This window comes from Suncus etruscus, chromosome 13 (genome assembly GCF_024139225.1).
Source record: "Suncus etruscus isolate mSunEtr1 chromosome 13, mSunEtr1.pri.cur, whole genome shotgun sequence".
NCBI lineage: Eukaryota > Metazoa > Chordata > Mammalia > Eulipotyphla > Soricidae > Suncus > Suncus etruscus.
The window spans coordinates 32,229,719-32,518,076 of record NC_064860.1 but is presented as its reverse complement, the minus strand read 5'-3'; the positions used below and the strand labels follow the sequence as shown (position 1 = coordinate 32,518,076).

The 288,358-nt window shown below is 41.3% G+C and overlaps 3 protein-coding genes and 1 pseudogene across 3 annotated transcripts; 2 read left to right on the top strand and 2 right to left on the bottom strand.

Annotated features, from left to right (window-relative positions):
- Nucleotides 1–54,769: 54,769 nt before the first annotated feature.
- Nucleotides 54,770–203,834, top strand: ARHGAP31 (Rho GTPase activating protein 31). The gene is made up of 12 exons (XM_049785946.1): nucleotides 54,770–54,869; nucleotides 149,991–150,093; nucleotides 153,960–154,104; nucleotides 166,460–166,542; nucleotides 168,123–168,230; nucleotides 168,837–168,979; nucleotides 175,123–175,321; nucleotides 177,557–177,681; nucleotides 188,240–188,302; nucleotides 190,571–191,146; nucleotides 196,128–196,405; nucleotides 201,178–203,834. Exons 1-12 carry the CDS (start codon nucleotides 54,770–54,772, stop codon nucleotides 203,551–203,553), a joined length of 4,299 nt encoding a protein of 1,432 aa, XP_049641903.1. The 3' UTR covers nucleotides 203,554–203,834.
- LOC126026269 (ras-related C3 botulinum toxin substrate 1-like) lies at nucleotides 65,487–69,677 on the bottom strand (annotated as a pseudogene).
- Nucleotides 203,835–211,533: 7,699 nt separating the features above from the next.
- TMEM39A (transmembrane protein 39A) lies at nucleotides 211,534–246,926 on the bottom strand. The gene is made up of 9 exons (XM_049785949.1): nucleotides 246,668–246,926; nucleotides 245,314–245,455; nucleotides 234,969–235,191; nucleotides 230,511–230,594; nucleotides 225,053–225,207; nucleotides 218,706–219,054; nucleotides 217,758–217,945; nucleotides 215,785–215,905; nucleotides 211,534–212,010 (listed from the first exon to the last, which is right to left on the bottom strand). The coding sequence occupies exons 1-9, from the start codon at nucleotides 246,669–246,671 to the stop codon at nucleotides 211,777–211,779; spliced, it is 1,500 nt and encodes a 499-aa protein (XP_049641906.1). The 5' UTR covers nucleotides 246,672–246,926; the 3' UTR covers nucleotides 211,534–211,776.
- A 4,603-nt stretch (nucleotides 246,927–251,529) lies between these two features.
- Nucleotides 251,530–283,896, top strand: POGLUT1 (protein O-glucosyltransferase 1). The gene is made up of 11 exons (XM_049785921.1): nucleotides 251,530–251,757; nucleotides 252,298–252,388; nucleotides 254,159–254,302; nucleotides 257,051–257,186; nucleotides 262,473–262,594; nucleotides 271,571–271,630; nucleotides 274,489–274,588; nucleotides 276,117–276,175; nucleotides 278,816–278,983; nucleotides 281,978–282,034; nucleotides 282,687–283,896. The coding sequence occupies exons 1-11, from the start codon at nucleotides 251,673–251,675 to the stop codon at nucleotides 282,841–282,843; spliced, it is 1,179 nt and encodes a 392-aa protein (XP_049641878.1). The 5' UTR covers nucleotides 251,530–251,672; the 3' UTR covers nucleotides 282,844–283,896.
- The last annotated feature ends 4,462 nt before the right edge of the window (nucleotides 283,897–288,358 follow it).

The following is a 288,358-nucleotide window of genomic DNA, read 5'->3' as shown; positions in this document are numbered from 1 at the left end:
ATCGGGGGACTTGTGGACAAAGTAATTGTACATGGGTTCTTATTTTTCTTAATGTTCTTTGACTGTAAGTTCAATATTTAGGCATCAGCAAGGGGATTTCTTTTGAGAACTCTGTTTATGGGCGATTGTCCTTCCACAGTAACTTTACCTTCTCCTCTTTGCATCATTGTTCTCATAATTAAAAATAAAAATAATTAAAAAAAGAATAGTATTCCAAAGTTTAGCTCTATATTAGTTTGCGAAAACCATAGAAAGCATTTCCCGCTGGATACTTACATATGAGATTTGGTTATGGGTCAGACCTGAGAAGACAGACAGGTTTTTTTGCTTTGTTTTGTTTTGTTTTTAAGAAGAGGGAGGAGGAGGAAGAGGAGGAAAAAGAGAAGGAGGAAGAAAAGAAGAGGGAGGAAGAGGAGAGGAAGAGGAGGAAGAAGGAGGAGGGGAGGAGGGGGAAAGAAGAGGGACAAGGAAGAGGAGAGGGAGAAAGAGGAGAGAGTAGGAAGAAGAGGAGGAGGAAGAAGAAAAGGAGGAGGGAGGAGGAAGAAGAGGAGGGGGAGGGAGAGGAAGAGGAGAAAAAGTCGAAGGGAGGAGGAGGAGGGAGAGGAAGTGGAGGAGGAAGAGAAGAAAAAAAGACAGGTTTTCAACTCAGGAATAATTATACAGTAGCATTGTATTTCAACTTCTATGAATATATCATAGACAGCTGATAGTGAAAGTCTAATAGCAGCTAATAAAGCAATTTATCTGTGTTCTTACTCTGTGCTGTGCTCTAGGATCCAAGTACATGAATTCACTTACTTAACCAGGATCTCAAACTTGAGGCAAAAAAATTATTTTTATTTTATAGATAAGAAAAATTCAGTGATATTATTGTTAGTGATATTAAGTAACATGCTATTATTATATTAATGATTGTTATTAGTATATACATGCCATATTATTATTAGTGATATTAAGTAACATGCTAAGATCACACAGCTAATTTTTGTTTTTGGTTTTTGGTTTTAGTTTTTTTTTTTTGTTTTTTTTGGTTTTAGGGTCACACCCGGCAGTGCTCAGGGGTTGGTACTACTGACTCTATGTTCAGAAATCGCTCCTGGCAGGCTCGGGGGACCATATGGGATGCTGGGATTTGAACCACCAACCTTCTGCATGCAAGGCAAATGCCTTACCTCCATGCTATCTTTCTGGCCCCTAATTTTTGTTTTGTTTTGAGAGGGTGCTGCGCCATACTTGGTAATGCTCAGGGCTTACTCCTGGGTCTTCACTCAGGGATCACTCATAATGGGGTTCAGGAGACCATATGTCCAGGGATCAAACCTGGGTCAGCTGCATGCATAGAAAACATCTCCACAATATTATCTATCCAACCCAGACCACATGGTTGGCTCCAAAGCCTGACTTCTGTCATAAACTCCACATAGGGATATCTCCATCATTTTCCTTCATGCCTAGATGTACCTAACATAAACTCTTGAAATAGTGTTCCTACTGATGGCCTGCCTCTGAGTCTACCTGTACAAATAAATAGCTTCCTGGAGCTTTGAATTATTCCCTCCATGTAACAATAAGTAGACAACGGGGCTCTTGTGGCCACATGCTAAGCTAGACAATAATTTTGATTAAAAACAATCTTGGAAAACTATGCCTGGGGAACACTGTTTTTCGAAGAGCTGCTAAAGGCAGCCAAATTCCCCGAAAAGGAGAATCACGAAACTGAAGGCACTGTGACAACAGTCCTGCAGTGTTAGAAACAGAAAGTACACAGCCACTCCCCTTGTTTCACATAGGAAGTGTGGTTTGGGGGAAGATTTTAAAAACTAACCACTGTCTGCCAGGGAGGTGAACAGGAGGGAGAGCAGTGGAGAGGAAGGGAAGCAAAAGGGGCCATTGGTAGCAGGAAATAAACACTGATGAAGGGCTGGGTATTTAACATTACATGACTGAAAATCATGAACAACTTTATGAACTGTATCTCAGTGATTCAATTAAAAATTATTAAAAAAAAAAACCTTGGGGCTGGAGCAGTGGTGCAAGCGGTAGGGCATTTGCCTTGCATATGCTAACCTAGAACAGACTGTGGTTCTATCCCCTGGCGTCCCATATGGTCCCCAAACCAGGAGTGATTTCTGATCACATAGCCAGGAGTAAGCCCTGAGTGTCACTGGTTGTAGGCCAAAAACCAATAGGAAAAAAAAAAAAAGCCTATGGAGTTTGTCTACTGATAAGAAGCATAATATTAAAGGGTGTATTCTAGTGATCAGTAAATGATTAATCCTTTATTGCTAACTGTTTAAGACCATTCGAGATCTAATTTTTTTTTTGTAATTTTTATTTTTAATTATGAGAACAAGGGTGCAAAGAAAGAGGACAAGGTAAAGTTACAGTGGAAGGACAATCAACCATAACATAATTCTCAGAAGTCCCCTTGCTGATATCTTAACTTTGAAATTTCAGCCAAAGAACATTAAGATAAATAAGACAGAATACATGTACAATTACTTTGTCCCTCAAGTCCCCAGATTGTAACACATTATAATATTTCTTAACAGTACACAAGGCAATCTAAAGCCATAAAACTTACGTAACTCCTTAAACATTACAGGCATAGTATTTTCTTACATTTCCATATACATGCATATTAGCTTAAGTTAACCTCAAATTTTAAGTGAGTTCTTTTTAAGGATTAGAGTCAAAGGAGCACGGTAAAAATGGTGTTAGAGTGGCAATTGTTGTTTGCATAGGCCCACCAAAATATGAGGGACATGGAAAGAAATAACCTTGGCCTAAGTACAAAGCGACTAGACCCCTGAAGTTTCCTGGCACAAGACCAAGTCTAGGCTCCAGGCAAGCTAGATCGTCCAATCCAATACATTGTCTGTAGTGCCAACACACTTTTATTTTTCACACAGTCTCTGTTGCTGGTATCATGTTTCTGTATTAAAGATCCTGGAATCTGCATATCTTACATTGAAGTCAGGATGTGGAGCATCCTCTCCTTTCACCTCACAATCAAAGGGCAATGCAGGTAGCCCTGTCCTGTAAGCAGGTCGTTGTTGTTGTTAAGTCTTCTCAGTGTTAAGGGAAGTCTCTTTTGAGCAGGTCGAAGTCTGAGCAGTGTAGGTCTTCCGTGGTAGAGGATTGCTTCCAGGTGATGTTATAGACCAGTATCATGAAACAGTTTGGGGTTGTCACACACAATGCACAGCTTTGGACTGTGATTAGGATTGTACACTACTGAAGTTAAAAAGAGTAAACTAGGTTAGTGATGTTTGAGAGGGGGTTAGAGAGTTAAGGAGTAAAAAAGAGCTTTGTAGGGGTGTGGGAAAGGGGAGAATACAAAATAAACATTCTGTATACGGAAAACATAACATAAGAATAAGGAATATTCTGAATACATGAAGTACATGAAGTACGCGCGGGGGCGTTCCGTAGTTTTTGGATACCTAGGGAGGAATTTCTCACCCCAGGGGTCAGTCCAGGGGTCCTATGGCTAGCTGTCCTGCCCAGAGCCCCCAACATACCAGGCAAACACACCAAGAAATCCTGGCATTCGGAGTGTTCTGAGCCCAGCCAAGCCTCTGTAGTTTTTGGATACCTAGGGAGGAATTTCTCACCCCCTCCCCCCAGGGCCTGATTAACCAGGTGTGGCCCTGAAGACCCGCCTGGTGTGGGGGGAATCTTGTTCCCCTGGACTAAGTGGTCAGCCCAGGGGTCCTATGGCTAGCTGTCCTGCCCAGAGCCCCCAACATACCAGGCAAACACATCAAGAAATCCTGGCATTCGGAGTGTTCTGAGCCCAGCCAAGCCTCTATAGTTTTGGGATACCTAGGAAGGAATTTCTCACCCCCACCCCCCAGGGCCTGATTAACCAGGCGTGGCCCTGAAGACCCGCCTGGTGTGGGGGGAATCTTGTTCCCCTGGACTAAGTGGTCAGCCCAGGGGTCCTATCGCTAGCTGTCCTGCCCAGAGCCCCCAACATACCAGGCAAACACATAAAGAAATCCTGGCATTCGGAGTGTTCTGAGCCCAGCCAAGCCTCTGTAGTTTTTGGATACCTAGGGAGGAATTTCTCACCCCCTCCCCCCAGGGTTTGATTAACCACGCGTGGCCCTGAAGACGCGCCTGGTGTGGGGGGAATCTTGTTCCCCTAGACTAAGTGGTCAGCCCAGGGGTCCTATGGCTAGCTGTCATACCCAGAGCCCTCATCATACCAGTCAAAAGCCCACGAAATCCTGGCATGTGGAGTGTTCTGAGCCCAGCCAAGCCTCTGTAGTTTTTGGATGCCTAGGGAGGAATTTCTCACCCCCTCCCCCCAGGGCCTGATTAACCAGGCGTGGCCCTGAAGACCCGCCTGGTGTGGGGGGAATCTTGTTCCCCTGGACTAAGTGGTCAGCCCAGGGGTCCTATGGCTAGCTGTCCTGCCCAGAGCCCCCAACATACCAGGCAAACACACCAAGAAATCCTGGCATTCGGAGTGTTCTGAGCCCAGCCAAGCCTCTGTAGTTTTGGGATGCCTAGGGAGGAATTTCTCACCCCCTCCCCCCAGGGCCCGATTAACCAGGCGTGGCCCTGAAGACCCGCCTGGTGTGGGGGGAATCTTGTTCCCCTGGACTAAGTGGTCAGCCCAGGGGTCCTATGGCTAGCTGTCCTGCCCAGAGCCCCCAACATACCAGGCAAACACACCAAGAAATCCTGGCATTCGGAGTGTTGTGGGTCCAGCCGAGCCTCTGTAGGTTTTGGATGCCTAGGGAGGAATTTCTCACCCCCTCCCCCCAGGGCCTGATTAACCAGGCGTGGCCCTGAAGACCCGCCTGGTGTGGGGGGAATCTTGTTCCCCTGGACTAAGTGGTCAGCCCAGGGGTCCTATGGCTAGCTGTCCTGCCCAGAGCCCCCAACATACCAGGCAAACACACCAAGAAATCCTGGCATTCGGAGTGTTCTGAGCCCAGCCAAGCCTCTGTAGTTTTGGGATGCCTAGGGAGGAATTTCTCACCCCCTCCCCCCAGGGCCTGATTAACCAGGCGTGGCCCTGAAGACCCGCCTGGTGTGGGGGGAATCTTGGTCCCCTGGACTAAGTGGTCAACCCAGGGGTCCTATGGCTAGCTGTCCTGCCCAGAGCCCCCAACATACCAGGCAAACACACCAAGAAATCCTGGCATTCGGAGTGTTCTGAGCCCAGCCAAGCCTCTGTAGTTTTGGGATGCCTAGGGAGGAATTTCTCACCCCCTCCCCCCAGGGCCCGATTAACCAGGCGTGGCCCTGAAGACCCGCCTGGTGTGGGGGGAATCTTGTTCCCCTGGACTAAGTGGTCAGCCCAGGGGTCCTATAGCTAGCTGTCCTGCCCAGAGCCCTCATCATACCAGTCAAAAGCCCACGAAATCCTGGCATGTGGAGTGTTCTGAGCCCAGCCAAGCCTCTGTAGTTTTTGGATGCCTAGGGAGGAATTTCTCACCCCCTCCCCCCAGGGCCTGATTAACCAGGCGTGGCCCTGAAGACCCGCCTGGTGTGGGGGGAATCTTGTTCCCCTGGACTAAGTGGTCAGCCCAGGGGTCCTATGGCTAGCTGTCCTGCCCAGAGCCCCCAACATACCAGGCAAACACACCAAGAAATCCTGGCATTCGGAGTGTTCTGATCCAAGCCAAGCCTCTGTAGTTTTGGGATGCCTAGGGAGGAATTTCTCACCCCCTCCCCCCAGGGCCCGATTAACCAGGTGTGGCCCTGAAGACCCGCCTGGTGTGGGGGAAATCATGCTCGCCTGGACTAAGTGGTCAGCCCAGGGGTCCTATGGCTAGCTGTCCTGCCCAGAGCCCTCATCATACCAGTCAAAAGCCCACGAAATCCTGGCATGTGGAGTGTTCTGAGCCCAGCCAAGCCTCTGTAGTTTTGGGATGCCTAGGGAGGAATTTCTCACCCCCTCCCCCCAGGGCCTGATTAACCAGGCGTGGCCCTGAAGACCCGCCTGGTGTGGGGGGAATCTTGTTTCCCTGGACTAAGTGATCAGCCCAGGGGTCCTATGGCTAGCTGTCCTGCCCAGAGCCCCCAACATACCAGGCAAACACACCAAGAAATCCTGGCATTGGGAGTGTTCTGAGCCCAGCCAAGCCTCTGTAGTTTTGGGATGCCTAGGGACGATTTCTCACCCCCTCCCCCCAGGGCTCGATTAACCAGGCGTGGCCCTGAAGACCCGCCTGGTGTGGGGGAAATCATGCTCGCCTGGACTAAGTGGTCAGCCCAGGGGTCCTATGGCTAGCTGTCCTGCCCAGAGCCCTCATCATACCAGTCAAAAGCCCACGAAATCCTGGCATGTGGAGTGTCTCGAGATCTAATTTTAAGAAAAAAAAAAACATTCCGCCTTCTTCTAAGCCTTAGTGTTCGCCTTAAAATAGTAACTTCAAACATGAAGTTAGCCTCAGTGTGACTTAATCTTGGTTTCTGCTCTTTTCGCTGGAGAAAATAGGGGAGTGGGGCAATAGCCAGTGTTATGTGGGGATTCTCCTCGCTCAGTGTTTAGGATCACTCTTGGCTGTGCTCAAGTATACATGCAGTGCTAGGGACTCAAATGGGGGTACCTACATGTAGAGCTTGAACTTAATCCTTTGCACTCTCTCTAGTCTCTCACTGTGATTTCTTTTTTTCTTTTTCTTTTTTTGGTTTTTGGGCCACACCTGGTGATGATCCAGGGTTACTCCTGGCTATGCACTCAGAAATCGCTCCAGGCATTATAAATATCCATTTAGAAGAAGGAAGGGAAAAAAAGAAGAAAAGGGTAGTAAAACAAGACCAGACATGAACACCAAATCCAAAGTCAATGACAACAGAATCGATACCCAATCTACAACAAGCTGAGCTGTTTAAGGGGAGAACAGTTGCACTAGTATTATGGAGGTAAAGGAAGAAGATGTGGGATGCATGCTGGGAACAGGGGTAGAGGGAGGACAACACTTTTGGTGGAAATGGCCTTCACTCATTGTCACTATGTGCCTCAAATATTACTGTGAGAAAATAATAATTCACTTCAATCACAATAAAAAGTAAAAAAAAAAATCACTCCTGGCTTGGGAGACCATATGGGACACCAGCGGGATAAAACCTAGGTAGATGCACCACCGCTCTGGCCCCTCTCACTGTGATTTCTATGTATAAACACCCAAGGTGTGTCTTCCAAGGACAGTTCTAAGAATTTGACCTGCTATAAAAACCTTGACAAGATTAAGTACCAAGAACATTTATATAGTTCCCAGGAAAGTTATTGATAAACCAGCAAAATCCATGTTCAACTTTATCAAATAATTTCCCAAGCTAATGGTATCTCTAGAGCTACATTGTGAAGTAGAGGGCTTTTATTTTCTATTTCTCTGTATTGTGCTGCTTTTCTTCAAGAGAACACATAGCATATAGCCTTGTTAAGGGTTGCCAAACACCAAAGTGTTTAGAGGATTGCTCTTGCTCTGTGTTGCTCCTGACAGTGCTCAGGGAGCCAGGATGAAATAAGGGTCAGCCACATATAAGGCAAGCACCTTAGCTCCTAGTACTTTCTTTCCAGTTCTTGCTTTTATAATTTTTAACAATAATTATTATTTCAAAAACAAAGTTCTTTCTAGGGCAGGTGACTCATATTTGGTGTTTGGGAAAATGTCATCTGTGGGACATACTCAAGTAACACTGAGAAATCCTGAATTCTCTTGAAAAGAAATTTCTTTTGGGTTGTAGAGATAGTACAGCTGGTACAGAACTTGCTTTACATGCAGCAGAGCCCGATTTAGTTCCTGGCTCTACATATGGCTCCCTAAGCATCAGTAAGAGTGACACATAAGCACAGAACCAAGATAAAGTCTTGAGCACAGTCAAATCAAAGCAATTTTGAAGGGATAGGGAAATCGTGACTGTAGAGAAAAAAATATTATGGCAAGACTCACCATTCTTTCCCTTTTTAGATATATGGGTTAGAATTAAATCAAAATGACATGGTTGTTTTATATATATTATATATAATTACTTTTTTTCCTTCTCAATCCATCATTCCTCGGTACCTACTATTTTCAGGCATAGTGCTAGGCAGCAAAGGGTTCTTAAGGGAGCTGAAGAGTAATCCTCACTCAGGACTTATTTTTATCCCTTATTACATTTTAAAATCCACAACTTATTTTCAAATATGCAAAGCCCAGCCCCCAAATAGAGGAAAAAATAAATAAGAGTAGGGGCCGGGCGGTGGCGCTGGAGGTAAGGTGCCTGCCTTGCCTGCGCTAGCCTAGGACGGACTGCGGTTCGATCCCCCGGTGTCCCATATGGTCCCCCAAGAAGCCAGGAGCAACTTCTGAGCGCATAGCCAGGAGTAACCCCTGAGCGGCACAGGGTGTGGCCCAAAAACAAAAAAAAAAAAAAAAAAAAAAAAAAAAAGAGTAGAAAAATATTGAAGTTAGTAGATAAATCTGATTTTTCTTTTTTCTTCCACTTTTGTATATTCTTTTTTTTTTTTTTTTTTTTGGTTTTTGGGCCACACCCTGTGACGCTCAGGGTTACTCCTGGCTATGTGCTCAGAAGTTGCTCCTGGCTTCTTGGGGGACCATATGGGACGCCGGGGGATCGAACCGCGGTCCGTCCTAGGCTAGCGCAGGCAAGGCAGGCACCTTACCTCCAGCGCCACCGCCCGGCCCCTGTATATTCTTGAATGAATTTTTTTCATTAAAATAAACAGCAAAGGGGGTTAGAAGGGTACTTCAGGGATAAAGTTCATGCTTTGCACATGTGCAAGTTGGAATGCCATACTACATGCATGGCCAGCCAAGCACTACTGGGTATGGTTCTGGTAGCCCAGAGACATCTACTGGATATGAATAGCATTATGATACCAGTCAGCCAGGTATATCACCAGAAGTGCATCCCTCCAGAGTCCCCTGATGTTGTTTCCTGCCAAAACAAAACAAAAAAGCCAGCAGGAGAGAATGCTAAGAAACACCCCTCAAACTCTGCATCACGCATTTGACACCACAATGGGTGAGGGGTGAGGAAGATGATACCAACTGTCAATCCATAACTATTTACTAAGCACCTATGCATCAAGGAGAATGAGATAAGCACAAACAAGAGCATTCAAAATTAGCATTCTAAAATCTCTAATACCATAATTCTGACAAACACCAAGCATCTGAGAGTAGACATAATGCAGCTTCAAGCAGCAGGTGCTACCCCCTACTGAGTTTTAGACCTCTGAGTCATATTCCCAGACCCAATGACAGTATTTTTATCAGTTTTCTAAGTGATCACTGCTCAAATCCTAATAAAGTAGTGGTTCTCTGTGCAAGCGTAACAGATGGACTAGAAATGGCAGCCATTTACAAGGAAAAGTCATTTATATGCAAGGACTGAGCTCTTAATATTCCAAACTGAAAGCATTTGAGCAAAGAAATAATTATGGCAGGGCTGAGAGAGAGTAGAGTGGGTAAGGCATCAGTCTTGTATTGTGTACCCAAATAAAATTCCTGGTACTTCAAATGTCCCAAGTACTTCCTAGACTGATCCCTGAATGAAAAGCCAGGAATAAGCCCTGAGCACTAACTAGGTATAGGAAGGAAGGAAGGAAGGAAGGAAGGAAGGAAGGAAGGAAGGAAGGAAGGAAGGAAGGAAGGAAGGAAGGAAGGGAGGGAGGGAGGGAGGGAGGGAGGGAGGGAGGGAGGGAGGGAGGGAGGGAGGGAGGGAGGGAGGGAGGGAGGGAGGAAGGGAGGGAGGGAGGGAGGGATTGTATTTTTACCTATAGAATAAAACAAATATCCATGAGACTATATTGATGTAAGCGATCAAGTTAATAGATGGAGAAAGAATAAACTAGTGAACAGTGACAAACAGATAACCAGAGAAAAAGATGATGGATGGTAGAAGGTCTTGTTTATGGGAGAGAAGTGAGATGCACATTTTGGGGGGGCTGTTTTTGGGTTTTTGCTTTTTCTTTTTTTGGGGGGTGTTGGTTTTTGGGCCACATCCAGCAGTGCTCAGGGGTTACTCCTGGCTGTCTGCTCAGAAATAGCTCCTGGCAGGCACGGGGGACCATATGGGACACCGGGATTCGAACCAACCACCTTTGGTCCTGGATTAGCTGCTTGCAAGGCAAATGCCGCTGTGCTATCTCTCCGGGCTCCGTTTTTTGCCTTTTCTATAACAACTAAATGGAAAAAAGAAGGGAACTCTTTCCATTTTTGTTCATTTGTTTGGGGAGCCACATCTGTCTGCTTAGGGCTTGCTCCTGGCCTATGCCAGGAATCTCTCCCAGTAGATCTCAGTAGTGCTAGTTTGACCCAGAGTTGGCTGATGCATGGCAAACACCCTATCTATTGTACTAACACTCTAGACCGACTTTGCATAATTCTATAATTCAAAAGTATCTTCTCCGACATAAATATTAACTCCAAACAGAAATAGAGTAACTTAAGAGTAAAGAAACCACAACAAATCTCACTATGGGATCAAGGTAAGTATTACCAGTGAAGGGAATTCATGAATCATTAATCTCCTGCAGGAAGATATAGTATCACTTACAAGCACTCCTGCCAAAGATCTGTATCTCCATGTCAAGCATGAGAAAATGCCAAATTCACTTTAAAAAATAATAATCTCCAAAAGTGTCAAAGTTATATAGGACTAGGATCTTTCAGACTAGAGGAGACTACAGCAAAAACACTAATTGCAGTACATAGTCCTAAGCAGTAATAATCGAACAAGAATAAAGGTGTACTAGCAGAAAAAAGGGTGACATATACAAAGCAAATCTGTGGTTTAGTACTATTATTCATTGAACAAGGATCATGTATGGGCAAGTTTCCTAACGAATAAATTCTCAGCAAAATTTTTATACGTTTTACCAAATCTAAAATGAGCTAAAAATGTTGGGGCTGCAGTGACAACACAGCGGTAGGCTATTTGCCTTGCATGTAGCCAACTGGGGACTGACCTGAGTTGGATCCCCGGCATCCCATATGGTCCCCCGAGCCTGCCACGAGCGATTTCTGAGTGCAGAGCCAGGAGTAACCCCTGAGCATCAATGGGTGTGCCCCCCTCAAAAAATGAGACACTGAGTAAAAACCAAGTCAGTATAAGCAATAATATTAACTTAGTTAATAACAACTAAGTTATTAATAAGTTATTAATAATTATTGAAATTGTATTAATAAGTAATGTTCTTGATAATTAGTTATTAATAATTAATAATGACTAAGTTAATAATACTAACTTAGTTCTCAGACAGTTGCTTTTTTTGTTTACCAATGCCTTAAATTGACCCATAGCATTTGCTTGTTTCGGTAAACAACAGAGAAAGTCTATGAGGAATTGTTTAGTCATCAAGCAGGGGAGATTTTTTGTAATAAAATAATATTTTTAGACAGTAAGGTAAAAGAAGAAATGAAATTTTAATATGCGCTAATGAAGCTAAACAAAAGTGGTGGGTGAAGGAAAGTGGGAGCTAAGGCAGAATCTTTGTTTTGGGTAAAGAAGGGTGATGTTTATGTATATATGTATAGCAATATACATCTTTCTTAATTTTAGATAAAGCAGACAACTAGATTTATTAACAAGTGATAAAATCTAGATCAAGAAATATTCGAAATTATATAGCATAACCATCACAGAAATACAGGACTTACTTGGTATCATCTCAGTTATGGATATTTAATAAAATTATAGAGTATAGAAAAAGGTCTACTCTATGCTAAACAAACTCTATTTTCTTTCTCTTTTTTTTTGATTTACTGTATGAGTTAAAAAAAAAAAAAGGTTGTGAGCATGGAGATGAGGGCCAGGAGGACCAGTACATGGTAGAAATCTTGCCACAAGTAGTGGAGCAGTGCAATCAGGGTAAAGAAGGGACCACTATGGCAATGATAGTTGGAACTGATCATTCTGGACAATAACTGGGTGTTGAACAAAGATAAAGTCATATGCGCAGTATCCCTTCTTTAACAATAGGGCAAACCACAGTGCCTAAAAGGAAAAAAGAGTGAGAGAGTGAGAATGTGTGTGTGTGTGTGTGTGTGTGTGTGTGTGTGTGTGAGAGAGAGAGAGAGAGAGAGAGAGAGAGAAGGAAGGGGGGAGGAAGGGAGGGAGGGAGGGAGGGAGGGAGAGGAAGAGGAAGAGTAAAATTCCAGAGGCAGAAAGAGGGGCGGGGGAGAAAACTGGGAATATTGGTGGCGGGAAATGTTCATGGGTGAAAGGTGATGTACATTGTAAGACTGAAACACAATCATGAACAACTCTGCAAACAGTGTTTAAATAAAAGGGAAAAAAAGGTTGTGGGTATGATAGACTCTTGCATCTGTCATTTTTTATGTTGGTGTACAATAAGCTGTAAAGTGAGCTAAGTGGTTTCTTGTATTTAATATTCATTAAAATATTATAGATTGGGGGGGGAGAAACCAGAGAGAGAATGCAATTGGTATAGATTTTGCCTTATACATGGCCTAATTCAATCCCTGACTCAAATCCTGGCACTTCATTAGTAATCCCAGAGTGCAGAGCCAGGATTAAATCCTAATCACTACTGCGTGCTCCAAAGCAATCAGAAATAAAATAGTGTAGTTTTTCCACAAAGACTTTCTAGAATATAATAATTGAAATACATAAAAGAACACACTAATACCAGACAACTGATATAGAAATACAAGGACAAGAGGGAAACATTCAGGGCAATATGAAAAGATAATGGTTCCAGAGGGGGTAAATGCTTGAGAAATGTGTATAAGAAAATGTTATGACTTCATTTTTTCCTAACAGCTATTATTCCTAATAATAATATTCCATTGTGTAGATGTACCACAGGTTTTTAGACACTCATAAAATTTTGGATCCTCGGGTCATTTCCAAATTCTGGCTATTGTAAATAGAGCTGTGACAAAAATTGGACTGCAGAGGGTTTTATTGCATGGTATTTTTGAGTTCCTAGGGAATATCCCTAGGAGTGATATTGCTGGATCAAATAGAAGCTGAATTTTCAGTTTTTTGAGGAATATCCATATTGTTTTCCAGAAAGGCTGAACCAGTCCTCAGCAATGAATGAGAGTTCTTTTCTCCCCACATCCAGCACAATACCAGCATTGGTTGTTCTTGTTCTTTGTGACGTATGCCAGTCTTTATGGTGTGAGATGATTCCTCAATGTTGTTTTGACTTGCCTGATGATTAGTGATATGGAGCAATTTTTCATGTGCCTTTTGGCCATCTGGATTTCTTCTTTGAGGAAATGTCTGTTCATTCCTTCTCCCCATTTTTTGATGGGGTTAGATGCTATTTGTTTGTTTGTTTATTTATTTATTTTTGGTTTTTGAGTCACACCCGGCAGTGCTCAGGGGTTACTTCTGGCTCTACACTCAAAAATCGCTCCTGGCAGGCTTGGGGGACCATATGGGATGCCAGGATTCGAACCACCGTCCTTCTGCATGCAAGGCAAAAGCCCTGCCTCCATGCTATCTCTCTGGCCCCTAGATGCTATTTCTTGTAAAGTTCAAACAGTGCCTTGTACATCTTAGATATTAATCCCTTATATGATGAGTATTGGGTAAATTGTTTCTCCCATTATCAGGGTAATCTTTGTATTCTAGTCTCCATTTCCTTTGAAGTTCAGAAGATTCTCAGTTTAATGTAGTCCGATTTATTTATCTTTGCTTCCACTTGCTTGGCCAGTGGTGTTTCATCTTTAAAGATGACTTTAACTTCAATATCATAGAGTTGACCACCTCAATTAAACAGGATGGATAGTTAACAACAAGAGCTTACTAAACCTTCTGCCATTGTATTAATGACTTCATTGGAGATATAGTAATTTTCTCAAATGTGCTTGCTACTCTAGTTTATATTTTTTCTTTTTTTTTCTTTTCTTCCATTTTTTCCCCAATAACTTTGCTTTCACTTATCTGGAAACAAATGTCTTATGATCAACTATGTGATGCATTTTCTTTAATTTAAAAATATGTAGGGGGCTGGAGAAATAACATGGAGGTAGGGTGTTTGACTTTCATGCAGAAGGATGGTGGTTCAAATCCTGGCATCCCATATGGTCCCCCGAGCCTGCCAGGAGTGATTTCTCAGCATAGAGCCAAGAGTAACCCCTGAGCACTGCCGGGTGTGACCCAAAAACCCAAAAACCAAAAAGAAAAAAAAAAGTAAAACAAGAAAAAAAAAAGCAGTTGACAGCAGAGTGTGAGGGTTGAAAACTGTATGGTCCCAATTGGATGACAGGGCTCCATTTGCCCTGGGACTGCCCTCTTGTCCCTTTTTTTTTTTCTTTTGGTTTATGGGCCATAACCGTTGATATTCAGGAGTTGCTCCTGGTGCTCAAGGGTTATTCCTGACTCTGCACTCAGAAATTACTCCCGACAGGCTCAGGAACCATATGGGATGCTGCTGATCAAGCCGAGTAACTACTGGCAAATGCCCTATCCACTATGCTATCGCTCTGGACCCCCACCTCTTTTTGTTTATTATTTTTGTTTGTTGGGGGGGTTGGGTCATACCCGGTGGCTCTCAGGGGTACTCCTGACTCTTACACTCAGAAATTGCTCCTAGCTGGCTTGGGGGAACATATGGAATGCCGAGATTCGAATCACCATCCGTTCTGGGTCAGCTGCGTGCAACGCAAACACCCTACTGTTGTGCTATCTCTCCGGCCCCTAGACCCCCACCTCTTGTCACTCTTTTTTTTTTTTTTTTTTTTTTTGGTTTTTTGGTCCACACCCGTTTGATGCTCAGGGGTTACTCCTGGCTAAAGGCTCAGAAATTGCCCCTGGCTTGGGGGGACCATATGGGACGACAGGGGATGGAACTGCGGTCCTTCCTTGGCTAGCACTTGCAAGGCAGACACCTTACCTCTAGCGCTACCTCACCAGCCCTCTTGTCACTCTTAAAGAAATAGCAAACTGATCAAATGGTCTTGTATGTGGGTGATCTGTTAACTCAAACTTCCACTGATATGTAAATTATGGTCCAACTAGAAACAATATACTTAGCAATGGAGTAAGAAAGTTGGGGTTTTTTTCCCCTCTTGGTTTTTGGGTCACAACCCTTGATCCTTGATCTAGGATCATTTCTGGTGATTCTGAGAGGATTTTATGTGATACCAGGGATGGTACCTAGGTCAGCTGCATGTAAGACAAGCACCCTGACTGCTGTACTATTGTGTCAATCCCAGAAAGGCAAGAGACTTTTTATATAATTCTTTGTGGTCTTACATTAATACCTATGTGTATGACTACCATTATTATAGTTCTGTTGCATTGTTATATAAGCAAACAATTACCAACAAGAGATGAAGGAGCAGGGGCACTTCATGGAATTGGTAGAACTTCAACCCCATAAAGCTGGAAACTGGAATACCACTAAAATTTAGATCCATGAGGAGACTAGAATTTTAATCTTTTTACTGATAATTTATTGCAACATTAAGAGCCTGTACCAGATTCAGATGTGGCACAACTACCATCCCTCCTACATGATGGGACCACTCCCAGAAACCAACATCATCATGAAGAAAAACTGAACTCATGACCCTAATAATTGCTTTTAAAAAGGCAGAACAGAGCAATAGCACAGTGGGTAGAACACTTGCCTTGCACACAACCAACAGGGTTGAATGCCCAGTTTCCAATATGGTCCTCCAAACCCTCCAGAAGTGATTACTGAGTGCAGAATTAAGAGTAATCCTTGACCATTGCCAAATAAATAAATAAATAAATAAACCAAAATAAATAAACAAATAAACTGGAAGAACCTGTATCAAACACATGCAGGAATTTGTTAAAATTGCAGATTCCCAAGTCCTCCCCCAGAGGTAAGGATTACAAGAACTTGGCCTTGGACTCAGAAAATGAACCTTTAACAAGCCCTCCATACGATTTTCCCACAAATTCAAGTTTGACAACCAATGAAATAAGAGAAAGGACCTAGAATACAATAGGTCTTTCAGAAACATTCTTTTTCCTTTTAAGGGGAAAGAATTTGATATGTGAAATTGTAATCATAAAAATGTATTTGATGGGCCAGAGTGATAGTACAGTGGTAAGGTTTTTACCTTGCAAGCAGATGACCTGGACAGACTTGGGTTCAATCTCCGGCACCCCATATGGTCCCCAAAGCCTGCCAGGGGCAATTTCTGATTGCAGAGCTAGGAGTAACTCCTGAGTGACACCGAGAGTGATCCAAAAACAAAACAAAAAAAATGTAATTGAAGGGCCAGAGAGATGGTACGTGGATAAGGTACACTGCTGACTGTGGCTCGATCTCTGACATCATATGGTTTCCTGAGCATGGCCATCAATAATCCCGGAGAACAGAGACAGGAAAAAAACCTGAGTATGGACATCAGGCTACCTGAATAAACCAGGTGTGGCTTAAAATAAACACAATGCATTTGAATAGCTTCTTGATGCCTTTGAGAAAAAATATATCTTTTAGAGTATTTATTTGAAGGAGGTAATCAGAGAGGTAAAATACTATATTCAAACTGACACTACTGAAATAACCAGAAAGGAAAAAACTAAAAATGTTAACAACAAAGACCTTATTATAGTATTTACATGTTATAGAACAAATGCTCTCATTAAAATATTTACAGGAGCTGGAGCTATAGCACAGCATGTAGGGTGTTTGCCTTGCACATGGCTGACCGGGGACTGACTCAGTTTCGATCCCCAGCATCCCATATGGTCCCCAAGCCTGCCAGGAGCAATTTTCTGAGTGCAGAGCCAAGAGTAATATCTGAGTGTCACCAGGCGTGGCCTAATAAACAAAAATAATTTTTAAAAAAATTATATTTACAGAATCATACAGATAATTCAACAGGTATGATGCCTACCTTGCATAGTGTCAACCCAGGATTGACATAAAGTCCCCAGAATTATAAGGCCCTGTAAGCACCACTTGGGAGTGACTCCTGGGTGTAAAACCACAAGATATGAGCACAAGTGGGGGGAGCACAAAAACAACACCCAAAAAATAACACTTATAAAACTGCACTAGAATGTCCTGTTATATAACTGATAATACAAAAATGTACAAGATATGATCCCAATAGTGCTATAAATGTATATGTATATGTGACTTTTATACATGAAGTGACCGAGAAAAAACACTAACTCTTCAAGAACCAAGGAATTTTGTTTCTTCATATCTTTTAATTTTTCTAAGATGAAAATTTTAAGATTTGAAACAATGTTGTTTTTCTAATACAATTAGTAAATTACTTTCTTTTAAAAAATACATTAAAACGAGGGGGCCAGAGTAATAGTTCAATGGGTAGGGCACTTGCCTTGTATGTGGCCAACCTGGATATGATCCCAAATGGTCCTAAGCTCACAAAGAGTGATCCTAACACAGAGCTAGGAATAAGCCCTGGGCACTGCCAGGTATAGCCCCCCAAATATATATATTATATATAATAAAATACATAATTAAGGTTTAGAGATGGTACAACAGACTTACTACAACTTTAGTTATATAAAAATACATTATTTTAGAAAGACTATTTATTTGAAGGTCATAAGGTATATCAGAGGTACACCACAATATTCAAACTAACTCTAGTGAAATAACCATAAAAAGTTATTTTCAGTTACATAATTTTGCAGCTATTCATTAAATGTTTAATGAAATACGTACTAAATAAGCCCCAAGAACATGGTGTTAACTAGATATTATGGTGCTCATTTTGTAATATGTATTATTGTTTTTCATAATAAATTAATAGATAAGCTCAAATCTCAAAGGAAAAAGGTTATCAGTAAATTTCAATATCAGAGCATCCTAATCTGAAAATCCTATTCTTAGGCTCTATGCAAAGATTACTTCAATTCCTAAATTAGATTCAGGGTGTCCATATTTCAAAGAATCTCAGAAGTTTGAGAAGTCATTATTTATTGATGACTTAAAATGTTAAGGAAGGGAGCCCAGAGAGATAGCACAGCGGCGTTTGCCTTGCAAGCAGCCGATCCAGGACCAAAGGTGGTTGGTTCGAATCCTGGTGTCCCATATGGTCCCCCGTGCCTGCCAGGAGCTAGTTCTGAGCAGACAACCAGGAGTAACCCCTGAGCACCGCAGGGTGTGACCCAAAAACAAACAAACAAACAAAAAAAGTTAAGGAGGAAGAGGGACTGGAAACATAGTATACAGCAAGTAGAGCACTTTCTTTCACATGGTCAATCTGGGTTTGATTCCTCAGAGCCTTTCTAGGAGCTATCCCTAAGAGCAGAGCCAAGATTAAGTTGAGTACTGTTGAACATGGCTTAAAAGAACTCCAAAAGTAATAATAATATGTGAGGAATAAAAAAAAAAGGATAGTCAACTTGCTTTCAGTGTTCCCATTTTGAATAAATATCTTCAAGATCTTCAAGATTAGTTGGTCAAATTTGAGATGATCAAACTACTTGCAAGCATCTCTGGAAAACGTATGTATTATTATTATTAGCTTAAAATAGAGACCAAGGGGGTGGAGAGAAGATCCAATGAACTAGATCACAAGCTTTGCATGCAGATGGTCTGGATTCCGATTCCTCCAAGCAACAAACACCAGGAACTATCCCCCCAAACAGCAAGGGGCAGGGAAAGCAGCCACTGGACATCAATGAGTATGTCCCTCAAACAAAATTTAAAATCTAGAAACTTCTAATATCATCTAGCATACAAGATATAAAATATCTCCTCTTGGGGCCAGAGTGATAGCACAATGGGCACAGCAGGGAGGGCGTTTGCCTTGCACATCACCGACCTGAGTTTGATCCCTGGCATCCCATATGGTCCCCTGAAGTTGCCAGGAGGAACTACTGAGTGCAGAGCCGGAAGTAACCTCTGAACTCTACCTGGTATGGCCTGAAAACAAAACAAAGCTACTCTTATTACCACATAGATTATGTGGTGAAGAGTTCAGTATTTCTTTTTTTAACAGATGACTATAATCTGATCAGGACCCATATTTTCTCTCAAAAATGAAGAGACAACTATAGAAATGTCAGCAGCTTCATAGGGTGTAAAGGTCAACTTTGGTCTCAATTAGAATTACCAAAAATAGAAAAATCAATTATGATCCCTCAAAACATTTCCTCTTTCTAGAATCACATTCCAGCACTTCCAGTACAGTTGCTTCTAACAGCCCTCGACCTCTTTTTTTTTTTTGGGGGGGGGGTCAGACCACCCCGAAATGTTCGGTAGTTACTCCTAACTCTGCACTCAGGAATTACTCCTGGCGGTGCTGGGGGGACCAAATGGGATGCAGGATATCAAACACACAGGTTGGCTGCCTGTAAAGCAAGTGCCTACAGGCTGTTCTTGGACTCTGACTCCCTTGACCTTTTTTGTGAAGCCTAATTTATCACCCTGGGCCTGTCTTCTTTTCCTTCCTTATAGAGACTTCTTTGCTTTCTTTGGATTGCGATATGTTTTCCTTCCTTAACACACACACACACACACACACACACACACACACACACACACACCAAGAAATTTTGATTATGAAAAAATGAAAGGGGATAATAGTAAAATATGCAATTTTTCCTCTCCAATGATTGTCTTCCTCCTCCTTTCTTCCCCAATGTTCTAAAAATCTCCCAGTGGCCTAGCCGCCTGCACATCTTCATCTCAGTCCTGAACACTCTTAACACCTGCGTGCAAACTAGCCACAGAGCATCTCACTTATTAGCTGGGTCCAACCAAGCAAGGGCTGAGCCAGAGAGGCCTTTCTAGGTCCAGCTCCTCGGAACTTTGCTTTTGCAGCAAGCTGATATGATGGGTGAACAGAGGAAGAGATCACTGGCACTGCATGGACAGCAAGCCCGGCTCTGACCAGGAGCCTGTCAAGTTCTGAAAAACCCCAGCTGATTCTCACAACTCCTTGGCCCCTGCAGACCCGTACGATTGGACTCAGCTGATTGCATGTTCGAAACCCCGGGTGCCAAGAAGGAGAGTGCTAGGAAAAAAAGTGTATTTTGCACATCCCCAATCCGGGAGACGAAGAAGAAGCTTGCTGATGGGAGGATGATGGGAGAAGAGCGCGATGCACAACCCCAGAATCCTGACGCAGGACTTTGGGAAGGGGTGGTGCCCAAACAGGCAGCCTTCTTTCTCTTTGGCTCCTCCACCCTCCAAGGGAGCACAGCCGCAGAGTCCACCCCTGAACCATTGTCTCACAGCAGGCCCGGCCTCCGCAGACCCTCTCTGCACGGCCCCGGGGCTGGGGTGCAGGAAGGATCGATGCCCCGAGGCCGATGCGCGCAGGGCATCCAAGCCCGGGCCCCGGGGAAAAGCCGGGCCCACTGCTAAACTAGGCCCAGCGCCTCGTCCGCCCGGAGCAGCACATCTGGAGCATCTGGGGCACCGCAGATTTCTAGTCACACTTGAGCACTGCAGGAAAGCAGAGCCAGGACTACTCACCCGGGTCCCCGAGATGTTCCTCACCATCAGGCCCGTTGCAAGTGGGGACTCCCGTGCCCGGCCTTGGGGTCCGCCCCCGCCGCCGCCGAGAAGGAGGCGCTGAGCGCAGGCTCCACCCCAGCCTGCCCGCCCCTAGAATGGCTTTGGCTGAGCTAGGAGCGGGTGGGCGGTGCATTTAGTCTTTTTTTTTATTATTATTATTTAAATGTCTTTTTTTTAATAATTTCTTCGTGTTCACAGAAGTTTCACTGACCATTTTTATATGTTTAGGGTCCAGATGCAATGCACAGTATATAAAAGAGAGCACTTATTGTTTACCTTGCATGAATATAACCTATGTACCTTTAACTCTACAAACTTCTGCATAATATTTAGACAAAGCTCAGACACACAGCATGCCTAGCCCTCAAAAAAAAAAATATATATATATATACATATATACACACACATCTCTAATCACAGGTATAGAGGGTGTCAAAAATACTATAATAACCTCCATGTAAGGTTTGAAATTTGGTAACAAAATAAGAAAAACAAAATATTATTTTACGTGTTCTAAAATATCTCTCTTTTTTGTGCTAACGTCAAATGTTAGCTCAACAGGAAAAGGACTTTTATATAATGCAGCAATTTTGACTCTGAAGCCTTGGACCCCTCGAGGAAGGAAGTGGAAGAGCAGAAAGAATGGAAGGACTCCTTCCTCTTGAAGCCCGGTGCCACCACTGTTAGGGGGTTGAGCAATTTCCAAATTCTAACTCTCCATAAAATGATCCTGAGCTTGGGAAGAAATGAGAAATCTTCAGATTTCTATAGGAAACTGAGGCTTTAAAAAAAATTTTTTGTCGGGCCCGGAGAGATGGCACAGCGGTGTTTGCCTTGCAAGCAGCCGATTCAGGACCAAAGGTGGTTGGTTCGAATCCTGGTGTCTCATATGGTTCCCCGTGCCTGCCAGGAGCTATTTCTGAGCAGACAGCCAGGAGTAACCCCTGAGCAACGCTGGGTGTGGCCCAAAAACAACAACAACAACAAAAAAAATGTCAACTTGGGGCTGGAGAGATAGCACAGAGGTAGGGCTTTTTTTTTCTTTTCTTTTTTTTTTTTTTTTTTTTGCCTTGCATGCACCCAGGAGGGACCCGGTTTGATTCCTCGCATTCCATATGGTCCCCCAACCTGCCAGGGGCGGTTTCTGAGTGCAGAGCTAGGAGTAACCCCTGAGCAAGCTGGGTGTGACCCAAAAACCAATCAACCAATCAATAAAATAAAGTTTAAAATAAAATCTGTCAATTTACCTTACTCCCTTGACAAGCTTCAGCTGTTAATTTAGCGCATTCCCTTGACTGGCTTCAGCTTTAGCAATGGCATAATGTACATATGGTACATACATATTGTACCATTTTGCAGGACTGTTGAGACTAAATAACTTGTAAGAAATTCTAAATAAATAAATTCACTAAATAAAATAAATTCACTAAATAACTTGTAAGAAATTCTAATTTCTTGCTACCGCAGAAAGTCAAGAGCAAATCATATTTATAATAAAGATGTATGTGAAAAAGAAACGTGAGGAGGACAGGGGCAAAGGCTCAAGGGTTCTACATACAGGAAGCATGCCAAAGCACCAACGTGGGAATAATCTCTGAGCACTACTTGGTGTCGAGGAGGCAGGGAAAGTAGGAAAGAAGAAAGGAATGAACGGAAGGACAGAAGAGAGAAGGAAAGGACAAATTAAAGAGAAACTAGATTACAGTATTTATAAAGGTTATTAATTTTGTTTGTTGTACTATACTTGGTGAAACTTAGAAGTTATGTGCTGGGGAGGACACATAGAATCCAAGTTTTAAATATGTAAATATTTAAATATGCAAATGCCTGATCTATTTTCCATCCCAGTTATCAGGAAATGGTTTTTTTGTTTACTTGTTTTATTTACCTGTAAACTCAGGGTCACATAAAATGTCTTGGATTAAAAGGAATCAGAAGCGGGACCAGTGAGGTGGCGCTAGAGGTAAGGTGTCTGCCTTGCAAGCTCTAGCCAAGGAAGGACTGCGGTTCAATCCCCCGGCGTCCCATATGGTCCCCCCAAGCCAGGGGCAGTTTCTGAGCACTTAGCCAGGAGTAACCCCTGAGCGTCACAGGGTGTGGCCCAAAAACCAAAAAAAAAAAAAAAAGAAAAGAAAAAGAAAAAGTGAAGTACTTTGCATACACTCATATGACTGTTTATCAGCCATACTTGGCCCTTCTGAGTCCTGTTTTCTGAATTCACCTTATGATGCATCCTAAATCAGACCAATTCTGACCTGAGTTATGATAATAGTGAAGAACTGAGACTGGCCATACTTAATAAAATGGTTATTTTTCTTCATCTAGAATATGTTAAGGAATATGTAAATAAGGAGAACTGTGTCTGTATTTATGGTCAGAGAAAAATGTATGCCAAAACTAAAATTAATCAGAAATTTAGCAGCAACTCTGAAGAAGAGGCAGAAGAACTGCCAGACTGAAAGGAGTCAGTCCTCGCCAAGAAAGAAAGCTCATCAAGGAGCAACAACTACCATAGGGAAGAGATTTCTAAGGACTTTGCCTTAAGGAACATGTGGAGGGGGTTGGAAGAGAAGGCATATACAGATCTCAAAAGCCACAATCCTGGGTCCAGAGCAATAGCACATTGGCTAGGGCGTTTACCTTGACCGTGACCAACTCGGGTTTGATCCCTGATATCCCATATCATCCCCAAGCACCGCCAGGAATAACCCCTGAGCACTGCCGGGTGTGGCCCCCAAAACCAAAATACAACAAAAATCTACAATTCTACCCTAAAAAGGGAGGCAAGAAATTAAGATATAAACAGAGATAGGGGCTAAGAAAATAGCTCCATGCTTAAAGCACTTACCTAGAAAATTCAAGACACAAAATTCAAACCTAGGTACTTATCAAAGAGATCTTGTGTCTCCTCAAAGAGAAAGGTCCGGGAAGACAGCTTATAAGTTTAAACTGTACCAAGGACAGTATAAGCCATGAACTGAATCCCCAGTGCCACGGCAATAAGAGGTGATCCTGAAGTCCATGATCTGAAATCCCAGGTAAGAAAAAATAGTAATTAGAGAGGCTAGAAAGACTGTACAGAGAATAATGCACTTGCCTTGCATGCAATCGACTGGGGTTCGATCTCCAGCATTATATATGGTCCTCTAAACACTACCAGTAGTGATCCCTGAGCATAGAACTGAGAATAAGTCCTAAGCACAGTTTCCAGCCATACACACTTCCCCCCAAAAATTGAGAGATGAGGTTTTTGGGAGGGTACAGAGAATGAAAGCAACAGAAAGGTCTTATTTTTTTTCTATTATCTAGAAGGTAATCAAGAATTGTACCCAACATTCATAGAAAAAATAATTTTAAGCATAAATATTTAAATGTATATGATGACAACTAAAAGAACAGACAAAGCACATAAGGGTCTGGAACAATAATATATATAGCAGGTAATGCACTTGCAAAAAGTAACCAACCTAGGGGCAGGAGAAATAGACAGTGATAGGGCATTTTGCATGCAGCTGATCCAGGACAGACTGTGGTTCAAATCCCGGCATCCTATATGGTCCCCTGTGCCTGCCAAGAGTGATTTCTGAGCACAGAGCCAGGAGTAATCCCTGAGAGCCACTGAGTGTGACCCACTCCCCCCCAAAAAAGTAACCAACCTAAATTTAATGTCTAGTATCCTATATGGTCACCAAAGCACTGCCAGTAGTAACAGAGTCAGGAGTAGTCCCTGAGCACCACCAAGTGAGCCCTCAAATAAAACCTAAAGAAGTACACAAAAGGGAAAGAATGGAGAGATTATCTCATAAAAGTCCCAATGTGTTTCATCATTCACAAATCGGCAGAGAGCCAGAGAGATATTATAGCAGTTAAAGCACTTGTTTTGCAGGCAGCTAACCCCAGTTCAATTCTCAGCACCACATATGATCACCTGAACATTGTTAAGAAAGATCCCTCAGCAAAGAGCCAGTAGTGAGCACTGAGCACAGCTGAATGTTGGCTCAAAAATAAAAAGCAGCAATAAATAAGTAGGTGAGTAAACTAGATCAACCAGTTCAATCAAATAAAATACATAAATCTGCAAATGCAACAAGGAAGGTAAGTCAAGGAAGTGTGGTGTCAAAACCTCTTGAAAGTTTATCTTTGCAAAGGAGAGGCGAATTGAAAATGAAATAGTAAACATTTTCTATTTCCAACTATTACCTTTTGAAGTTTTTAACCAAGTACAAAGACTACTTTTATATCTATTCCTTATACAATTTTTATTACAACGTTGTGATTTACCAAATTGTTTATAATATAGTTGTTTCAGACAACTGACCCTTAGTTGATGTTAAACTCTGGCTAATAAAAGAAACTGGGAAGGGGCCAGAGAGATAGCACGGAGGTAGGGTGTTTGCCTTGCATGCAGAAGGTCGGCGGTTCAAAGCCCGGCATCCCATATGGGATGCTCCTGCCAGGAGCAATTTCTGAGCATAGAGCCGGGAGTAACCCCTGAAGGCTACAGGGTGTGACCCAAAAGAGGGGGGGGGAAGGAGAGAAAGGGAGAGAAGGAGGGAGACGAGGAGAGAGAGAGAGAGAGAGAGAGAGAGAGAGAGAGAGAGAGAGAGAGAGAGAGAGAGAGAGAGAGAGAGAGAGAGAGAGAGAGAGAGAGAGAGAGAGAGAGAGAGAAAGCAGCAGTGAGCTAGAAGTTTGACTCAGTAAGATCCTAGACGCTGCTAAACACCCCCTGAGGGTCAGGGTTGATGTAATTAAGATTACGTGTGCTGGGGCCGGGCGGTGGCGCTGGAGGTAAGGTGCCTGCCTTACCTGCGCTAGCCTAGGAGACGGACCGCGGTTCGATCCCCCGGCGTCCCATATGGTCCCCCAAGCCAGGAGCGACCTCTGAGCGCATAGCCAGGAGTAACCCCTGAGCGTTACCGGGTGTGGCCCAAAAACCAAAAAAAAAAAAAAAAAAAAAAAAAAAGATTACGTGTGCTAATCAGCCCAGTAAAGGTGAAAGTATACATTAAAAAGTGATTTTAGGGGCCGGGCGGTGGCGCTCGAGGTAAGGTGCCTGCCTTACCTGTGCTAGCCTAGGAGACGGACCGCGGTTCGATCCCCCGGCGTCCCATATGGTCCCCCAAGCCAGGAGCGACTTCTGAGCGCATAGCCAGGAGTAACCCCTGAGCGTCACCGGGTGTGGCCCAAAAACCAAAAAAAAATAAAAATAAAAAATAAAAAAATAAAAAGTGATTTTACAGGTGAATAACAACAGTGTTTGAATATTAATGTCTGAAACAACTGTTGGAGGGAAGGTGCACCTTTTCCCGTGACTGTCTAGTTTCTTCTGTGCTGCTTCTTGCTGCTGACCCATTCATTCCAGGGTCAATATGAACACAGTGAATACCACGAACTGCAGGTGGCTGAAACAAACTACATGCAGTTCAAGCAGCCTTGAACTCCCTGGAAACCAACCAGCAAGCCACAGAATTTTCCCCATTAGACACGATCCCACAACCAGTGTGACCTTCCCTATACCTGTGTCCCTATCTTCCTACCCACCACCCTACCCTGCCCCCTTTCGGGCACAAACAAATATACTTCATATTGTTTATTACAACACAAAGGCAAATGGAATTACCACAACTTTAATCAATAAAGGTCAGTCTGAAATAATTTGCTTTTATCTCTCATTGATGTTACTAAAGTCACTGTCAAAAGATTTATGGAACTGTTTGGTGCCAATTGAACCTTCAGTGTTGCTATTTAGGCTCACTGAACTTGGTGGTATTCAATGGAACTTTTCTGTCAGATTTGCTGTGATCCTAATGGTCTAACATTACTATGAAATTTTGAGCAGCCCAGGATCTGTAGGTCTGAAACAAATTTGAAGCTTAGCAGTTTGATAAGGTTAAGTTGTGGAGCTGGGCTGTTTTGACAGAAGGTGTCAGGTACTGCAGTGGACTGCTGTGCCCTCAGGCAGAAAGGGCATCTGCTCCACCCATACTGAGAAGGCCAAGAGTTGTCAGTCCAGATCAGACTACCTGGGAAGATTCAGTGACCATCATTTTATTTTGAGGCTTACTAGAGGAACTGGACTGTTTTTCCGTCTGGATGATGGCAGTCCTCATATAAATTTTTATCATTTTAATTTAGTTTAATTTTACATCCAAGGCACATGAGGAAAATATAAGATATCTATTTTTAAAGTTTTATGGTCTGAACATTTACATTTTCCAAATAAAGCTAAGCTTCTTCACATCTTGTCTCTCTGCATGTATTATCTTCCAAACGAATATGAACCCCCATCCAAAAATAACAGAAAAGGTACTTAAATCGTTACTGCAGTGTTATGAAAATATAAAAAGAGGGCCGGAGAGATAGTATGGAGGTGGGGCATTTGCCTTGCATACAGAAGGACAGTGGTTTGAATCCCAGCATCCCTATGGACCCCTGAGCTTGCCAGGAGTGATTTCTGAGCTTAGAGCCAGGAGTAACCCGAGAGCTGCCGAGTGTGACCCAAAAAACAAAATATATATAAGGGGATTCTACTCATGATGCATAACAAGATCTTTTAAAATCTTCTTTCCCTGACTCTCAATATTTTATAGGATTTGATAGCTATTCCCAAATTTCTCTCCTCCCTGTCTTCAGACTTATAGAAAATAAAATGGGAATTTATTCAATCTCCATATATCACTTCCTTTTCAGTCTTAGTTTCTTCTCAAGCTCTACCTACTTAAATATAAATCAAGATTCACTGACTGAGGGGCCAGAGATATAGCATGGAGGTAGGGCATTTACCTTGCATGCAGAAGAATGGTGGTTCAAATCTCACATCCCATATGGTCCCCCGAGCCTGTCGGGAGCGATTTCTAAGCGTAGAGCCAAGAGTAACCCCTGAGCGCTGCTGGGTGTGACACCCCCCCCAATAAAAAATTCACTGATTGCTGTCTAATCCCTTACTGCAGGTTTGTTAGTTTGTTGATTAGTTCCATCACTGCCCAACTGCTGGCACTAACCTGAGAAAAATAGTCTTGTAATGCTATTTCTAAAAGAAAACAAAATTTGAATTTCTAAAAAGTCTATCCTACATATTTGAGACATATTTAGTTCCAAAGATATGAGAATAAATCTCAACTTAAAGATAAGAACCAGGTTTTGTTCTTTGTATTTACTGAGTCAAGAACTTGCATCACACTTTGTTTTGTTTTGTTTTGTTTTGTTTTGGGGCTACACCCAGTGACGCTCAGGGATAACTCCTGGCTATGCGTTCAGAAATTGCTCCTGGCTTGATATGGGACACCGTGGGGATTGAACTGCGGTCCGTCCTAGGCTAGTGCAGGCAAGGCAGATACCTTACCCCTTGCGCCACCACACAGGCCCCTTGCATCACCCTTAGTAATGCTTCACACATTCATGCACATGATATTCACATTTTGTTGTTCAGATGTAATTGGAATAGCTTTTATGAGAAAGAGTGGGGAGTAAAGAAAGGGAACAAATGTTTCTTAATTTCCCAGGTATCTACGATGAAGTAGGCACTACTTATGATGATAACAGATATTTCTACCTTTTTTGCTGGGGAAGGTCCTCAGGGCTTACTCCTCCAGGTTCTTGCACAAGGATCACTGCAGGGGAGTGTTCATAAGACTTACGTAGTGCCGTAGTGCCGGGGGACTGTATCCAGGTTAGCTGCCTGCAAGTCAAGTGCCTAACCCACTGTCCTATCTCTCTGGCCCTAATCAGTAATTCTTTTTTTGTTTTTGTTTCTGTTTTTGTTTGTGGTTTTTTTTAATCAGTAATTCTTAAATGAGATAATAAAAACAGATCTGGAGGAATACAGAAATAAACACATTTTATTTATTTATTTATTTATTTATTTATTTTGTTTTTTTGGGTCACACCCAGCAGCGCTCTGGGGTTACTCCTGGCTCTATGCTCAGAAATCGCTCCTGGCAGGCTTGGAGGACCATATGAGATGCCGGGATTCAAACCACTGTCCTTCTGCATGGAAGGCAAATGCTTTACCTCCATGCTATCTCGCTAGTCCCCAGAACACATTTTATTTTTTATTTGGGGACCATATGGTGTGCCTGGGGCACTCCCACCTAAAGATACATCCTAGAGGTTCCAGTATCTGAAACATGTGCTTTAGTTTTGACAATCTTCTAACCCTCTGAGAAATACATTTTAAAAAAAATGTTCCATGTGATGCATTTCCAACTGTATGCACAAGAATGAATATCACAAGATATTCTCAGACTCCTGCCACATATTACAAAATGAAAAGTACTATTTTTCCTTTTCAGTGTTGAGAATTGAAGAGAAAGATTAATGTAAACTCTGTGTGTGTATACACTGTATCTACAGTGTATACACATTCAAAGATGCCCACTAGATGGCAAACCCACATCTCAAATGCAAATGATTACAAGGATCTCTTTCTGGAAACTCAGAGCATTTTAATAACTTAAGTCAAAATTCTCTAGGGTCAAAATATTAAATAGTATTTAAGGAGTATACAAGTTAAATCTGTATTGATGGCCTTACAAAATCACTTCTAGGGACAGTGCTAAAATAATGCCATGGTTTCTAGAAACTATTATCACTTATTTTCATACAAAAGAGAGCATTATGCACATAATTGAAGCTGCCAAAGTCAATGAGAAGACTAGGATTTGGGTTTTTGTTCATTGGTTGGTTTTGTAATTAAACATGGTAATTATCAAAAGCTAATTATTCCTGGACTCTTAACTTCAGTGCATTCCCCTTGGTAGTCATGGGACCATGCAGTGCAGGGGATTCCTGCATATATAAAATGTGTTCCTCCTGTTGAGCTATCTCTCCTGATGAGAATGCCAAGTAAATTAACTCTAGAAGCTATGCATTTGCCAGGATCTATCTGCACCTAATAAAGGATCTAAGGAGGATTGATGGTGCCCTTCTTCCTTCTGTGTTGCTTCCTTTGCACCACCAACAACCACCACCCCATATCACTGCTGGCCTTAATAGACACTGACCTACTCAAAGCTCTCCTTTGGCTTTCCAGGCCTGCATAAATCCCTGCCAAGTCAGAAATGCCAATTACTTCTTGACACAACCACAATAAATGAAATGTCTTTGTGTCCTCCATGCTGTGTTTTCTCTGTAAAAAAAAGTGTGTGTTGTGTTATGCGCCTTGAATATGTATCTTTGTATAGCTTGATTTGCAAGTCTGGTACTTTTACTCTCCTAGATACATGCAGGCCAACGAGCAGTGAGAGAGGGGTCTTAAACACTGGACAATTCTCAAAATGGATGTCAGGACTTAAATTTGTCCTGGAGAAGTCTGGTTTTTCTGATCAATCTTACACTGCTTTCTTGCCATTCTTAGGTGGGAGGACAGAGAATGATCAATTGAAGTTATCTCTGAAGTTATATATGGCAAGCTGAGGGAGGGTGCAAGTTGAGGTGCTGAAGTGAGCCTGGAATGCAGGCAGAAGAGCCATAGGGCACAGGCACCATTGCTGCATGCCCCAAGGGAAAAGCATGACTCTACACCCCTTCTCCTCCTTCTATGCATGCTGCAGGGCTGTGAGTTTTGTTTGTTTTGTTTTGTTTTGGGGGGTCACACCTGGTAGCTCTCTGGGGTTACTCCTGACTCTACGCTCAAAAATCGTTCCTGGCAGGCTCAGAGGACCATATGGGATGCCGGGATTCGAACCACCATCCTTCTGCATGCAAGGCAAATGACCTACCTCAATGCTATTTCTCCAGCCCCCAGGTCTATGAGTTTTTCCATGGAAACAAGGGCAGCAGGAGGGCCTGTGTGGAGCCAAGAAGTCCGGACTGGAGGGGGCAGGTGGTAGACAAGAGCCGAGATGGGGACACCAGCCTTGCCTCCTTCCAACTGTGGGAGTTAGCTGGAGAAGAGCAGGAGAGAAGTTAGAAGAGACCAATTTTATTAATGAGACCAGCCAAGGGGTGCTCTGGGTAAAAAGGAATTATTAAGACATTGGGCATTGGAAGGCTTTGGAAATTCAGGCCTGAAGAAGTTAAAATCCTCCGGAGAAGAGGTTGAGAAAATCCAAGGTTGGTCTGTCTCTTTCTGTCTGTCTGTCTATCTGTCTCTGTCTCTCTGTCTCTCTCTCAGCTTTAGGAATTTCTTGAATCTTTGTTAAGGAGTCATCTATAAATAACAGACTATCAAAAAAGGAAAATAAATTAGCTGCTTTGAAACCCAAACCAAGAGGGCTAGAGTAATTAATTCTATCAGTAATCAGTAACACCCCCCCAGGCAACCTAGGGGGCTTATTGTCTATAAGCTAAAATTTCAACTGGAAAAAATTTCTCTGACTTTAGAGGTTTCTAAGAATGAAGAATTGGGCAGAAAATGTTGCAAATTATTGTGATCATCTTTTTTCAACAATACCATTAATTTGGGGAATGCATGCTATTGTTAAGGCAACTCAACAGCTTTTTGTGGGCGGCACACCCAGTTATGCTCAGCTGTTATTCCTTGCTCTGCACTCAAAAACTGCTCCTGGCTTGGGGGACCAATGGGACACCCTGGGATCAAACCACAGTTCATCCTAGGTCAGCTGCGTGCAAGGTAAACGCCTTACTGTTGAGCCACTGCTTCCTTACTGTTGAGCCACTGCTTCAGCCCCAGTAATTCAATAGTTTTAAGTGTGAAAATTTCAATAGTTCATAGTAAAACTTAGTGAATGTTTGTTTCTGAATGTAATGGTTCTTGATTAAAAATATCTAAAAGATGGGAAATCCGTCTTTAATAAGTACTATAATAGACAATTTGATCCTATTAGGTGTAAGAATGTAGCAATTCGGTTCCCAAATTTTCAGAGGGCAGTTTCACATTTCCCTCCTAGAGCTGCAGTGCTGGTTTCTAGCTTATTAACTTGGGAAGCTGTCATGCCCAGGGGGAGAAGGAGAATAGTGTTTCTTGAATGATGGGAGGGGGGGAAGGAAGAGAATTTTGTGAAAGTGTGACCAGTTAGTTACAAATTGGAATAAAGAAAAGTTATAGAATGGATGTAAAGGATTGTGTAACAGGGGTCCTCAAACTTTTTAAACAGGAGGCCAGTTCACTGTCCCTCAGACCATTGGAGGGTCTGACTATAGTAAAAACAAAACTTATGAACAAATTCTTATGCACACTGCATATATCTTATTTTGCAATGAAGAAACAAAACAGATACAAATACAATATGTGGCCCACGGGCCATAGTTTGAGGACCACTGGTGTAGAAGGTTTGATGTATGTGAACTAGGAAAAATGCATAGTTAAACAGGATTGTTTATTAGTGTGTCCCTAAATTAGAAATTATCTAATGTTTTTATAGAGAGAATTCTATGGAAAAGAAGCCTAAACTAACTCATTCTCTAAACTCATTTTATAGTATCCTTAGAAAAGTGGACCTATAGAAATAATAGGAAATCAAGATTCTCCAAGTGAGATTTAAAAGTACATGCATAGTGGTTATTGTTCTGTGTGTAATTCTGTAAATTAAGAAGCATTGCCTTTTCTCTTTTCTTGGCTCCTTCATTTTTTTTTTGATGCTTCATGGCATTATGTTGTTTTACATAAATACAGGTAGAAAGTTTTCCTCTCTGTAGTGGGGATTACTCTTCGTGCAGACAGGAAATCTTAAAAGTCAGCTAGGGGACCCAGAGCCCTCTTTGAGGAAAACAGAGTTGAAAAGGGTTGAGGTTAAGTGACAAGTGTTGCAAGTCAACACTTGTAGGGGCTGACTGATGGAGGGATGGAGAATGAAGTCTTTCTCCTCCAGCTCGGAGCATGTGTCTGCCACCCTGTTCAGCCGGCAGTTCTGAGGTGAATGTGGCGGGTATAAAACTAACAGGTAGTTAGGCTTCAGAAGATATCAACTTTATTCAGTGGACAAGGCTGAAGCGAAAAGCCCCAGAATCAGTCCTCCCCAAAAAAGCCCTTGCTTTCTACAGACCCTTGCTTTTATACATCAGAATCAGCTACCACCCTAGGGTGGGAGCAGAATGCCAGGTCACACCCTAGGGTAGGGCACAATCACCAATCAGGGTAGGGTCAGTAACATAATAATCCCATGGAAATGTTTGCATACACAACAACAAGAAGGTATAGTTCTGTTACAAGTATTGTGCTGATCTCAGGGAGGCCATAGAGGCAGATTGGCCTAGGGAAATTGGAGATCACCTAGGAATTTATGGATCTGCACTGACTTGCCACAGCCTGGCCTCTGTTCTCACCATCAAGAAAAGTTCTGAAGATCAGAATATCTCCCAACTCTGCAGAGGGTTGGGACAGGCTTCCTCCAGGACAATCCTACAGAGAGTGAGAGGCCCAAGGCCATTCTCGGCTCACCTGACCTTTGCATCTTTACATTGGCCAAGCCTGAGTAACCCTGACGTGACATGAAAAGTATTGATGTCTTTATCAGTAAACCACCTGTTCTGTCCTTTACAAATCCCCAGAAATCCTCTGTAAATAATGGGATGCCAAATGGAGATTTCTACTGTCTTGCTGAGTTTATACAAAGGAACAAGCCAAGTTTATTCAGTCATCTGGCAAGGTTCAATGTGAAGGAGAGAAAACTATTTTTCTGTAACTGATTGAATTAAATGCGTGTTTTTTTTTGTTCTTTTGGGCCACACCCAGCGGTGCTCAGGGGTGACTCCTGGCTGTCTGCTCAGAAATAGCTCCTGGCAGGCACGGGAGTCCATATGGGACACCAGGATTTGAACCAACCACCTTTGGTCCTGGATCGGCTGCTTGCAAGGCAAACGCCACTGTGCTCTCTCCCCAGGCCCTAAATGCATTCTTAACTTAAAGACACTTCTCTTGGGCTGGAGAGATAGCATGGAGGTAGGGTGTTTGCCTTGCTTGTAGAAGGATGGTGGTTCAAATCCCAGCATCCTATATGGTCCCCCGAACCTGCCAGGAGCTATTTCTGAGGATAGAGCCAGGAGTTATCCCTGAGCACTGCCGGGTGTGACCCCAAAACAACAATAACAACAAAAGACAGTCCTCTTGGGAAACCTATATGAAAGCGAACTGACTGGTTGTAATAGATGGTCATAAGGAACTGAAAGCTCTACATGCGATGACTAGTCTGACTAAATAGGACAATAGAAGTAACTCAGGGCTGTATTTTATTTGCTGTCACTAAACCTAGAGGGAGGCTTGTGTCTCCTCTCCAGGCAATACCTGTAACATGAAAGAACATATCTTGAGGAAGACATCACACAAATGCCTAAATGCAAAGGGAACAGGTATAATGCTATGATGTGTTGGTTTCTGTTGTTTAACTTCTGTGTTATCATTCCAGAGGGAGCTCTGTCCTCCCAAGGATAGAAAGGAACATTTTTTTTATATTCTTTTTTTTTTACTTTTTTTATTTAAACAACTTTATTACATACATGATTGTGTTTGGGTTTCAGTCATGTAAAGAACACCACCCATCACCAGTGCAACATTCCCATCACCAATGTCCCAAGTCTCCCTCCTCCCCACCCGACCCCCGCCTGTACTCTAAACAGGCTCTCCATTTCCCTCATACATTCTCATTATTAGGACAGTTCAAAATGTAGTTATTTCTCTCACTAAACTCATCACTCTTTGTGGTGAGCTTCCTGAGGTGAGCTGGAACTTCCAGCTCTTTCTCTTTTGTGTCTGAAAATTATTATTGCAAGAATGTCCTTCATTTTTCTTAAAACCCATAGATGAGTGAGACCATTCTGCGTTTTTTTTTTCTCTCTCTCTGGCTTATTTCACTCAGCATAATAGATTCCGTGTACATCCATGTATAGGAAAATTTTATGACTTCATCTCTTCTGACAGCTACATAATATTCCATTGTGTATATGTACCACAGTTTCTTTAGCCATTCGTCTGTTGAAGGGCATCTTGGTTGTTTCCAGAGTCTTGCTATGGTAAATAGTGCTGCAATGAATATAGGTGTAAGGAAGGGATTTTTGTATTGTATTTTTGTGTTGCTAGGGTATATTCCTAGGAGTGGTATAGCTGGATCGTATGGGAGCTCGATTTCCAGTTTTTGGAGGAATCTCCATATCGCTTTCCATAAAGGTTGAACTAGACGGCATTCCCACCAGCAGTGGATAAGAGTTCCAGAAAGGAACATTTACTGTTGCAGGGCCTGATCTGTTTAAGTAATATTCCCCTGCATAATTGATCTGATCTTTTTCAGGACCAAACCAGTCAATTGTTTCATTAAGAGTTAAAGCAGCATGAGATTTCACCTCTTTTTATAGATACAGCATACAGTCATTTGCCAACCTGAAGAAATTACAAAAGATGAAACATTGCCCACACTCCCCTTTAATGATTTTTAAGGAGGTGAAATCTCAAGTGAAAGAATGAAACACACTAGAAAAGATGGACGGTGGAATGAAAGAAGGAGCAAAGATTGTGATGTCCCTGGTAATGCTACAAGTAAAAGAATTAGCACCAAGTGTAGGAGGCATTTCTTTCGAACCCAGAGCAGGAAAGGCAACAACCCTCACAGCTCTCTCCAGGCTACTGGATTCTAGGACCCAATATTGTTCTCTCTCTCTCTCTCTCTCTCTCTCTCTCTCTCTCTCTCTCTCTCTCTCTCTCTCTCTCTCTCTCTCTCCACCAACAGCTGTTTAGGTAGCAGGATTGAAAAAGACGCAAGAACCTGCTTTCTACTCAAAGTGGAGAGTCACAGCATCAATGAAAAAAGGACCCCCTGCGGATTCAGCTGACTGAGTTCCCTGGATCAAGACCAAATGCAGATCATCCTGATGCTCCTGCTGATGGCAGTGACTGCTGAATGACCAGCAAGAATGAACACCAGATTTGCTTGTGAACTATACTTGGACTCTTATCCAGACTATGAATGGAGGGTTTGTTGGTCAAACTGTCACCCTGGGAATCCCTCCCCAAAACTTTGACTGTAATATGTTTGGGATTTCTGCTTGTGCTCCACAAGATCTCCCATTACTAAAGTGTAAGTGTGGGTCCTGGGATAAGGAAGTAGTCCTGAGAGCATTTTCATTTTATGCTTGTTCAGAAGGGAGGCCCCAGAAGTGTGAAGGAGAGGTAAGCTTTCTCTGCAGGGTATGAGAATGTGTCAGGAAAAAAAACCTGCACACAAGACCAAGATCAAATTACTGGAGGGGGCTAGACCTCATTTTTCTGTAGTAGGGTGGGCTCTGCTCCACTTTCTGTGAAGAATGCTGTTTCTAGGGTGATCATTCAGAAGTAGTTAAGGAATCCTTAGCAAAGGTTAGAGAAGGGCTCGGTAAGAGAAAATCGAGAGTGTGAAGAGCAGGAGTCAGAATTCGAGTCTTGGTTCAATGCTTCCCCACTGACAACTCTCCTCTCATCCATAATGGAGTCTCTGCTCTTACTTATCCTGATGTTAACCCTTGGCGCTTGCATATTGAACAAGCTAGTAAGTTTTGTTGAAGACAGAATCAATACAGTACAACTGCTGGTCTTAGGGCAGCAGTACCATCCTCTAAAAGAAACAACCATATGAGGTCAGGACTGACCACATGTACAAATAGGGGAATGTTAGAATGTAAGTTTAGAACTAAATTTGGTTTAGAATTAACTGCTTGTTTGACTTCTGTAACCTAGCATTGCTATAACCATAGTCATGACAGGCCTCAGACACATAGCAGAAGAAACTAGGCCCAGAACAGTCATTTCCAGGAACTTCAAGGGCACATACCAGGACAGCTAGATAAACTGAAAACACCAGGAACCTGTGGATAATAAACTATAACTGCACCTGAAGGTTGGTGGGTGTCTGTTGGGCTCCTGAGTCCCTTCTCTACTACTTCAGCCAACCAGTTTAACCTGGCTGATGCAACCTGTACTAAGAACCTATAGTTTTAACCTAACTTGAAGCCCTAGTGACCCTATAAAATTACTTGTAAGCTTGCTTCAGGGTCACCACTTACAAGAATGGTAATTGAATAAAATGCTAGTAATTGAATAAGTTCTCTTGTTCATTACATTACTGCCATCTCTGCTGGTCTTTGTGGGTCAAATTTCAAGTCTGAAGTTAACATAGTTTGTTGGGTTCCTATAACAAAGTACATGGCTTAAACAACAGAATTTTTTTTAATTCTCTCACAGTTCTAGAAGCTGAAGTAGAAGGTCTCAGCAGGACTGGTTCTATCAGAATCTGTTCAATGGCTCTCTCATAGCTTCTGGTAATTTACTAGATATTCTTGGTTTATCTTAGAAGTGTCACTCCAATCTCTACGTTTATTTTCTTTTTTTTTTTTTTTTTTTTTTTTGTGGTTTTTGGGTCATACCCGGCAGTTCTCAGGGGTTTTTCCTGGCTCTGTGCTCAGAAATTGCTCCTGGCATGCACGGGGGACCATATGGGACGCCAGGATTCTAACTGATGACCTTCTGCATGAAAGGTAAATGCCTTACCTCCATGCTATCTCTCCGGCCCCTCTACGTTTATTTTCATGTGGTGGTATCTCCATGTGTTTGTCTATGCCAAATGTGTTCCTTTTATAAGACAAAGGACATGTCTTTTATAATAACCCAGGACTATTCTATTCCAATTTGACTACATATTATTTAATTACATTCCAGTCACCTTATTTACAAAGATAGTTCACATTCTGAGGTACTTAGGCATAGAATTTCAACATATAAATGGGGACAGGGAATATATATAATTCAACATATAATATAGCTTTTTTTTCATTAGCAAGTATATTTGTGAAAATTATTGTATCACCAATAAAGTCGTTAATACAATAGCAGAAGGTTTAGTAAACTCCCTTTCCTTTTTTTTTTTAAGATAGGAGATATACTGAAAAATGATGTGTGCGTGGCAATTGTTTATTTGCTTAAGCACAGCAAAATATGGGAGAAATCAAAAGGAAAAGCCTTTGGTCTAAAAACAGGAGGACTGTACCCATCAAGTATTCTGGCATAATCCCAACTCCAGGCTCCAGACATACTAGGTTTCCAACCCCAAAGTCATTCTCTGTGGTCCCAACAACAGCTCTTCACCATCATAGCCATGTTTTTTAGAAGAAAAATAGGACAGATGATGAGGGAAGGTTACATTGGTAGTGGGATTAGCGTTTGCACACTGACTATCTGAAACAACTGTATTATGAGCAACCTTATAAAAACCTTTATAATGTTTAAATAAAGTTAAAGCAAATTGAACAATGTTAATGTAATAGTAATTGGACTTGTACACACACCCTGGACATGCCCTTAGAATTGGAATTGAAAAGGCCACCCCTGTAGCTGATGACAATCTGGGTACATAAAAGAAAAAAGTTTGACAGTTGATCGGGGTCCCAGGGGAAAGACCAGAACAGAACCTGTTAGCTCATAGGGGGTCAAGCCTGAGCTTGAGATAAAGCATAAACAAAATGCTGCCTGTTCTGCCTCTATCCCCTATCTCCCATTGTCTATATTCTCTCTCTCTCTCTCTCTCTCTCTCTCTCTCTCTCTCTCTCTCTCTCTCTCTCACACTCACACACACACACACTCACTCACTAGGTGGAATATGTTGTACTATTTCACTATTTCTGTGTTCTAGCTCTCTCCAGCACCACAAACAAACTGGTATTACTTATTTTTTCCATCATTCCTTCTCCCCACAATAATGTAAATATATATCAAAAAATATAATGAAGGACAACAGGGTGTATTTTCCAATTTACAAAAGTTCACAATTTTAGAGACACAATTATAGATTGAGGATAATATATTCAAACTTATCCCAAAAATAATTTCTGCATATTTTGTTTTCAAAACAGTTAAAAGAGGCTCCAGGAGGGTGCCAGAGAGATAGCATGAAGGTAGGGTGTTTGTCTTGCATGCAGAAGGACGGTGGTTCGAATCCCAGCATCCCATATGGTCCCTCAAGCCTGCTGGAAGCGATTTCTGAGCTTGAGCTAGGAGTAACCCCTGGGCGCTGCTGGGTGTGACCCAACTCCCCACCCCCCCAAAAAAGAGGCTTCAGGATACCTTACAGACACGTAAGAAAAGTTTGAGTCTCTATAAAGACTATTTCATGAGCAGTGTACAAAAAGCAACGTGACTTCCAATTTAGAAAATGATATTAACAAGTTAAATTATATTTAACGATATTTCTTTTCTTTTCTTTTCTTTTTTTTTTTGGCGGGGGGGGGGGGAGGTCACACCAGTTGCATTCAGAAATCTTGGCTCTGCAGTCAGAAATCACTCCTGGTAGGCGGGGGGAGGACCATATGGGATGCCGTGATTTGAGGCACCATCTGTCCTGGGTTGGCTGCATGCAAGGCAAACGCCCTACTGCGATGCTATCTCTCTGGTCCCCTATATTTTTATTCTTACAAAATATTCTAGGTACTAAGTGCTTAATATTAAAGCATATCAAATCAAGTTGGAGCTAACCAAGATATGAATAAATAAAATAAAATAGCATAGAGTCAGAGAGACACTCAAAAAGCTGAAGGCATGCACGTTTGATTCCTGGCAACACAAGATCTACTGAGCTCTACCCAGGATATACCTCTGAGCACAGAAAGAGGTGTGGCTCAAACACCCACCAAAAATCTTTATAAATATTTTTATATGCAATAACAGATCAAAATAGGAAAAGTAGAGTAAAAGAATAACCTAGATTGGAAAATAATGGAAGAAACAGAACAATAACTCAGTCAGAAGACAATAAAAAACACTGTGTGTGTATGTATGTATGTATGTATATATAGTAGTAGAGCACAGTGGATAGAGCAGTTGCTTTGCATGAGGCCAACCCAGTTCGATCTCCAGCATCCCATCCCATATGGTCCTCTGAACCTGCAAGGAGTAATCTCTAAGTGCCTCCAGGCATGATCCAAAAACAAAAACAAAAGCAAATCCCACTATATATATGTATATATAGAGATATAGATAGATAGATAGATAGATATTTTTGTTTATGTGAGGCCGCCACGATTAGTAACTAGCAATAGTAAGCTCTCATCATCCAACCACTTCTGATACATAAGAGTCCACTTCTACACATAAGAGTCATAGATGTGGCCTTTTTCCTGCTAAGCCAGCCTAGAGACACCAAGGACCATAATCTCTCCAGGACCCACACCTGGTAAGATGTCCCCACTCGGCCCGGCGGTGGCGCTGGAGGTAAGGTGCCTGCCTTGCCTGCGCTAGCCTAGGACGGACCGAGGTTCGATCCCCCGGCGTCCCATATGGTCCCCCAAGAAGCCAGGAGCAACTTCTGAGCGCATAGCCAGGAGTAACCCCTGAGCGTCACAGGGTGTGGCCCAAAAACCAAAAAAAAAAAAAAAAGATGTCCCCACTCAACGAATGTGGGGCCGATTCCTGCCATGTGATTGGGCACCCAGAGACTTAAAAGCAGCCATGCTCTCTGCCCTTTTCCTGCTGAGCCAGCCTAGAGACACCAAAGACCATAATCTCTTCAGGACCCACACCCGGTAAGATGTCCCCACCCAATGAATGTGGGGCCAATTCCTGCCATGTCATTGGGCACCCAGAGACTTAAAAGGAACGGTGGCCATGCTCTCTGCCTTTTTTCCTGCTGAGCCAGCCTAGAGACACCAAGGACAATAATCTCTCCAGGACCCACACCCAAGAGGTGCGGCCACGGAGAGAGCTCCATGGCCGTGTTCATCTTTTAACCCCTAAATTCCATTTCTCCACATTGTAAGAAGCAGTCTACAGGCTTACCAATGGAGAAATTTTGCAGAACACCCCCATGTATAAAGAAATCAAGATGGCTGCTCTGATAATCTAAAAAGTAGGAAATAGCTAGGTATCCTCTCAAATAAGTTTAGATTAAAATTATGGAAGATGTTCAGGGAGCTCTAAAAAAGCATTGATAGACTTGACTGGAGCACAGTTAAGCATCAATAGGATTTAACGACTGAAATTAGAAATTTTCACACTGAAATAACAGGTCTGAAAAATTGAGCTTATGCAACTCTTGCCAGCATGGGGTTTGGGGAGACCCCATGCCAGAGGCTTTCTCCCTAGCCTGTGGAGTGCTGGGTGGCTTGGCAGGCCCCAGCCATCCCCCTCTTTTTCCCCTGGACTCTAGGCCCTTTCTGGGTGCCAGCTCAGATGGCCAGAAGTGGGTTCAGGTGGACTTTTTGGGGTCCTCAGGCTTCCCACCTCCTTCCGTACTCCAGGAGGGAGGTGTATGGGGAGGAGGTTGGGCAGATATATGGCTTCCAGTTTTCACTTTGATGCTGGAGGCCAGCTCTTGCCAGGTATGGGGTTTGGGGAGGCCCCATGCCGGAGGCCCTCTCCCTAGCCTGGGGAGTGCTGGGAGACTTGGCATGCCCCCAGCCATCCTTGTCTTTTTCCCCTGACTCCAGGCCTTCCCTGGGAGCCACTCAGATGACCAAAAGTGGGTTCAGGTGGACTCTTTGGGGTCCTCAGGCTTCCCCCCTCTCTCTGTACTCTGGGGAGGTGCATAGGGAGGAGGGTGGCCAGATATCTGGATTCTGGTTTCCTCTTTGATTCTGGAGGCCAGCTCTTGCCAGGTATGGGGTTTGGGGAGGCCCCATGCCAGAGGCCTTCTCCCTGGCCTGGGGAATGCTGGGAGGCTTGGCAGGCCCCAGCCATCCCCCTCTTTTTCCCCTGGACTCCAGGCTTTCCCTGGGTGCCAGCTCAGATGGCCAGAAGTGGGTTCAGGTGGACTCTTTGGGGTCCTCAGGCTTTCCCCCTCCTTCTGTACTCCAGGGGGGAGGTACATGGGGAGGAGGTTGTGCAGATATCTGGCTTCCGATTTCCTCTTTGATTCTGGAGGGCAGCTCTTGCTAGGTATGAGGTTTGGGGAAGCCCTATGCTGGAGGCCCTCTCCCTAGCCTGGGGAGTGCTGGGAGGCTTGGCAGGCCCCCAGCTGTCCTTGTCTTTTTCCCCTGACTCCAGGCTTTCCCTGGGTGCCAACTCAGATGGCCAGAAGTGGGTGCAGGTGGTCTCTTTTGGGTTCTCAGGCTTCCCCCTCCCTCCGTACTCCAGGGGGGAGGTGAATGGGGAGGAGGGTGGCCAGATATCTGGCTTCCGGTTTCCTCTTTGATTTTGGAGGCCAGCTCTTGCCAGGTATGGGGTTTGGGGAAGCCCTATACTGGAGGCCTTCTCTCTAGCCTGGGGAGTGCTGGGAGGCTTGGCAGGCCCCCTCCATCCCTCTCTTTTTCCCCTGGACTCCAGGCCTTCCCTGGGCGCTGGTTCAGGTGGGCTCTATAGGGGTCATCAGGCTTTCCCCCTACATCTCCCTATAGAAATGAGAATGCCCTTTGGGAGGAGGGTGGGTTGTTCTAGCACTGGTTTATGTTGGGACAGGCACTGGAAATTTTTTCTCCTTGGTCTCCTATTGACAGTATTGTATGCATATAGTTTATATATGCATAATATCCAACTTGTACTGTGACCTTGATACTGCCCTACAAAGCTCATATCTAATCTTTTACTGCCTCAGTCCCAATCCTTATTTCCCCCCATCTTCCCATGTAGGTGCATCATAACATGAAGCTCAACACATAGAGTGATGAGTGCAGTTGGAGAGATAACTACACTAAAAACTATCATAACAATGTGAATGAATGAGGGAAATAGAAAGCCTGTCTTGAGTACAGGTGTGGGTGGGGTGGGGAGAGGGAGATCTGGGAAATTGGTGATGGGATTCTTCCACTGGTGAAGGGGGGTGTTCTTTATATGACTGTTATCATACAACTATAATCATATTTGTAATCACGGTGTTTAAATAAAGATAATTAAAACAAAGAAAAAAGAAAAATGGATTTTAAAAGAAAGAGTCATAGATGTAAAGTAGATAGAATGAGAGAAAAGTAAAGATAGCAGAAAACTTGCCCAGAACCTGACTTGACTTTATTGTAAATGATGGTTAAAAAAAAATTGCCATAAACTATCCTCCATCATACACCTCAACTCATTATAGCTATAAACAGGCCATAAATGGTATAGAAACAGAAAGGTGGAGTGACAGGCTCAGAGGACAGCTCACTTGGCTAAGCACTTGTTTTTCATGCATATTTAATCCCAAACATCACATGGTCTCCTGAGCACCACAGGGAGTGAAATCTCTGAGCAGAAAGCTAGGAGTAGTCTCTGAACACTGCCAGGTTTATCCCCCACTAACAAACCAATAAATAAGGTGGGAAATGGGCCTAACACCAATCTATTCAGAAAACCAACTATTAACTATTCTTGGAAAAGCCCACCCTTTTTTCATAAGTATCCATTAGAGAAGCACCTTAAAACACCCACATCTCGGGGGTTGGGGGGGGGGAAGAAAAGAAAAAAAAAACACCCACATCTCATATTGGGGGACACCTTTTTTTTCAGGGGGTAGCAATGGTAGAACCACATTCACCAGTGCTCAGAGCTTACTCCTAGCTCTGTGCTCAGGAATCACTCCCAGTGATGGATAAGTGACCATATGAATTCTTAAGGATAGAACAGGAAATATCTGAGAGCAAGGCAAGTGCCTTAACCTCTATATTAACTCACCCATTTGTTTGCAGCTCTTAACTTTGTGTATGTACAGATCTCTCTTAGCACTTGTACTAAAGTCTCTAGTAAAATTGTTCTTTTCTTTACTGTTTGTCTTCTGAAATTGTTTTCTTTTGTGGGGGGAGTCACACCCGGCAGTGCTCAGGGGCTACTCCTGGCTCTACTCTCAGAAATCGCCCCCAGCAGGCTCGGGGGACCATATGGGATGCTGGGATTTGAACCACCGTCCTTCTGCATGCAAGGCAAATGCCTTACCACTGTGCTAGCTCTCTGGCCCCTGAAATTGTTTTCTTTCTTAACGAATAAGAAGCCTGGATCCTGAGCAGAGGAGGGGACCAACTGTTTCCTTTTCCTGTAAAAAGGATAAGTCACCTCAGTTTGAAAATCACAGCTCCTTGGAATCTTGGTGGTAGGGGTGACTTCCCAAGCATGTAAATCAAGCAGAACTCATTGCAACTTGACAGCTGTCCAGTGGGCCCATAGGACAGTCTGGCAAGAGTTAGGGGGGCTTTTGGATCCCTGAATTTCCTAGGCATTCATATCACCTAGGCTCAAGAAGACATCCAATAAATAAATAGGTTTAGCTAAAGAGTTGATAGTCCGTGGAAAGTAGCAGAAAGAGATGATCTAAGGATTCTTAACTTGAATTACCTGAAAGCAGGCTTTGCTGATGAGGGTCCAGTATTCATTCTTTTGTCAGCCATCTCTCCTGGAAAGAAGACAATCCACAGAGACTGCCCTAGTTTCCTCTTCCCTTCACATCCCCTTTGAGAAATAAAGACCCATGTGGGGTATACTTGATTGGCATTAGATAGGTATCTGCACTTCCACCCATGTTGATTGTTCCCAAACAATAAATACTGTACATGAAGGATAATCAGGGCACTCAGTCCAGAGGCTGGAAGCCCCCTGATCTCATGCTTTTCTCTATTATGTCTATCTTGTTTTCTTAATCCTCATGACACCCCTGGTTTGGATTTGGGCAACAAGTATAGATAAAGCTATAGACATTTTTCCTTCAGTTTATCCTTCAACAAAGCTCCTTCTCACCTCCATTTGACAGATAGAAAACTGAAGTTCAGAACAGTTAAGTAGTTTGTCCAATCCAGGTGGTGAAGGCCAATTCCAGGTAGCCATCCAGTGCTGGAGAGGAGACTGGAAAACTGGGGAAGCAACCGGCACCCATCCTTGTGAGAGGCAAGACCAGGGGAAGCTGGAAGGGCTAGAAAGGAGACTGGGGAGGTAGATTACCCGGCCTCAAGGCCTAACAACAAATGCTATTGGGAAAACAATTTTGTTCAAGTGGGCTATTTATAGGGATGTTTTTCCTCAGCACTCCCTCCCCCCATCTCCTCCCTTTTGTGTTAAAAGGCGCCTGGCAGATTGGTAAAGAGTTACAGGCAAGGCACAGGAAACTCTGGAACACAATGAACGGGGCGGGATCGCTCTCCACCCACCCAAGAAAAATCACTTACTTCTGTATTCAGAGACCCTGGACGGGGTGGGGAGGAGGGATCGGAAGTCCCTGTTCCTTTCACCATGGGCTTTCTTAGAGCCAGAAAAGAAGGCAACCTGCCCAAAGGGCTGCGGAACCAAGAGTCAGACAGGAAGCGGAGGCCTAGTAAGCAGCCACTGAACCAAACCAAACCAAACCAAACCAACCAAACCAACCAAACCAAATCAGATGACTGAACTCAGATTGGGAAGTGATTCCCTGTCCTTAACACACCCGGATTCTAGGAGAAATGTACAATCACTGTTCATCTTGGGAATCACAGAGACTTTTCTGAGATGGTACGGGATGGAGAGGATACCCCAGAAACTATCTTTTACCTCGTGGTTCTCAGGATACAACCAGCCAGGTCCTGAGAGCTGCTTTTGGCAGGAACAGGAAGAGAGCATTTTTCTCTGGGAAACCCATTAGATTCAAGTTCAGAAGTAGGTGCTCAGATCGGACCCTATGTATGGGGAGGAGGAAAATTTAAGAAAAAATAAAAATAAAAAGGAAGATCAGACCCTATGCAGCTTCCAGTCCAAATGTCAGGCTCTTCCTCTCACCTGACCTTATGAAGTCACTTCTTATGTGACTCTAGAAAGGTAGTTTCCTGCTGCTTGCCAGCCCCCATTCCAGGGCCCCATGGTGGAGTGGGACAAGGGATCATTATTATTGCATGGCTTTGTTTACCATTTTTGAAATAACTAAAAAATTTAGTTAATGATGGATCTAAGTTATGATTTTTTTTTTTTTTTTTGGTTTTTGGGTCACACCCGGCAGGGCTCAGGGGTTACTCCTGGCTCTACACTCAGAAAGCACTCCTGGCAGGCTCAGGGGACCATATGGGATGCTGGGATTTGAACCACTGTCATGCCTTGAATGCAAGGCAAACACCATACCTCCATGCCATCTCTCCAGCCTCCTAAGTTATGATTTTTAAAGTACTACAGAATACAAAATTTCTCCTACCCCCATCCGGTTTTTTGGTTAATTTTGTTGTTATTGTTTTATTTTTTTTAACAAAACATAGTACAAGGCCAAGAAATTTTAACTAAAATATAGCTGTGGAAATATTTATTTCTGAAATAATTAAAATTTTTGCATGTCCCTATTAGGTGTCTTTTCTTCTAAGTGCCTCAGCTAATAATTTTAATAGCTCTTATTCCAGCCATCTCTTATTTTCCAGACAATATTTTTTAAACTGTTAATCTAATTGTATCTGGTTCAATATAAAGTTTCTCTGAAAGCTAGAAAGATAGCCCAGAAAGGCCAAGGGCATGTCTTATATGTGCAGGGCTCAAACCCCACATAATCTGTTGAGCACCACTGTGTTCCCAGTAACCTCCTGCAATGATGACAAAGGGACACTACATTGCTGGACTTGAGGATGGTTTCTTCAAATATGTTGGGAGGGAGTGAAGGAGGAAAGGAAAAAGGGAAGAAAGAAAGGAGAGAGGGAAGAATGAAGGGAGGGAGGGAGAGAAGGAAGAAGGGAAGGAGTGAGGAAGGAAGGAAGGAAGGAAGGAAGGAAGGAAGGAAGGAAGGAAGGAAGGAAGGAAGGAAGGAAGGAAGGAAGGAAGGAAGGAAGGATTAAATTCACCAACTTAAAATTGTCTTCTCAAGAAACCAATAAAAGCTCTTAAATAAACACAGAATGGCCTCACTCATTTATGAGTTTTGAGAAAAATAAAAGACATATGTGATAAAAGACATATGATTCTCAGAGACAAAATAGAGGAGGACTGGAAGGTCCAGCTCACAACATGAAACCACCACAGAGAGTGATGGGTGCAGTCACAGAAATGATTACACTGAGAACCATCATAACAAAATTTGACTGAATGAGGGAAGTAGAAAGCCTGTCTAGAGTACAGGCTGGTGTGGGGTGGGGAGGAGGGACACTAAAAGTAAGTAAGTAAGTAAGTAAATAAATAAATAAGTAAAATGCCTTTAATGTTCTGATGTAAAAAAAAACCAGCTCTCTTAAAAAAAAAAAGGCTTCAAAAGTTTACTCAAGAGTTCCCTTGCCTTTTACTCCTTTACCCTTTTTACCTCAAAGTGACTAGTAGATGGTGTGGCAGTTGAATCACATTCTTAGGAAGTGAGGCTATAAAGCAGTGTTTCCCAATAATGCAGTTTTGCAACTCTAGGAGCTGAAAAGGAACTAAAATACATAACACTTCAGGAGGAGAGAGGAAAAGAGAGCAGGGGGTAGAAGGAATGAGAAGAACAGAGGAGGGAGGAAGAGAGCAGATGGGAAGGCAGAGAGAGCATCTAGTAAAACAAGAACTATGTTAGTAGGTCCTTTGACTTTAAAGCTAAGAAAAAGCCCATTTAAAATCTTCTCTTTCACCATTCTTGTATGCTCTTGAAGCACATGCAGAAGCAAAAACTGCTTTCATGGTTGTAGTGGTGATGGAGCAATGGAAGTTCAGCTGGTGTACTTCAGGCTGTACTGTAAGTGTCCTAAATCTAAGATTGGGTGATAGATTCTGGTTTTCTTTCCTTCTCTCCAATCAAGTTGACCTCTCCATGCTGTTGTTGGATCATAAAATGGCAATATGGACCTACAGCCATGCAAAACTGCTTATTCATTTGGATACTTAAAAGTAACAATTTGAGCACAACCTAAATCTAGGAAATCATGACTCAGGGAAATTCAGTGCAGAAGGTTAGGATACTGAAATTCCTAGAAGCCCTTTTACTCTGGCCAGTCTCTTGACCTGGCACCTGGGCCCATGATAGGCAGATTCCTCTCTCAGAAAAGAGTTTTACCCAATAAATTAGTCAGCTAGTCAGCCATGATAAAATACATAATGAAGCAAAAATGACAATTTTTCTATTATTTGGAGGTTCAGAGTTTTTTTGTTTGTTTGTTTTGGTTTTTGGACCACACCTGGCGGTGCTCAGGGGTTACTCCTGGCTGTCTGCTCAGAAATAGCTCCTGGCAGGCATGGGGGACCATATGGGACACCAGGAGTCGAACCAACCACCTTTGGTCCTGGATCGGCTGCTTGCAAGGCAAATGCTGCTGTGCTATCTCTCTGGGCCCTGAGGTTCAGAGTTTAAAAGAAAGCCATCCTAAGACATTTTTCCTTGTTTTATTTTGTTTGTTTGTTTTTTGCAGGGGGGGGGGCATCTTTTGGGACACACCTGGTGGTTTTCACGACTTAATCCTGGCTCTGTACTCGAAATTCATTCCTGATGGGACTTAAGAGACTTTTTGGAAAGTTGAGGAATGAACCTGGGTCAGTTGCATGCAAGACAAGTACCTTAAAAGTCATGAAAAATTATGGTACACCACCATACAGCTGAAAGCTGGCAATCATAGGAGGGGAGGCAATTTCCCTCCCTTGGCAAAGCCACACCTGCTGTATCCATCACCCACAAATACCACTGTGCCAATGATCCCGGTTAACCACTAATGAATGGCTTTCTGGAGAGACAGAAATCTGGCCAAGATTACAGGTATGCCGGTATTTGGAATGATATCACCGGGACTTTTTTGGAGTGAGTACTTCTCATACTTCCAGATGCCCTGCCCTATCTCTGAAGCCACCTAATGTTCAGAAACAAATGAAGGAACAGAATGGTCAACTAGCAACAAGAGTTTACCAAATCTTCTGATGACTTAATGACCTCATTGCAAGATACAATAATTTTCACAAATTTTCTTGTTGTTGTACTCTTTTTTTTCCTTCCTTCTTTTTTTCCTGTTTTTTTTCTTTAATAATTTCTTGCCCCGGAGCCGAAGTGGTGATGCAAGTTATAGGGCATCTACGCTGCACATGCTAACATAGGACAAACCATGGTTCAATCCCCTGGTGTTCCATATAGTCCCCCAAGCCAGGAGCCATTTCTGAGAGCATAGCCAGGAGTAACCCCGAGAGTCACCGAGTGTGCCCCCCCCCAAAAAAAAAACAAAAAAAAAACAAAATCTCTCCTACTTACCTGCAAACAAATATATTATTATTAACTATGTCAACTATCTGATATGTGCTCTTTGTTTTTTTTTCTTTTTTTGGTTTTTGGGCCACACCCGGCAGTGCTCAGGGGTTACTCCTGGCTGTCTGCTCATAAATAGCTCCTGGCAGGCACGGGGGACCATATGGGACACCGGGATTCGAACCAACCACCTTTGGTCCTGGATTGGCTGCTTGCAAGGCAAACGCCACTGTGCTATCTCTCCGGGCCCGATATGTGCTCTTTAAATAAAGTAAATAAAATTTAAAAAAGACAAGTGCCTTAACTCCTGTTCTATCATTCCATATTTTCTTGCCTTTCACTGTCCTCTGGTCATGTATTTTGGTGACTATTTGTTAGTCCTATCGCTTCTTTTCACACAGACACCAGTTACATTGGATTAGATTCTTTCTATCTAATATCCTCATTTTCACAAGAGCATTACTTTAATATTCTGATTGCCAGATACATTGATACAGGTATTAAGGGGTGAAAGTTACATCAAATTAATATGAAAAGACACAATTTAGCCCACAAATACCCACCAAATACTGATAAGACTAATATCTTTAAATCAGTGTTTAAACTAGGGGCAGAGGATAAAAGGATGAGAAAAGGGAGAGAGAAAACGTCTACAGTAGAGATTGCACTAACACTCTAGTGTTCTAGTTTGTATAACTCAGAAACTAGAAACCACAATCCAGGTATAAGAAATCATATGAAAGTACTTAGTAAGCAGGGCACTTGGTAAAGGAGAAGTCTAAAAATGCTGATTTTGGGGTCAGAGTGATAGTAGAGCAGGTAGGACACTTGTCTTGCATACAGCCAACCTGGGTTTGATCTCTGGCATCAACTATGGTCCCATACACCCATCAGGAGTGATTCCTGAGTGAAGAACCAGAACTAATCCCTGAGCACTACCTGGTGTGGTCTCCAAACCAAAGTAACTTAATTAATATGCTAATTTCTACTCTTAGTTTATAGACAAAATGGGTAAAATAAAAAATTAGAGACCAAGACTGATCCCTGATCAATCCCTGAAAATAACCAGTATGGCCCAAATCACAAAACATTAAAGAAAACTAGGAATATGTAAGGCCCTGGGTTTAACTCTCTCTGTCTCTGTCTCTGTCTCTGTCTCTCTCTCTTTCTCTCTCTCTCTCTCTCTCTCTCTCTCTCTCTCACACACACACACACACACACACAGAAACACACACTCTGTCTCTCTCTCTCTCTCTCTCTCTCTCTCTTTCACACACACAAACACGCACAAACAAACAACTAGGTCATGGGTGACATTAAAATCTCCCATTAGTAAACTCTGTCTTCCCTTTCTATTTATCTATGGCAGAGAAAATTGCTCCATCCTTGTGAGTCAGGAGTCATATGGCATATTTCCAAGGGCCTCAGTTTAAACAATTGAAGCAGATAAGACAGATGGTAAGAACCAAATTCAAAGCCAACGACAACAGAATCTATACCCAATCTACAACAAGCTAGGCACAGAGTGAACCACTTATACTATCAGTCCCGAGGTTCAAAAGAGGGGGATATGGGATGCATGCTGGGAACAGGATTGAAGGGAGAACATCACTGGTGGTGGGAATGCCCCAGGTTTAATGCTGCTATGTACCTAAAATATTATGTGAAAGACTTGTAATCTACTTTGATCACAATAAAATTATTAATAAAAATACTAAAACAACAACAACAACAAAAAAGATAGATGATAAGAACAACAGAACTCTTGTCTTGTAGTTGGGCACAAAGTCCTCTTTTGGAAAATTTGCACCATGACAATTTGCAACAGAACATGATTTACACCAACAATAAACAGCTTAGCTTATACTCATTTCAACATTTCTGTACTATATCCACATGACCTGGCTTTGAGGCCGTTTGAAAATACTCAAGGCTTATTCCTGGCTCTGTGCTCAGGGATCACTCCTGATGAGGTTGGGTACCATATTGCAATGCTGGGGATTAAAACCAGATCAGCAGCATGCAAGACAAAATTCTTTTGTATTTATTGTGCTTTCCAATCTGAACTACTACAAGAGCACTAGATCAATTGATCCACCTAGAACCCTTGTTTGTAACAACTTGCATCTGATGAGTTGGATGGTAATTACAGGGCCCTATTACAGAGCTAATGTTAAACATTAATCTGACACATTTTGAGAATTATTTGTTAAAAAATGTAAAAAATATTTCTAAAAATTTGTAAATTGCTATATCCTTTTATTGTTTGTTTGTTTTTTTTATATCACACCTGGCCATGTTCAAGGGATACTCCTGGCTCTGCACTCAGAAGTTGCTCCTGGCAGGCTCTAGGTACCATATGGAATGCCAGGAATTGAACTGGAGTCTACCCAGAGTTGGCCGCATGCAAGGCAAACACCCTATCATTGTGCTATAGCTCTAGCCACTATTTCCATGTTTAGTTGATGAACTTGATTGTGAGAAAGATCACATTTAATTTTAAAAATAAATAAATTTGAATATTTAACCATTCAAATATTTAAATTTGGTTTGCTAATTAGTTAATATTATTATGTACTTTCCTAAATTTGATTATTATATATTTCTGGTTATATGTGAGATTAAGATTTGTGAAAGTTGGGGCTGGAGAGATAGCACAGCAGCCTTTGCCTTGCAAGCAGTCGCCCCAGGACCTAAGGAAGTTGGTTTGAATCCCGGCATCCCATATAGTCCCCCGTGCCTGCCAGGAGTGATTTCTGAGCAGATAGCCAGGAGTACCCCTGAGCACCGCCAGGTGTGGCCCAAAAACCAAAAGAAAAAAAAAAAAGATTTTTGAAAGTTGAGTAAAAGATAAATAGGAATAAAATATAAATAGGAATTGTCTTTTTCACAATTAAAGAAAAAGCCCTAATAAGTCAACACAAGAAGTTAAAAGAATGTCTTCTCAAAAAAAAAAAAAAAAAGGGGGGCGGGGAAGGTGGCGCTAGAGGTAAGGTATCTGCCTTGCAAGCGCTAGCGTAGGACGGACTGCGGTTCGATCCCCCGGCGTCCCATATGGTCCCCCCAAGCCAGGGGCGATTTCTGAGTGCATAGCCAGGAATAACCCCTGAGCGTCAAACGGGTGTGGCCCAAAAAAAAACAACAAAAAAAAAAAGAATGTCTTCTGGGGCCCGGAGAGATAGCACAGTGGCATTTGCCTTGCAAACAGCTGATCCAGGACCAAAGGTGGTTGGTTCGAATCCCAATGTCCCATATGGTCCCCCGTGCCTGCCAGGAGCTATTTCTGAGCAGATAGCCAGGAGTAACCCCTGAGCACCGCTGGGTGTGGCCCCCAAAAACAAAACAAAACAAAACAAAAAAAAAAAGAATGTCTTCCAATGCAACTCACAGGACCAGAGTGGTGGCACAAGCTGTACAGCATTTGCCTTACATGTGCTAACCTAGGACGAATCATGGTTCAATCCCCTGGCATCCTATATGGTCCCCCAAGCCAGGAGCAACTTCTGAGTAACCCCTGAGTGTCACTGATGTGGCCAAAAAAAAAAATGGGGGGCAACTCACATGGCCTAACAATTTAACCTTAATTTTGTGACCACAGGGTCTGGAGAGAGAAAGAAAGTACACTTGTTTGTTGTATTTTCTTGCTTTTGCACCTTTAAAAGAGGATGGTGCTTTCATTTTGCACTCTAATTTAAGAGTAGTTTATATACTTTATTTATTAATACTAATTACAATTTTTAAAATACATATATAAAAAAGAAAGTACACCTTTAGACTCCTTGGCTCTCAAAATGATGAATTACACTATGGTTCAGATGAAACAACAAATAGGAACGTTCTGGCTGACCTAATCTCACAAACAAATGTTAATAGTGATAAGTGTCATTTCAGACAGATGTTTCTGCATAAATAGAAGAACAAGCCATTACATTAATGTACTGCTCTGTGTTCTAGTAGCCTAACAGATGCTCAGAAACTTTGATAAATTTTGAGCAAAGCAGTCAAAAAATAGCAAGATTTCAGAAAGATTCATCATAGGAGGGATGAGGCAGGAAGAGACTGGACTCTGCAATGCTACTAGGAGTTATTCTAAAAATTAAAGAATGAATGGTCCTTAGTAAAAGAAAGCAAGACAGGGAGAAGCTCAGCAGAGAGGCATTTTGAAGGACTAGTAAGTCTGAAATGACTATTCTGAGGTTTGGGAGGAAAGAGAGAAATGAGTCAGTGGTTAGCTGAAGATGTCTCATCAAGCTAAGTGGGACAACACTGGTGTCACCCAGAAACAAACAGAATATGGAAGGAAGAAGAGTACACAGAGTGTTGTCCTGGGACTCTTATGATTCCAGAAGCCAGGCCAGTCAATATAATGCAGAGAGGGCAGACATGTAAACTGGAAATCATTGGAGGATGCTGTCATGGCTTGGCTCAGCAACCTTTGCATGGGGGGAAACATGTCAGGGTTACTGGGTCTTCATTTCTGTAAGAGAAGTCAGAAGTTGTGATGACTTAGTACAAAACTCTTACATCTTTAATTTCAAGAGGTTTGAAAACTTAAAAACAACTTAAAGCGTGGTGTGTGGTATACCAAACACATCTGTGAACCAGACTGAACAGGCCAACATTTACTTATGACCTCTTCAAAGAAAAAAGGTCGAGGTTCCTAAATCATCATTATACATAGGGCAATAAGTGACTATAAAGGGACTCTATGAGGAAAATCTTATGCATAAAGTTTTGTCAGCAATCTAAACTGTGTGCATGTTCTTATCTTTCAAACCTATATAAGGATTATACAGGAAGCTTAATCCTCTAGTGGTTAAATCACAAGAATTTGAGTGCTTACAGTGTGCTGAGTACACAGAAACCAGAAATTTCAGATCTAACAGAAAAGAAAAAAAACAGAGAAGAAAAAAAAGCAAAGCCTTCTGATAATCTGAGACAAAAACATGAGACAGCCTGGGAAACTACTGTCTCCACAGCATTAGAATACAATCATTTAAAATTGTGGACCCCCAGTCTCAATGACTTTCATTTAGCAAGACGCTTGTGTGTGTGTGTGTGTGTGTGTGTGTGTGTGTGTGTGTGTGTGTGTGTGCAGGTAAGTGTGCACTTGACTTTGTAATCAGAAATCTGATTTCCTGGACAGCAGAAACAGAGCCTCTAACCTCTTGTTGTGGGTACCCGGCCCCCAGAGATTAGGAAAGAGTGTGGCTGGAGGCCAATCCGAGTTCTCCTCAGAATCCCATTCTTTGTTTCTGCCACTCCTCTTAAGTGTTTATGTCAGAGAAGGCAGGCACAGAAATAGAAAGTGTCAAAGAAATGATGACAATGAAGATAAAAGCCACGTCAGGACTGTAGGGACCCAGGATTTCTGTTCAAGTCCCACCTAGCGCCCTCCACCCTGTGGCTTCTACCAGGATCCATGGTGGGGCTGGAAGGCTGCAATGGGGCTGTGGGTCCCCGAATCCGAATCCGCTTGGTGATCATCTACTGGGCGCTTCTTTTCACCCCGGCCGCGCCCCTACATCTACCAAACTCCTTCGTCCGGCTCCGTGGGCAGCCCCTCACACGTACACACATAGACATTGACATGTAAACAGGCCAAGTAAATGCATGTCACATACAAACATAAACATAGGTACACACAAATGCAAACACACATATATAGGCACACACACACACACACACACACACACACACACACAGACACACACATACGCGCACGCAGAGGCGCAGAGCTGCCAAAAATTTCCACCCTCCGCCCCCCTCCCTAGCGAACTTCCTTCCAGCATTTCCTGAGCTGGATGATCCTAGGATTTGTAAGACAGGAAAAAAGGCAGGCGTGAGGGCGGGCGGGCTGGAGAGACAGGATGCTGCTGGCTGCTCGTCTGGCCGGAGCCGTCTGAAGGAGGAAGGCGAGAGCGAGCGAGCGAGCGAGCGCGGGCGCAAAGCCCCACCGGGAACCAAAGCCCAAGACGCCCCTTCCAAGGCTGTCCCCGCGCCCAGGGAGCGCCTCCCGCGCAAGCAGAAAGCAGAACTCGCCCTCCGGACAAGCCCGATCGCCCCGGGAAGCCCCAGAAGACGCCGCCCAAGGGGGCCCGAGAAAGCCCCTGCCACTCCATTTGGAGCGAGGAAGTGACACTGCCCGGCGCGCCCGCCACGGCCTTTGGCACCGCGGCCCTGGACCAGCGCGCATTGGAGAGGAGGCTGAGCGCACCGCGGGGGCCCGCGCGCACCGCCCGGGACCCAGTCCTGGGGGGACGCCCATGCGGCCCCCCTGAGTCTCGCGGCGGCAGCCAGTGAGCTAACCCGGGACACCATCCCCGGAGCTGTGCCAAGCCAAGCAGAGGGGAGGGAGGGCCACACGGAGGGGCGACCTCTTTGGGACTAACTCATGAAGAACAAGGGTGCCAAGCAGAAGCAGAAACGTAAGGGAGCCGCCAGCGCCTTTGGCTGCGACCTGACCGAGTATCTGGAAAGCTCCGGACAGGATGGTGAGTGCCCAAGTCTCTTGCACCCCCACACTACCGCGCCCCACCCCACCTCATCCTAGCTCTCCGCTCCCTCTGCTTTTTGTTGGAGGGCGAGGTGAACCCCCTTTAGGGGTGCTGGGGGAGATTGGATGCCCCAGTGAACGCACTCCAGGCCTGTGAGCTCATTTGTAGTTTTGGGGAGAGGACCTATGTGGTCGTTAAGGCGCAAGGCGTGGACACCCCGACGTGCAGAGTTGGTGCCAGTGCCAGCGAACGGGGCTGGGGGTGGCTCGGCTCTAGTTTTACACCTCTACTTCTGTGGGAGTTCATGGGGGCACACCCCTAAAGTGGGCTCCTAGAGGGGAGGGATCCTGGGTATTGACTGGATCTGAGTAGTGAGTGGGTGGAGATCGGTGGACTTTTCCTGGACCCAAAAATTCTCACCGCCTTGGGCGTCCCTCCAGGCCTCTCCCGTTTCATCTGCTTAGATCTTTTTTTTTTTTTTTTTAAGTTATTGTGCTGGAAGGCAGCGGGTGCGGTGGATCCCGGCTGGGGGAGTGGTTGCACAAACATTTTCTGAATTTCTGAACGAATGCCAAATATATAGTACTTCCCTCCCTCCCCTTCCCAGCCCCCAGACCCTTGACTACCTCCTCCTTTTGACTTTCAGATTAGCTTTTGCCTTGTTAGTCCAAGGTCCTGGTTTTAAAGGGTCAGAAGGCTTCGATTTTTTGGATTTTGAGTTTAGGGTACGTGAAAAAAAACAACACGAAGTATGTCTCTGGTTTCAAAGTCAGATGTTGGGGAGAGGGGCGGGGGTTAATCTGCAAAGAAGACAAAATTTAAACACTTGTTGGGGGAGAGTGACAGAAAACAACCTAGAAAATAAAAATCGCATGTGACTTTAGGAGTTTTTAATTGAAGAAAGTTGGGGAAATTGAGCGTTAAATGACTCCTTTTGTAAGGTTGACTGGCCTTGCATTTACCCCTGACAAAAAGGCCTTGTCTTTAGGAAATTTAGCAAGAGAGAAAGTAGTCCACTATATGGTCTCTGTGTTTATATAGAGATAGAACAGAGAGAAAAATTGAAAGACTATTTAACTGTGTAGAATGTCTGCCCCCTAGCTCAAATAATCTTAAAAACTATTTGATTACCTCGTATCAAATGTACATCTCAAAAACTGAGTAGTGTTTTTGTTTCAGTTCCGCTTCCTACAGACTCTGGCACCACCTAGTAATTTTCAGCGGTGTGATATTCTTGCCATAAGCTAAAGTTTTGAGCTCTCTGTGTCATTAGGACAAATGGTTTAGTATTTTCCTCGCTAAAGGGTGTGTGTGAGTGTGTGTGTGTGTGTGTGTGTGTGTGTGTGTGTGTGTGTGTGTGTGTTTTAAACTGCCCCTTTAAAATAGAACCATAACTCAGTCAATCCATTTTATCCCGTCAAATGTCTTGGAGAGGTAACTTAGAAATAAGAATCACTTGGACTGAGTTTCTGGTATGGAGAGAGAACCTCAAATATTCATCTTAATCACTCACCTCAAAAATGAAGAATGATAGGTTTCCCTCTACCATTTTTTTTTAATTGCAAGAACTTCAGATTAACTTTCAGGTCAATGAAAAATGCTCTTGGATATCACTTTCTATATCTTGGATTTATCCTGGGCCCTCCCACCAAGACAGTGAAAGTTGCCTGGGGCTGTTTTTTTGCAGGCCTTTTGCAATATCCTTGATCATAGCATGAGTCCAAGTATCAAGGTTCTGCCTGAAAGGCAGCCTCAGGCAGTTCTTTTTTCACTTGTTTTGCATTTTGAGCTTCATATATTTTGAGCTTTTAGTTTGGGGTTTGGGAAACGTACCCGCTGGTGTGCAAGGCTGAATCTGGCTCTTTGCTTTGGTTTTACTTCCGGTGTTCTGGCGACCACTGGGTGCTAGGAATGGAACCCAGGCCTCCTGCAGTTGGAACATTCATTCAGGCTGTTCAATTATCTCTCTGGTCTGCATTCATTTTGATTGCAGTAACACTGACTTAACAATATTACACGTTTCATTATAATTTGGAGAGGAATTGGGCCACAACTAGCAGTCCACAGGGTTTACTCTTGACTCTGCACTCAAGGATCACTCATTGCAGGGCTTAGACTACCCATATGGGTGTCAGAGATAGAACCCAGCGCAATAGACTTTACTATCTCTTCAGTTCCCTGTTTGATTGTAATTTGACAGCTATATATTTCATGTCATGAGCAACCCAAAAAGTACAGTTTCCTATTCATTTTCATACCATTGATGGTTTTATTTGTTTCATCCCTCTTGTTCCTTCCATAAATGTTGCATTTGATAGGGGGTGGTCGTTGGGGATGTTCCTGTTTAGAGAAAACCAGAGAGGTAAATAAACCTGCCTAAGGTCATAAATTAATCATGAAAACCAAACAGGGTCCTGGCCTATTTGGTTCCTTTCTTTATCAATCTCCTCTAATGGGTTTTTTTCCCCTAAATTGAAAGCAGATAGTTTCAGCATAGGACAACAAACATTCAAGACTGACATATTTAAGTCACTTCAGAATAATCAAATAATGATGATGATAATAATGGAATATATAGTAGATACTAACATTATAGCTTGAGGGAATTAGGCATCCTATAGTCAGCAGCTCCTATAAAGGTGGCTGGAATATCTTTGATTTTTTTGTGTCAGAATTCCAGAGATGTTTTTATTTCTCCTGTATCAAAATAGACAGTTGTCTTTTATTTTGGTTATTTTGTAGCATCCACAAAGTTAGTGCTGGTGGATTTTGTCTAAAGTCTTGCTCATGGATTTTCTGAAATATTTGTTGATTAGTAGATAATGACAGGCTTCCATTTCTAAATGCTGAGAGCTGGCCTGGTTTGGCCCCTGTGCCCTTTCTAATATTTAATCCAGAATCCAGAAAGTGACAAATCAGGCTGGCAATAAAGAACCAGAAAACTGTGGAGGGTCTCACCAGATGTAGCAGGTTATTGAATTGGGAAACTTAAGACTAAAAGTCCTGGACGTATTTGCAGAGAAAAGAGTAGATTCCCATCTGGAAGGCCAGGATAGGAAGGTGAAGAGATATTTAGGGAAGCCCAAAGTGCCCCTTGGTCTGAACAAGGACAAGAGGCCCTGGTGGGTGAGGGTGACTACTGTGACTGATACAGGCTGTGCCTAGTCCACCTGAGACAGAACCCAGAGGATGTGATCCATGCACTTCAGTAATCTGTTTGCAGTGGGATTGTTCTCTCAAGGCAGGGTGTGGGTTGGGTGTGACAAGTATCTATTTCTGTTAGAACTGACATGCTCAGGGCCAATTGTCATCCTTAATCTTAGGAATTTGACAAAATGTCTTCACTTAGAAAACAACTAACAAATACAAACTGGGCACACAGATTTCTGGAAGCATTCTCATAGATGCTGTGTCCAAACCTGCCCTTCTTCTTGCCAGGCCTAATGTGAAGGCCCAGGTTGCATCTTTCGCTTCCTTGTCCACTACTCCCTAGCTTGGTTAAGAGTATCCTGAAGTAGCATGAAGTCATCCCTGGCCAACTTGGCCAGAGCTTCTTTCACTTCTCTTCCAGTGCAACCACGGACTGCAGTGCCTGCCTTTACCCCCACAACCCCTATCCCCTGCTTTCTCTGGGATCCAGACAACTTCTCTTAGAATAGAGACAAAAGATCATCCCTTCCTCATTGCTAATGCTAAACATAACATCATTTTCTTTATATTCATTTGACCACTCAATATAGAGGCCTTTGCTTGCAACTACATAATGAACACCATATTGTTTTGTCATCTGTAGTTGGGACTCTGTGGCTGGAACTCTACCAGGCCCACTCTACCATACCTCTGAGTGTTTCCCATCTCACTGCCCTGAGCCTGATACTCTGGCTCTTCCCCCTGGGCTTAGAGAGTCTATCTCAAAAGTCCAGAACTTCTTTTTGTTTTGTTTTGGTTTTTTGGCCACACCCATTTGATGCTCAGGTGTTACTCCTGGCTAAGCCTCAGAAATCGCCCCTGGCTTGGGGGAACCATATGGGACGCCGGGGGATCGAACCAAGGTCCTTCCTTGGCTAGCGCTTGCAAGGAAGACACCTTACCTCTAGCGCCACCTCGCCGGCCTCTACTAAAGTCATGACAGTTTTGAGAAGTAAAAATTTTTTAGGGGGGGTTCATACCCGGCAGCGCTCAGGGGTTCCTCCTGGCTCTGTGGTCAGAAATCGCCCCTAGCAGGAACAGGGGACCATATGGGATGCCGGGATTCAAACCACCGTCCTTCTGCAAGAAAGGCAAACGCCTTACCTCCATGCTATCTCTCTGGCCCCAAAAGTCCAGAACTTCTAACAGCTGCATGCAGCAAGCTCTATCTGCCTGTGAGCCAAAGTCACTCTAAGAGCCAGTCTTCTCCTTTCTGAATAATCTTCCTTGTTTTACTCATGTTTTACTCCTGGTCACAGTGAACAAAATTGCTTGGCCTAACTGGATATCCATGATTGAACTGAAATGACCTGGGTTCAATAATGAAAAAATGTTGGTGCCCCAGACCCTGTCATACTAATCACACCAAGTGTGGTCATGATTTATTACTTGTTGGCCCCGAGCATGTCCCTTCTAAGAGGAGTTCGTCACACCCCACATATTCTGCCTTGAGAAAACAATCCCACTGTAGGTAGATTACGGAAGTGCATGGGTCACATCCGCTGGGTTCTGTCTCAGGTGGACTGGGCACTGATGGGTCACACTCTTGAGTTTGGTGCTGGCACATACTTAGGTGTGGCACATTAGAGATTTCACACATGGCTATATTTCTGGAAATCCCAGAGGGCAGAACCACTGGGATTTCACAGGCACATGCATGTCAGTATCAGGACCCAAATCCTGGCCTCCTAGCCAGGTGCTTTACCTCTGAACCATCTTGGTCAGGCATGGATATATATGTGTGTGTGTATATATATATATATTTATACATATACATATATATAATTCAAATGATCCATTAAGAAGACTGGAGAAGTACTGGGGGCTTTATAGATTATTTCTCTCTCTGGTTAAATAGACATAACCATTCAAATTACATCTTCTGAATGTTTGATAGGAACTGTGAATCTTTTATTCTTGGCGATATTTTTTGTAATTTTTAATGTTTTCATTAAGAAATTTCTGTCATTTCAAAGACTATGTATATGGCAATGAAATTTTTAAGTGTAACTGACTAAGACTTTAAGACCTGTGAAGTTAATTTTTTCTACTTATTTATTTAGAAATATGTAATAAAGCATTGTGCTAGGTGCTGTGGGAGCGAATAAAGCATTATCCTGACTCAAGAAATTTAGTATAAAGAATGTAAACAAATTTTTAGAAACCAAGGATTCTGCTAAGCTTTGAAGTTAGCTATTACTGAAGAGGAACCTGAAGGCTTTTTATCTACAGTTAAATAGAAGAGATATGCAAATGTAAACAGAAGCTAATATCTTAGTAAGGAAGGTAAATATTTTTCTCTTCAAGATAAGAGTTGACACTGAATAGAACTGGTGCTCTGTAGCCTAGTGATTTTCTTCCCAACATTTCAGGATGGCTAATGTAAAGAAAGAGTACTTTCCCCAGCTAATACTTCATCTTTTGGCTCACAGCTATTTCTAGAGACCTTCCCTGATCCTCCCAAGTAGGTGCCTTGGCTGGAGCTTCCATTGGGAATCCTAGATAATACTGCCTGGAAAGAATCCCAACTTAATTTGCTCTCAGAAGCTGGATCAAGTTACTTTACTTCTCTGAGCCTTGGTTTCCTCATTTATGGGGTGAAGAGAAAAGGACTGATGAATATATTAGTGTGGGCAGAAGGCTCATCAGAGAACATATGTATGGAAAGCACTGAATATAGCTATTATCAGAACACCCTAGACCTGCTCTAGCACATCCACAAGTCCTTTAAGCTCATATGAAGAGAAATCCCAGTGAAGCAATGGAGATGGTTACACATGTCATGAGTCCAGAATAAGAAGGAGAGTAGATTAGTTGCCCAAGCTTAGAGGGGTTTCCAGTAGCCCTGATCAATGGGATTTTTCTCCACAAGGAGGTGTGTATCCATTTGGCATAAAAGGAAGATCTGAGGAAGGTTCTCAGCCACTCCTGGAGCTTTGGGCACTGAAAGAGAAGTGAGTGGGTTCTGAAGGGGGAAGGGGTTTGTGGAAACATGACAGCCACTTCCTAGACTTAAGTTTTAAGGGCTACACCCCTTCCTGGGCTTCTAGAGTGAAATGAAAAGGAACGAAAAGTTTAACCAGGAGCAAACAAACTAGAGAACTTGAAGCCAAACTAACTTACTCTGCATAGACTGGCTCTGACAAATTATACATGGAAAATAGAGACCTGTAGACTAAAGACTATTACTTTAACCAACCTGAAGCCCTCCATCTGCCCAGTTCAAGACCTCTGCCAGGTGCCCTTTGATCTCAGGCAGAGCCTCAGCTTTCTCTGTCCCTCTCCACCTATGGATGCCTTACAGTCTAGTATCCATTCCCTGTTGCAAAGTGAACCATCTTTGGGGGCAAGAGGAGCTGGAAGTCTGGCCTGAAGGTGGAGGCAGCAGGTAAACATTATCCTTATAGACAATGCTCTGCAGAAATGGATAAGTCCCCAGTGCCATTAGAGCTGGAGTTCTGGTGCATTCTTTATATTTTCTTTCTTCTTGCATTAGCATCTATGGGCTAACCTAGAAAAAGTTTTCTGTGATGGAGAGACGGGGAAGAGAGCACATTCAAAATTCAAGAAGCCATTAGCACAGACATGTCAATGAAGTCCTTACTAGGGACTTGTGCTCCTGTGAATCTCCTTTCTACAGCAAGTTTTGTGGATGATATAGCTATTAATGTGGGGGTTCAGCCACAGGGAGAGATTGAGGTGAGGCAGAGAGGGCCATGGTATGGCCGAGGGATAGGAAGCATCTTTTTGTTTTGTTTTTGTTTTTGTTTTTGGGTCACATCCGGCAGCCCTCAGGGGTTACTCCTGGCTCTATGCTCAGAAATCACCCCCAGCAGGCTCAGGGGACCATATGGGATGCCAGGATTTGAACCACCGTCCTTCTGCAGGCAAGGCAAATGCCTTACTACTGTGATATCTCTCATGAGATAGTCCCACTAGCTAAAAATGCCTGGAAAAAGCAGTGGCAAACTCTCTTGCAGAGCTCCCTAGTATACATTCTAGAAACTCCTGATCAAACTGAGTTGCCAACTACCCCCTTTACCACAGTCTCAGAGCTCTACTTCCCTTCATTAATTCCTTCACACCAGTCTGGAGCTGCTTTCTTTTCTCACCCCAAGACATGTACACACATGTACACACAAATGTGCACACACAGGCATGTGCACTCTCATGGGTTGCCATGTGTTTAAGCTTATGTGTGATTTGACACTTCTTTTCCCTTTCTTGTCCCCTCCCTTCCCTTCTTGTCTCCTCTCCTTTTTTTCTCCTTTCCGCTCCTCTCTTATTCCTTCCCCTTTCCTTCTCCTCTCTCCTCACACTTTATGTCCCCCTTCCCCCTCCTTTTCTCCTTCTCTCTCTTACCCCCCTTTCTTAAGCTTTTCCACACTTTTGGCTTGTGGGGTAAAGACTGTATGGTATGTTGGATAGAATTTGGGCTTCCTGGGCCCGGAGAGATAGCACAGTGGTGTTTGCCTTGCAAGCAGCCGATCCAGGACCTAAGGTGATTGGTTCAAATCCCGGTGTCCCATATGGTCCCCCATGCCTGCCAGGAGCTATTTCTGAGCAGACAAAAAAAAAAAAAAAAGAATTTGGGCTTCCTGCATGCAAAGCATGTTCATTAGCAATTTGAGCATCTGCCCAACCCCACTTTACTTACAGTCTGCTCATAAATGAAATGACACACTATCTATCCTTCTTTTTCTGATTACTTTCACATAGCAAAATTCCCTCAAGGCCCATCTATTTTGTGGCAAAATGCAAGATCTTGTCTTTTTACATAGCTGAAGTTCACCTTTATCTACTTATCTGTCATCCTCACACATTTGGGTTCTTTCCAGACCTCGGCTATTATTAAGGATGATGTCATGAACATAGGTACACATGTCATTTCAAATTAGTGTTTTAGTGTTTTGTGGGTCAATATCTAAATGCAGAATTGCTGAGTCATATATATTATCTCTATTTTTAACTTTTTGAGACATCTCCACTTAGTTATCCACACAAGGTGAGCCTTTTATATTCCTATGCACAGTAAATGCAGGTTAATTTTCTCCACAGCCCACCAACACTTATTGTTTCTTGATATTTTGACAATAGCCATTGAAGAACTGATGTAATGTGAAATTTCAGGGGCAGAGAGATAGTAACAGTATAAGATTAGTATGCAACTGCTCCTAGTTTGATCACATATAGTACTCTTACCCAAAAGCACAGAGCCAGGACTAAGCCCTTAGCATCATGAAGTATGGCCCAAAACCAAAAGGAAAAAAAAGGATGAAATTTTTTGTGCCTTTCTTTTGCTTTATTTAAAGAAAATGCAGCACATACTTGACATAGTTGAACATAATACATTTGTTTTCAGATAAGTGACGGCAAAGTTATTATTAAAAAAAAATAGAGAGACCAAAGCGATAGCACGGGGGTAGGGCATTGCCTTGCACATGGCTGACCCAGGACCAATCTGGGATCGATCCCAGGTATCCCATATAGTTCCCCGAGCCAGGAGCAAGTTTTGAGCACATAGCCAGGAGTAACCCCTGAGCATCACACGGTGTGGCTTCAAAACAAAAATAAACAAAGAGAATAGAAAAAAAAAAAAGAAAAATGAAAAAGGAATAGAAGAAAGAAAACTTAAAAAGTAAAAAAGAAGTACAACAGTAAACACATTTGTGAAAATTCTTATATCCCAATCAAGTTGTTAATAGTGGCAGAAGGCTTAGTAAGCTCTTTTTTTACCTGTCCATTCTGTTAAGTTGGTGTTCCTATAGAAATGATAGCATCAAAAAGCAATGGAAATTGTCTAGAAATTCAAAGCACTATTACTAATACTGCCATTCTTAGGGGAGTATTCAGTTGCCAGACCTCCTGGAAGAAGATAGAGGGTTAGGGAGCCCACACTCCCTCCATAAACCCCTGGTGATATCAGCCCAAATACCGGGTACCTGAAGTTTGGTCAAATTGGTATCCCTAAAGAAAATTGTAGAGAGGTAATGAAGCAGGGATATCAGCAAAACTGATTCTGGGTGATGGAAGTAGCAGGTGTGGCTTTGGCAGGGCATTGTGCCTTAATTTGTTTTTCTTTTTTCTTTTTTTGTTTTTTTTTTGTTTTTTTTTTTTTTTGTTTTGTTTTGTTTTTGGGCCACACCCGGCGGTGCTCAGGGTTTACTCCTGGCTGTCTGCTCAGAAATAGTTCCTGGCAGGCACGGGGGACCATATGGGACACTGGGATTCGAACCAACCACCTTTGGTCCTGGATCGGCTGCTTGCAAGGCAAACACCGCTGTGCTATCTCTCTGGGCCCTTAATTTGTTTTTCTCTGATCAGAATATAGGCTTTCTTTTTTTTGTTTGTTTTGTTTGCTTGTTTGTTTTTTGGGGTTACACCCGGTGACGCTCAGGGGTTACTGAAGGCTATGTGCTCAGATATCACTCCTGGCTTGGGGGACCATATGGGACACTGGGGGATGGAACCACAATCCATCCTAGGCTAGCCCGGACAAGGCAGATGCCTTACCACTTGTGCCACCGCTTCGGCTCCAAGGACTATAGGATTTCTTGGTTGTTTTGTTTGTTTTGAATTTTGGAACATTCCCAGCTGTGTTAAAGGCTTACTCCTGAGCTCTTTGCTCAGGGATTACTTCTGGTAGTGCTCAGGGAACCATATTGTGTACCAAGGATTCAACAATATAGAAGTGCCAACGTACTTTGATGAAATGCCCATTTACATCCTTTTCTAATTCTATAATGAGGATGTATATTTTGTTGTTAGTGTTGCATTGTATGAGTAATTTATATACTTTATCTATTAAATGATTTGTAAATATTTTTATTTTATTTTATTTTATTTTTTCCTTTTCGGGCTCAGTTTTAATAGGTGAAAAGTTTTGTGTTGGTGTGGTGTAGAGTTACATCCCTTAGGATGGGCTTGGATGGTGGTGGACACATGGAGGGACCTTTCTCTGCCATCCCAGGCCACGTGGCTCTGCAAACCCCTTCAGCCAACGGGTATCTGGGTCCAGGAAAGTGGTGGGTAGAAATCTCACTCACAAGCAGGCTTCAGGAAGTATCAGCTTTATTCATGCCCTATCCACCACATGTGTGATCAATCTTAACCATTTACGCATGCTATCCTTAGCTTGCCTTGCGTCTTAGCTTTTCCAGCCATGTCTCCTCCTGTTACCTCTCCATGCTGTCCAAGTCCTTAATCCCTTCCGTCAAAGGCCTTATCTAACCTTCCCAAGACCCCTCCCAGGAATGGGCGGGTCTTGCAGGTAGTTACACATAAATCCGGGGTGGAGTCACAGTGTGGTTTTTTTTTTTTTTTTTTAACTCTTACACTTGAAACAAAGCCTTAAAATGAATGATTGGTTCAAAAAGGTTTGTGGGAAAACAATCTGTAACAAAAACTTGGAATTGAGTGGGTGGGCTGCACGCAGGGTGAAGGTTGGGCCCTTCACAGCAGTAGGCAAGACTTCCACTTCTGCTTCTTGACTGGCGGTGGGCAGAGCACAGCCCAGATGGCTTCGATGAACGTGGTCTTGAGGCCCCATTGGGTGAGTGCCAAGCACTCCAGGTACTTTACGATCTCCTTGGCCATAGCCAGGCCCTGTGGGTAGGTGATGGGCTTCAGCTTCTTCTCCTTCAGCTTCTCAATTGTGTCTTTGTAGTCCCAGAGATCCAGCTTGTTGCCCATTAGAATGATGGGGGTGTTGGGGCAGTGATGTCTTACCTCAGGTTACCACTTCGCATGCACGTTGTCAAAGGACGCAGGACTCATGAGAGAGAAGCAGATGAGGAACACATCCATCTGTGGGTAGGACAGGGGTCACAGCCTGACATAGTCCTCCTGGCCTGCTGTGTCCCATACACCCAGATTCACTGGCTTCCCATCGACCATGACATTGGCCGAGTAGTTGTTGAAGATGGTAGGCATATACTTGCCAGGCCTGTTTTATCTCCATTTATTTGTGGAGGAGTAAACTTAGACTTAAAAGGTCAAATAATTTATAAAGAATATAAAGGTAGGAGAGGCAAGACTTAATTCCTAGATCTTACTCATAAACCTAAGATCTTAGTCACAGTCACAATCTCATTGATAGTATGTTGATAGTATGTATAAGATTATTATTATATTTATTTATTATTATACAATTATTTTACCTTAAAAAAGTGAGAGTGGGTGAGAGAGAAAAGAACTTGAAAATCCAACCTTTTTGTCTTAATTTTAGTCCTTCGTCTAACCTGGTCATTCCCATAGCACTAAGAAAATCAACTCCCATTTCCCCTAGTGCCTTTGTGAGGCACTTTTCACATATTCAGTTTTGCCAAAGCCCCACTTTTTCCTCCAAGAGCCCTCCCCACCCACTGCAGCACAGCCCTCTTTCTTTCTTGGACCACCCACTGCCTTAAAGTCAGAAGCCCACATTTCATCTTCCTTTTGCCATAGACTTCATTCCCTAGTTCCCTAACTGGCTGAGAATATACTTGTAGTTGCTGAGCCTTTCTCAAGGCAGCGTGCGTTCATTATGTGACTCTCTAGGATTTAGTAGCTCACTGCCTCTGTTATGAGTGAGCTTGTGTCCAAAATGCAGCATTTGGTGGCTTGACCCTATTGGCTCCTGGGGAAAAGAGTTTAGAGCCCTTGTGAGATCTGAGGGACAAGTTCATTGTGGATATCCAGAAGTATCAGGAATCCCAGCTTGTTTAACTCTACAGACACTGACCCTGACTTTGCATAGGACACTCAGAAATCCTGACTTTCTCAAAGCCTCACCAATCACTTCTTGGTATGAACCACATTCTTGGCGGGGCCCCAGAACCAACTGACTTTCTGGGATCGAGTCTTCAGGCACTCTTTGTTCTAGTTCAAGCTTGGCTGATGCATACCAGGCCCTGGTACCACACCCATGCTCTGATGTCTGCCCAGAATGCCTTTGGGGACCCCCCTTTCCACAATCCTCTCTCAGAGACAATGGTGAATATCACCAACCCTCACAAAAGTAACATAGAACTAATAGTTTTCACTGTTAACAGACACCAGAAAAGGGTTTGAATATAAACTAGGATTCTGGCAAATTATATATAGAGAGAGAGTGGGGGGAGGGAGAGAAGGAGAGTGGGATAGAGTCTTTCATGAAAAGCAATGTTAATTTGTATAATTATGCACATTTCTTTCACTGACTCTTTTCATATTTTTATTCCAAAACCATCTTGTTTGGGTCTTTTAATTCAATGCCAGGAGTATTTAATGAAATTCCAGTGTGCTGGACACTATTGGGTTTTTAAAGGTTTATAATTTGCTTTCAAGGTAAGAAGATAGAAAATAACTAAATGAAACACAAAGAATGAAGGAATGAGGGTTGAAAAGGATGTACAGACAGGCAGTGAAGGAGAGAAAACCAAAAGAAGGAGGGATTTTTTTTTTTGAAAGTGGGAAAATTCTGGGCCGGAGAGATAGCATGGAGGTAAAGCGTTTGCCTTTCATGCAGGAGGTCATCGGTTCAAATCCCGGCGTCCCATATGGTCTCCCGTGCCTGCCAGGAGCAATTTCTGAGCCTGGAGCCAGGAATAACCCCTGAGCACTGCCGGGTGTGACCCAAAAAAAAAAAAAAAAAAAAAAAAAAGAAAGTGGGAAAATTCAATAAGACCCACATCATCTGACCATGAGAAATGAGGGTAATATGGGCTGGAAGGAGTTTCCAGGAAACCACAGGACTTTGCCTGGCATTTGTAATTGGTCACACTTTCTTGTATCAGGGAGGAGAGTACACTGAAATTATGGGAAAGGTAGTTGGGAGTGACTTATAAGTGGCCAGGCTTGGAATTCTGGTGTGGTAATGAGAAGGGTGGGTGGGTCAGTGACTCTGGCTAGTGTAAAAGTAGTGTCAACCTACCTTTTAAAGAAGGCAGGACAATGGATTATAACAAAGATGACTGTTGCTCTGTCTGTGTCTGTGCCAAGATCAGAAGAATGAAAAATTCTATGACAATGTTAACGATGATGATGTTCAGACAGGAGAAATAACTCAAAGAAGTGGAGTACCAGTGGCAGGCATGGGTTCAATAATTCTTTGATCATGGAGTAGCTCCTGAGCACCACCAGTTATGATTGAAATTTCTCCATGCCTCCTACATAATAATATTGGTTACCTAATTTTGTTTGATTAATTATCATTGAATGGCAATAATGTGCCAAAAACTTCAACCATGGCCTACCAGATATAGAAAGTTTGGTTTTGCTCCCTCATTTGTTGTCTGATGATCAATCCAAAGAGGTTAAGTAATTTACCTAAGGTCATTCAACCAGGAATTGGGAAAAAGGGAATTCAAAGCATATCTATATGTCATTAAATTAGCCTTCCATGGCTTTGTCTTCTCAAAACCCAAACAGCCACACCTCTGCTGGCAGTAAATCCAGACCTGATAAGCAGAACTCCATTCACTAGGCCTTGCCAAGGTGATAAGTTCACTAGCATTTGCTTGGACTTTAATAAAACTTTTGGCAATGGTGTTCTATCCAAAGATTTTCAAAGTACTAAAACATCTCTGTTCCAAATGACAAGGTTCTAAACAGAGAGCATGCCCTGTTACCATAAGTAGCCCCTTCCACCACTTCTTTCCCATCTGTTTCCTGCATACTAAGTATTATTGGGAAACAATGATGTCAACTCTTCCATATAAATCTACACCTCTCTGCTTACCCCTCCTCCACAACACATATTTTTGTTCTTCTCTCTGGCTTTTGTCTTGCTGTTCTGCTCTTTTAGAACTCACGCTTTTGGCATCACTTGTTTGCTTTCTTTTTAATAAGTTTTAGCTATGTAAGCTTCTTTGGGACCTTCAGAGTAAGTACAGTTACATTTTTGGAGGTCCGTATTTGAGAAGTTCTTCGTTCTGCTAATAGCTAGAAAAGGGGCCTGCTGTGAATGAGGGAGCCATTTTGATTTCTGGAAAAACTGTTTCGGAGATTTGCTCAGAATCAGGTTCAGAGTTGAGAACACAAGACTGATGCAGAGGCCACAAGGGGCTGCTACCAGTCTGGGTCCAGATGCACAGAGCCCAGAGCTGAAGGTCAGAAAAGTAATCTGTTTTTCCTACCCCAACCCTGACTTTTAGGTAGGGGTTTGGTTTCCTCAGGTCTCTTTCTTTCTTCCTTCCTTCCTTCCTTCCTTCCTTCCTTCCTTCCTTCCTTCCTTCCTTCCTTCCTTCCTTCCTTCCTTCCTTCTTTCTTTCTTTCTTTCCTTCCTTCCTTCCTTCTCCTTCCTTCCTTCCTTCCTTTCCTCCTTCCTTCCTTCCTTCCTTCCTTCCTTCCTTCCTTCCTTCCTTCCTTCCTTCCTTCCTTCCTTTTCCTTCCTTCCTTCCTTTTCCTTCCTTCCTTCCTTCCTTCCTTCCTTCCTTCCTTCCTTCCTTCCTTCCTTCCTTCCTTCCTTCCTTCGTGTGTGTGTGTGGGGGGATGGGGCCTCACCCAGTGACACTCAGGAGTGACTCCTGACTCTGCGCTCAGAAATCTGAGCAGGCTCAGGAACCATATGGGATGCGGGGATTGAACCCAGGTCTGTCCAGGGTTGTCTGAGTGAAAGACAACCCCCCTACCGCTGTGCTACCTCTCTAGCCCCATGTTCCCTTTCTTCTTCACCCTCCAAGACCATTTGGTTTTAGAAAGGAAGTAAGGATAAAAAAGAGGAGTCAGGTGCAATAGAAAGTTTTGACTAGGCCTTCTTTGGGCCTCTCTTTTTAAGCCTCTGGCAAAAATTTACAGAGTTAACTGGGCAATAATAATAAGGAAAGTACTTATTTCTTACAATAATAGTAAAAAGAAAAATACTTATTTTTATAATAAGAAAAATACTTATTAACTATGAAATACTTAAAAGTACTTCTTAAATTACATTTTTAAAGGTAGTTTTTACATTAAAGTACTCATTTGAAGTTTAATTTTGAAATAATTAAAAATTGTGTACTATTACAAACTTCCTCCTTCTCTCTCTCTCTCTCTCTCTCTCTTTTCCTTTTTGGACCACACCAGGTGACGCTCAGGGATTACTCCTGGCTATGCGCTCAGAAATCGCCTCTGGCTTGGGGGACCATATGGGACGCCAGGGATTGAACCAAGGTTCATCCTGGATCGGCTGTGTGCAAGGCAAACAAATCTCCAATGCTGTGCTATCACTCCGGCCCCTCTTTCTCTATTTTTATCCCTTTCTCTTCCTTCCTTCCTTCCTTCCTTCCTTCCTTCCTTCCTTCCTTCCTTCCTTCCTTCCTTCCTTCCTTCCTTCCTTCCTTCCTTCCTTCCTTCCTTATTATTCCTGGGTGGAGGCTCCCAAGTGCTGAGAATGTGCTGCTAATGCTTAGACCCTGCAGTGTCAGGGATGCCCAGGCCACCCTGATAGAGCTGAGGGACTTCAGGGCCACATCTAGCAGTACATGGAAGTCCCCTGGGCTTTTACCCAAGTGGAAGATCGTCTGATGCTGACAGGGCATAGGCCAAACATGCACTTTAATGCTGTAATAGCTTTTGCTTCAAAAAGTATTTTTTGGTTCTGGGCTACACCTAACAGTGATCAGGGCTTACTCCTAGCTCTGTGCTTAAGGATCACTCCTGGCAGGCTAGGGGAGACTGTATGGGGATCAAACTTGCATGCCAGGCAAGTGTCCTACTTGCTATACATTTACTATCTTTTCTGCCCTTAAAAGTATTTCTTGGGCCCGGAGAGATAGCACAGCGGTGTTTGCCTTGCAAGCAGCCGATCCAGGACCAAAGGTGGTTGGTTCGAATCCCGGTGTCCCGTATGGTCCCCTGTGCCTGCCAGGAGCTATTTCTGAGCAGATAGCCAGGAGTAACCCCTGAGCACTGCCGGGTGTGGCCCAAAAACCAAAAAAAAAAAAAAAAAGTATTTCTTAAATTATATTCTTAACACATGGGATAAAAGAAACTATATAATAAAATAGTCTGTTGGACACCTTACAGGTCATCTGGTGCCTGGGTGAGTTCCAAAGGTGGGACACCATCTTGCTCTACAATTTAGAAGGCTACAAACTATAATGTAAAATAACATGCAGTATTCTGAGGTCAGTCCTGTAGAGATGTACTTTGAGAGGCTGAGGTGGGGCCCCAAATCCACATTTTTAAGAAATGCTCTGCAGCATTCTGATATCTTTGGCCTTCTGGTGTCACTTCGAAAAACACTGACTTGGTCTATAGAAAAAAAGAATTAAATGAAACCATATGAATTTTATTTTTATCTTTTTACTTTTATATTGCACACACTTCAACTTAGAACAGTATTTTTACTATTTAAATTGGAACAAAGCCTTTTGAAATTATGATGGGAATGTGATATCTTGATGCATTGAATTTTTCATGAAGCCTTTTGTCTTCATCCTTCTTTTAGGGAGAAAAATCTTCATCAAATCTGGTTATTAACTTTTCTGCTTTAATATGTACTGTGTAGTGAAATCGGTTAATTTCTCTGTGAAGCAGTCTCACAAGGGGATGGGTGCACTGTTTTGGGAATTGAAGGGATGCTTATAGCTTGTCTGCATTCAAATCCCTTCTCTATTAGGAGTTAGTTTTGGCCCAAGGACAAACTCCTAAACCTTTCCTCCTCCTTAAGGTGGGGATTATGAAAACTATCTCTTTTGCATTGGAGCACTATTAGATTCTAAAGAACTAGAGCACTCTGAAATAGTCAAGTGTGAACTTGGTGATTTCCTCAGTGACTGGAAATCCCATCCTGTTTCAGTCTCATTACTCAGCATGTGGTTCCTGAGTAATGCTAGATGTGGAAGTCAGAGAACTGAGAACTAATATTCCAAGGCTTCCACATATCCCTAGGGCTCCTTCTTTTAAAAACATTCTCATATATACACACAATTGTTTGTTTTCTTCAGTCGAATGCATTAAAATGCTAGTTTTCAGATGCTTGTCTTTTGATGAGTATTACTGGGTGGGATTGCAGCAGACTTTCCACATTTTAAAATTTTTTTAGTAATCAAAATAATAAAATGATCTAACAGCAAAAATGAGCATTATTTTTTTTTAAGAAAAGGATTATGGTGTGGTTGATAATCATAGGGATAGTCACTCACTCTTCTGGTTTTCATCTGTATTTCAGAAGAGTTATAAATCTGGGAAATGAATCTGTTTCCATCACTAATGAAACAGAGCAGGCCAAGGATTTAACTGGCCCTTAAAGAAATAGGCACATTTTACATATTCCTATTTTCTTTGTCAAACCATTATCAGAATTTACTGAATTAACTGAATGAAGTAGATTTGGCTCAAACTTGCCTGTGTGAGTAGATTCTTAGGCTATGTGAGCAGAACCTCAGACTGTGTGAGTAGAAACATAGGATGAGATAACAGAATCTTGGGCTGCCTAAGAAGAATCTTAGGTTGTAGAAGGGAAGTTCAGGAATAAACTCTGCACTCATAATAGGAAGAATGAACATTCATCTGTTAATTGGCTAGTGCCTCCTTTAAAGATGTACACTTGTACACAGAAATATAGTTAGACTTATAACCACGAGGGGCTGGAGCGATAGCACAGCGATAGGACATTTGCCTCACACGTGGCTGACCCAGGATGGACCTGGGTTCGATCCCCAGCTTCTCATATAGTCCCTCAAGCCAGGAGTGATTTCTGAGCATATAGCCAGGAGTAACCCCTGAGCGTCATCAGGTGTGGTCCAATATCAAAAAAAAAAAAAGAGAGGGAGGGAAGGGAGGGAGGGAGGGAGGGAGGGAGGGAGGGAGGGAGGGAGGGAGGGAGGGAGGGAGGAAGGAAGGAAGGAAGGAAGGAAGGAAGGAAGGAAGGAAGGAAGGAAGGAAGGAAGGAAGGAAGGAAGGAAGGAAACATAGCCATGATAGTGAAGTCAAACTTCACTAACCTTTAACCTGGTATCCTACCTAGCCTCTTAAATTGTCTCCCCACTTTAGTAGAAAGAAAACAAATTTCTTGGGCCAGAGCAGTGGTGCAGAGCGTTAAGGCATCTGCCTTGCTGGCGATAGCCTAGGATGGACCACAGTCCCCCAAGCCAGGAGCGATTTCTGAGTACATAGCCAGGAGTAACCCCTGAGCGTCACCGGTATAGCCCAAGAAACCAAAAAACAAAGAAAATAAAACAAAATAAAACAAATTTCTTGAACACTAAAGCTGTTCTTGGTTTGTTAGTGTTTTGGATGTCTGCAAAGCTGGTTCTTCTGGGATTTGGGGGACAATTTATATTTTCCATGTTCTCTTCCTTCCCTGATTCATAGCCACTCAGCACATGGCATTTGCTCCCTGCTTCCATCTTCATATAGCTTTCTGTCATCTCCAGCCTCTTCTGGTCCCTCCTGGGTCCTTACAGGTTCCTATTTCCTAGGACACTTTATGAGATGAGCCTCCCTATCAGTGTCCACGTCACCCATGCCAGAGTCCTGAACTCAAAAACTGAAAATACTTTTGACTCTCTCATGCTGGTAGATGTTCAGACTGATCCTATTCCAAGAGACTGAAAAGCAGAAGCCCAAAAAAAGGCAAGACATGGTTGTCAGCCACTGCCTGAAAACTCCTAGACTTGTATTCATTTTGAGACACTAGTTCTCTCCATTATACCCTTGCCAGAATAGTTACTCTGGCAAAGCTCTGCATCCTTTTGTCCTGAGGGAAAGAGCAGGAATTCTGTGAAAACATTCAGGGTCTGATTTTAAGGAGAAATAAATACCTGTTACAGGTGTACAAGTCATTTATTTTTCTTTTTCTTACATATATGTGAATATATATATGGGGTACCCACACCTATTGTACTCAGGGCTTATTCCTGACTCTTTGTTCAGAGATCACTCCTGGTGGGTTTGGGGGACCACATGTGGTGACAGGCATAGAACCATGGTTGGCAATTTAGCCAACCAATATGTTGCTATGACCCAGTATGCTATAACACTGGCTCCTCTTTTTCCTTTTTCTTTTAATGAAAAAGTATTGGGGCAATATCCAGAAAAGATAAGGGGATACTCTCAGCTTTGTGATCAGGGGGTCACACTTGTCAATGCTTCTGGTGCCAGGGATCAAACCTAGGCATGCATAGCATAGTTTTACTGGTGTTCAGACCATTGAGCCAGACTATAAGACATTTTCTTACCTTATAAATCTTTACTAAAAATTTAATAGTACAAATCTTTATGAAGTATAAAGCCCTGCCTCATAACCTCACAGCCCTATTCATCAGTTAACAGTTCTATTCAGGTTAATTCATTTAGATCAATATAATCCAGCATAACTTTCTGTGATGAAGAAAATTTGTTTTCTCTTTACTTCCAACCTGGGGTATTGTAGTGGTAATTAAATTAATATGATTCCTGGATGGCGGTGGATGATGGTGGGTGGAGGGAGAGGCCTTTCTCAGCCAGCCTGGGTGCCTGCATCCCCTTCCTTATATATGTAAACACTTATCTATTATTTTTATTTTTAAAAGAACATGATTTATTTAATCATTTTTTTTATAAAGAACATTTTTACAGGTTTCTGTAAGGTTTCTCTCATTGCCCTCCTGGAGATCAGTTGATTTGACATTTATGGACTATGTTGCTTGAGCCATTTGTCATTTTCATTGGTCATTTCTGTTGTCTACAATTTATTGAATATTGACACTGCTTCTCCTTTCTTATGGTGAAGGTAAAATGTGCTAAATCACATACTTCTAATTACACTTTAACCTTGTTTCACTGTATTTCTGAGGAATGTTGACTGGTCAATCTATACTGACAGCTGAAGTTGTTAACGTTGAGACTGGGAGCAGAAATAGTAAGAATAGGGGCCAGAGAGAAAGCACAGTGGTAGGGCATTTGCCTTGCAAGCGGCAGACCCAGGACCGATGTTGTTTCGGCATCCCATATGGTCCCCATGCCTGCCAAGAGCAATTTCTGAGTACAGAGCCAGGACTAACCCCTGAGCACCACCAGGTGTGGCCCAAAAACAAAACCAAAAAAGAAGAAGAAGAAGAAGAAGAAGAAGAAGAAGAAGAAGAAGAAGAAGAGGAGGAGGAGGAGGAGGAGGAGGAGGAGGAGGAGGAGGAGGAGGAGGAGGAGGAGGAGGAGGAGGAGAAAAGAAAGGAAGGAAGGAAGGAAGAAAGAAAGAAAGAAAGAAAGAAAGAAAGAAAGAAAGAAAGAAAGAAAGAAAGAAAGAAAGAAAGAAAAGAGAGAAAGAAGGAAGGAAGGAAGGAAGGAAGGAAAGAAAGAAAGAAAAGAAAGAAAGAAAGAGGGAGGGAGAGAGAGAAAGAGAGAGAGAGAAAGAAAGAAAGAAAGAAAGAAAGAAAGAAAGAAGGAAGGAAGGAAGGAAGGAAGAAAGAGAAAGAAAGAAAGAGAAAGAAAGAAAGAAAGAAGAAAGAAAGAAAGACAGACAGAAAGAAAGAAAGAAAGAAAGAAAGAAAGAAAGAAAGAAAGAAAGAGAGAGAGAGAGAGAGAGAGAGAAAGAAAGAAAGAAAGAAAGAAAGAAAGAAAGAAAGAAAGAAAGAAAGAAAGAAAGAAAGAAAGAAAGAAAGAAAGAAAGAAAGAAAAAGAGAAAGAAAGAAAGAGAAAGAAAGAAAGAAAGAAGAAAGACAGACAGAAAGAAAGAAAGAAAGAAAGAAAGAGAGAGAGAGAGAGAGAGAGAGAGAGAGAAAGAAAGAAAGAAAGAAAGAAAGAAAGAAAGAAAGAAAGAAAGAAAGAAAGAAAGAAAGAAAGAAAGAAAGAAAGAAAGAAAGAAAGAAAGAAAGAAAGAGAATAATCTGACAGACATATGGGCATACCTGGATCATCATGATCACAATGTTCTGATAACTTGATCAACCTGACACTAATCACAGAAGCCTAGGGAAAATGGCAAAAGCAGCTGAAATGGAGGATTGCCTAAATTGGAAATTTATCCTAAACTTATATATTTTATATTGGAGAAAACTCTTGGTGGTGCTTTAGGTGTTACTTCTGGTTCTGCATTTAGGAATAACTCATAATGGGCTCAGGGGACTATATGGGATGCCAGGGATTGAATCGGATTAGCTGTGTGCAAGTCAAGTGCCTTACTCACTGCACTATCACTCCAGCCTTGATTATTTATATTTTTGCAGCAATTACATCCAGAGTCTATCTTACAAGAGATTGTAAATCAGCTAAAAATTCTTATAGCAGAGTTGGAGAGGTAGTACAGTGGGTGAGGTGCTTGCTTTTCATGAGGCTGACCTGGATTCATCCCCCAACCTAACAACCTGCATATGGTTCTCTCAGCATCACCAGGACTGTTTCATGAACACATAGCCAGAAGTTAGCCCTGTACACAATGGGGTGTGACCCCAAACAAAATCAAAGAAATTCTTACTGTGAAAAAATGGAAAATATTTCGACAAGAACTTGTCAATAATGTCATTCACTAAGCCATTGACTGCCTTGCCAGACCCCTTTTGACACACAGCTCTATAGATATAACAAGTTTCATGAGCCTGTTTTGCTCAGATTTGTTTTTCCAGCATCCTTGTGGGCCAACACCTCACCTGACATTTTCTCTTACACTCTGTGTTACCCAAGTTTGATCCCTGATCTCCTATTTAGTTCCCCAAGGAGTAATTCCTGAGTACAACAGTCAGGAGTAACCCCTGAGCTTTGCTGGCTGTGGCTCCCAAACAAAACAAAAGAAAAAGTGCTGGATTTCTCTTGCCTTCACTCCTTTGCTCATCTCATCCTACTTAGATCATTCCCTCTTTCTTTTTTTTTAGTTCCACTTCAGCTTCCCAACAGCAACCCATCTTCTGGTCTTAGCCTAGAATGCCTTATCCTCAGACTGCTTTCCTTGATTCTTCCAAAGAGTTCAGTGCTTCTCCTGTGTGCATCCATGCTAACCTGTACTGTTAAGATCTTGCTCTTCTCACTCTGAATGCAATATACTCGCCCCTGTTCTATTCCTGCCTCATTCTAGACTCAAGTTGACTCTGGACCAACTATTAAGCCCAGAAATAGGGCTCCTGGTTCATTTCATTATAAGCAAAATACTCATAAATTATGTTGAATGATTTAGAGATGGACAAGGGGTCATGTATGGGTCTGAGTGATTGTGAGGAATGGGGATGGAGGAGCTTGGTCTGCATGAATATTTTGCCCATGTATGTCTTGTCATGTGTCTGTAAGTTTCCAATATGAAAGCCAAGGATGAATCTCCTTATAGAACATAGACTTGTATCTTCTTTCTATAAAGAACCATTATTGGGTCCTAGGCAGATTATCAGAGTTTTTGAATCTGTTTTTCCAACTGAAATACATAATTGATATTTAAAAGAGAATATATATGCCACAGGGATTTTAAACTAGAAAACAGATCTGTAATGATTCTGCGGTTAAGACACTTGTGTTGAGATAGAGTTGAGCATTTTCAAAGGCTATTTATTGTTATGCTCTGAATTTGGTTCGATTTTATTTGTTTTAATTTTAAGCCATACCAAGTACTGCTCAAGCTATCTCCTAACTCTGTGTTCAGAATTCACTTTTTGCGAGGCTTAGGGGATATTCTCGGTGACAGGTTTTGGACCAATTGATGTCAGCCATGTAGAGAGCAAACACTTTAAACTTGGTCCCTAGCTGTGAATTTGATGCCTCCTTTTGACATTACTCACTGTTGTTTTAAAGGGAACTCAGGAGCACTATTTCCAAGGCTTACATTCCCATCTACAAACTACCAGCCTCAGCTATCTGCCACCAGCAGAACATCTGCAGAGTCCCTGAGTATGTTATGCAGGTGCAGGATCCTCACTCTGAACCCCTTCTCAGTTTCAGAACAGAGATCCATGAACTGGAAGATAAAATGTCATTTTTCAAACTGAAAGAATCTTAGAAAATGATTAACCAAAACTTTCATTTAGTAAACTGAAAACTGGAACTTTGGAGAGTATAGTAATTTGCCTGAGAAAGCACAGCTGGCCTGGTAGCATTTTCTGCCTGCTGGTTTGTATTGAGCAGAAATAACGATTGGTGTGGTTCTCAGAATCCTCCAACATCAAAGTTCTCTAAGAAAGGAGTCGTTAAGATGATGGTGAAGTGAAGAGGAGAGAAGTATTTATAAGACAATTTCATAGCTTAGGTAAAATATCATTTATAACACAGCTGGCTCAAAGGATGACATGTATTTACTGAATAGCAAATGTACAAGATGTCTAAGTTAAACGTTTACAAAACAGTGTATACAATATAATATACAATATAATTTTGGCAACTGTAGACGTAAGAAAAAAGGCTGGAAGAATATTCTCTAAACATTAACAATGACTCTCTTTTTCTTTACCTTTTTTTGTGAGAAGCAAGAAAGTTTTTATTGAAACTTATTTTGCAAGATGTGAGAGAAGAGAAAGGGAGAAATACTTGTTCAATAGAGGATATAGGCTTCTCCAGAGTGGAAACAGGCAAGCCAAAGAAACAGAGACAAGCAAGCAAGATATGTTCAGTGGAGAACATATGTTTGAAGAGCAAGCCTCTTTGTTGTTGTTGTTGTTGTTGTTGTTCATACTTTGCCCTTTTCTGTGTTGTCTGAATTTTTGTTTTTAATGATAAGCATATAAAATTTTATCCTTTGGAAAAAATCACAGAATTTTTATTTTGTAAAAGCAAACATATTCCTTAAATTATTCCATGTTTATTTATACTGATTTTGGAGGGGGGTCAGTTTTTTTGTTTGTTTGTTTTTGTTTTTGGGCCACACCCGTTTGACGCTCAGGGGTTACTCCTGGCTATGCGCTCAGAAATCGCCCCGGCTTGGGGGGACCATATGGGACGCCGGGGGGATCGAACGGCGGTCCGTCCTATGCTAGCGCTTGCAAGGCAGACAGACACCTTACCTCTAGCGCCACCTTCCCAGCTCCAGGGGTCAGTTTTGTCAGCTGCAACTTGCTGTCCAAAGTGAAGGCCCCATCTTTAAAATGCCCAATCCCAACTGTGAATTTTTATAAGGTCCATAGTTTCTTAGACTATAAGTCACACCCCACTTAGGGTCACAATTCTGAATGAGGGTGTTACAAAAAATTGTCTTTACATAATTTTTCTATGTGATGTATTATTAGGAAATGTTCGGGTTTTTTGTTTGTTTTTGTTGAGGCCACAATTGGCTTCGTTCAGGGCTTACTCTTGACTGCTCAGAAAACATTCAGCTGGTTTCAGGGGACACCATATTCAGTACTTGGGATTAAACCCTCATGGTTGCATGCAAATGCCTGATCTATTTCCCATCCCAGTTATCAGGAAATGGTTTTTTTGTTTACTTGTTTTATATACCTGTAAGCTCAGGGTCACATAAAATGTCTTGGATTAAAAGGAATCAGAAGCGGGACCAGTGAGGTGGTGCTAGAGGTAAGGTGTCTGCCTTGCAAGCTCTAGCCAAGGAAGGACTGCGGTTCGATCCCCCGGTGTCCCATAATGGTCCCCCCAAGCCAGGGCAATTTCTGAGCGCTTAACCAGGAGTAACCCCTGAGCATCAAACAGGTGTCACACACACACACACACACACACACACACACACACACACACACACACACACACACACACAAAACCAAAACAAACAAACAAACAAACAAACAAACAAAAAAAGGACTCAGAAGTGGTAAAAGTTGAAGAAGCCCTGGTGTAGTGTACATTTTCTATCTCTCCCCCTTTTCAGGGAAAATTTTTTTTCAGGGCCCTTTTTTTCAGCATCCCCTGGCAATCTACCTTCACAAGTCAAGAAACAGAAAGCCCTCACCTTTGGGCCAGAGCTGTATAGCACTTGGGTTTGATCCCTGTCATCCCATACAGACCCCTGAAGCCAGGAGTAATCTCTCAGCATCACTGGTTGTGGCCCAAAAACAAAAACAGAAAAGAAAAGAAAAAAGTAAATCCCCCACCTTCACTTGAGGCTACTGCCATCCCTTATGAGTATGAATTGCTAAAGGAGTATGAAGTCTGATTTTCAATTACTCTTACAATTAATTTAATTTTAATTTTAATCGTAAATTTTACAATTAATTTAGTTACAATTAATTAATAATTAATTACAATTAATTTAATTGTAATGGTAAATTTTACCATGGATTTAATTGTAAATTTTTAATTGTAAATTTACAATAATTCTAGCGCTGTACTAAGAGACTTGTATTTGAGAAAACCTTCTAAACCAACCTTTTAATATCTGTGGACTAGCACCTGCCCTGCATACTAGTCACTGAACTAGAATTTATAACCAAGGTAGTAGACAGTGGTTTGGGCCTTTTCTTTTCTTTTGTTTGGGGGTTTGGTGGTATTTGGACCACATCTTCCAATGCTCAGGGCTTACTCTTGGTTCTGCAATCAGGAATCACTCTAGGCAGGGCAAGGAGGACCATATGGAGTGCTAGGGATTTAATCCAGGTCTGTGATGTGGTGCACAAGGCAAGTACTTTACTTGCTGTATTATCTCTCTGGCTCCTAGACCAATGATTTTTAACTTTTCTACACTATTGGACTTGAACTGGTCTGTATAGTTTAGACCACTGCTCTAAATGAAACTGTTAGTTTAGTTCACAACAGTCCAATAATCCACAGGCAGTTTCCTCGAATCCCCAAACTCCTATTTTTACACCCCTCATCCTGTTTTGGGTAAGTTCCCAGCTTGGAAGATAAGTCATTGTCATTTGGTTCCAGGAAACTGTCTTTGCCCAATTGCCTCTTCTCTGAATCCAAACTAGATTTCTTAGGACCCTTACTGTCAATATAAGGAATTAATTGTATGCATTTGCTTATTTTGAGGGATATTTAAGTATGACTTTAACTTCAACCTGTGCTATTATTTTTTTTACATACGTGGGGTCCCCTACACTGCTTATGCTAGCACACTCTTCTTCAGTACTGTTTTATGCTTCAGATGAACTGTATCTTCACAATGCACTTCATGTTTTGAAAAAGCAAGCTTGCAAACCATTGCTTCTTCTGCCATTGCAACTCAGTTTCACATTGGAATTGTAAGGCAGCCACTCAATGAGCCAGTTATCTCCAATGTTTTCTCAGGACTTCACTAATAACTTTTTTCTCTCTTTCTCTTTTTCTTTTCTTTCTTCCTCTTCCTCTTCCTTTTCCTCCTTCTCCTTCCCTCTTCTCATTCCCCTCCCCATTCTCCTTTCTTCTTTTGGTAGAAAGTGGTTAGAGGTACCCAGCAATGCTTAGATGGTGACAGTGATTAAACTAGAGGTTCCCTCTTGCAATAGTATGCTCCAGCCCTTTAAATTTTATCCTGGCCCTGGATTAGTGGTTTCCAACTGACAATCTGCAGACCAGTGCTGTAGTCCCAGGTACAAAAAGATTAAAATCACTGCCCTGGGCAGCCTAGATTGATTGATTGATTGATTGATTGATTGAGTGTGTGTGTGTGTGTGTGTGTTATTTAGGTGTTTGTTGTTGGTGTTTTGTGTTTGCTTGTTTTGCTGGGGGAATGAAGGTATTTTACAAAGTTTCTGCAGAATACACATCCAAAATAAATTCTTTGGAGAAACAAAATGAAATGGGTCATCACTGATACAAAAAGTGCTATTTATGGTTTTATATTATGAATTTCATTTTAACAAAAATTATAAAGGCAGAGATGTATATTTAGCTCCTCTAGATTGCTTTTTTTTTTACCATGGTGGGTATGTTTCTTATATGAATATTTAACGAATAGAATAATTTCTGATAGTATGAATTGCATGGCAATTAAAGTGGGAGGAAGAGGAAAGAAGAAAAAGGAAGGAATGAGCAGATAGAAAGAAAGAATGAAGTCCTGCCTTTGTTAATGATGTTTCATGTGGTATGGAGAAAAAAAGCCTTGGTTTATTTATCTGAGAATGAAAATATTTGCAGGCTGGAAAGAGAGTTCAGGAATTAAGTGCTTGCCTTGCACACAGCAGACCCAGGTTTAATTGCCTGAGCACTGCCAGGAGTAATCCCTGAAAACTGAGCCAAGAGTAAGCCCTGAACACAGCCAGGTGTGGCCCAAAAGACAAACAGAAAAATGTCTGTAGGCATGACTCCTCTGAGTGCCCATGCCCACATCTCAAGAGTATATGATTCTTTAACAAATCTCTAGCAGGGGTCTCAAACTCGTGGCCCGCGGGCCGTTTGGGGCCCTCCGTACAACATTTTGTGCCCTGCCCTAGAGGAATCTTTTGTTTTGTTTTAGTTGTTTGGGTCACACTCCATAATGTTCAAGGTTTACTACTGACTTTGCACTCAAAGATCACCCCGACTTTGCCTCCTGTGGCCCCCAGGTAAATTGAGTTTGAGATGGGAATGTTTTTCCCCACTCCTGCCAACCAGCTGCCAACCAGCTCCCAAAAATGAAAAGAGAGATTCCCAGCCTGCCTCAGCATGAGAAGAAACTGCCACTGACACTGCTGATGATTTGCTCTGTGGGACCCCTTTTCTCGCACTTCCCTTCGCTGAGGTTTGTTGTTCAAAACCTGATTTGGTTTTTGAGAAACACCCCCAGCTTGAGGACATTTCCTATTTTTGTGATTCCTGGGAGCTATTTTTCAGACTCCACAAGACCATGTCACAGGCTGAAGCTATGATCTGGATTTTATCCCGCACCAGATTATTTCTTTTTTGTTTGTTTGTTTGTTTGTTTGGGGGTCACATCCAGTGGCTCTCAGGGGTTACTCCTGGCTTTACGCTCAGAAATTGCTCCTGGCAGACTTGGGAGATCATATGGGATGCTGGGATTCAAACCACTGTCCTTCTGCATGCAAGGCAATACCTCCATGCTATCTCTCCAGGCCCCCACCCAAATTATTTCAAAAGAAAAAGGTTATGTATATTTCCTTCATATATTTCTTTAGATGTAGTTCCTTAATAGGTATAGTTTTTATGTTTATTTCCTTAAGTAAAGGTAGTTTACTCCATTCCTTTTTTTTGGATCTGTTTAGTAGGAAATTCTACTAGATAAGTTTTTGTTGGGTTCTGAGTTCCTGTTAGATCAGGTTATAGGGATTGTTTAGCTTGTTATTTTTACCACCATATGCAACAGTAGTATCATGTGGCATTGTTACATGTGGGAATATCTTACGTATGGAAACAAGTTCTTATCTAATAGGGATAGGAACTCATAAATTTTATATTGCATTGGGACCATTCACCCTGAATATTTGTCATAGTGACTTGGCATAGGCTTCAGATGATCAGACAATGGTCATTCATTCACCCTGGAACCTTGGATCCCATCCTTGGAACCAGCATGGTTTTCTGCACCAGCACCAGGAATAGAACTTCTACTGAGGGAGGCCTTAAAGTTGTCCTGGCACCAACTTGCTCCAGAGTGGGTTCATATGACATTCTGATGACTTGGAAACAGCAACAACTTGTTTTCATGGCAGAATTCCCTGCATTGCTACCTAACAGTGAGATGACACTTTGATTTTGACATAGGATCTGTGCAAAAACCAGGATCTCTTAATTACAGAAACCTGACTGTGACAACTGTGATTGAGAAGAAAAGAACTTTTACTGGGACCACAAAGAAAGACTTTAGGCATAGATAACTTAGTATGCCTGGTACCTATAGTTGGTCTTCTGGCAGGATACTTCATGAGTAGAGTCTTCCTCTTTTTAGACCAAGGTTTTTCCTTTTTATTTTCCCCAACTTTTGCTGTGCCTATGAAACCCCTCCCCAAAAAAACCCCAGAAGGCACACACACACACACACACACACACACACACACACACACACACACACACACACACACACAACCTTTTTATCTTTTGTTTTCTTTTCTCTTTTAGTCTTTCTTTTATTATTATTATTTCTTATCTTTTAAATAGGAGCTCCTGCCTTTTTCATAGAACTTTGGGACACAGATTACTTTGTTTTACCACATATTTCTTCATTTTTCTATAAAACTAAAAAGAAAGAAAAAAAGAAATGGTGGGAGCCAGGGGCCAAGTGGTCTCAGATGCATTGGTGGAGAAAAAAATAAGAACAGAACTAAATATCCAAGCCAAAGTCAATGACAATAGAATCAAGAGACCCAAACTTCAACAATCTAAACTTAAATGGGCCTGTTATATTGGGGGAAGTATAACAGTATAACAGGACAGGGGGCACAGGGTGGTTGTAAAAATGCCTTCTGGGATCACTGATAGAAAGAGGTTGACTCTGATGGTGGGAATGGCTCTCACTCACTATATGTTTGAAATTCAGCTATGAAGGACTTTGTAGATCACACTTATTTTAATAAAATAATAATTGATAATAAATAATACTCTGGTGGGAATGGCTCTCACTCACTGTATGTTTGAAATTCAGCTATGAAGGACTTTGTAGATCACACTTATTTTAATAAAATAATAATTAATAATAATTATTAATAATTATCATTAATAATAAAATTATTAAGAGGCCGGGTAGGTGGCTCAAATGTCTGTGCATGATTTTTCCAAGTTCCATTAGGTGTGGCCCACAAACAAGAATAGAAATACATAAAAAAATAGATCTCTCTACTATTATCTAAATATACATACATATGTACACACATATGTTTGCATATATATTTGCTTTATAGAACTCACACAAGTAATGTGAGGATCATTTGAAACAGTGAAGAGACTGAAACTAAAGATTTCATTGTTATTCCTTTAGCCAAAGGCTGTCATTTTTTTCACTGTTCTTTGAACAGATGGTCTGAAGGATTAGGATCTTTCCCCTTTCAATTTAATTTTGGAGCTTTGAAACTAAACCCAGCTGTTTCTACTACATAATTCTCAAATGGTAGGTCCCAGTGGTTTTTCTCTGGATAAAATTCAAAATCAATATAAATCATGTCCATTGGAACCAAGCGACTCTTGTCATTAAAGTAAGAATAAACAAGATAGCACTAATGACAAATGGTTTGTACTTTAATTTAAAAAGAAAATACTAAGGCTGGAGAGATAGCATGGAGGTAGGGTGTTTGCCTTGCATGCAGAAGGACGGTGGTTCGAATCCTGGCATCCCATATGGTCCCCCGAGCCTGCCAGAGCGATTTCTGAGCACAAAGCCAAGTCACACACCGGGTGTGACCCCAAAACAAAAAAGAAAAGAAAGTACTAATCTGACCATTTGAAAAATTGTCTTAAATGTAACTACTCCACTAGGTAATTAATTGTAGGTACATTTTATCTATACCTACCACCCTCACAGCTTTAGTGCTAAGAATCTAACCCAGCACCTGATACATGCAAATCACTCCCATCCTAATGTGTCTTTCCTGAATCACGTGTTATTGAATAAATTCAGATCAACCACTGATTAACTAATGAAACCTATTCACAGAACTTGAAGAAATACTTTTCTCTTTCTTAGCTAAAGTAACAAACTTCCAAATGATATGTGTGTGTGTATATATATATATATACGTATATATATATATATATACGTATATATATACATATATACGTATATATATATATATATATATTTTTTTTTTTTTTTTGGTTTTTGGGCCACACCCGGCAGTGCTCAGGGGTTTCTCTTGGCTGTCTGCTCAGAAAATAGCTCCTGGCAGGCACGGGGGACCATATGGGACACCGGGATTCGAACCAACCACCTTTGGTCCTGGATCGGCTGCTTGCAAGGCAAACACCGCTGTGCTATCTCTTCGGGCCCAAATGATGTATATTTTATTTAAGCTTTCTACGACAAACTTTTTAGACTTGTATGCTCATAATTAAATTATTAAAATCAGTCTCACTTATGATTATATTGTGTTAATCATTTGAAGCTATCTAAAACTTTTTAAGTACAGCACAACTAATGTGGAATATATTAATGATTTAATGAGTATACATATATGTAATTTATCTGGAGGGCTACACCAAAATTATGTACATATAATTCATTTTTGTGTTTTGTGTTTACTCCTGCATCTGTGCTCCAAGATCACTCCTGACTGTCTTGGGGGGGGTGCATATAGGGTACCAGGGACTGAACCCGTCAGCTACTTACACAATAAACACATATTTTTGTGAAAAATATTTAAGAAGTGGTGAAAACAAACTAAACTACATTCCAGTATTAGATGGACATCCATCTCTTTGTCTAATGACCTGACCTCCCTTTTTAATACAGGACAGATTGCCCCCTCAAAAAAATTCCTTTCCAAAATAAGCAATGCTTCAGATCTAGTCTATCTTGGGACTCATTGTTAAAAATTCTTCCCTTTGCTGTCTTCTTTTGGGCAATACTAAACAAACATTAACAACTGTGGAACAGATGTTCTAATTGGAGAAGATTCCAAAGCTGGACTCAAACATGTATCCCCAATCAGAATAAGACACTGACTATAGAGATTAATCTCCTGGTATGGGTGTATGAGATGAAAGTACATTTTGGATTTCATCACATTTTTATGATAAAATTGTCTCCAGAAATTATTGTTGTAATTGTGCTTTTAAATGTATTGCTATTATTAATAATTTTTATAGTGTTGAGATCAAATCTATGTAAGACAAGTGCTTCGTTACTGAACTATATTCCCAGCCATGCTGTATTTGGTTTTTTGTTTGTTTGTTTATTTGTTTTTGTTTTGGGACCACACTTGGTGATACTCCTGGCTCTGCTCTCAGGAATTACTTTAACCAGTGCTCAGAGGACTATATGCTATGCCAAATCAAACCCAGGTTGACTTCATACAAGACAAATGCCCTATTTATGCTGTACTATTGCTTCAGCCTCCTGTTGTAACTTTTAAGGGCAGGATCAAAAAGTTTTTCAATTTTGTGAATCCTATCCAAGTGTCAGAAATGCTCAGGTTTGATCTTTGGGTTTTAGGCGAGCAGAAACTCTTCTTTTTGTTTGTTTTGGGGGCCATATCTGGCTGTATTCAGGGATTATTCCTTGCAGTGCCCAGGAGACCTATGGGGTTCTGCTGATTGAATTGAGGTTGGGCTAGCTGTGTGTAAGGCAAGTGCCTTAACCTGCTACACTAACTCTTCAGTCAATACTTCTGTTATTATGGTTGTTAATGATTGTTATTATAATGGTTAATTATTCTTCTACCACTTTCTTTTATTTTGATGGAAGATACTAAAGCACACTGTAGCATAAGAAGATTTAAGAAGGGGATTGGAGCGATAACACAATGGGTAGGGCATTTGCTTTGCATGCAACCATCTAAAGTTGGATCCCTGACATCTCACATGATCCCCCTCGCCTGCCAGGAGTGAGTTCTGAGCACAGAGCCAGAAGTAACTCCTGAGTGCTGTCAAGTGTGCCCCACCCCTAGAAAGGAAGATTTAAGAATATAACAGTTGGAGCTAGAAAGATAATACAAAGATAAAGCATTCCCCTTACAGGTTGCTAACCCTGGTTCTGTCTCTAGCATATGATCCTCAAGCACTGTCAGGATGATACCTAGTACAGAACTAGAAATATGTTCTGAGCACTTTTAAGCATGACTCAGCCCACTACTTCCTCATCATCACCAAAAGAAGATAACATAACATTCTGCTATATTCCATTAGTTGTGGAACATTGAGAACGACAGTCCCCAACTTTCATCTAGAATCTATACAAAGCCAAGTGTACTCTTTTTTTTACATTTAACCACTGAGTACATGTAGAAGTCCTAACATTACCCTAGTATTAAAAACTCTTATCTCCTGGCTCTATATAATCTTAATTTAAAATTCTGTAAAGAAGTATGAATGATCACCTGGTGCTTGAATAGTATAATTTAGCCATTTATGAGATGAGGAGACTGGAAAGTGATGATTTGGGAAATTTGGGAGACCAAAGTGTTTTGTTTGGGAAAGACAGTTGATCCATGAAGGTCGACAGTCTAGCACTCAACCTAGTGTGTTCTCCCCACACCTTTTTGTACAGCTTTTTGTAGGCAGGGATGGGGGAAAATATGAGAAAACACACAAGCGTGCGCAGCGCACACACACACACACATACACACACACACACACACACACAATGACATCAGCAAAGGATTTCCCCTATAATTAGGGAAGGGAACAGAAACTACCAAAAATAACGTAAGCGCAGGACAGTAATGGGATTTTCTGTGGACAGTTTGGTAAATTCCTCAACCACCATTCAAAGAATCCTAGATTCCAATCTCAGAACTAGAGCTATATAGCTTAAATATATAATACATTTGCCTACAATATTATAAATTCTTATAGCTTATGCTTCACCAGTTTTTTTTTTTTTATTGTATCTAGACTTACCTTCCTCCCTTCCTTAAAAGATTCTACTACATTCATTCTACCAAGTTCTCATACAAGACTGTATTGGGTTCAACTTTAGAGAACTCAGTTTTGTGATTAGAATATCTTCTATTGTTCAATAAGATCTCTTGGAACACAACAAGTAGATTTAAGTCTTTCTTCATATTCTTTCTTTTCCTTCTTTTTTTTCTTTCTTATATTCTCTTGTGAGCCACACAAGTGGTGTTCAACTCATACTCTGGGATCACTAGGGAGCCATATGGATGTCTGTGATAAACCTGATTTGATTGCATGCAAGTTAAGTACCTTGCCCACTGTACCTCTCTCCTTACCTTTGTATAGAATAGGAATGGGTCCCAAGTGAAGGGCTATTTCATGGCTAAAGCATTTTCCAACCCCAAATGAACAGAATTATTACCAGCTTGGGTTGAAATTTAAAGAAATAAATATAGCATCAGTAAGTAAAATGTGAATATGTTCATTTGTTTTGTACACTTTCTCTTCATGAACTTACCCATGACTTCCTTACCATGACTTCCTCCTTTGTTTCCTAAGAAATGTGCCTACAGAGTTTACTTGCTTTGTATGCAGCTGACTTAGATTCTATCCTTTGTACTACATATGGTCTCCTGAGCACCTCAAGGATTAATCCTTGAGTACAGATTGAGCACAGAGCTAGAAGTAAGACCTATGAACAGCCAGGTGAGCCCCAACCCCAAACAAGAAAGAAAGTATGCTTATGAATGTAGTCCTTCCTTTGACATTAAAAGCTCCATTCCAGTCTTCTTCCATTCCACCCATGACTGATTAGAAATCAGTAAGAATATATGTGTGTGGGCCCGGAGAGATAGCACAGCGGCGTTTGCCTTGCAAGCAGCCGATCCAGGACCAAAGGTGGTTGGTTTGAATCCCGGTGTCCCATATGGTCCCCTGTGCCTGCCAGGAGCTATTTCTGAGCAGATAGCCAGGAGTTAACCCCTGAGCACCACCGGTGTGACCCAAAAACCAAAAAAAAAAAAAAAAGAATATATGTGTGTATTCTAAAACTCAGAGATATTTTCCCCATCTGGCCCTCTGTGGTTCTTCCTTTTCCACTAACATCTTGTGGATATAAATACTGCTTCTCCCTTTAATTGCCTTTTGACATTTTAAATTATGGAAAATATTTTAATTACTGGAAAATTGCTCATATCCATCTTATCTTCCTTGAGCCAGTAAGGTGGCGCTAGAGGTAAGGTGTCTGCCTTGAAAGCGCTAGTCAAGGAAGGACCATGGTTCGATCCCCCAGCATCCCATATGGTCCACCAAAGCCAGGGGCAATTTCTGAACGCTTAGCCAGGAGTAACTCCTGAGCATCAAACGGGTGTGACCGAAAAGAAAAAAAAGAATCTTATCATCTTTTATTCAGGCCTGATGATTTTCCCCTTAGCAATATATTGTGCTAAGTTTTTAAAATAAATACTTTCATATTTTACATAGACATAAAGTTTTTATTTAGGGGGAAGGGCACACCCAGCTGTACTATACTCTTTCCTACCGCTGCACCCAAGGCTGTCCACTAAGCAAACTCAGGTCAGCCACTTGCAAGTCAAGCACATTACTGGATGTACTATCTCTCTGGCCCTGGTTTAATCAATACTGTATTATTGGAACTGGAGAGAAAGTACAGGATTTAAGGTATATGACGGAGTTTGAACCCTGGTACCGCATAGTTCCCTGAACATCATTGAAGATCCAGCCCCGGAGGCTCCTAGAGGCCCCACTGCCTGGGTCACCCTCAGCACTGAAACAGATTCAGGAACATCATACTGCTCTGAATCCTCAGATCAAGAAAAAAATACTTTAGGGTCTGAAGTGAGGGATAAAAAACAAAACACTTGGACTAAATTTTACCAACAAAGGTTTTTTTCTCATATATTTTAATGTATGCTTTGCATCTATATTTGTATCTATATGTGGTTTCATTTTACTTTCCCACTTAACTGTCTTTGTTCAAATTAATCAAACCTTACATATAGAATCATTTTAAGATTCTATTATATTTTGTTTTATATTTGTACCAATTTATTCCCCACATTATTGAACATCTAATTTGTTTATAGTTTTGTATTATAAATAAGGCAATATTTAATACTTAGAGATGTATGACCTTTGGTTATTTTATTTCTTTGGATTAGAGTCTCAGAAGCAAAATTCCTGGATTAAAAAATGATTAGTCAGTTAAGAATTAAAGGAGTGGAAGTGATGAGTGGTTACTGATTTATATATAAAAGCAACGAGGCTGGAGCTGTCTCTAGGGAACTGGACCCACGGATTGAACATTTAGCTTGCTTTTTCCTCGTCTCCAGAACAGAGTCGTAGTCATTTATCTCACAAAGATAAATGAAAATAGAATGCAGACCAAGTCCCTAACCCTCAGTGAAACCCTGCACCACCATCCATCTGTTTTCAGAGCCAAGAGTTTGTTTATGAGTTGGACTCCCCGGGGGAAGAACTTTTCAGGGCCTTCCTTCTTGTGGCACCTTTTCTCATTCTGACTAAGCTAGGCTTCCAGCTGGGTTTGTCTTGGGTCCTCCACCCCCAACCCTGCTGCTTCCCCTTCTCTGTCTCGCACATAGCCCACAACCCCGTCCTCCTTTGCACCCCTACCGCAGCCTCCAACCAGGCGCTGCGAGGCCAACGTGGGAAACCAAGGAATGTCTGGTGGAGATGGCGAGGTGGCAGGGACTTGGCAGGGGTGCCAAGCCTGCTAACACGCTGTCATTTGCTGGCTGCCCTGGACTGGGGCGCCAAGATCTGGGATTGGGTGTTGGGGATGGGGGTCAGGGGAGGGATGGAAACCAGGCCAAGACCTACCCACGTTGAGAGGTCCCCTAACACTCCTTCCCTCCACTTTCTCTTCTTCCCCATCCCTTGGGCGGGCTTTGCCTCCTCCCGAGCTGGGAGACGGGGATCCGAACCCCCACCCTGGCTAGTTGGGTGCGCCCTGGCCTCAACCCAAGGTGACAGCCTCTGCGCCTTGGAGTTTCGGATCCCCACCTTGGAGTTTTGGAAACTCGACACTTCTTCGCAGCGGGGAAACCCCTGCGCCCGTCTAGCTCAGCTTCCCCAGCCCTCGGGCTGAGTCACTCCAGCCTGGAGGAGCCCTGGGTGTGGCCTGGACCCCGAAAGGCTTAATGGGGAGAAATCCCAGGGGCACCCGCAGGCTCAGACCTCCCACAGAGACTCGGAGAAAGTGAGGTCCTCATTCCACCGGGGAGACTGTCTGCGCAGGCCTGGCTGGACCCTGGGCGAGATGAAAGAAAGGGAGACCCTAAAGAATCAACTTGAAGGGGCTGGGAAGTGGTTATTTTTGGGGTGTGTGTTTAAAAAAAAAAGCATGTAGGAAGGGGCACCCGAATGTTGAGGTGTGTTTGTAATGGCCTTGTATAACAGAGAGCTAGCCAGAGAACTGGGCAGCCCTGGACACACCACACCAAGTCAGGCTGATGCCAGACCAGGGTTTGGCCGCAGGCCCTGGCAGAGACCTGGAGCTCCTCCTTGGTTTGGTTGGTCCTGGACAGACAGGTCCAAGTCCTTTAGAAACTCAGGCAAAACAGAGCTAACCTTTAACGGAAAATGATTCCAATTTCTTTCTTTGGTGAGCTGGAAGGGGAAGTACACCCTGGGAGTTTCAGGGACCTCATATTTGGTGCTAGTCCATGAATGGTGCAGGAAGCTCCTTGGGCTGCACTTCCAGCAGGTGGTATTCTATAGATAGGGAGAGAGATTCCTTTGGTTATAAAGGTTGAGAAAGGGAGAGCGATTCCGTTGGTTTTAAAAGACCTTATTACCAATGAGGATTCCCTTTGTTCTCATATTTTGCGTTTCCAGTTAGGTTCTAGTTTGTGTTATGTTAATACGTTCATCCTTTCCATCCCAGAGTAGTTAGGTTCTGCCTAGGATTAAAAAGGTAGCTTTTGGGCCCGGAGAGATAGCACAGTGGCGTTTGCCTTGCAAGCAGCCGATCCAGGACCAAAGGTGGTTGGTTCGAATCCCGGTGTCCCATATGGTCCCCCGTGCCTGCCAGGAGCTATTTCTGAGCAGACAGCCAGGAGTAACCCCTGAGCAATGCCAGGTGTGGCCCAAAAACCAAAAAAAAAAAAAAAGGTAGCTTTTATCTCTACTATGAATGCTTTTTTCTGGTGTTTTCCTGCGCTGTCCCTGCTTTGTACTCACCAAAGAAGATCCTTGCAGATGGTGGGGTTTATTATAGGGATCTATGGAGCATCCCAGACATACTTATTCATGTAGAATTTACCTTTCTGTCCTCTCTCTTTGCAATCCCTCTGTTTAGCATGTATCATCTTCAGTTCCACCCCCCCATCATGACCAGCTCATGAAACTTTAAAATCCTCCAACCTATCAAAAAAACAAAAACAAAAACAAAAAATAGCTCACAAAACCATAAAAAACGAATGGGTCATGCAAGATATCAGCATAAAGCATTGCAACTTCTAACTTATAATTGCCTTATTATGATGGGACAAGAGTTCTTTATTTCATTATGCTATTTTGACTTTATTTTGAACTATTATGAAGTAATAGTTAATACTGTTGTATGAGAAGATTAGTAATTTTCTGCGAGTTCCCCATATCTTTTAGGGTGATTTTTTTTTTGGGGGGGAAAGGGATCACTCTCAGCAGAGCTCAGGGCTTACTTCTGGCTCAGTGCACAGGAATAAGTCCTGGTAAAGCTCCAGCAACCATATGGTGTACCCAAGATCAAGCCAGCCCCACCCCAATTCTTATTAAAGTGATTTATGGAATCCCCAAATTTTGGGTCTCATTGCTCTAATCAGCATGTAATTTATGCCCCAGAGGTGCCAGGGCCTTCTGCCAGTGCACTTGTGTCTTCAAAACCTGTCAGAAAAGAACCTTAAGGTATTTCTACAAGAGATGAGAGGAAAATATATTTAGGGAAGAACACTACTTTCTTAGCACCTGGCACTTGTCCTCAATAAAGATTCCACAGCTCATGTAATGTCTTTTGGGATTTTTTATGGTTGGGGAAGGAGCGTTCAAGTTGTGCTCAGGAGGCCTTCCAGGGGTCTCAAACTCAATTTACCTGGGGGCCGCAGGAGGCAAAGTCAGGGTGATCCTTGAGTGCAAAGTCAGTAGTAAGCCTTGAACATGGGGGGTGTGACCCAAACAACTAAAACAAAACAAAACAAAAAAAGATTCCTCTAGGGCAGGGCCACAAAATGTTGTATGGAGGGCCGCAAATGGCCCGTGGGCCGTGAATTTGAGACCCCTGCGACCCTTCCAGCAAGCCTGGTCAGACTGAGGATATGATGCTGCTTAGGCCCATCTGGCTGCTGCATACAAAGCAGCTCCTTAACCTCTTATCATGTTGACTCTACTTATATCTGTTCTTTACTTTTGGTGTTCAGCATTTAGAGAGCCTTTTTTTGTGAGGGGGGTGGATTGGGGGACACCCAGTGATGTTCAGGGTTTACTCTCTGCACTCAGAAATCACTCCTGGTAGCCTGGGTTCCGGTTTGGGGGTGAATCATACGGGATGCTACAGATCAAACCCTGCTTGACCCCTTGTAAGGCAGGTGCCCTACCCACTGAGTTTTCTTTCTGCCTGATAAGCCTTGCAATTGATTAATCCTTTAATGAAACTGAGGACCTAGACTGAGTAAGCCAGGTCTCTTGGCCTTTCAGTATATTGATCAATAGAATGGCTAAATGACTTTCCTTAAAAGATAAAAACTAGGGGGCCAGAGAGATAGCACAGTGGTAGAGCTTTTGCCCTGCATGCAACCAATCCAGGACAAATGGTGGTTCGAATCCAGGCATCCCATATGGTCACCTGTGCCTTCTAGGAGCGATTTCTGAGCACAGAGCCAGGAATAACACCTGAGTGCTGTCAGGAATGATCCCCTCCCAAAAAAAGATAAAAACTAGATCAATCATATAGGTAATTAATTGATAAGCAGTCATTTTTACCTCATAAGAGCACAATGTAGCCTCAGATGATACCATCTTTTTTGATGTCAGGGATTGAATGCAGGTCTGCTCCTTGCAAGGCAAGTGCCAGTACAATTATACTATCTCTCTGGCCCACTCACATGGTGCCATCTTAAATTTAATATATACTATTGGTTAACATATATTGCACATGCTCACAGTAGTTGGTGATAAACAAATTATCTTTAAGTCACAAAATCACTATTTTTTTGTGACTTGAATCATACCAACACATGTCGATACAGATATTACACACACTCATCCTTTTTAGTGCCTAAAATAACATTTTACACAGAATTCTTATTTAGGCTTGAGAGGTAAAGGAAAGCAGATGTTTAATTTTAAAATGTATATTAAGGCCAAAGATATATTGCAGGAGTGACATACTTACCTTGCATGCATATAGCCCTGAGTTGATATCTGGCACTACATATGGTCCCATAAGCACTGCCAGGAGTGATCCTGGAGCATCACTGAGTATAGTCCAAAAGCCCTTTAAAAATAAGTAAAGATAATTTTAAAATAAATAAAATTAATATTATAGTAGCACTAAATCGAAAGCTGTGCCAGTTCTGTGCATATTAATATATTCTATTTTATTTGGCCTCCATCCCAGTGTTTTGCTTCCCTCCAAGCAATGTTTTGATAAGTTAATCTCATTGATCAATGCTTGGGCCCAACAAGACAGAAGTGCTTGGGGAGACTCTGAAGTTACTCCTAGTGGTGCTCAGGAAGACATCCAGTGCAGGGATGGACTGGAACTTGGTCCTTGTTCATGCAAGGTGTGCATTTGTCACTGTCACCTCTCAGTTATCTTCCTGTCTTACTTGACTAGTTTAAAAATATTTTCTTTTTTTTTTTTTTTTTTTGGTTTTTTGGGCCACACCCAGCGGTGCTCAGGGGTTACTCCTGGCTGTCTGCTCAGAAATAGCTCCTGGCAGGCATGGGGGACCATATGGGACACTGGGATTCGAACCAACCACCTTTGGTCCTGGATCGGCTGCTTGCAAGGCAAACGCCGCTATGCTATCTCTCTGGGCCCTTAAAAATACTTTCACACTGAGCTGGAGAGATAGCATAGCGGTAGGGCATTTGCCTTGCAAGCAGCCGACCCAGGACTGACGGTGATTCAAATCCTGGCATCCCATATAGTCCCCGTGCCTGCCAGGAGCGATTTCTGAGTGTAGAGCCAGGAGTAACCCCTGAGCGCTGCCGGGTGTGACCCCCCCCCAAAATAAATAAAATACTTTCACACTTGACCTCTAAGACCCTGTGATTTTTCTCTAAGACCTTATGACCCTGTGAGGCAGATTGGGCTATATTTGCTTTGTTTACAAAGAAGGAATTTAAGATTTGCCCAAGGTGACTTACTGGGAGCCCCTCTTGTTGGGAAGGGAGATAGATCCCAGTCCATCCATCTCTTCTAGAAGCTTTGTTGTTGCTTTTTTTCTATGCACATTCTTTCTTGGTGCAGGCTTCCAGGAGCCTGGATCAAGGGAGGAAGGTTGGGGAGGAAGCCTCTTCTGCTGCCACAAGCCTAATAATCTTCCTCAGAAATGGAAGAATCAATGCAGAGAGCAGATTATTAGAGTGAGGACGAAACAGGAAAATGAAAGAGGGGCTACCAGTAATTCTCCAATTTTGTTCCTGTTCAAATCACCAGAGCAGGGGGAGGGAGAGTGTGTTTTAAACTCTCAATGCCCAGTCTTACTCACACTGATTAAAACAGAGCCTCAGAGATGGTGTGTGTGTGTGTGTGTGTGTGTGTGTGTGTGTGTGTGTGTGTGTGTGTGTGTGTGTGTGTGTGTGTGTGTGTGTGTGTGTGTGTGTGATTTAAAAAAGGAATCTTCAGGGTTGGTAAGGGAGTGAGCTCATGTGATAGAACACAGCCTAGCACATTCAGGTATTGAGTTTGATTCCTGGTATTTCATTCCTCTCTTAACTCTCCACCCCCAGAAATGCTAGGTGAGGCCTTGAGACTCCAAGCACTACCTGTCCATTCAAGAGTATTCCCTATTAAAAATATATATATATATATAAAGGCCAGAGAGATATTACAAGGATTAAGAGACTTGACTTGCCTGCAAGTTATATCCCCGATGTTGCATGTTTCCTGAAAACTGCTGATAAGAGAATCTTGAGCACAGAGCTAGGAATAGCTCCTTAGCACTTACTGGTGGACCCTCAAAACCCAAAAAGAGACGCTAAAAGAGTGCAGGGGTATGTACTCAATTCACAGCACCACAAGGTCTATCTACTGTATACACTCCTGGATCCCCCAAAATGCCAAAGTGTTCCTAGTATTCATGGTACTGCAGAGCCTGAGCAACATTGAATTCTTAGGCCCTTGCATTGAACTAACAGTTCAGTTGGTAAAGAATTACCAGTGGGCTCCCAGGTTTCCTGAGCATTACTGGAGTATCCTCTCTACCAAGAAAAGGGGGAAAGGACCAAAAATGGGGTCAAGTGATAGCACAGCAAGTCAAACAAACCGAGTTCAATCTCCAGTACCCTATATGGTCCTCTGAAGCTTCCTCAGGAGTGATCCTTGGGTGTTGAGCCAAGGATCAGCCCTGAGCACAACTGGGAGGGACTGGGAGGGAAGTAAAGAGGGAGGAAGGAAAGAGCAACAGAGGGAGAACTACCCAGAGGGAGGGAGAGAGGGAGAACTCCCCAGAATTTTCCAGTATGCAGCTACATATGAGGAGGAGTAAGTGAGCCTTAAACTTTACTACGCAGACCTACCTCCTGCAGATCTTGTTCAGATACAGTTTCTGATGCAGCAGCTGAGAGTGAGTGAGGGTGGTTGGGGATAGCTCTGTGGAGGAAATGTTATGGCTGGCCAATGGAAGTTGTATCAGACCTATTGCAGAGAAGTTATGGGAAGAACATTCCAGGCTGCCGGAGTCTGGAGATTAGACCTTGTAAGGAGCGTCTGGGGCCATGGTGGGTCCCTGTCACTATAAAGGGTGGAAGCATTTTAGTGATCTACAGTATTGGCTCTCCGTGGAGCACTCAGCAACAGCCTGCCTTCTGTTCTCATGCAGATGAGAATCATTTTAAAATCCTTTCAAGATCTTGCCTCATTCAAATTTGATGTGCGCACTCAGGTGCTCAGAGCATGATTGGGAGTGTATGTTTTCACTTGCTCTTCTCTCTACCAGGAATATTATTCTGAGAGATATTTGGTTTGTGTATTCAGTTCCTTTGAGATTTGATGCTCAACTGTGAACTTGCTAGTGGGATTTCCACTGGTAAATAAATAAAATATAAAGGGATTTGGCCATCTATTTAAATAGAAACGTCCTCCTTCTTTTGTGCAATTCCTACTTTTTCCTTTTCTATTTCTCTCTTCTACATTTTGCCATTTAATATATATTGTTTATTCAATATACACACAACTTTTAAAAGTCTTGTCCTCAATCTGCTCCATTAAAAAGCACCTCTGCAGCAACAGAGAATTGCAGTTATTCCCAGAGTGTTTCTTGGTACCTGGAACAATATTGGGCATACTATAAATATTATTGTGTGAAGGAGTGAGTAAATTGAATTGGATGTATAAACAGTACTGTATTAACACTAGGAGAGGCCGGAGAGATAGCATGGGGGTAAGGCATTTGCCTTGCATGCAGAAGGATGATGGTTCAAATCCTGGCATCCCATATGGTCCCCCAAGCCTGCCAGGAGCGATTTCTGAGTGTAGAGCCAGGAGTAACCCCTGAGCGCTGCTGGGTTGACCCAAAAAAACAAACAAAAAACAAAACAAAATCCAGTAAGATGTGGCTCATAAATTAAAAATCAAACAAAGCATATAAAATTTTTTTTCTTTAGGAAAATGTCATAAAATCAATAGGTGACCAGAGTGATAGTATAGTAGATAAGGTACTTGCCATGTACATAGCAATGTGCTATCTCCAATATTGCTTATAGTGATACAGAAGTGACCCCTGAGCACAGATCCAGGAATAAGCCCTTAACACCGCTAGGTGTTAAACAAAACCACAAACACACCCCAAAACTAGTAAAAAAGTTAAAAATAAATGATTGGGGGACCCAAGTGATAGCACAATGGGGTAGGGCATTTGCCTTGCATGTAGCTGACCCAGATTCAATCCCATGTGGTGCCCAGAGCAGAATCAGGAGTAATTTCTGAGCAGAGCCAGGAGTAACCCCGAGTACCACTGGATGTGACCCAAAAACAAAACAAAACAAAAAAAATTAATGATTGGGACAAAGAGATAACTCGGGTTTAGATGCCTACATTGCATGCCAGCTACCCCAGTTCAATGCCCTGGAACCATATATGATCCCCTGAGCCTGTCAAGGAGGGATCCTTGAGCTCAGAACCCTGAACACAGCTAGTTATGGCCCAAACCTTCTCCCTCTTCCTCCCCTTCCAAAAAAAAAAATCAGTGATTAACTCTATATTTTGAAATATTTAAAAATACATTTTAAAGTGACAGGAAAGAGAGTTTCAATACAAATAAAATGGGAAGAAAGGAGAGAGAAATATACAACCTGATAGGTCATTTACAAAAGCGAATTTACAGGTAAACGTGAAATTTGGGGCTAGGAAGGGACTCTGAAGGGTAGGTTGTTTTGATATTGATTCCCTTCACAATAGACACCTGGCCCTGTCTCTGCTTCAGTATTTCCCAGAGGTAGGAAATTTCTCATGGCAGATGTTTCTGTGTTAAACCAGTCCCTCATGATGGAAAGCTCTCTCCCTGTGAAACCATTAGCAATGAGTTTTTTTATTGTGTATGTGTGGGGGGGCACACCTGGTGGTGCTCAAGGGTTACACCTGACTCTGTGCTCAGAAATCACTCCTGACTCAGTGGACCATAGGAGATGCCAGGGGTCGAACCTGTGTCCATCCTGTGTCAGCCACGTGCAAGGCAAATGCCCTAATGCTGTGCTATCACTCCAGCCTCTTAGCAACGAGTTCTTCAAGTATATGCCAACACACTGGTGAATTGCATTCTTTTACTGAACAACATTTCAAACTTTGGAGATACTTATTATCTCTACTCTCTCCTCACCCACCCAGCTCTTACTTGTCACCAGAAACTCCAGCTCTTTGCCAAATCAAACAGCCTCAGCTCTTCAGTTGGTCTGCATAGGACATTGTGTAGCGTTCACTTGCCTTTTAGGTCAGATGCTTATGAATATGGCCCTGTTTGTGCCTTCTTAAACTGTGTCCCCAAAAATGGAACATTGTGTTCCAGATGTTGACTAAGGCAGAAAGAAGCTCTCCTGCTTCTTTCCAGACACTGTACTTCTTGTGTTATAGCCTGATTTACGGTAGTATCTTTGCCAGCTATATCATGTTAGAAATAATGTACTTCCTGATAGGTATAATCAATAAGACCATGATTTGTAATCTTAGAAATGAAAAAAAGGGGCCAGAGAGATAGCATGGAGGTAAGGCATTTGCCTTGCATGCACAAGGACGGTGGTTCGAATCCTGGCATCCCATATGGTCCCACGAGCCTGCCAGGAGCAATTTCTAAGCATAGAGCCAGGAGTAACCCCTGAGTTAATGCCAGGTGTGACCCAAAAACCAATATATGTACACACACACACACACACACACACACAATTACATGGCAATTAAAAAACTACAAAATAAGGCATGCCATACTGTGCATGTTTACTACTTTCTCATTTTTACTCTATGTATAAACCTTAAGACCAGAGAGATATCACAGGGGTTAAGATGCATGCACATAACCCCAATTTAATCCCTGGAACCACATGTTCTTTTGATCCTCATTGGATAATAATAATATCTGGGACATGATTTTGGAGACCTCCAAGCACTGCTGCAGTGGCTCAGGTAACCTTGGCAACACAGAGTGAGAATAGTTTGGCATCCTCAGGTCACACACACTGAACCACCATCTGGATAACTGAAAATCCCTAGGAAAGGCCCCTGGATCTCCAGAGCCCTGCAGATATATACGTACACTCTTCCCAAATATACATATAGATACAGACTTTGGGATCAGACATACCTAGGTTTGAAGGCTACTTCTGCCACAACTAGTTGTGTAGCTTAATCTCTAAACCTGTGTTTATTTCTTACTTATTAAAGGAAACAATAATTCCCACTTGCAGAATTGTTTGGAGACAGGAAATGAAATCATGTAAGATGTCTGGCGTATAATAGATGTTTCAAAGACTGGCTCCTGAAAATATAATAGTCATTATTATTTCAACTGGCCAGTGAAATCACTCATGATGGCACTTGTTGACTCCCATCACATAGGCTTTTCCATGTGCATGGAAGGAACGTGCAAACCCTTTGGCAAGGCAGTCTGTCAGAGAACATCAGTGAGTCTAGCATGCAGAATCTGCCCCCTCACTGCCTTTTAGGTCACAGTGGCAGAAGATCACCATGGTTCTCTTTCTCCACTGCTTACTATACAAACCACATAGCAGCATAGCATGGGAGTTTTATGATGGTGCAATTGCACAAGCAGAATCACCTGAATACACACATGAGCAGTACAGGCTTGTGGTCCTCCTGGGTGAAAGAAACTTTTGAGGCCTATGTTCTCAGGTGCCTCTGAAAAAGATGCTGAAAAAAGGAGTAAAACCAGAGATCTCACTTTGCTGAATCCAGTCTGGCCTGGCTTCTTGTGTGGCTCTGCAGCAAGCACTTTAATGCTCTCACTTTCCAGTTCTTTCCCCTCCTTCACCACTAGACCCAGACCTCAGCTATCCTTCCCCTCCTTGGGAGTCTTGGGTGACAAAGGCCCCTCACAGAATCCGCCCACCCCCAGTCAGCCATCCCCGGGTTACGTGAGGAACTTGGAAAGAGGCCTTGGCGGGCAGACAGAAGATGCCCTGCGTGCCCGCTCCCAGAGCGTGTGCTCATTCCACAGCGGCCCATGAAAGAACAGACTGTTCTGTGACTGAACCATGAGTGCATTGAGAGGTGCGCGCCTGCAGAGCCCCAGCCGCCATGTGAGCCAAGCCTCATTGTGTGGGCCCCACTAGTGCTGAGACATCGGTAAATGAAGACCCTGTCCCGGGAAATAAACTGAGACACTGATGAAATCCCAATGGGGAAGAAAACGGAGCTGTGTCCAGCAGCACAGATTTCCCACTAGCCTCTGCGGCTCTGCTAGCCAGTTGCTTACAAAGCCAACTGGTGTGGTAGATATTTCCACTCAGCAGACCAATTGTTGGAACTGATCTAATCACCCTGTCGGTATTGTGGTCAGAGCCTTCAGGAAATGGGCTGAACAGGCTCAAAAGCAAGAACCCCAGGTGGGGGGAATATAGGAGATGGGATTTCTCTATTTTCCCAGGGGCTAGTTCATATCCCCAGTGGATCCAGTGATGATAGCCACCTCAGGCTGTAGAAGATGGAATATATAGGGGCTGGCTCAACTCCGATTTTGACCTCTCAGTCTGCTCGCTTCACAAGAACAACAAGGCATCTTGCATTTTTTTTTCCAGTAGAATGACTTTTCATTGACCTTGCATGCAGTGGCTAGAATATGAGTAGGGTGTGCCCTCATTGGCTGGCATACAAAACCAGTCTCCCAGAACCCCAAGGGGCTTTAGAGTGGTTTTGTGGTTGTTGGTGTGGCCTTTTTTCTATCCACCATCACATAGCAAACTTTAGTCCTAGAATCAAGAAACCTGAGTTCTAGATTTATCTTTCTTTTCTTTGTCTGTGTGCGTGTGTGTGTCCGTGTTTGTCTGTGTTTGGACCATACCAGGTAATACGCATAGCTTACTCCTCTCTCTGTGCTCAGTATCCTGGCTGGGCTTGGAGAACCATATAGGGTGCTGGGGATTAAACCTGGGTGAGCCATATGCAAGATAATCATACTAGCTCCCTGTACTATCACTACAGTCCCAGTCCCTACTTTTTTCTTCCTTTTTTCCCCCTTGGTTTTGAGGCTAGAGCTGACAGTGCGTATTCCTGATTTTGTGCTTGGAAATCACTCCTAGTGGTGTTGAAGAGATCATTAATGGGCCCAGGATTTGTGAACTAGAACTGGCCACATGCAAAGCAAGTGCCTTAACCTACTATGTTATTTTAATATAAAGAGACAGTTCACATGTGTTGGGAGGGGGGATGGTGAGGCCTTTTTTGGCTCAGCTTGGCCAGGCTCCTGCAGCCCCTATGGCCTGGCGGGTCTAAAGGTTGCAGGATGACAGCAGAGAAATTCACATAGCAGTCAGATGAAGTTCCAGGAGTAAGCCAGCTTTACATTTACAGCTTTTTACATTTACATTTACATTTTACATTTACATTTACAGCTTGTACATTTCCTCTTATGGCTTCTATGCTAAGCCTTTTTCGAGCAGCCACTTCTCTGCTCCTTCTCTATCTATCCCTTTCAGCTGCTCTCCATGTTTCCTTACTGACTGCCCATTTTGCTGACTCTTTTTTATCCCTTCTCTTCCTCCAGGCAGACCCCTCTATCCACCCATGCCAGGTATGGTCAATTCTGATCATTCAGGTGGGATAAACAAGAAGTTGGGGGAGAAATACCCACACCACTATACTATTTCTCTGGCTCCTTGGTCTAAATTTCTGGCAAGTCTAAAAGCCTGTCTCTTCCCCTGGGGGAATCCCCATTTCCTTCCTCATCTGTCTAAAGAGGGAGATGGAAATAATTCGGAGATTTCTGGTCCTTGTGCAGGTCCCAGCACAGAGCTTCTCTGCTTCTTTATCTCATCTCTTTAATCCCTGCCTAAGGAGAAATCATGAAATGCTTTTAAATTAGGCAGCCATGTATATTTGCCATGCAGAGAAACAGATCTGGGTGTCCATGTTCACTGTATTTATAAAGTGTGTGCCTTTGAAAGCATCAGAAATAATCTCTGCTGTCAAATTCTCGCCTCACCAGGGCACTTACAAGCCTCATGGCTTATCAATGGCTCCTTCAGATCTGCTATGCTGCACATTCCTCAGGAGGTGGCAGGGACAGTGGTGGGAGTGAGGTTGTTTATAATTTTTCAGACTGAAATGTCATTGGGTACCCCTCTGGAACTGCTGACACGTTTTAAATGTCCTCTTCTGATGGGCTGTACTTGGTCAAATGAGTTCAAGGGAGGGCTTGGCTAGGTCCCACAAATCTCATTTGGTCCTAAGGCCAGTCCCCCAGCTGAAAAACTGATTATTATTTGAGGAGTGAATGGCATTTCTGAAGCATTTCATGCTGGAGACAGAATGAGGAATTAATTTACCCGGTTGTATTTGAAGGAAAGAAAGAGAATCAAAATCAACCCTTTAATCAGGTTCTTCTATGTGTGTATCACATTTCTGCATTGGTGTTCTGAATTTCAGAATCTTTTGGAGAGAATAGGAAAATAGGAAAGGTTAAGGAAAATAATACTTTTAGACTTAAAAAAAAACCACTTTAATTTCTGGATATAGCAATAATGATTGGGTTTTGACTCCATGTGATGTAGGGTTGGAGAGACATTTGGGAAAGGGTTTATATAGTGTCTGTAAATTTTAGGTGGGAATAAAAATCATTAAAAACATTCTGGGGCCCGAGAGATAGCATGGAGGTAGGGTGTTTGCCTTTCATGCAGAAGGACGGTGGTTCGAATCCCGGCATCCCATATGGTCCCCTGTGCCTGCCAGGGGCAATTTCTGAGTGTAGAGCCAGGAGTAACTCCTGAGTGTTGCTGGGTGTGGCCCCCAAACAAACAAAAGCATTCTGAATCTACTGACAAAAGTACTATTCACTAATAGACTTGACTTAATTTGATTGCAGGCATAATTGCCTTGACCAAACTTTAAAAAATTTTTGACTTATAAAATATATTTTCATGGAACCAAAGAGATAGTATAGCAGGTAGGGCATTATCTAGTATTTGAGCATTGCCAGGAGTGATCTCTGAGTACAGGGTCAGGAGCAAGCCAATGTGACAGTCAATGTGACCCAAAAATGCCACAATTTTTTCTAACAAGGATTCCCAAATTACAAAAAAAAAAAAAGGTTGTTTCTTTCTTTTTCTTTTTTTTTTTTTTAAGTCTCCGTTAAAAGTAATTGACTGAAAAGGGATCTTATAGTTCAACTCAGGTCAGAAATCCTAGGTTTCTGGGCCTGGAGAGATAGCACAGCGGCGTTTGCCTTGCAAGCAGCCCATCCAGGACCAAAGGTGATTGGTTCAAATCCCGGTGTCCCACATGGTCCCCGTGCCTGTCAGGAGCTATTTCTGAGCAGACAGCCAGGAGTAACCCCTGAGCACTGCCAGGTGTGACCCAAAACAAAAAACAAAACAAAAAACAAAAACAAAAAAAGAAATCCTAGGTTTCTAAGGGTTGCCTGCAAATTGCCTCCTCTGGTGAAGAGCTCCTTGATTTAAAGTCCTTCCTGCTCTTAAATCAAACAAAATGTCTACCATTTTTCTTTTCTTTTTCTTTTGGCAAGTGAGGGGCTTTCAGGCAATACCTAGAAAGCCTAGGATTCCACTACTGGCAAAACTCAGTTTTTGCCAGAGTTCAAGACCATCATATCCATGCTCAGGGACCACCAGAGTGATGCTCAGTGGTGTTTGAGAAGCTGCAGAGCAATCCTCTGCAGTGCTTGATGGGGATGCCATACTGAGATTCCAAGTTGGTATCTTGCAAGTTGTTCACTACTGATCCCTATGCTATCTCCCTAAGTCATTCCTATCTTGGAGACACTAAGAATATGCATTCACCTACTTGTGTATGAAATCCTTCAAGTATTTGGAAATAGTTCTCACTTTACCCAATATTTTCTGCTTTTCAGGTTAATCACTCCTCATCCCCTGTGCATACACACACACACCCCTCCCCATCAGCTCCTTCAACTGCTTTCTAAATGAGGTAGTCTAATTTCAGGTCCTTTGTTTCCTCCTCTGAATTCCCTATATTTTAAGATGAATTTCAAGACCTACACCTTGCTCTCTAAAAGTAATCTGACTGGAGCAGAAGGCACAGGAATTTCTGTGTCTGTCTGTCTATCTCCTCCCTGTAATCTCTCAGAAATATATACAAGCACATAGTCTATACTCTCTCTGTCTCTGTCTCTCTGTCTCTGTCTCTCTGTCTCTGTCTCTCTGTGTCTCTCTGTCTCTCTCTGTCTCTCTCTCTCGCTCCCTCCCTCTCTCTCTCCCATTCATGAAGGGAGGTGGCTGCAGTTACCTTACTGACTTTATCCCACTGCTCATTCCCTTTGACTAGTAACAGGCCATTGTCTTGATCTTTGTCTCAAACTTTCTGCCAGTGCAAGATGTAAGTCTAGGTGTTTTCATAGTGACCATGAGAATATTCATAAACTGGTTCCTCCTCAATGCCATCTACATTTTCTTGGTGAGGGCACCAAGACTCCATGAGGATAAATTAATTGCCAAAAGTCATGGAGAAGCAGTAAGGGTAAATTTGGAAAGGAGCCTGGGCTCATCACATTTCTCAGCCCAAGCTTTTTCTATAACACTCTGCTGCCTTGGTCAAAGATTCAGTGTGTTCCATCTGTTGGAAATACTGGACCAAAATAGCCCACCCAAATCAGCATTCTGATTTGAACCAAGAGTATTTGTTGGAAAGAAAAAAAATTGTATAAGAGAGTTCTGAATTTTCATTAATAATAATAGTTTACCATGCACTTATGTATCTATGTTTCTATTTAAGGCTTTTAGAAAGACAGATATACTCTAGCTATTGTACATCTCCACAGGGAATGAGGGTAGCAATTTGCATTAACATATATTAGGAATAAGACATGTTTAGTATTTAAAGTTATCCTGAGTCTTTCATATTCCACCTTGGTCAATACATTTGCCCCAGCCATATTATTTGAAAAGTCCTATAGTTAAAACATTGCATTAATTTCAGGAAAAATTTTTTGGTGGAGTGGGGTGAGAATATACCTGGCAATGCTCAAGTCTTACTCCTGAGTCTGCACTCAGGATTTACTTCCGGTGGGGTTTAGAGGACCATATGGGATGCCATGAATTAAATCCGGCCAACCATATGCAAAGCAAGCACCCTTCCACTGTGCTATCCATGATCTCTAGTCCTAACAGTTTTAACAAATATTTGAGGCTTCATCAGGGAAGCCTAAAAGTTACTCCGAATCCTTTGTACAAAATAGTGCTGGCTTTTTGTTTTTAACTCAGAGATAGAGCACAAGTCCTTCATGTTGAGATCCTAACTTCAATTTCCAACACCACATACACACTCAAAATAATAATAAAAATATAAACTAAGTGCTTTTTTCTGACATTTTGAAAGGTATAATTGATATTTCAGTATAAGTAATATTAATATAATTAAATGATTAATGTGATTAAGTGATATTAAGTGGTATATTTTAAAGAACTGCTTTAGATGCTAAGTCTAGCGTTGTAACACTTGTGTTTTCAGACACTACCTTCACAATTATTACTTCCTGGACTGATTGAAGATATTGAGCTCAAAGAAGCAAAATGACTTGTCTCAATGGGGAGGCCTATACTTTCATCATAAGTATAGACCTGTATAACACTACCTCTTATCCTGTTTCTCCCCAAATGTAATCTCCTGTATCACTTTCTCCCTTTTTCTTTGTTTTTTATTCTTTTTATTCTTGTACATTTTTTATTGCTTTTTTGTTTTGTTTTGTTTTGTTTTTTATTTGACTTGTTTTTGCTTCTTTTGGATCACTCCTGGAGGCACTCAGAGGGTGCTCCTGGTTCTATGCTAGGAGATCGCCCCTGGTGGGCACGGGGTACCATATGGGATGCCGGTATCTGAGCCATCGTCCTTCTGCAGGAAGGACAGATGCCTTGTCTCCATGCTATTTCTCCCGGCCCCACTTTATTCCTTTAATTACGTCTTTTATTTAATCTTTTTTTAAAATAAACTTTTTTTTTCTTTAAAAAAAATTACTTGTCTCAAGATCAAATTCAGGGGCTGGAGAGATAGTTTAGGAGTTAAAGCACTTGCTTTGCACACAGCCAACCTGAGTTCAATCCCTGGCCCTGCATATGGTCCCCTGAGCACAGAGCTGTTGAGTGTTACTTTCTACAAGACAAAACAACTAAGAAATAAAGAAAAAAGAAAGATTTTAAGTTTGAAAGAAGTAGAGCCTGCAGAGAACCTGGGCACCTATTAATTCTCTTTTCACCAATTTGCCACTTGATTGACAGGCTTCATATCTGTTGTGTTTTCACAATAGTGACTTTGTGGTAAGTTAAGTACTCAAGTAATGTAAAAACAAGTTGCCAACTGTTTATGAATGTAGTAAATTAAGGGGAGTAGGTAGAGAACACATGACCTTAAAGTGAAAATGGCACCAATGTCACTGATTCACTCTGGAGTATGGGCAACATCCCTGAGTGGGTAGCCCGGATGAGGCTTGAAATTGTTCCTGTATCTTTTTAAAGATGAGGAAGGATGGAGCCAGATGCTATGGGGGAACTGGTGCCTGGTACCCCCACCCTGTACAGCGAGCCCTATTGCCCTTCCGGCCTCTTGCTGGCTTCCCTTATTGGTGTCCCTGACACCTCGTCTCCTGGCTCACCCTCACCTCCTGTTTGGCTGACTCTCTTGGCCCCCTCTTCAACCCCCACTCTGCCCCTGTGGCCAGCTCCTTGGCAGGACTCCTGGCTGAACAGACACTTGCGTGACTGTTGGTTTCTTTGGCTGATCTCCCTAATCCCTGCAAGCGTTCTTCCTGGCTTCAGGGCCTCAGCGGAACCCAGACTCTGCTTCTGGAAACATCCACACAGTAGCTCTCAGTTCCCTGGTGAGATACTCTTGACAAAAGCCAGATTTTCCTGTGATTAGGGACTGCTGGCCTTGGGACTCTGTGATCCCTTAAAGTCATGGCTCTTAGGTCCTTCCCACCAGCTCTTTAGCAAATAGGATGACTGTACAGTTTATCACCCCTTTGGTACACACAGGAGGCTGCTATTAATCACCTGTCCTATAGGAATAAACAAGGGCCATCCTGGCTACTGGGGAAACCTTTAAGGCTGGAATCAGCCTCACTTCAAACAGTATATGGTGTTTCTGGTTTATGATGTCATGGCCTTGTGATACTTCTGTGCCAACTTAGCCCTGCCTATACTTTAGCTGCAAGTTATGACCTGATGATTTCTTACTATCACCGATTTGAGTTGTTTTTTTTTTTTTTTTTTTTTTTTTTTTTTTTTTTTTTTTTGCAGCATAGTCATATATAAGAATGAGGATTAATTGCACGAAGTTTACATAGGCAACCAGGGCTGCCCTTAAATCTGTGGGCTCACAGCAGGGTATATAAATGTGTGTAGTGTGAAATACAGAGAAAACAGCATCACAAGATATCAGAGTGACAGTGCAGAAAGTGAACTTTTTGTCTTGCCCAAACCAATCAATCCTGGTTTGGTTCACAACATCACATATGGTCTCCTAAGCATTGCCAGGATTGGTCTTTGAGCACAGAACTATGAATGGTCCCTGAATACCATGAAGTAAGCCTCCCTTTACCTCAAAAAAAAAAAAAAAAACTTAAAAACATCACAGACTAAATGTGAACTCTGCCTGTGGGCATCATATGATGTTGCCCTCACATTACAGAACAGAAAGTGGCATCTCAGGAATTTAAATATTTAGTTGAAGTCACAAAGTCTTTTTTTTTCCAATCCTCCCTTTGACTTTTAGCCATTAGCATCTTGAATCAATATCAATGAGCCCTTGGTAGGAAGGCGGTAAAGTTAGACCCCAAACTTACAAATGAGTCAGGGCTTACAGTAGATTGTACATAGATTACTTGGAATTTGAAGTGCCTTTTTCCCTGGAGGAGAAGAGGGAGTCTGTAAAGGTGGACATGACTCCAAGAGCAAACCAAAAATGTTAATGCTGACAATAATTTCATTGTGCCTTATTCTTTGTAATGCTGAATGGAACAGGAGTTAGAAACTCTAGGTTTCAAAATCTTTCACTAATTGTATGATTTGAGATAATTACTTATCCCCCTATGAACTTCAGTTTCATTATCAGTGTTAAGAAAATGTTGAATAAAAAAAAATGTTGATAATGATAAGAAAAGGTATATGTTAGGGGGATCTGGAAGGGCACACCTGGTAGTGATCAGTTTTGTTGATGGACTCAGAGATCACTTCTTTTGCTTAGGGAACAATATAGGATGCCAGGAATCAAACCTAGCTCAGCCACATTCAAGCCAAGCACTCTACTCACTGTACTATCTCTCTGCCTACTGGGCCACACATGACAATGTTTTGGGGGCTGCTCCTGCTTTGTTCTTAGCCACTGTGCTTTAGGGACCAGGGATTAAACTCAGAGTATGTGTTCAACCCAGAGGTATCTGCAGCGCACGCCAAATGTGTACTTTTTCAACATTATATGAATCACAGGAATTTTATATATATATATATATATATAATATAATTTTATTTTAAAATAATGCTTGCAGCACTATAGGAATTGAACACCATTATGATATTGCTAGGATATAAGCCTACCCCTCAAAGTGGGGACTCAAATTCCTACAATTCCTACAATATAGAGGGCTTGTGAGCAGATGTAAAAGAGCTGCTGTGGCTAGCCCAGGAACCTCTGTGGAAAGTGTCTTCAGTGAGAACTATGGCACTGAAATGGAGGAATAGGGACAAAGGAGAAGGTGGGTGGTGGGAGAGGAGAACACAGAACAGAGGCTCTGGTAGGAATGGGAAGCTAGGGGATACATGACAATCAGCCTGCAGTATGAACCTGAACTCTGAGGAGCAGAGATGTCCATTCAGGGTTGGAGGGTGAGATACCCTGCATCCCCACAGCCCTGGGAAGAAGAAATCTTACTGCTTTTGTGTGTGTGTGTGTGTGTGTGTGTGTGTGTGTGTGTGTGTTTGGGGACCACACCCGGTGATGCTCAGGGGTTACTCCTGGCTATGCACTCAGAAATTGCCCCTGGCTTGAGGGAACATATGGAACGCTGGGGAATTGAACAGTGGTCCATCCTAGGCTAGTGTGGGCAAGGCAGATGCCTTATTGCTTTCACCACTGCTTTGACCCCAGGAATCTTATTGCTTTGAAGTCACTGAAGAGTACCTGACATTTTAATCTCTTGATTGGTCATATTTATCAGAACAGAGTGTACTCTGTCAATCAATCTAGATCCTAGGATTAACTGAGCTTAAATACTGTGATTTTGGGGCCAAAGATAGCTTAAGTGGTAGACTATACATCTAGAGTTCAACCTTTGCAATGCAAGAAGAGAAAAAAAAGAAAAGAAACAAAATAAAAATGGATTTTTTAAATGGGTTTTGAATAAAAATTCTATGGAAGACTCTACCCCACTATGTTAAAGGTTTTGTTTATTAAAAAAAATCCTGGGCCTGGAGAGATAGCACAGTGGCATTTGCCTTGCAAGCAGCCGATCCAGGACCTAAGGTGGTTGGTTCGAATCCTGGTGTCCCATATGGTCCCCCATGCCTGCCAGGAGCTATTTCTGAGCAGACAGCCAGGAGTAACCCCTGAGCACCGCCGGGTGTGGCCCAAAACCAAAAAAAAAAAAAAAAAAACCCTGATTTCCCACATGCAAAGTATGTACCCAGTCATTTCAGCTATCTCCTGGCCCTTGATTTTATATATATATATATATATATATATATATATATATATATATATATATATATACCTATATATATATATACCTATATATATATATATATAAACCTATATATATATATATATATAAACCTATATATATATATATATATATATAAACCTATATATATATTGGTTTTGGGGCCACACCTGGTGGCACTCAGGGGTTACTCATGGCTCTGCACTCAGAAATGACTCCTGGCAAGCTTGGGGGGCCACAAGGGATGCCAGGGATCAAATCCAGGTCTGTCCTGGATCGGTGGTGTGCATGGTAAACGCCCCACTACTGTGCTATCTCTGATTTTCAATATATATTTTAAACTTGATTGGTTGGTTGATTGATTGAGTGATGACTGGTTTTGGGGCCACACCCGACAGTGCTTAAGGGTTACACCAGCTCTGCACTCAGAAATTGATCCTGCCAGGCTGGGGGCCTATATGGGATGCTAGGAATTGAAACAGGTCCCTCATGGGTCAGCCGCATGCAAGGCCAACACCTAACCACTGTGCTATTGCTCCAGCCCTCCGATTTTCAGTATTTTTAAAGTAAGATTTTTTTAATAAAATTGATTTAAAGTTAAAAAAAATATCATAGTATGATTATATTGTATGTTGTCATTGAAAAGTGTGTTTTTTTATTTTTATTTTTTTTTAAAGAAAATGGTATTTAAAGCATCTACTCTGGAAGTAAGATGACTGTTATTTAAAACCTGTTGTCTTGCATGCAGTGAGTTGAATTGGTAGAAGAAAATGAAAATGGATCAGTTTAACAGTGTGGAAGAATGCCTGGATAAGTTCCCAGGATTAGATAAAGGTTCAATAGTTATGAATTACTTGGTCATATCAAGAGCAAGAATTTGAGAGATAGTACAGGAATTAAGGTGCTTGCCTTGCATATGACCGGTCTGGTTAAAATTTAATGACACAGCATTTGGTCTCCTGAGCATTACCAGGAATGATCCTGAGCAAAAGCCACCCCCTGAGAGTTGGGAAAAAGAGAGAAAGAGAGAGAAGGAAGAAGGTGAAGAGGAGGAGGAGGAGAAGGAGGCAGAAGAAGAAGAAAAGGAAGAGGTGGAGAAGGAAAAGGAGGAGAAGGGGGGGAGGAGGAGGAGGAGGAGGAGGAAGAGGAGGTGGTGAAAAAGAGAGAAAGAGCAAGAGAGTAGGGAATTTGAGAAACAGGATAATCAGTCTGGATAATCAGGGTGTGAGTAGAAATCCCAGTAAGACTCACAAACAAGAACGTTTTGGTAAAAGCTTGAATTTCATTATTTTGGCTTCCATATCACAATGAATGGGAACAGCAAAAAGTCTTAGCCCACAAGAAAACTTTAAGGGTGGTCATGTAAGTTTTGAGTAATTTATGGTCATGCAATTAATTATATAATCCATTAGATTATAGTTCCAGGAGTAGAAAAAGCAAATCAAAAGGACTTTATAAATTCAACACCAGAGAGATGTATATTTCCTTCTAAGTTGACGTATACAGTTTAATACAGTTCTTATTTGGGGTTGGGTTTTTGTTTTTTTTTTTTTTGGGTTTTTTTTTTTGGTTTTTGGGTCATGCCCTGTGGTGCTCAGGGGTTACTCCTGGCTCTGCTCTCAGAAATCGCCCCTGGCAGACTCAGGGGATCATATGGATTTCTGGGAATCTAACCGAGGTCAGTTGGGGTTGGCTGCATGCCAAGCAAACACCCTACCGCTGTGCTATTACTCCGGCCCCAAGAGTTTAATACAGTTCTTACAAAAATTTCAGCAAGACATATTTTTGTAGGTAAGCAAATTTATTATAAACCTTATTTGGAACTGACATAGTCTTGAGAAAGAAAAAAGCAATAAGAAGAATCTCTCCATGGAGTAACTAAGGTTTGGTATAATTACAGGATAATGGCAGCATGAAATGGCAGAGGAATAAACATACATAGCAGTGAAACATAATAGAGAACCTAGTAAGAGCTCCACACAGTTCACAAAGCTGAGTTTTTGACAAAGGTGCCAAAAACAATATAGGAAGATATGCTTTAAAAAAAGAATGCTGGAGCAACTTGATAGTCAAAAGCCAGAAAATAAATCTCAACCTGAACCTTATATAAGAGTTTGATTTAAGGAACCAAAGCAATAACACAGTGGGTAGGATGTTTGTCTTCATGCTGCCAGTCTGAAGTCGATCCCTGCCAGAAGTAATTTCTGAGCACAGACCCAGGGCCTCAACCAGGCCTCAACCTCAAAACAAAACAAGACAACGACAACAACAAAAAGTTTAATTCAAAATGGATCACAGGAGGCTGGCGAGATAGCATGGAGGTAGAGAGTTTGCTTTTCATACAGAAGGTCAGTGGTTTGAATCCCGGCATCCCATATGGTCCCCTGAGCCTACCAAGAGCGATTTCTGAGCATAGAGCCAGGAGTAACCCCTGAGCGTTGCCAGGTGTGACCCAAAAAACAAACAAACGAAAAAACAAAAAAAAACAAAATGGATCACAGACTTGCATGTAAAATGCATAACTATATAATGTTTAGGAAAAGTGATAAAAATCTTTGGGATTAGGATTCAGCAAAGAGTTCTTAGACTTGACATCAAAAGCATGATCCAGGAACTGTAGCGGTGGAGCAGAGGTAGGGCGTTTGCCTTGCACGCGGAGGGACTTCGGTTAAATCCCCCAGCGTCCCATCTGGTCCCCCAAGCTGGGAGCGATTTCTGAGTGCATGGCCAGGAATAACCCCTGAGTGTCACCGGGTGCGTTCCAAAAACAACAACAACAACAAAAAAGCATGATCCATAAAAGGAAAATTTTATAAATTAAACCTCATTAAACCTAAAATCTTCTACTCTACAAAAGGTTAAGATAGGTAAAAAAAAAAAAGACAAACCATATAATATGCAAACCATATTTTGACAAAAGACTAATGTATAATAAATACATGGAAGTAACTTCAAACCTCGGCAATAAAAAAGGAGCAAGCATTTCATCTAAGAGGGCAAATAAATAAATAAACACACAACAAGATATTGCCATCTTAAGGCTCCAGGGAAATGCAAACTGAAACGAAGTGAAATAATAAATACATCAGGAGTCACTTCTGATTTTGCCAAGCCACGCTTTCCTGGAACAAACTGAAGGGCTGATGTGTACAAATTATCATTTAGTCAGTAAAAGCACTTCAGTGACCTCAATGACCATCTCTCAAGATGATTCGTTCTTGACTTAACTCTACCACATCAATTAAGGGTTGTAAGACTATTTGCCAATGTGGAGATCCAATAAGTTGTCCAGAGGTGTCTTTTCTAGATAGAATTTCAGTAGAATGTAGGGACTAATGTGATACAGGAAAGGCTCTAGTGTCTATAAATTGGTGCCTTTAACACTCTCAGTCAGTGGTCAAATAGCAGCAACTTTGTGGGTGAACAGAGTCTGAGCCTCTCTCTTTGTGTAACAATAATAGATACTTATCTTAGGGAGAGACTTACTTTCTGAGGGTCAAATCAAAACCCAGGGATGGGAGGTTCCCAATGTCGTTTTCTGCAGGGCTGTCTCCGTTGTTCTTGCCCACAAGTCAAGGCTGCCATCTCCAGGAAGAATTTAATTGTCTTTTCCTGGAATCGTTTAATTTTGCTATACAAGACAACCCCAAATTTATCATTCTACCTTGCTTGCATCTTAAATATGTGAATGCATATCTCAAGTGAAAAAAATAAGCCATCCCTGATCTTATGAAACAACAGAAATCTGTGTGCAAGACATCTCCAGACATCTCAGGGTCCCCTAGATATCCTCTTTTTCTGACACAAGACAGGCGTTCAAGACACTCCTGGAATGTTGATCAAAACCATACCAGACCACACATCACAGCACATACCAAACTTGGTTTCTACCGCCTTTGTTTGTACATGGCAATTGTTTCACTATTTTTTTTTTAATTCCTTGTCACAATTTTCAAGGTAAACTCACTCCATGTTTCACAACCTGGTATCCTGTGGCTCTTGTATGTGTTAGAATATATGTTGTGACTGAATGTACTTTGAAAAAGCAGTTCTATACCAGGCCAGCAACTCAAGGATTTTTCTGTTCACAAATCCTGTATCTTCATCCAGTTCTAGGAGTGCTCTGCTAAAAACAGACTGAGGTCATTCATGTGTAAGTGGAAATACACCAAGAAAAAATCAGTACCAAATGTACATCGACATCAAAAGAAAAAATAAATTTCTCAATGGAATACCCAGAGCTATGCAGGGACCGTTGGTTACTCCTGGTTCACATAAAATTGAAGGTCAGAATACTTTTCAGTTAAGTTCTTTAAAAAGCTGGGACCAGCTGGAAGCTATGATTTGAGAATCCCACAAGGACAATTTCCCAAAAAGTCAGTTGAATCCTGAATTACACTGGGAATATATTCCCCCAAACACTGTAATGAGTACAGAATTCATGTAGGGGCATAATGGTCTATGAAGCTCAGGATTTACAACCAAAACAGTTTCATTTGAAACCAGTTATATATTGCAGTGAATATTGCAGTGAAATTAGTGGCCATGAAATATTTGATTGGTCATAAATAAAGATCTGAGAAGATAGTACAGTGGAAAGGACATTTTATATGGTCCCCCAAGCCCTGATATGAGTGAAGTAATCCCTGAGCACTGCCACAGGTAGCTCCCCAAATAAATAGTTAATCACAAATTGTACTTTGATGAATTTTTTCAATAAGAAATAATGACCATTGTCAGGTGAGTCTACAAAGGGAATGGTGACTTCTCTGTGCCCAATTTACTGATTTGTATACTCCATTCCTAAATACACCCAGAACATAGTTATTGAGCAAATAGTAGATTGTATAGGTAAATTCAGTAAGGAGCAGTTGTCTCTTCATTCAGAGTAGGAGTCTGGTGTGAAAAATAAAAGTGTGTTGGCACTACAGACAATGTCTTGGATTAGACGATCTAGCTTGCATGGAGCCTAGAGTTTGTCTTGTGCCAGGAAACTTCAGGGGTCGGGTCTCTTTGTATTTAGGCCAAGGTTATTCCTTTCCATGTCCCTCATATTTTGGTGGGCCTATGCAAACAACAATTGCCACTCTAACACCATTTTTACTGTGCTCCTTTGACTCTAATCCTTAAAAAGAACCCACTTAAAATTTGAGGTTAACTTAAGCTAATATGCATGTACATGGAAATGTAAAAAAATACTATGCCTGTAATGTTTAAGGAGTTACGTAAGTTTTATGGCTTTAGATTGCCTTGTGTGCTGTTAAGAAATATTATAATGTGTTACAGTCTGGGGAATTGAGGGACAAAGTAATTGTACATGGATTCTGTCTTATTTATCTTAATATTCTTTGGCTGAAATTTTAAAGTTAAGATATTAGCAAGAGGACTTCTGAGAATTATGTTATGGGTGATTGTTCTTCCACTGTAACTTTACCTTGTCCTCTTTCTTTGCATCTTTGTTCTCATAATTAAAAATAAAAAATTAAAAAAAAAAAGAATAGGAGTCTGTATTTACAATAGCCAGAAATCCAGGTACCCTAGAACAGTATATCCACACAATGTAATACTATGCAGCTGTTAGGAAAAATGATGTCATGAAATTTGCTTATACCTGGATGAATATGAGAGCATTATGCTAAATGAAATGAATCAAAAGGAGAGGGGTACACATAGAATGATCACACATATTTGTGGAATATTAACAGAAAGAGAGTATGGTAGTAATAGTGCAGAGGACCAGTAGGACTAGTCCATAGTAGGAAGCTTACCACAAAAAGGGAGGTAGTACAGTTAGGGCACCACTGTGACAATGATAGCTGGAAATAATCACTCTGGAAAAGACGTTGGTGCTGAAAGAAGGTAGAGGGATATGCATGCTACCCCTTCAGTAACAATATTGCAAACTACTGTGCCTAAAAGAAAAAAAGGAGAGAGAAGAAAAGATGATAGAGATGACAACAAAGAAGGAGAAGGAGGAGAAGAAAAATAATAAAAAAAAAATAACTAGGGATATTGATAGTGGGAAATTGTGCACTAATGTTGCAACATTTTATGACTGAAACTCAATCATGAACTTGGTAACTATCTAGTATCTAATATCTAATAGCAATTCAATTAAAAATATTAGTTAAAAAATAAGACAAAAAATAACTAGAAAAAAAAGGTAAAATACTGGCTGAGGAGAGGCACAAAGGTGTAGGGCATATGCTTTGCGGGAGGAGCCCCAGGTTTAATCCAAGCACTGCCAGGAGTGACCTCCAAAGCTCCTTAGATGAGAGTAACTTCTAGCACTTCTGGGTATGGCAACAAAAAAGGATTGGATTCCTAGTGAGAAATAGGCCAAAATATATGTTTTGAATATGGGAAGACCAGGTTCCATCTCCAGCATTACCTGGTTCCCTGAACACTGCCTGAAGTGACTTATTAATAAAGAGCCAGAAATAACCCCTAAACATCACTGGGTACAGCTCAAACCCCCCCCTCCCAAATCCACCCTAACAAAATAGCAGGCAACCTCATTCAGTATTAGATTTCTCAAAAAATGAGGATAGTTCTATTTGTATTGCAAACTTGTATGAACTGATGAAGTAATATGTATACTGTATTTTTCATACCATAAGACACATTCCCCCCCCCAAAAAAAAAAAGATTCATATTATGGAGCTGAAGCCTGAGTGCAGAGGAGGAGAGTATCTAAAAACTTTGTGTGTCTTATGGTCAAGTGTGTCTTATAGAGCGAAAAATATGGTAGATATTTAGTCCAGTGCCTGGGACTTGGGACATGTTCTAAAAAAAAAAAAAAAAGGGAAGAAGTAAAACTCTAAGCATCTTTACTTCTTAAATCCAGAGATTCTCTGCTTCTTGCTATATTTTGTTTTAAAGCCTTATCCAAGCATACACACTCACTTTAATCAAATATACTTGTTAGTTAAGGAGAAAGGCTACCAGAATGTGAAACTTGGGGATGCAGGCTTGAAGATACAGATACCCTGGGAAGAGAAACCATGATTTAGTACAGGGGGAGGTGGTGGGAAGCCTGGCTGCATTCTAATTCTCTACTTCATCCTGCGCCTGACTGCATGGACAGACTTCTGCCCATCTAGATGTCATGGATAGAGGCATCCAACACTGCTGCTGTTCACCTTTCTTAGCACCTCCTCAACATTGAGGAGGAAGCCCAGCTATGAAACATACCAAGACATGGGGTTAGCTGACTGGGAAAATAGGAGTCAGGAAGGATTTGTGGCTGGAGCTATGGATATACTTGGTACAAAGGGAAGAACAGGGAGAGCCAAGACACCATGAAGCTCCAAAAATGAACTTAGAAATCAGGCTTTTGTGTTTAGCAGATAACAAATAATTTCAATGAACTTTGGGGCCGGAGAGATAGCATGGAGGTAGGGCATTTGTCTTGCATGCTGAAGGACGGTGGTTCGAATCCTGGCATCCCATATGGTCCCCCGAGTTTTCCAGGAGCAATTTCTGAGCATAGACCCAGGAGTAACTCCTGAGCACTGCCAGGTGTGACCCAAAAAACAAAAAAAAGTTTTTTTCAATGACCTTTGACTTTCAGGTAAACCACAAAAATACATTGTTTTAATATATGCTGCTCATCATATTAGGAAGAAATTATTGATGCCCAAAATTATTTATCATATTATTCATAATACATTATCACATATAACATTATAACATAATATATAATATTATACAATATATAGTATAATATATACTATTATAATGTAATTACAATTTTATTTATAATTATTAAATTTATCTGAAATTAAAAAAAAATTTATCTGAAATTTAACTGAGTATGCTATACTTTCTCTGTCAACTCTACTTGGAAAAAATATGGAATTGCCTTTTCAGTGTGAGAACAGATAGGAAGCCACAATTTCAGGTAGAACACTAAGCCTGTATTTCTGCAAGGACACCCCAGGTTGGGTGAAGGCTGAGGCCCAATGCCTTCGAGTAGTCATGCAGGCATAGTCTCTGGACAGGGTAGAGTACTGGGCTCGAGGAATGCAGAGAGGAGACAAACTGCCCTGACAGGAGGACTAACTCACTCTACAGGACCAAATTCAGGGAGAAAAAAATCACTGCACTAAGAACAACAGTGACACTTTGAATATTTATTGGAAGTTACTAAGACATTGTTCCAGGTACTTTACAGTTTTATCTAAGTATGGGGGCCAGAGAGATAGTACAGAGGCCAAGGTACTTGCTTTTGCAAGTGACCCATCCAGTTGGCATAGCCATAAGTAAACCCAAAGCACTGCCAAGCATTGCCCAAAATCCAAAATTAAAATGAGAGAAAAATTAAAAAGGCTACTATATCATGAGTTCCATTTTCTTTTTAGCTCTAGTTTATATATAAAGATATAGAATTCAATAGCCTTATAACTTTGCCCAAATTGGAAACACTATTTTATTGTTTTATTTTGGTCACACCAGACAGTGCTCAAATATTATCCTACCTTGATGCTGGGGTCATTCTAGGAGGTACTGGGGAACTGCACAGTGTAGGAATTAAACCCTGTACTCTTGCATACAAAGCTTGTGCTCAGCCCTTTGAGATATCTTTCCTAGGCAACATTTTATTTTACTTTTGGGTTTGAGGTTTAGCAGTGTTCAGGGCTTACTCCTGGCTCTGTACACAAAGGTCACGTCTTTGGTGCTCAAGGGACCATATAAGGTGCCAGGTTAGCCATATGTAAGGCAAGTTCCCTCCCTTGCCTTATCTCTAAACTCTAGGACACATTTTAAAGTGAGAGGAAGAATTACATATAATGATAAATTGAAGTTACCGGCTCACCAGGATTTAGGCATCAGTTTATTTTTTTATCTATTCATTTTGATTGTGGGGTCATAACTGGCTGTGCTAACTCCTGACTGACTCTATGTTCATGTGTCACTCCTGACCATGGTCAGGAGTCCTTATGAGGTGCCAGGAATTGAATCTGTCAGCCATATACAAGGTAGGCACCCTACCTGCTGACAATCTGCCTCTCCAGCCCTAAGGATTTGGGCATTAATTTAAAGGGAACTTGACCATGATAGAGGCAGAAAATTTGAACCTGGGGACAATGGTTTCAAACATGATCCTTATCTACTAACAGTAAAGAAAGGGATTTATTTGGATGAATTCCCTCCCACTACCAGTGGTCCTCAAACTATGGACCGCGGGCCACATATTGTATTTGTATCTGTTTTGTTTCTTCATTGCAAAATAAGATGTATGCAGTGTGCATAAGAATTCGTTCATAAGTTTTGTTTTTACTATAGTCAGACCCTTCAGTGGTCTGAGGGACAGTGAACTGGCCCCCTGTTTAAAAAGTTTGAGGACCTCTGCCAGTGAGGTTCCTAATGATAGGGTGGGAGGGGAGGCTCTTGTTTTCTTTTTCAGTGTATCCTTGGCACCCTACCCCATGACAGAGTAGGCACCAATATCACCCGATGAGCCAATGAGCCAATGAATCTAGAAAGTTTCTGTGGAAGTAGTAGTCCATGAGTATAGCCTGAATAATGGGAACAGGGCCCCAGTTCTCTTCTGTGATTTACTACGCTTACCAGGTGAAGTTAAATTTTTTTCGAGGTTTCTGTTTTGGGGGAAATAAACAAAAGAGCTGCAAAGTGAGCTTAGTAGGTAGTTCTGAACCAAAAATGTTACACACACACAGTAAAATCACACACACACACACACACACACACACACACACACAGTAAAATTCCCACCCAAGACTGTGTCATGAAAGGCTTTGCTACCTCTTGTCCACTTTATATGTGGACACTCAGATGCCCATATCCTGCTCTCTCTGTCCCTCTTATGTCCCCAGGACAGAGAATCTGTCATAGAGCCTGCTCTGGGCTGCATCCCGAGAGCAGTTCTGCCCACTTAGAGCAGAACTTCTCTTCCACAAGCCTCTGAATTTTCTCAAGCCTAGGCCTGCTTTCCTCTGTGTTCCCACGAGCTTCTAGCCTAAGGCCATGCCCGCCTCCTCAGAGCTTCTACTTCCATCTCTCTATAGCTGGGCAAGCCCACACCCTCTTTATTCAGGAATTATGAGGTCTTTAAAACAATAAACCAAACCCTCTTCATTGCTGAGGATCAGCTATTCACTTTGGAAGAAGAGAAAGTAAATTTGTTGAAGGGGAGAGAGCCTTTGGCAGTGGATTCCCCTTCCTCTCAGAAAGATGTCATTCAACAACAGACCAATGTAAAAGAACAAGAAAAGGCTCTTGCACTTTTTTTATTCCACCTATAATTTTACTTCATGTAAACAGGTCCTGGACAGGGGAATAAACCACATATACTTCTTTGATTCCCAGAGTGTTTAACACCTGAAGATACAATAATTATACTTAATTTGATTTGACTGCTATGGTGCTGCTAAATTTAAAACCCTAAGTTGCTTCTTATACACAAGTAAGTTTGGGGCAGAGAAAGGCCTGGTCCATTCTTCTTAGCCTTTCTTCAAATCTTCAACTTTGCCCCAGTGATCTAAGTCAATGTTTTTCAACCTTTTTCTGACTATGACCCCTTTCTCACCTTATTTCCTTCCTTCTAACTGGCTACTAAATCTCATACCATGAACCCCATTTACTCAATTTTCAGCTGTTGCCAACTTGGGATATACAAGGGCCCATAGAGAACCTGTTGAGAAACACTGGTCTTGGTCTCTAAATTATGTATCCACACTTCCTGGAGTCAAGCTCCAGATAGTGAATCAAGCATGTTTAAACAGATGATCTTAAAGCCCATCTAAACTCTGACTTTCTGAATAGCCAGACATCTAGTCGATAAACTGAGGGAGAGTAAGAATGAAGTATGGAGTAGATGTTTGGGAATGAGGGTGGCTAGGATGAGAAAATAAATATTGAGTTGGGATGGAGGGAAGCACTGAATGGTCCAAAGAAATAGTACAGGCATTATGGTGTTTCCCTTGCATATGGCTGACCCTGGTTTGATCCTTGACACTGCATATGGTACACCAAACTCTGTCAGGAGTGATCTCTAAGCAGAGGCAGAAATAAACCCAGAGCCAAATTTGGCCCTAAAAGTGGCGGGAGGAGAGAGAGAGAGAGAGACAGAGAGAGAGAGAGACAGAGAGAGAGAGACAGAGAGACAGAGAGAGACAGAGAGAGACAGAGCGCGAGCAGCACTGGAGACAACAAAGCATTTTGCAGCCCCTCCCAAGGCTTCTGTGTCCTTAGTCAGATGATATCATGCCACATCCTACATGGGATCCAGCTGATGACCGCACTCTTGGCCCAATTGTTCATTTCACTCATTCATCTGTGGGCCAGTTATGAGACTGGGAGCAGAAAGGTAGACATAATTCCTTCTGGCGTGTCTATAAATAGAAAAAGCAGATGTTTGAAAATATGAAAAACAAAACTGCTCTTTTATGTATTGACTGTGTTTATATTGTGCTATGACTACTTAAAAAGTTTCTTCTTCTTTGGTGGGTCGGGGATAGCTTTCAGGAAAAAGTGGCCTAGAGGTGAATCTCCCAGTGACTGAATTGTTTCCTGGAACGTCCCTCTGCCTCATTGAACATTTCTAATTTTCCATAGTTTCCTTCAGGGAAGCTTGGTGTGGGCTTTATGTGTGCAAGTTCCAGAGGCACATCACACTCCATGCTGAGTTTCTTTCAGACTGCTGCTTCTGAAACCGGTTGTTATTGCTGGGCATGCAGAGTACATGGAAGTACCTAACTTTCTATATACACCTAAGGAAAAGGATCAGAAGTTGAGCCTTGCCATTTAAAAGCTGCCCAAGTTAGGAAGGTGGCTCAAAGGGTTGTTGTATGTGCTTTGCAGGCTGGAAGCCTGAGTTCAATCCCCAATCTGTATGGTCTAGCAAGCACATAGCTGAGAATGACCCTGAGAAGCACTGAGGGTCCCTCTCCTCACTCCCAAAACAATCTATACTCATTATTACAAAACAGGAAGCCATTGGACAAGGCCAGGTGTGGCTCCCAACCTCACCCCAAACCACGCTACTAATTCTTTTTATTAATTTTTTTTTATTTTTAATTATGAGAACAAAAATGCAAAGAAAGAGGACAAGGTAAAGTTGCAGTGGAAGGACAATCACCCATAAACAGAATTCTCAGTAGTCCGATTGCTGATATCTTAACTTTGAACTTTCAGCCAAAGAACATTAAGAAAAATAAAACAGAACCCATGTACAATTACTTTGTCCCTCAAGTCCCCAGATTGTAGTACATAATATTTCTTAGCAGCACGCAAAGCAGTCTAAAGCCATAAACCTTCTGTAACTTCTTAAACATTGAAGGCTAAGTACTTTTTTACATTTTCATGCACATGCATATTAGTTTAAGTTAACCTCAAAAGTTTAAGTGGGTTGCTTTTCTTAAGGATTAGAGTCAAAGGAACACAGTAAAAACGGTGTTAGAGTGGCAATTATTGTTTGCATAGACCCACCAAAATATGAGGGACATGGAAAGAAAGGCATTGGCCTAAATACAAGGAGACCCTACCCCTGAAGTTTCCTGGCATAAGACCAACTCTAGGTTCCAGGCAAACTAGTTTGTCCAATCCAATACACTTTTATTGGATTGTAGTGCCAATACACTTTTATTTTTCACATAGTCTCTGAGTTGGTATCATGTTTCTGTATTAAAGATCCTGGAATCTGCATATCCTACATTGCAGTCAGGATGGTGCAGAGCATCCTCTCATTTCACCTCACAATTAAAGGGCAATGCAGAGAACCCTGTCCTGTAAGCAGGTCGTTGTTGTTGTTGTCAAGTCTTCTTAGTGTTAAGGGAAGTCTCTTTTGAGCAGGTCAATGACAGAGTAGTGGTAGGGTCCTCCCTGGTAGAGAATTGCTTCCAGGTGCTGTTATAAAAAACCTTGGATGTTTCACAGATAGCTTCCCTGGTTCAGGGGTGAATGGAGTATGCCCATTCTTCTGAGGCCTGTGCCAGGTCATTATATCAATGTTCAGGGTGTAAGGTCCCATTGCACTACAAGATTTGTGTGTTCCAATCTCTATTAGATAAGAACTTATTTGTATGTATAGTATTTTCTCATTTTAATGTGCCTATGCAAACAAGAAACAATGCCACGTGGCGTTATTGGTGCATATGGGAACCATAGGAACAAGTCCAACAATCCCCATGACATGGTTCAATCATAAGCATTAAACTGAAGGACTCTTCCACCAAAATTCCTTATTGAACAGCTCACAAAGGGAATACAAGAGAAAAAGTGGGTAGAATCTTCATGGTAAAAGATTATTTAGAAAGAGTTATAGCTGATAAAGAAAATACACATAACATATTCAAAAGACATATGTGTCCATTTTATGTCTTTTCAAATAGTTGGGGGTTGTTAAATCCAATGCATGACTTTGGTCTGTGATTGACTGTGTAGTACTGAAGTTCAAAAGGGTAAATGTCGGGTACTAATGGTTGGGGGTGAGAGAGTTAAGGAGTAATAATGAGCTTTATAGGGGTGTGCGAAAGGACAGAATCTGTTGGGGCAGGAGGTCGGTCTTGGTGTCTAACAAATTAAAGAACTGAAGGTAAAGAGGGTTAATTGAGGGGAAGATAATGAATCCGGATTGGGAGATGAGGGAGTAGAAGGGGCTCTGGTGTGGGGGAGGTGGAATATATCGGAGGGGTTATATACATTGTATAGATGAATTGTTTATGGATTAGGCTTGGCAGTCAAAGAGGACCACTGTATAGGAAGTCATGTCTACATATACACTAATTTTAGAGACCTATTTGAATATTATCCTCCAAATCTAGGGAATTCCATTTTTTTTCCCTAGAAACAGTCGAGAATTAAGAATATTTTTGTGGGCCCGGAGAGATAGCACAGCGGTGTTGGCCTTGCAAGCAGCCTATCCAGGACCAAAGGTAGTTGGTTCGAATCCCGGTGTCCCATATGGTCCCCCGTGCCTGCCAGGAGCTATTTCTGAGCAGACAGCCAGGAGTAACCCCTGAGCACTGCCGGGTGTGGCCGAAAAACCAAAAAAAAAGAATATTTTTGTGTGTTGTTAAAAAAGTATGTCGCGCGGGCGCAAATGCGTCCGCGCACTTTAGAAAATGAATACTAGTAAGAAAAAAACTCCTGAATGGGGTCCAGTATGCATAGGGGAGGAATTTCTCTCCCCCACCCTCCCCCCCAGGGCCTGATTTACCAGGCATGGCCATGAAGACCAGTCTGGCGTGGGGAGATCTCAGTCCCCTGGACTAAGTGGTCAGCCCAGGGGGCCTATGGCTAGCTGTCCTGCCCAGAGCCCCCAACATACCAATCTAAGACACCCAGAAGTCCTGGCATGTTGAGTCTTCTGAGCCCAGCCTCTGCATCTGTAGTTTGTGTATGCATAGGGGAGGGATCTCTCTCCCCCAAGGGCCCAATTTACCAGGCATGGTCATAAAGACCAATCTGCCATGCCACTAATTCTTTTTTGAAGTAAAAGTCTTATTTGGAAATTCTATTGAAGGGGAGAAAGGATAAGAAAGGAAGAGTAATGTGCTCAAGAAAGAATGTGGGCTTCTCCAAAGGTTGTGAGAGCTCTGGTACACAAACCAGCATGAAACTAGGAAAGTACACATGTCAAGAGGAGAGATGTGGGTGAAATGTGCATGTAGGGATCATGTTCATGAGCCCAGGGAGCAAATGTGCACATATCCTTTGTTCCAAGTTGGTTTATATGTGGTTTCTTCCAACCTGCCCCATGTGAGAGCACTAATTCATTTTTAATAAATTCTTTCATTTACTCACTGTGAGACACATTTACAAAGTTGTTCATAATTGGGTTTCAGTCATTCAATAATCAACACCCAGCCCTTCACCAGTGCAACATTTCCCACCACCAATATCCCCAGTTTCCCTTCTGCCCTCCCCACTGCCTGCCTCTATGGTAGACATACATACATACATACATACATACATACATACATACATACATACACACAGAGTCTTTCTTTTTTCTTACAATATTTTTACTAGTGGGATATCATGCATATCATTTTACCTCCTTGCAGCACCCCTTCACCAGAGTGGTCATTTCCAACTATCATTAACATTATATTATGGTCCCTTTTCTGCCCTAATTGCACTCCCCAACTATTTGTGGCAAGCTTCCTACCATGGACTAGTCTTTATTACCTTTTAAATATCCTACAAATGACTGTGATCAATCTATATCTATCCCTCTCCCTCTGACTCATTTCACTCAGTATAATACTCTTCATATCTATCCAGGTATAAGCAGATTTCATGACTTCATTTTTTCTAACAGCTTTGTAGTATTCCATTGTGTAGACATACCACAGTTTCTTTAGCCACTCATCTGTTCTCAGGTAATTGGATTGTTTCCAGATTAAGGATATTAAGGACTGCAATGAACATAGAAGTGTAGGTGCCTTTTCTGCATTGTGCTTCTGGGTCTCTAGGATATATTCCTAGGAGCAGTATTTCTGAGTCATAAAGGAGCTCAATTTCTAAGTTTTTTTGAGTAAGATTCATATTATTTTCTAAATGGGCTGGACCAGTGACATTCCCACCAACAGTGAATGAGAGTTCCTTTCTCTCCATAACCACACCAGTACTGGTTGTTTTTATTCTTCTTGCTGCATGCCAGTCTCTATAGCATGAGAAAGTAGCTCATTGTTGTTTTTATTTGCATATGCCTGATGATTAATAATGTGGAGCATTTTTTCACATACATGCTTTAGGGCCAAACCTCATTTCTTCTTTGAGGAAGTTTCTATCCATTCTTCTCTCCATTTTTTGATGAGCTTAGATTTTTTTTTCTTGTATACTCTATCAGTGACTTACATATCTACTATATTACCCCCTTATCAGATGAGTATTGACCAAATAATTTCTCTGGTTATGATGGTAGTCTTTGTATCTTGGTCACCATTTCCTTTGAAGTGCAGAAACTTCTTAGTTTAATGTGTACCATTTATTTACATTTGCTTCCACTTGCTTAGTCAGTGCATACCACTAATTTTTGCTTGATTTTTTTTCATTTTATTTATTTATTTATTTATTTTAATTTAATTTTTTTTGGTCACATCCAGTAGTGCTCAGGGATTACTCCTGGCTCTGTGCTCAGAAATCACTCCTGCTAGGCAGGAGGGAATCATATGGGATGCTGGGAATCAAACCATGGTCCATCATTGTTGGCCACATGGAAGGCAAATATCCTACCACTGTGCTATTGCTCCAGCCCCCCCCCCCTTTTATTGTCATTTTAGTACACACCTGGAAATGTTCAGGGGTTACTCCTGGCTTTGCACTCAGGTATCACTTCTGATGGTATGTGTGGGACCATATGAGATACTAGGGGTCAAACCCAGGTCAGCCTCATGCAATGAATGCCTTTCCTGCTATACTATCTTTCTGGCCCCTTTTGTCTGAATTTATAAAGTATGACATTTTTATTGATATATGTCTGCAATTTAGAAAGAAACCTGGAAAAGGTGGAGTGTTAATTCCTAAAATAATCTGCCTCATATCTCTCAATATGTTCTCTGGGACTGCAAAATAGAAATTCATGACATTAGGATATCTTGACTTGTATCAATATTATTCAGAATCTTCTATTGAAACAAGACAATGGAACTTTATGCCCTATTGGTGATGATTTATTGTATTTGAATTTATAGGGAGGGGAAAGGGATCCATATACATTTGAATTGATGATAAAAATGCAAAGACTTGAGGGTGATCTTCAGGGAATTTGGAAATAGTAAATGTTGGTCTTCACTAAGGACAAAATATAAAATCTGTGTACTTGAAAGCTCTTTCTGGCAACCAAGGAGACATGCTGAGGATACTCCAAGCCCTAAAAAATGAATATTCCTTGAGACCCAAGGAATAGTACCATGGGTAGAGTACTATCTTACAGTATAGTGTATATAGTAGGATATAGTATACATAGGTATAGTATCCTACTACATATTATTATTGTTTGCACATGATCTGATTTCTATCTCACCATCCCTAAGCAGCACAAGAAGTAATTTCTGAGCACAGAAGGACAATAACCCCTGAGCATCTCTGGGTATGGCCCACAAGCAAACAAACAAACAAATCTAAAAGTCACTTCCCTAATTACTTCATGTTCAGTTGCTTCATGATCTTCTCCTGCTTTTAAATTCTCTAATAAAAAATACTTAAAGGATATCCTCAGGGTTGCCTCACCAGTACTTCAAAGAAATTCCAGGGACATTTCCCCAAGCCTGTACTTTCCTGAGGATTCACATCATATTTGAGAACCTGTTTATTAGAAGTTAATTTCTAGGTAGACCCTGATGCAGATTGCTAGCCATCAGGGATAGTTATCTCTCCAAGTCCTGGGTCTCATACTAAATTCTGTCTGTGAGTGTGGATGCAGTCTTAAAGCATGGACACCAAAGAGGTTCTAAGAGGGAATGGCATTGTTTATCTATATTTACTTTTTTTTTCTATTCTTGGTACTTGCGTAATTTTTAAAAAATGCATATAATAAGCACCTAGTATTTGCAATAGCTGAATGAGCTCATGGAAGAAATGAAATGACCCAAAAGGGTTACATACTGCAGGGAAATGCCTTGTTTTCAGCAGGAAAGAAAGGCCTTGTAACAACAGGAAGCCTGAGAGGCTGCTTCGTACCCAGGCTTCCAAGCAAAGCGATTCTGGAAACAATGGTCGCCTGTGGCTCGGGAATATTGGGCAGGAAATGAAAGGATGCTAGGGGGGGTGGTGTTCAGTGAGGAGCTGATAAGAGCTACCTGGCTGTTCTTAGAATAAACCAAATAGTTCTAGCCTGCCAAAGATGAAGTTGTTATTTTCTAAATACTTCTCATCTTTCATCAAAAAATTGATTTTTGAAAACACAAAATTGAAAAGAACCCATGGTACCATAGGTCTGGAAACCATTAGGAAGATGAGCCTCCTGAGAAACCAGAAGGTTCAAAAACAAGAAAATGTATTTCTCACTCTCAGGACGTGGTTCCATTGGTCAAAAGGCCTTCAAATAAACTTGGCACCACTTAAGGCCAAGCCCCTGGAGGACTCCAGCCTCCATTCTATTAAAATTAGAATTAGAGTTAACAGGAGTGCAATCATTCCAAAGGAGATGAGTAGAAACCTTCTGAGACTGATGTTTAGATTTATTCAACACCAATTTTGGTTGATACAATAGAGCATTAGAGAGTCAGTAACAGTTCAAAAGAAAATCAAAACAAAATTAATAAAAAGGAATGCTCACCATTTTCTCTAGAAGAATAGAGAGAAATCAGTCAAGTCCAATATCTTCATTTCTTCTATTGAATTCTCCTCCCCAGTTGTATCTAAGAAGTAACAGGCCATGAGTTGTTAAATCTGGAGTAAACAAGGGCCATTATCTAGACCCAGGATTTGCTCCTAGCACAGATGAAATTCTGAAAATAGGAAGTGGCTATTTTTTTTCTCAAGAATACATATCTAACTCATGTTGCCTCAATATGTACCATGTACCTAATATTTTTAATTTACCTGTATAAGTTTAGAGAAAACTATAACTTTATTAAAGTAAATCTAGTACCTGGAGCTCAGAATTATTATGTAAGTTTCTTAAGGCTTTAGTTCTTTCCTTCATCAAGTTACTCAGACATGAAAGTGCCTCTGCTTTTACCTGGGTCTTTTTCAGTTTTCTTGTTGTTTTGTTTTGTTTTTATTTTTCTGTGACTGCTTTATGTGCTTCCCTAAAGTAGATTCATACTAACTCATAATTGTATCTCAATGGTTTAACCTTAGACAAGTTATCCAACCACTCCAAATCTTAATTTCCCACCTATAAAATAAGAATAGGAATGCCTGTCCCATAGAACTTTAAAAACTAAAGTATGAGATTATTGGTTGCAGTTTGTTAGTGCATCCCATGACCATGCTCTAGGCAGATCTAGTGACAGTAAGTGGCCTGGAACACTCAGACAAGGAAAAAAACTTACCTTGCCCTCATTCTTAAAATGACCGGTATTAGTTCAAAAGGCAGGCTTGCTTTCCCTGCTAATCTCTCACTGACCTGCTCAGCTCTTCAGAAGCCAAGTCAACATCCCTTTATCCGCAACCATGGAAAAAGTCTGGCGTGTGTGTGTGTGTGTGTGTGTGTGTGTGTGTGTGTGTGTGTGTGTGTGTGTGTGTGTGTGTGTGTGTAATCTCAAAGAAAAGCAACAAGAGAAAACAGTTATTAGCCAGGAAATACAAGTTCTGGTTTATTGATTCCAGCTGACAATGACCTTTCTGTGGTTAATTGAGGAGTTAAGTGATTTCTTGGTGCTCACAAATCAGAACTTAGAGGCTGCTGAAGGAAATTGATATTTCTGTCTTTCCTCATCAGCCTTCTGATAGTGAGTGATGTTGCCTCACAAATCCCCTGAGCACAAATCCAGAGAGTAAGAGGGATAAGCCCAAAATGGCTTTATAAATTATACAAAGTTTAATAGCCTTCATTTTCTTCCTTTCCTACATTCAAGGTGAATGGGGTGGCTCTGAGCCCAAAGGCATTCACTGGCTTCTCCAAGGTTTTCTGAGTAGCCTTCACACCACACCCTTCTCTGTTTGCCCTTGCCCTTCATCGCAGTCTCCGGCAAACACAAACCACAGAGGCTCCAATCACAGTTGAAGCATTCCCTCTCTCAGCCCTTTATATCTTTTCAAGCAGAAAAGCAAGTTTCATTTAAAAAGATTTTTTTAATTTAGTCATCACCAATTACACAATTTTTTTCATGATTTTCTAGCATACAATCTTTTCACTAGTGTCCACTTCTTTCCACAAAATGTTGCTAATCTGCCCTTCCTCCTCCATCTGAGAAAGTGTGAGAGTTCTTTCCCATCAGCCCTAAAGGAAAACTTTATTTTCTTTTGGGGGTGAGACGTTGGTGGCAAGTCTTTTCCTTCAGACTATCCTCCCTCAACTTCTCAAAGGCTATTTCCTGAAAGTGACTAGCCCTGGTTAAAATGAAGTCTTCAGCTATCTTTCGAACTTTATTCTACACACTGGGGAGTATCACAGAGTATTTCGAAAGAACTTTATCAAGGTAATATCAAGGTACTATTCTAAAAGAGGTTTGTCTGGAGATCAAGATAGCAGGCAATCTTTCTAAGCTCATTAAAAACTCCCCCTCCTAACTTGAACACTTCTTTTCCACCAGACTGGTCTTGTCAACATTCCTGGAATTCACCACATTACTTCTTGTTTTCCCACCTTATTTATAGTCATGCATCACTTCAGAACAGATTGTCTCAGCAGTGTGTTGTTGGGAGCATTTTGTTGTGGGAATAGCCTAGAGGGTAATGAGCAAATCTAGATAGTATAGCTGACTCTACCTCCAGCTGTCTGGTGTAACCCTTTGGGACCATTGGTGTATACACAACCTACTGTCGACTAAATGATATTTTGCAAAGCGCAAATGGCAAATGTTATTAAGTGGCGCATGAGTAGATATTACTCACTGCTCTGGTCTCACTGGAACCTGGGTGAAATTTACTTAATGCTTTATATGCCAAGGCATCTAAGCTAGGGATCTGCTTTGTAGCATATATATATATATATATATATATATATATATATATATATATATATATATATATATATATATATACTACCACATCATGTACATCATACTACATCATTGCATTTCACATTCCTCAGCAAACCAGACTCAGTGTTCTTGTTGCACAGCCTTGTTTTGTCTTTTATGCACTTGGCTCGCAACTTTGTGATCCCGAGGGTGAGGGTCTAATATCATCTCTCAATGCATTCAACTTTCTGGTCTTTTTTACACTAAAAACTCTACCTGACAACCCTTCCCACCCTGATCCCCTCATATGTCCTCTCCTTCAAAAACTCTTTATCACATTTTTAGTGCCTTTCTAGGGCTGTTAACATATTTTGCTTGGGTTTTTTTGTTTTGTTTTGGTTTTGGTTTTGGTTTTGGTTTTTGGGTCACACCCAGCAGCGCTCAGGAGTTACTCCTGGCTCTACACTCAAAAATCACCCCTGGCAGGCACAGGGTACCATATGGGATGCTGGGATTCAAACCACTGTCCTTCTGCATGCAAGGCAAACACCTTACCTCCATGCTATCTCTCCCGCCCCTTGCTTGGTATTTTCATGTTGAACAGATTACTTAGTAACCCTGAGCTTCTGTTTCCTTATTTAAAAAGCAGAAATCAGTACTCCCCTAAGTAGGTTTGGTTACATTGGCTACAAATGGATGACTGAAAGTGTGGAGTTCAGGTGCAGGTATAGGGTGGGTGTACAGAGTAGGTAGAGAGTTGTGAATTGTGGCTTTGTAAGGACAAAGATTTTATTCACCTGTCTGCCCCTGGTGGATTCACTTATATGTCCTGAGAATGATGAGCTCCCCAACATATCTACTTTTATAAATTGTCAAGAAGAGTAAGCACATGGAGAGCAGAGACTTAGAGGCTGAGGAGAGTCAGGAAAGAACTCCAGGGACCAGGCACTTTGATAAGGCAGAACTGTGTTGATTTGACCTCTGAGAGACTGAGTATGAGGAAGAGAGGGTCTCAGGGAGCAGAACCAGACTTTGGCCAGCAAATTAGGCAAATATTTTTATTAGCAAGATGTTAACAAGATTCAACAGGGTTATTGGAAAGGACTTCATGAACATACATTTAAAAATGACCTCAATGGCCAGAACTCCTCTGACTTCTTAAATGAAACTTTTTTTTTTCCCTTTAGTTTATTATTTGGGGGCCGAGAGATAGCACAGCGGTAGGGCATTTGCCTTGTATGTGGTTGACCTGGGAAGGACCTGGTTTGATTCCAGGCATCTCATATGGTCCTCTAGCCTGCCAACGGCAATTTCTGTGTGCAGAGCCAGGAGTAACCCCTGAGCGCTCTGGGTGTGGCCCAGAAACCAATCAATCAATAAAGATTTAAAAAGAGGAAGTTTAATTATTTAATTATTAAAAAGGAATTTTTTATATATTTATTATTATTTAGTATGGGGAGTAGACAGAAATAACTGTTGGTGAGACACTTGCCTTTACCATGGTCAACCCCAGCTTGATCTTTGGTACTGCCTTTAATTCCTTGAACCTTGCCAAGAATGATGTTAGAGCACAAAGCCAGGAGTATTACTGGGTGTGGAAACATTTCCCTCTACCAGTTATTTATTTTTACTATAACTTCAATAAAAAATATTCAGGAGGTGTATTCCAGCCTGCCAATGTGAGGGCTCCTGGCTCTTTTTCTGCCTCACCTTCCCAGGTCCTTCTGGCCAAATAATCACCAAAACTGATATCCATCTAACCTCTAAACTCAAAATGTACATATACACAAATATAGTTCTAAATATATATCCTATTTGCCAGCAGGTGGAAGGAACATAACACTCATATTTCCCAGACAGTATACAACTCAAAACTCAGTTAACCCAATAAAGTAACTAGTTGACAGTTTTCTTAGAATACTCAAATAACTCTGCATGGTTTAAAAAAAAAAACCTTTAAAAAAATATGTGTTAAAAAATGTGTTATTAGTCGCCATTTGTTAGAAACAATTTAACAAACCACTTCTCAAGTAACAGGGAATCTAAAAATTCATCATTTACACCCACAAAACAAAGCAATGGAGAAACTAGGGAGCTTATCTGCAACCTCAAAATAGGGAGAGAAGCCTAGTCAAATCTGCAAGGCCATCAAAATGCTTGAACTTGGTGGATGAGGAACTAAAATCTCTAACATCAGAAATTAAGGAAGCACTAGCCAGAGAAATTAAGCTATCAATAGAAGAGAAATTCAACCAACTCAAAGAAAACTTTTTTCAGAAGATTAGAAAATCCATAAAAATGGAATTGAAGGAGTTAAAGAATGTACTAACAAGAAATGGTAACAGAATCTCACAGGGATAGGATCTTAAAGAAGAACTTGAAGACAAATTACAAGCCAGCATTTATTAGGAAGTTGGAAACTAAAAAAGAGATATAACAGGATGGAAGAAAATGTAAGGGACTTAATGAACAAAAGCATAAGGAATTGGGGCCAGAGCGGTAAGGTGTTTATCTTGCACACGGCTGACCCAGGACAAAGTTTTAATCTCCAGCATCCCCATATGGTCCCCCAAACCAGGAGTGATTTCTGAGCGCAGAGCCAGGAGCAACCCCTGAGCGCTGTCAGGTGTGGCCCAAAAAACCAAAATGAAAAAAACAAAAAAAAAAACAAACATAAGGAATAGTCTCCAATTTATAGGAATACCAGAAGGTGAGAAAAAAGGGAAAGGGGAAGAACAAGTGGTGAGAGAATAATTGCAGAAAACTTCACCATTCACTGGTAGAAGGCAGCTGAACAAATTCAAGATTACCAAACAGATCCAAAAGAGTACCAAACAAAATAGACTCAAACAGAACACCAAGACATATAGTAATCAAAATGGCAAAAAGCAAAAAAGAGAGATGGATTTTTTTAAAGGAGTAGGGAGAAGAAAATCTATAAATATGAAGGAAAGAACATAAAAATTGTAACAAATCTCCTATATGAATGGTTCAGGCAAGGAAAGATTAGAAAGACATATTCAAACTAATGAATGAAATATGCTGTCAACCTAGAGTCTATTACCCTGTAACCCTCTCATTTAGATGGAAGGGAAGGATAAAAACATTCTCATAAAAAAATAAAGAGAGAGATGGGCCTGGAGAGATAGCACAGTGGCGTTTGCCTTGCAAGCAGCCAATCCAGGACCAAAGGTGGTTGGTTTGAATCCCGATGTCCCATATAGTCTCCCATGCCTGCCAGGAGCTATTTCTGAGCAGACAGCCAGGAGTAACCCCTGAGCACCGCCGGGTGTGACCACAAAAACGAAAGAAAGAAAGAAAGAAAGAAAGAAAGAAAGAAAGAAAGAAAGAAAGAAAGAAAGAAAGAAAGAAAGAAAGAAAGAAGGAAGGAAGGAAGGAAGGAAGGAAGGAAGGAAGGAAGGAAGGAAGGAAGGAAGGAAGGAAGGAAGGAAGGAAGGAAGGAAGGAAGAGCTGAGAAAAAAAAGAGCTGGCAACCCACAATAACCAAACTGGCTCTGAATGAACTACTGAATGGCCACTTATATAAACCAAATAACCAATTGTAGAAGCAACTACCCTATAGCATAAAATGGCACAACAGCCCTTTATGTCAATATCCTTGCATGTCAATGGACTAAAATCTTCCATCAAAAGGCACAGAGTAGAGGAATGGATAAGGAAATAAAGTGCACTCATCCGCTGCTTATAGGAAACACATCTAAAATCTCAGGATAGACCAGTAAAAAAGATAGAAAACAATTATATAAGCCAGTGGAAAACAAACAAACAAAAAATCTGGGACAGCCAAATTCCATTCAACCTAAAGAAAATAGAGACAAGAATAGATACTATGAATTGATCAAGGGAACAATAGATCAAGAAGCACTAACTCTAATCATCATATACCAAATGTTGGGTCAGCAAAGTCTGTAAGGCTCAAAAACCGAGAGAAAGAAACACATGGATGGAAACATGATGATTTCAACATGCTGCTCACCACTGGATAGATCCACTAGGTAGAATATGAGTAAGGACATCAGAGCCATAAATGAGGAACTAAAGAAGCTGGGACTAATGGACTTATACAGAAACTTCTGTCCCCAAAAAGTTAAATACACATTCGTCTCTAGTGCACATGGAACATTCTCCAGGATAACCCACATTTTAGGGCATAAGTCATTCATAACATGATCAGGGGACACTATGATGGCAAAGGTCTTACCCACTGTGTTATCACTCTGGCCCCATTTTATACAAATTTTATAATTGACTGTTCCAAGTCATTGAAGAATGTTGCCTGAATTTAAATAGGAATCTCATTGAATTTGGATAGGAATTGCACAGTGATAGGGTATTTGCCTTGCATGCAGCCAATCCAGAACAGATGGTGGTTTGAATCCCAGCATCTCATATGATCCCCCATGCCTGGCAGGAGCGATTTCTGAGTACAGAGAGCCAGGAGTAACCCCTGAGCACCTTCAGGTGTGACCCAAAAACAACAACAAAAGGAAGGAAGGAAGGAAGGAAGGAAGGAAGGAAGGAAGGAAGGAAGGAAGGAAGGAAGGAAGGGAGGGAGGGAGGGAGGAAAGAGAAGGAAGGAAGGAAGGAAGGAAGGAAGGAAGGAAGGAAGGAAGGAAGGAAGGAAGGAAGGAAGGAAGGAAGGGAGGGAGGGAGGGAGGGAGGGAGGGAGGGAGAAAGGAAAGACATAGAAAGAAGGAAGGAAGGAAGGAAGGAAGGAAGGAAGGAAGGAAGGAAGGAAGGAAGGAAGGAAGGAAGGAAGGAAGGAAGGGAGGGAGGGAGGGAGGGAGGGAGAAAGGAAAGAGAAAGAAGGAAGGAAGGAAGGAAGGAAGGAAGGAAGGAAGGAAGGGAGGGAGGGAGGGAGGGAGGGAGGGAGGGAGGGAGGGAGAAAGGAAAGACATAGAAAGAAGGAAGGAAGGAAGGAAGGAAGGAAGGAAGGAAGGAAGGAAGGAAGGAAGGAAGGAAGGAAGGAAGGGAGGGAGGGAGGGAGGGAGGGAGAAAGGAAAGAGAAGGAAGGAAGGAAGGAAGGAAGGAAGGAAGGAAGGAAGGAAGGAAGGAAGGAAGGAAGGAAAGAGAAAAAAGAAGAAAGTAAAGAGAGAAGAAAGAAAGAAAGAAAGAAAAGAAAGAAAGAAAGAAAGAAAGAAAGAAAGAAAGAAAGAAAGAAAGAAAGAAAGAAAGAAAGAAAGAAAGAAAAGAAATAGAGAGAAAGGAAGGAAGGAAGGAAGGAAGGAAGGAAGGAAGGAAGGAAGGAAGGAAATAAATGAAATTAAGGCTAGGCCCAAAGTGGATCAAAGACCTTGAGATAAGACTGAATCTATAAAATAAATATACTGAAGAAAACATAGGCAGAATGTTTGAAGACCTAGACCTCAAAAGAGTCTTCCACAATATGATGTCAATGGCAAAAGCTACAAAGTAAAACTGAACAAATGGGACTATATCAAACTGAAAAGTTTCTCAATGGTGAAAGAAACACAGGCAAAAACTAAAAGACAGCTGAGTGGGAGAAAATATTTGCGTTCAACACATTATATTGATATCTATGTAGATAGATTAAGTTGATATTTGGAATATACAAAGTACTCACAAAGATTAACCTCACAAAATCTAAAATCCCCATCAAAGAATTGGGGAAAGGAGAAGACACACTTCTCTCAGGAAGACCAACAAATGGCCAACAGGCACATGAAAAAATGCCCATCATCATTTATCATTACAGAAATCCAAATCAAGACAATGAGATTTCATTTTACACCAGTGAGATGGCTTATATAAAATATTATGGGAATAATCTGTGTTGGCAGGGATGTGGTGAAAAGGAAACTCTCATCCAGAGCTGGTAGGAACATTGCGTTGTTCAACTCCTATGAAAAACATTATGGAGGGTTCTCAGTATCAGTATCTCAGTATCAGTTCTCAGAATCGAACTGACATATGACTCAGTAGCTCCACTTTTCAGTACCTATCCCCAGAACAGTAAAACATTCATTCAAAAGGACGCATGCACACCATTATTCATCACAGCACTCAGTACAATCGCTGAGTTGCAATTTAGATGTCCATCAACAGTTGTGTGGATCATGGAGATGTGGTATATATACCATACACATATATACTCACACACAATGGAAACTACATAATTCTAAGGAATGAAGCAGTCATGTAGTTCACTCCAGCAAGGATGGAACTGGAAGATACCATGTTAAATGAAATAAGCTATGTCGTATTTAGAATAACTTTATGGGTAAATACAATGCTTTAAATGGGGGTTACCTAGACCATTTCGTCCCAGAGTATAGTGAGGAGAAGGAAAGAAACAAGAGTTGAATGGGAAAAAGACAGATGTGAAATAATGGGGGACAAGTGTCAAAGGGATTCAGGTTCTTTGGTGGTGTTAAGGAAGGACAGAACTAAATATATAAACCACAGAGTCAACAACACTAAAATCATGAGACCCAGATTTTAACAATCAAACTTAAAAGGTGCCTGTTATGATAGCAGACTGGTGTGAGGGAAGGTATGGGATGAACTCTGGGAATATTGGTGGAGGGAAGGTTGACACTACTGGTGGAATTGGTGATGAAATATAGTTTATATAAAATTCAATTATGAATAACTTTTTAAATAACAATGCCTTCAATAACACAATTTAAAGAAAACTCATAAAAATGTAAATGAAAAAAGTAAAAGAAATCACTTTTTCCACCACCTGCAGATAACCATTACATTTCAGTGTTTGTCCAGATAACAAGAAAGGTGCTATAAAATGGAGACAATCTCTTTGTACTCCTTTTGCTGTTGTTATTTTGTTGTCACTATAACTGGGGATCACCGGACTGTAGTTAGTGTTCAATAGGGGTTGTGTGCTCACACACACACACAACTATCATGCTCCTCCAGTCAGGGTATCAGTCCTTTTAGTTGTGGTGCTTCCACACATTCTCACCAGTGGTCATACACTTTAGTTGTGGTGCTCACACATTCTGTTTGTTGTGTTAGCTGCAGCTCTCTTGGTGCTCAAACACATGGTCAGCATGGGTCACATTTCCTGTCAACATTTTAGCTGCAGTGTCTCTAGAGTGCACAGCTCTTTCTGTGGTGCTCACTCATACTGACTGCAGTATGGCCAGGAAGCTCTTGCAGGGCTGGGGGGTGAGGTGGCAAACAAGAATTGGATGCCCCTTGGAACATGCCCCTTGTACATGTGCAAGACAGATATTTTAAGCTACCCACCTCCAAATCACTTTGTACTCTTTATATTTGTATGTTTTTCATTTGTAAGGTGGGGAGGGATTTTTGGGTCAAGTCCAGCTGTTCTCAGGGACCATTCAGAAGTGACTCCGGTGCTCAGGGACAAAAGTCAAAGCCTGGAATGGAACAAGTTTGGTTGCATGCAAGCCACATGTTTAATCTCTGAACTGTCTCCCCAGTCCCTTTATTTAAAAAAAAATTGCAGCAACATGTTGCTTATGTAAAATTTTTAGAAGAAATTTAAAAATAAATATTAACTTCAGGTGCTAAACACTTAACTATCACAAGACCTTAGGATAAGGCCTATGGTGATAAAATTTCAGACCTGGGGAGAGAGGGTGTTGAAAAAAAAATTCAGACCCATGGAAGTCAAGAGTATATAATCAGTCAGCTGCCTTCAAAGTGATCTTCTTGAGACATGGCCTTCCAGCGGGGAGGATTTGAGTCAGGTTGGCGTAACTCAGGACTTTTTCTATTCCTCCTTGCGTGCTTTCATGGAACAATGAAGCCACTTTACTTGCATTTGCTGCCAACCTCAGTTCCAAATTCTCAACCCTCTCAGAGTTCAAATACATCTAGGATCACTCGAGCACAGTCAAAGTCTATAGACTTTGAAGTCAGACAAACCTTGGTTGGATTCCAGTGCTGGCTCTCTTTAACTATGTGATGTTGAACAACTTCCCTAACCTCCATAAGAATCAACTTTTACAAATTCAGAAGGGAGATCAACATACCTATTTCATGAGCTGAATACAATTACAAAATAGAGAATGATTTGGGGGATTTCCCTAGCAGTGCTCAGGAGGCCTGGAAGCCATTTCCAGAAATACTTGGCCAACAGGGTCAGACTTTCAATTAATGCCAGGGCCCTAGGATGCAGTTCTGCTCAGACTGCGCCATGCTGGGGATCACCAGTATCACCCCAGCAGTGCTTGAGAGGTTTTTTTTAAGCACTGAAAGCACCTAATCCTTTCACATTAGTGGTTTCTTCTCTGAGGGATCCAATATTTATAGAATGTAGAAAATCCATCAGAGAAAATAACAGATTGTTTTGCTGTTCAGCAAAATATCTTGAATGCTGTGTTTTCAAGGCTGTTTTAGATGATGAGACACAGTATGCATTCACTGCCACAAAGGAACTCATCCACTTAGTGGTAGAGGTGAAATAAATACTAACAGCATCATTTCCTAGCTCTACATAAGAAAAGACTTATTGACAGGAAAGTGGTTTTTTTTTGTTGTTTGTTTTCATTTGAAGGTTACACATCACAGGGATCAATGACTGTGCTCAAGAGTGATCCTAGATGTATTTGAACTCTGAGAGGGTTGAAAATTTGGAACTAAGGTTGGCAGCATGCAAGTAAAGTGGCTTACCTTCTAGACTATTGCTTTAATTCTAAATTAAACTTTTTGTGATACTTTTTTGATAACAGTAAAAATATTCTGTGGTTCAGAATTACAAAGGGAAAAACAATGAGAGGTTTTTATTCTTAGCCTAAACCCAGTCCCTCCCAGTTCCTTTTCCTGTAATTAAAGTTATCACTTAGATGTTCTTCCATAGACATTTAATGTACATGTGTTGCATCCCATAATATGGATGCTCCATTATTTATATAGATGGGTTTTGGTGTTGTGTTTTTTTGTTGGGGGGTTGGGTTTTTTGGGGGGTTTTCTGGGTTGTTTTGATTGTTTTATTTTGGTAGGGAAGCATACCTGGCTATGCTAAATGCTTATTTGGGTTCATTCTTGGTGGGACCCTGGGGACCATTGAACCTGCATTAACCTCATACAAGGTAGACTCTTTCCCGGCTGTGCCATAACTCCAATAAAAACTACCCTATAGGGACCAGAATGATAGCACACTGGAAGGGCCTTGCACACAGCCTACTTCTGTTCTATCCCTGGCATTCCATATGGTCCCCTGAGCCTGCCAGGAGTAATTTCTGAGTTCAGAGCCAAGAGTAATCCTTGAGCATCACTGGGTGTGGCCCACACAGAAAAGGAAAAACTATGGGTAGTTCTTTGGAGGGGGGACTATATTAGGCTGTTACAAAATTTGCTGCAATGAATATCTTTATACTTATGAAAATGCTCTAGGGTTAGGGAAGGTAAGATGAATAGGCTATGAAATTTGATAGTTGCTCAACACTAACCATCTAAAACAACTTAGTTGTATACTTTAAAAAATGAATTTTGAGATATATAATTTGAATTATATCACAGTTTTCTTATGATTAAAGTTTTCAGGATGGGATATGATACAATTATAGAACCCATGCCTAGCAAGTGTGAACCACTTGAATTCTTCATAATACAAAACAAATAAAAAACAATTGTTTTACAGCTGCACTAGCATTGGGGGGGTAGTGGAGGGGGAAGAGGGATGCCTGCTGGGAACAGGAGTGGAGGGAGAACAACACTGGTGGTGGGAATACCCCTCATTCATTACTACGATGTGCTTTAAATATTACTGTGAAAGATTTGTAATTCACTTTGCCCACAATAAAAAAAATTGTTTTAGTTCTTAAGTAAGTTATTTATTTTTGGTTTGGGGTCACACCCAGCAATGCTCATGAGTTACTCCTGGCCCTGCGCTCAGAAATCACCCCTGGCAGGCTCAGGGCGATCATATGGGATGCTGGGGATCAAACTGGTGTCTGTCCTGGGTTGTCTGTGTGCAAGACAAATGCCCTACCACTGTGCTATCTCCGGCCAAGATAAGTTATTATCATTAATGGTTTTGTTGGGAATCAGACCAGTGGTCAAGACTCTGTGCTCAAGGATCATTCCTGGTGACCTTGAGTACCACGTAGGACACCAGCAATCAAATGCAGGTTACACATGTATAAGTGCTCTACCTGCTATTCTATATCTCTGGCTCCCAAAATAGATTTTTGTTGTTGTTGTTGTTTTGGGGCCACACCCAGCAGCTCTAAGGGGTTACTCCTGGCTCTGTGCTCAGAAATTGCTCATGGGATGCCAGGAATCGAACCCAGTCCATCCTGCGTCAGCCTCATGCAAAGCAAAAGCCTTACCACTGTGCAGTTGCTCTGGCCCCTCAAAATAGATGCTTTTAAAAAATAAAATCAACTATAAAATCTCTCTCCAAGGAGGATGGGCCTGAACATATTAAATGCTTTTATTGCCAATTAGCAAGTAGTTAATTTGCTTTTTTGTTTGCTTGCTTTGAGACTTGAGTTTTGTTTTGTTTGTTTGTTTTTTGTTTTTTTTTGGGGGGGGGGCACACCCGTTTGATGCTCAGGGGTTGCTCCTGGCTAAGCGTTCAGAAATCACCCATGGCTTGGGGGACCATTTGGGATGCCTGGGGATCGAACCGTGGTTCTTCCTTGGCTAGTGCTTGCAAGGCAGACACCTTACCTCTAGCGCCACCTCGCTGGCCCAGAGACTTGAGTTTTTATTTAGAGAGTGTCTCTCTAGTGGTCTAGGATTCCCCTACTGTTAAACCTGGTGGTATCAAGCCCTACCTTTATATAAAACACATAAGTGCTCCAGAGCCTTAAGCTAACTTTGTGGCCCCAATTAGCTTTTTTAATTTAAGAACACAAATCATAAAAAAAAGAACACAAATCATTGTACTTTAAAAATGAATACCACAGATTTCAAAGTTTTGTTTTTTTTTTTTTTTTTTTGTGGTTTTTGGGTCACACCCGGCAGTGCTCAGGGGTTACTCCTGGCTCCATGCTCAGAAATTGCTCCTGGCAGGCACGGGGGACCATATGGGACGCTGGGATTCGAACCGATGACCTCTTGCATGAAAGGCAAACGCCTTACCTCCATGCTATCTCTCCAGCCCATCAAAGTTTTTTTTTAATTACAAGTTTTTCACAGTTATATTTAAGGTATATAGTTACAGTGAATTAGGGCAATTCCCACCACCAGTGTTGACCTTCCTCTGCCCCTATTCCCAGCATGCTTCCTCTGTCTCCACCCTTAGCCCCCTGGACTGCTAGTGTAACAAGTTCCTTTTGTGTGTAGTTTGTTGTAGTTTGGGTCTCTTGATTCTATTGTTGTTGACTTTGGGTTAGGTATTTAGTGGTGATCATTTTTTATTTCCACTCAATGTTCATGAAACTGCTTGCCCCTAGTAATATCCAATTTTTTTCTCAATTTATGAAGCAGAACAAGCTGATTCATGTTCTATGGTTCTGTTGAAAAAAAAATAAGTGGGGATGAGCCCCTGTGTAAAAGCTATGAATTTAAATTTGAAAGAAGAAAGAAAAAGTAAACAAGCAAACAAAAAGAATTTTTTAAAAAATTAGGAGGGATGCTGGTGTGGAGAGGTGTTTTTGTTTCTTGTTTGTTTGGTTTTTTTTTTGTTTGCATAGACACAGTAATTGGGAAAATATGAAAGGAAATTCCCTTGGCCTAAGAGATACAAGATATCGCCATCCTTGAAACATACAGTCATGGGATCAACTACAGGCTACAGCCATGTTATTGTCTAATATTGAGGTCTTATTATGGTGCCAGAAAATGTTTTACTCAGTTGTGGTTGTCAAGGTCAGTGTTCTGTAATTAGAGATCTTGGTTTTTGCCTAGGTCCTATGACGAAGTCTAGGATAGAGTCTTTCTTTATGGTTCCAGAAGTTCTGCTCAGTCACAGTTGTTACAGTCAGTCTTCTGTAATTAGTGATCTTGGTTTTTGTACAGGTCAAAGGATGGAGTGTCTTCTGATTTTATCTCACATTAGGTGATGAGTTTAGGGAACCTGCCCTTAGATCAAGTTGTTGCTGTTTCCTCATACGTACCTAGCCTGGAGCAAGTTGGTGCCAGAGTGGTATTAGGGACTCCTCTAGGGGCATTTGATTCCTGGTACTGGTGCAGGGGACAGTGTCAGTTCTAAGATTGGGATCTGGGGCTCGGTGTGGACAGTGGATGTCTGATCTTGTGCAGTCTAAGTCAAATCCCCATGACAAGTGTTCTGGGTGTGAGGTGCCCCTGTATTATAAAATTTCCCAAGGTGGTGTACACCATTCCTCCAAACTGTACCTATATTCTTTCTCCTCTGACACTGTTGTTGTGAACTTTTCTTTAATTTCATATTAGGTCAAGAGGAGAGTAGAAGAAATTAAAGCAAGGTGAAGAGAGATAAAGTGGGAGAAGGGACATTGATAGGAACTGAGAATTCTAGACACAGCTTGTGAAAATGAGGAGCTTGTGGGTGAGAGAAACATCCCTTCCCTAAAGGCAAGAGAGAACTGGGCAGAAATAAAGTACAGGGGCAATGGAATATTACTTCAGAAGAGAGTGGGGGTCCTCTATGACAAAGGTGGAGGGAAGTGGACATTGGGGGAGGATGGGATACTCAAAAATGCTAAATGTCAGTAACGTAAAGGACAATGCCTAAAAAGAGAAAAGTAAGAAACATTGCCTGGGAATGGAGACATTGGTGGAAGGAAGTAGACTCTGGTGGAGGAATTGGTGTTGGACACTAATTGTATGACTGAAATTCAGTAATGAATAATTCTTTAAATCATGATTTTTTTAAATCATCTTTGTTAAAAGAAAGGGAAAAAATGAAGTACAGTAGCTAATAGAGGAGAGAAGCAATGGGGCCCTCAGTGTTAGCCTGAGAGAAGACTTGGAAAGTTGACATCAAGTATCAAATAAAAGTTATTGAAATCTTATCTCATCTTTTGAAAAAGTGCCAAAGAGCAGGCTCATTTACTGAACAACTGATGTGCTTTTTCCACACTGTCTTGGATGTACAACTGCAGATTCACAGAGGATTTCCTCCCTTTCAGCAAGATCTCACTCATCTTCCAAACTCTCGCTTTTATATATAACCAATGGTGCTAATGGTACACACTTCTCTGAGGAGGGCCTTGGATTTCTGCATCTGGGTGGTGTCTCAGGTTTTCCTCTTCAAGGAGTTCAGGATTTATTTTTCAAAAAGATGAAGCCATCATATATTTGGGTTTCTTCAGGGCTAGAAAATGTAAGACATTAAATTTTATTATCCCCCCAAATTATATTTACAGGGGATCCCTATGCACGCGCGCACACACACACACACACACACACACACACACACACACACACGTGCCTATGACAAAACTCAGTGCTCCTTTGCATGCAAATCACATATACCTCAACCTTTTGAATCATATTCTGGGCACAAAGCTGTATGAACATTTTAAATTATTTTACTCATTTATTTTTTATTGGAGGTGCTGAAGGACTTCACACCTCCAAGAGAAGTGCTCTACATCTGATCTGTGTCCCCAGCCCTAGCCTATCATCCTTCTACTCTTTTCCCTATTCCCTGCATTTATCCGCCATGATTTTTCTCTAACCCTGGCCCTTAATTATTTTTTCTGTCATCTTAGTCAAGATGTTGGGTACATGCAACAGACCTAAAAGTTACTCCAGTCATTCAGAAATCTCTGCCCCTTGCTTTTCCTCACCATAAAAATTAGTTCACATTTTCTGAACTTTTATGTAAGTGGAATTGTAGTGTATGTACTCTAATAGTCTATCTTCTGTCACAATTCATGCTATCTTTTTTTGGTGAACAGTGTTCCAAATGTACATACATATCACGAGGCTTTACTTATCACTAGGCTTTACTTGGAAGGGGAGGAATGTAGTATCTGAGAGAGGATGAATGAAATGTATAAATGTACTTGGTCAGTGCAAGAAGATCCAGATGGGAGAAAAAAAAAAAGACAGTTTGCACTGTGAAAGAATGACACTATTGTGATCACACAACTGACAGAATCAAAGTATTTTCTTCTAAACTGTCTCCAGCAGAGGCCAGGTCCTTGCTGGGTTAGCTCTCAACAGGTATAACTTGTGGAGGGACTTGGAGAATAACTTGATGGTGGCTTTTCCACAAAGAGGCCAGGAATTGAAGAAGTGTCTTTTTTCACTCTTTTTTGGTTTTTTGTTTGTTTGTTTGTTTGTTTTTGGGTCACACCTGGCAGTGCTCAGGGGTTACTCCTGGTTCTATGCTCAGAAATCGCTCCTGGCAGGCTCAGGGGACCATATGGGATGCCAGAATTTGAACCACCGTTCTTCTGCATGCAAGGCAAACACCCTACCTCCATGCTATTTCTCTGGCCCTTTTTTCACTCTTTATAAATATAATATGTTTTTACATTTTACCAGGTTTGATCAAATGGGACAGGATTTTATTTTTTGTTTTTCTTTCTTTTTTTTTTTTTTTTTTTTTTTAATTTTGGGCTGTACTCTAGGCTTACTTGTACTCTACATAGCTATCACTCCTGGTGGGGCACAGGGAACCAGAACAGGCTATGTGTAAGGCAAGCTTTTTACTGATTTTACTGTCTTTGAAGCTTGAGATAGTATTTTACAATGTTTTGTAAATGGTGACTGTTTTGTAAATCAGAATCAAAGATTTCCCAACACTTCCTGCGTCACCCCCTCAACCTCCTATTAGAAGTCACCGTTAAGGATTCTGGTATCTAGAGACAATAGAAATGAGGTTCGAAAGGACCAGCCCATGATATGAAGCTTACCACAAAGATTGGTAAGTGCAGTGAGAGAGATAACTACACTAACAACTATCATGATAATGATAGTGAGTGAGAGAAATAGAATGCTTGTTTCTAATATAGGCCGAGGGTGGGGGAGGAGGGAGATAGATGCATTAGTGGGAAGGTTGCAATGGTGAAGGGGGGGGTGTACTTTTTTATGACTGAAACCCAATTACAAATATGTTTCTCAAATAAATATATTAACAAAAAATTACATGATATAAAACTGTGAGTATGTAGAACAACAACTGTGAGTATGTAGAACAACAGCAACAACAAAAGAATTCTGGTATCTGATTAAAATTGAAAGTTTACATCAATGGTCCAGGAAAAGCGTAACAAGACAAACAAAAAAGACTTATAGAACAATCCGTGAAACAAAAAATGTTGATTTTTTTTGTTGTTTGTTTTACAAAAAAATGTTTTAATGTTATGTCACAATCAGCAACTAGATTTACCTCTGTAGGAAAAGATAAAGTTTTTTGGTTTCATAATAAAATCTCACAGAACTAGCTCTGTGGCACTAACCTTCAGCATCACCTGATAATGAGCACTTTCAGCTGTTTTGTAGCAAACCTCTGCTCTACCCTGAATCCTTGTATGTCCCCAATTTGATTGGAGACAAAAACAATAGTCTAAAATTGGAGCCTAAACTCTTAGTAGCCTCTACAACACTATATACCAGTCCCACCTTTAAACCCTTGTTATCCTAGAGATGGGCAGTATCTCCATAATCCAGGTATTCGTTAGAAATGAAAATATATCTACTATTCCTCCCACCCCAGCCCCAATTAGAGCCTGTATGTTAACAATATTTGAGGAATTGGGATACACATTTAAAAAAGAGATGCTCTGGTCTAGACTGATGATCTTTAACTTTGCCTTCCATTAAAAACATCCAAAGAGGCAACAGTGGCCCAGACACCTGATCAGGGAAGGCTTTGAACCATTGCTATGTGCGTAGAACTAGATGATAGAGATCAAATGGCTCCTTTCCCATTTACTGGGTAGGATGGAGAATTCCTACAACTTCCAACTCAGCCTGAGGCCTAGAATCCAAGAAAACTAATTCTAGTCAAGAGCTGGGATTATGATCTCTTCCCTTAGGTTGTTTTAATGTTGCCTCCTGTTTAATCAGAGCAATGGACAAGAGGTTCTCAGGGCTTCTGTACCAAAGCCAGAGTAAATTTATGTCTGAGCTCCATCCGGAATATGTTTTTTCCCACCTTTAAAACAAACAGCTTGAGGTGCTGCAGAAGAGAGCAGAGATTCTTCGAGGTCCCTGCCTGAGAAAGGGTGGGGACAGGATAGCCTGCAGCACCGCTATTGTGGGAGTCATTATAAAGCTGAGCCTTCATTCAAGGAAATTACCTTCAAATAGAAATATTTACCCACAAGACACAGCAGCCAATCTGAAAAATAGAAATCAGTGTTTGGCTTAAGTGACCATTCAGCTCCACCCCAAGGGCCCACCAGATTGGGCGGGGTGGGGGGGGGGGCGGGAATGGCAAAGCCCTTTCACTCATGCATTGCACCAAAATACTAATTTACACATCTGCAAACTACAAATAGAAATAATAACTGTCATTGTGGAGTGCTTCTTAAAAGCCAGGGTCTATGCTAAAAGCTTATTATGAGTATTATTTCAATCCGAACTGTGAGGTTTATTACCATGGTTAATCTCATTTTAGAGCTGTGGAGAGTAAGACACAGAATGAATACTTGTTTTGCCCATGTTTACAAAGGCCATTCAGTATCTAAAAGCCATAGACGGCATGGCAGATTACAGAGTACCCACTTAGGAAGCGAGTCAACCATTATTATGTAAATCATAATACACAACTTTTATAAAACAATTTTTAATCACTAAAATTCTACTTGCTTGCTCATTTCTTTATTGGTAGGAATTCAAGAGATCCTGTTGTGAAAGCCCTCTTGTGTGGGCTTTTTTGTTTTGTCCTGGGCCCACCTCATTGTTGCTCTGGGCTTATTCTTCACTCTAGGGATCACTGGAGTCAGGGATCACTCCAGGCAGGGACTGAGGGATCTTTATTGGATGTTGAATCCAGGTCAGTAAGTGCAAGGCAAGGGTCTACCCACTGTACTATCTCTCCACCCCTGCGTGGGCTTTTCTAATCAATGGCTAGGTTGGCCTATTTAGTGGTAGTGGGTGAAGGGCAATTCTCACCTTAAAGAACTTTAAGGGATCCAATGATTAGAGGCTTGGGCCTTTCATCTCCAGATCTAGAGAGGGGAACTGGATATTAATCACCCAATAACTGGAAATTTGATCGGATTTCTATAAGGGGCCCCGCCAATGTCCCAAAGGATATCATTTCAGTCACTTCTGGGATGGCAGATTTGTTAGGATCTGAGGCCGCAGTGTCCATACCCTTTTCCCGGGCAGCACATGCATCTGGCTTCTCCTAAGCGGCAGATTCAAAATAGAAGTCTTTTGCTAACTAAAAAAAAAAAAAAATGTTAGGTGTCAGGGAAATTAGAGAGAGAGTGTAGTGTGTAATGTGCTGACCTTGCTGGTGGCTGCTCCAGGCTCATTCCCTGACATCTCATCTGGTTGCCTGAGCCCTAACATAAGCTTAGATCCAGGAGTAACCCCTGAACTAGGTATGACTCCCAAACCAATAATAATAAATAAAATCTCCCCTCCACTATCAGCATTGCTGGAGTGGCTCTGGCAATCCTAGGCCCTGTAGCACCACATCCTCATACCTCTTATTGAAGAGTCTGGTCAAGCTGGTTGGATATGACTTTGAGTGACCTTTGGCCCCCTGAGCACTGCCTCCCCACTCAGGAAAAAAAATGTACATTTTGATCCTTTAAATCACCTTTGACATTCTGGCCCTTTTTCTTCTGGCTTTTGCAATTTTGTTTGACACAGTTGAACTCACAATGTATATTTTATTTTCTATCTTCTGTATTTTTTTGCCTACATAAAATTGCTCCTTCGTAAAATTTTCATAGGCAACAAATCTTGTGAGGTATAGATTGGTCTCTGCTTCGTTTTTTTTGTATGTAGCCAATAGCCAATAGTCTTCCTCCCTACACCCCTTATTTTTTAGTCTGCAATATTCACCTGGATGCTTTTTAAAAATTACTGGGCCTCACTTCTAACATTTCTGACTCAATGGGTCTGGAGTCCAGCCAAGAATCTGAGTTCCCAGAATTCTCCTCGGCAGTGCTAGTGTTGCCAGTCAGACCACACTTGCATAAGAAGAGTAACAATGCAACTGAGTTGTGGGATTTCTAAGGTCACCACTGGTTTAAAAAAATCTCAGGTTTTTCACTGTGTAAGATTTATCATTATATATTCTAATAAATGCCTGTCATTTAAATAAAAAAAGAAAGTCTTCCATAATAATTTATACAAAAATGGATTCTGAAATTATTAAAATAATTATTAATATTTCACATGTCTGTATTATTTAATTATGAATCTCTTGTATGGTAAACCTATTTAATAAATACTCTACACGTATCTCAAACTTCAGATAGTCTGAAATAAATCTATGTTCCATGCCTGTGAAAAAAAAAAATCTCAGGTTTTTCATAGTTTTCAAATTTTTAAACAAAAATAGAACTTGAAACAGATGAATTTTCTAAACTTTAATAAAACCCTGTGACTTTCTGAAAAATACAGAATATCCTGTAGCATCTACAAGTAATTATTTTCACTTATAACTCATATACATTCCATACTCACTTCTCTTTGAAGTTGTGTACCTGCCACTTTAGATGGATATCTTTAAAGGACAGTCAGACTTGTATTAATTCCTTTTTTGTTTTATCTTGCCCTTTATATAGTTCCATATGTACTGAAGAGCTGCGCAGAATTTATTGAGACTCACGGCATTGTGGATGGAATTTATCGGCTTTCAGGAGTCACCTCAAACATACAGAGACTAAGGTGAGTGGGAAAAAAAATCACCCTCCAGGGATTGGTGTGATAGAACAGTGGTTAGGACGTTTGCCTTATGAGCATATGGTCTCCAGAGTACTGCCAGGAGTGATTCCTTAACACAGAGCTAGGAGTAGACCTTGAGCACAGCTGTATGTGACCCAAGCCCCACACCCCATCTCCAAAAAATAGACTCACTTTTCAGATAATTTCCCCAGGATCCTTTCTCTAGCCATACATCAGTTGTGGGGAATATTAAAAACCAGATAGGATTTAGCAGCTGAACTGAAGACCAAGACTTGCTATTTTGAGTTGTCTATTTATGATATAATCAAGAAATTCTCTATGTTCAAGGCTATAGGTACTAGTGGCCTTGTGTATGTGAGGCTGGAAAAAAAAAATAGAACAGGGACCGGAGAGAGAGCACAGCAGCGTTTGCCTTGCAAGCAGCCGATCCAGGACCTAAGGTGATTGGTTTGAATCCCTGTGTCTCATATGGTCCCCCGTGCCTGCCAGGAGCTATTTCTGAGCAGATAGCCAGGAGTAACCCCTGAGCACCGCCGGGTGTGGCCCAAAAAGCCAAAAAAAAGAAAATAGGACAAAAGAAATTCTCTTGTCTGATGTAATTCTTTCCAGTAAAAATTCTTGAGGACTTTTCTTCTTCTTCTTTTATTTTTTTTTTTTTTTGTTGTTGTTGTTTTTGGGCCACATCGGGCGGTGCCCAGGGGTTACTCCTGGCTGTCTGCTCAGAAATAGCTCCTGGCAGGCACGGGGGACCATATGGGACACCGGGATTTGAACCAACCACCATTGGTCCTGGATAGGCTGCTTGCAAGGCAAACGCCGCTGTGCTATATCTCCGGGCCCACTTGAGGACTTTTCATCTATTTCTCTGTCCTGCAGAAGATTCAACCCCACGTTAGTGGATTTGACTTAATAGAAATTATTTCAGTGAACAAGTTAGGAAGGAAAATATGATTTTAAATTACTCACCTACACACCTAAAGGTGAATAAATAGATCCCTGTTATAGAGTTCAGAAATTGGATATTGTGAGTTTTTCAATTGATAAAAATTTGTATCTGATTATCCATCTGAGAGTAAGAAACAAAATGTCTGCATAATCATGCATTTCTCTAGTTGGTGCTGATACTTTAAAAAAGCATTGATTTTAAATAAATAAATAATTTATTATACTAATCCTAATTAATAATTTAAAAATTATTAACCTTATCCTTTGTTCTGGACTTTTGTCTATCAAATTAAGAGATCAGGGCCGGGCGGTGGCGCTAAAGGTAAGGTGCCTGCCTTGCCTGCGCTAGCCTTGGACGGACCGCGGTTCGATCCCCCGGTGTCCCATATGGTCCCCCAAGCCAGGAGCGACTTCTGAGCGCATAGCCAGGAGTAACCCCTGAGCATTACCGGGTGTGGCCCAAAAATAAAAACAAAAAACAAAAAACAAAATTAAGAGATCAGTAACTTTCATACATCACACATATGTGTAGTGTGTTTTATATTTATATGAAATAAAATAAATACTATCTATAGTATTATATGTACTATAGAACATATAATGATCATATAAAAAGTATGTATGAAGCCTGCTCTTCAAGCCCATTTTCTTTCCCTTGAACACATATATAGCTTGCTTGTCTCTATGTTCATTTGTTAGTTTGTTTGCCTATTTTCATTCTGGATAAGCCTACGTTCTCTCTTGAATATACACTTCTCCCTTTACATCTTTCTACATAAGTTTAAAAAAAATTATACAGGCCAGTATACAGCAAGTAGGGCATTTGCATTACACATGACTGACCAGGGTTTGATCGTCAGCATCCTATGTGATCCCCTGAGTACAGATATAAATAATTCCTAAGTGCAGAGAGAGCTAGGATTAAGTTCTAAGCACAGCTGGGTGTAGCCCAAAAGTGGAAAAAAAAAGGGGGGGGCCTGAGAGCATGGAGGTAAGGCATTTGCCTTGTATGCAGGACAGTGGTTTGAATCCCAGCATCCCATATGGTCCCCTGAGCCTGCCAGAGCGATTTCTGAGCTTAGAGCCAGGATTAACCCCTGAGCGCTGCCGGGTGTGACCCAAAAACCAAAAATAAAATAAAATAAAAAACTGGAAAAAATAAAAAGAAGGTATAAAAGTATATTTCAGAGGTAAGCAGTGGTGATAAATTTTTCTATGTCAAAAGAAATAGATTTATATGTCTTTTTTCACTCTTCAACATCAAAGAACATTTTATTTGTATATATTTATTATATGTTCTTTATAGAACTTTAAAACTATAAAAATGTTCCAGGTCTGTCCTGGGTCAGCCACATGCAAGGCAAACCCCCTACCGTTATGCTATCATTCTGCCCTCAAAATATTCTTATTAAATTACTGATATTTACAATTTCACAGATAGTAAGATAATTTGTTGTTATTTTCTATTTTATACTTCTTGTGGATCCTGACAAAGATGAAGTAAAATTTGTGAAACAAAAGGCGAGGAGAGAGAGAGAGAGAAAATACACTATATCATAGTTGGTATGAAGGGACAATAGGGCAGTGGCTAATTCCTTTTCATTTAAAAGTTGACCTTGACCTTGAAAAGGGAAATTTTTCTCTAAAGAGATCATTATCATGCATTAGATTGCTTTTATTCTGACCTATTTTTTTTTTTAAATGACAGGCGCCAGAGTGATATTACAATGGGTAGTCTTTTGGAACAATCCCCCAAAAGAAGCCAGAATTAATCTGAGCACCACATGCTTATGGATTTATGAGACTATTGAATGGTATTATTTTCAAGGCTGCCCTGAGGGTCTTTCCAGTTCAGACAGCATCCAGGACTCCTCTGCCCTTGATAAAGAAGAACAGACAGCTGCTAGATTGTTGTTTATTTTTGTTCTGTTTTGTCTTGTTTTTAGGAATTGGGAGTAAGGCTTAGGACACACCTGACAAGGTTTACTTTAGCACTGTACTCAGTGATCACTCCTGTGCTATTGGGAGACTATACATGATACTAGGGGATTTAAACTGGGTTGATTACCTGCATGGCTAGCACTTGAATCTCTATAATAATCTCTAATATTTGAAATGTTTCTAATGGTTGAGAGTTCGATTGGCCTTGTCAACTACTTGACTGAGACTAACTGAATACTCTAAAGAAGCCTAATTTCTCTTTTTATATTAAAACTTAAATTTTTACCTCCTAAATGTATAATGCTTGAGGCATTATATGCATGTTAGCCTTATTAGGAATGGATTTTAAATGATAAAAGATATCTGACTTCTTTTAATATTCCCAGATACTCCAGTAGAAATGAAAAAATTATTTATAAGCTCATTTATCCTATGAGAGTCATTATCAGGTAGCCTGAAAATTTTTACAAATGAGTTTTTATAAGTTTTTACAATCTTATAGATGAGTAAATTTAGCATATAAGATATAGCTGATTACGATTTTTAAATCTTGAGTTTGGCCTTCAGGTTGATATGAACTTATAGTGATGAATGATAATAGTCTATCTTCTCCAAGAAAGAGACCTGAAAAAGACATTTCAACAGACTGTTTTTGCATATTGTTTTAGTAATTTTACCACTGTTCAGTACTGAGACTTTGGTCCTCATGCCATGAAAAATCCATCTGTGAAAGAGCATTATGTCTTTATAATCAGAGTGGCTTTTGGCAGGGAGGATTCAGACCTTGAAGTAGATGTCTTCCCAGGCTTCCTTACCCAGGGTAGGAAGGTCTTTTTGAATAAAGGTCAAAAATACCGTCAGATCAGCAATTTAGGGTCTTTTTACCCCTAAGCAGCCAAGTAGCTGCTGACATGGAACACATGTTCCCAGGGATTGTTATGTCTCTGTCTGTGTTGTTTCAGGCAAGAGTTTGGCTCAGATCAATGTCCAGATCTGACAAGAGAAGTGTACCTCCAGGATATCCACTGTGTGGGCTCACTCTGCAAGCTCTACTTTAGGGAACTGCCCAACCCCCTCTTGACTTATGAGCTCTATGAGAAATTCACGGTAAGTGTTTGGATTTTCATCATGGTTACTGATTTGCATAGGTGGGCCAATGAGAGTTTCAGCACTGAAAAAACAATAATACTCCCTCTGCAGATGGTTGACATTATCTTAGTGTGGGATGGAAGTATGATGAGATGGTGAAGAAAGCAGGGTAATGAAGCTGTTTGCTAAATTTTTTTTTCTGAAAATTTTGGAACCATGTTTGTTTGCTTTAAAAGCTGGAGACATTATCTCCATATTTATTTAAATAAATTTACCTCATAATATAGGGAGCAGCAAAGTAATTCGACCACGGTCACAATGAAGAACAGGAACCTGAAACTTCAGGTGTTATTATACCCATTGCTAGTTGGTTCATGTGGGTGGGCAACATCCTTCTCTGGGATTAATCCTGGCTCTGCACTCAAAAATTACACCTGATGCTCAAAGAACATATTGGATGAGAAACTAACCCAGGTTGGCTGTGTGCAAGGCATGCACCCTAGCCACTGTAACTTCTCTCCACTCTCATTTTTGCCAGGTGATCTCTCCTGGCAGGCTCAAGGGACCATATGGGATGCTGAGATTCGAACCACCGTCCTTCTGCATGCAAGGCAAATGCCTTACCTCAATGTTATCTCTCTGGCCCCTGGGTGATTCCTTCTGAGGGCTGAGGAGGCAAGTAGTGGGGGGAGAGTGAGAGAGAGAGAGAGAGAGAGAGAGAGAGAGAGAGAGAGAGAGAAGAGGGCTGGAGAGATAGCACAGCAATAAGGCATTTGCCTTGCATGCAGCTGATCCAGGATTGCCTGTGGTTCGAATCCGGACATCCCATATAGTCCCCATGCCTGCCAGGAGCGAGTTCTGAGCGCAGAGCCAGGAATAACCCCTGAGCACTGCCGGGTGTGACCACACACACACACCCTCCCAAAACAAAGAGAGAGAGAAAAGAAAATGGAATTCATGAGAGGACAGAAAGTTTGAAAGAAAATTTGATTGGGAAAATATTTTTTAAAAAGAATGTTCAATCATACAGGGAAACACTCAATGATAGTTGACGATAAAAGCAGACACGCAATTGTATAGTAGTATACTAAATGATTAAAAATATCACAAGATTATTCTGATAGGCTAGATTTGAATGCTTCCTGTCTAGATCCACTCCCTGACATTGAATGGTTCTCTGAGCACTATTAGAAGCAACAATCAAACAACAGAAAGTCACTTGCACTCATGCATTCTCATATGTTGCCTCAAAACCAAAGAATTATTTAAAGTTAGCATGTATTTTAGTGATAAGATTACACGCATGCCTGATAATGCCCAGAGAGTACACATATACTTACAGTGCCAGGTATTGAACTGGGGCCTCTCACAATGAAAAGTATGCACTTCAGGGGCTGGAGAGATAGCATGGAGGTAAGACGTTTGCTTTCAGATCATGACTGTACTATCTGTAATTACTCTGGACTCACAGAATTAAGATTCATGAAAATAAGAGCTTCAAGGCAGGAAAGAGAGCATGGAGGTATGGCATTTGCCTTGAATGCAGAAGGACGGTGGTTCAAATCCCGGCATTCCATATGATCCCCTGTGCTTGCCAGGAGCGATTTCTGAGCATAGAGCCAGCAGTAACCCCTGAGCGCTGCTGGATATGAGCCAAAAAAACAAAAACAGAAACAGAAAAGCATCCACTTCAACCCTTTGAACTTTCTCCCCAACCCTCCCCTCCCTTTATGTACTGTTATTTTCAAAATCTTATCCACTAAAAAATGAAGACAAAGGGATGGAGAGAGCACAGCTGTAGAGCGTTTGCCTTGCAAGCAGCAGACCCAGGACCAAAGGTGGTTCGAATCCCGTCATCCCATATGGTCCCCCATGCCTGCCAGGAGTGATTTCTGAGCCAGGAGTAAGCCCTGAGCACCGCTGGGTGTGGCCCAAAAACCAAAAAAAAAAAAAAAATTAATGAAGACAAACACAACTAAAATTTGGGCATAATTGTTGGCCACCAGCCTATCAGATGATATGAAAGTGACAGTGGTTAGTACCCATGTCATAGCAATCTCAGGCAAGTGGCAATGAGCGACCACTTGAGGATCTGAGTCATTCATAATAGCAGCCACTAACAATGGAACTGAAGAAGCCTTTTCTGGGGACCAGGACAAAAGTTTGTAGTAGGCTTCGTGGTTCCACTAATCACTATCCCCTAAGTGTTTCTTCATTTTAAAAGCCATCATGGAAAACTTCAGGTAACAAGTAAGTATTTTTCCTCAGTCTTTTTATTCTTTGCATAATGTTTTTTTTGTCGTTTGTTTTTTCTAAATCAGAACAGTTGTATTGCAAAACATTAAAGCACTACAGGTAAGTATAAAAGAGCAAATGTAAACTGCCTAAAATGCCACACCTCTGGCATATATGCTAAAATGTTATGATGTTATAGCATGATGTTATAAAACCTCACGCTCTCTCTCCCTATCACTACTACTTTTGCTTCTCAGTTTTCAGTAATGTTGTTTTGTTCATCTACAGCACAGCATTGTGAAAACCATTCCCTGTGAATATATTCAGAGACACTTTTAATAGTGTTCTCTCATATTTACCATGATTTCTGAAAACAGTTTTTTATTGATAGACATTTAGACTTTTCTCAACACTGCTTGCTTTCTTTCTTCTTCCTTCCCACCTCTAAAAAATTTGCGAGAAACTGCAAAAAATAAAATCAAATAAATGAAATGGACTGGAGAGCTAATTTAGCAGGTTAGATACTTACCTTGCATTTGGGCAACCCATGTTTGATCTCCAGCTCTCCATGAGTACAGAACTAGAAGTAACCCTAAGAGCAGCTGGTGTGACCCAAACACCATTGCAAAAAGACAGATTTCTCCATCTTGTTTATTTATAAAATTGATTTTCTCCAACATTTTTTCTTTGCAAATCTATTTGTTTTTCTATGATACTGTCCTTTCACTGTTTTATATTTATCCCTCAAGTTTCTGTATCAAAAAAAAATTTTTTTTTGGTTTTCGGGTCATACCCGGCAGCGCTCAGGGATTACTCCTGGCTCTACGCTCAGCAATCCCTTCTGACAGGCTCAGGGAACCATATGGGATGCCAGGATTCGAAGCACTGTCCTTTTGCATGTAAGGCAAACACCCTACCTCCATGCTATCTCTCCGGCGCCCTGTATCAAATATTTTAATGTGATTTTTAAATTTCTTTGTGATTGTTAGCACACCATATGGCCCCCTGAAAACCACCAAGAGCAGCTCTGTGTGAGAATAAAGAGGGGGAGGAGGAAAGATGGTTACATTTTTAAACATTATTTTTATTTAATTATTTTATTTTATTTTTAATTTTTTGTTTTTGGGCCACCCCGGAAGCACTCAGGGGTTACTTCTGGCTCTCTGTTCTCAGAAATTAGGGGACCATATGGAATGCCGGGATTCGAAATTGGGTCCATCCAGGGTTGGCTGCATGCAAGGCAAGCGCCCTACCACTGTGCTATCGTTCCAGCCCCTAAACATTATTTTCTTGAAAGTCCTATCCAGTGTTCCAACTATTCATCTCCTGACCCCTTGTAAAACACTCCTATTTGGGCCCGGAGAGATAGCACAGCGGCATTTGCCTTGCAAGCAGCCGATCCAGGACCAAAGGTGGTTGGTTCGAATCCCGGTGTCCCATATGGTCCCCCGTGCCTGCCAGGAGCTATTTCTGAGCAGACCGCCAGAAGTAACCCCTGAGCATCGCCGGGTGTGGCCCAAAAACAAAAAACAACAACAAAAAACAAAACAAAAAAAAAACAAACACTCCTATTTTATTTTCTATTTTTAAACTCTTATCAACAAAGCTAAAGTAGGATAATACCTAAAAAGAATAACAAAATTAGAAAAATATTAATTAATTTTAATATGGTGGCTACGATTTATTGAGTGCTTATGATATAACAAAGTTATCAAAAGTACTATTTCATTTACCATACAAAGAGAAGAAGGTTTTACTGTCTCTTTTACAGATGAGTAAGTTAAAGCCCAGAGACACTCCTACCTGGGGTCATAAACTAATAAATGGATGTGAAGATTTTATTTTCTGTCTCAGAACTACCACACTATTTTAAAAATAGGGTTAATAGCATTTAAATAGACCCAGATATTAAATAACTTAATATGATACAGAGAAAGCATCCCAAACTAATGAAGGAACAATTCTATAAACAATGTGAGGGAAATTTGGCTCAACGTAGGGAAAGAGGGAAGAGTCAAGTTACATTCTCTGTTTATAGATTTCAGGGTGGAGAAGGGCTTTCCAACCACAAGAGCAAAAGAGGGGAAAGAAAATCACCAAAGACAACTTTAATAAATTAAACTATAAATGACTTTTTAAAAAATAATACTGTGAAAATATTAAAGGGCACATGAGAAACTATAAAAAACATTTACAATAAAGATAGGAGAAGGACTGGAGTGATGGCACAACAGATAAGGTGTTTGTCTTGCTTGTGACCCACCCAGTTTGATCCCCGCCACCATATATGGTTCCCTGAGCCTGCTAGAAATTATCCCTGAGTACAGAGCCAGTAGTAAGCCCTGACTACTGCTAGGTGTGGCTCATAAAAAGCCAGGAGAGTGATAAAATATAACTGTATAAAACACTTATCTATACAGAAAACTAATAAAACATAATGCCTCATAATTCACAGGAGGAATGACTATACCTATTTAAAAATTATAGCTGTATTAGAAGTATACATTTGCTTATTTAAAAAAACTTTTTGGAGGGTCGGAGAGGTAGCAAAGCGGCAGGGCATTTGCCTTGCATGACGAAGGATGGTGGTTCGAATCCCGGCATCACCTGGCATGGCCAAAAACCCAAATAAATAAATAAATAAACAAATTTCAAAAGTCTAACATCAATGCACTGAACCAAAATCAAGCTGTTGGTTGGGCCTTACTCATTGAAGAGGTTCTAGTGGGAACCATTCCTCACCTCTTCCAGCTTCTGGTGGCTTCTTGTTTTTCTGTCTCTGTCCCTGTGCTCACTTGCTTCCACTTTTGAATCTGTGTCAAACCTCAAATCTCTACATTTCTCCTTTAGAAATGCTTGCTATAGAGAACATTTACGGCCCACTAGGATAATCCAGAATAACCTCCTCACCTCAGGAGTCTTAAATCTTATTAAATCTATATAGGTTCTCTTCCCAATTTGTCACACTTACAGTTCCCAAAGATTAGGGCTGGATGCCATTCTTAGCAATTATTTAGCCTGTAACATTACATTCTCTTTTAATATGAAAGAAAATCTTTATTTTAGATGAAAATCCAGTTTGGTTGGATTCAGTTAGCTAATGTTATTACACCCAAAATAGTAAAAATTACTGGCTCAATATTTTTAGAGAAGTCAGTATTAAATTTTTGTTTTGTTTTGTTTTGGGGCCACACTCAGCTGTGCTCAGGACTTAGCTCTGTGCTGAGGCATCACTCTTGGTGGGTCTCAGGGTACCTTATGGGGTGCTGGAAATAGAAATCAGGTACTCCGTGTGCAAGGCAAGTGCCTTATCTGCTGTACTATCTCTCTGGCCAAAAATCTATATCCAATTTCATTTTGTTACTTTTGGCTGCATCTGGTGATGCTCAGGAGTTACTTCTAGTTCTGCACTCAGGAGTCACTCCTGACAGGCACAGGGGACATATGAGATGCCGGGATCAAACCCAGGTTAGTCACTGCAAGGCAAATGTCTTACCACTGTGTTATCACTCCAGCCTCTATATTCTATTTTGATTGAATTTTTTTCTTAGTATCTGTCTTTATTAATGTATTGGCTTACCATTTTCTTCATTAAATGGTAAGCTTCCTGAGAACAAGAAGTGTGCTCTTTTGTTCATTAGTTTGTTTCTTTTTCTGCTCCCCAACCACTGGAAAATGTGACTAGTGCTTGCTAAGCATTCCTTGGCAGATTTTTTAACCCACACACATCATTTGAAATGTTGCTTGGGCTGGATAAGTAGTATGTGGCAACAGGCAAAATCAGGCCAGCTGTGACATTGACATGGTTGCCATGGAGGTGGTGGCCAACTGCTCAGTTTTCAAGGAACACCCCTAGTTTTAACCCTGGAAATTCCAGGTGTCGGGAAACTCTTCAATCTTAGGCAAACCCAGATGAACTGTCATCCTGCCAAAGTTGAGGAGAGCTTCTTTAATAGCACTGGTATTCCCTTGCAATGAAGCACCTTCAGAGAACACTATCCCGGAAGAGTGTATGTTTGGCGTTTTCCAAAGCAAAGCAAAACAAACAAAACATGAACTTAATCACTTATTCATGTCTTTTTCACTTATTTCATTCAACAAATACCTATTGGGCATCTAATACATATTCTTGGTAAGCACCATTTATTCCAGTTGTTGGAAATTTAATAGTGAAAAAGACAGATTTAAAAAACAAACTCAGGGGTCAAAGCGATAGCACAGTGGTAGGGTGTTTGCCTTGCACACAGCTGACCCTGGACAGACCTCGGCTCGATCCCCTGCCATCACATACGGTCCCCCAAGCCAGGAGCAATTTCTGAGTGCATAGCCAGGAGTAACCTCTCAGCGTCACCAGGTGTGGCCCCAAAACAAAACAAAAACAACAACAACAAAAAAACAAATAAAAAACAAACTCAGAATCTTACACTCATGAAATTTAAACTTATGATCTAAGGAAGGAGATGATAATAAATTAACAGAGTACAGCTGGGAGGGTGCTTGCCTTCAGTAGCTGACCTGAATTAGATCTCTAGCATCACTCGTGGTCCTCCAAGCTTCACCAGGAGTGATTTTTGAGTACAGAGCCAGGAGTGGGTCTCAAGCAAGCTGAGTGTGGCCCAAAAACAAACCAAAAATTTAATACTGACTTCTCTAAAAATATCAAGCCAGTGAGTGGGGAGTGGTCCAAAAATGAAAACCAAAGCAAAACAAACAAACAAAAAAAGCACAGCTCTGTAATGAGAACCATGAATAAGTATTATTTTAAAAATATAAACTAATGCAGAATACAAGAGAGACAATGACAAAGATTGCTATTTTTGGTAGGATACTCAAAGTCTTTCCATGAGATGATATTTGAACAGAAAAAAGGGTGGAGCAAGGGAGTGAATGTGTAAATATCTAGAAGCAGTGCCAGAAAGAAACAGCAGGTGCAAAGAAAGGTTCTAGGAAGGGGCAAGCTAAGCTGGCTCTAGGGAGTGTGTGGAGGCCAAGATAATCCACATAGACCTATCAAAGAGAGAAAATATGAGTATCAGGGAATCTGCAGGTGGGCCAGGTCACGACGCACATTCTGGCATTTATTTCCACTGGGGTGACAAAGACTAGGACTGTTGTCTCTGAACAGTTGCAGTTCTGCAGTTGGAAGATGAACTTTTTTCTCTGTATCCCTTTGGATGCCTTGCTTTTTAAAAGCATGACAATTATTCACGTAATAAAGATAGCTTTAGAAAATGTTTTAAAATAGGGCCTGAGAGATAGCATGGATGTAGGGTGTTAGCCTTGCATGCAGAAGGATGGTGGTTCGAATCCCAGTATCGCATATGGTCCCCCAAGCCTGCCAGGAGCGATTTCTGAGTGTAGAGCCAGGAATAACCCCTGAACGCTACTGGGTGTGACCCCCCAAAAAAAAAGTTTTAAAATAATAGATGAAAAGCAGAACTCAAAAACTAAACTGCTAGAGGCTGGAGAGATAGCACGGCAATAGGGCATTTGCCTTGCATACAGCCGACCCAGGATGAACCTGAGTTTGATTCCCAGCATCCCATATGGTCCCCCGAGCCTGCCAAGTGCGATTTCTGAGCGCAGAGCCAGGAGGAACCCCTGAACGCCACTGGGTGTGCCTCCCGCCCCCAAATAAAACTGATTTGCTGCTAGGGTTGAGTGGGAGAGTGTGCTCTGGCAGTGGGATGCAGGGATAGGAGTGCTGCTGGGAAAAGACTAGAAAGAGGGCTTCCCCCGAGAGATAATACAGTGTTAGGCTGGTTGCCTTGCATGCAGCCTAATTGGATTCAATCTTCAGCATCCTATATGGTCACCAAAGTACCACCAAGAGCGATTCCTGAGTGCAGTACCAGGAAAAGGCCAGGGCACTTCCAGGTATGGTTCCCCCTTCCCCCAATTTTTGTTTTTTTAAAGAAAAAGGGCTTCACTGGAGAGGAGCTAACAGTCCTCAAGAAGAGAATAGTGTAAAAGAATGATAGTCATAGGTTCATCTAGCTAAAGATTTAACTATCTTTATGGTTTGGCTAATGTTGCATGGAACTCAGGTTGTTTTTAGCTATGTCTCCCCATAATCCCATGATGGATTCTGTCATCCACATGGGGGAACAGAAAGAAAAGCAACGTTATATCTGGCCAACTGCCTCCAAGAAGAAACAGGAAAATTGAAAGGGCTTCTGACTAGGACAGGGTACCATGGGTAGAATTTGTAAATAATGAAATAAACTTAATCCCAAGTGGGACCTGCAGGCACCAGGGGATGAGCCAGCTTTGTTTCTCAGAGAAAGAAGATGACTAAGAGCTTCCTAAAATATTGAAAGTACTTTCCATGAGGACTGCTCTGTTGACCTACACCTTTATTCTACAGATGCATTTTTGTAAAGGGTGGGGTGGAGAATGGGGTGTCTTAGCACAGCTTTGCAAAGATCCTTCCAGCTTTGCAAAGAAATATCAGCCTCTCCCTCTCCCCTGTTTGCAGAGTAGAAGTGGGAGGGTAAGAGCTACATTCCCCTGCAAAAATAAAACCCCACAAGTTTTCTCCAGAGCTGCATTTTCTTATTCCTTTTAGCAGGCTTTTCTTGCAGTGGTTTTGATAAATCCACTTTTTTTTTTTAATTTTGGGCCGCACCCGGTGATGCTCAGAGGTTGCTTCTGGCTATGCGCTCAGAAATCGCTCCTGGCTTGAGGGACCCTATGGGATGCTGGGGGTCCTGGTTAAGAATTCAGGAATCAGGGCCCAGAGAGATAGCACAGCGGCGTTTGCCTTGCAAGCAGCCGATCCAGGACCAAAGGTGGTTGGTTCGAATTCCGGTGTCCCATATGGTCCCCCGTGCCTGCCAGGAGCTGTTTCTGAGCAGACAGCCAGGAGTCACCCCTGAGCTCAGCCAGGTGTAACCCAAAAACAAAAACAAAAACAAACCAAAAAAAAGAATTCAGGAATCAATCTTGGCAATGTTCAGGGGACCATCTGGGGTGCTGGAAATCAAACCCTGTCAGTAACATGGAAAACAAGTGCCTTACCCACTGTAATATCTCTTTAGCCCCCAATCAATTTCTTTTCTAAATGACAGTTCCTAAGAAGAGAGCAGAGGTGCTCCTCTCTCTGCTACATTCTCTTCTTGCCCTCGATCTCTACATCCTGCATGTCAAAGATGCAGCAAAGTCCTTGTTCAGCCAACCGAGTTAATGGTTCAATGTGAGGGTCTGAGGATATAGCGTTGATCAGGGCTTGCAGTGTCGGGAACCGACAGGGCTACATATTGCTGGGTTCAGGTGTTTCCAAGACCATATCTGGCAGTGCTCATGTTGCTGGGGTTCAAACCAAGACCCATGCACACAAAGCTTGACCCCCAGCCCCTGACCACTGTGCCATATCACTTGTCTCTGAAATTACTTTTTGTTTTATGCTAATTTTTGGTGACACTCAGGGTTTACTCCTGGCTATGCACTCAGAAATCACTCCTGGCTTGGGGGACTATACAGGACACTGGGTGATTGAACCTCGGTCCGTCCTAGGCTAGCGCCGACAAGGCAGACACCTTATCATTCTGCACTGCTCTGGCCCCTTCATGCAAATTTTTTTCTTTATTTTTTTTCTTGGAGTAAGGAGAAGGAGAAGAGAACGAGGAGAAGGAGGAAAGGAAGAGGAGGAAGAAAATGAGGAGAGGGAGATGGAAAAGAAAAGAGAGAAAGGAAAGGAGGAGAAAGAGGAGGAAGACAATGAGGAGGAAGAGGAGAGGGAGATGGAAGAGGAGAAGAGGAGGAGGAGGAAATGAAGAGGAGAAAGGAGGAAGAAAAAGAGGAAGATGGAGAAGAGAAAGAGAAGGAAAGGAAGAGAAGAAAGAGGAGGAAGAAAAGAGGAGGAGGAGAGGGAAATGGAGAAGGAGAAGAGGGAAGGAAGAAAAGAAGGAAAGGAGAAAGACTCCATGCAAATTTAAAGCAAAATCACAGCATCAGAAGGAAATACAAGATGATATAAATTACAGATGCCTGTGCATTCAAATCATAAAGATGGGGCTGGAATAAGAGTACAGAGGCTAAGGCATATACCTTGCAAATGCAGTCTGGGTGGAATTCAATCCCTGTCATCTATGTTGTTCTCCAAATACTGCCAGGAGTAATCCCTGAGAAACAGGGCCATCAGCAAACCCTGAGCACCACTGGGGGTGTGCCTCCAAAACCACACACCAAAAAAAAATCATAAAGATGAAAGTGAATTTAAGAATCCCTTTAAAAATCTTAATCTGGGTGGGGTCGCACGAGTTATATGAAGACGAAAGAACTCGTGCAGCTGTAGCTAAGATTTGTACATTTTTCAGAATGATATTTCATATGTTGGATATAAGGAAACATGGTAAGAAAATAATGGCCAAAGGCAACAGAGCCTGAGAAACAGTTCTACAGAACTGAATTTATCAGGGTGGAGTACAGGCGGGGGAGGGTTGGCTGAGGTGGGGACACTGTGATGGAGGGTGTGTTGCTGGAACATAGCATGCATGAAACCCTATCATGAACAGCATTGCAAGTCATGGTGCTTAAACTTTAAAGTCAGTCATTTAACCCAACTATGAACATTTTTGTAACCATGGTGCTTAAATAAATAAGTTATAAAAAAAAACTAAAGTCAGGGCCCGGAGAGATAGCACAGCGGCGTTTGCCTTGCAAGCAGTCGATCCAGGACCAAAGGTGGTTGGTTCGAATCCCGGTGTCCCATTTGGTCCCCCGTGCCTGCCTGGAGCTATTTCTGAGCAGACAGACAGGAGTAACCCCTGAGCACTGCCGGGTGTGGCCCAAAAACCAACCAACCAAACAAACAAACAAAAAAACTAAAGTCAGTCATTTATAATATATTAAAATTGTATCTCATTAGGGGCCAGAGAGATTAAATAAAGTCAATCATTTATCATTTAAAATATATTAAAATTGTGCTTTATTAGGGGCTGAAGTGATAGAACAGAAGCAAGGCATTTGCCTTGCATGTGACCGACCCAGGACAGACCCAGGTTCAATCCCCGATATCCTATGTGATCCCCCAAAGGCTTGGGGTCAGGAGTAATCCCTGAGCGCTTCTGGGTATGACCCCAAAACAAACCAAAAAAAAAAACAACAAACGTGTACCTCATTAAAACAGATGTGATTATCATTGAATATAGGTGCCTCTCATGCTGATGGTTTCCATGTACTCAGGCATAGTGCTAGGAGGTAGTGCCAGTGAGACATGTCAGGATAGGGGTGAGGGGATGGGTGAAGGGAATAAATACACCAGGGTTTTCTGGGTTGTGCAAAATGCCCAGGAAAAAGGGAGATGAGAGTGGTTTAGCTATGATGACACTGCCTTTGTTGATGTCCCCTTCTCTTCATGAGGATCCTGAGTTGAGGAAACATTATACCCACACAGGAAATAACCAGAGACAAGTACTGAATGGCTGCCTACTGGCTGGCCCTGAACTCTGATTGACCAAGAAGGTACATCTTGCTGCTCTTTGTCACCTAGGACAGGCAATCACACAGCAGCAGAGTCATGAAAGAGTCCAGTTAGGTGTAATGTGAGGGGTTGCAGTCAAGAAGACAGCTGAATGAGGAAATATGTAGCCCCTGTCACTTGTCTCTTATATTTGTCTTTCTTAATGAGTTTCAGTGACTCTCCATACAAATCATGCTTCTATACCAGACACTTGTAGAATGAATGGGGAGCTGAGTCATCCACATGCGAGCTTCCTATTTTATGCTTCATATCCTGAAGCCTCAGATTTTTGAAGTTTGTTTCATACTAGAAATTTATGCATTTGGGGTTGGAGGGATAGCACAGTGCTTAAAGAAGCACTTAGGTAGACAAAGTGCTTGCTATTTTTCAGATGACCTTGGTTTGATTCCTGGCACCACATTGGATCTGTGAGCACTGCCCAGAGTGATCCCTGAGCACAGATCCAGGAGTGAGGTCTCAGCAACACAGAGTTCAAAAACAGATGACCCAAAACAAAGCAGCAACCAAAAATGCCATGCTGCATGACAAGATTTCTAAACATGGTTGGGAGGCTGTAGGACAAGAGGCCAGAGTAAGGCCAGCAGATGCAGTGGGGATGCATCTTCTCATCACTCACTTAGCTGCTTCATTATAGCTGCTTCATTTTCTCCACAGGAGGCCGTGTCACATAGTCCTGAAGAAGGCCAGCTGGCCAGAATTCAGAATGTTATCCAGAAGCTTCCCCCATCCCATTATAGGTAAGAATCCTTGGTCTGGGGAAAAAATTTACAGTCTTTCAGTATGATGTCATGCCAGAAAGGAGCTAACTTGACAATGGCTTTCCCTTGGACCTCTCTAAGGTGGGTGAAGAGGCCCCTTTACTTAGACAAGTTGCCTGACCAGAACTAGGGTATGAAGGTATCGGCCTTGTCCAGGCTCCATTCTGGACCCTCTGTGTTCACAGAGTCCTCCAAGAAGCTATGTCCATCACACAAGACAGCCTGACAGTAACTTCCTTGGTTTTCACTTGGCTTTCAACAAAGCTTGTGTGAGTCCGGGCCTCTGTCACAGGGACTCTCTGAAGCTGATAAGCATTTGACTAACTGAATGAGCTCATCAGTAGTGTGCCTACATCTTGCCCACAGTGCACTTCACTTTCCTAATATAGTTTTATCTCATTTTACTGTGTTTCCCAGAATTCCTGGTTTCTACCCATCACTTACAATGGGGAAGAACTTGATATGAAGGAATTTTCTATCGATGGTTCGTGTTATATATCCGTGGAATAAGCACTTTTGACCAGTGGCAAGTCACTTAGGAGTCACTGAGAGGGTATTTTTGGTAGGGTAGGGAAGGCACTTTGGGGCTTACTCCTGGCTCTGTAGTCAGGCATCACTCCTGATGCATTCGAGAGCTCATGGGAAGATACTGAGAGTTAAAGCCATGTGAACTGAATGCAAAGCAAGTGCTCTAGCTGTCATATTGCAGTGGCCCCTGGAAAAAAATGTTTTTAAGTTACTTAGGGACACAGCCAAGCCAGGTTCCATACCCTAGTATCCCTTATGGTCTTCTGAGCTCTCTTAAGAGTAATTCCTGAGTGCAGAGCTAGAAATAAGCCCTGAGCACTTCCAGATGTGGCTTCAAAATAAAACTAAACTAAAAAAAGGAGCTGAGATAAGAAATTATTCAAGGTCTTTTGTTCTGTTTGAGGGCCATCAGGATTACCCAATGATGTTTGGGAGACCTTGTAATTCCAGGGATTTAATTTGGGGCTTCACGTATATATTATGCACTTTGCCTTTTTGCACCCACTGAGTTGATATTTTGGGGGGTTAGGGTATCCCATATGGCAGTGCTCAAGGACTATTTCCTAGTGGTGCTGAGCAGACCATATATAGGGCTGTGAATTAACCACATGTGAGGCAAGCCCCCTACTGCAGTACTCCATGCCCCGCCTCTTGAGCTATCTTCCTGGCTGGTGTAAAGATCCTGTGAAAACAATTCTGCCTGGGTGAAGGGAGTAATGAGTGGTAATTAAAACCTAAAGCTGGGGGTGCAGTAGTTGCCTGGTTTTGACTAGTTTGTGCTCCAGAGGCTTCAGCTGACTTCCAACATGATTGTCCCCCTTCCTCACCCTGAGCCAGCATGCTTACGGCCAAGAAAATTATTTCCATCAATCTTGATATCTTCCTGACATTCCTCCAAAATTTATGAGATTGAAATATTTAGAGCCTCTTGATTCCAAACTTAGAAATTATCTCCAGATGTTGGGCTTCACAGAGGCACTGCAGTTTCTTACTTTGTCCAAATACATATAAATATATCTGAACTGTTCCAGGACCTTGGAATACCTGATTCGACACCTGGCTCACATTGCCTCATTCAGCAGCAAGACCAACATGCATGCAAGGAACTTGGCGCTGGTGTGGGCACCAAACCTCCTCAGGTAACTACTGCACAGCCCAAAGCAGCTCTGCAACCCACCAATGTGAAGGAACTGGATTCCTCCAGACTAAAGGACCTGGGAAAGCCTGTGCCACAAAGGTGGAATGTAGCAATAGAAATTTCAGTAATTCAAGCAGCCTAAACTCTACCTGATAAGCTGGGAACCTGGTTCCAAAGGTGTCAAGCTACAATTGAGATATGATTAAAGTTAGAGGGTCTGTGTGTCATCATGTCTTGAAAAAGTCTCTTATGTTTATTGATTTTTGTGAGCTTAGGTTATAATGTAAATGACTTCATAAATTATGCCCTGTCCGATAGAAAATTAAATGGGAGAGGAAAGAGATCTCAGGATGAAAAATCAATTCCTGAATAGTCATTAATCAGTGTTTATAATTTCACAATCTTTGATACCTGGTAACTGTTTTAAATTTGTTTTGTGTGTTGGGTTCACACATTTAGAGGTTCTTAAATTAGTCTGATAAAGTAAATGTAGCCTACTCATGAATAAATTGTAAACAGTTGGGAACTAGGCTTATTCATATGTCTACTTCTTTCACTGAATCACCACCAACACCCCCTCACTGAATGTGTTTCTTCCACATTTCAGATCTAAAGAGATTGAAGCCACTGGTTTTAATGGAGATGCAGCCTTCCTTGCTGTTCGGGTCCAGCAGGTGGTGATTGAGTTTATCTTGAATCATGTGGAGCAAATCTTCAATGGAGGTGCCCCTGCATCTCTGGGGAATGATGGTAATGACTTCTCCTTTCAGCCATATCCTTTTTCATACTCTAGTTTTTATTATAACACCGTGATTTACCAAGTTGTTTATAATGCAGTTGTTTCATGCATTAAATCTTCAAACACCAACCCTACCACCAGTCTGACTTTCTTTCACTAGTGTCCCCATTCTCCCACCCATCGCCATAACCTGCTTCCACGCAAGCACAGATTTACTTCATATTGGGCCAGAGCAATAGCACAGCAGTAGGGCATTTGCCTTGTACGTGCCTGACCTGGAATAAACCTAGGTTCAATCCCTAGCATTCCATATGGTACCTTGAGACTGCCAGGAGCTATTTCTGTGTGCAGAGCCAGGAGCAAACCCTGAGCACCATCAGGTGTGGCCCCAAAACAAAACAAAACATAAACAAATTTACCTAATATTATTTGATACAACACAAAAGCAATTGGAATTATCAAAACACAGGTAAATTAGAGATGATTGTTATATCTCTCCATGGTGTTACTACAGTCAGTGTCTAAAGATTTACTGGGCTATGTTTGGTGCTAGTTAAGCTGTCTATATTACAGTTTAGGCTCACTGAGGTGGGAAGATTTCTATGTAACTTTTTCATCAGAATTCCAATGATACTACTGGACTGGTATTGAGGTGTTGGGCAGCCAGGTGGTCCAGGCTTTATAGAGACAAAACAAATTTGGTGGCTCGGAAATTTGATATGATTAAGTGGCAGAGCTGGGCAGTTTCTGTCAGAGTATGTAGAAGGGGACAATTAGCTGCTGTGTTTTCTACAGAAAGGGAGAGCTGCTCCCCAACTCTTTCTGTGTATGCCACAGAGGTATCAGCCAGGACCTGGGAAGTATCAGCGACCATTATCTTCTTTTGGAACTTGGTGAAGAAGCAGGCAGTTTTTCTGCCAGGAAGATGGCATCCTGCCATATGCTTATCATCTCATTCTTCATGCTTTAGTCATGGGTGCAAGAATAAGTTGAGACGCTTGATTCTAGCTGTATGTGTGAATGCTGATGACTCAGTGTGCTGATATGTGGGTATCATGCATATACACATCTGCAGTGATGAGCAAAGGTGTGTGTGTGTGTGTGTGTGTGTGTGTGTGTGCATGTGTGTCTGGGAGGAGAGATGGGGATTCAGAGATGCTACACTTGATTTCAGCATGTGATACACTGCCTATGTGGAGAGTCCATGAATGCCATGTGACAAGCTGAAGTATTTGGTGAGGGTTATTTTGTTGTTGTCATCAAGAACTTGTAACATACTTTGACTAATAGATTTCACTTTTCCTGATATTTTAAAACTTGATTATCCCTTCACTTTAAAGTTGTTTTTTTGGAGGGGTGCACTCCCTGTCATGCTGGACAAGGTTACCCCAAGCTCTGTGCAAGAAAGTTGCTCCCAACAATGCTCAGGGAACCATACAGTGCTGGAAATCAAACCCAGGCCTCCCATGTGCAAATGGTCATGGCCAAGAACCACATCTGCAGAATACTTGTTTTATCTGATCAAAGCATTATTTTTCAAATTGGCTAACAAAACTGAGTGGGAGGGAGCCAAGTAAATCATCACAATAGTCCATTGTATTTCACATGAAATTTTGATTCCCTGGTAGAATTATTCCCTTGCCTACCCTGTTCTTAATGTGATTTATGATTTTTCTTAAAAAATAAAACATTTTATTGAGGGCCAGAGAATAGCTCAAAGGCCTGGAGTATGTGCTATACTTATGATGAGATCTGGGCTCTATTCCTGGTATCACATGGTCCCATGAGCATTGCTGGGAGCAACCTGAGATAGAATACTTAGCCATGTGTAGACCCAAACCACACCTAGGTGGCCTAAAATATATATATATTTGTATATTAGTTATATATACAATACTCATACATTGTACAACTATAACACTAAATATAAAATATTTGTATCATGTCAGAAAGAAATCTGCACACTTATGTAGTCACTCCATGTTTTCTTCTCTCCCCCTAACCCAGATTCTTTCAAACACTAATTTTTATTTTTTTCTTTTTGGTTTTTGGGCCATACCTTGTGGAGCACAGGTGTACTCCTGGCTCTATGCTCAGAAATTGCTCCTGGCAGACTTGAGGGACCATATTGGATCTTGGGAATTGAACCTGGGTCTGTCCTGGGTTGACAGTGTGCAAGGCAAATGCTCTACCACTGTGCTATCACTCCAGCCCCTCAACCATTAATTTGTTTTCTGTTTCCATTAATTTTATTTTCTCCTCATTTTATAGATAGAATTATACAAAGCATTCTCCTTGTGACTTCTTTCACTTATCTGTTGTAAAGATTTATCCATATTGTCACTTAAATAATATCTTATACCTTTTAATGGTTAGATAACATTCTCTTATACATCATACCAAGTTTTGCTTATTCAGTCATCAGTTGATGGTATAAGGACTAGATTTTCTTTTAGATAACTAAGAATAATGCTGCTTTGAAGACAGGCATGCACGTTTTATGTGAGCATATGTTCTTTGTTCTCTTGTTTATATACCTAAAAGATGTTGACCTTTCTTTACCTTTTATTTTATTTTTGTTTTGGGGAGGAACATACCCCCACTGTGTCCAGGGCTTACTCTGTTTCTGTATTCAAAGATCTCCTTGGCAGTACACATGGAATCATATTTGCTTCTGGGTATTGAATTCAGACTGATTGCATGGAATGCAAGTGACTTATCCCATCCTATCTCTTCATCCTCTTTTACCTTCTAACTCTTCCAGCTAAATAGAATTTTAATTGTAAGCTATAACACATCCTTTTATGAAAGTAAATGAGAAGTAACATGCATTCATGCATTCATCTTTTGGAGTCAAGCAGTAATTTTAGAGAGATTTATCCTTTGCCAGGAACTTTTGCAGGTGCCCACATGCAGCAAGCCCCTTGTTGACTTGCCACAGCAACTGCACAGTTACCAACCTTATTTTTCACAGGAGAAACTAGAAAGATATTGCTTTAATCACCTGTTGTTTTACATTTTAAAGTCCAAGTTACTGGGGTCAAAGAGATAGTAGAATGGTACTTGTCACAGGTAAATCCATAAACAAAAAGAATGGGGAAGCAGATGGAAGGTCTTGGTAGGTTGTGCTAATAGGTTAGGGCTGTGAGGGGATTTTGAGCATAATGCAGGAGGTTAACACTCTAGCTGCTGTGTAGAGGAGAGGCAAAAGGCTGAGAAGGCTGAAAGCAGGGAGACCAGTAAAAGAGCATGGTGGCCTGGAATGGCCTTTAGCAGTAGCAAGGGGGAAAGTGGCTGAATTTAGGATATACTTTGGAAGAAGAGTGATAAGATTTAATATAGAATATATAGAGAGTATATATAGAAGGGAGAGGGAGAGAGAGAATCAAAGAAAACTGAAACTGGGTAGTCCTATCTTTGGTACCAGGTAGGGTCTTTACTTTGCATGCAACCAACTCAGGTTCCATTCTCAGCATCCCATATAGTTCCTCAAGCCTGTCAGGAATGATTCCTGAGACCAGGGCCAGAAGTAACCCCCAAGCATTTCCAGCTGGATCTCAAAGAAACAAAACAAAACAAAAAATAGAAAGAGTAAATTTAGAGATGTCATTTATATGTAAGAGCCTAGAGGCTGGGGGAGAAGGAGGTGCTAGTCAATGTCTCCTGGTTCTGAATAGTGTTTTTCCCTTTGTACAAGTTGCTGTAGAGTGATTTGATCTTAATTAAATAAATAAAAAAATTTAAATATATAAACAAACAAAATTATCAGTTATCTAGAATCCTTTTTTTCAATCATGGTTCCCTAATGAACTTGTATCCATCTTACTGGTTGGCCTCTTAATCTTATGCCTAGACTCAATTTTTTCTTATGACTCCCATTTGATCCTGGTTGATCTAGAATCTTGGGAATGGACTGAGAATACATTAAATTTACTTTTATTGGACCTGAAAGATAGTACACTGGGTAGGACACTTGCCTTTCCTGCAGCTGACCAAAATTCAATCCCCACCCCATATGATTCCCTGAACTCTATCAGGAGTGATCCCTAAGAGCAAAGCCAATAGTAAGCCCTGATCACCACCGGTAAGGCCTAAATATATATATTTATACAGATATATTTATGTTTGCATTTTAATTAAGAAAGAAAAATGGGTTAAAGTCAGAAACTGTGGGACCGGAGAGACAGCCAGTGGTAAGGCATTTGCCTTGCATGTAGAAGGATGGCGTCCCATATGGTCCCCTGAGCCTGCTGGGGGCGATTTCTGAGCATAGAGCCAGGAGTAGACCCTGAGCACTGCCGAGTGTGACCCCCCCCCAAAAAAAAAAAGTCAGAAACTGTCCTGAAGATGCTGGAAAGATAGTACATAGGTGAGGTATTTGCCTTGCATTCCACTAAAGGGGCCATGACCTACCTGGGTTGAAGTTGAGCACTACATATGATCCTTTAGGCTACCAACTGACAGTCATGAGGACAGAGCCAGGAATAGCCTTCTGAGCACCACTGAGTGGGGTCCTAATTCCAAAGCAAATAAGCAGAAATTTAACTGAGAAGTTTTCAGGATAGTAGGTTAACTTAAGCTATCTTGCTGAATGACTGCCGAGTCATCCTTCCTAGAAACCCCTCCCCAGAGAAAGTCACACTCTGCAGAGACAAATAGTCCTATTGGAATAATTTCTGAAAATAAAATGAGTTCTATACAAAACAGTAATGGCTAGATTTCAACTCAATCTAGATTCTCTTTGAAATTCTCTTCTGAAATTATAGGTTTCCAAACTCTACAGAGGCATGCATAGACCTTTATATATTTTTTAGGTCAGAGATTTTCATTCCTTTTACTTTTTGTTTTTGGGAGATCAACCAATTTGGAGATTGAACCTAGGTTGACAGCATACAAGGCAAGCACCCTATCTGCTGTATTGTCTGTCCAATCCCATGGCTTTACTTTTTCTTTTGGTTTTTGTGAGTAGTACCCAGGGGCACTCAGGAGTTACTCCTGGCTCTGTGCTCAGAAATTGCTCCTGGCAGGCTTAGGGGGCCATATGGGATGCCAGGAATCGAATCAGGGTCTCTCAGTTGACGGCTGCATGCAAGGCAAATGCCCCTCCACAGTGCTATTGCTCCAGCCCTTTTCCTTTTATCTTTTTGGTCTGATTTTTGTTCGGGGTCACAGCCATTGGTACTTAGGAGTTATTTCTGACTCTGTACTCAGGAATCATTCTTGGCAGGGTCAGGGAACCATATGGAATGTCAGGGATTAAACCTGGGTTGGCTTCCTGCAAGGCAAGCACCTTACCCATTGTATTATCTCTCCAACTCTGACTCTACCTTCTTGATCCTGATTTTCAGTTTGATAACTCATGCTTAGCCCTGGACAGTCTGCATGGGTGTGATGCTTAGCATCTCAGGCTGTTAATCATATCCCTGCCCTCTACTCACTAGATACCATCGCACCATCACAATCAATTGGGACCACACACACATGTCCAGAAATAGCCTTATGTCACTGGTTGGTGTGGGGGTTGGGTTGAAAAATGGTCCCATATTGTCTTGGAAAGAAGAGATAATCCTGGACCTCTTGAGTCTGTCATCATTATGTCTATTTCTTTAAAAAAATGCAGGAAAGGATTAACTTGTATCACTAGAAGATAACTGAGTAATGAGTAAAAAGATATTTATCTTTTAGGGGCTAAGACAGGCTGTAAAGCATCTTTTGATTGCAGGGACATAAGCCTGGGTAATCTGAGAAAAGTACAAACTCTAACCTTAAATTGTCTTAAAACAGAGCTTCTCCAGATGTGGAGGAGAAAGGCAGTCTTTTTGCCTGAGTCCAGCTGTGACTAAACATACTTTCCCACCTGACCAAGGTACTAAGAATTTTCCAGAGGAAAAATCCGCTTCGTTATTCTACCACACAGAAAGTGTTCACTGAATGTTGATTGAATGAATGAATAAATGAGTTGTGTTTTCCTCTGGCTAGTCTGGTAGGTAGAGAGTGGTAATGGAGGAAGCTTGTTGATTTGTTGATTTCCTGTTTGCAGCCTGTTTTCCAGACCCTAGAGAAGATTGGGAATAGAGGGGCTATTGATAGGGAATCCATCTGGACCTGAAGTTAAAGCCCTTCCTATGACTGAGCTCTTCTCTTTCCTTTGTAGAAAACCGGCCCATCATGAAGAGTTTGACCTTGCCAGCCCTCTCCTTGCCCATGAAGTTGGTGAGCCTAGAAGAAGCCCAGGCCCGAAGCCTGGCAACCAACCACCCAGCTCGGAAGGAACGAAGGGAGAATAGCCTTCCTGAGATTGTTCCTCCAGTGGGCACTCTCTTCCATACTGTCCTGGAATTGCCAGACAGCAAGTAAGGGGTCTGCTTCCGAGGCTTTGAGGGCAGGAGAGAGGGGGGATAGATTCTCAGGATGATGATGGCAGCATAGGTCGGTATATAAGGGAACATTCTAGAAATGACAGTAATATCTCCACAATAGATTCTCACTATAAGACAACTGAGTACCCCAAAGTTATCTAGGATTATCTCTGCCTCCCCAGTCTCCCACTGAGAATCTCTGACTCAATGACAGTAACAGACTCAGGTTGCTGACAGGGGAACACAGTCATGACTAAAACTCCCTGCTCTTCAGCATAGCCAAAAAAGGCATGGTGCTTTCCTTTTTTTCTTTCTTGCAGTGATAGTGATCAAACCCAGGACCTCACACAAGTGAGGCAGCACTGAGCTATGTCCCTGGACCAGATTTCAAAGGAAGCTCACTAAAAAACAACAATGGCTCCTTGGCTTCCCATTACCCACTTTCCTTTAACATTACCAAAGACACTGATGCAAATGAAGGACAAGCCTCCAATAGAGTAGCTCCACACTGAGAGCTTGGTTCTAGGAGCAGGGACCCACATCCATCCTTTCCACAATGGCACAAAGTTGCTCTTTGGTGAGAGAAAGTGCTGCCATGTGGTGCGCCCGTGGGGATATTGAGGTACTCAGGCACTAAGAATACAGCTGGAATTCACCTGGCAACAGAGTTCGGTTTCTTGAAGGCCATAGCTGTGTTCTCTGGAGCCTGAGCCCCAGTGTCCTTTTCCCTAAAGCCCCAGGATTTACACTGTCCCCTGCATCAGGAAGAGTATTTGGGTGGTTTTTTTGTTATTGTTTGCATGTTTGCTTTTGGTTTGGGAGACCACTATTTGTTTCTGGTTTGAGAAATACTGTGGTGGGGGCTAGAGTACTATAGCACAGGAGTAGGGCAGTTGCCTGGCACGCAGCCAACCCAGGACGGGTCCAGGTTCGATTCCTGGCATCCCATATTGTCCCGTGAGCCTGCCAGGAGCGATTTCTGAGCTCAGAGCCAGAAGTAACCCCTGAGTATCACTGGGTGTGGCCCCAAAACAAAACAAAACAAAAAGAAATACATTGGTGATAGGAAGGTCTAGAGGAGTTTCTATTAGAGGTACTAGAAGACTACACAGTGCCAAAACTCAAACCCAGGACTCCTGCACTGCAAATTATTTGCTCCAGCCCACTGAGCTATCCCACCAGTTTGAGGAATTTGGTTTCCTTGAATACATCTCCTCTGTACCTTTAGCCACACTCCAGGGGGGCACCACTCTGTGCCACCCTGTAAAATATACCTCAATGCCAAGTGTTTGAAAGGGTTAGGTTAGATACCAAGAAACCCCGGAGCACAATGGATCTCTCCGTGGCTGCTCATAAAATGGGCTGGCAAGAGATATGGCTATTCTATGAGAATCCTACTCACGAAAGACCCTTTGCAGAATCTTCAAGTTGTAGGATTTTGTTTTGGAATTTTATGCAAGTTGTTGATTTTACCAAAGCCAGAGCTGGGCAAGGCTCAGGTGGTGACCCCTAGTGGTGCTGGATTTCTGTAACTCATGGAACACTCACTTCTGTGCTCCAGGAAAGAAGTCTGGTTCCTAAAACACAAGTTACCCACCACTGACCACTAACGACCACACTCAACAGCCTCCAGTTCATCCCACATTAGAATCTTTTCCAAATTGCTTTCTCATTTTCCCTTTTCAAGAAAATCCTCAATTTTTTCTTTCCTTGTTGATATCTGAAGCAATTTGGCTGCAGTGCAGGGAAAGTATAGGACCTAAGTTTTTGATGTTTGTTCCTGTAAGATTGAATGTTTTTGAAAATCCAGTACTACAGGATTCCCTTCACTATGTGCTGCTTGTGACCTCCTCGGAGTCTCCCACCCATCCTTGCCTGTTTGCCCCACCCCTGCCTGGGGTAGCTGTCTCTCTCTTCCTTGGGGATTGGCCCTTTGCTCTGAGGCATGAAAGTTCAGTTTCGTCACCTTAGGACATTCTCAGGTTGGGGAGATTCAAGATTTTCAAGAGGAATATCCTGAAATATAAGATTTTCTTATAAGAGAGACACTGGCGTTTCACTTGGTGTATTTCTATGGGAATGACAGTATTAAAAATTTCCTTATAAATATAAGAATGTTCTGAGCTAAAATTCATAAATCAGAAAGATGGGGGGATTTCTTTGCAATTGAAAAGAAATTCAAAATAACTCGTGATTTAGATTAACCCCTCATGGTTTCTTTTCTCCTAGGAGAAAGCTTTCCAGCAAATCAAAGAAGTGGAAATCAATTTTTAACCTGGGACGTTCTGGATCAGAATCCAAATCAAAGCTGAGTAGAAATGGGAGTGTATTTGTGAGAGGACAGAGGCTCTCAGGTAAAATTTTGGGATGTGTGTATATTTTTTTCCTTAGCTCTACTTCTCTTTTATTTGTGGGGGCGTAATTCTTGCCCAAATCTGACATATTTTAAGAGTTTCTGCTGGCTCTGTGTGCAGGAAACGACTACTCTTAAAGGTACTAGGAGCTTATATGCAAATTTGAACCTGGTTGGCAGCATGTAAGGAAAATTTCTTAAACAGTATGATCTCCCATACCCACCCCAGTTCTATTTTTTCTTTTGATCAGAGGAGATTTTATGTAAAAGGATGGAAAGAAGGGGAAAGATCAGGAGGCTATCATAGTACGGGAGAGTTCTCCTAAGCAGGGTCCCCTAGTTCTACTTCTTTTTTTTTTTTTTTTGGTTTTGGGTCACACCCGGCAGTGCTCATGGGTTACTCCTGGCTCTATGCTCAGAAATCGCTCCTGGCAGGCTGGGGGGACCATATGGGATGCCGGGATTCGAACCACCGTCCTTCTGCATGCAAGGCAAATACCCTACCTCCATGCTATCTCTCCAGCTCCCTCTACTTCTTAATTCTTTGGTTTACTTATGTTAAATTCATGAGTTCTCAAAGGGAAACTTAAAAAATAAATAGTCTTTTATTTTCAGATTTACAAAAACAAAAACAAAAAGTAAAAACAGTACACAAAGAAGCTTTTATCCTCACAGTTACTCCACAGGAAATAGTTTTTGATAAAGTGCTATGAAATTATTCATTGATTATATCTATATTTGATCAATGATGTCTTCTGGTCCAGCATCCAGTTCAGAAATTCATATCATTTTAGTTGTTTCTCCATAACCTTTCATCCAGGATAGTTTCTTAGTCTTCCTCATGCTGACACTTTGGGAAAGTACAAATCATTGACTTTGTAGGATACACATGTGTGGATTTGCTTATCTGATGTTTTCTCATGACCAGACTTTCATGAGGTAATAAAAATGATAGGGCCCGGAGAGATAGCACAGCGGCGTTTGCCTTGCAAGCAGCCGATCCAGGACCAAAGGTGGTTGGTTCGAATCCCGGTGTCCCATATGGTCCCCCGTGCCTGCCAGGAGCTATTTCTGAGCAGACAGCCAGGAGTAACCCCTGAGCACCACTGGGTGTGGCCCAAAAAACCAAAAAATAAATAAATAAATAAATAAATAATAAATATAAAAATGATAAAGGTGCCAGTCCAGTTTTTGTTTTTGTTTTATTTTGGGGGGAGCCACACCCGTTTGATGCTCCGGGGTTACTCCTGGCTAAGCGCTCAGAAATCACCCCTGGCTTGGGGGGATCATATGGGACGCTGGGGGATTGAACAGCGGTCCTTCCTTGGCTAGCACTTGCAAGGCAGACACCTTACCTCTAGCGCCACCTCTCTGGCCCCACCTGTCCAGTTTTTCATATGAAACATCAAGATATAAATATCATATTGCTGGTAATGTTAACTTGGATCACTTGCTTAAAGTACTCTCTACAAGTTGATAGCCTATAAAGTCACTCTGTTTTCCTAGGCAATCAGTGAGTATCTTATGATACATTTGGGGGCTATGTATATATTCTGTTTCCTATCATACTTTGTTTCATAAGTCTTAACATCCATTATGGTCAATGCAACAGTTTACCAAAGGCTTATTTTCTGTTTATTATATATAATAATATATATTTATATAAATAAGTATGTATTACTTTATTTAAAGTTGCATTGTTGACCATAATATTTTTCCAGGTAGAAGGAGAGAAATTATATTAAAAAAAAGAAAAACTGTTAAGAGAAAGGAGAGGCTGGAGAGATGCATGGAGGTAAAGCATTTGCCTTGCATGCAGAAGATCGGTGATTCGAATTCCAGCATCCCATATAGTCAGTCCCCTGAGCCTTCCAGGAGTGATTTCTGAGCGTAGAGCCAGGAGTAACCCCTGAGTGTTGCTGGGTGTGACCCAAACTCCTTCCCCCCCTCAAAAAAAAAAGAAAGAGAAAGGAAAGAGTACAGCAACAAAGTATTTGTGAAAATAATTGTATCTCATGATGAGGTCATTAAATCATTGTCAGAAAGTTTAGTAAGCTCTTGTTGCTAGTTGATTATTCTGTTACTTCTTTAGTTTCTGTGGCACTCAGGATATGTGCTCAGAATTCACTCCTGACTGACACTGTGCCAGCTGCATGCAAAGCAAACACCCTACCGCTGTGCTATCACTCCAGCCCCTAAATTGGTGTGTTTTTATGGGGATGACAGTTTTTTTGGGTTTGGGAGTGTTTTTTGTGGGGGTGGGGATGACAGTTTTTTTTTTTTAATTGAGTTGTTGTATTTGTTGCTGTGAGTCCAAGAATTTCAAGCACTATTGCTGATACTATGGCTTTTATGAAGCAGGTATTTAGCTGCCAGGGCTTCCAAAAGTAAAAAAGTATGGGGAGGGTGCCCATACTCCAAAAATATCCTGCTGATGTCAGCCCAAATACTGGCATAACTGGAGTTTTGGTCAGATTGGTGTCTCTGCAGAGAGCTGTAAATTAGTGAAGAAGCAGAGCATTGGTGAAGCAGCGATTGTGGGTGATGGGTGCAGCAAACATGATTTTGGAAGGGTGTGGACTTGGCCTACTTTCTTCTAAGATTGCCAGCTTCAGCTACATGACTGCTGTACTTAAAATTTTTCATGACTTGTTTTACATATCTTTCAAAATCAGAGGGAGGCTATGGAATTGACTGAATGTAGAAATGGTGACTGCATTTTTGTTGGTACTGTTTTATGTTCTATTTCTATTATTCCCGTTTCTAGTAACTGATTGTCATTGTAAAGAATATCTGTTCCTTCTTCTCCAGGGCCAGGATCATGCATTTGAAACAAGCTTGCTATTCTCAGGAATTATACTTGAGTAGTAATAGAAATTGAAAGAGTAAGAAATTGAGCAAACAACTACACAGTGGAGAATAAAACCAATTAAACTAAATATTGTGTAAGAAATAGAAGACCAAAGAAATGTGTCACAAGATTAAGTATGTTTTTTTAATGGGGCAATAATTGGTTTTGTAAAAATATTTTGTAAAAGGTAAATGTATAAATCTAGTGGTAAAATTTGTTTATATCCTACTTTGGAAAAGAGGGCATAGAAAGGTTAATTTGAGGAAAGATTAATTGTATACTAACTGATATTAAGAAACTGTATATTTCATAATGATCTAATGATCTTTAGAGACATATGCTAAAGTCAAAATATTAAGTATAAAACATTAGAGTATTGAAACTAACTTTCCTATGATTCATTGAAAAGTTGATTAAGTAGATAGAATATAATAGCTACAGAAAATATATGATGGGCCCGGAGAGATAGCACAGCGGCGTTTGCCTTGCAAGCAGCCGATCCAGGACCAAAGGTTTGAATCCCAGTGTCCCATATGGTCCCTCGTGCCTGCCAGGAGCTATTTCTGAGCAGACAGCCAGGAGTCACCCCTGAGCACCGCTGGGTGTGGCCCACCCCCACCCCCCCCAGTATATGATAACATGTGGACCTTGGTAGTTTTAGAGATCTTTAACTTTTCTGAACTTTAAAAAATTTTAGTAATAAAGACTTACACAGGACAGTTAATAGAAAAAAGATATTTTGTTTGTTGTGGGCCACACCCAGCAATACTCAGGGCTCTGTGCTCAGAGATCCATGTTGGTGCTCAGGGGAGCATATGCAGTGCCTGGGATCAAACTGAGATCAGCTACATAGAACCTCAACCCCTGTATAACCTCAATCCCTGTCCTAAGAGAAATACTAGTTTTTGAGAGAGATGGTATTTTTAAAAACTTTCTTCAGCCAAGATAATTGTATGCCAAGTATCATAAGACACAAATAGAATTCTTCATTTTTCCTGTTGGAGTAAAAAAGATACAACTGCTATAGTGCTCTAAGTTGTAAATAATAGTAGATCTAACTCAACTGACTTAGATAATAAAAGAACTAACTGATGTCTATATCAGCCATCCAGGTGTAGTAAAAAGCTTTAGAACAATTTAATATAGTGGCTCTATGTCCATGTTTTCTTCTGTTGTTCTAATTTCTTGAATTAACTTTCTTCTCAGACAAACTTCCTTTGCCAGGGCCATAGGCCAGGTCCATAGTAGTTATATGCCTTTAAATTTGACTATACTCCTGTCAAGAAAGAATGTTATTTCTGATAGCTTATTTCTTTATATATATATATATCTTTATAAAACCTTTAAAAACCTTGATTACAAACGTGATTGTAGTTGGGTTTCAGTCATATAAAGAACACTCCCCTTCACCAGTGCAACATTCCCACCACTAATATTCCTTTTCCTTCCTCCCCACCCCATCTAGACAGGCTTTCCACTTCCCTCATTCATTCACATTGTTATGATAGTTCTCAGTGTTGTTATTTCTATAACTGCACTCACTACTCTTTGTGGTGAGCTTTATCTTGTGAACTGCACCTTCCAGTCCTCCTTTCTTTGTCTCTGAGGATTACTGCAAAATGTCTTTTATTTTTCTTAAAACCCATAGATGAGTAAGACTATTCTGTGTCTCTCTCTTCCTTTGACTTATTTCGCTCAGCATAATAGATTCCATGTACATCCATGTATAAGAAAATTTCATGACTTCATCTCTCCTGATGGCTGCATAATATTCCATTGTATATATGTACCACAGTTTCTTTAGCCACTTATCTGTTGAAGGGCATCTTGGTTGTTTCCAGAGTCTGGCTATTGTAAATAGCGCTGCAATGAATATAGGTGTGAGGAAGGGATTTTTGTATTGTATTTTTGTGTTCCTAGGGTATATTCCTAGGAGTGGTATAGCTGGATTGTATTGGGAGCTCGATTTCCAGTTTTTGGAGGAATCTCCATGTTGCTTTTCACATCCCCGCCAGCACTGATTGTTCTCATTCTTTGTAATGTGTGCCAATCTGTGTGGTGTGAGATGGTACCTCATAGTTGTTTTGATTTGCATCTTCCTGATGATTAGTGATGTGGAGCATTTTTTCTTTTTTTTTTTTTTTTTTTTGGTTTTTGGGCCACACCCAGTAACGCTCAGGGGTTACTCCTGGCTATGTGCTCAGAAGTTGCTCCTGGCTTGGGGGACCATATGGGACACTGGGGGATCGAACCGCGGTCCGTCCAAGGTTAGCGCAGGCAAGGCAGGCACCTTACCTTTAGCGCCACCGCCCGGCCCCTATTTTTTCACATGCCTTTTGGCCATTTGTATTTCTTTTTTCTCAAAGTGTCTGTTCATTTCTTCTCCCCATTTTTTGATGGGATTGGATGTTTTTGATAGCTTATTTCTAAGAGTAAGAACTATGCTTTCCAGAAAGATCCAGAGTATTTCCCTCACTATCTCAGTAGTCTTGACCAAATCACATGAATCAGACCTATAGTCAAGGGAGTGACCTGACTGATTAGTTTTGTTTGAGATTCTGCATTGATTATTGGTGTGAGCAATAGGATGACAGTCAGATGCACTCAGGAAGTGCAAGGGTCTATGAGAGGGAGAAGGGACATGGATTTTGTGTCAGCACATGCAATATTCATGATAGGAGAAAACATGTCTGCAAAAGAAGGATACCCAGAAAGAAGAGAGCAGATATGGTAGGTCAGATGTGAACCAGAAATATAGGATCCTCAAAGAAAGATCTGAGGATAAGGCATACCTGGCAAGAAACTCCTGATCTTTTTTTTTTTTTTTTTTTTTTGGTTTTTGAGTCACACCTGGCAGTGCTCAGGGGTTACTCCTAGCTCCATGCTCAGAAATCGCCCCTGGCAGGCACAGGGGACCATATGGGATGCCGGGATTCGAACTACAGTCCTTCTGCATGAAAAGTAAATGCCTTAACTCCATGCTATCTCTCCAGCCCCAAAACTCCTGATCTTATAAAGAAGAAAGAAATTCTTGGTCTAATACCTAAGATACTTACTTAACAGACCAAAGAGAGATTATCAGATATAGAATAACAATACTGTGGGAAAAGTTCAACAGTTATGAAAGGCAACACCTTAATAAAAAAAAAAAAAAGAGAGAGAACAAGTGAAAGAAATGACAGGCCTTGATTTTGATGGAGGAGTCCCACCCCCATATGGTTTTCCTAGTGAGAATCAGACAGACAGTGGCTATAAGCGTACAGAAAGCATAGCTTGTCCCTGTCAGGTCACAGCATGGACTTCTTCCACACTCACCCTCAGGGTGCTTCCTGCCCACCCAGTTTTGCATTAGGCCAGTGGAGATGTTGGGCTACTGAAAACTTGTAAAGAATTCCCCAGTTGGGCCCGGAGAGATGGCACAATGGTGTTTGCCTTGCAAGCAGCCGATCCAGGACCAAAGGTGGTTGGTTCGAATCCCAGTGTCCCATATGGTCCCCCATGCCTGCCAGGAGCTATTTCTGAACGGACAGCCAGGAGTACCTGAGCACCGCCGGGTATGGCCCAAAAACCAAAAAAAAAAAAAAAAAAAAAAAAGAATTCCCCAGTTGATGTCCAGTCCAGGGGATGAACACCACTGTGCTAAGATCTTAGGAGCAAACACAGTCAGAGAGCAAGTGACCCCAAATGGTCTGAATTTTGTAACTATGTATGTGCACTTAAAAAACTGATTCACCAGAGTTGGAAAGATAGTATAGCAAGTAAGATGCTCATCTTGCATGGGGCCCAACTCAGATTTAATCACAGCATCCTGTATGGTCACCCAAGTGCTGCCAGGAGTAATTCTTGACTGCAGAGCCAAGAGTAACCCCTGAGCATAGAAAAATAGAAAATCCCAAAGAAAATAAACAAAAATTTGACTCACCATAAACTGTATTAAGAGCTTTGGAGAGAGGGGCATAAGATGAGGTGTATTTAGAAAAGAAATAAAAAAAAAAAACAGGGCCGGTCCCGGAGAGATAGCACAGTGGTGTTTGCCTTGCAAGCAGCCGATCCAGGACCAAAGGTGGTTGGTTCGAATCCCGGTGTCCCATATGGTCCCCCGTGCCTGCCAGGAGCTATTTCTGAGCAGACAGCCAGGAGTAACCCCTGAGCACCGCCGGGTGTGGCCCAAAAACCAAGAAAAAAAAAACAACAAAAAAACAGGGCCAGACAGATAGTGGCATTTGCCTTGCAAGCAGCCGATCCAGGATGGACAGTGGTTCAGATCCTGGCATCCCATAAGGTCTCTGTGCCTGCCAGGAGCAATTTCTGAGAGCTGCTGGGTGTGACACAAAAACAAAAACAAAAAAAGAAAAAAGAAATAAAAAAAACAAAGGTTAGAAAAAATTGAGATAGTGACTAAATAAAATTGCCAAAATTCAGACCTGCAGACACCTAAGTGTTGATTTAATATAAAATATACTGTCTAATGTCCTTGTGTCTGGGTGAGGCCTTTCTCGGCACAGCATCTTTAGCCCCTTCGACGATGGGTCTGAAGATGCAGGATGACAGTGGAAAAATAATCATAAGCAGTCAGTTAAAGTTTCATCAGACACAGCTTGGTTTATTCAATGGCCCTGTCTGCCATATGCTTTTCCTCACATGGCTTCTATGTTAAGCATATTCCAAGCAGCTTCCTCTCTGCTGCTTCTCCTCTGGCTCTCTGCCTCTTTCTAATTCCTTCCCCTTAGCCAGACTCTTCTTTATCCTCTTGATCCCCACCTACCAGGTTGGGGAGCAGCCCTATAATCCAGGTGTGATTAACATTTTAACACAAAGTTTAGGGTGTTGGGAAGGGATACCTTACAACTGAGTACTGAAGTTTGTAGATCATCAAATAGGTAGAGCCAGGGCCGGAGAGGTAGCATGGAGAAGGTCAGTGGTTCGAATCCCGGCATCCCATATGGTCCCCTGAGCCTGCCAGGAGGGATTTCTGAGCATAGAGCCAGAAGTAACCCCTGAGCACTGCCAGGTATGACCTAAAATCAAAACCAGAAACAAAAAAAAACAAAACAAAAACAAAAACCAGGTAGTCACCAAAATAGAATCCTTTAAGGATGAAAATCCCAATGTCATACACATATTTTAACTTAAAAGAGAAGGATTTAGGTAATGTATTAAAGGACTGGAATGTTAGGGGTCCAGATTTGTACACCACATCTCCTGTTCCCCTCAGCACTTTCAGATAGCTCCTGTACATTTTGGGTGTGGCTCAAAACCTAAATAAATAAATTGATTAAAAAAATGCTCAGTGGCCCAAAACTTAAAAAAAAAAAAAAAAAAAACTGGTGGATGGGCCAGAGTGATAGCACAGCGGATAAAGTGTTTGCCTTGTACAAGACCAACCTAGATTCAATCCCCAGCATCCCCTGAGCCTACCAGGATTGATTTCTGAGTGCAGAGCCAGGAGTAACCTCAGAGCACCACTGGGTGTGGCCCAGAAACCAAAGAAAAAAAGAAGAAAAAAACCTGGTGGTTCGAATCCCAGCATCCCATATGGTCTCCCCCACCCCTCGCCATGCCTGCCAGGAGCAATTTCTGAGTGCAGAGCCAGGAGTAACCCCTGAGCACTACTAGGTGTGACCCAAAAAAACAAAAACAAACAAACAAAATATATATAGTCAAGGGTCAGAGAACCCTGTGCCCTTGTTTACTTTACAGAAAAGGAACCAGGAAACCCTTAGGGACTGTTCCCAAAGGCATAACTCTGAGGTTCTATGTGGTCACGAAGGTCACAAAGACCTCACAGAACCGCTTCAGAGTAGTGTCAACATTCAGCAGTAAAGGCAAACACCATCTACCATAATATTGGTCACTGTCTCCACAGACACATAGAAACCAAAGATCTAAAAATGCAGCCCCTGGAGAAGGCAAAAGCTTATCTCAAGGTACACAAGGGAAGAGGCACTGCCAAGGCAGCTAGAATCTTTTTAAGGACTATGAGTTCCGGAATTCCTGATCAGTTCCCCAATTGCCCTATTTCACTTGCTAGGAAGCTTGATTTGGAAGGAAGTGTCACAGACCCCAAGTTCTGTGTCTCTGGAGAAATAGACAACTGTTACATAAGGCTGAAATTCTCTAAGACAAAGTATACTGGGGAATAGGTCTTATGCTCAAACTCAAGGGAAATAGCACAAAAGACAAGCTCTAATGATTGATTCACGAACATATGCTGGGAAATACAGTTGTTTTACCTGAGCATAGCTGTGGTATTCAGAAGCTACACACTGATCTTTGCTCGAGGCTCTGGCTCTATGCAATGTTAGGGATTGAACCTAGACCTCTGCATGCTTACTTATAATGATGCACTCTAACCCTTTAACTGTCTCATCAGACACTAGGGAAGGGGTTGGTTCTGGTTTTGGTTTTATTGATTTTTTTTAAGTTTTTGGGTCATACCCAGTGATACTCAGGGGTCACATCTGATTCTGTACTCAGGAATTACTCATGACAAGGATTCGGGGACTATATGGGATGCCAGGGATTTATCTTGGGTCTGGCAAATAGGGTAAGCAAAAATCCTACCCTATACAGTACAATAGTTAGTGGATTGGGTTTGTTTTTCTGTTATTTTATTTAGTTTTTAGACCACACTCAGTAGTGTTCAGAGCTTACTCCTGGCTCTTTGCTCAGGAATCAGTCAGTCCTGGAGGAGGTTGGGTGAGCATATGTGATGCTGGGGATCAAACCCTAGTTGGCACATGGAAGGCAAGTGCCCTACCACTGTACTATTGTTCCAGGGCCTAGGGAAGATTTTTGAGAGGCAGGAGAGTGAAAGGAATGATGCAGAGGCTTGTAGCAATGAAGAAATCCAGGGAATTAAGTGCCCAGATACAGTGGACAGCTCATGCTTTTGCCTATATTGTGTCTTGAGCAAGCCATATTTGCACCCTTCCTTGTGAAAGTGCTTCATGTTGTGCCTGAATTAAAAGGCTTTTACTTATTGAATTACACTAATCTCCTGACCGGCTTAAATGGCTTCCAAAAAGATAGAGTTCATCGGACCCAGGGGTGCTCCATGAAAAGATGTCTTTGACCTGGAAAGTTTTGAGATGGGGTTGGTGGGTGAGAGTGCTGAGGAAGTCACCACTTTGCAAACTTCAGAGTAGAAGTGCAGGGAGGGGAAAGACGATTTCAGGTAGGGGGCAAGGAGGACTTGAGTCTTACCTGTTCTGTTTCACTGACTTCCTGCTGCTGAGAGATGCGACTGCAGCCAAGAATCCTGTTTTCTGACCTGCCAAATAGGAGGGGTTTCCTGGAGCTCCAAGAATTTATGTTTGAATCCAGTATGGACAATAAAATTAGTCTCAGAATGACTCATTTGCTGTTGGCAATTAACAAAACAATAACTTACCTTTGTCTGCAAAATATCAAAACTTTGATTTAAAATTAAATTTTAATTTGATGCCTCCACCCTTTTGTAAATTTGTCACTGGGGACTTAACCCAGGGCAAGGCTTGAATTTATCATTGAGCCTTCCCTTGACCCCACACATATCTGCTTTCATAGGTCAGTCATATTAAAAAAGTAAAAACATGAAGGGTGGAGGAGGGAAATGCTTTCCAAAGTGGGAAAAAAATGTTTTTAAACCTCTTCTTGTATACTTAAAACTGGACCTGTTGTTTCCTTAATATGTTTTCATAGGGTTTATTTATTCTTTTATCTTTAGCAGAAAAATCTACTATCCGACCTGCTAAAAGTATGGACTCTCTGTGCTCAGTTCCTGTGGAAGGTAAGATTTTTAATGATTCTGTTTGAGAAGTGAGACTCACCATGAAGACTAGAGCTCACAACCCTAATTTCTGTTCCTAAATTGCTGCTCATAATTACCAGTTTCCCCTTTTTTGCGGGGAGGGTCACACCCGGCGGTGCTCAGGGGTATTCCTGGCTTTGCACTCAGAAGTCACTCCTGGTAGGCTTGAGGGATCCCATTGGGATGCCGGAATTCGAACAGGGGCCTGTCCTGTATTGGCCACATGCAAGGCAAACGCCTTACCGCTGTGCTATCATTCCAGCCTGTTTCCCCCTTTTAAATCTTCACTGACCCTTCCTGAATTCAAGGGGCTCACAGACTCTCTCATCAATCTCGCCTACTCTGCTGCAGAGCTACACTAAAAGGGCATCCCTTTTTCCCAGTCCTTAACGACAGTCAGAAGTTCCTTATAAGATGTGAACTTAAACCAGGCAGGTCAATGGCTGTTAAATAAGGTCTCTGGACATCCAGACGAGCTCAGAACTGGTTTCTACCTCAAACTATTGAGCTCAAATGCTCTTGTATTTTGAATTTGGGTGTCCCCTTCAACACTAGCTTGATGGTAGTTGTCAAGTCATAATTTTGAGAGTAAATTAAACTGCTCTCTTGTGGAGCAGCACTCTACAGTTATGTGTACAATTGTGTGTAATCCCCAAGATGGTACCTCACTCATTTATTCTTTTTTTCTTTTTTTTTTATTTGAACACCTTGATTACATACATGATTGTGTTTGGGTTTCAGTCATGTAAGGAACACCACCCATCACCAGTGCAACATTCCCATCACCAATGTCCCAAATCTCCCTCCTCCCCACCCATCCCCCACGTGTACTCTAAACAGGCTCTCCATTTCCCTCATACATTCTCAATATTAGGACAGTTCAAAATGTAGTTATTTCTCTAACTAAACTCATCACTCTTATTCTTAGAGCTCCAGTTCTGTCCCTCAGGGCTAACTTGCTTATATACTTGTGTTTTTGTGAAACAGCCAACATACATTTTTGCAAGTTTCAAGGTTTCCTGTCTTCCCAGGACTTTTTATATGAGACTGTTTTTTTATATATGAAACTTTTTTAAATTTTTGATAAATGAGCCAATCTGAAGCAATATGAAAAGTCTTTGACGTAGCTTTTTTAAAATCAATTATGAATGTAAGAAATAATTAGTGAACTCTCTTGAAGCCAGCTTTATGCTTTAGATTTGAAACCATTTGAGATAGGTCTTGTCCAGTTATATAGGACTGAGTATTGCAAGATTTAGATCACATCCAGGCCCCTCAAAAGAATCCCTGAATTTTAGTTTCCTCCTGGGTTAAAGGAGATCATTGCATTCCCCTATGACATGGTGGGAAGAAATTTTAAAATCATGTCACATAACTTGCCCAACATTTTGCTTAGTACATCATTGGATATTCCTCTCAATTGAGATTCCTCTCAACTCGCTTAGCATCGCTCAGCTTTCTTATTTCCCATCCAGACTGTTCTACCATTTGCTTTCATTTCTAGGATAGTTTAGAACTCAATTACCTTTCTGACTGTTTAGTGAATTCATGCTTCTAGCTTCTCAGTGGCCAGGGGGAAGCCAGGGAAAAGGTAGATGTCCAGCAGAGGACAGACAGCATTTGTCTCCTTTGCTGGAAAACCAAACCCATGTTTGAGTTCAGCTGTTAACCAAGACATAAAACAACTAAGTGTTAAAGCTTTTTAATAAAACAAGATTCTGGTTTTTTGCCCCACCTTCCTTTTTCGTATATTTTCTTCTTGTAAACCAATATTCTTCTACCCGTTCCCATCCATCTTTTCATTTTGTCGTGATCTGTTGCATTTAATGCTTTGTGGATGGCTATGGACAACACCTCAGGTCTTGACCTTCTTTTACAAGCTCTTCCACTTGCAGCATTTAGCAGGTTTGCATGTGACCTAGCAGCAAGTAGTATTTTGCTATTTGTGTGTTGTATGTATACATACATGCTATTTGTATACATGTGTGTATATTTGTATAAATGAATACATGCATGCTATTTATATGTTGTGTGTATATATATGTTGTATGTATTTGTAGTATGTTGCTACAAGCAACACTGTATTCTGTGCACCTGAGAAGGTGCTTCTTCTTTGTCAATCCAGTATCTTTCTGAGAATGGCCATGACCTTCCGAAATACTGTGCCTCATGTACTCTGTGCCTGCCTTTAAGGAAAGTTGTATATGCCCAGGATGCTGATCATGTGTTTATTTTGCTTATCACTAGGGAAAGAAACCAAAGGAAATTTCAACCGAACAGTCAACACTGGTGGATTTTTCATTCCAGCAACAAAAATAAATTCTACTGGCACTGGCAGCTCCTGTGACCTCAGCAAGCAGGAGGGTGATTGGGGTCAGGAGAGAATGCCTGCAGGGGCAGAGGGGGGATTTGACATGAGTAGCGACCAAAACCAACTCCAGAACACTCAGGTCCGTTCCCCACCTGAGCAGCTAAAGGTTTTTCGACCCATTGAGGATCCAGAGATTGAACAAACAGCCCCAAAGATGCTAGGTATGTTCTACACATCCAACGATAGCCCCAGCAAATCTGTGTTCAGCAGTAGCTTGTTCCAGATGGAGCCCTCGCCCCGGCACCAACGAAAGGCTCTGAATATCTCTGAGCCCTTTGCTGTGTCTGTACCACTCCGCGTGTCTGCTGTCATCAGCACCAACAGTACCCCATGCAGAACACCTCCAAAGGAGCTGCAGTCTCTTTCCAGCCTGGAAGAGTTTTCTTTTCAGACCTCAGACAGTGGATGCTGGCCTGAAGAAGAGAAGCCACTGGGATCTGAGATGTCAACAGGTAATTCAGGAGAGAAATGGTCTTTTTCCACTGCAAAAAATAAATGCTGAACTTGCTAAAAGACTTTTCAAAACAATTCAGTGAAGCGGTCAAGGCTGTAGGACTCTGGGGCCTGAAAGATAGTATAGTAATAAAGCACTTGCCTTGCATGCAGCTGACCTCATTTAGGTTTCAATATCACATAGAGTCTCTTGAGTTCTACCAAGGGTCAGTCTTGAGCACAGAGCCAGGAATAGCTTCTAAGCTATTCTAAGCTACACTTGCATGTGGCCCCCAAATCCCAAAACAGAGAAAAATGAAAAATATTGTGGATTCTGGAGCCAAACTGTTAGATACAAGTTCATTTCACTAGACATACAGTCTTAACAAGTTGATGCAAGAATTGTCTTACATTTATTTTACATCAGCTTTTTGATCTTTAAAATGGGAATGACGTGACTAACCATATTTTCTTCATACACTTGTTGGGTATATATGTTCTTTATTTAAATTTCTCATTATGGTCTAAGATAATAAGTACTAAAATAATGTTTTGTTATTATTCACTCACATTGTGTGTAAAAGCAGGTGCCAAATAGTCTTTTTCATCTTAGAAAAGTTTTTTGCTGGGCCCGGAGAGATAGCACAGCGGTGTTTGCCTTGCAAGCAGCCAATCCAGAACCAAAGGTGGTTGGTTCGAATCCTGGTGTCACATATGGTCCCCCGTGCCTGCTAGAAGCTATTTCTGAGCAAACAGCCAGGAGTAACCCCTAAGCACTGCCGGGTGTGGCCCAAAAACCAAAAACCAAAAAAAAAAAAAAAAAAAGGAAAAAAAGAAAAGTTTTTTGCTGACTAATTGGAATACAGAATTGTGGGAATTCAGCTTTTCCAGACTCAATCTTTCTCAATACATCCACCCCTCAATTCTGCCTTCTATATGAAGACAACCTTCTCTCAGAATCCTTATGTTAAGCACATCTCTGTATCTAAGTTAGCAGGATTACAAAAATGACCAACTCTGAAATCCCTAGGCCATCTCTGGAGTCAGAGTGGGTACAGTGATCAACACACAATTAGGAACCCCACATAAAAATAAAGTAGAGATAGGAGGGCTTAGACCAATCATTCAGCAAATAGGGCACTTGCCTTGCACAGGGCCAACCTAGATTTAATTCCTGACACCCCATATGGTCCATTGTGCTTACCAGGAGTAATCCTTAAGTAAAGAAACAGGAGTAACCTAAGTACCAACCTGGTATAGTCCCAATACAACAAAAACAAAACCAATAAGATGAAGTAGAGAAAACCTCAAAGAAATAATGTCTTACAGAGAAGCCAATAAATGATCTTTATGTTTTACTAGTATTTTTAATATTAGTTTAACTAATTTTGGAAGGGAACATATCGAATGGTATCAGAAATGGTTCTTAGTATTCCAGATGCCTTATTTCACTATCACAACAGCCCCTTGAGTAACAGATAATTAGGATTGTCCCCATTTGCCTCGAGAAGAATTAATGTGCCCAGTGATTCATGGAAAGTGGAATAAACAAATTTTAGTCCATATTTGAGGGGGGTTGGGTCATACCCAAACATTCACAGGCTCTGTGCTCAGGGATCATTCTTTTTTTTTCTTTTTCTTTTTTTTTTTTTTTTTTTGGTTTTTGGGCCACACCCGGTGACGCTCAGGGGTTACTCCTGGCTATGCGCTCAGAAGTCGCTCCTGGCTTGGGGGACCATATGGGACGCCGGGGGATCGAACCGCGGTCCGTCTCCTAGGCTAGCGCAGGTAAGGCAGGCACCTTACCTCGAGCGCCACCGCCCGGCCCCGAAGGGATCATTCTTAGTGAAGTTTAGGGGACCATGTGGGGGTACCAGAGATCTAACCCTGGTTGGCTGTGTGCAAGGCAAGCACATTCTCACTCTGAGTGCTCTGGTCCATAATCCAATTTTTTTTTAATCCATGCTTTTAGGCAGCCCAACATGCCATGTTAGGTGTTAACAATGTGTGAGAACTTTGGAGAGTTTGACTCTTAGCTGGACAGCTTCAGAACCTCTCTTCCTCCTTTTGTCAGTGTTGCAGTAGTTGCTATCTCTAGATCTATTGCTCAAATGCATAGCAGGGAGTGGTTCCTCTCTCAAGGGCTAGAATGAGGTCTAAATGGGAGTATTTATAAATGAATACATAAAGAATGTTTTATATCAAGGAGTTTATTTCTATAATTTATAGCCTTCCAGCTCAAACATACATACTTCTGCCCCTAGAGCTGGTTTTGAACTGACAAAACCTTAACACAAAATATTTTTATTGGATCAGGTACTATGGAAGGTGCTGTGACTTCATTACTTGCTTTATCCTCACAGTAGTTCTGTGGTGTACTATTATGCCATCATACCAAGACAGTAATTGTCACTGAAAAACTCGAATTTGCTTTGTAGGATATTTAGCTAGCATCACTGACTCCTACCCATTACTAGATGACAGAAATTAACAAACACAACACAAAACACACACACTCCTTGTTACAGCCAAAATGTCTCCAGACATTATCAGATGTTTTAGACATTGCCCAGTGTTCCCTTTAGAAACAGGAGTAAAAGTGCCCCCACTGAGAACCACAGCAGTCAAACGTGAAGGTCTAATTACTGCTAGGAAAAGGGATAAAGAGTAAGAGGTCAGTGAGCTGGGCGAATGCCCTCCATCTCAACACAGGACCAGACTAGGACAGTGACTGTACTGGGAATAGCCTTTCTGGATTCCCTTCAAGTCTTTTTTTGTGCTCACTTGCTCTAACTAAATTAGGATTCCCAAAGCAATGTTGAACAATAGTGGTAAGTGTTGGAAGTCCTTGTCTTGTTTCTGATCTTACAGAGAGAAAAATGTTTTATGTTTTTACCAGTGAGTATATTAGCTGTGAGTTTTAACTATATGCATATTATTAGCTCTCACATCCCTTATGCTGAGTTCTATTCCTTTTATTCTTATTTCATTGAGTGTTTTTTAATCATAAATGTTTAATCTTGTCAGATAGTTTTTCAGCATCTACTGGTAACTGATATATTATTATGAGATTTTTTTTTCTAATTGTTGATAAATCACCCTTGCATGACTGAGGTGACTTCTACTGGGTCCTGATAGATGATTTTCTTAATATGTTGTGGATTTTTTTTTTTTTGGTTTTTCGGACCACACCCGTTTAATGCTCAGGGGTTACTCCTGGCTAAGTGCTCAGAAATTGCCCCTGGCTTGGGGGGACCCTATGGGATGCCAGGGGATCGAACCGCGGTCGCGATCTTTCGTTGGCTAGCACTTGCAAGACAGACACCTTATCTCTAGCGCCACCTCGCTGGCCCCATGTTGTGGATTTTTCTGAACATTTTTGCACTTTGATCAGAAATATAGTTTTTTTTTTTTTTCTTGTGCTGTATTTTTCTGGTTATAACAAAGTGATAGTGGCTTCATATGATATATATGGGACTCTTCACCCCTCTTCAACTTTGGGGAAGAATTTTGTCAGAATGGATATTAGTTCTTCTTTAAAAGTTGTGATTTCACTGGTAAAACAATTTGATCTTTGTACACAGGGTGACCTTGGATCATTGTTTTGATTTTTGTGCTTGTGTTTAGTCTGTTCAAGTTTTCTATCTCTTCCTGATTCCGTTTTTGAAGACTGTATAGTCCTACAAATTTTTCTCTTGATACCTTAAACTTATTCCAAAACTAATTTATCTTTTTCTACCTTTATCTTTTTAATTTTGTTTTGGGGCCTCACTTGAAATGTTCAGAGATTATTCTTAGCAGGTTAAGGGGACCCTATGGGGTATTAGGGATTAAACCCAAGTCAACTGCATGCTAGGCAAATGCCCTACCCAATCTACTATCCCTCCAGGTCCCAAGTTGTCCATGTTCTTAAGGCTGCCCAGTTTGCTTACATATAGATGATTTTAACAATCCCTTATTATCCTTTTTGTATTTTTGCAGTATCAGTTATAACTCTCCCTCTTTTATTTTGGAAGCTTATTACCAGGGTTTTCTTTTTCTTCTTCTTTTTCTTGATGAGTCTAGTGAAAGGTTTGTTTTGTCAATTCTCAAAAGAACTGGCTCTTGGGTTCACTGATCATCTTTAACACCATTTTGATTTCTATTTATTTTTAATTTAATTTTTATCATTTTCTTCCATCTGCTAACTTTTTTTGTTTGTTTTTTTTTGGGCCACACCCAGTGATGCTCAGGGGTTACTCCTGGCTATGCACTCAGAAATCTCTCCTAGTTTGGGGGACCATATGGGATGCCGGGGGATCAAACTGCAGTCTGTCCTAGGTCAGCTGCATGCAAGGCAAATGCCCTACCTGTTAACTTTTGGTTCTACTTTTCACTCCTGTTTTAGTTCCTTCAGGGTTAAGAAGAGATTTTTAAAACTTACCATTTTTATGGTAATTTTTTTGTTTTGTTGGCAAAACTAGACAGTGTCCAGGGACTACTCCTGCTGTTTTTGGAGGTCCTTCAAAATATTGCTTGGGGGAACTAGAGTGATACACAGTAGTTAGGGTACTTGCCTTGCATGTGACTGAGCTGGGTTTGATCCCTGGCAGCCCATATGGTCTCCCTCATTAGCCAGGGATGATTCCTGAGCTCAGAGTCAGGAATAACCCCTGAGCATGCTTGGGTGTGGTCCAAAAAACAACAAAAAAAAAATGTTTCTTGAGGACCTTTTTGGTGCAAGGGATCAAACCCAGACTCAAGTGCTGAGCATGTGTTAACTCCCATTACTAACTCTCTGGCCCAATTTGAAATTTTTTTTTTTGGTTTTCTGATGTGGACCTGTATTGCCATGAACTTTCTTTTATGCTGCTTTGCTTTGTGTCATAAGATCTTATAGTCTTAGTTTTCATTTTCCCATTGTGCTCCATGCCATTTTCACTTCTCCTTTAATTTCTTTATGGAGGGAAGGGCTCTTGAAATGAAATGACCTTCAGCTAATAATTCTCATCCTCACAGCAGCTGCTGTGCCAAAGAAGGCAGCTCTAGAGGAAGCCAAGCTGATATCTGAGGCTGAGAAGCCAGTGGAGGTCAATAAAAGCCTTTCCCAGGAGCTGAGCCCCCAACTGGAGGAGAAGAAAACCTCAGACATCTCCCAGGATTCTCATCATCCAAGTGGATCAGAAAAGAAGCTGGATCTAGAGAAGGTGGAGGAGGATGGAAAGGCTGCCCAGGAAGAACCTGGTGCTCTGCAGGAGAATCCTGGGACCAAAGCTGGAACAGGATTTCTCCATGAGACGGTAAAATACCTACCTAACCTTCAGATCGTTTTTCTCGTTTCTACAGTTTAAACTAGATCTTTTTGTTTGTTTTAATTTCTTTGTGGTATGTGTTGGACCACACTCAGAAGTGACAGAAATCACTCCTTATTTGGTGTTGGGGATCCAACTAGAGTCAGCCACAGGCAAGGCAAGCACCTTAATCTCTATTCAAAAATCCATGATTTTGTTTGTTGTAAAAACTAGTTTATGTCAAATTGACTTTAGGAAATAACATTATAATCAGATCTGGGATTTTTTTTAAATTTGCAGTGGACTCTTTAAGAGGTCTCAGTGATGGAAAGGAACCAACTAGCTCAGTTTTTAAACAGACTCAACACTAAATTTTATTTGGGGGGACCACACCCAGAAATGCTTACACCCAGTACATTCTGGCTTTGCACTCAGAAAATATGCCTAGCAGGCTTGGGGAACATTCTGGGAATGCTGGATTCGCTGTATGGAAGGCAAATGCTCTACCCACTGTACTCTCTCTCCAGCTTATCAATACTAAATATTTCTGACCCAGAGTTACCATAAACCAATAATGGCATGCAGCTGTTAAAAAATACACAATTCTGGGGCTGGAGAGATAACATGGAGGTAAGGCGTTTGTTTGCCTTGCATACAGAAGGACCTAGGTTCAAATCCCGGCATCCCATATGGTCCCCCAAGCCTGCCAGGAGCAATTTCTGAGTGGAGCCAGGAGAAACCCCTGAGCATTGCCGGTGTGACCCAAAAACCAAAACCAAAACCAAAAAAAGAAAATAACACAATTCTAATTGAAATAGTAATGTTCCAATTCTTGAAATAGCACAAGTATTGTGTGCCTAGGGCCTAAAATGTTGAATATTCATGACACACAGTTCTCCCCTTCCAGACTTCCTGGAGAGAAATAAAAGAGATAGTTCAACAGGCTGGAGCACAGACTTTTTGCATACAGGGTTCAAGTCTTAGCAGCATATGGTCTCCTAAGCACTAAACCAGTAGTGCCCTGAGCACTACCAGATATACACTTCTTAACCTCCACACAACACACACACACATATACACACACACACACACACACACACACACACACACACACACACACAGACAACTTGAATGGATAGTTGTGTATGCTTATTTAGAAAAATCTACTGAGGGCCCGGAGAGGCGTTTGCCTTGCAACCAGCCAATCCAGGACCAAAGGTGGTTGGTTCGAATCCCGGTGTCCCATATGGTCCCCGTGCCTGCCAGGAGCTATTTCTGAGCAGACAGCCAGGAGTATCCCCTGAGCAACGCCGGGTGTGGCCCAAAAACCAAAAATCCAAAAAAAAAAAAAAAAAAATCTACTGAAACACACACACACACACACACACACACACCTTGAAGCTATTTCTGAGCAGACAGCCAGGAGTATCCCCTGAGCAACGCCGGGTGTGGCCCAAAAACCAAAAATCCAAAAAAAAAAAAAAATCTACTGAAACACACACACACACACACACACACACACACACACACACACACACACACACACACACACACACACACACACCTTGAATGGATAGTTGTGTATGCTTATTTAGAAAATCTACTGAAAGATTTCCAAAATTCATTCTTCCCTCCTATGGCTTCTGGAAATGATAAAACACAATGCCAGAACTCCAGACACCTCTTCTTTTATTTAAAGGTAGGATTTGATTTCTATTTTTGAAAAAATGAGTTTTATGAGATGTCTTTGCATAGGATGATGGTCTGAGAAGATTTTCTTAGACTGTTCAGCAAGGGGCCAAGCATTTTGCAAGCAGTTCTACAACTTGAGGGGTGTTCTAAATGGAACAAGGAAGCTCTTGCCTTTTCACTTATTTCTAGGGAAATAAGGGTAACAGGTCGAGAATTATGGATATACCAAGACATCAGAGTGCCTCTCAAGAACTAGTAAGAGTTCCAGTGAGAGATATTTACACCTCAGAAAAGAAAGATATGTAGATTAATATAGGGACTGAATTCTAGAGAGGGATCAAGTATAATGACATTGCTTTGACAAAAAATGAAAAATATAAAATTATAAAAAGATAAAATTGGATTCACAGAAATAATTAAAGGTATAAACTCATTTATTTAAAAATATGTGTATAGGCTAGAGAGACAGTACAGCCTGTACTCACCCAACCCAGATTTGATCACTAAATGGTTTTCTAAGCACCACCAAGAGTGATCCCTGAGCTCAGAGTTTATTGGGTGTAGCCCCAAAATCAATCTGTGTGTGTGCTTGTGAGTGTGTGTGTCTGTGTGTGTGAATAACAGGATCCATGTTTTATAAGTATGAGACCTGGGATTCAATTTCAAGCACAGGAAACAAGGGTATAAAAATAATAGATGAGGGGCTAGAGCGATAGCACAGCAGCAGGACGTTTGCCTTGCATGCTACTGCCCAGGACAGATGTGGGTTCGAATCCCAGCATCTCATATGGTCCCCCAAGCCTATCAGGAGCGATTTCTGAGTACAGAGTCAGGATTAACTCCTTATCATAGCCGGTGTGACCAAAACAAAACAAAACAAAAAAAAATAATAGAGGGCCAGAGGGATAGCATGGAGGCAGGGCATTTGCCTTGCATGCAGAAAGACAGTAGCTCTTATCCTGGCATCCCATATGCTCTCCTGAGCCTGCCAGGAGCAATTTCTGAATATAGAGCCAGGAAGAACCCCTGAGCGCCACTGGGTGTGACCCAAAATACAAAAACAAAACAAAAAAAAAAAAAAAACAAAAAAATCGATGAATAGAAGGATGGAAGGATGGAGAAAGAAAAAATGAGGAATGAAAGGAGTGATGGGAAGAATAAAGGATAGGATGGAAGGATAAAAAGAAGATAGGGGATAGAGATCAAACCCTAGAGCTCATGCCTAATATGTATATGATGCTAATTTTCATATCTGACACAGAATTCCTGGGTTTGAACAGCAATGCAAGGCTGGCTAAATACAAACTGTGAGGATCATACTGCTGTGCTGAAAATCACTAATATTTTCCCTCAGGATTCCCAATAAACACTACTGGGTATTAATGAAGATCTAGGAAGGAAGAAATAGAGTAAGGAGGGAGGAAATTCCCTGTGATATCACTGCATATAAGACAGTCAGTCATGCTATTGCTTTATTAAAGCTGACAGCACAGTTGATTAAACAAATACTAAGATAATATGGAGTCCTATGAGAATATATGAAATAAAAATCCAACCCAGTCAGAAAGAGGGATCTTAAAGGACAGGGACGGCTTCTTTGAAGAAAGCACTGAGATTAAGACCTTACGGGAAAGGTATGAACATGGAAGTAGTCAAAATAGAAAGGGAGAAATTTTGAGACTGAAAGAATATGATGTGACATGAACCTAAGGTGAGAAAGATTTCAGAGCTCATTCAAGAAATAAGAAGATGGTTTTAAAAAAGGAAACATGGGGGACCGGCGAGGTGGCGCTAGAGGTAAGGTGTCTGCCTTGCAAGCACTAGCCAAGGAAGGACCATGATTCCATCCCCCGGCATCCCATATGGTCCCCCCAAGCTAGGGGCAATTTCTGAGCACTTAGCCAGGAGTAACCCCTGAGCATCAAATGGGTGTGGCCCAAAAAAACAGAAAAAAAAATGGAAACATGGACTAGAGAACATGAGGCTTAATTCACATCAAACAGGAATATTTGGAAGGGACATGTAGATGAGCCTAAGTAAAACAGAATCTCTTCTGATTTGCTAAAACTTAAAGGAGAACACAGCCAGGTAGCACAATAGAAAATGTACACAAACAATGAAGTCTGAGTAGAATCAAATCTCAAAAGAATGTTTCTGGATCAGAGAGATAGTACAGGGGTTAAGGCCCTTGCTTTGCAGTGTGGTTTCAGCATATGGTTCCCCCGAACACTGCCAGAAGTATCCCAAAATCACACACACATACACATATTCATGTATATATAACTATATACACATATATACATAAATATATCCCTGCCTTTTACAAAATTATTCTGCTCTTGAGTTAAATGATGGTAATAACCCAAAGATAATCCAAACGGAAGTGATGAATTAATTTCAGTTAAGTAGATCCCCTTTTTGAGCAACACACAAGAAAGAAATTAAGAAGAAAAAAAATGAATAAAAGATTAAAAAAAAAAAAAGGATCCACCATATCCTTACCTATGGGTAAACGTCTGTCTTTGCTGGGTTTTGTATTATTCTATCTATTAATATGTCCTATATTTTTCCAGGTGGCATATATATATTTCTTTGAAAACAATGGGAGAGAGCTATATTTGTAGGAAACGATGTCAGAGTAAACATTATTTTCATTTCCTGGGAAAAGCTTATTTTTGTGAGCCATCTGGTAGACTCAAGATTACGTGATACCAGGGGATGTTTTACAAAACTACGGTGCACAAGGACTAAGCGCTTAGACATGGTCTCTGGTATAAACAGAACGATTTCAAGCCCCATCAGCTGCTGTGTGACTTGAGTAGATCAACTAATCTGAACATAGTTATCTCATCTCTAAAACTGTACTTAATTATAGTTACTGATCTTAGAGTTGTTGGGGAAATGAGGCAGCAAATATAATTAAAAGTTTTTTCTGCACACCCCCAGTTATTATTGATGCTCAATTCATTATTTGCTAAGATAGCTCAGCCTAGGACTGATCCAATTCCTTTTGCTCTCTCTAGGAAACAGATAACAGCTGAGAAGCCTTGGTACTAAGACACTTTTTACTTTTTTTTTATATTCTTCAGGATGAAGATGATCTAGGTAACACCCAGACCTGGCCCGAGATTCAACAGGAACTCAAAATCATTGAATCTGAAGAGGAGCTCTCCTCCTTGCAACTGACCACTTTACAGGCCAGCACAACCCAGCCAGTTCATAGGGCCAGTTCCAGCCCCTTGGCTTCACCAAACCCTCCTGAGAGTTCAACCTGTGGCTCCATCCTTGCACCAGTCTCCTCCACTCTGGAAAACAGGACCAATCAGAACACAGAGGGAGCTTCTATAGCATCCAATAGAGAGGAGCCTGGGGGAAAAGGATCTGAACCGGAGAAGTGCTGGCACCCAGATTCCACTAGCTTGCCTCCTCTAGAGCTTGTGTCTTTTGAGATGATTTCTCCACAAGTCAGGACAGAGGAGCGAGATCCAGGGAATCTGTCGCCTGTGTTTCCACCTGCTTTAAAGGAAGCATCTCGAGTCGAGCCAACAAAGGACAGCATTGAGAAAGAAAACTCTTCCACAATTTTGAGGCCAGATCCATATATAGACCAGGCCACGTCCAAAGACAGCCCTGAAAGCCTCAGCCTTTGCCCGGGACAATGTGATAAGCAAGATTTAAAGGACGGTGTTCCTGAAGGAAAAAGCTCCAGCTCTCCTAAGGCAACTAAGGAGGTTGAGATCTCCTCGCCTAGAGAGGGGGATGTAGCCCCTTCAGTCCAGGAGCCCTCAGACTGTGATGAAGATGATGCTGCAACTGATGTGGCCCAACACGGCCTGGAGATGGTGGAGCCTTGGGAGGAGCCCCAGTGGGTGACAAGTCCTCTTCACTCCCCCACCTTGAAAGAGGTGCAAGAAACCCACATGCAAGGCCCTCTGGCTTACCGATTGGAGAAGAGGCTTTCCCACAGGCCCAGCCTTCGCCAAAGCCATTCTCTAGATAGCAAGATCATGGTGAAAAGCCAGTGGACTCTTGAGAGTCCCTCCTCTAGCAGCTGTGCTAATCTTGAAATAGAGAGGATTTCTGACCTTCTTCAATCCGTGGCCCCCAGGAAAGAGATTACTGGATGGGATGAGATGATCTTGAGGTCCTTCAGAGAGTTCTCTGGCCTCAAAGGAACACAGGCCCTTCCTAGCCAGAAAGGACAAGATGGTGTGCAGCCCAAGGCACCAGGAACCAACTCTGTGGGCCTAGCACCAGCAGAGAGAAAGGAACAGGGAGTACACCTGGAACACAACCACCCTCAGACTGACCAAGGTAGTGATCCTGGGCCAGAGAGCAGCCAGGAGAGCTCCCCAAGTGTTCAGGAAAACATATCCCCCAGAGAACATTCCCCCAAGTTACAGATGAAGAGCACGGAGTGTGGAACTACCAAAGGAAAAAATAGGCCTTCTTCCCTCAACTTGGATTCTGCCATCCCCATCACTGACCTTTTCCAGTTTGAGAATGTGGCCTCGTTTGTTTCACCTGGAATGCAGCACTCTGTGCTAAGGGGCCCAAAGGGTGCCGGGATGACCTCCTCTTGTCAAGGAGACTCCTGGAAGATTTACCCTCCAAGCCCTCAGGATCTGGACATTGTCGCACATGCCCTGACAGGCCGCCGTAACTCGGCTCCTGTGAGTGTGTCAGCTGTGAGAACCTCCTTCATGGTCAAAATGTGCCAGGCTAAGGCAGTGCCAGTCATCCCACCTAAGATTCAATACACACAGATCCCACAGCCTCTGCCCTCTCAGAGCACAGGAGAGAATGGGGCCCAGCCTCTGGAGGTAAGCCAGGAAGAACCCAGTTCAGCTGGGGCCACTTCTCAGAAATCTCCCCATGGTGATCCTCTGTCCTCCCTGGAAAGCCCAAAGGAAGACAAATCAAAAGAGAATATGGGAACCAACAAGTCATTGCCAGCAGATGCCCCTCCAAACCGTGTATGTGAGGGACCCAATCTTTCTCCAGAGCCAGACACAGCTCACCTGCCCTCCACCCAGGACACCATGATGCAATGCAGAAAGCGCACCTCAGAGACAGAGCAACCTGGGGACAACCTTTCTTCAAAAATGGAACGACCATCAGGGGGTTCTAAGCCTTTCCACAGGTCAAGACCAGGAAGACCTCAGAGCCTAATCTTATTCAGTCCCCCTTTCCCCATTATGGACCACCCACCCACCTCTTCCCCAGTGACAGATTCTAAGATTCTGCTGTCCCCAATCAGAAGTCCATCCCAGGCAATTTCTCCTGGCATTCTCTGTGGGGAGTTGGCAGAAAACACTTGGGTCACAGCAGAAGGTGTCACACTTAGGAATAAAATGACTATTCCTAAGAATGGCCAGAGACTAGAGACTTCAACCAGCTGTTTTTATCAACCCCAGCGGAGATCAGTGATTCTGGATGGAAGAAGTGGACGGCAGATAGAATAATTTTTGGTCCATCTGCTTGTTTGAAAAATGCCATGATTCACCCAGAAGCTATTATAGGGCTAAGTTGACATGACTTCAGGCACAGATTACCCACATATAGGCTTATTTTGGCCTCTACTCTGTCTTCAGCCTTTTGGCCATTTATTATTAATTAGTCTATTTGTCAAGAGGATAACAAGGGAAGGACCACAAGATGAAATTTAGATATGAACAGGCAGAAAAAGGCCAGCTAAGGGAGGATAGCATGCATGAGATAACAGGCTTGCTAGTGAGTTGTATTAACTCCCCTTTCTGCCATAATCTGTTGTCTGATAATTTTTAAAAGAGAACTCCCTTTGCCTGTGCTGGGAAAACGTTGCTCTTGAAAAATCTCTTTACTATTTGCTTTTTAGTGCTCTTCAAAGCATATTCAGTATAGAAGCAGATTTGGGAATGCAAACTAACACAATAGCTAGCCAAGTGTGTGCATTTAACCCATGCTCATTCCCTCAATCCCTGCAGACCTGTCCAAATTAGTGCACATACTAGCAAAGAAAACTCAGAATCTATTCAGGAGCCATCTCTGAGGCTGGCATGACCCAATTTCTAGTTCTGTATCAATTTGAGACTCCAACCTCCACTCTTCTGATCCAGGAGCTAAGCAGGATGATGGCTGAGTGAAAGATGAACTCTGTGAGATGTGTTGCATCAGGAGTGATGTGATATCCCAGCACCAGAATCCATGAATAGAGTATAATCATAGACAAGAGCCTAACACATGAGCTGTTCTCTGAATTTAATGTGTTTAAGTTGATGAGACATTAGCAGAAAATACCTTCACTCAGCTTCAGTCTTTCCATATTAGGCTAGTACCATTGAGTGGCACAGGAGAGAATAAGGCAGGAGTCCCAGCAGGGAGGAGGGGGATGAGCCTCAGGGGGGGATGATCAGTTTGGGTAGAGGCCCTTACTGAAAATACATTTCACTTTGACCTGTGGGTGTCTTCCTGTTTTTCACTTAACATTGCTGAAGGGCAAATGTGAGATATTCTTCTTGCTTCCAGAATCTCCCTCAACCACTACCCCTTGTTCTCTTATCTTCAGAAGCAATAAACAGACTGTGGTTCAGTTATTTAGAATTTAGGGTGTTTTTTTCTTTAGCTGGAGAGGGGAATTCAAATAACCTGCTGGACGATTTTTGGTGCTCCTCCAAAACAGCCCACATGGGAACTCTTTTCAAGGCAAAAGTTTCTAGAATATCACTTTTAGACCTTGTAAGCATAACTGTCTGATTTAAGAAATAAAGAAAACTAGGACCTACATTTAGCCCCACATACTCCTTTTTTCTCAGGTTCAAATTGACTGAATTCTGTCTAGAAACTCCATTGTTGATGGTATTTCTTTATTTCTTTTGTTTTTGTTTTGTTTTGGGGTCACACCCGGCTATGATCAGGGGTTACTACTCCTGGCTATCTGCTCAGAAATAGCTCCTGACAGGCACGGGGGACCATATGGGATGCCGGGATTTGAACAAACCACCTTAGGTCCTGGGTTGGCTGCTTGCATCTCTCCGGCCCCTGCTGATGGTATTTCTTAGTAAAGCAAGCAGTATTTCTGGGCAGAGCTCATGAACAAGGCTGGTACAGGACCAGGTGAGGCTGGAGTTGATGTATACTCCTCTACCCTTTTTCCTGTTAATTTTGACATCTAATTCTTTAGTATCTATGGCAGAGATCACTGGAAGGTCAGCTGCCTTCAGAGGGCCCAAAGTGAGCAAGGTAGGTGTAGTGGGATGGGTTGGAGATTGTTATCAGGTCTTTGGTCAGTAGTTTTGCATTTGCATCAGATAAGATGTCATCCCTAAGATAAGTTCTAGAATCTAGGGTATAGGCATTTTCCCCCTCTAGGCAAGCAAGGTAAAGAAATCTAGTGGTGACAGTTGAGAAAGGCCATGTTCAGATTTGAAGTACATTCCAGCCTTATCAGAAAATGTGGGCAGATAGGCTTTGTGTGATCTCCTGTGGTGTCTGTGTTTTGACAGAGACCATGTTCCAGTTAGAATATGGGAGAGTCAAGAATTGCACTTTGCTTCACTACCAAAACTCTGAGTCAAGTAATGAAAGATTATAACAACTTCATGATAATTTAAAAGTTTTGCTGGTGATGCTTGGAAGTTGTATTTTCATTTGGGCAATAATATTCGAAGTTACCAGTGACATATCAATAAATGAATTCAGTTCTAAAAGTTGAGGTGCCTGTGTTGATTTCACTGGCTACCATGTTCCTTAGATTCTGCCATCTTCATTTACTGCAGTCTCTTTAAATTGGGAATGTGCCTGTCATGAGGCACAGTGAGTTCTTTGGACATATTCTCTACCATAAGCTTTCCTAGACAGTCAGTCCAGACCTTGGAGCTGATTCTCCTCATTCTGTCCCACTGCTGAACAGATCCTCCCAACTTGAGAGTTGCCACAAACACCTCAGACTTCCTATGGGCTGTGATTAGCCTGATGCTGATGACATTCTGGCAAAGAAAAAACATTATAACTTCCCTCTAAAAATTGGTCTCCCTAAATACCTGGGTCACCCACTTTGAATTGAAAATTAAATGTTAAGAATTGGCTGATAGAAATCAGATAACGAGCTCCCGTAAGTGGGAGCAGCAGAAGGAAGCATTTATTTGTACTGTTTTTAGATCTACCTAGCCCTTAAAAGGGCTCCTGAAAGCAACTATCATCCTCAAAATGGGGATGGCTGATTTTAAATGTTGAATATGGAGTCAAATGTTTGGTGTTCCAATATCTTTCTACATTAACGATTGCTTATGAAGATGACCCATATTGACACAATGAGCATCCCAAACAACTTATTTCACCAACATCCACTAGTCGGAGGAAATTTTATTTAATTTTCAACTTCATATGAATAAGAAGAGATATAACTAAGAACCTTATCAATATGCTTGTGTAAGCACTGAAATTCAAAACACTGTTTAAGTCAAAATTTTAAAATGGAAATATCACCGGCTCTTAACAAATGTTTATCAGCAGTCTAGTGATTCTCTAGGTAGCTTACTTTTGTATCCCTTAAACCCTGATAAAGGGAGAGGGTGATGAATGTTGTGAACAGACATAAACAACTAAGGAGCCAGACTTTAGAATAGTATACAATGTTAGCTGAGTACATACTAACTTTTTTTTTTTTTTGGTTTTTCGGGTCACACCAGTTTGATGCTCAGGGGTTACTCCTGGCTAAGCGCTCAGAAATTGCCCCTGGCTTGGGGGGACCATATGGGACGCCGGGGAATCGAACTGCGGTCCTTCCTTGGCTAGCGCTTTCAAGGCAGACACCTTACCTCTAGTGCCACCTCACCGGCCCCACATACTAACTTTTAAGAGTATCATTATTAGTGTTCAGGAAAATCTGCTTGTAATAAAATTAAAAACGGTTATAATTCCAATAAAAGGTACCAGTGAGACTCATCTGCTTTCATAATTAAAAGTTAACTGGGGACCAGTGCACTAGTACAACAAAGGCACTTACCTTGCACGAGTCCAACCCTGGTTTCATCCTCAGCATCCCATACAGTCCCCCAGCACTGCCAAGAGTAATCCCTGAGCATCACCAGATATGACAAAATTTTTTTTACAATTACATAGCTCTTCTAAGAATCTGCATAATTTCAATTGGACTAGCTGTGAAGTTAGAGCTTTGCAGATGAGCCAACTGATATCAGTATTCTCTGCTGATACAAATTTAGAAAATTCCATCAAAAAATGTGTGAATTCCTAGGACTGGAGCGATAGCACATTGAATAGGGCATTTGCCTTGTAAGAAGGTGACCCAGGTTTGATCCCCAACAAACCATATGAGCCCCCGAGTCTACCAGGAGTAATCCTGAGCATGGCTAGGTGTGCCTCCCCACCAAAAAAAGGTTAACTGGTAAAATCACAGGTCATAAGGGATCTCCACTAAAAAAAAATATTTTTATTCATGTCTGGCGTTTATTAGCACATGAGAATTAGAATAAAATTGGGTGGGCAATAATTGTTCTATAACAGGCCTTGTGTTTCTGCCTGTTGAGCCCTAGGGAAGATAACATTTCTTTTTTTAGAATGAGATTCATAGTAGGTTCATTTCTGGCCAACAATCATTAATGAAAGCCACATCCTACATCCTATCTGATAACACCATTCATCTTGGGGCAAAGTGTTGCCAAGGGTACAACACTGATCACTTCCAACAGGAAGGTACCTCAAAATGTAGAATGAGGGGCCAGAGAGATAGCATGGAGGTAGGGTGTTTGCCTTCCATGCAGAAGTACAGTGGTTCGAATTCTGTCATCCCATATGGTCCCCTAAGTCTGCCAGGAACAATTTCTGAGCATAGAGCCACCAGTAACCCCTGAACGCTGCCGGGTGTGACCCAAAAACAAAAATGTAGAATGACAGTGTATGTCCTTTATCAGTATCTTTTCTTTTCTTTTCTTTTATTTTTTTTTGGGGGGGGGGGTTTGTTTTTAAGTCCAGAAGAGATTGAGCACCTTCCTTTTCACACATGGAGTCAGGGAGATGTTAGAGATGATTGCTGAGATCATTCAGTCCAAACTGTGGAAATTTGGGAGTTACATAAAATGAGTGGCATATAATAGATATTTTAGTAGCTTTAGGTTCAAAAACAATGCAGGAATCACTTCTCTGAGGAGAGAGGATATAGCTTCTTCTTTCACCAGAAAGCCACAAAGTATACAGGCACGTATTTTACTGGCTGGATCTCAACACTTTGCAATAACTCAATTCTATAGAACTTCCTGGCTTATAATTCTGCAAGGCAAAGCACTTTTTCCAAGGAATCTATTAGAGAGCCACATGGTTTCAGCTGTTTGTCGATACCAACAAACACACAAACATAATCAGATGCTTTTCTATTGACTAAAAACATATTAAACTTTTATGGACATTAACTGTACTTAAGATTGTTATACTTGGGCCCGGAGAGATAGCACAGTGGCATTTGCCTTGCAAGCAGCTGATCCAGGACCAAAGGTAGTTGGTTCGAACCCCGGTGTTCCATATGGTCCCTGTGCCTGCCAGGAGCTATTTCTGAGCAGACAGCCAGGAGTAACCCCTGAGCACCGCCAGGTGTGACCCAAAAACCAAAAACCAAAAAAAAAAAAAAAGATTGTTATACTTTTTGAATGTATTCTAATAAATAATATAAAATATAGTGCTTAGGATGGCACAGTGAACTGGAGGACACGAAGTCATCAAAGTCAACAGAAAGGGTCCGGTTTCTTTATCTAAATTTGTTCCATGTCATGTCATTTTATTTCCAAATTTGGTTTCAAAGCAAAAGGCCCTATGATTTACATCAATAAACTTTTTTAGATTAGGGCTACAGAAATAGTATAATGAGTAAGGTGCCTGCCTTGCACATGACTGACCTGGGTTCGAATTCCTGGCACCCCCCAGCCCTGCCAATAATGATCCCTGACTCCAAAGCTAAAAGTAAGTCTTGAGCACTGCTCTGTGTGGCCAAAAAACAAACCACAAAAACCTGTTAGATAAGCAGTACAGGGTTAAGGTACTTGCTTTAAATTCTGCCAACAGTGTTTAATCTCTGGCACTATATATGGTCAACTAAGTCCTTTAAGAGTCATTTATGAGGGGTTGGAGAAATAGTATAGAGGTAGGGCATTTGCCTTGCATGCAGAAGGATGGTGGTTTGAATCTCGGCATCCCTTATGGTCTCTCAAGCCGGCCAGGAGCGATTTCTGAGCATAGAGCCAGGAGTAAACCCCAAGTGCTTCTGGGTGTGACCATCCCCTCCCAAACAAAACAAAAAGTCATTCATGAAGTTTGGACTCACCCTTGAACTCCACTAGGTATAAGCCAATCTACCCCTCCCCTAAAACACCAATTTATATCTTTTTTTGTTTATGGGTCACACCCCCTGGTTCTATGCTCAGAAATCGATCCTGGCAGGCACAGGGGACATATGGGATGCCAGGATTCAAACCACCATCCTTCTGCATGCAAGGCAAATGCCCTACTCCATGCTATCTTTCTGGCCCCACCAACTTTTTTTTTTTTGGTTTTTGAGTCACACCGGGCAGCGCTCAAGGGTTACTCCTGGCTCTACGCTCAGAAATTACTCCTGGCAGGCTCAGAAACCTAAGGGATGCTGGAATTAGAACTGCTGTCCTGCTTTACCTCCATGCTCTCTCAGGCCTAAAAACTTATATCTTAAATATTTTCAATTCACCCTTATTAGTGCAGCAATAATAAACATCACCCAAAACACCCAATATAAATGGGTGGAAAATAAGAGGAAAAAAAAAATGACCACTAAGAATTTTGCTTCTGAAAATTCTGCTGCTTTGGGACCAATATAATTCTACCCTGCATAAATACGAACTTAGTTTTTCTGTTAATGTTAATGATGCTGTGGAAGAGGGATGAGTAAAAATCTACATTCTTGGGGCCAGAGAGATAACACAGTGGTAGGACATTTGCCTTGTACATAGCTGAACCAGGATGGACCTGGTTCAATCCCGGGGTCCCATATGGTCCCCCAAGTCAGGAGCAATTTCTGAGCGCATAGTCAGGAGGTAACTCCTGTGCATCACTGGGTATGGCCCCAAAACAAAACAAAAAAAAAAACAAGCAAAAAAATCTATTTTCCTGGCATCTATTATCAAATACAAAGGAGAGGGAGGTGACTATGAGAAAAAGAAAAACAGCCCAACCTAGTGACTTTCAAAGGAAAATCTCATTGCCAAGGGAATAAAAACACTACATTTAGACAATATTCTATTTAGAACTTGACACCACTACCAGTCAGACCTTCCTCCCATTCCTCTGCTATCCACCCAAATCCCCAATTCCTATCTCTTCTAAATTACCCCAGCTGCAACAGGGTTTCACTTATCTTTCTTTCCTGCAATTTAGTCTCTAAAGTCCTTTTCTCTTTAGAGACACCCCACAGCCTTCACCTCTTCAATGTGAATTTTTCCCACTTGTATCTGCACAGTGCTTTAGCTTGTCTGCCAAACCACTCATTTCCTCCTGACTGTCATGCTATCAAAATGCCTGCCAGACAAAGAAGCCTATCTTCAAGATCCTAGAGAAGGAACTGCAACAACACTTAATCCTTTAACTACCTTTCTTAAATAATTTCTTATATCTCACACTCATAACTCCAAATGATTACTGTAGATGAATTGCAGCTAAATTATATCCAAGATTGTTTGACTAAGGAAATAGCATAGAGTGGGGAAATTAATTAAGAATTTAACAAAGGATGTACTTACCCGTCCTTTTGTCTGTGTCTTCATCCTGTCCACATTTGGACCATGAAATGTATGCACTAATCTTCTCTCACAGATCCACTAGTATACCAGGCCCCATCATGAGTGCATGCACTCTAGAAATGATCTTAAACATTAGCTTTTCAAATAGCTAACAAATGAGGATAAACATAAGGAGGCAAAGTAAACAAATAACATGAGCCATAGAGAGCCAATGAGTAAGAGACTTTTAACATGCAGTGAACCTGGATTCAATCCCTGGCACTGCATGTGATTTCCCCAAACACTGACAGACTGATAGGAGTGGTCTCTGAATACTGGCAGGTATAAAGTCCCACAAGCATTTAAGAAAAAAGAAGAAAAAACATGATAATAGACTGAGTTTCAGAATAGTGGCTTGTTTTAAGATGTGCTAGGGAGGGTAGAAAAGAACATCAAGTTCCTATCTCAGAAATATTTCTTCCTAGTATCTCACAAAGAACTATCAACCCTTTTTTCCCCTGTCTTCCCCATCCAACCCCCATGTGTTCCAATACTATGAACTCGTAGATGAAAATGGACCCTCCTGAGCATAAAACCAAGTGACTGAAGATAATGAGAAAAACTGAAGGGAAAGCAGACATATCAGAGGTAGTGAGCCAAGTGATCTACAAGATGTGTTCATGGATGAATGAGTTAATCCAGAGCCATATAAACAAATCAATGTCTTTACTGGAGAGGCACACCTCTCATGCATATTATTAAAATATACTAACACATGAAAGATCACATCACTTTGTTCATGAGTTCACCTGATATCTCTTACCCTCCCACCTTTCAAGACATAATAGTATACAAAATATAAAATATCTTAAATATTTATAAAAATTGCAAGGGAAAAAATAGAACATAAGAAAATATTTTTATCTGAGTTCTCCCTCATTGTTGAGCAGAGGCTTAGTTAGCCTTGAGTTCATAACTGTTAAGTGGGTAGGAATATGCCCTGCCTAATACTATTCTGTCCCGGAGAAGCTTAAATAAAACATAGTAGTTGCAGAAGAGGATGAGCGCCATGGAAAGCGTGTGGTTCCACTTCTCTGACCGCAGCAAGGAGTAGAGCTGGTAGAAGACAACACTGCCCTCAATAAGGATGAGCAGATTTAACAGCCTTAATGGACGATGGAAGAGGAACTGTAGGGAGTTAAAAAGCAAAATGTCATTTCATAGAAAAGTAAAGACTTGCCATCAGCACATCCCCCCCCCTCCAAAATAGCCTATACACAATAACAAATAGATCTGATATCAAACTATCTCCTGCTCTAGAGACATAGGGAATCATGTTTTATTCAAGTGTTCCTGAAGGGTTCATAGCAAAAAAAAAAAAAAAAAACCAAACAAACAAAAAAACTCTGCTTGAATTTTTCTAAGATTATAGCTTATGTACTTTGAGATAACCAAAAGAAAATTTATCTATACAAAGCAAAGGCCCAAACTGGATAAAACATGGTATGGTTTTTGGGCCACAAACTGTTGATGCTCAGAGGCTACTCCTTATACACTATGGGGCAAGCTCTCGGCAGTGTTCAGAAAGCCATGTGGTGCCAGAATCAGGGTCCACCTCCTGCATATGAAGCACTAAGCCCTTTTCAGTTATCTTTCTTACTCCTGGAAAATATTTTAGACTTTGCAAATATTGCACAAAAGTTTAAAATAGTATATAGGTACTTAAATAACCACTTAGTATTGTAATCATTTATAAATGGAAAAATTAGTTGTGGACTGGTTTTATTCATATTCTAGTTTTATGGTGCAGAGGACATTACATATACAAAGCAAGTTCTTTACCACTGAACTATATCTTTGGCCCCTGTAGGCTGGTTTTAAAACATAAATACCTAAGCAGACATGTCAGGCAGTAAAGTATCGATACACTTAATTCTTCTTTAAACTGTTTATACACCAGTTAGTTCACTAATTCAAATCTATACTGGTGACTGTGAACCACTGGTAAAAGACCAATGCCAGTTCAAAGTTGTACTAAGATTGTACATTGCTCTATATCATGTATTTCTGAGTTTCCTCTCCTGGATATTAAGAAGTAGGTATGCTGTACAGAGTAGGGACAATGCAGAAAAAAGGGAAAATAGGGGCTGGAGCAGTAGTACAGTGAGTACAGCACTTGCCTTGCAGACGCTTGACCTCAGTTCAATCACCAGCATCCTATCTGCCAACCCCCCCCCCAAAAAAACACTAGGAGTACTTCCTGAGTACAGAGCCAGGAATAACCCCTGAACACCAACGGTGTGACTAATAAATTTAAAAAAAAAAAAAAAAAAAAGGAAAAATTAAGGATTGGCTTAAAAAGAGGATTTTTTTCCTTTCAACCAAATGCTTGATTTTCTTGGAGTTCTAGAGGTAATTTTCAGGTATAAATTTATAAAAACATACTATGAACAGAAAGCTAAAGGTCATGAACTACAATATTTCATAGGCTTATTGAGGCTAGTCCTAAATGAAGACAGATTTGTTGCACAGCAGTGATTATCAGACTTAGGCATGTGAATAAAACCATATTTTATAAAATGACCAATCTTCAAGAAAAAAAAATTTTTTTTTTGGTTTTTTTTTTTGGGGGGGCCACACCCAGCGTTGCTCAGGGGTTACTCCTGGCTGTCTGCTCAGAAATAGCTCCTGGCAGGCACGGGGGACCATATGGGACACCGGGATTTGAGCCAACCACCTTTGGTCCTGGATCGGCTGCTTGCAAGGCAAACGCCGCTGTGCTATCTCTCCGGGCCCAAGAAAATATTTTTAAGGGCTGGAGAGGTCATACTGTAGTAGGTAGTCGTGCTTGCTTTGCACACAGCTGACCCAGGTTTGATTCCCCCAAGTCTCATTTAAGCTCTCATGCACTGCCAGGGGGTAATCACTGAGGGCAGTGCCAAAATTAAACCCAGAACATTGCCAGGTGTGTCCCCCCCACCCCCTGGCCCCTCACCCCTACCCAAAATAGGGGAGAAGTATTTACAGGGTGTTATGACATGATCTCCAATAGTAATGTCATGTATAAACACAACCTCAGGTTTCTACAAAGATTTTGAACATTTATTTCATTCTATAATAATTATAATTAAATGCACTAATAAACTGTCAACTGAATAAGTTGATTAAGTTGAAAGTCAGGTAAATGCCATGATTTGTGGTCTTTTGTTTAAAAGTAAGAACATGGGCTTATGGTACTTTCCTTTCATACCACCAACCCTGGTTCTAGACCTGGTACTACATGTCTGGAGCACCTTCAGGGCTCACTCCTGAGCACAGAACCAGGAATAGCATCTGGACATCACACGGATATAAGCCAAAAAGTAAAGAGATATTTTAAATTTGAATAGTTATAGCGAAGAGTATACTTTAAACAAATGTTGTCCCACTTCAGTGTGCCTAAGATTCATTTGAAAATGAATGTTAGTGATTTCTAAATGAATCTTAGCAAATGCTACTAAGTTCCTGGAACCCATATAATCAGTAATTACAATTCCAGGTCTGGACTAGAAGCCCTGTAAAACACTTTTTAAAGAATAAGACAGATGACTTTTATAAAAGTTACCCAAGGAGAAGCAACTGAGAAGCACTAATTGACTCAGTCAGTCACACAAAATAAGTAGTCAATTTGCCCAATCCTTCTATTAATGATGCCTGTTCCCAATTTTTCAGCTAGAAATCAACATGTGCAAGTAAATACTTGCTGAAACAAGCAGAAAATGCTAGTAACACATATGGTTATTTCAGGGGGACAGATTGGGCCAAGAGAAGTCATTCATGGTCTACGCTATGGAATTCAGATGGCTGAGTTAAACATTCAGTGCAGTAACCAATGCTTATGTATCACATTTACATAAACCACATGAATTCCTCTATCTTCAAACAACCCACAGGAGTTCAGGAGATGCTTGGAGTTTCTTCATTGAAAGGCATTTACGCACACAACTCCCAACCCTAATTCTGCCAGTCTTCCTCTACACCAGTATTTCACAAAGTGGGTGATAGATACTGCCTTTCTTCCTGAAGGGACACAGAACAATCCAGGGAGGCAGCAGCAGCCTTGGGGAGAGGGGTATGTATTTTGTGCACATAATGAAGGCAGCTTTCCAGAGAAAGCATTGAGTGATCCCACCTTCTCCCCTGCAAAAGAGGATGGAAGGTTAGATAAATGTGGGATTCTGAGCCCTACACACCATAATATTTACAATATCTTAACCTGGTATAATTTCCCAGTATTATATGGAAAAGTTCTTTAGTAACAAACACTAACAGAACCATGGCCTATATCCATTTGGTGTCCAGATGCTATTCCTGGTCTTGTGCTCAGGAGTGAGACCTGATGGTGCTCCAGACATGTAGGACCAGGTCTAGAACCAGGGTTGGTGGTATGAAAGGAAAGTACCATAAGCCTACGTTCTCACTTTTAAACAAAAGACCACAAATCATGGCATTTACCTGACTTTCAAAAGGAAAATCAAGGTATTTTAAAGAAGCAATACAAATGGCAATTATTCCCCCAAATTCAAAATATCCTATTATTGCTATATTAAATATCATTCCAGGACAGACACATAATATAAGAGTACCAAACTATCACACCCTAAAACCAAACATTACAAGTAAAACAATTACAAGAAAGATAAAGGGAAGTCTTACATGCCTACTTAATTCAAATAATACCAGAGTCAAGAAATTTGAATGTAACTAGAGAAACTAGCTATGCTATTAAAGCTGGGATAGTACATGGCCTGCAATTTAATTTTCAGAAGGCATTTCCAAAGGAAAAGGGCCATTACAATAGAGGGAGTACTGATAACCATGCGCTTATTCTTTGTATGTACTACCCACTGCATAAAGTACTTAGACGTGACCTCCTTTCACTGACCCTAAGCTTATGTTTGAAAAGAAATAAGAGGTACTTGCATAAAAGCGGGCATGGGATACGTCGGAAGGCACTGCCACATTGTAAGGCCCCATGGCTCTGTATAAGCATCTGCTGTGTCGTACCAGCACCCCTTGAGGCCATATCGTATTTTCTGACCAACTAATAAAGAAAGAAATGCAGTGTTAGTATAATGACCACTACAGATAAGATATTGTCTGGCAAGGCCAGCTACATTTCTATTGAAGAGATTAAGTATTCAAAGCTTTATCTGCCTGAATTCTGAAAGTATAGTAATACCAAGATCAGAGTAGAAAGAGTTAGAGAGAATTTTTTACTGTATCTTCCTTGCTTTGTAGTAAATAGAGGTTGCAAAGCGATAGTTAACCCAGGATCTAAGAACTTAAAAGAACAAGTAGAAATCAATGTGTAAGTAAGGCATCAATGAGCCAGAAAAAGCAAGTGAAACAGGTTGACTGTCATCTCAGTAACAAGTGAACATCTACTGGTAGAAATGCTAGAAAGAACAAATGAGAAGAGAAAATAGATGGCAATAAGAGTAAGAGAAATTAACATGTCAAGTTTTTATTACAGAATTACATTCCCAATGATCACATACTTTATTCCATATATGCAAGAAGCCACACACATGAACACAGAGCCACACAAGTACTGACACAGGGACCTTTCTTCTTTTATTTGTATAGAAAATTCTTTTAAGAAAAAGAAGAGTTTCATTCTTTCCAGCACCAATATAATAATAGAGTTGGGATGGGGGTGGGAATAGGGTCTTCAGGTTAAACTTTTTTTAAAAAAAAAAATCCAAAATTAATGCATCTTTTCCTGATTTTGGAAAGGTTAGTTTCCTAGGGTAAGAACTGGGACACCATTTTAGATAGGTTAAAAAAAAATTCTAGCACCCTGAAGTTTTCCCAGTTCAGAAAATGATCCATAGGCCTTGCTCACACTTACCAGTATTAAAGTGATGATACACCTCATGGCTATGTGCCATCAGGAGCCTGAAGATGTACAGTACTAGTACTGTGGATTGCACTTTCAATTTTTATTGAAATTTGTCCTTTGCCCACAGTCGGGTTTCCTTTCAGCCTGGCCCAATCTCTTTCAGTTCCTGGGCTTGAAGGCCTGTGCTAATCTGTATCAGACATCAAGGCAGATAATCGAAGGGAGGACTCTGAGGGGGAGAGGGGAAGCGAAGGTCACCTCAATCTGTCCCACCTTAAAGAATTTCTGGGTGATGAAATTTGTGAAATGTTCAAATTATAAAAAGAGGAAGATGAAGATGATCCAGATCCAAGAGAAAGGTATGATCAAAGGCTCAGAAGTGAGAGAAAGGGCTCTAACGTTAGCCATTTTGGATCACAGGGATCATGCAGAGAAATGACTAGCAAGGAGACTAGCAGGGAGAATACTTGCAACTCAATTAGGAGCAGTTTTCATTTAAACTTGAGGAATGCCAGGAAACATTCATTAACAAATTGAGGAACAAAAGAAAACAGTACAGAGGGCAGGCAAAGAAAATAACTAGAATAAATCAAATTTGCATTTGAAAGGAAAGAAATATGAAAGAAGCAAATCTTAGCTGCCTAAGTATGAGATGATTAGCTAGCAACTATTTATTTAGCTGTGATAATGAAGGTGAGAAGACAAGTCTTTAAAAATCTTCCAAAGAGAATTAAAATATACCACGACTCTTTGAATTTGGGCAAAAGGTTAAGACTGAAGGAAAACGCCAAGATTATTCCTTGGGAAACAAATTACAATCTAGAGCACTTGGGCAGATGAGAAGTAGAAGTCATTTGAGGAGGGCCTGGGATGGTTGCGGAAATGAGTTAATGTCGCCTGTGTTCAGTTTAGAGTGACGACAAGCATCCATGTAGACGAAAACTAAAAATTAAATGGCAAAGCCAAGGACAAGAATGACACACAAAGCAAATAAACATGATCAGCAGCATGTAGAAAGATGTTGTATGGTTTTACCATCTAACCTACTCACATGTGCTGTGGAGCATTGGTATAGGACCCATGTTTGAGCTTCTGCCACTTGCCCAAGTGAGCAGCTGATTTATGTAGCAAATCACAGTATTTGGATGGCAGCAGTTGTGAGGTGAGCATGACAAAAGCATTGATCCACACCATAATGAGGTGCTCGCACGACCAGCGCATGTCATAGTACTGGGTACTCTGGAAGAGATCAGAAGACAAAGGTGATCCATGTATGGATGAGTCAGAAGGCAGGAATGGATATGTGCACATTCACCCATTTGTCAATGTTACACTGAGTCACACATGAACTGGTTGTCCTGCTGTAAGTGCAGAAAGTCAAGAGCAGAGTTCTCCAAATCCTTCAACCTGACTTTCTGGCTGTATAAGTTAGGGTCGGGAGGGAGAGGCAATTATATTTTCATTGCTCCTTCTTAGGAGTGTTCTCTGTGAAAAGACGATTGCGGCTGCAGATGTACTTTTCAAAAAGAAGGGTACTAAAATGTCCCAAAAGATTTTAGTGGGCCCAAGTGACATTCAGAACCCATTTTCTTTTCCAGTGACAGAAACTAAAGTTCAGATTAAATTTAAGAAAATTCCTGAGAACCACTCAAGATCAACATATAGCTGAATGTGATTAAAGTCTCAGTCCTCATTACTACATACTGAATCTACTATAGGTTTACATTTTAATCTCCCCAGAAAATGAAGAGGGAAAAAAAAATAACACTAAAAAAGGTTTAAAAAAATAAGGAGGGGGGACCATCACAGGTGCATCACATATATGGATATACCTATCCGCCAACCAGGAGCGGTATTAGTGCACTCCACAGGCAGCCGAACTCCACCATCCAGGCTGCCAAAGGGGAGACAGAGAAAAGGGGAATTAAATAAGAAACACCCAGTTTACGTAATTCACACACAAATCCAGGGAGCACTTGAAAGCAAGATGATCACTCACCTTCACAAAACACAGGGGGAGAAATGCAACATAATAGACACTGAAGAGGGAGTTGAAGAGAACTTCCTTGATTCGGTGATTGAAATCTGCTTTTAGACATTCTATTTCATTGCGTATGAGGTCTGGAGAGAGGGGGCAGCTGTGGGTGGGGATGGGCGTGGCATTATTAAACTGTTCCTTTAGAGACTCCAGCAATAAGGAGAGAAAGTCTTTGGATTTGGCCAAGCCACCCACATTTGAGGCACTTTCCTCTACTACCTGGTGGTGACCCACATAGTTATAGTCTGTGAGAAGAAGATGAGCTCTACTATCTTGGTGGAAACAGCAGAGTGGAACATAAACACCAAACCTGCAGAAAAAGGTGACCATGAAAATGAGACCAGAGACAGCACTAAAGATCAAACCTTATAACTATATTAAAATTAATAAAGATATCGAGGCCACAGCAATAGAATAACAAGTAAGGTGTTTCCCTTGTATCTAGCCAACCCAGGTTCAATCCCCAGTATGCCATATGATCCCTTGAGCCCACTAGGAGTAATCCCAGAGTACAAAGCCAGGAGTAAGCCCTGAGTATTGCCAGGTCTGACCAAAACAAAAACATTAAAAATAATTAATAAATACAGTGGCAAGATTCATAAGAATGAACATATCAGAAATGGGACTTAGCTAACTATGAATTCATTACTTGAGAAGTTTATTTTTTTTGAGAAGTTCTTGATCTAATTCCTTCCCCAAATGCAAATCTGCCATAAAAGAATCCATCAGAAAATAACAATAAGTATAAATCATCTACACAATATTTTTGTAATTTATATACAAAAGCATTATACTTCTTTTGCGTTTAGTCTAATTCAGTATAAACTATTTTGGTTCCATGGGGCTAGAGCGGTGGTGTAAGCAGTAAGGCATCTGCCTTGCCCGTGCTAGCCTAGGATGGACCATGGTTCAAACCCCCGGGAAGGAGCGATTTCTGAGCGCATAGCTAGGGGTAAACCCTGAGCATCATTGGGTGTGGCCCAAAAACAAAAGAAAAGCAAAACTATTTTGGTTCCTGCTGCTTTAATGTCAAGTGAACATTTGTGTGTGAATATATGTATGTTGTGAACTTTCATTTTCTCATACTTTAAATATTTTTCTGTAACAATTTTGAAAGATAATAATTTACTATTGAGAAGAACTATCATTTACTAATTTCTCTTGTTGCAAATTAAGCTGATTCTTAGCCTCTATGATCACAAATTAATATTGTAATAAACACTTCGCCATACAGATTTTTATGCAGAACTGCTGATTTCTGAATGGCTTGCCCTTTGTTTCAAATTTCTCCTTTGGGGAAGCATTCCCAAGCTCTTACATTATGCACCGGACTCCCACTCATACAAGTGCTCCTAGTTCCCTTTATCTATTACTTTTTCTCTACAGACCTTATTACTCCATATATTTTTCATTTTATCGGTTTATTTCTTGGTCTGTTTTTTTCATATGAAACAGAAATTTTAGTCTAATTCATTGCCAAAATACTGATAATACATGGGGATGATTTTTTTTTTTTTGGGGGGGTCACACCCAGTGGTGCTCAAGCATTACTCCTGGCTCTGCTCTCAGAAATCACTTGTGACAGGTATAGGGAACCATCTGAGATGCTGGAAATCGAACCCAGGTCAGCCAAATGTAAGAAAATTCCCTACCCACTATGCTATAGCTCTCACCCATGGGGATGAATTTATTTATTTTTCAATTCTTTTATTTTATTTTATTTAAACAACTTTATTACATACATGATTGTGTTTGGGTTTCAGTCATGTAAAGAACACCACCCATCACCAGTGCAACATTCCCATCACCAATGTCCCAAATCTCCCTCCTCCCCACCCAACCCCCGCCTGTACTCTAGATAGGCTTTCTATTTCCCTCATACATTCTCATTATTAGGATAGTTCAAAACGTAGTTATTTCTCTAAATAACTCATCCCTGTTTGTGGTGAGCTTCATGAGGTGAGCTGTAACTTCCAGCTCTTTTCTCTTTTGTGTTTGAAAGCTATTATTGCAAGAATGTCTTTCATTTTTCTTAAAACCCATAGATGAGTGAGACTATTCTGCATCTTTCTCTCTCTCTCTCTGACTTATTTCACTCAGCATAATAGATTCATGTACATCCATGTATAGGATAATTTCATGACTTCATCTCTCCTGACAGCTGCATAATATTCCATTGTGTATATGTACCACAGTTCATTTTGCCATTCATCTCTTGAAGGGTATCTTGGCTGTTTCCAGAGTCTTGCTATGGTAAATAGTGCTGCAATGAATATAGGTGTAAGGAAGGTGTTTTCTTTTGTATTGTATTTTTGTGTTCCTAGGGTATATTCCTAGGAGTGGTATAGCTGGGTCGTATGGGAGCTCGATTTCCAGTTTTTTGAGGAATCTCCATATTGCTTTCCATAAAGGTTGAAGTAGATGGCATTCCTACCAGCAGTGGATAAGAGTTCCTTTCTCTCCATATCCCCGCCAACACTGCTTGTTCTCATTCTTTGTGATGTGTGCCAATCTCTAGGGTGTGAGGTGGTACTTCATAGTTGTTTTGATTTGGATCTCCCCAATGATTAGTGATGTGAAGCATTTTTTCATGTGTCTTTTGGCCATTTGTATTTCTTCTTTGTCAAATTGTCCGTCCATTTCTTCTCCCCATTTTGTGATGGGATTAGATGTTTTTTTCTTGTAAATTTCTGTCTGTTCCTTGTATATTTTGGAGATTAGCCCCTTATCTGATGGGTATTGGGTGAATAGTTTCTCCCACTCAGTGGGGGGCTCTTGTATCCTGGGCACTATTTCCTTTGAGGTGCAGAAGCTTCTCAGTTTAATACATTTCCATCTGTTAATCTCTGCTTTCACTTGCTTGGAGAGTGCAGTTTCCTCCTTAAAGATGCCTTTAGTCCCAATGTCCTGGAGTGTTTTACCTACGTGTTGTTCTATGTATCTTATGGTTTCGGGTATGATATCGAGGTCTTTCATCCATTTGGATTTAATCTTCGTACATGATGTTAGCTGGGGGTCTAAGTTCAATTTTTTGCAAGTGGCTAGCCAGTTGTGCCAACACCACTTGTTGAAGAGGCTTTCTTTGCTCCATTTAGGATTTCTTGCTCCTTTATAAAAAATTAGATGATTGTATGTCTGGGGAATATTCTCTGAGTATTCAAGCCTATTCCACTGATCTGAGGGCCTGTCTTTATTCCAATACCACGCTTTTTTGATAACTATTGCTTTGTAGTACAGTTTAAAGTTGGGGAAAGTAATTCCTCCCATATTCTTTTTCCCAATGATTGCTTTAGCTATTCTAGGGTGTTTATTGTTCCAAATGAATTTCAAAAGTGCCTGATCCACTTCTTTGAAGAATGTCATGGGTATCTTTAAAGGGATCGCATTAAATCTGTACAATGCTTTGGGGAGAATTGCCATTTTAATGATGTTAATCCTGCCAATCCATGAGCAGGGTATGTGTTTCCATTTCTGCGTGTCCTCTCTTATTTCTTGGAGCAGAGTTTTATAGTTTTCTTTGTATAGGTCCTTCACATTTTTAGTCAAGTTGATTCCAAGATATTTGAGTTTGTGTGGCACTATTGTGAATGGGGTTGTTTTCTTAATGTCCATTTCTTCCTTATTACTATTGGTGTATAGAAAGGCCATTGATTTTTGTGTGTTAATTTTGTAGCCTGCCACCTTGCTATATGAGTCTTGTTTCTAGAATTTTCATAGAGACTTTAGGGTTTTCTAAGTAGAGTATCATGTCATCTGCAAACAGCGAGAGCTTGACTTCTTCCTTTCCTATCTGGATTCCCTTGATATCTTTTTATTGCCTAATTGCTATAGCAAGTACTTCCAGTGCTATGTTGAATAGAGTGGTAAAAGAGGACAGCCTTGTCTTATGCCAGAATTTAGAGAAAAGGCTTTCAGTTTTTCTCCATTGGGGGATGAATTTTTTAATAGATGGAGAAAAGATAATATTATTAAGAAAGTAATAACCACTATTATTAAATAGTAACCAATGAACGCTGCAGAGTGTGGATTCCCCCCCCCCAAAGGAAATATCATTCCACTCTCTCCTAGCCTATTGTTTCCTCTGAGAAGTATGATAAAAGGTGCCTTTGTATGTTAAACATACATCAAAGTAGATTTTTTTTTTTTTTTTTTGGTTTTTGGGCCACACCCTACGGTGCTCAGGGCTTTCTCCCGGCTGTCTGCTCAGAAATAGCTCCTGGCAGGCACGGGGGACCATATGGGACACCGGGGTTTGAACCAACCACCTTTGGTCCTGGATCGGCTGCTGCTTGCAAGGCAAACACCGCTGTGCTATCTCTCCGGGCCCTCAAAGTAGATTTTTGTCATCATCATTGCTTTTCAATAGTAATAATAATGATATATCTTGGTACAGGAAATTTTTTACATTTAGAAATGCAAACATTTATAGGTATCCTGGACATCAACAGTTAGATTTGGAAGATTCTTAGTTGATATATATATATATATATATATATATACACATACATATTTTTTTTTTGGTTTTTGAACCACACCAGCTATGCATAGGAGTTACTCCTGGAAGGCTCAGGGGACCCATATGGGATGCTGGGGATCCAACCCGGTTCCATCCTGGGTCGGCTACGTGCAAGTCAAATGCCCTACCACTGTGCTATCTCTCCGGCCTCCTTAGTTGATATTTCTTTTCTTTCTTTTTCTTTTTTTTTTTGGGGGGGGGGGGGTCACACCCAGCAGTGCTCAGGCGTTCCTCCTGGCTCTATGCTCAGAAATCACTCCTGTCAGGCTCAGGGGACATTGTGGGATGCCGGGATTTGAACCACTGATGCATGACAAGGCAAATGCCTTACCTCCATGCTATCTCTTCGGGCCCAATATTTCTTTAAATAGACTTTATGTTCCTCCCTTCACCTTCTGAGATACCTAATTAGCATGAAGTCTCTCTTCTAATATAATCTGGTAGCATTTCCTCATTTTCAATAAATCTTATTTCTCTCTCCTCTTCCATTTGAGTCATTACCATAATTTCAGCTTCAATTTTCCTAATTCCTTCTTCAGCAAGACTGAGTCTGCTTGTTGAACTCTTCATGGTTGGTCTTATTTCATTTATTGTATGTTTCCTATGCAGCATCTGTTTAGCATTTTTTACATTTTCAATCTCAATAAACAGCTACTTCTCTTTTATTAGTCACAAACTTGCCTTTTTGTATTTGAGATTCTCTAACTTCATTTTTTTTTTTTTGTTTTTGTTTTTGGTTCATACCTGGCAGCGCTCAGGAGTTACTCCTGGATCTACAATCAAAAATTGCTCCTGTCAGGCTCGGGGGACCATATGGGATGCTGGGTTTCAAACTACTGTCCTTCAGTATGCAAGGCAAATGCCCTACCTTCACGCTGTCTCTCCAGCCCCTAAATTCATATTTTCTAACTTGTATTTGAGATTCCCTAACATCATTACAAGAGTTCACCTAAATTCTTTGTGATGGCTCCAACTCTGTGTTGTTAAGTCTGTTCTCTGATCTCTACAGATTTTTCTCTATATAGATTTTCACCTTGATATATATATCTAAGGGTATTGTTTGCTAAGTTTTGTGTTCACATCTATCTGGGTTACCTTTTGTTTTCTAGTGCACTATGGCACTAGAATTTTCTTTACATAACCACGTGGGAGAAAAACCTCCAATATTGACCATAGTCTGGCGAAGCAGTGCCATCAAAAGGCAAGTAAATCAGAGGCAAGAATTCCACACTGTTTGCTGCTCTGCCTATGGTCAGACAAGGTTCTTATGCAATACAGAGCTTCAATTCTTGGTCTTTACCTCTGGGTTGCTATCTAATCTCTGAACTACTCATATCCTCAGAAGGGTCAGGGTTTATTAGCCCATGGTGCACCAGCCAAACTCCCTCAGACTTAGTAGTTGGGTCTAGCTTTTAGTCCCTACCAGAATCACAGTATTTCATCTGTGGAGCTCACTTCCATATGTAATTGTGTTTCCAGCCACTGCTCTCCCAGAAGTTCATTAACCAAAAGCAATGATTGCTGCCATAGCTACCATACCTGCTCTCCTCTTCCACCTTCCCATGAGCTACAACCACTCAAACCTTCAGACAGCAAATGCATGAAATCTCTCAAGCAAAACAACTTCTGAGTTGATAAGGTTTCCCAGTAATGTAGAAGGTTATTTCTGGTTGTGCATAGGAAGGGAAGGCTGCTTACTATATATATAGTCTGGTTAACCAGCAGCCATGACAGCGATCCAAATAATTTTTTGAAAGTTTATTAATAAAATGGTAAAAATGAAAGTACTCACGGATAGCCAAGGAAAAGGAGATTGACGACTGAATGGCTTCGAAAGAGATTGACAAGGGTCCAGCAAAGCACCCATCCACACAATGTGAGTAGCACCAAGCGAGCTGATATCAGAACCATGTAGTGAATCATAGATGCTGCACCCACCTTAGTGGCCTAAAATTTTGGGAGTACCAAAAGTGACATTCTGTAAATGGCCTTATTCAAATGCAATACAGTTCAAGTAAGAACCTATTGGGGATTGTAGAACAAGACTGGAGCAAACACTCTGCATGCAGGAGGCCTGGATTCAATTCAAATATGGTTTCCCCAAGCACTAAGTATAAAGTACTAAAGATCTGTTAGATGTGAGTTCCCCCATTCCCTTCCCCCACAAAAAAATACCCTACAGTATGTTTTGGAGAAAGGAAACTGCAAAAAAAATAAAAAAGGTGGGGGGAGTGGAAGATGCTTCAGACTCTTCCAGGCATCATTGTTTTCTCACTCAGATTGCTTTTAAATTCTGACACTATTTAACTTGCTGACATTGGGTAGTCTCAAAATATGGTTTAGGAGCCCCAGAGGTAGTATAGTAGGTAAGGAACTTACCTTATATGCAACCAACCTGGGTTCGATTCCAGGCATCCCATAGGGTCACCTAAGCACTGCCTAAGTTAGTGCCTAAGCACTATTCAGGAGTAATTCCTGATTGCAGAGCCAAGAGTAGCCATGAGCATTGCTGAGTGTGCCCCCCAACTCACCCCCAAAAAGGGAAAAATCAATAGCACATGGAAGAGGATGACGTGCTTTCCATGTTCCTTCTATATAGATCCATCTATATATCCATTCCTTCGTCTATCCAAAATACATCATTATATATGTGAAACATACTATCCATGTTACTATTCATAAATACAAAGCAGCAACTAAACTAACACAACAAATTACTTAAGTCTCAAACTGAGAAGACTTCAATCATGGCAGGTATCTCACAAAATCTGAGGAAGATATCTAAGCAACTATTGCCTCCATTCTCAAAAATTTAGGGCTAGAAATAAAAAAGGTTACTTATGCTCAATTTGGGTGTATGCACCATTTTTGCTTTGTTTCAGTCTAAGTTTTTTTTTGTTTTTTTTTTTTTGTTTTGTTTTTGGGTCACACTTTGCAGTACTCAGGGATTACTCCTGGCTTTGAGCTCAGAAATCACTCCTGGCTGGCTCGGAGGACCATGTGGGATGCTGGGATTCGCACCACCGTCCATCCTGGGTCAGCTGCGTGCAAGGCAAACACCCTACTGCTGTGCTATCTCTCTGGCCCCAAGCTTTTAAACCACCATATTGTATGTAACAAATAATGTACCAGACCCTGAAGATGCAGCAAAAACCAACACTAAAAAGATATTTGTTTTTATGAAGTGTCCACTAAAGAAAGACACATACTAAACTTAAATGTACATAGCAATGATTTTCACAATTGGGATGAAAGCTATAGTAAGAGTCGTCTAAGGAGAACATAGAACTATTAACTATCAGGGAAGGCTTCCTAAGAAAGTAATATTTCAGCTGAGATCCAAAGGATAAGTAAGAATTAGCTAGATGTGGGGCTAGAGCAGTATTACAGTGAACAGGGCTTTTGCCTTGCATATGGCTAATGTAGATTCAATGCCCAGCATCCCTGAGCCCTACACAAGGAATGATTCCTGAGCACAGAGCCAAAAATAAACCCTTAGCACTGCCAGATATGGCCCACCAAAAAGAAAAAGTGAGAGAGAGAGAGAGTGAGAGAGAGAGAAAGAGAGAGAAAGAGAGAGAGAGCAAGAGAGAGAGAGAAAAAGAGAGAGAGAGAAAATAAGGAGATAATACCAAAAAAAGAAAAAAGAAATAGAAAAAAGAATTAGGTAGATAGAGCTAGAAAGATAATACATAGGATAAGATTTTAGCCTTGCACACACACATCAGGATTAATCCCTGGCACCGCCATATGGTTCCACAAACCCCATCAGGAATGATCCCTGAGTATAGAGCCAGGAATTGAACTCAACACTGATACTCCCCCCCCCAAAAAAAAAAACAGTAAAAAAAAGAATTAGCTAGATAAGGAACATTAAAATATGACTGATCTAAGTTAGAAGTACAAGATCTGTATCTAGATAATATACCAAGTATTTAGATAACATATAAACAATATCCCATATATGCTTCTTTCAAAATGTGCTGTTTTTTTCCTTTAGTAAAAAATTTTCAAAACAAAGTTGGCTCATCTTGGTCAAAAAATAATTAAATCTATGGGGCTGGAGAGATAGCATGGAGGTAAGGCGTTTGCCTTTCATACAGGAGGTCATCGGTTCGAATCCCAGCGTCCCATATGGTCCCCCGTGCCTGCCCAGAGCAATTTCTGAGCCTGGAGCCAGGAATTACCCCTGAGCACTGCCGGGTGTGACCCAAAAAAAAAAAAATTTAAATCTTTGAGAGACAAAGCAATTGTACATAGGTTCTGTTTTATTTTTCTTAATGTTCTTTGGCTGAAAGTTAAGATATCAGCAATAGGACTACTGAGAATTCTGTTTATGGGTGATTGTCCTTCCACTGTAACTTTACCTTGTCCTCTTTCTTTGCATCTTTGTTCTCATAATTAAAAATAAAAAATTAATAAAAAAAAATTAAATCAGGGACAGAAAGAGATAGCACAATGGTAGGGCGTAGTCAGTGGTTCAATTCCCAGCATCCCATATGGTCCCCTGAGCCTGTGAGGGGCGATTTTTGACCACAATTTTTGAGTAACCCCTGAGCACTGCCAGGTGTGTCCTAAAACCCAAACACCTCCCCACTCCCAAAATCACTTTTGGTTTTACTTTCAAAGCAAATACAGGAGGTAAACAGTCTATCTAGTTAAAGAATGTTTCTCCTAGAATAGTAATTAACTTTCTGGTTACTTTCAGCTTCCTTAAAAATAACTGGTCTTGGGGCCCGGCGAGGTGGCGCTAGAGGTAAGGTGTCTGCCTTGCAAGCGCTAGCCAAGGAAGGACCACCACGGTTCAATCCCCCGGCATCCCACATGATCCCCCCGCGTCCCACATGATCCCCCCAATCCAGGGGCAATTTCTGAGCGCTTAGCCAGGATAACCCCTGAGCACCCAACGGTGTGGCCTGACAAAAACAAACAAACAAAAAAAAATAACTGGTCTTAGCCAGGTAAAGGACCTGCCTCGCATTACAAGGTCGAGGTTCAATCCCTGGCACCACAAAAAAAAAAAATTAAATAGTGGTCTTTCTCAGAATGGAGACTCCTTTTGTGATATAAGTTAAAAAAAGACATATATTTTAATGTAAGGAGGAATGAAGATTTCCAAAGAGTATATGTACTTAACTTAGGTGTTTTAGAAATAAGTCATTGTAGGGCCAGAGTAAAAGTACAGTGGGTAGGGCACTTGCCTTGCAAAAGGCCAACTCAGGTTATATGTTATATGTTATATATACATACACATATGTTATAGTACTACTATAGTCCCCCATAGCTTTGCCAGGAATAATCTCCAAGCAGAGAATAAGTCCTAAGCACAGGCAGGTGTAACCCAAAACATGGCCCCAAAAGGAGAAATAAGCCAGTTTTTAGCATCAGTTATAATTTTAGTTCTTCAGTTATAATTTATAAAATTTTAGTAGCTATAGTAAATAGGGTGAATTTTAAGTAACAATTTATGAAGTTATATAAATGGCTGCAACTAAAACATTTTTGTAAGTGATGTTTACTTAAAATTTCATTTGTGCAATTCGTGACTAATCTTAGGTTTTATTATCCAGTGTGAATTTTTATATTTTATTTTTAAATAAATAATATATTCATTGTGTTCAAATACAGGGCACCTAACAGTATTTGTGGTTAATACTAACAGTATTTGTAGTATTTCTATTGGACCTCACTCCCAACTATCAACTAGGCAGTCTTATTAGTTTGTATATTCTTTTTTTTTTTTTTTTTTTTTTTTTGGTTTTTGGGCCACACCCGGTAACGCTCAGGGGTTACTCCTGGCTATGCGCTCAGAAGTCGCTCCTGGCTTGGGGGACCATATGGGACGCCGGGGGATCGAACTGCGGTCCGTCTCCTAGGCTAGCGCAGGTAAGGCAGGCACCTTACCTCCAGCGCCACCGCCCGGCCCCAGTTTGTATATTCTTTTAAGCAATTATCTTTCTTTCCTTTCATTGACTTTATGGATTTTTTTTGTTTGTTTATTTTTGCGCCACACTTGGCACTGCTCAGGGATTATTCCTGGCTTTATGCTCAGGGATCACTTTTGGCAGACTCATGGGACCAGATGGGGTGCCAGGGAACATAGTTAAGTCAGGGATATTCCAGGCATTTGCTTTACTTGCATCATTCTCTTTCCAGCCTTCACATCCGTGTACTTATTTTTATTTTCTTTTTGGTTATTTGTTTGTGTTTAGGTCACACCTGGTGGTACTTGAGTTAATGGTTTACTCCTGGCTCAGCACTCAGGAGTCATTCCTTGTAGTGCTCGAGGGACCATATAAAATGCCAGGGACTGAACCTAGGTTGACCGCATGCAAGGCAAATGCCCTACCGCTGTGCTATAGCTCCAGCCACCCTCCCATGTATCTTTTTTTGTTTTGTTTTGTTTTTTTTGGGGGGCCACACGCGGTGTTGCTCAGGGGTTACTCCTGGCTGTCTGCTCAGAAATAGCTCCTGGCAGGCACGGGGGACCATATGGGACACTGGGATTCAAACCAACCACCTTTGGTCCTGGATCGGCTGCTTGCAAGGCAAACACCGCTGTGCTATCTCTCCAGGCCCATGTATCTTATTTTAAACACTGTCCTTTGCCTTCATATTTTCACTTAGTACCTAGGAGATCAATAACACAAAGTCTTTTTGGGGGGCAGTGCCAGAGTTAACCTGAGCCTCACACAGGCATGTGATTTACTACAAAGTCATAACTCCAGACCAGTATTTTTGAATGACTGCATGCTACCCTATTATGTACAATAGCAGATTAAATGTTACCTTTCTAATGAACATTAGAGTTTAAATTGTATTTTTCCTTGTTGGGAGGGGGGCACACCCAGCTATGCTCAGCGTCACTTGTGGTGATACTGGGGGGGGGGGGACTATATGCACACACGCGCGCACACACACACACACACACACACACACACAAGCTTCAGATGTAAAAACTTTCCGTGTATGCTTTGGAAGAAGTTAACTCACCTATATATGATTTTAACAGTTGCTTATATAAATTTCCAAACTAAATTATAAACTTAGTATCAAGTCCATTAATGATAATTTTAAGTGACTGTCACTTGAGCAGTATTTTAGATGCATTTCTTTACATTTAACACTTCATATATCAACTTTAATTAAAAGTTATCCTATGTTCACTATTAATAGATGTGCAGATATTAATACATGTATTCAAACTAAATTTGGCATTTTGCTAGTTGCAAACAATATACTGCTCTTACCTCTGAGATGAGGGCCCAGACAAGCCTCCTTGCAAGTATCACTGTGATGAATGCTGCCAGGTGGTAATCGATGAGATGAAAATTCTTAAAAGAAACAAAGAATCACATCAGAAAAACAGATCAATCTCTATCTGGAACATCTAAAATGAAGACGTTTGTCTCCCCAAGATTTTCCTACACTTCTAGATCATGGTAATATTTCAAGAGACTACCTATTTTCTACTATATCCTTTCATAACTAAGTGCTTTAGCTTTTAAAGAATTCTATTTCAAACTGTTTGGTACGTCTTCTTTCCTTTATTGGTTTTTAGGGGTTTTTTTGTTTTTTTTTTTAATTTTAGTTTGGGAGCAAAATCTGGCTAAGCTTAGGGCTGACTCCTGCCTCCCGCTCAAGGATCACTTCTAAGTGATACTCAGAGGACCACATGTACTGCCAGGGACCTAACCAAGGTTGGCTGTATGCAAGGCATGTACTTTAACCCCTGTACAGTATAGTACCTCTTGCCCCTTTACTTGTACTTTTAAATTATTATGCTGGTGCTATGTGGTTAACATACTAAAGTGATGCAAGATCAGTAAAGAAGCAATTAGCTTTAATTCAAATAAGAAATAATGATCAGGGCAGTAGTTAAGATAAATGGTAAGATTTGGGATGTATTTAAAAAGTGGCACAGCGAAAATGTCAACAGAGTGGCTTACCTATCCCTAGATCCTTTCTAATCCTTTATCTAAATATCCTAAATTCTAAAAGTACTGATTAAAGTATTTTTTGCAAACACCTCCTTGTTCATTGAAACCCGGCAAAATAATACAAGCGAATCCATGATACTTTTAATATATGAGTCTTATTTATGCATCAAGATTTCATTTAAGGGTCCAGAGAGATAATACAAGGGGTAGATTGCTTGCCTTGCATGTGGTCAACTCAGGTTTGATCCCTGTCATCCCAGATGGTCCCCTGAACTTTCTAGGAGTGATTCCTGAGCACAGATACTTGTGCCACCCACCCCCCATATACACACACACACACATGCACACACAAAAGAGTTTATATAAGGCATTTTTATTTCAAAATGTCAGGCCAGAGACAGTACAATTTATGAGGCTTGGCTTGCTATTGCCCAGGTTTCTATCTTCAGCACCAAATAGTCAGTCCCCTAAACATCCAGGGTTCAATCCTGAGCACACAATCAGGAATGGCTCCTGAGCACCACCAAATGAGCTCTCCAAGAAAAATAATTTTGTATTATAATTCCACAATTTACCAAGTTGTTTAAGGAATTAAATGTTCCAACACCAATCCCATTACCAGAGTGATCCTCACTCTGCCAATTTCCCCAGTTTCCCACCCACCACTCCAACCTGCCCCCATGCAGGCACAAATTTACTTCATACTGTCTGTTACAATACAAAAGAAAACAAAATTATCAAAATTTAGATCAACTTGTATTAACTATTATATATCTCAATAGCATTACTACAGTCATTGTCTACATTTACTGGACTGTTGTTACTTGTGTAGTTGAGCCTGCTGTTACGTTTAGTTTCACTGAGCTTGATCATCTTCTATGCAACTTACGTCAGATTTGCTGTGATCCTACTGGATCAACAGTACTATGAAATTCTAAAGTGTCCAGGATTTATAGATCTGGAACAATTTGGAGGTTTGGCAGTTATATAAAGCTAAGTTGTAGAACTGGGTGTTTCTGTTGAGGTTGTTGGGTGTGGCTGCAGGCAGTTGTATCTTCAGCAGAAAAGGGAATTGGCTACTACAATTAGAAAAAAAACCTCCAGAATTGTTAGCCTGGAATAATTCAATTTTGGTACCCATCATGTTATTTTGGAGATTATTTGTGGAGCTAGGCTATTTTTTTGCCAGCAAGATAGCAGGGATGGGTGGGGGTTACTGGATTTTCTGATGACCCCACGCCAAATTTTGGTATATTCTAAATATTCTAAATCACTGACACTGATCACATGATCATAACCTATAGATAAAAATATCTGATTAACAGTTTTCCATTCCCCCCCCCAAAAAAGTTTTCCACTCCCAATTATTCTTAATATTTACTATTCTACATCTACCTTTTATTTTCCTTAGGGTTAGGTCTCAATCAACTAATTCCCTGACAGGTATAATGGTGTTTTATATATTCAGATGTCCACATTTTCTTTTTTGCATCTTGAGCATTCCAGTCAGGTACCTTTATATTCAAATACCATCAGTAACTAGATTGATCTAGATCTCTGGCAACTTATTCACCTTTAAACAGCTCACTGACTTAAGTCCCTTTCAGACTCATGGTTAAAAATCTTTTTTTTGTTTTTTGTTTTTTGGGCCACACCCAGTGACACTCAGGGGTTACTCCTGGCTATGCACTCAGAAATCACTCTTGGCTCAGGGGATGATATGGGATGCCGGGGATTGTACTGCAGTCCATCCTGGGTCAGCTGCGTGCAAGGTAAAAGCCCTACAGCTGTGCTATTGCTCCGGTCCCATAAAAATCTTATTTACTATTCCACATATACTTTTCGTAGCTCCACAAAAAAACTCAAGTTTTATGTTAGCAAAGGATTGGTACTAGGGCTTACACAATGACTCACCACAGAGTCACATTCCTGTCCCACACCTAAGGCTCTGAAAATGGTTTTATTCCTGCTAGAGACAGCATTGGTAAAATAGTTGAAAAATTTTAATTCGGAACTAAGTGACATGAGGAGAGACAGGGTAAAAGGAACCCATATTTATTAGTTTGAATCAGAGCAATAGAAGCCTAATTCTGAAGTCCACAGCTATATAGACACTTCTTGCTTATGCCGGGCTCATTGGATCCTTTAATCTCTAGATTTGTATTTGTATTTGTATTTGTAAAGGACTTTTTATTCTTTTGGTTTCAGGGCTGTGCTCAGGCTTGTTCCTGGAAGGCTTGCTGGGCCATAGGGGGTGTCTGGAATCAAATCTAGATCTGTTTCATATTAGGCAAGCACCTGTACTATCTAGCTAGGCCCTGTGGGAGACTTTTTCAAGAACTTGAGACAGAAATAGTTTACTGGGAAAAAAGATGTATCAATCTTAAAATTCACCAGTGAGAAGTTTCTAAGAGTGTCAAAGTGGAAATTTCATAATGAACTACTCAACAAGTATATACGGATTAAATAAAGAAAACAAAGCAAAGTGTAGCTGAATGGTGTAGGTGTAAATGCTCATTTATTGTAACTCTTAAGACTTGGAGCTAGTTTCACAAATGTTTCTTATTTATAAAACAGGAGTAAATATAGAACCTGTTTTTTAGAAAAGTCAACAAGAATAATCGCATAAAACTGTAAATATTTTAATGTTTGCCAATATAACTGTTAAAACAGTAAGATTATTTACTTTTACGGGTTACACAGCTGCAGGAAGTCTTACAGATCAATGAATTCTATCTCATAATTTTATAATACAATGGCAAAAAGGGGAAGAATTGAGTATACTTCCTACACTCTATAACCTTGGAACCCAGGTAGGATTTAAAAAATATATTTTAATAATGCAACCCTGCACTAAATCACTATAAATTTAGGGGTAGGGGGCTGCAAAGCAGCACTCAGAGGTCTCTGGGTCACTCTCAGCAACACTTAGATAACCTGCCTGCTGATTTAGTAAAGGATGTGGTGCTATTCAGGCCCTGCAATAAATGCCCAGGGGCCATACAGTCTACACTAGGCAATGCTCAAAAAGTCAACTGGTGCTGAGGAGCAAACGTAGATCATATATTTCCTGTACTATCTCCCTGTAAATCTCCTCACTTGACAAGTAAATATAGTCAACATGGAAAGAAAACTCTTTTACTAATTAAATATGGGAACAACCAAATGATATTATTTAAAATAAAAATGCTTTTCCTTTCCCATATCCTGAAGATTTTGGAAATGTTAAGCCCCAGAAACACACATGCACAAGCTAGGTCTTTTCTTTCTTTTTTTTTTTTTTTTTTGGTTTTTGGGCCACACCCGTTTGACGCTCAGGGGTTACTCCTGGCTATGTACTCAGAAATCGCCCCTGGCTTGGGGGGGACCATATGGGACGCCAGGGGATCGAACAGCGGTCCTTCCTTGGCTAGCGCTTGCAAGGCAGACACCTTACCTCCAGTGCCACCTACCCGGCCCCAAGCTAGGTCTTTTCTCTCCAAAGTGTATCTCCTGGCTTTTATGCTCAAAAGCCACTCCTGGGCAGGGACTATGCATGGTGACAAGAATCAAACCTGGGTCAACTATATGCAAGTCAAATATGTGAATTCCTGCACTATCTCTCTGGATAATTATTTATATTTTAACTATTTTATCCTGATATTACTTCTAAAAGTGATTGACTAGAGAAACATTTTATAAGAAGAAAAATGATTCATTTCTACATAGAGGATTTCCAATTAATTTCTTGGAGAAGTAACATGAATTCAAAAACCTACTAAAACTTACTAGTGAAGTACAAGAAGCAGGATGATTGTAAGGATACCACCACACTGTTTTATAGATGTTGATGTACTGTATAAGCAAGGCAACCAGCAAGTAGATGAAAAAGAGAAACTCAAAGAGCAGGCTCCCATCCACAGGCAAATCAGGAATTTGGCAATGACGAACAGGACCTGGGGTGATTAAGGCTGTGATAGGTGGGACCGGAAGGCCAATAGCATTACCATTCCTGAAAGAGAAAACAGTTACATCAAATGCTGAATACCTTCAGTGGCTCACAATTAAATGTCCCTGATTATACCTTCATCTCCCACTTAACTCTGTCCTGGCATCTTCTCTGATCTTCTTCTCCCCTTTATACATGCTAGAAATCTAAAATTTCTCCAGGGAACTCACTGTAGAATTTTCTTTCTTTCTTTTTTTCTTTTTCTTTTTTTGGTTTTTGGGTCACACCCGGCAGTGCTCAGGGGTTACTTCTGGCTCTATGCTCAGAAATCGCTCCTGGCAGGCTCAGGAGACCATATGGGACACAGAATTTGAACCACCAACCTTCTGCATGCGAGGCAAATGCCTTACCTCCATGCTATCTCTCTGGCCACACTGTTGAATTTTCAACCGATGTCATCTCATTGAACACAAGTGAGATTTTTTTTTTTTTTTTTGGTTTTTGGGTCACACTCAGTGATGCTCAGGTGTTACTCCTGGCTATGCGCTCAGAAATCACTCCTGGCTTGGGGGACTATATGGGATGCTGGGGATCGAACAGTCCATCCTGGGTCAGCCACGTGCAAGGCAAACACTCTACCACTGCGCTATTGCGCTGGCCCCATAAGTGAGATTTTTATCTGAAAATCCTGATTCTAGTTGGCCTATCCTGTTAACAGCCTAGATTTGAAACTTGGGAGTCATATAAGAACTTTTTTTTTTTTTTTTTTTTTTTTTGGTTTTTGGGCCACACCCGTTTGACGCTCAGGGGTTACTCCTGGCTATGTGCTCAGAAATCGCCCCTGGCTTGGGGGACCATATGGGACGCCGGGGGATCGAACCGCGGTCCTGATCCTTGGCTAGCGCTTGAAAGGCAGACACCTTACCTCCAGCGCCACCTACCCGGCCCCTCATATAAGAACTTTCTGTTACTCATATTCAGTCACTTACTACATCTGAAATATCTCACAATATAATACTTTTTCCGAACTGTTCCCTCCTTTCTAAATTTACTGTCTTACTTCAGACATTTCATTACACATAGCTCAAGATATTTCTTCTAGAAGTCATGAAATGTTCCTATACATGAATGTACATGTTATGCTAAGAAAAGTAAGCCAGAGGGAAACATAGAGACACAGAATAATCTCGCTGATCTATGGGCTTTAAGAAAAATGAAAGACATTATTGTTATAATCCCCAGAGATGAGGGCTGGAAGGACCAGTCCAGATATGAAGCTTATCACAAAGAGTGGTAGCGCAGTTAGAAAATAACTACACTAACAGCTACCATGACAATGCTAATGAGTATAAGTAGAATGCCTGTGTTGAATATAGGCAGGGGATGGGAGAGGGAGGAGAGGGGACATTAGTGGTGGGAATGTTGCACTGCTGAAGGGGGTGTTTTTTGCATGACTATGACTGAAAACAAACTACAATCATATTTGCAATCATGGTGTTTAAAAAAGAAATTTTAAAAAAATCAAAAAATTTAAAAAAAGAAACAGAGCAAAAAAAATATTTCATCTAATTTAGGACACACCAACAATGCTCAGGGCTTACTCCTGACTGCGCTCAGGAATTACTCCTTTGGGGACTCGGGACAATATGATGTGCTGGGGATCAATGTGCAAGGCAAACTAGTATCCCAGCCCTCACCTAACAATTTAATTAAAGTGAAACTCAGACTGTTGTTCTCTCATCTAGAATCGTTTTTTGTTTGTTTGTTTTTTGGGGGGCCACACCTGTTTGACACTCAGGGGTTACTCCTGGCTATGCGCTCAAAAATCGCCCCTGGTTTTGGGGGACCATATGGGACACCGGGGGATCAAACAGTGGTCCATCCTACGCTAGTGCTTGCAAGGCAGACACCTTACCTCTAGCGCCACCTTCCCGGCCCCATTATCTTTGACTCTAGAGTCCTTTTAAGGCTTCCCACCACCAAAATAATATCCAATTTAAGTATATGCTATGAGGTCCTCTATTTTTGTGTGTGTGTGTGTGTGTGTGTGTGTGTGTGTGTGTGTGTGTGTGTGTGGTTTTTAGGTCACACCCGCCAGTGCTCAGGGGTTATTCCTGGCTCCAGGCTCAGAAATTGCTCCTGGCAGGCATGGGGGACCATACGGGACACCAGGATTAGAACGATGACCTCCTGCATGAAAGGCAAATGCCATACCTCCATGCTATCTCTCTGGCCCAAGGTCCTCTATTTAACACCTAGCTTCACCTCAAGTCAATCCTCCCCATGCACCCTATACAAGAGCCAGATATTCATCAGATATTCTACAGATATTCATCAGTAGAAGCCAATCCTCTTACCCCCTCCTACATATATATATATATATATATATATATATATAATTCTTCAAAAATTCTTGTTTTGGAAACCACACCTGACTGTGCTCAGGGGTTATTCCAGTACCTCCTGGAATTGGTCTGGGGAACCCATATGGTGTAGGGTCAAAGGGGGAGCAAAAATGTGCTCTAGTCCTCTATCTTATGGGCCCTTATGTTTAAAATGCCCGAGCAGGCTTTTTCGTTTTTTGGTTTTTTTTGGTTTTTGGGCTACACCCGGTAATGCTCAGGGGTTACTCCTGACTATGCGCTCAGAAGTTGCTCCTGGCTTGGGGGACCATATGGGACGCTGGGGGATCGAACCATGGTCCGTCCAAGGCTAGCGCAGGAAAAGCAGGCACCTTACCTCTAGCGCCACCGCCCGGCCCCGCCCGAGCAGGTTTTTTGAAGTTATTATGGTACAATAAAAAATTATTCATCTCTCCTTTATAATATTATTCCTATACTGTGTCTTTATAATGACAATTTTTACTGTAAAATAATATTTTTGCTCAGCTATTTTTTATATAAGATTGTAATCTTAAGGAAGAAGACTGCTCTTTTCATTGTTCACTGCAAATACACAACTTTAGGTGGATCAGACAGAAAACCAACAGTTCGTGAAAAAGACAGCAAACTCTAAATATACAATTCTGAGATTTAAGGAGAGGGCCACAAGGCTATTGCTAATAATACTCAGCCCAATGTTGCCTGGGTTCAGAAGGAGAAGTCATCACGGCCATTTCAGTATGTGATGTTTCATGCTGAAGTCAGAATTGCTGCAAGAGAGGCTCATGTGCTCTAGTCCTGTAAGTGATCTTGCTAGCTCAAAAATAAATGAATTTTTTTTTTTTTTTTTTTTTTGGTTCTTTTGGGTCTCACCCGGCAGTGCTCAGGAGTTACTCCTGGCTCCATGCTCAGAAGTCGCTCCTGGTGAGCACGGGGGACCATATGGGATGCCGGGATTCGAACTGATGACCTTTTGCATGAGAGGCAAACGCCTTACCTCCATGCTATCTCTCCGGCCCCTAAATGAATTTTTTTAATCCGTATCTTCATGTTGTTCTTTTCTGAGTTATTCATATGTTAAAACCAGGTGCTTTAAAAATGGCTAATACTGGGATATAACTATATTCTTGGGGATAGTTACAGCGGTTGAAAGCTTGATCACTGTTTATGAAGTCTAAAGAACTGGATTGGATACCAGAGAAAATTTCAGAGGACAGAATTACAGTTACAAATATACCTTAAAATTTCCAAATATAGAACACTAGCAAAGTAGTACGTGACACTTCAAGTGAAATATGGGCATATAAACTTTGACTTTTTCTAAACAATTAAGAATGCCATAACAGAAAAGAGATAAAAGCAAGTAACGGGGATGTGGAGAAGGTTTTAAAACATCGTTCTTTCTCTCACTTCTAAATATATTACAATAGAACAAGCCTCCTGTGGAACAGGCTGTCATTTACAACCTTACTACATAATCATAAACCACTCATTAATACACCACAGCCATGTGATTTGCTCTAAGAAATCAAAGCACAGCACTGCAAAACTTCAGGAGAGATTTATTCACATAAAAAAATACATGAACGGTGGCCTCTGGAATTGTACAAATCAGTGGAATGGAGAAGATTACTGTTAAAACACAATTTATGGGCCCAAAGAGATAGCACCGCGGCGTTTGCCTTGCAAGCAGCCGATCCAGGACCAAAGGTGGTTGGTTCGAATCCCGGTGTCCCATATGGTCCCCCGTGCCTGCCAGGAGCTATTTCTGAGCAGACAGCCAGGAGTAACAACCCCTGAGCACCGCTGGGTCTGGCCCCAAAACAAAACAAAACAAACAAACAAAAAAAACCCCACAATTTATTGGGGCTGAAGCAATAGAATAGTGGTATGGTGTTGCCTTGCACATGGCCGACCTGGGATAGACTCAGTTTCAATTCCTGGCATCCCATATGCTCCCCCGGAACCTGCCAGGAGCAATTTCTGAGCACAGCGCCAGAAATAACCTCTGAGCACTGCCAGGTGTGCCCCCCACCCCCAAATTTTATTTCAGTTATCATAAGTTATGAAAATTCATTTTGATTAGTGTCCAATATTAGGAACATCTATGTTAGAATAAGCCAAATATTATTTCCTTATTTATCATCTCAAAAGTATACTCAGAAAGCACTCTAAAATCATTATTATTAATTATTATTATTATTATTATTATTATTATTATTTTTGGTTTTTGGGTCGCACTCAGCAGCACTCAGGGGTTACTCCTGGCTCTATGCTCAGAAATCGCTCCTGGCAGGCTCAGGGGACCCTATGGGATACCGGGATTTGAACCACTGTCCTTCTGCATGCAAGGCAAACGCTCTACCTCCATGCTATCTCTTCGGCCCCCAAAATGTTTTAAAGGTCAAAAAGTTTCTGTGTAAAATTTTTCCCAAGTAAAGCAAGATTAATGTTCTTTGGCATTAATAAAGTCAATAAAATGTTAGGCTTCAAGAAATATATCCAAGGCAAATTAGGGAAGATCTCTATGTCTAATATTCTATATGGTCCTGGTTATTAAACATCAAGCCAAAAGACAAAGTGACTAAGATTAAATAAAATTATCCAGAACAACAGTAGCAAAGAAAAAGGTGTAGGTATTCCTTTTAGCTAGAAGCTTAAGAGATATGATCAAAATTCTCAACACCAAAAGATATAGAGCTAAAACAAAGATTTTGGCAATATATCTCAGAAGATTAATTACAATTATTTTAGGAGATGGGGTGGGGATTAACTTATTCCTCTAATAGGACATAAAAATAGATTTTTTTTAAAAGTGAGACCAGGGCCTGAGACATAGTACATTGGGAAGGGTGCTTGTCTTGCATAAGGCAGACCCAAGTTCATCCCCAGCGTCCCATATATGCCCACCAGGAGTGATTCCTGAGTGCCAGTAGCACCACCAGATGTGCAACCCCCCAAAAAAAGTGACACCAAAGTTTAACATTTAACATGGAATAATTCTAGTCCCAGACTTTCCACTAAATTGTGGTCTTTAATAAAGTAAAATTTACAAGTTGGAGAGATGGCCTAGAACTAGAACATACAAAATAAAAATAAAAAGAAATAGAGAACATACTTGCTCTTGTGAGGTGCTGGGTTGAATTCCCAGCATCAGCAAAAAAAAAAAAAAAAAAAGACAGAAAAAGTAAAATTCATATCCTTCATCTTCAGTTTCTTCATCTATAAATAAAAGGGTTGGAAATGATTCTCTTTAGTGAACACTTTTCAGTGCTAACAGTAGATATTCAAATTGTGTGAAGGTCCTGAAGACCATCTCAGGTTTGATTATTTGCTACAATGATTCCTAGGACTGGACACATGATTGTTCAGAACTAAAGTTTATTAGAGTTAAAGAATATACATTGGGGCCGGGCGGTGGCGCTGGAGGTAAGGTGCCTGCCTTGCCTGCACTAGCCTAGGACGGACCTCGGTTCGATCCCCCGGTGTCCCATATGGTCCCCCAAGAAGCCAGGAGCAACTTCTGAGCGCATAGCCAGGAGTAACCCCTGAGCGGCACAGGGTGTGGCCCAAAAACCAAAAAAAAAAAAAAAAAAAAAAAGAATATACATCAAAACTAGCATAGGGAAAAGGTACAAAGGGTAAAGTCTGGAGGAAAACAGTTGCACATTTCTAGTCATTTCTCAATTCCTTCAGTCCATCCTTAATTCTTTCAGCACCTAATCATGATAACCTTGTGCAGTGCTGTTGACCACAATTATCAGACCATCCTTAATTCCTTCAGCACCTAATCATGATAACCTTGTGCAGTGCTGTTGACCACAATTATCAGACTCGACACCAAAGTCTTCAAAGGGGGCTAACCATGTTGATATTCACTGCTCAGACTCCAAAATTCCAGTCTCCCCAAACAAAAGCAGGTTTTTGGTATAGTTACCTGTTTACAGGGATGGCATATGGAAACTTGACTAATAAATGGTTCCTTCCACTATTATAAAAATTTCCATAAATATGGGGCAAGAGAGCTAGTACAATGGGTAAGGCATTTGTCTTGCACACAGATGATCTATTCTTAGCCCCATATATTCTCCTAAGCCGCACCAGAAATGGTCCCTAAGTGGAGAGCTAGAAGACTTAAACAATGCTGGGTATGGTCCAAAAAGGCAAAGCCAAAGCCAAAATAAAATTTACTTTTTTCTTTTTTTTCTTTTGGTTTTTGGGCCACACCCGTTTGACGCTCAGGGGTTACTCCTGGCTTTGCGCTCAGAAATCGCCCCTGGCTTGGGGGGACCATATGGGATGCCGGAGGATCGAACCGCTGTCCGTCCTATGCTAGCGCTTGCAAGGCAGAACCTTACCTCTAGCGCCACGTTCCCGGCCCCAAATTTACTTTTTTCTAAGAGCAAATTCCTGCTCCTTACCAACACAAAGCCAAATTGGGAACCATAAATTTCAATGAATGTGTCACTTGAATGTGTCACTCAACTAGTTCTTCAACATTCTTAAAGTTTAACTTTTCCAATCAATCCCCCAATGTGCTTTGGCATTAAATGTCTCCTCCCATACATCACTCAAAAGTGACCACACTTAAGCAATTACCTATTTTTTCCTACAATACTTGGCAAACAGTCAGAAGTGAGCTTTCAACTGGACACCATCTTGATTCAATTTCTTTCTAAAATTTAGGTTATTTACCAGTTTTGATCCCCCAGTATTTTGCAGAGGTGTCCAAAAGGTTACTCCCTGTTTGGTGCTTAAAGAACCTTTGGAGTCAGGAATCGAACCCAGGGCTCTCCACTATGCAAAACATATGCATCAGCCCTGTGATCTCTCTCCTCAGACCCTTATTTTATTCTGAATAACACTTTTCCAGATCTAACACAAAACCTCTTTGTGGGGTCTGAGTAGTAGTACAGCAGGTAGGGCATTTGCCTTGCATGCAACCAACTTGGTTCGATCCTGGGCATCCTATATGGTTCACCGAGCCTGCCAGGAGTGATTCCTGAGTGCAGAGCTGGGAATAAGGCCTGAGCACCAGTGGGTGTGGCCCAAACACACACACACACACACACACACACACAAACAAAACAAAACAAAAAAAAACCCTCTGGTTAATTGAAATGAAGAACTGTTTTTTTTCCTATCAATAAATATAAGAGCTTCTCAAAAAAATGTACCAATAATAATTTTAGTGATTTATTTCAAACTACAAACAACTAATCTTTCCCTTAACTTAACATCTAATACATCAAAATAAGTTCTTTCTACTACCCAAAATAAATTGCTAAAGAGGTGCTCGCTTCGGCAGCACATATACTAAAATAAATTGCTAAAGAGATACATGTTAATGGATGAGTGTACAGGGTGAGGGAATAGATCAAAGCAACCATGATCATGTTTGTTTGTTTGTTTGTTTTGGGGTCACACCCAGCAGCGCTCAAGGGTTGCTCCTGGCTCTATGCTCAGAAATATCTCCTGGCAGGCTCAGGGGACCATGTGGGATGCCAGGATTCGAACCATCATCCTTCTACATGCAAGGCCAATACTTTACCTCCATGCTATCTCTCCAGCCCCACAAGAATAGTTTAATTGAAAAGACTGGAAAACCTAAAACCTTGAGTAACAAGCCTGATTCTTTTGTCTATCTAAGCCTTCCAACAGCAGTACCCAAAACACTGAAAAGGGAAGCCAAAGCTGGAGTAATAGTACACTGGTATTTGCTGCACACTGGTTACCCAGATTTGATCTCTAGCCTCCCATAGAGTACCCCCAAGTCCTGCTAGGAGTGATACCTGAGCGTAAAGCCAGGATTAAATCCTGACAGTCTCCAGGTGTGGCCAAAAAAAACATAGCAGAGCTGGAGTAATAGTAATAATTGGTAAGACACTTGCTTTGCGTGCAGTCAACCCTAGCACCTAATATGGTCTCCAAAACACAAGGAGTAGCCCCTGAGCATCTGAGCATTCCCCTCCCATATTAAAGCAATATACGTTAATATTGAAATTTTGCACAATTCAAAATAAAAGTTCAAAGAGTTAATGTAGTTAAGAGTTCAAGGAGTTACTATTATGGCTCCATTTATTTTCAACATTTCTCATAAGTCTGACATCACCATCTTTAAATGTGCAGTCAAAGGGTGGATACATGCTTTACATGCAGAAGGCCCAGACGGGATCTCCAGCATCATGTGGTCTCTCAAATGCTACCAGAATGTACCTCCAAACACAGAGCCAGAAGTAATATCTGGGTGTCACCCAAAAACCAATAAATTAAGCTAAGATAAAATAATGAAGTCCAAAGAACAGCAAAGTTAAAAAAAAAATGCAAACATGTTCTATACATACAAAAACATAAAACATGGATTGAAAATAGTTTTGTTTTTTGGGTCACACCTGGCCATGCTCTGGGGGTTATTCCTGGCTCTGCACTTAGAAATCACTCCTGGTAAGCTCAAGGGACCATATGGAATTGAACCTGAGTCAGCCACATGCAAGGCTACCCTACTACACTGTACTATTGCTTCAGTCCCTGAAAATTAGTAAAATGAGAACCAAAGATTGCAAATTCTGGGACAGTACCATTTAAATAAGATTAGAAAGAAGCAGAACTTGGATGAGAAAGGCAGAAAAAACAGAACAGATCATAAAGAGAAGTGCAAAAAATGACATCAGAAATGCATTAGAAAAGACAGGGGTTGTATTAATTGCTAATTCTAAAAATCTGAATCAATGCAGAGAAAACGTCAATCAAGGAGAAAACAGAAATTTGCAAAAATTATCTTGATCAAATTATCAGGTGAAAGCCGTCTCTTCCCACATGGTCAAATCTTTTAATGAAATTAGACAGTGAATACAATTAAAAATAATTCTATTCAACATTGAAAAAAATCAGTAAAAGTTTCCATTAACAAGATTAAAATGGGGGCAGGAAGTTTGCCTCCTGAGCAATATCACAGTGGGTAGGACATGGCCGACCCAAGTTTGATCCCCAGTATCCCATATGATCCCATGAGCCTGCCAAAAGTTAACCCCTGGGTTATGGCTACTGGGTATGAACCCCCAAAAAACCAAAAAGATTGAGTCTTTACATTTCTAAAATATAACATTTCAATATATTTAGGCAATATCTGACACATTATTAATTTCAATATTCTTAAAAATAATTTTCAAGATCATTGCTGGACTATGATTTTCTTTTCTTTTTTCTTTCTTTTCTTTTTTTTTTTTGTTTTTTGTTTTTTTGGGTCACACCTGGCAGTGCTCAGGAGTTACTCTTGGCTCTAGGCTCAGAAATCGCCCCTGGCAGGCACAGGGGACCATATGGGATGCCGCGATTCGAACCACCAACCTTCTGCATGAAAGACAAGCAAACACCTTACCTCCATGCTATCTCTCTGGCCGCTGGACTATGATTTTCTAAACTGTCACCACCCACCCATCCACCCAAAAAAGTGCTATTAAGAAATTTAACTGTTATACTTGCCTTGTACTTTTATTCACTGCTCTTTCCTTTTAGTAGCTAATAAAGTGATAACTAGAATTTGGATGATCAGTCTTAAGAACTGAACTGCTTTCACTTTGTAAAATCTAAGCACAATTTTTATTACCAAGGTATTTTGAAATACTGAATTTTCAGATTTCAACATCCGGATTTCTACTTCAATATCAAGAAATATTCTTTTTTTTTTTTTTTTAAGAAATATTCTTGATGAGCAAATAAATGGCTATATAGCGTAATAACTTCTGTTAGTCTTAACCGACAATAGGATTGTTACAAATGATGCATAATCTTATTTCTTCTTTACCTGTTTCTCAGGCTTGTTCTATTGCCACAGCTCCCACCAACCAAAGTCTGCAAAGAAGGTAAAGCTGAACGCCTTAGCTGCTGCCGACTAGGGCCCCTCCTTCTACCGGGCATGTCCGAGAACCAGTCTGCTTCCAGCACACCTGCAGTTGCAACCCGGGTTAATTGATATCAACCTGTTTCAACTCTGAACAAAGAAAAAATTTAAATATCAACTTACTGTTTTATAAAAATGCTAATGTAATAAAAACAACCAGAGCAAGTGAGTAAAGAGCTTATAAAGCCAGATTTTCAAACAAATGCTCCTGGAACTTAAAACTTAACTTTTATTTAGTCAAAGGACTAATTAGCTTCTAGCGGATTCTAATAGAAGCTCCTTCAGCACTAGTCAAGTCACAATTTGTCTTTTGTCAGTTGACTCATATCTCATGAAAAAAAATCAATATTGTCCAAAATATGCCTTTTAAAAGAAAAAAATCAAAGCACGACATTCTGAGACCAGACATGTCACATATCTAAATTTAACTGAGTAGTAAAGAAAGTTCTAGGAGTTTAAAATGTTGCATGCCCTCAGAGGATGCTGTCAGGACAAAGCTGAATACAAGTAGTCTGCCATTGAACTCTTGAAAAGAAAAACTGTTCAAATGATATTACCGTATGGCAAAGGAGAAACACTAAAAATAATGAAATACTGGAAGGAGCTCAAGTAGATACCTATCTATATTCTGAAAGGCAAATGGAAGTAACCATCGCTTCAAAACTGCCCAAACGACAGGATTAAAAAAAAGTAAAACAGGTAAAGACGCAGACTGAAAAAGGAACTGTGATCAATCGTCAACCTAGGCATACTTCCGCCAATTAAGGCTCAAAATCAGTTTCCTAAATATGAGAACTTTAAAAACTGAAGAACGAGACGTGGATTCCAAAAACCGTTCCAGAGGCTGATCTAGAAGTTCCCTATATATAGCCCTTGGCTATGGGCTAGGCTAGCAAAAACAAAAAAACAAAAACTCCAAGACAAAAAAGCATGCAAGACGAGGGATGTAGGGGGCTGCAGAAGAGAACCCTGGCTCAATGAACTTGGAAGTCAAGGCCAAGAAAAATGCAGCAGAAAAACCCACCAAATGAGGTAAAAAAAAATTGGGATGGGATTGGCAAGAGAGAATGGAGTGAATGAAGCAAGGGTGAGAAAGAGAGAGTGAGGACCCACCAATTTCACTCAAGTGATGATGAAATATTTCGGGGGGGTGGTGGTGGTGGTGGTGGTGGTGGGGAGAAGGGCCTGGAGGGACTGAAACAGGCCCAGCCAAGGCATGGGGGACAAGGAGGCGGGAAACCCGCGAATGAATACTCACTCATGGAGGAGGCCCAGCCGGTGGGGCAGGGTGGTATCCCTAAGCGGAGCAGGCCTGCTGGGGTGGACTCCCTCCCCGCCTTGGGGTGCTGCTGCTCTTCCTGACCCCAACTTTCTGCTACTCCAGCAGTCCCCGTCCAGAAAGTCGAGAAAGAGGAGCCCGACTTCAAGCTGCCACACCCACCCCCAAACCCAAACCCGAGTTCTCAGAGACGGAGCCCAAACTAGTGGAAACACCCGACAGCATTCATCATCCTCCACCTCCATTACCACGGAGCAGAGCAGACGTGGCAGCGCACGGCGATGACGTCACCGACGCGTCAGGCGGCCGCCTCTGGGAGGGAGTGGGCTCCCGGAACTAGCCTACGGCCTCGGGAGCTAGCGAGACCATCTAGCCCACCCCCTCCTGCCGCGCCTGCGCAGTAGGACCCCCCCGCCCCTTCTAGCTGGCCTCCTGGCTCCTTGTGGGTAGGTAGGGAGCTGGCCTCACTCAATCTTCCTAATCCCACCCCTCCATGCACACTACTACTGCATGCCTGCACAGACCTTCGAATCTTGGTCATTTTGCCTGCAGGTATCTTTTTCTCCTGTATTCCATGTAACAATGAAATGCAAATTATTGTCCTCATTTTACAGATTGGAAGGTTAGAAGATGTCAATCCAAATAGCCGGCCTCCCTCAGTTTCCAAGCATGCATTTTACTAGTGAGACTAAGATCAATCATTTTGCTTGCAGGTATCTTTTTCTCCTGTATTCCATGTAACAATCAAATGCAAATTATTGTCCCCATTTTACAGATGGGGAGGTTAGGAGATGTCAACCCAAATAGCCGGCATCCCTCAGTCTCCAAGTATGCATTTTCCTAGATGCTAAGTGAGTCTAAGATCAATGTGAGCGTTACAAGAAGACTACGTCAAAGTGCTGCCAGTAGGCTGGAAGAAACAAGGAGCCCACAAAGAATGTCCAAGATCCACAGACACCAGGCATGACAAATTCTTTTAGGATAGTGATAGAATCAGAATCAAGAAAAAATGTCACAGTTTGCAAGTATGAACAGGCAGTGTGGAAGGATCACTTTCTAGGGAAAAAAAAGTTGGGAACGAAAAAGATAAGGAGAAAGGCAACATTAGAACAAATCTAGAATTCACAGAAATATTGGCAGAAGTCAGAAATGTCCATAATTTCTCTTCTGTGTTATCTCTGTCTCAAAAAAACTTAAGCTCCTTAAGAGAAAGTTAGGAGGAGCCACTGATTACACAGGGTTAAGGCACTTTCATTGCACACTGCTGACTCAAATTCAGTTCCCTTCACCTCTGAACCTCTCCTCCAAATAAAAACAGAACACCATTTAATTGAATATATTGTTACTTAATGTTTGTAAAGGGAATTTTGATACCAGACTAGACTTAATAATGACGTGTTCAATTTTTTTTTTTTTTTTGGTTTTGGGGTTACACCTGGCAGTGGTCAAGATTCCTGGCTCAGTCCTCAGGAATCACTCCTGGTGGGCTCAGAGGAACATATAGGGTACTTAGAAATCCAACCTAGTGAGCCAAGCACATGGTTAGTGCCCCCCCCCACTGTACCATGGCGCCAGCCCCATATTCCATTTATATCTGTGTGTGTGTGTGTGTGTGTGTGTGTGTGTGTGTGTGTGTGTGTGTGCGCGTGCCTCACCCTCCCGTACTCAGGGCTTACTCCTGTGTCTATGCAGGGATCATTCCTACATAACCTAGGAGGAATGCAGGATTCTATTGGCCACCAAGCCCGAAACAGCCATGTGCAAGGCAAGTGCTCTGCTCTGTGTTTTATCTCTCAGGCCCCCATTTAAATATCTTTTTTAAAAAGTTTATTTATTTATTCATTGATTGGCTTTTGGGCCACACCCAGCGATGCTCAGGGGTTACTCCTGGCTCTGTGCTCAGAAATCACTCCTGGTAAGCTCAGGGAACCATATGGGAAGCCAGGAATCGAACCTGGTCTCTCCTGGATCAGCCCCATGCAAAGTAAATGCCTTACTCCTGGGCTATTTTTCCAGCTCTACCATTTAAATCTCTTAATGCTTTGATATTACCCTTGTCTGTATACAGGAAATGGAATTAGATGTTAACTTGTTGCAAATAATTTAGCTACTAAATGGTGGAAAGAAGGACTAGGTACTACAAAACTACTATAGTTGGCCCTATTTCCAAATATTGTTCTGATGCACTACAGATTTCACTTATAAAATTGAGTATACATCATGCATATATTCATATGTTTATCTCTAGGCAAAATAATTTTGTATCTTTATGTCCATATTTACTGTTAGCGGCATGCTAGCTTGCTACATTGAAACTTATTTGCCACTTTTATATTGCCACATCCTTCCTTCATTTGGCAATCATTTAATTCCTTCTACTTATCATGTAAGACAAATATGTTCCTACCTTCCTGTAACTTATATTTTTAGAAGTGAAACCTATAATACATAAAATAATTACAGATCATTGTTATTACAAAGAAAAAACCAAAAAAGTGCTAAGGTAGAAAATGAAGATAAATATAACGAGGAGATGTTTTTCTGAAGGAATAACATTTCAGCAGCAACTTGAATGTTTGGAAAGGGTCAAGATTGCAATAAAAGACAAAAGTAATCTAAATAGGAAGAAAAAAAATGAATGCAGAGGCCCTATGGTAAATAGGAGCTTGAAATATTTGAAACTAAATGTCAAGCTATACAGCTATATCTTAGATACAAAGGGGAATGTGGATGAAATGAATTTGAAGATATAAATGGGGTTTTTATTTTTTGGATCATACCTGGGAGTACTCAGATATCATAGGCTTAGTATTGGATGTTACTCCTGGTGGTACTCTGGGGGCCTTGCAGCCCGAGATGTCAAACATGGGACTCTATCATCCTAACCATGTGCTTCAACTGGTTGAGCTATTTCTCTTGCCCCATTGTGTGTGTGTGTGTGTGTGGGTGTGTGTGTGTGTTTTGTTTTTCTTTTTTTCTTTTTTTTTTTTTTGGTTTTTGGGCCACACCCAGTAACACTCAGGGGTTACTCCTGGCTATGTGCTCAGAAGTTGCTCCTGGCTCGGGGGACCATATGGGACACCGGGGGATCGAACCGCGGTCCGTCCAAGGCTAGCGCAGGCAAGGCAGGCACCTTACCTTTAGCGCCACCGCCCGGCCCCTTGTTTTTCTTTTTAATGGAGGAAGTGGGTAGGGAGTATGAGTTCAGGGTGCTTAGTGTTGAGGAATTATTCCTACTCTATGTTCAGAGTAGGAATATGGTCCTCCCTTCTCAATGCTATTGAGAGGCAAGACCATATGCCATGCTTGGGAGTTCAAACATGGATCAGCTCAATGTGAGATAAACTCACTATCTCCTGTATCTCTGACTCATCAATGTAATCCTTTTTTTTTTTTTTTTTTGTCTTTTTTAACCACACCCGGCGATGCTCAGGGGCTATTTCTAGCTTTGTTCAGGATGCCTTCCTGGCATGCTCAGGGGCCCATGTGGGATGCCGGTGACGGAACTCAGGTTGAGCGTGTGCCAAGGCAAGCGCCCTACCCGTTGTTCTATCGCTCTGGTCCCTAAAACAAGAATTTTAGGAGGAGACAAATAGTGAAGTAAAAGAAGTTTATTTGAGGGGATAGGAGGAAGGGGAAGGAGGGAGGGGAAAGGAGAAGAGAGATGCTCAAAAGAAAACAGAGTAGAAAAAGCAAGTACATGTCCCAAGTAGGCATGCAAACTATTTCTCCAAAAGAAAATGTGCCCCTAAGGAAGTACACAGCTTAGCCACATGAGGCCATAGGGTAAGTGAAAGGAAAGACACATCTCTGCAGAGATAATGGCAAATGTGCCCTTTTCCTCTACTAAGTTCAGTTATATCTTTTTCTGACACCCCCCCCATCCTCAAATTCTTTGCTAGGGTGATTACAAGGGGTAAAATTGGAGTTGATCTTCTTATGGTATTCTTAGCATAGCCTTTGTTCCAATGGTGGAACCACGCCTCCTTGGGTATCCAGGCATACTCTAGTCCAGTCTCAGATGGGTACTATGTCTCAAAGGCCTTCAAACTTTTCTAGACAAGTTTTTCTCCCAATATGTTACAACCAGCCCATCTCTCTACCAGTAAAACACCTATATATAGCTCTATACCCAATATTGTCCAGAAGATTACACAACAGTGTCATGTGCTACTTCTTGCAAACATGGAGGTGGGATATATGACATTGCTGAATACTTTGAGGCATTCAACAAATCTGTTATTTAATTAGAAACAATTTGAAATCCTGAAAGAGCTAGCTTAGGTGAAAAGTTTTCTGCCCTGCCGAAGTGTTTCAAGGAGCTGGAGAGCATGCATGCAGGATCCCTAGTACTGCAGGATTCCACATGGTTCCCGACCATGTGTGGGTGGGTAATGGTGGTGGTGTTGGTGTCACTCCCCCTCCATCATTCTGAAAATTATCCCTCGAAGTATTTTGCATACCCCTTGTTTTCCAAGAAACATATCCACCTGACCTTCAATTTTCTGGCTGCAAAGAATGTTTTCAATATATTATAGAATGCACCGAACCAACATCATTAGACATATTTTCCTAGAGTAAATATTACTGATTTTCTATAAAAGTATTTTAATAAAAATAATACTGATTTTTTTCTCCTAGGATTTCCTAGGGAAAGGAGGGGATATGTCTCTAGTATCATATTGTGTAGTAAGTAGAATTACACTACACACACACACACACACACACACACACACACACACACACACACACACAAATAAACAACTAACGATATCCTAAACAGAACAGCATGCAACCTTGCAAACTCTCAGCCCCGGACCAGGGCGGGGGAGGAGGGGGGCGGGCGGCAGAGGAGCTCGCGGCCATCTTTGTGCCGGGCAGCCTTGCCCACGTGAAGCCAGATTCGGGGCCATCTTTGTGTGGGGCTACGCATGCGCAGGCACAGGCGCCGCTGCGAGGACCTACCACTGTGGATCCGCTGGAGATGGAGCGGTGGGCCCCCTGGCAGCTCCGGCTGTGGCTGCTGCTGCTACTCGTGCCCCCAGTACCTGGCCGCCAAAAGGAGTCAGGTGGGCTCAGGGCGCTAGTATGTTGTTGCTGTGGCTGCAATAGCTAGCACAGGGCGGGTCAGAGGGCTGGGCCAAATGCTTGAATCTGGGTGCTTATTCCATAAACCCAGTTGCATCCTTGGGAATTTGGAGTGATGATGGGGAGGAGCAGGAATACCTCTGTCCATCTACTGTATCAGCCAAACCTGGCTATTTTGCACCTCCCTTAAAAATATATGCCATGCATGTGAATGTGCGTGTTGCTGTGCTATTCTGCATCCCCCTAAAACAATGTATGTACCCATGATGTTATGCATATGAGAGAGACAGACAGACACAAAGAGATAGACTAGCCGTTTTCAGAAAAAAAAAATATAAAAAGAGTAGTTCATTGATCTGGAGCTATCTCTTCCTGGCTGTTTGTAACAGTGGGACAAAAAGGGATTGCTTCAAAGTTTGGCTCTTTTTTGTTGATGCTTGCTTGCTGGTAGCAAATGAAGAATGCTTGAAATATTTCCTTAACCCTCATTTATTTTTTTATTTAAATTTACTTATTTTAAGGTTCAAAATGGAAAGTGTTTGTTGACCAGATTAACAGGTCTTTGGAGAATTATCAACCATGTTCAAGTCAAAACTGCAGCTGTCATCTTGGGTAAGTCCTTTTCTTTGATGTGTCTATGAGAGTCTAACACTCAGTTTCATGGAACCATGGCTGGGTGAAACCTAGCGGGGGTACAAGCAGCCCTCTCTCCTTGTTTTTGCATTTTTCACTTGGGCTTTTTGACCTGGGGGCAAAATGATGCTTCTGAGTCACAACAAGGACCCCAAGATGCTGCTGTACCTTAGTTTCTTGAGGCCCTCTATGTTTAAGTCTTATTCAGTTATTTCCATGCTGGACCTCAGTAGTTTCACAGCAAATAGCACTGAAGGAATGAACATACATATAAATATGTCTAATCTTTTTTTTTTTTTTTTTGATTTTTGAGTCACACCCAGAGATGCTCAGGGGTTACTCCTGGCTCTACGCTCAGAAATCACTCCTGGCAGACTCAGGGTACCACATGGAATGCCGGGATTCAAACCACCGTCCTTCTGCATGTAAGGCAAATGCCCTACCTCCATGCTATCTCTCCAGCCCCCAAATATGTCTAATCTTACAGTTTCTTGTTTTATTTATTTGTTTGTTTGTTTTGGTTTTTCGGTCACACCGGCAGAGCTCAGGGGTTACTCCTGGCTCCAGGCTTAGAAATCGCTTCTGGCAGGCTCGGGGGACCAGATGGGATGCCGGGATTTGAACCACCGTCCTTCTGGATGCAAGGCAAATTCCTTACCTCCACGCTATCTCTCCGACCCCTTCTTGTTATATTTTTAAAGTCTGTCAGTTGGTTCAGGAGTGGTAGAAGCACAATTTTAAAGATAGACCTGATGACGGTCATGAAAAGTTTTGAATGGCTGAATGTCATGTGGGAGAGCCCCTCCTTATCCCAGCACTACTCAGAGTAAGCAGTCGCATTGGGGTCTGATAGTCCCACTAACAATTTCTGGCAAGATACTTCACTTCTCTGGAGCAACAGATTTCTCTTTGTGTTCTCTTTTAGTATTCTATAAAGCCTAAAATAATTTACCCAATACTTAGGCTATTTGCTAAAAATCTACTTTGTACTGATCTTTTAAATTTATTTATTTATTTCGGACACACCTGGTAGTGCTTAGGGTATTACTGACATTTACTGGTCTGTAGTTGGTGTTAGCAGAACCTTCTATGTTTCTGTTTAGGTTCACTGAGATTGGTGGTCTTCTATGTAACTTTTTCATAAGGTTTTCTGTAATTATACTGGGCTGACATTACTATGAAATTTCGAGGTGTCAGCCACATGATGTAGGATCTATAGGTCTGGAACAAATATGATGGCTAGGCTGTTTCTGTTAGAGGGTGTTGGATGTAACTGTGAGCTGCTGTGGCTTCAGACAGAATGGAAATCTGCCCTCATCTATTCTAAGAAGGTCCCAGAGTTTTCCATTTGGGCAGATTACCTGGGAATAGTTAATGGCCATCTTTTGTTTTTTAAGCTTAGGAAAAAAAAATGCTGGTCATTTTTCTGCTGGGAAGATATTGTGTGTGGAGGGAAGCTACTAGATTTTCTAGTGGTGGTGGTTAGGGGTGCTCTTGACCTATCCCCATTCCAGGAGTACCCATAATCTGGTCCCACTTTGAAAGTTTCAGCTGTGCATATTATTTGTTCAGTTGTGGAGTTGAGCTGTTTCTGTGGAAGGTTTGGTGTGGAGGTGAAATGTAATAGCTTCTGGCAGAAGAGCCTATTGAGTCTTCTAAGAGAAACCCTGCACCTACAGATGGGAAGTAAACAAGTGGACTAGTACCTCTCTTAACCTGCTTTCCTTAACATAACTTATCCTCTTCCAGGGTCATGGAAGAAGATCTGACTCCCTTTCGAGGAGGTATCTCTAAGAAGATGATGGGAGAGGTCATGAGACGCAAGCTAGGCACCCACTATCAGATCATTAACAACAGATTATACCGAGAAAATGACTGCATGTTTCCTTCAAGGTAAGAGTTAGGAAGTATATATATCTGCAAATCTTATATATGTGCTTAACACGGCTTTTCATAGAGAAGCCAGTCAGAGGAACTCGCAGGTATAGATCCTCTTTCTTTCTTGTGGGGAGGATTGGGGGGAAGTTGGACCACATGGTAGTATCCAGGACTTACTCCTGATTCTGTGCTCAAGGACCAGTCTGAGAGGTGCTCTGGAGATATGTGTAGTGCTGCAGATTGAACCTGGGTCAACTGCATGCAAGGCAACTTGCCTTCTCTAGTCTGTATCTCCTATTTCAAGTAATTGAAAAATTGTTTGTTTGGTTTTTTTTGTTTTTGTTTTTGGGCCACACCCGTTTGACGCACAGGGGTTACTCCTGGTTATGCGCTCAGAAATCGCCCCTGGCTTGGGGGGACCATATGGGATGCCGGGGGATCGAACCACAGTTCTTCCTTGGCTAGCGCTTGCAAGGCAGACACCTTACCTCTAGCGCCACCTTCCCGGCCCTTTTTGTTTGTTTGTTTTTTGTTTTTTATTTATTTTATTTATTTTTTTGTAATTGAAAAATTGTAATAAGCTCATCTTGTGTAAAAATTTTCTCTTTTTTCCCTTCTTTTCTCAGAGTTTTAGTATAAAATTTTCCTCTTTTTTTATGATCAGTTATGTCAGCTATGTTATGACACACTTTCTTTAAAATAAATCAATTTAAAATAATTTCCTCTTTTTTCCCTTATTCTATACTCTGAGTTTTATTAGGGATCAAACCCAGAACCTCACACATGCAAGTGCATTACCACTGATCTAAACCTGGACCTTATTACTATTGTTTTATTAGGGACCATCCCTTGCAATGATGGAGTGGTGGTATCAGCAGTTTGGTGTCAGAAATTTGGTGGTTGCCTGGTTGTGTGGACAATTGGTGTCAGAAATCACCAGGGCTGGGCCCAGAGAGATAGCGCAGCGGCGTTTGTCTTGCAAGCAGCCGATCCAGGACCAAAGGTGGCTGGTTCGAATCCCGGTGTCCCATATGCCCCCACCCCCCACCCCGTGCCTGCCAGGAGCTATTTCTGAGCAGACAGCCAGGAGTAACCCCTGAGCACTGCCAGGTGTGACCCAAAAACCAAAAAAAAAAAAAACAAAAACAAAAACAAAAAAAAAACAAAAAAAGAAATCACCAGGGCTATCTAAACCTGGTAGTGCTCTGGGGAGCATGTGATACCAAAGCCAGCACTCTGAACCTTATACATGCTTGATATGTGTTCTACCGCTTGTGTCATCTACCCAGTCTCCTAAGAACTTTCTTATCACTGCCCCTTTTACTTGGTTCAAAACTTGCCTTCTCCCTTTCTTCATGAAACTTGGGCACAACACTGATTATTCTAGCTATGGCTCTTTTCCCCTCAATATAATAGGTGCAGGACACAGGCTTTTCATTAAAACCTAGCAGGAGTAAATTGGGTTGTAAAGACAATTGATTCAGAACCTGTTATAGGCTGAGTAGTGTCCTAGATACCAAGTATGGGAGGAAGTATGGTAGGAAGTCCAGAGAACTCACTGGGGCTTTAGACTATGCAGGCTTTCTTGTGAGAGCTGAGTGATTATCAGTGAGTCAAGAGCAGGAACTAATAGGAATGGCCATGAAATCTTTCTGGAAGTTTTTTTCTTTTTTAATCTTTCTGGAAGTTAAACTTTATATCCAACAAATGACAAACTTCTCTGTTAGGAATCTTTAAGGCTTAATAATTTATAAATTACACTGTACAAAATAAGGACGGCAAAGTTGGCCCTTTATCTAAGATCTAATTTTAAACTTTTGGGGGCTGGAAAGATAGTTCAGAGAGAAGATCTTTTTCTTGGAACTGATCCCTAGAAACATATATAGTCCCCTGAGCCCCATAAGAGATCCCTGGTATGCCCACCCTTCCCCAAATAATGTATTATTAACTAGATAAATTTAGATCTCAGAGAACCATATGGGATGTCAAGGATCAAACATGTGTTAGCTGTTGTAAGGCAAATGCTGTACTGTGTATTATCTCTCTGAGCTCTAGAAATGGTTTTTAAGATGTCTTTGTAAAAAGCTGGTGGCCAGAACACTGTCTTTTATGGTGAGAGAGGAGTGCTGATGATAGAACCCAGGACTATAGCCAGAGAAAGTAAAATGGGTAGGACACTTGCCTTGCATGTGACCAACGCATGTTCAATCCTTAACACCAAAAATTGTGCCCTGAACCTGCCAGGAGTGATCCCTAGCATAGTCATGATCTACTCTGATTATTGCCAGTTGTGGGACCCCCTGTTCCCCAAAATAAGATGATCCAGGCTTCATACATGCAAAGGATGCACTCTACCATTGAGCTGTATTCCCGAGTCTTTTTTTAGGCTGTAGTTTTCCTTTTAAAAATATAAATAGCTGGGTCAGAGAGTTACATAGCCTGCAGGAGTTTGCCTTGCACAGACTAACAGGTTTTTGCCCAAGCATCCCATATGGTTTCCTGAGCCCACCAGGAATGATTCCTGAGTACAGAGTCAGGAGTAACCCTTGAGCACTACTGGGCGTGGCCAAAAACCAAAAGAGAAAAGAAAAGAAAAGATAAAAATGGGAATGTGGCAAGGGGTATGGGTTAGGGGCAAAGCTCCTGCCTAGCATTTATGAGAACTGGGTTTAGCCCCCAGCCCTGTGAAACCTAAATACAATGTGTATGTGATTCTCCCTTGTTCTAGATCAGGCACTACTTTGTGGCATTTTGGGTTGGCAGGTGTAGTGGTGTTGAACACTTTATTTTGGAAGTTATTGGACGCCTCCCAGACATGGAAATGGTAATCAATGTACGAGATTATCCTCAAGTACCTAAATGGATGGAACCTGCTATTCCAGTCTTCTCTTTTAGTAAGGTAAGTATAAGCAGAGTGATTTGGCAGGATGGAGTAAGGCCCTCTATATTATGAGCAGGAGATGATTGTCCTGAGGCAGAGTCTGAAAAGTATTTGTGAGGATGAAGTCTGAGGTCAAGGGAATATTTTGGTCGCCCTATTAACTTCTAAGTGGTTGACCTGTAACACAGAAAATGAAACAGAATTTACTGAAGTAAATATGCTTACTTAAGTGTCTATAGGTATAGGAATGTAGAGTAGGTAATGACAGAGGCTTGAGGGACATGTATGACATATCGAGGTTGGGTTTAGAGATTCTCCAGAGCTTAGGTGTGATTGACTCAAGAAAGATCATAGATTCATGGGACTTAAAGACACCTTCTTTCGAAATATTTGTTGAGCTTCAGCATGTACACCAGCCATAATACTGGGTTTCCTCTATCATGTCTATCACTGATTATGGACCAGAACACTATCTAAAACTAGACTTTGGGTTGAGCTATGAAGGGATGAATACCTTGACTCACCTATGTGACAGAAGAATTTCGAACATAAGTATCTTGTCAGTGTTCATATTTTTGCAAATATTATATTGGCTGAAATGGAGCTGGATTTCCTTGAGACTAAATATGAAAATATTCGGTGAGAGATGGGTAGGAGAGAACAGATGGGAAAAGAATGAATTTAGGAAGACCCTATGGATTTGAGAAACCATCTCTTTGGTTTCTCCAAACCAGAGTGACATTTATCCCTACTTTTTCTGTATCACAGTTTACTTCTCTCTAGACGGGTTAATTTCCTGTTTTGCAAGTGGGCTGAGGCCACATTTGTGTTGCATTTCCCATGGTTTAGCCTCAGTTCATAAAAGTGGTTGGTTCCATTTGCCATTAATTCCTCACAGAAAAACAATAGAGGCTCCCATGTAAGTCAGTAAGGACATGGCGTTTGTTTATCTATTGTTTCTGTGAAAAGTAATTATGGCTTTCAGTGTAATAACTTTACTTTCATGTTAACTATTTGTGTTTTACCAATGACTCCTTGTTTCTTTCTTTTTTTTTTTTTTTGGATTTTGGGTCATACCCGGTAACACTCGGGTTACTCCTGGCTATGCACTCAGAAATTGCTCCTGGCTTGGGGGACTATATGGGATGCAGAGGGGTCGAACCCCGGTCTGTCTTAGGTCAGACGCGTTCAAGGCAAATGCCCTACCTCTGTTTTATCTATCGCTCTGGCCCCATGACTCTTGTTCTAAGGGAGAAATTGCAATTTTTTATATTTGATAATTTCTGTTGAGCAGCTCTTTTGGTTAAAATGCTTAATGAATTACATAACATTTTTCCCCCTTTTGACTGATGTAGTATAGCATATTTTCCCTGTATTTGAGGGAAGGTAAACAAAAAGAAACAGCTAAGAGGAAAAAAAAAAACAGAATTAGTCTTGTCAGTGACTAGGGTTTTAACAGAAGTTATCATGAGAAATAGATGGATTCAAACTTTTCAAAAGATGTGGATAATACTCCTTATTCCTGTTCCATCCATTAGCAGTGTTGGTCTTGATAAATAATCATAAAGAATATATTGACCAGTTATTGTGAGCTCAATAATACCTTGTACCTATGGATTATTTATCTAGCTTTTAGGGGGAGGAAGATGATTTGGGCTATACCAAGAAGTGCTCAGGGCTTATTCCTGACTCTGCACTGAGGGATCCTGGCAGTGCTCAGGGAACTTTACGTGATACCAGGAATGAACCCTGGTTGACTGTGTATAAGATACTATATTGCTCTAGCCCCTACCCATTAGCTTTTTACATGTAATAACTAATATGCTTACTATATAGATAATACTAATAAAAGATAGAGAATATTACTGAGGCATAGGAAGATTAAGAAACTTAGCCAGAGTTTGGAAGACAAATTAGTATTCAGATGTAGATGGTCTATTTCAAAGACTTTTTTTAAATTTTTTTTATTTAAACATCTGTATTACAAATATGATTGTGATTAGGTTTCAGTCATGTAAAGAACACCCCCCTTCACCAGTGCAACATTCCCACCACCAATGTCCCAAATCCTCCACTTACTCCACCCCTACCTGTACTCTAGACAGGCTTTTCAGTTCCCTCATTCATTCACGTGATTATGGTAGTTCTCAATGTAGTTATTTCTATAACTGTACTCACCACTCTTTGTGGAGCTTCATGAAAGTGAGCTGGAAGTTCCAGCCCTCCTCTCATTGTCTCTAAGGATTGTTGCAAAAATGACTTTTCTTTTTCTTTTTTTTTGGGGGGGGGCACACCCGGCAGTGCTCAGGGGTTACTCCTGGCTGTCCTCTCAGAAATAGCTCCTGGCAGGCACGGGGGACCATATGGGACACCGGATTCGAACCAACCACCTTTGGTCCTGGATCGGCTGCTTGCAAGGCAAATGCTGCTGTGCTATCTCTCCGGGTCCACTTTTATTTTTCTTAAAACCCATAGATGAATGAGACTATTCTGTCTCTCTCTCTCTCTCTCCCTCTGACTTATTTCACTGAGCCTGATAGACTCCATGTACATCGTGTATAGGAAAATTTCATGACTTCATCTCCTGACGGCTGCATAATATTCCATTGTGTATATGTACCACAGTTTCTTTAACCATTCATCTGTTGAAAGTTATTTGGTTATTTCCAGAGCCTGGCTATTGTGAATAGTGCTGAAATAAATATAGTGTGAGAAAGGGGTTTTTGTATTGTATTCTTGTGTTCCTAGGAGTGGAATAGCTGGGTTGAATGGGAACTCAAATTTCTGTTTTTGGAGGAATATCCATATTGCTTTCCATAGAGGTTGGACTAGACGGCATTCTCACCATCTTTCTCGGGCCCGGAGAGAGATAGCACAGCGGCATTTGCCTTGCAAGAAGCCGATCCAGGACCAAAGGTGGTTGGTTTGAATCCCGGTGTCCCATATGGTCCCCCGTGCCTGCCAGGAGCTATTTCTGAGCAGACAGCCAAGAGTAACCCCTGAGCACTGCCGGGTGTGGCCCAAAAACAAAAACAACAACAAAAAAAAGAGTTCCTTTCTCTCCACATCCCTGCCAACACTGATTGTTCTCATTCTTTGTGATGTGTGCCAATCTTTGTGGTGTGAGATGGTATCTCGTTGTTTATATTTGCATCTCCCTGATGATCAGTGATGAGCATTTTTTCATGTGCCTTTTGGCCATTTGTATTTCTTTTTCTATCAAAGTGTCTGTTCATTTCTTCTCCCCATTTTTTGATGGGATTAGGTGTTTTTTCTTGTAAAGTTCTGTCAGTGCCCTATATATTTTGGATATTAGCCCCTTATCTGATGGGTATTGGGTAAATAGTTTCTCCCACACGGTGGGTGACTCTTGTATCCTGGGCACTATTTCTTTTGAGGTTCAGAAGCTTCTCAGCTTACTGTATTCCCATCTGTTTATCTCTGCTTCCACTTGTTTGGAAAGTGCAGTTTCCTCCTTGAAGATGCTTTTAGTCTCAATGTCACGGAATGTTTTACCTACGTGTTGTTCTATATACCTTATGGTATCAGGTCTGATGTCAAGCAAAGACTCTCTCTTAATCATTGCCCTGGACTTGCTAATTCTTGTTCCCAAAAAAGACACATTTAGGAAATGACTACTGCATTTTCCAGCGTATAAGACGACTTTTGAAACAAAAAAAAAAGTCAACCGAAATTCTGGGTCGTCTTATACGCTGAGTATATCCCGAAAAATGTTTCAATATGCCGCTAAACTAAACAAACAAACAAAAAAATCAGGCAGCAGAGTTTCCAAATCTCTTTCTTGGGGGCTTCCAAACAGTACTCAGGAGATCTGGGGGCCACTTCTGGCAAAACCCAGCTACCCTGTTGGTGGTTCAGTGCTAGGGTCCGAGGATGGGGTGTTATTTGGTTCATGTAATGGGGGAGATTAACTGACGCCACCAGGGAATTGCCAGAAAAGGTGCCTATGATAAGGGACCAATCACTGCAAGGCTGCTCGGACTGCCTCTGTAACTCAGACAATCTGTAACTCAGATTGTCTGTAACTCAGACAATCCAAGCAGGCTTTTGATGCATGCAAATTAGACAATGTTCTGGACCTGAATCTACACTGTCAAAAGCCTGCTCAGATTGGCCAGAGTCAGAGCGGAAGTCTATTACAGTCTAACCTTTGAGCCTTTGCTTGTTGTGATTGGCTCACTGTGGTACATACAGTTGCAGCACAGGAACGTTCTGTCTGATACAGCGAATATAGGCCTAAACCTATGTTTTAACTTCAAAATTAGGGGGTCGTTCTATACGCCGGAAAATACGTTAAGAGCTGGTAATATATCTATTCCAAGTATAATTACAGATTAAAGATGAGATAGAGGTACAGGATAATTAGAATTAGTTATTTATATATTTAATTTTTATTTTTTTTTTAAACTTTTCGGTCTACACCTGGTGATACTCAAGGCTTTCTCTGACTCTGCTCAGGGATCACTTCTGGTGATGCCCAGGGGACTATACGGGGTGTCAAATGTGGGTTGGCACATGCAAGGCAAATACTTTACCCACTACACTATCACTCCAACCACTTTATTTTTAGTTTTTAAACTAAAATCTTAACTGAATGTCCTCTAGAAAACCAGAAATTTGGGGCCCGGAGAGATAGCACAGCGGCATTTGCCTTGCAAGCAGCCGATCCAGGACCAAAGGTGATTGGTTCGAATCCCGGTATCCCACATGGTCCCCCGTGCCTGCCAGGAGCTATTTCTGAGCAGACAGCCAGGAGTAACCCCTGAGCACCGCCGGGTGTGGCCCAAAAACAAAAAAAAAAAAAACAAACAAAACAAACAAAAAAAAAAACCCAGAAATTTGGGGAACATAAAAAAGTCGACCTTTGGGCCCGGAGAGATAGCACAGCGGTTTTTGCCTTGCAAGCAGCCGATCCAGGACCAAAGGTGGTTGGTTCGAATCCCGGTGTCCCATATGGTCCCCCGTGCCTGTCAGGAGCTATTTCTGAGCAGACAGCCAGGAGTAACCCCTGAGCACTGCCGGGTGTGACCCAAAAACTAAACAAAACAAAACAAAACAAAAAGTCGACCTTTAAAGGGATTTGAAACCTAGCACTCTGATCCAATGAACCATAAGCCATGGCAATTTTTGCTTTTTAATGTCTAGAGTCCAGGCTTTTCAGACTACAAAGAAGATATCATTGACCATATAATATCAATGTTTTATTTAGACTATGTTATGAATATAGTTTGTTCTGTAGCTCCATCCTGAGACTTACTTACAACTTTATTGTTTCTCTTGAAGACATCTGAATACCATGATATCATGTATCCGGCTTGGACATTCTGGGAAGGGGGACCTGCTGTTTGGCCAATTTATCCTACAGGTCTTGGACGGTGGGATATCTTTAGAGAAGATCTAGCAAGGTAGGTCTTTTAGAGAAATTTTAATTGTACCTTTTGCAGGTCTTCTTGAATAATACAGTGGAGTGACTAGTTTAAAATGATTAACTTTGGAGGCTTGTGCACAAGACCACATGCTTTGCATTTTGTAGACTGCTTCTGAGAACTAAGACCAAATTCTAGAAGGCAGTGTACCAGGAATAACTTTCAAGCGTGGCCAACAAGGGCCAAACAAACAAATTAAAAAAAAAAAAAGAGGAAGACAAACAGAAAAAGATGAACTTTTAAGTTAAGAATAAGAGACATGGGTTGGAGAATTAGCTTAAAAGGCTGGAGTATATGTTTTGTCTGCAGTAGACCCAGGTTTGATTTTTTGCTCTACTACATGGACCCCAGAGCAGTGAGCAGAGTAGTTCTTAGATGTGTCCCCCTAAAAACAACCAGCTAACAGTTTGTAAGTAGGAAATAGACATTGTGAATCACCTGGGAAATCTAAATTTTTCAATGATGGCAGGAGATCTTTTAGAAATGATGATGGATCAATAATTATCTTTTAGAGACAAACTCATTCTAGATCTCAGGAAATGAGATGAGTTGTTTTAAAATTGAATCTTTTATGAGCTTGTTTTACCTTTGATGCACTGCCCTTTAATCTTCTTTGTTTTTGTTTTTGGGTCACACCAGGCTCAGGGGTTACTCTTGTGCTCAGAAATCACTCATGGGACATAGCACAGCAATAGGACTTTTGCCCTGCACACAGCCAACCCAGGTTGGATGGTGGTTCAATTCCCGGCATCCCATATGGTCCCTTGAGTCTGCCAGGAGTGATGTCTGAGAACAGAGCCAGGAGTAATCCCTGAGTGCTGCCAGGTGTGACCCAAAAACAAAAACAAAAAAATAACTCCTGGCAGTCTCAAGGGATCATATAGGATGCCAGCAATCAAACCCAGGTCTCTCCGGGGTTGGCCGCATTCAAGGCAAACGCCCTACCACTGTGCTGTCTATCCGGCCCCTAATCTTCCATTAAATTAATTCTTCTAATTGTTATCATTTTATTGATTAATATTTATTAATTTGGGGTCAGAGCGATAGCACAGCAGTAAGACATTTGCCTTGCATGTCGCCAACACAGGATGAACTTGGTTTAAATTCCGGCATTCCATATAGTCTCCCAAACCTGCCAGGAGCAACATCTGAGTGCAGAGCCAGGAGTAACCCCTGAATGCTGTGAGGTGTGACCTAAAAACAAACCCTCAAAAATTATTTATTTGTTTTTTTCTGGGGGCAACACCCTGTAGTGCTTAGGTTATACTCCTGGCTTTTTGCTCAGGATCACTCCTGGCAGGCTTGGGGGACCATATAGGATGCTGGGTCCATCCTGGGTCAGCCACATGCAAGGCAAACACCTTACCACTATGTTACCGCTCTGGCCTAACAAGTCTTTTGAAGAGTGTGAAGGGATAGGGAGAAAAAAAGCAGATATGGTTCGTTATCAATTTTGTGTACATTAAGTACAGCTTTCGCAGAATCTCAAGAACTTTAAACTCAAAATGTTAGTACAAATTGACTAATTTTTGTTGGCTAGTTTAGAAAATTTGTACATCTTTTATCTCAATTTTATTTCAAGAATTTATCTGAATTAAAAAATGGTATAAAGATGGACAAGCAAGGATGCTCACTGTAGGGTTGTATCTTCAAAAGTTGTAAAGTTTCCAAAACCCATCAATAAGAAATGAGTTGAAAAAGAAAAGAAAAAAGAAAGGAAAAAAAAAAAAAGAAATATTTTTTTTGTGGTTTTTGGGTCACACCCGGCAGTGCTCAGGGGTTATTCCTGGCTCCAGGCTCAGAAATTGCTCCTGGCAGGCACGGGGGACCATATGGGGCGCCGGGATTCGAACCGATGACCTCCTGCATGAAAGGCAAACGCCTTACCTTCATGCTATCTCTCCGACCCCCCAAAAAAAGAAATGAGTTGAATGAGGACATGTTGATTCAGTGGAGTAGTGTACATGGATGGAGAAAAGGATAGTAGCACTTAAAAACCCGTTTTTGAACATAATCTTATGCTAAATTCTTCCCTGCTTGGGTTGTTCTTTCTCCTTTCTCCTCTACTTTCCAATAAACATTTCTACCTTAGAAATACAAAATAAGGTGGCGCTAGAGGTAAGGTGCCTGCCTTGCCTGCGCTAACCTTGGACGGACCGTGGTTCAATCCCCCGGTGTCCCATATGGTCCCCCAAGCCAGGAGCGACTTCTGAGCACATAGCCAGGAGTAACCCCTGAGCATCACCGGGTGTGACCCAAAAACCAAAAAAAAAAAAAAAGAAATACAAAATAAAACAAAGAAAGAAAGAACAACAACCACAAAATCAAGGGCATCCAAGAAGCCTTGGGTTGTTTTTTTGTTTGTTTGTTTTGTCATTTTGTTTTGGGGCCACACCGGACAGTGCTCAGATTACTCCTGGCTTTGCATTCAGAAATTGCTCCTGGCAGGCTTGGGAAACCATATGAGATGTTGGGGATCAAACCTGGGTTTTTCCTGGGTCGACAGTGTGCAAGACAAATGCCAATGTGCTATCACTCCGGCTCGAAACCTTGATTCTTGTTAGCTCTGGTTTTGAGAAAATTGTTTAACCTTTCAAAGGCAGCAAATGTAACATAGGAATAATAAAACACTTGATTGTAGGAATAAATTATTTAGTATATGCATAAAGCCATTGGGAACACAGTGGGGGCATAGTGATATATATACATATATGTGTATATATATGTGTGTGTATATATATATATATATATATAGTTGTTTGTTTTTAACCAGAACAAATGCTCCAATACATGTCACTGTATAGCATATATAACATGATCTCTATTTTAAGAGTAAGGTTTCTTAGTCATGGTACTGTTGACATTTTGAATTGTGTCATTTTGTTTCCGGGGCTTTTTGTGTATACTGGAATATTTAGCATTTTTCATGGCCTTTATCCATCGCACGTCAATAGGAATTCCCCTGTAAAGACTATCAAAACTGTCCAGAGACAATGTGAAATTTCCCCTGATAAGGGGGCAAAAATCACCTTGTTGAAAATCACTGATATGGAGAGATGATTGGAAAAACTGAATTTTTTAAGTAATTACCTACATATAGGTGGGGAAATTCCAGGTGCTTTTTTACATTTTATTTTCCACAGGAATTTTTTTGTTTGTTTGTTTTGGGTCACACCCAGCATCGCTCAGGCTTACTCCCGGCTCTTTGCTCAGAAATCGCTCCTGGCAGGCTTGGGGGACCATGTGGGATGCCGGGATTTGAACCAGCGTCCTTTTGCATGCAAAGCAAATGTCCTAATTCCATGCTATCTCTCCGGCCCTCCACATGAATTTTATATGATGAAATGTATATTGTTTTCCATAAAATAAAATACTCATAAAACAATCTTAAACAAAAACACTGTGGCAGTATTCAAATTTTGGTGGGAGGGAGTTTGGGCAGAGCCATAGAGAGTTGTAAGGAAAGTTTTTTTTTTATTTTGAAGTAAAAACAGATTACATATTTGAAGAATGGAGAAGCATGTGACAGGTGTTTGCAGGCATCGTGTTCATAGGCCCAGGAAGCACATTTACTGAGTTATTTTTGTTTTGTTTTTGGGGTCCACATCTGGTGGTGCTCAGGGGTTACTCCTGGCTCTGAGCTCAGAAATTATTCCTGGTAGGCTCAGGGGACCTTATGGGATGCTGGGGAGCAAACCCAGGTGGCTGCATGCAAGAAAAACTTCCTAGCCACTCTGCTATCACTCCAGCCCTTGACAATTAAAAAAAATAAATTATCTTATTATAACACCATGATTTACTAAATTACTAAGACTGTATTTACTCTTCATAATATAATCATTTCAGACATTGAATGTTCAAACACCAATCCCACCATCAGTGTGGCCTTCCGTTTTTACCAGTGTCCCCAAGTTCCCACCCACCACTCTAGTGTGCCCCTTGGCAGGTAAAAATAGATTTACCTCATATTGCTTATTACAACACAGAGGCAAATGGTATTATCAAATCTTTTTTTTTTTTTTTTTTTTTTTTGGTTTTTGGGCCACACCCAGCGGTGCTCAGGTGTTACTCCTGGCTGTCTGCTCAGAAATAGCTCCTGGCAGGCACAGGGGACCATATGGGACACCAGGATTCGAACCAACCACCTTTGGTCCTGGATCGGCTGCTTGCAAGGCAAACACCGCTGTGCTATCTCTCCGGGCCCGGTATTATCAAATCTTAGATTGACAAGGGTCAATTTAAAATAATTCTGTTTCTCAATGTGACTAGAGTCTGAAGATTTACTAGCTGTGGTTCGTGCTCTTTGAGCCTTCTTTATTACTACTTAGGTTCATTGAGCTTTTTATGTAACTTTCATAGATTTCTATGCAAGTTTTCTATGTTTTTCTATGTAGCTACATAGATTTTTATGCAACTTTCCCAACAGGTTTGCTGTGATCTTATGGGGCCGACACTACTATGAAAATGTGAGGTGTCCAGGATCTATAGATCTAGAACAATTTGGTGGCTAAGCATTTTGATAAGGTTAAGTCCTGGAACTGCAATGTTTCTGTTAAAGGGTGTTGGATGTGACTTCAGACTGCTGTGCTTTTAGACAGAAAGGGGAATCTGCCCCCATTCATTCTGAAAAGGCCCCAGAGGGAGAAGCCCAGACATGATTACCTGGGAAGATTTGGCAGCCACCATTTTCTTTTGATAGTTCTGAGCTGGAGAATCAAGTAAAGATGAGAGAGCTAGGAAAAGCTATGGGTAAGTGAGGAAAAAAGTAAAGCAAGGCCTTCAATTGATGGGCACTCTATATGTATCTGGACAATATTTCTACTAAAAAGTTTCTATCTTGGGGCTGGAGAGATAGCACAGCAGTAGGGCATTTGCCTTGCATGCAGCCGATTCAGGACCGATGATGGTTCTAATCCTGGCATCCCATCTGGTCCCCGAGCCTGCCAGTGGCAACTTCTGAGCATGCTGGCTGTGACCCAAAAAAACAAAAACAAAATAAAAGTTTTTATCTTAAGTTTCTCTATCATAAATAACCCTACCAGTTGCTCCTTTACTCTACTTAAGGCCCCCTTCTTTTTTTAGAGTCAAGAGGCTGTGCAACTTTGTGCGGTGTTCTTATGAAGAAAGTTGAGAGAGCACAAGGGCTAAATTGCTTGCCTTGCTTGCAGACAACCCAGATGAAGTCCCCAACACCTTGTGGTCCTCCAAGCCAGGTGCAAACCGAAAAGATTCCTATCACTATCAGGATGATCTGAGTAATCCCTGATGCTTTCAGGGCTCCAGCAGCACCATATTCTTAGGCCCTTATGTTGAACCATCAGACCATTGACCAAGAACCCATGACCCTCAGATATACTAAAAACAAATAACACAAATAAGTAACCACAAAGAGAGGGGAAAAAAAACCCTAATTAACTAAATTAAAAGTGAAAGAGAGGGTCCGAAGAGATAGCACAGCGGTGTTTGCCTTGCAAGCAGTTGATCCAGGACCTAAGGTGGTTGGTTCTAATCCCGGTGTCCCATATGGTTCCCTGTGCATGCAGGAGCTATTTCTGAGCAAATAGCCAGGAGTAACCCCTGAGCACTGCCAGGTGTGGCCCAAAAACCAAAAAAAAAAAAAAAAAAAAAGTGAAAGAGAGTTGTCACAAGAGATACCACAGAAATTCAAAAGATCATCAGGATTACTTTGAAAGTCTTTTATGTATTTATTTATTTATTTATTTATTTATTTATTTATTTATTTTTGTTTTTGGTTTTTGGGCCACACCTAGCAGTGTTCAGGGGTTACTCCTGGCTGTCTGCTCAGAAATAGCTCCTGGCAGGCACGGGGGACCATATGGGACACTGGGATTCAAACCAACCACCTTAGGTCCTGGATCGGTTGCTTGCAAGGCAAACACCGCTGTGCTATCTCTCCAGGCCCTGAAAGTCTTTTATGCATGAACAAAAGAAACTAAAAGAAGTGGATAAATCCTTGGATTCCTACAAACATCAAGGAAACAGAAATAGTAATCAAAAGTCTTCTCAAAAATAAAAGCTGCAGCCCAGATGAATTTACTAGTGAGTTTTTTCAAACCTTTAAAGAAGACCTGCCAATTTTTTAAGGCTCTTTCAGGAAATCAAAAATTAAGAAACACTCTTAGTTTCTAAGAAGCACATATTACCTTGATACCAAAAGCAGACAGTGACTATACAGAAAAGGAGATACTGAGAACTCTCCATACTGTTTTCCAAAGGGGTTGGACCAGGCAACATCCACCAGCAGTGAATGAGAGTTTTTTTCTCATCACATCCCCACCAAAAGAGATTGTTCCCATTACTTTTGATATGTGCCATCTTCACTGGTGTAATATAATATCTCATTTTGTTGTCTTAACTTGGATTTCCCTAATGATAAGTGATAAACATTTTTATGTGTCTGTTGGCCATCTGTTGGTCTACCTCTGAAGTATCTGTCCAGTTACTCTTCCCTTTTTTTTTTTGCTGTTTGAGCCACACCTGTTTGATGCTCAAGGGTTACTCCTGGCTAAGCGCTCAGAAATTGCCCTTGCCTTAAGGGGACCGTATGGGACGCTGGGGGATCGAACTGTGGTCCTTCCTTGGCTAGCGCTTGCAAGGCAGACACCTTACCTCCAGTGCCACCCCACCAGCTCTCCACTTCCCATTTTTGATGGGGTTTTTAGGTTTTGTGGAGCTAACCTTTGTGAGTACTTTGTATATCTTAGTAAATCTTTGTAAATCTTTATCTGATGTGTTGAGTCCAAAAATTTTCTTCCATTCAGTTAGCTGTCTTAATTTTAGCCCGTGTTTCTTTTGTCATACAGAAATGTTTTAGTTTGATGTAGTTCCATTTATTCAGCCCTTGCCATTGTCATCCTATCTTTGAAGACTTCTTTGATTTCTTTTTTTTTTTTTTTTTTTTTTTTTTTTGATTTTTGGGCCACACCCGGTAATGCTCAGGGGTTACTCCTGGCTATGTGCTCAGAAGTTGCTCCTGGCTTGGGGGACCATATGGGAAGCCGGGGGATCGAACCGCGGTCCATCCAAGGCTAGCGCAGGCAAAGGCAGGCACCTTACCTCTAGCGCCACCACCCGGCCCCAACTTCTTTGATTTCTAAGTCTTGGAGTGTTCTACCCATGTTTCCTCATAACTTTATGGATTCATGTATAATCTCAAGTTCTTTAAAACACTATGTAATGACTTCTGTGTAAAGTGTGAGATATGGATCTATCTTTAATTTCTTATTGTTCCAACACCATTTGTTGGAGAGACTGTCTTCATTCTTTTTCAAATTCTTGGCTCCATTGTCAAAGATTAATTGACCATGTACTTGGGCGTTTGCCATTGGATATTCTATTCAACCCATTGGTCTGAAAGTCTTTGTTCCAATACTATGCTGCTTTGATCACAATCACTTAGTATTAGAGCTTCAAGTTAGATAATGAGATGCCTCCTAGTTTCTTATTTTTCAATATGGATTTGACTGTCCTAGGTCTTTTATCTCATATCCTCTTGTTTTTTATTGGCTGTATGTTACATTGTTTCTTTGGGCTACTTAAACTTTCTCAACGTGTGTGTGTGTGTGTGTGTGTGTGTGTGTGTGTGTGTGTGTGTGTGTGTGTGTGTGTGTGTGTAGGTTTCTAAAGTTAAGATGTCAGTGTATCCTGCAAAATCAGAACAAGAGAAGTATTGCAACTGTGGACATCACTGGGGTCCTGACCTGGGGACAAAATAGCAATTACTAACTGTAGCTTTTCAGTTATGTTCTAATGCTTTGATTTAGGAGCTCAGCTGGTGTCAAGCTGGTGCCTCCTGGAGGTGAGGGGGCAGGCTGGTTTCACAGGAATCCACCTGACCTAGGGGTCAAATGGTGACTTTTGATTACCTCTTTGTCTTTTTTTTTTTTTTCTTAAGACTATTGCCACCAAGTATGGGACAAGAGGATGGTTGCTTCTGGTTGTTCTGGGGAGGGGATAGAACTGTATGATACTGGGATTGAAACTGGGGCTCCCATATCTTTTTTTTGAAGGGGGGCTCCCATATCTTAAGTAGGCACTGCAGGCCTTTGGACCATCTCTCGCCTCAGAAACTATCTTTATGGTGTCTTAGAACAGATTCAAGAACATTTCAGGGACACCAGGGTGCTTTGCAGAATCAAATTAAATTAATGATACCTCCTTATTTCATTTTATTTATTTAATTTGAATTTTATGGTGTGTGTGTGTGTGTGTGTGTGTGTGTGTGTGTGTATGTGTGTTTTATACCACATCTGGCATACTCCTGGCTCTGCCTTTGGGTCAGTCTTGATGGAGAATGAACCTGGGTGGGTGGAAGGCAAGCACCCTACCCACTGTGCTATCTCTTTAACCCCTAAATTGATGATACCTCTTACACCTTTGAAGTACACTTGAGTTAGGGGAGGAAAGGGGCACATTATCTCGAATTCTTCTTCTAGTCTTTTTGTTTATTTGTTTTAGTTTATAGACCACACCCAGTGGTCCTCAGGTGGTATACCTGGCTCTGTACTCAGGATCTCTCCTGACAGGCTCAGGGGATCCTGAGCATCAAGCCCTGGCTAGTTGTGTGCAAGGCAAGCTCTCGACCCACTGTCCTTTCTAGCCCATTTCATAGTTCACTTTGCCTATTCATTGTATAAGTAGCACTGTACGTGAGCAGAAAAGAAATAATTTATTTCCTGAACTAAACAATTCCAAATATGACATTCAGCTATTGAAACTATTTCTGTCATTTTGTTGTTTAGTATGTCAAGAGAAAGGAAATAATAGCTAAAAGGAATATAATCTATTTGGGTCCTTTTCTGTTCATTACCCTGTATCAGACTTATTTAAAAGTGGAAAACAAATATTCTTCAGACATGACTAAGCCACTTTCATATATTAAGAAATGCTAAGGAAAAAAACAAAACAAAGAAATTAATTCAAATCTATTTTTAGGTCAGCAGCACAATGGCCGTGGCAAAAGAAAAATTCCACAGCGTATTTCCGAGGATCAAGGTGACTTTTTTTTTTAATTTTTATTTTAATTATGAGAACAATGATGCAAAGAGGACAAGGTAAAGTTACAGTGAAAGAACAATCACCCATATACAGAGTTCTCAGGAGAAATTCCCTTGCTGATGCCTAAATATTGAACTTACAGTCAAAAAAAAATTAAGAAAAATAAGGCAGAACCCATGTAGAATTACTTTGTCCACAAGTCCCTAGATTGTAGTACATTATAACATTTCTTAGCAGTACACAAAGCAACCTAAAGCCATGAGATTGATGTGGCTCCTTAACTTTGAAGGCATAGTATTTTTATATATTCATGCACATACATATTAGTTTAATTTAACATCAAAAGTTTAAGGGGTTTTTTTTAGGGTTAGTCAAAAGGACACAGTAAAAGTGGTGTTAGAGTGACAAATATTGTTTGCATAGGCCCACCAAAATATGGGGGTCATAGAAAGGAATAGCCTTGGTCTAAATACAAGGAGACCACTACCCCTGAAGTTTCCTGGCATAAGACCAACTCTAGGCTTCAGGCAAACTAGTTTATTCAATCCAAGTCATTGTCTGTAGTGCCAATACAGTTTTATTTTTCACGCAGTCCTATTGTTGGCATCAGGTTTTTGTATTAAAGATCCTGGAATCTGCACATCCTACATTGAAGTCAGGCTGGTGTGGAGTATCCTCTAGTTTCACCTCACAATTAAGGGCCAATACAGCAAGCCCTGTCCAGTAAGCAGGTCATTGTTCTTGTTAAGTCTTCTCAGTGTTAAGGAAAGTCTCTTTTGAGTAGATCAATGTCAGAGCAGCTGTAGGGTCTTCCCTGGTAGAGGATTGCCTCCAGGTGATGTTATAGACAACCTTGGATGTTTTGTAGATGACTTCTCTAGATCAGGCGTGAATGGAGAATGTCCATTCTTCTGAGGCCTGTGCCAGGTCTTTATGAGGTGACTTTATTTTTCAATGTTTTACAAAGATATTCTTCTAATTAATGTGTAAAATGTAAGTAATTTGGAGAGTATAAGAAGCTATAGTTCGGGCCCAGAGAGATAGCACAGTGGCGTGTGCCTTGCAAGCAGCCGATCCAGGACCAAAGGTGGTTGGTTTGAATCCTGGTGTCCCATATGGTCCCCCGTGCCTGCCAGGAGTTATTTCTGAGCAGACAGCCAGGAGTAACCCCTGAGCACCGCCGGGTGTGACCCAAAAACCAAAAACCAAAAATAAAAAAGAAGCTATAGTTCAATCAGAATCCAGGATAGGTAACTCAATACATTTTTCAGATGTCTCTTAGTTGAAAGGAAATTAAAGGAAATAAATTAGTTCAGCTATTCAGTCATCTTGTAGATAGTTACAACAAAGTTAAGTTAATCCTACTAGTGGTGGGATTGGTGTAGAAATATTGTGCCTAACACTCAGCTTAGCTATCAATACCTTTGTAAATAAAATTTTTTCAAAAAGGAAATAAAAAAATGATGGATCTTAACTAAGGCATTTCCTGCATATAGTCTCCAGTTTTTTAAGTCCTTTACTTTTTTTTTAAATATTATACTTAGGGGCCGGGAAGGTGGCGCTAAAGGTAAGGTGTCTGCCTTGCAAGCACTAGCGTAGGACAGACTGTGGTTCGATCCCCCGGCATCCCTTATGGTTCCCGCAAGCCAGGAGCGATTTCTGAGTGCATAGCCAGGAGTAACCCCTGAGCATCAAACTGGTGTGGCCCAAAAACCAAAAAAAAAAAAAAAAAAAAAAAAATTATACTTAGAGGCCCGAGAGATAGTAGAGCAATAGGGCACTTGCCTTGCTTGTGGCTGACCCCGGAGGGACCTAGTTTGATTCCCAGCATGCTATATGGTCCCTCAGCTTGCCAGGGGTATTTTCTCAGTGCAGAGCCAGGAGTAGTCCCTGAGAACTCCTGGGTGTGACCCAAAAGCCAATTAATCAATAAGGTGTAAAAAAAATATTATGCTTAGCAGCCAGAGTGATAGCACAGTGGTAGGGCATTTGCCTTGCACATGGCTGACCCGGGATTGATCCAGTTTTGATCCCTGGTGTCCCATATGATCCCCGAGCCTGCCAGGAATGATTTCTGAGCTCGGAGCCAGGAATAACCCTTGAGCACAACCAGGTGTGGCACAAAACAAAACAAAAAAATTATACTTTTACACCCCTTTTGCTTTTGGGCCACACCCAGAAATTTTGGGATTATTTCTGGTCCTGCATTCAGGAATGACTTTTGGCAATGCTTCTGGGACCATTTGGGATGCTGAGGATTGAACCTGGCTTGATCACATTCAAGGCAAGCATCTTCTCACTGATCTCTCCAATCTCAAGATATTATACTTTGTAGAGTTCACAACTAAGTTAAAGTTACCTAAGTCATGCAAGTGTGGTACTTGGTAATTGTAGAGGTGCGATGAGTTTCCAGACAGGGGAACTTCTTTCCTGGAATACAGTTGTCATGATTGGAACAATAAGCCTTTAAAAACTAGATGAAAGGGCCAGAGTGATAGTACAGTGGGTATGGCATTTGCCTTGACATAACCAAAGTTGGTTCAATCCCATGGACTACATTATGTCTCCTGAGCACAGCCAGGAGTGATCCTTGAGCACTGCCAGGTGTTGCCCATCCCTTCCCCAAACCCAAACAACTAGATGTAAGCAAAGACTCCTCATCCTTGAAAAGCATAAAGTGGGGGCATCATAGGGCCATCTAGACTGCATTGTGTTACCCTTTCTGCTTTTTCCATAGCCAATGAGTTGTCCATTTGTGTTTAGAGTCGTTGTATTGAGTCCAAATACTGCTCACTTTCCTGGATTGGTGACAGTGTTCATTGTAAAATACAGTTTTATGTCATGTATTCTTACAGGACAAGTCCAGAACGAGATCCTCTTATTCTTCTTTCTCGGAAAAATCCAAAACTTGTTGATGCAGAGTACACCAAAAACCAGGCCTGGAAGTCTATGAAAGTAATCAACATTCATCTGAATAGAATTATAGCAGTGAAAATTATCGCTTGAAGAACATGGCTTCTTAGGGGATTTTGAGATCAGAGTTCCTCTCTGGTGGGATAAATGTAGAGAAAATTTCATGAACTAGTGTTGCATATCTGTAAACTACTCTTTTTTCAGACACACGTTGCTCTTTATATTTTTATGACTTCTTTGAAAGGTCAACAATGGTGGTCACAGATATTCCAGATGGGGTCAGAGTTATAGTGGGTACGTCACTTGCTTTGCATGTGGCTGACCCAGGTTTGAGCTGTGGCGTCCTATATGCTCCCCCAAGCCCTGCAGGGAATAATTCTTGAGAGCAGAGTCAGGTGTAACCCCTGAGCACCATTAGGAGTAATACAAAAATCAAATAAAAAGTCAGATGGTAAAAAATTGGGGTTTTGCAGATCATATGGTCTTTGTGGTAATCACTCACCTTGGCTATCTAAGCTTAAAAGCAATTTCAGACTTTTGAAACAAACAATTATTGACTTTGGGTTCGGAATTTTCCCCTGTGCTCTTAATTCTATGATTTCTTGTCTTATTGAAAGTTATCTCTATGAACTGGCGAGATGGTACATTAGTTTAAAGCACTTGCCTTCCATGCAGCTGACCCTGTATTGGTTCCTGGCACCACATAGGGTCCTCTGAGCACTACCAGGCGTGGCCCCGAACCAAGCAAAGGTCATTGCTAAATGTGCCCATTCTAAATCTCCATATACTATATGAGAAAAAATTTTAAATTTCTTAGGGGATTATTCAGTCTGAGATGTATGCATTTATTATTGTACAGTTCTAATTAAACAGGAGCTAGTGAAGTTTAAGATGATTTAAAAATTAACGTGAAAAAATATAGTCAGTGAGCACAGATCTATTATGGAAAGCTGAAAAAACAGGTAAGTCTTGTTCCTCTCACCAAGAAATTTTCCACCTACTACAGTGACCTGCTATAGAGATGGAGGTCTCTAACCCAAATGTCCCAAGAAGGTGGGAGAAAGCACTGAAGGTTATAGTTGCCAAGGGCACTAGGGAACCATCACCAGATAGCCCTTTTACTTTGAACAGGAATATTTGGAAATCTAGATTTTTGGTAAGAAATATATTAGTGCCTATAAATTTTAACATTGGTATGTACATTATCTTGGAATACTTTGTATGTCTAGCAGATATTATGTGAGGGTACGCCCACCTTTCAGTGCAGCACCCAACACCTACTTGTGCCCTCCTTTGGATATAATTTACACAGTAAAATGGGCTGCAGAGGAAGAGTCACATGGCTTAAGGTGAATTTAACTCTAAAGTCACACTCAAGTGTCCAGCTTTTCCACTTGGGGCCACATGATTGTGATCAAATCTCTTCATTCTAGAAAATAAGTATTATCTCTTGATTATGTGTACCTTAAAATTTGAGTGGTCTTGTTGATAAAATATTTAACAATACTTTAGGCAGTAGTCTAGAATAAACTTCTGCTGCTACTAACTACTTGTTTATGTTCCCTTCAAGGATACCTTGGGAAAGCCAGCTGCTCAGGATGTCCATCTTGTGGATCATTGCAAATATAAGTAAGGATTCCAGACTCTTGACTCTTGGTTTCCTTCATGTTCCAGGGATACTTCACTTTGAATGAGAATTCTTTATTTTTTAATTTATTTTGGGCCAGAGAGGTAGCATGGAGGTACAGTGTTTACCTTGCATGCAGAAGGACAGTAGTTCGAATCCTGGCATCCCATATGGTCCCCTGAGCCTGCCAGGAGTGATTTCTGAGTGTAGAGCCAGGAGTAACCCCTGAGTGCTGCCGGGTGTGACCCATAAACCAAAATATATACATATATTTTTTATTTTATTTAATTAAAGAAAATATATCATATAGTTGACATAGTTAAGCATAATACACTTGTTTCCAGATAAGTTAAATCAAAGTTACTGAAAAAATGGAAAGAATAAATAAAATGGATGAGACGAGAAAAATAAGTACAGTAACAAGCTCATTTATGAAAATTAATTATCAATGAAGTTATTAATACAATGCCGGAAGGTTTAGTAAGCTCTTGTTTTATGTCCAGTTTGTTAAATTGGGCTGTTCCTTAGGGACAAAAGCATCAAACAAATGAAGTGGTTCAGAAATTCAAATCTATGAGATACTATGAATTTTAGGGCATATACTCAGCTGTAGGGCTTTCTAGAAGAAGGCCCAGTTCAAAAATGGTGGCTGCATTTGTGAGTGTGTTTACAGCTACCAGGCTTTCCTGGAAGAAGGAAGATTATCCCCCTCCCATTAAAAAAAAAAAAAAGCCATGGTGACATCAGTCCAATTCAGTGTACCAGAGTGTGGTCATATTGGTGTCCCCCATAGGGAATCCAAGAGGATCAGTGATAAGGTAGGACATCAGGGAAAGGGTGATTCTGGAAGATGAGGGCAGCAAGCATGGCTTTGGCAAGGTTGGAGGTTGGCCCACCCTCTCCTAAGATGACCAGCTTTGTGCTGAGTAGGCTGGTGTAGCCAAAATCTTACATGGCTCAGTTTCCATCTTGTTTGAGAAAAGAGTGAGTTTATGGAGCTGGCCTGCTTTGAACATCTGAATTAGTATGGCTAAGCTGGAGTTTATACATTTAGCTATTATTTGCTGAAGGCCTACATTGTAGAAGTGTTTCATCAGAGTTCTCTAGGAGCTGTGAAGACAGTATAAGTGAAATGTGCTCCCTGCTTCCATAGAGTTTGTGTCCTGGAAAAGGAAGTGATGGGGGCTGGAGAGATACTTCAGGTAGGGTGCTTATCTTAAATGGCCAACACCTGTCCAGTCTCTGGCACTACATGTGATGCCCTGGGCTTCAGCAGGACTGACCCCTGATTGCAGAACCAGGATTAAGTGCCTTGAATACTACCAGATTTGGCCCCAAAACTAAAATTAAAAAGATAGAAAAGAAAACATGGTAGATTGTCTTTTTTTTTTTTTTTTTTTTTTTTTTTTTTTTTTTTTTTTTTTTTTTTGTGGTTTTTGGGTCACACCCGGCAGTGCTCAGGGGTTACTCCTGGCTCCATGCTCAGAAATTGCTCCTGGCAGGCACAGGGGACCATATGGGACGCTGGGATTCGAACCGATGACCTCTTGCATGAAAGGCAAACGCTTTACCTCCATGCTATCTCTCCAGCCCCCATAGATTGTCTTTTACATAACTTCCAATCAATTGCTGAAGGTAAATTAAGTATGTATCAGTTTAGTAAAAGTTTAAGGTTTAGCATGCGTAAGACATCTGTAACTAAAATATAACTAAATGTCAGGAAGAATTAGATGAACTGTTAAAACCAGAGTAGGAGGCCCATGAGGGAAGCGGGTGAATGTTCGGAGATATAGACCCTGATTCTATGTCATGTGGGAACATTAGAGTAGAAATAACTGGAAATAGGCACATGTGTGAAGAAATGCTGAAAAAAAATTGGTTATTTTTGAAGTAGCTGTTTTTCTATGGAACCTCTCATTGAAGGTGGTTTAGTTATGCCATTTCACATTTAGTTCTGCTTTCCAAATGTCAGAAAAGAAAACAGAGAGATGCCTGAGACTATAGAGGGTCCCACTGGGAAAATAGGAGTAGGAGCAAATCAGACTAGATAGAGATATTAGGTCTAAAAAGGCATTCATGATTCTAAAGGAATCATTCTCATTTGAGCCACCCAGTCCCCTACTCCTGACCCTGTCTGCTTTTCCCCTCATCCTGACATTCCCAAGATTCACTCATACCATTCCACAAAAAAACAAGAAGTTTCTAGAGACCTACGGAGACATGCTGATGTGTCCCCGATCATTGAAAATAGGAAGAAGGGAAAAGGGTCATAAGAGAAGAGGGGAGGAAGCCATAAGAAAAAATGTCCAGGGCCAGAGAGATAGCACAGTGGTAGGGTGTTTACCTTGCACATGCCAAACCCAGATGGAAGGTGATTCGAATCCCAGCATCCCATATGGTCCCCTGTGCCTGCCAGGAGGGATTTCTGAGAGTAGAGTCAAGAGTAACCCTTGAGCAAAACCAGGTGTGACCCAAAAACCAAAAAAAAAGAAAAAGAAAAAAGGTCCTGTTTAACTGGTGAAGTGATTAATGTTGAAACACTATATGCCTGCAACCCAATTGTAAATAATTTGTAATTTGAAAGTGTCTAAATTTTTTTATGTCCTATTTAGTATTTATGTCTATTTTTCTTTCTCTTCTAGGTATCTGTTTAATTTTCGAGGGGTAGCTGCAAGTTTCCGGTTCAAACATCTTTTCCTTTGTGGTTCACTTGTTTTCCATGTTGGCGATGAGTGGCTGGAATTCTTTTATCCACAACTGAAACCATGGGTTCACTATATCCCAGTCAAAACAGACCTCTCCAATGTCCAGTAAGCAACCTTTCCCAACCTTTCCTTTTCCATGGACTCCCACAATCCTTAAAGTCAGGGAGTTCAAGGTACTTACTCCTTAAAAACACTCCTAAGACTGGAGTGGGTAAGGTACTCGCTTTATATGCTGCCAGCTTGGGTTCTATTGCTGGCATTTTGTATGGTCCCTGAAACTCCACCAGGAGTGATCTAAGCATAGCTGGTGTTACCCAAAGATAGATAGAAAGAAAGAAGAAAGAAAGAAGAAAGAAAAGAAAAAAAAGAAAAAAGAAGAAAGAAGAAAGAAAAAGAAAGAAAAGAAAGAAAAAGAAAGAAGAAAGAAAGAAAGAGAGAAGAAAGGAAAGAAAAGAAAGAAAGATAGAAGAAAGAAAGAAAGAAAGAAAGAAGAAAGAAAAGAAAGAAAAGAAAAATGAAAAGAAAGGAAAGAAAGAAAGAAAGAAAGAAGAGGGAGGGAGAGAGAGAGGAGATAGAAAGAGAGAGAGAAGGAAAGAAAGAAAGAAAGAAGAAAGAAAGAAAGAAGGAAGGAAGGAAGGAAGGAAAGGAAGGAAGAAAAGGAAGGAGGAAGAAAAGAAGAAAGAAAGAAAGAAAGAAAGAAAGAAAAAGAAAGAAGAAAAAGAAAGAAAGAAAGAAAGAAAGAAAGAAAGAAAGAAAGAAAGAAAAAAAGAAAGAAAAAAGAAAGAAGAAAGAGAAAAGAAAGAAAGAGAAAAGAAGAAAAGAGAGAAAGAAGAAAGGAAAAAAGAAGGAAGAAAAGGAAGGAAGAAAGGAAGAAGAAAAGAAAAAAGAAAAAAGAAGAGAAAAAAAAGAAGAAAGAAAGAAAGAAAGAAAGAAAGAAAGAAAGAAAGAAAGAAAGAAAGAAATCTGAAGTCTAATAAAGGACTCACTCCTGGTTACTATTGCCACTAAGTTTTGCCCTCTTATGTGGCCCACATGGATATTGCAGTCTTGTTTTCCAGCAAGTGGGATATAACTTGAAAAAGTGCTTGCAAGCTGCCTTGAAATCTACCTTCTGGACACTGCGTAGTGAGGAAGCACTGACTTTTCAAAAACTAAAGATGGAACTGTTCAATCTTGTTATATTCTTACATGGAATTTTAGCTACAGCCCCAGTGAGGCTGAAACACATTTCCTCTTGCGATCAGAGGAGCTAGGAAGAGGTGTGGAAAAGGGCCAACCAGGTTAACCCAGTGCCCACTGCCCAGAGGAGATAAGAAGGACATTTTTTTTGGTGGGGAAGGTCACACCCGGTGGCACATAGGGGTCACTGCTGGCTCTGCACTCAGAAATTGCCCCTGGTATGCACGAGGGACCATATAGATGCTGGGATTCGAACCACTATCCATCTGGATTGGCTGCGTGCAAGGCAAACACCTTACTATCTCTCCGGCCCCAAGAAGGACGGTTTTTTCACTTTTTTTTTCTTTTTGTCCTGGGGATTGAATCTAAACTTTTACATATGGAAGGCAAGTACTCACCCCACATTTTTTGTTTGGTTGTTGTTGTTTTTTTTTGGGGGGGGGGGGGCCATACCCGATGACACTCAGGGGTTACTCCAGGCTATGCACTCAGAAATTGCTCCTGGCTTGGGGACCATATGGAATGATGGGGAATTGAACTGCGGTCTGTCCTAGGCTAGCTCCGACAAGGCAGGTGCCTTCCCGCTCTGCTCCACTGCTCCGGCCCCTACGCTCCAACTTTTACCGTATTTGCCGGTGTATAGACGACCCTTCAACCCATGAAAAACTTCCTAAAAGTCGGGAGTCATATTATGTGCTGGTATACGGCATGCTGAAACTTGTTCCAGCTTCAGGGACGAGTGATCCACACCCCTCTTACTTTTAAGAAGTAACTTACTTTTAAGACTTTTAGGAAGTTTTTCATGGGTTGAAGGGTGGTCTTATACGCCGGCAAATACGGTAATTGTTGTTTGATTTTGGCCATACCTGCAGTGCTGAGAGGCTTCTTCTGGCTCTATTATCAGGAGTCACTCCTAGTACTGATCATTTGCTATATGGGGATTGAACCAAGGTTGGCCACATGTATTGGCTTGACTCCTATATTGTCTCTTCAACCTTTTTCTTCAGGCCCGAAGCAATAGCACAGCAGCAGGGCTTTTGCCTTGCTTGTGGCTGACCCGGGATGGACCTGGGTTTGATCTCTGGCATCCCATATGGTTCCCCGAGCCAGAAGCAATTTCTGAGCACAGAGCCAGGAGTAACTCCTGAGTGTCACCGGGTGTGGCCCCAAAACAAATATTTTCTTCACATTTGATTTTGATGTGCATCTTTGAATATGTCTCTAATTTTGTAAAACATATCCCAAATTTATAATAGGTTGCCTTTATCTTGTATGTGTTATATATTTTTGTTATTGCTATTACGTTGTTCCTGAGGGAACCTTGATATTTTTGTTTTTAAAAAAATCCATCCATATATCTTAGCCTCAATCTCTGGTCTTTATGATTTAGTCCTAATGCCCTCAGTTTTTATTTCAGAGGCTATATTTCAATAATTCATTTGGAACTATAACTCATCACTGCAATTCTGCAGTTATGCTAGGCTTGATCTTTGTGGCTATCTATTAGTAGGAAATATTATAACATGTGAAAAATACTTTTGGGTCATTTCTTGAAAGGTCTAAGAAAGGGGCCAGAGCAATAGCACAATGGGTAGGGCATTCGCCTTGTATGTGACTGTCCTGGTTTCAATCCCTGGCATCTCATGTGGTCCCCAAAGCCTGCCAGGAGTGATTTCTGAGTGCAGAATAACTCCTGAGTACCTTTAGGTATGGCCCAGAAACAAAACAAACAAAAAATAAAAGAAAGGTCTAAGAAAGCATTAGTTTGTACCATGCAATGACATACTTTTCTTTTATAAAAACAAACTCTTGTACTCAGGAGATTTCTACACAAGACAGAAAGGTGCCAGTTGCATGAGAATTACTACAATTGGATATCAAGTTCTCTTAATTAACTCCCAATAATTCTTTTCATTTTAGGGACCTGTTGCAGTTTGTAAAAGCAAATGATGATGTAGCTCGAGCAATTGCTGAAAGGTAAGTTCTATTTTTATATTTTCTCATCCCCAGTTTCTCTTAGCTAACGCTATGTGAATATTGTTATCTTGGTGATAGCAGATTTTATCTCATTATACAGAAAGATAATTAGAAGCTGTCTGGGGCAAAACATTTCTATATGCCTTAAACCTATACTTTAAAAATAGACTGAAATCCTCAAGGTAATGAAACAAGTATCTTTATTCATTTGCTTATTTTAATTAAAAATCTACTTGCTTTTAATTAAAAAACAAACAAAAATCCCCACCAATAACTCAGCAGTTAAAATACTGTGACTTATATTTGAGTGCTTATCCTATGTCAAGTACTTTATGTACTCATCTAATGTTCATATCAACCCATTAGCCATCAGACCTACTATTGCTACACACACACTGCACAGTAGAACTTAGCAGTTTTTTGTTTTTTTGTTCTTTTGTTTTGGTTCTTGGGACACACCTGGTGATGCTCAGGGGTTACTCCTGGCTATGTGCTCAGAAATTGCTCCTGGCTTGGGGGACCATATAGGACACCAAGGATCAAACGAAGGTCCGTCCTGGGTCAGCCACATGCAAGGCAAACGCCCTATTGCTGCACTATTGCTCCGGCCCAACTGCTGAGTTTTAAATGTTCTTCTTAATCTTATCTCTAGGGGAAGCCAGTTTATTATGAACCATTTGCAGATGGATGACATCACCTGTTACTGGGAGAACCTGTTGACTGAATACTCCAAATTCCTATCCTATAATGTGACAAGGAGGAAAGACTATGAGCAGATCATTCCCAAAATTTTGAAAACTGAACTCTAGTGGTCATCATCAGATAATAGTTCTTTCTTTGGAGTGAATCTTGGATATTCTATGGTGAGGAACTTACCATGGGGGCACTTTTACCCTGAATATTGTTATCAAGCCAAAACTCTGATTTTCCTTCTCATGCTGCATACAGAGGACTCTGGAAGAGGATTCAAATGATATATGATATGATATAGATAGAAAGCAGCTTACCACTTTGGTAGAATAAGAATCAAAAAGGAATCATGAGATGTAGATTTTGAACCCAGTTTATTTGAACCTTTTATTTTCTAATGTCCAGTTGCAGAGCTTGTGCCTCAAATTATCCACATATATATTTCCATCACTGTGAAATTAACTGTATGGGACAATGCCTTTTGCTCCGTTATTTGGAGCAAAACATAATCACTTGGAATTAGTATAACTCATCAGTGAAATTCTGCAGTTATGCTAGGCTTGATCTTTGTCTCTATTGTTTTGTAGGAAATACTACAACATGTGAAAAATACTTCTGGATTATTTCTTGAAAGGACTAAGAATGCAGTGGTTTGTGCCATGCAATGATACAGTTCTCTTTTATAAAAACATAAACTCTTGTACTCAGGAGGTTTCTATACATCATGTAGTAAGGGGCCAATTGCATGAAAATTACTGCAGTTGGATATCAAGTTCCCTCTTCTGTGCCTTCACAGCCTTTTGTAAAAAATGGTCTTCAAAAAGAGAAAAGATAAAACCTCTTAGTAAATATAGGAAGTAATTCTTATTTAAAGGAATTGTGCATCAATAGCTAGTTCTTATACTTCGTACACCTTATATATTTTTTGTATGTTTTTGTGCCACATCCAGCAGTATACAAGGATTGCTCCTGCAATCCTCTGCATTCAGGAATCACTCCTAGTGGTGCTCAGTGGGTCATATGGGATGCCAGGGATCGAACCTGGGTTGGCCACATGCAGGGCAAGGGTCTTATTCACTGTACTATTGCTCTAGCCTCATGATATTTTTTCATTTTTTTTTTTTATCCATAGGGACCATATCTATTGGTATTGGATGGAGATAGGGTAGAGGACAGGGATGATATCAGGGCAATTCCTTTACGTGGGGGATTGCTATAGGTATACCAACCTGTGGTGATGCTGAGTTGTGTTGTAATGTAGTACCAGAGATAGAACTCAGGACGTTGCACATGGCATACTAGGCATGTGTTCTACCGCTTGAGTTATTTCCCCAGTCCTGTTTATCCTTTTTCAGTGTGTTGTTTTTACAGTAATCTCTAGGGGTCTTCATATTCAAAATATTGAGCTTAGATAATTCAATTTTAATACAAAATTTTATATGAAATATTTTAGTGAAAATTCATGTTGGATTGCTTCCTTCCTTTTTTTTTTTTTTTTTTGGTTTTTGGGCCACACCCGGCAGTGCTCAGAGGTTACTCCTGGCTGTCTGCTCAGAAATAGCTCCTGGTAGGCATGGGGGACCATATGGGATACCGGGATTCGAACCAACCACCTTAGGTCCTGGATCGGCTGCTTGCAAGGCAAACACCGCTGTGCTATCTCTCCGGGCCCCATTTTTCTTTTTTTTTTAAAAAAAGACATTGTAGGGCAGGAGTGATAGCACAGCAGTAGGGCGTTTGCCTTGAATGCTGCTGACCTAGAACGAACCCAGTTTCGATTCCCGCATTCCATATGGTCCCCTAAACCTTCCAGGAGCAATTTCTGAGCACAGAGCCAGGAGTAACCCACAAGCGCCACTGAGTGTAGCCCCAAAACAAAAACAAATAACAAAAAAAGGCATTGTGCTTTAATCTCTCAGGATACACTCCCTAATATTTTTTAAAAACTGAGGAAATTTTCAGATTAAAGTTTATATAATCCTGATGATTCAGAACCATCTCTTTTTTAGATCCAATTTTTTCACAGGAAAATCAACTCTTTTCTTTTGCCTTTTAAAAACATTTAAGAACAGTTTCTGGGACAGTACAGGGGATAAGTGCTTACTCTGCATGTAGCCAACTCTAGTTCGATCTCTGGCGCCACATATAGACTCCCATGATTGGCTCGGAGTGATGAATGAGCATAGAGCCAGGAGTAAGCCCTGAGTACCGCTGGGTGTGGCTCAGTTACCCTCCCCCCAAGTTAGTAAAAATTAGCAAATATGACTCAAAAATAATGAATTTTATTCCATGTGAAAGAATGTACTTGATCTTTTTTTTTTTTTTATAACTCTTTCACAGCAATTGACATCTAAGGTTCCTTAGAGGTTTCTTATCCCTGCTAAGATCATTGCATGGAATAAAACAGATGTTTTATGTTGGATTTTTGGTTTTGGAGTATTTAAACTTAATGGGGACTATGCCCTGGGATGCCATAAGTCAGATGATATACACATTTGTAATTTTTAGGTTGTATTGTGACTATGCCTTGTCGTTAATGAGGGCTGATGAGATGCCATCATTCCCTATGTATTTTACCATTCCTTTCACTAAAGCAGGTACAAAATGTCCTACTCTCTGGATTAGAAGATGGAGCTACATTTTCCTAGGAGTGTTGCCTTCTGCCTCAAGTGCCAGCTCAAGCATCGACATTTCTCTCAATCCTTTTTTTTAGTTCCTAGTTTCTGATAGGCTCAGTGCCTTTATTATATGACATTGTATTGCACTGAAGTTTGATTTTCCTAATTTTCTGTGATTTGCTTACTGCGTGGGAATTATGTTTACTCACCTTAGCTCCACAATCAAGTAGTGCCTCTGCAGAGTAGATACTTAAAAATTGTTGGATGGATGAATGGATATACTGATGGATTATAGAAGTATGGATGAATGGATGAACAGACAGATGAAGACAACTGATTTACATAGATCTTGTTTACAGATTATCTAGACATTGGCTTCCAGAGCGACTCAGCAAGATTGTAAAAATTTGATCAGTACAAATTGTTACCTGACCTTTGTACTTAAATAGATCAATTGTTACTCAGATTTTATATTTGAGTATAGATGTTTACTTCAGTACAGATGGTATGAGAATGATGTGTAGCAATATATAAAATGTGTTATTTTTAAAAATAATTTTTACCCCTGTAAATTTTGAGTATTGTTTTTTTGTTGTTTTAAATACAAGTTGGTTGGGGCCGGCGTGGTGGTGCTAGAGGTAAGGTGCCTGCCTTGCCTGAGCTAGCCTAGGACGGACCGCGGTTCCATCCCCTGGCATCCCATATGGTCCCCCAAGCCAGGCGCGATTTCTGAGCTCATAGCCAGGAGTAACCCCAGAGCGTCACCGGGTGTGGCCCAAAAACCAAAAAAAAAAAAAAAAAAATACAAGTTGGTTCCGAACTTAACTTTTCCTCAGTGGAGATAGAGGCTACACTGCTCTTCAAGGAAAGGGAATACTTATTTTGGTGGGGGCCACACCTGGCGATGCTCAGAGTATACTCTTGACACTGCATTTTGGTATCACTTTAGTGGGCTCGGAACAATCTGGGGTGCTAAGGACTGAACCTGTGTGGCTATATACAAGGCAAGTGCCCTTTCCCTGGTAGTGTCTCTGACCCCTAGGAAAGAAAATAATTTCATTTTGAGGGTTTGTTTGGGTTTATTTTGAGTTTTTGTTTGGCCATACACAGTAGTGCTCAGGGACTATTCCTGGCTCTGTGCTCAGGAGTGACTTCTGGAGGTGCTCAGGGGACCATATGTGTTGGGGATTTGAACTAGGGTTGTGTCTGATGTAGCCATAAGCAAACCAAATGTACCTCCTATAGAATCTTTTTAGTACAAAAGAATAATTTATTTGAATGATGTAGGATACTGAGGTCACACAAGTATATGTATTCTTCCTTTTATTTGGGGGAAGTATCATCCATGTGAGTTGGCCAGTATCCCACTTTACTCTTGAATCAGGGCCTCCTAATTACAGAAATTGCCTTGGACTAGTTTGAGCAAATGAATTTAGGTAAAATATGAACTCATCTTAAAGTGTCTAAACAAATTTTGTAGTAGTTGGGCTGGCACAATAGCACAGTGGTTGGGTGTTTGCCTTGCACATGGCTGACCCAGGACGGACCTGGGTTCTATCCCCAGCATCCTATATGGTCCCCCAAGTCAGGAGCGATTTCTGAGCAAATAGCCAAGAGTAACCCTTGAGCATCACTGGGTGTAACCCAAAAACAAACAAACAAACAAAATTTTTTGTAGTAGTTGCCAAGGTAGAAAGCAAGGTAACTGCAGAAATCCCGTTAGGAATTCTGGACTGTTGGGCTAGAGCAGTGTTTCTCAAATAGTGGGGCGCACCCCCCAAGGAGGGGGCACGGCTCTATAAAGGAAGGCACATTTGACCTCAGCAAACACTGTCATAACAAGCTAAGCCTGTGTTTGTGTCTCTGTATGTCTCTGCTTCGAAAAGTTAGGCATTGCAAAACATGCTCATTGTAGCCATTAATCCAGACATCACCTCTGATTAAAAAATCAGCTCAAATGATTTTATATTTTTGTTTTGCAAGTTAAAGTTTTTTTTTTAAATAAAGATACTACTTACAGTCGCACGGGGGGGGGGGCGAAAAATGTTTTCTTTTTCCTGGGGAGGGGGCATGACAGAAAACAATTGAGAAGCACTGGGCTAGAGTGATAGTACAGTGAATATTATTTTTACCTAGCACTCCTGGGCTCCATATCTAGCACCGCATATGGTCCCTGAACCCTGCCAGGAGTGATCCCTGAGTGCAGAGCCTGGAGTAAGCCCTGAGTATGGGAGGGAAGAAAGGAAAACAGAAAGGAAAGGAGTGAAGTCTGGACTGTCTCAGAATGGGGCCTTCTAAATTTTTTTAAATTTAAATTCCCTTTCCACCTGAAAAATGTAACATAGGTGAGTGCTGCCATAAACACTTTAGATTCATTACACAGTTGACTTTCACTTAATTTTTGGTTGTTGAATGTTCAGAAAGCTTTCAGTTTTACTAGATTTTTTTCATGGCTTCCTATATTCAATTATAAGACTCCATATGGGGTTATGGCTCATTATTTAAGAATTGAGGCAGTCTCAAGCACTGTTTGTATAGTTACAAACTGACAGGTTCTATCCCTTAATCCAAAATTCTCGGAAAAAAAAAGAATGAGGGTGGAAGAGGTGGAGTGACAGTACATTTGATAGGACATACCTTGCAAGCAGCCAACCCAGGTTTGATCCCAGATCTTATATAGTCCACTGAGCCTACCAAAAGTGATTCTTGAGTGTAGAGCCAAGAATAAGCACTGAGCATTGCTGGGTGTGATCCTGAAACAAAACAATAAAAGAATAAGGGAATTAAAAATAAAAGAATTAGGGAAGGGAACATTAGGACAATGGTGGGAGGGAAAGGTACTTGCCATAGAGACAGTCTGGACTGCAGCAGGGAAACAGGATATTGGTGAAGTAGACACTGATTGGTGTTGGGATGTGGTACACCTGAAACTCAATCAGAAATATCTTTGTAACTTTGTAATTCAAGTTGATTCAATAATTTTTTAAAAATTAAAAACAATGGATTCTTCTATGAA

What these genes read in the sequence shown, in the direction of transcription:
- ARHGAP31 (XM_049785946.1), top strand. Translation starts at nt 54,770, where the DNA reads ATGAAGAACAAGGGTGCCAAGCAGAAGCAGAAACGTAAGGGAGCCGCC. An exon ending in CTTCCCCCATCCCATTATAG is followed by an intron (nt 166,543 to 168,122) that starts GTAAGAATCCTT and finishes GAACTGTTCCAG; the next exon opens with GACCTTGGAATACCTGATTC. An exon ending in CTGGAATTGCCAGACAGCAA is followed by an intron (nt 175,322 to 177,556) that starts GTAAGGGGTCTG and finishes CTTTTCTCCTAG; the next exon opens with GAGAAAGCTTTCCAGCAAAT.
- TMEM39A (XM_049785949.1), bottom strand. An exon ending in CTCCTTTTCCTTGGCTATCC is followed by an intron (nt 219,055 to 225,052) that starts GTGAGTACTTTC and finishes CTTTTTCTGCAG; the next exon opens with GTTTGGTGTTTATGTTCCAC. An exon ending in TATCCCATGCCCGCTTTTAT is followed by an intron (nt 212,011 to 215,784) that starts GCAAGTACCTCT and finishes AACTCCCTACAG; the next exon opens with TTCCTCTTCCATCGTCCATT.
- POGLUT1 (XM_049785921.1), top strand. Translation starts at nt 251,673, where the DNA reads ATGGAGCGGTGGGCCCCCTGGCAGCTCCGGCTGTGGCTGCTGCTGCTA. An exon ending in AGGCCTGGAAGTCTATGAAA is followed by an intron (nt 274,589 to 276,116) that starts GTAATCAACATT and finishes GTTCCCTTCAAG; the next exon opens with GATACCTTGGGAAAGCCAGC. An exon ending in ACAGACCTCTCCAATGTCCA is followed by an intron (nt 278,984 to 281,977) that starts GTAAGCAACCTT and finishes TTTTCATTTTAG; the next exon opens with GGACCTGTTGCAGTTTGTAA.